The sequence below is a fragment of the Centropristis striata genome, chromosome 10 (genome assembly GCF_030273125.1).
Source record: "Centropristis striata isolate RG_2023a ecotype Rhode Island chromosome 10, C.striata_1.0, whole genome shotgun sequence".
In the NCBI taxonomy this organism is placed as follows: Eukaryota; Metazoa; Chordata; class Actinopteri; order Perciformes; family Serranidae; genus Centropristis; species Centropristis striata.
In genome coordinates, this window is record NC_081526.1 from 10,326,995 (window position 1) to 10,570,787 (window position 243,793).

A 243,793-nucleotide genomic window follows, 5' to 3' on the forward strand; every position below is an offset into this window, starting at 1 on the left:
ATCCTCCATAGGCCAGCCTCTGTCCACCTCCGTCCACAACATCCTCTAAATCTGTCATTGCCACCTGGACCAGGGTCCCACATTTGACCAAACCGCCCCGCTGCAGCTTGTCTACGTGCATGTGGCGGGCACATGTAGAGGCACATACACAGGTGTGTGTGTGTGTGTGTGTGTGTGTGTGTGCGGGTGGCACGTAGAGCTTTACACACCGAACCCTTCCTCCACTCACTGCATGTGTGGACGGATGTGTGGGACAGCGGTCGGTCCATCCACATGGGGAGAGGTGTAGGCGTGACGCTCATTACAGACCCAACTCTGTACACAGGCCAGATAAGCAGAACAGGACAAGATAAGGAAGCGTGGCTGGCTACAGCAAAGTGCAGCAGATATTTTGATGCTACCACCAGATGAAACAGCTTCCAGTCTCTCTCTAAACATTTACTCTATTGTTCACCCATGAAAGCACCATTTTAATAAACTATTTGCTGCTGCATTTTAATCAATGCAGGTGGGAAAAAATGCAGAATCTGCATGATTTTTTTTACTGCAAGAAAAGCTTGCAAAGTGTTAAATGATACAGGAAAATCCACTTTTTTCAGAGGCCATTACCTGTACCTGTAACATTGCACATAATCTATAATCATACAGTGTTTTATTAGTAATATATCATTACAATGCAAAATATTTCTATTGCAGAAAATATTTAATTTTTTTTTAACATTGAATTCCTTAAACATGATATTTTGCACATCAAAGTAATATTGACAATTCACTGGGTCTTTGTACCATAAATATTTGCTCAAGAAGAGGGAAAGGGGTGAATGGCAATGTGCTCAACCTCATGCTCAAGGCTCAAGGCTCCCTCCAAAGTTGTGTCTAAGCATTGCATGTAATTTATTTTTCAAAGCTTCTACACGCCTCTACATGAATCACAATTTGCAACAAATACTGAAAAAAAACTTCAAAGAAAGGGGTCAAATTTATTCAAATATTAAACCATCATCTATTTAAATTTACAATTGTCAAAACAAGGAAAATTTAATAAAAGTCTGAAAAAATGTCTAAATCAATTCAGCAAATACAATTATTATTGTATTATATGCTTAAAGTGAATGTAAGTATCACATTAGCACCATCACAATATCAGATTTTCATAACACAATTATCAAAGTAAAAATATAACTGCGATGTCTATAGAAAAAAATATTCTTTTTTTTAGATGCAATCAGTTAAATTAATCTTTTACTTCTTTATTGTGCACTCTCTTTTTTTAAATTCAATTATTAATTTTAATATGTTGCATTCTTTATTCATTCCACATATTAGCAGCTGTTTGAAAAGCTTTCTGAAATACTAAAAGTATAATTTTCTTATCTCTACTGCTTAATTAAATGTTTTGTCCGGGACATGATTATTGTGGCCATTGTATGATGAAAATGGATTTCTATAAAGTCCAAAAATGTGTTGAAACGCACTGATCGTAATCATTTCGCTTACTGGATAAAGGGCCATCGAGGATTTGCCTGGGTCGACTTGCAAAATGACCCATGCCAGCACTGGCTATTATACTACATTAGTCATCGGCTCCTGGGACCATGCAGGCCTTATGGTTATTCTTCTTTAAACGGAGCATCATCTAATTCAAAACATGGAAATGTGTTTATCTGACTGCACATACCAATATTTCTGTAAACTATAATGTTACTATATTGAGGTTGTACATGTGTGTTTACAAGTCCATGCATGAGGTTCGTGCATGTGTTTGCATGTCTGTGTGTGTGTGTGTGTGTGTGTTTGTGTGTGTGTGTGTGTGTGTGTGTGTGTGTGTGTGTGTGTGTGTGTGTGTGTGTCTGTGTGTGTGTGTATTCATGTCTGTGAGCCAGTACTGGATCAGCAGGTGCGGAGGTCATAATTCAGATGCTTCATAGTGATGCAGATAGTGTTTACTGTATCCAAGTGGTGCCATTAGACATCATGTCTGCACAAATTTAGCCGTTGCCTCTCATCCAATAGATTGCTCCTCTCATCATCAACAGTGCAATCATTCTCAGTGATAGTAAAGCACAGGGGAGGAAAGAAGAGCCGGCCCTCCAAGATGGATGTGTGTTATTGTTTGTGGGATGACAGTGTGTTTCAATCAGGTCCTCTGTGCTCTAATCCCAGGTAGAGCTTTTGAAGTGCTGAGTCAGTTACTGCTTCATCGATCCATCACAGTGGGTTAGTAGTGGGCAGGTGTACTCCCCGGCTCCCAGGAGACAGAGGAAACACCTGCCCTGCACTGCTCGGGACTTCATCATCCCACCATTCCTTTGTCTCGTTCTGCTGGGAGCTCAACGTCGGGCCACAGAAAACTGTGAAAGCAGCACTTTTGTGGTCGTTTGTTGCCCGTACACAAAAATTAGGGGAATGGAGAGATGGTTTTCCCTTGCCTCCCACACCTGCCCCCTCCCTTATTTCTCGCCCATGAAGAAGGGACATGCACTGAATGGACCGCACACAACTGCCCTGAGCAGATCACTACAGGACCGCACCATTTAAACAGAGAGCGGAGTAGCACAAGAGTACAGTCCCCAAATCTTAATTTTATTGGACAATCCCTTTATTAAAATGAATACTCTTTAACAATAGCTGTAGAGGAGGATGATTTTGGAAGTACATTTAGAGAAAGCATAGTGGTTATTATTACATCTGAGAGCAGTGCGCCAGCGAGGGGTGAGAGTCTATGTTTCTCCTGCTGCAGGCAGTCAATTAGTGCCAGAGGGAAACACAGCACTCCTCTGTTGCTCTCCACTGAGGAGCTGTAAATAAAGGTTTTTATTACACCACACTATCTACGTCTCTTCTCTGGACATCAATAGGCCAATGCATTGGACTCTTTCCTAACATAATCACTCCTCCTCTTTCTATTTCTCAATAAAATCATGAAGGAAGGTCACAGTGACTGGCTTAAGAAGGCAAAAATAGTCACATCCTTGGATTGATTGGGATTTTTTTATAACTGACTTCAGCACCAACTTTCACACAAACACTTTGAATGCATTATTCATTTAGAAAAGGATTGACAAACCCAGCAACCTAACACACTTTATTGCTCCCACAGAGCATTTGAAGAAAACCTGCAATTATTTGTCCATATACAGGAGAAGGAGAAAAATACTGCGAGCCCATCCTGACCTGTAGCTCATTTAAACAGGCTTTGCCCCGGCCTGTCTGACAGTATCGATACACAGCGTGATGGCCTCCATGTATCAGACAAAAAGGATTCAGTCAATATTAAAAAGCAAACTAAGTGCATAGGTGTAGGAAAACTGTGTGTCTGAGTCCCTCAGGAGCTCAAGCTTAACACAGAACGCGAGGTAAGCAACAAAGTTCAACAATTCCCCCACAGAAAAATTATTTTTGTTGATATATTATAGACACTACAATGAAAAAAACCTGAGGATCTTCATAACACCTAACACTATATCTTATACTCTTTTTTTTCATTTCCATATCTAGAGAGACAATTCTTGACACCAGATCATTTGTTTATTAATTTGTTTATTCGGTTTTGTATTTATTTATTTAGTACAAGACCATACATAGACATGTATGACTTTAAACAGCAGTGCAACCTTTTGAAATATTATTATCAAGTTTTGCACCCAGTGTTTAAAATGTATTTGTGATCATTGGGCTCTTTAATCTGCAAATCGTAGAGTACTTTTCACTAATTTAGCATACCACTGACAGTGGCAGTGCCACAAAACTATATTTCAACTTCATATTTTATAAGAAAAGGGATTCTTCTATGGGTAGAGATATAAAAATATAAAATAACTAGAACATAATAAATATAATTGGTTATTTTTGTGATATTTTATCTATGCTGTTTACCTGCTAAATGTGCAATCCTGAGGTGAGACACAATAACATTCCTGCTTTGTTATGCTTCTAGTTTAATGCCTTGTGAGTCACGTAATGAGGTGATATGTCCTCGTACAAACACATTTTGGTGACAGAAAGGACCAAATATGCAAGGCCACTGTAACCAACTTTAGCTCCTGTAAATTGAATGCTGATTCTATTTATATTTGGTGTGATTTACACCCAGTTTCCTCTATGCAAGTGAACAGGAAACAGATGCTAGGAATTGTTCTTTCCCTGAATTCCTTGGAGAGAGATTCTAGTCAACACCGACGTGTGAGATTGGCTTTGTACTTGCATGCGAAAAGGTAGTAGACAGTGACTAAATTGACTCTCTGGTTTCCCTGCTCCGAATCTCCATTTCCTCAGAGTTTCCACTTGCGTACGTCCGTCTACCCAAACCCAGGTTATGGCAGGCAGGCTTCCCTAATGGAGTCACGGAGCCAAGTGTTCGCTGTCTCAGGACAAGGTCAACATTAACACCCCAGGCACCACAGACAGTGAGGGTGTGTGAGGACATTAAGTTCATTAAAATATTTCAGTGACAACAATAAAACATGTGACTCCTGCAGCTAAAAAAAGAAACCGCAAAACACTCAATAACATCTTGCAAATCATCTAAATCTTAGAAAGAGACGTTTTAAATATATCAATCATCTTGAAACAGCTCCCCTAATAAAGTTTTGCTATAATAAAAATGTTTTCCCCATAATTACATTAATTAAGGAAAACAAATAGAAACAAATACAATTAAAGTTTTTAGATGATTGCATGTAATCAAGTGCGCAGACATGTGACACAAGGGGAAAATAATAATTTAGTGTCGAGGAAAATTGTTTGACATTTACAAGGTGATATGATTTGAAAATAAAAGGCCCATCTTTTCATGGACCATGGTGCCATCTAGAGGCCGCTGAAGAGGAAAAGGAGAATCAGGCAAAACATGGCCTCAAATGAGAGGTTATTTTGTTATTAGTGTAGGGTTTTTGGTGCAAATTGCAAAGTTTGTGTTTGGGCATGAGAAAAGGGTGTTTTGTATGAGTCAGGGTATATAAAGTGGATTTAGTGAAAAGGACGCCCTGCAGGTTAAGCTGCTCTTTTATGTGTGATCCCTGTCTCTGGCACCTAGTGGAGCTTTATGATACAGTGCCACCTACTGTTGAATCACTTCCTCTATAGCTGAACTTCACTCACAGTAGCAGTGATATTGATCTAATCAAATTAAATTAATGCAAAGGTCAAAAAATGATACAATTTGATAAGTGAGTGTGTATGTGTGTGTGCGTGTGTGTGTGTGTTGCCCTACTCTGTATTTTTACCCCTTGCCTCCTGATAAGAATAAAAGGGGGGAAAGGTTATATTCATGTCATCCCTCACCTCACTGATGATTTGCAGCCACTGGCTCCTCCCTCGCAAAGATTTACTGTACATGAAATTTTTGCTGACATGGTACTCTTCGGCCGCTGCGTCTCAGATATATGGCAAACCATAATTTGGAGGTGTAAAATGGGTATAAAACCTGTATTAATTATTTAATCGTGGCTCTAAGTGCTGCCTTTTAGTCCACATCAGGATGTCATCCCCCTCTATTTCAGGGGATCGTTATATCACTCATTTGTCACAGAAAAAATTACAATCAAGACTGTGATTGTATATGGTAAATCAGAGCAAACCAAGACTTTTTTATTGGTGTCATTAACTGTTACTTTTATTAATTTTTCACTCCATTTGATATAATTGAAGTGCTAATTGCATTTAAATCTCAGTTTTCTAGCACCAAGGCCTACTGGCATACGTAGCAGTTAAATACACACAAAGAGATAAAAGTGAGACTTTAAAAATAAAAACATTGTTTCTTAAAATGCCAAATGAAAGGACAAAGCATCCGCCGCAAGAGCGCAGAATAGAAACGTCCCTGGCAGGTAGCAGTGTGTGGGACCTGTGATATATCTTTGTGTCAGGGGGCAGTTAGGTACAAAGACTGCGGGGTGTGATCAACAACCAAACAAACATGTTGTCCTGAGGTTGGGGCGAGGAGGTGTACACAGAGCATCCATCAAACTACATCTGTGAGAGGCTGATACTGTACGGTTTACTCTCAATACACCAGCTCAGCTCCTCCTCACACATCTCACATGGAGACTTTTAACTATCAGATTATTTATCAGATTGCTGGACATTTGTTTATTGTTGTCACAGGTGTCGTATACCACTTATTTTATACTGTGTATATCTCTGCATATATTTAAATATATTAATTCATTCATGTTCATACTACTACATGCAACAAGTAATTTAACCCAGTTAACATGCTAAAATATATTTTCGGTGCTGTATGTGGTAAATGCAAAGTACTCTCAGGAAAACAAACAAACAAACAAACATAAAAATAAATATTATTTATAAATGCCAAATAGCAGAAAATGTCAGAAATGTATGAGTAGAATGTGTATAGAATGTATGTATATTTGGCCTTATTTTTTATATTCTTATTCTGTATTCTATAACTATGTGTCTGTATCTTGAGATGCTGTGGCAACTAAATTTCCCCACTACAGGATAAATAAAGTCATATCATATCATATCTTATCTTATCTTATCTTATCTTATCTTATCTTATCTTATCTTATCTTATCTTATCTTATCTTATCTTATCTTATCTTATCTTATCTTTTCTTATCTTATCTTATGATAATGGCCAACATATAACACAAAATTAAAAGAAAGTATTCATAATGCAGACAGAATGGCCCCTCTCAGTGATATTATTATATATTATTTTATAATTGTGTTGCATTTTCTCAAGATGGAGTCATCAAACTAGTTTACACTGTTGAGTAGTTAGACATTGTTTTTTGCAAGGTATTGCATTTTATAAGCATAAGAAAATATGAAGCATCATATGTTTTGCATATAAAATAGTTATATAGAAATATTAAAAGAATATTATGCATGAATAATTGCTTACTGTTTGTAAATGCAACATTGAACCTTGGGCCCAGATTCACTTCTGTTTTGAAATAGATTGGTCTGCTTCGCTTTTCACCTCTTTATATTTAAATTTTTTCAGCGCAGTGTCCACTACTTTTGAACCTATTTTCCCAATAAGCTGGCGGACAGAAACGTCACAAGCATCTCAGAATGAAAAGAAAAGATCAATTATAAGCAGCGGGTAGGATCTCAGTAGATTCAGACATCGACACACACTTGTAGTGGCTCATAAGTGATGATTGACAGGGATTATTCTTCTGGTAACAGTGTATAGTGTATAGCAGCTATAAACAACTGTATAGCTGTTAGATAAATATTGTTTTGTAAAATAAAGTAAATTATAAAATCATAGTAAAATACCTCAGGATTGTAGATAGAGGTTGAAAATACAGTACCTGAGTAAATGTAATTAGTCACTTTTCATCCCCGACATTTGTTCATATATTTCAGACACTGACATTGATAACAAATTCAAACTGACAGGTTAAAAATAAATTACAGTGCATCAATATATCAGCTATATTGTTATTTAACTTTCAATTTTAGGGAAATCAGCTGTCTGGAGCTAAAATTGGCTTGTGCATGGTAATAATTGTTCAAATAATCATTGCAAATAAAATACAAGTAATTGCAAAGTGACAGTGTCATGACCATCAGTTCAGTTCTCAGACAAAATCTGATATTCAGATTTTCTGCTGCATGACTACATACTGTGATGCAATCTAATGCTTGTTTGGGTTCTTGCTTTTTCCAGACAGAGGAAAAACTTCACCGTGACATTTGGACAAAACCCCAACCATCTGCTCCACTCAGACAGACTTCAGATGCTAGCACTGATCTTGCTGAACAGGCATCCACTGCAAATACACAGATAATATATCTCCCTTTATTGTCAGCAGTACCATCACCATCCTCAAATGGTCCAACAGGGTCCAATTTTCCAAGAGGAAGATGGTTTTTCACATGTTCCCACATGAGCACGGCATCAAAAGTAAATATGTAAAACAATAAAAACAGTCTTGCTGCTTTCAATAATGTACCCTAACTAAGGATGGCCTAATAAATATATGCTCGGAAGAAGAAATAATGTTACAGATTCCCCGCATTAGGAGTTTAATTAAGGGAAAAAATATACAGTAAAACTGTAATTTGGCTCTGATTTACTATTTTTAACAGAAATGGAGCAATTTCTGCTCAACCGTTTGCTAAGCCTGCAAATGTATCCATTATCTCTAAGCAAATACAGTAACTGCAGTAGAATAAAAGGAGCAAAACACAGACTGTCTCTTGAATTTGAACTATGGACTGATCATAAATACTCATCATTAACAGTGTCAGAAAAACATTACCCTTTTTATTGGGGCTGTATTTTCCTCACACACTACAATAAAGTTAATGACAGACATTGTCTAAACCATAAAACAGTCATATATTTGGATGCTGGTCAGCTTCAACAAGGCTCAGTAGCATCTGGCTCATAGATCACACTCGCCCAATCAAGTGTTCGTGTCAGAGAGATCTGACTTGGACTGAAAACACAGATGTATGTCATTTTTTCCCTACAATTACAGTGAATATAAGCTTTTTAGCATGATCTGAGGAATTTGTGCTTTATGTGTAACATCATTCCAATAATTATCTGAATGAAAGTGTTAGTGGAAGTTAACAAAGAGGAACGCTGCTTAATGATGCTTCTAACACAGATAAACAAAATACCTCCACACTATACGATACAGTAGAACTTCAGGTAATATACAATTCTGTGAAGTTCTTTCTTGCATATAAATATATTTTCAGGATCTGATGCATAATCACCCTGCTGACTATCTGACCTTTTATAGTCGTACTATTTCTGTGAGCTGGCTTACCTTACACACCAGCAAATATATAACTACAACTGCTCCATTAATACTGGAAACATAGACCTTCTGTGTTCTGATTTTTAAAATTACCTCACTTTATAATTGTGATGGTTTTCCTTATTAGTTGTATCAGTTTCAAAATTGAATGAATATGTGATGTCCCAATGAGTTAAGCTGTAAAAATAATAATAATAATAATATGGAACAGTATTACTAAATGTATGCTTGTTGTGCAGCACCCATGGACAATACATCATGTATAAATGGAAGATTTGATAGTCAATTAGTTCTTGTAGTGTGCAATATCAACTAAGTTCAGTCCTGCATTATTAGCTTATTTTTTAGGCCATGTCTTGTTGAGGAGCCCTGTGTTGAAATAGCTTTATTGTTTGGTTTGGATTGTGTTTCCATGCTGCACATCCCTGCATACATGCATATTCCTACTAATTGGATTATATCAAATTACCACAAACTAAGTATTGTTCCAGCACAGAAATACTGGTTGCACTAAACTTAATGGGACATTGAGGCATCAGTGTACAAACACATTGTGCAGAAGGTGATACATGTGTAAATGTTTGCCCTGGGGCCTCCTAACAGGTTAATCAGCCCCGCAGCAAGGGCACTAATGTTTACTCACACTAGTAAGAGGCAAAAGCTTTACATGTCACATATTCCACTAACTGAAACATCCAGAAAAAAACAGTTTAAATGCATTAGTGCTTTTGAACAATTCTATTGTCAAAATTAGACCTTTCGTCCAGCTGGCTTATAAGATCTCCCTTTTCTTTTATAGCCGATACTCTATTTATATTCATGTCTTTATTTTTATTTTGGCATGATCATTTAGATAGAATTAGATGTGATGCATCTTTATTCTTCTTAATTATTAATTTATCTGAAACTAATGTGTGATGATGTTGTCTTTATTAAAGCCTTTCAGAGCTCTTCCGGTAGTTGAGGACTAGTTTGAGCATTAAAATAATTCCCATGCATATGATTACTCTTTGACAGTGTTTATTTGAAACATCCGGTTTATGCAGCTGTTATTCAATAGGAACACAACTTGAATAAATTATAGTTTGCTTGCAACACAAAGATGACGTGACAATTAAGATCAGAAACGACAATCAAATAATATACACACCCAACCATCTCAGTTAGCTATTGAACATTGAGCCACACCAAATTGTGGGTTACTCCATGTCTCTGGAAACCGACAGTGTTTGTATTTTCCACCCTTGTACGTTTTCCATTTTGAAACTACCAGCACTCCACTTGGTCTCTTTTAAATCCTATATCCCAGTCATTATGGACTGTGGTCTGCCCAAACAGCTCAGAGACTGGATGAGCATGACTTGTTCTGCAAAGACGTTTCTCTGTTCAAACAGTAGATGGCGCAAATTATCTTTTTTGTTTTCGTTGCATAAAGTCAAACAGCAAAAAGGGACAAATTGTACCAACAAAACTTTTCATTTAAAGAAGAAACAATGCTTCATCAACATAGTTATCTATATGATGATCAAACCACAGTAGTTATCATGTGCTGTGGTTTTAAACCTCTGGAGTCTTCAAAAGCTCCAAAGCATTCAGACTTCTTCATGACATCTAGACATAAAAACAAAGCAGCGTGGAGCCCTACCCCTACTTACCTCTAAAGTTCTGGCTGTAAGTTTCAGTTTGATGATGATATACCAAGTAAAACTGGAGACAAGGTCAAATATATTTAGTATAAAATGATAGAACTGGATGTAACCCAAGTATATGTTATTTTTACAACCTTTGTTCACATTTGCCACATTTTAAATTCTTTATTGAGCATGATAGTGTTTTGAAGACAAAATGACTAAAAAGACACAAAATTACCAAAAAAGACACAAAATGACAAAAAAAAAGACACAAAATGACTAAAAAAAGACACAAAATGACCAAAAGAAAACACAAAATGACTAAAAAAAGACACAAAATGACCAAAATAAGACATAAAAATGATTTTAAAAAGACACAAAATGACCAAAAAAGACACTAAATGACCAAAAGAAGATGCAAAATGACAAAAAAAAAGACCAAAAATGATTAAAAAAGACACAAAATGACCAAAAGAAGAGACAAAATGATTTAAAAAAGACACTAAATGACTTAAGAAATACACAAAATGACCAAAATTGTTACGCTTTTTTAAGTGGTGTATACAGACAGGATGAAAAGGATTCAAAAATGGACAAAATAGCCCCAGACTCCACGGAGTTAATTGTGATTATTATAATGCAGGACGCACTGACAGCCACGTCACGTGACCCACTCAGCTCTGCGGCCGTGGACATCTGCAAAATGGAGGTGAAGTGCTCACAAATGTTGCAAATTAAACACGGTTGTTTGAGAAATGCGACAGCGCTATGATTAGTCCTTAACATAGTTGCAGCATTGACGAGGGAATGCATGGTGTTGTGTTGAAATGTGTCGCTTGTCTGCTGGTTTACCGTTACTCAAGATGCAGCGCCGTTCACTGTGGCTAACAGCTAAGCTAAAGGCTGTCAAATTGCAGTAACGAAGCCCTCTGTGTTGCGTTATTGTTACAATTGGACCTTAAATGAACACTATCATTTATTTAACCTGCAGAAGTCCTTGTAGCTAAATAATAAATGAAGGGTTTTTGGCAATAACGTAATACTAAATTGGCAGCATTCCTGCAGTAGGCCTGTCAGCCTATTGTAACCTATAGTATGGGCCTCAGCCTGGCGAGTTTTTATATCATTTAATATCGTCACACTTATAATTATCGCCTAAGTCAATTTTTGTCAAAATTTGGTTTTTTTCTTTGCGTAAATCATCTCATGTGATTTTACCCCTTTAAGATCATCACTTCTTTGACAATTTGCCACATTCATCAGATAAGAACCCAGCAAAGAAGAGCTAGAGGAAGATTGTCTAGTTATCAGTTTAGTTTATCAGTGTTTTGTTGTTGACACTAGTATTGGTAACACTTTATTTTGAAGGTGTCTACATAAGAGTGACATGAGCGTGTCATAAAATGACATGGGATGTGTCATGAACATTAATGGCACTTTGAAGTAACATTAATGCTCATGATACTTGTCATGTCATGTTTCTGACAGGCTTGTGTGACTCTTATGTAGACACCTTCAAAATAAAGTGTTACCATATCTTGCTTAAGTCACAAAGGCATGTTCAGAAAATTGCCTAAGTCATTTATTTCTCATAGGTTACATAATTTACACACAGTGTTATTACTATGCCAATAGCCATCCTTTGTTACATCCTTTTTGAGTGAAATTATCATTAAATATCATATGTTAAACTTGGGTGACGTTTTTTGTGTTTCCTGCAAAACTTGAAAAAATGAGTTAGGCGATTATTTTAACAGGGTGACGATATAAGTAGCCTGGCGAGATTTCATATAATTTAATATTTGTACAGTAGCCATGGTTTATTTGACTTTTTTATACACTATAATGTCTCATGTTAGACTTATGCTAATATCAAGACTGTCAAGAAGGCACAGCTGCAGATAATTGTGCATGTATTTATCTGCAAGAGCACATAAAGTTATGTAACCATGCTGCAGGTTCCTCCAACTATTTCCCTATGACGCTATCTACATCTGCAATCATGGACGAAATCTTGATTTCAGATGTGGGGTGGGGGACACATGTATCTTTAATAAAACTCTTTCAGTTCACTGTGTTTTCTAGTAGTTCTTCTAGTTTGCTATTGTTACTTTTAAGTCTACTGTTTATTCTTTCAACCTCACCTGTGAGCCTCCAACTTCTCCTCCTCCACCTCCTTCAGCCTCTCCTCCTGTATCTCCTTCTGCATCTCTACTATCCGTCACCTGACGGAAATATATTGATGCATGACATGAGCAGTGTGACAATTTGTGGTGTAACAATCATCAGTTTTGATGATAAGGTTATAAAGGAAAAAACTTAGTTTCGCAGTTATCATGAGCATGGATGTATAAAATCACATTTGCAATCCGAGCTTTTATTGTATTTTTCCTTAAATCTTTTATTGTTGGTGTTTTTTTAAACAGTCGCTTCCTTTCAACACATGAAAATAATGAATAAAAATAATCAAAAGTGTATCTCTTTGGCATTAAATATAAGCTTTTTTAAAATCTCTGCATTGTTGAGGTTCTACAGTTATAATAATTATAATACATTTTGTTTGGTCCTAGTGCCTGACGCTTCTCTTTTGGACGGTAAAAACTGCAGGGGACAAAAACGGCCTTTTGAAAAAGTGTAGGGGACATTTCCCTGTGTCCCCACCCCCCAAAATTACATCCATGTCTGCAATGATATTTATTCTCTTGTTATGCTTTTATAGGACCGTGAAGCTAAAGAACCCGAGCAGCTCCGAAAGCTGTTTATTGGAGGTCTGAGCTTTGAAACCACGGAGGAGAGTTTACGGGCCCATTTTGAACAATGGGGAACTCTCACGGACTGTGTGGTACGTGTTTTTTTTATTGTAATCTGTATCAAGATGGCCTCAGATAATAATAAACAACATTAACTTGTAAACCTGCAGTCTAGTTAAAGTGTTCTCACTAACAATGTGTGTTATTTTGTTGTTTTCTAGGTGATGAGGGACCCCAACAGCAAGCGATCAAGAGGGTTTGGCTTTGTGACATACTCTTCTGTGGAGGAGGTCGATGACGCAATGAAAGCAAGGCCTCATAAAGTGGACGGCAGGGTTGTTGAACCCAAGAGGGCCGTGTCCAGAGAGGTAAATAAAACGCAGGCTCGACGGCAGATACAAGAGTGATGTTAATGTTTGTTGTGTGCTCAAAGATTACTCTTTGTTTCAGGACTCCAATAAACCAGGCGCCCATCTCACAGTGAAGAAGATCTTTGTCGGTGGCATCAAGGAGGACACTGAGGAGTACCACATTCGGGAGCATTTTGAGAAATATGGAAAGATTGAATGCATCGACATCATGGAGGAACGCTCCACCGGGAAGAAAAGAGGGTTCTGCTTTGTCTCCTTTGACGACCACGACACTGTAGACAAAATTGTTGGTATGTGGTTGTTTAGACTTTTAACATTTAATCAGTCTGTTAGTAAACTCCAAGCAATGGTATGTGAGTGTTTTTTTTTCTTCTTTTTTGTCTCAACAGCCCAGAAATTCCACACAATCAACTTCCACAATTGTGAGGTCAGGAAAGCTCTTTCAAAACAGGAAATGAGCGCCATATCCACTAACAGGGGTGGTAAGCACACTTACAACTGTAGAGTAAAGTTTTGCTTAGTGACCATTATTGTATAAACTGTTTGCAGCTGACAGTTCACTGATGTTGTACACGGCTCTAAAATGACTCCTTTGTACATACCAGGCAGGAGTGGAGGATCCGGGAACTTTATGGGCAGAGGTAGTAATTTTGGAGGTGGTGGCAACTTCGGTCGAGGTGAGTCGTATTTGCATGCCAAGTGAAAGTGCCTCTGGCCTTATCCACACTAATGCAGGTGCATTCGATAACCCTGTTTACATTAGAATAATGGTGGCAGGATCTAAGTTTGCATACACGCTAACACTTTCTTGAAGTTAAATGGCTGTATCTCTTTTCTGATTTAGAAAGTCGCAACAGCTGAATGGTGCATGGCCTTAATCCTCTGGTATACTGGGTTTGGTCTAGGCAGACAATAATAATGTAAAAACTGTTGATTTTCTATCATTTCTGCAATATCTTAATCACAGGAGGTGCAATATTTGGTAAAAGCAAAATAGTGTTGTGGTGCTATGTGTCCCATCCAACAAATTGTGTTCTATAGAGAAAAAAATCTTTGTTTGGTGTGGATCCTTTCAAAAACACCACAATCGTTTATATATATATATATATATTTATATAAATGAGAATAATGATGCAATAATAATATCCTCTGGAATATTGTGAATCATATTACAGTTATAATAACTAAAATAATTTAGCCCTGAGAAACAGAAAATGCGAGATGATCAAAAAAGAAATATCCAGAAAAAGGCAGAAGTGGAAGAAACATGTCTTACTAACATTGCTGTTATGCAGAAATGGAGCATCATGTTTGAGAATTGTTGACTGTTGCATTTCACAAGACGCTCTGTTGTCCTTCCAACTCACTAGGCAAGACTGTCCTTTTCAAATGTATTCACTTTAAAGTTCATATTTGAACATACCGCCTTAGTGTGGACAACAGGCCACTGCAGGGAAATAGTTTATCACCTACGTTAGTGTGTGTTTATATCTGTGACAGGGCTGCAAGAATACAACATATTGCTCACAGTTGTAATGCATAATACATTTTATTCTTGTTTTTTAGGTGGCTACGGTGGAGGACGAGGTGGTTATGGGGATGATTTTGACAGTGGTGAGCCCTGGCAAAATGTTACTTTATTGTAAAAAATATTCTGAATTCTATACTAGCTTTAGTACCCTTGCTCACTTTTAAAGACACAACTGTTTTGAGTCTTGTGTTATAATGAAGGTCATGTCGTGAATTCGTTTTGCTTTTTAACTGTTTAGGTCCAGGAGGAAATTATGGTGGAGGACCGGGTTATGGAGGGGGCCGAGGGGGCTATGGGGGCGGTGGGCCAGGGTATGGCAACCAGGGAGGAGGATTTGGTGGCAACTGCGATGGAGGTTACGGAGGAAATGATGGAGGTAAGAAAACATTTTTTTAAAAATATTGACTCCGGAAATTGTTATTTTTTAAATGGCCGATGTAAAAAAAAATTAAAATAATAAAAAAACTGCTACACCGGAAATCAGGATTTTCTTTCAAATTAACTTTTGCATCTTCAGGATATGGAGGAGGTGGAAATTATAACGACTTTGGAAATTATGGAGGACAACAGTCTAACTATGGGCCCATGAAGGGAAACAACTTTGGTGGCAGAAATTCGGGTGGACCCTATGGCGGTGAGTTTAACTTCACGTGCCACAATTGGCCTTAAAACGATTTCTGCTCAACACTTTCTAACATATGTTGCGGTGACCGTTCCTTTTACCTGCAGGCGGCTATGGCTCAGGTGGCGGCGGAGGAGGCGGCGGCTATGGCTCACGGCGATATTAATTATTTCATGTTTTGGTAAGTTGCTTTCAGTTCCACACCACCCTCGTAGCACAGTTCAGAGTGAGCCCATGAAAGTGCAGAATAACTATTTGTTCTATCCTGTATCCATTCAACAGGCTTCAGTTCTTAGCAGGGGAGGCGAGGAGGTGAGCAAAGGAATTAGCTGCAGGTTACTTTGAGGCAGTCATCTGAAAGCATTAGAGGAACACACAAGTCAGACATTACTGCAGCTAAAGCGGAGAAGTTTATGGAAGAAGGACTGTATACGCAAGACATGAGAGCAGATGATACTCTTCCCTTATTGTGATAGATGTTTCCCTACCAAGCTATTTTCCTTTTGTGCGTATGAAGTGTGTGTGTGTGTATTGTGCCTATGGTATCAGGGGTTAAGAGTAAATTGTTTTGTTTTTTAATCTGAAGCCAGTTCTTAATATCTTTCTCTTTTTCTTTTTTTTTTTTATATTGGTTAGTTTTCTGCTGGTCAATTAATATTTTGTCATTTCAACCTGGTTTTTGTTATTTAGCATATAGTAACATCAGGCCCTCAGACGAGCTAGAATAATTTTTTTCTTTCTGAAGTCATTATGATTGCTCAAGTGTCAAGTGTATTTTTGATTTTGTATGTGAAGCACAGTATGTAAATCCTTCGTAGTACCAGTGTCAACAAATATAAGCAGTATGGATTAGACTTAAGGCAATCCCTCACTCTTCTTGTTCCCAGAAAACCGAATACTAGATTGTTCGAATATTTTGATTAGAAGGAAAAAGACCGAATAAAGTTGTGTAGTAAAGTGACATGAGGTTCAGTGCGTCATTGGTTCAGAAAAAGATCAAATGAGTTATTTATTTATCTGTTGCCTGCACATTGTGACTGTGAAGTTTAGCAAACCAGCTTGTCTTTTCCTTTGGGAGTATTTTTAACAGTATATATACTGTATTTACTTGTGTAAGGGTGAATGACAAGGGAGTTTGGTAGTCCTAGGGCCCCCTACACCACCAAGCCAGTGTTGAGCGAGTAGGATTATTACAGCCACAAGCACCTGCAGTTGGGCCCTCAGCATCGCTAGTGTGGAAGATTGCAGATGACTGTCAGACAGGACGTCTTCAGCCCCAGCACAGTGGACCAGTCAGCATTTTGAGAGAAGGGAGAAGGCAGCATCGAGCACATCGCCCATGGAGGAAGCTTGCAGTGTCGTTCCTGAGTAGTGAGCATCTATCTCTTTCAAGGCTAGCTAAACCCTCCAGCAGCTGGTGCTAGCGAAGAAAGACTAGTTCCTGGACACATTGGAGATCCTGTTGAGTCAGAGATACTGCAGTTTTACCCGCAAGTGCTAGATTTCAGACATTAACAAGAAAAGGGAGTGAGTATTTCACAAAAAAAGCTGACTATAAGAAGATGGAGCAGGTAAGAGTAACCACTTTGCTTGATTTGCAGATGTGGAAAGAGGCATTCTCTTCTTGCTGAAAATCTGTAAAGACCTGATAACATGGAAGGTTCTGGATGGGTAAGACTTTTTCAAAATATTGTATATTGTAATCTTTCATGGTGATTATAGAAGGTGCGAGGGTTCTTTAAGGTAAACACAGAGAGACATCCAGTGTTGCTCCACTCTGACCAGAATGTGTGACCTTCACCACACTGCTTAGAATAGCCTGAAGGCAAATGTTTTCCATGTTTTTATTACTTTTGTTATCAGTCAGGCACTGCTGATAAAGTTGATAGTGATGAAATGCCCTTGGGGGAAACTTCAGATGATCGGAGAAGAAGAAGAGTATTTACAGTATATCCTCGTGCCAAGCTAACACTTGCGTCATGCAGTGTTGTGAAATGAAGTCTGTAAATAAGCAGAACAATGAACATTGGAAATCTTGATCATTAATGCAAAGGCAGGTCCTATTAGCATAATGCAAAAATAGTATTTAATGTATAAAAAAGGCTGGTAATCGGCAACAGGAAACATCTGAGGTCACATCCTCTGCATCTCTCAAAAAAATGAAAAACTATTTATTCAATAACTATTCTACTTGACAGGCAGTCTAATTATCAACAGAGAGGAAATGTGAACTGTTGTTGTACATACCCCAAACCCTTTTGGGCTTTATGTATAAGAAGTGAAAGCTTAAAATACTTTTGGTTTAAAAGCTAAAAACCTTTTTGTGACGTGCTTCATGACACTATGTTGACTCCCTGATCTAAAAATAAATTGAGACGTTGAGGGAAATTTTCTAAGATTTCCCATACAATGAGGATTCAAGACCGTATGCTGTACTTCTTACATTTGGTATTAGTTTCTGAGAGTGGGAGATGTTAACCTCACAATTTAAACCACAAGCTGAGTGCCATATAGTTCAATAATATATGAGAGAGGGCAGACATCTCTACAGCCAAAATGTCCATCACTCAGCAACTCACAAAAACAATCTAGACTGATGAATAGAACTACAGTTAACAAGGTAAAATATGTATTTTAATGTTGGGGTGAATTGTCCCTTTAACATGGCACGTTTAAACGTACATTCCAATCTCAAATCTTAATAAACGAATACATTTTTTTAATAAAGCGAGTTCCTTGAATGAAACATTTCAAGCATATTTTTTAAATCAGTGGTTAAAATATGAGCCACAGAATTTTCTGCTACACATTTGTGTTTGAAAGTATATATAGATATACATGCTTTGTTAAGGTTCAGTTTTAAATTGGGGAAACAATGTCTGCTGATATATTTCTCAATCAGTTAAAGGATCGTGTTTCTGCAGAGGAATGTAGAAAGACCGACTCAGTAACACATAAACTGTGCTCGACAAAAGCACACCAGTGTCCATTGCAGTATGTTCACTTAAGAGTGATTGAAGTGTTAATTGTTACTTGTACTCTTAAATAAAAATATTTTCCATCACTTGAGTGTTTTATTTTCCAGAAATATGCCAAATTATGTTTGTCCTTTGTAAAACAACTGTTTTCAATGTGAAAAGGTTTCCTTGATCCACAGATGTCCTTGAGTCTGTCTTGAGTTTAGTTTTCTACACACCCTCTGAGGTTTTAGAGCATAAAATGGGCTTGCTGGTCAAAGGTAGTGTTTGTGTGTGAAAGTGCATGTGGAGCACATACTGATTGCGTAGGGCTTTACCTTTGTATACGCCTGCGTGGGTTGAACCATTGTGAAGTTGTCACGCACGCTTCAAACAGCATACTTTGCTGTGGCCCGACAGTTGTAGTCTTTGTTGTGTAACATAATGAATGCAATGGGTGTGCTTTCTTTTGCGACGGGAGTTATGCAGTATTAAAAGATTTAGGTTACTGTACAAACAAGGTTCTAATAAAAAAACTAGGGTTTGTAAAAGCGGTTTAAACTATTAACTTTTATTTCAGTACAATATTCCTTTTCTTTGCCTCTTTGCAAGCATTCTGCTAGAGCCTTCAAGTCAAGAACTGACATGAACATGTGGTAAGTTATGTAAGCGTTCCTCAGACTATATATCCATCTGGAATCAATTTGTTGCAGTCCATAGGACACCACACAATGTTCCTGCAGTAAATAGGAGGCTGTTTAGCTATAGGAATACTTTATTGAAAAGCAAGATTTTTATAAAAGAACCTGGGCAGCAAATCATAAAGGGACAGTTATAAAATATGAGTAATAATGATTGAAACATCATTAGCATACAGAAATATGATATATACAATATATATATACACGTACAGTAACTGTTTTATCAATCTCAAAAGCAAGTAATGTTTATATTTACAAACAATATTGGTTAAAGAATCTGTTTAAGGTATCCGAGTACAAAATAAGTAAAATATCAAAAATATTACAACATTCAAGAGAAGTGAGCAAAAACTATACAATAGTTCTGCTGAGCTACTAATGCTTTAAAGCTGAATGACTACAGTTATTGCATAGTATTACTATGATAATGCAGTACCATATTACATGGGAGACACAAGGTTGTCCTCGTTCTTGATGAAAGTCTTTTTGGTGCGAGGGACGAGGAAGATGCTGCCGTCGGTGGACTGCTGGAGGGAGTAGTCGGAGGGGGAGTAGCCGTTCCCCTTCTCGTCTCTCAGCATGCTGAAGACCTCCAGGTACAAGCTGTTGAGTTGCTGCTTCATTTCCCTCAGGTTTGTGATGTTCTGGCTCTTCTCGCTCAGCAGACGCTCCTTCTCGTCCTTCAGCGAGTCCAGGTTGCTTTCCAGCCCCACTATGTTCTCCATCTTGCGTTTGCGGCAGTTCTGGGCAGCCACCTTGTTCTTGCCGCGGCGGCGTATGTCTCGGACCAGGGCCAGCTGGGCCTCGCTCAGTTGGTGCTTCGACATCATCTCGTTGAAGTCGTCTACAGGCAGATTGATAATCATGTCAACAGTGAAAGGGATTTTGAGGGCCTTAGCCCTCTGCTCGTCTCTGGAGAGACGCATCTCCGAGCGTTTCTTCTGCTTGTCTTTGGTGAAGGGGGCGTTGTTGAGGCCCTTCTCCTCCGCCGGGTCTGTCTTGTGTTGTTTGGGGTCCTTTCCCTGCTGCTGTTGGGCATGTTCTAACGCTGCAGATAACGAAATCGCCATGTTTCTATCATCAGGTTGGAAATTGAGTGTGAACATCTCTGAGTAGTCAGATTCTGCACTTCCAGGGTTGTGATCCATCTCCTCCATGTCTGAATCGCTGTAACCAAAGGACTCGTCTCCATACAAAGACTTCTCTGGTGAGCTAGCACTTGGACTTATGTTGGAAGAGATTCCTGAATCTGAGTCTGGCAATTCTGCCATCACATTCTGTTTGCCTCTGTCTAAAGCATCTCCAGGTGAGAGGCTGTAAAGGTCCACTGTTGTCAAGGGAGGCTTGGTCGGGACATCAGACATGGCGTTACTTTCATGTCCTTCAAGGCCATGTTGGCCACTGTTCTCTTCCAGAATAGCACTGGGGTAAAATATGTCATTGAAGCTTTCTGCAGTGAAGTTGGCATTCAACTGAGGAGCTTTTGCCTTCAGCTGGCTGAGATTGTCTGGTGGGGCAACAGCTGGAACATCAAATGTGTTCATGAACTCAGGAGAGCAAACATTCACACTGTTTGTTTCCCCGTCTGATAGACTGGTCATGGGGTAAAAAGGGTAGTTTGGATTCTGCACTTCTGGGCTGTTTGGAAGAGGATACGTTGTGGTCTCCAGTGTGTCCTCCATCTGCATGTTCAGGCATTGCTAAAAGACAAAGATAAAGAACAATTAAAAAAACATTACGATAAATATATCACAGTGCAGGTTACAAAATCTGATTTGTTTTGTGTAAAATGCAAAGATTTCGCAAGTTTAAACAGGCCAGATTTATTGAAGTGGGGTTGTATGAGATAAATATCCAGTCAGTGTATTACCTACACTGCCCCTGTCCACAGCAGTACTAACGTAGCTTCTGTGCAAGTACTCCTGCCTGCTTCTCCAAACTGGGGCCATGTCTACACCCCAGCTACTGTAAGTACTTCATGCAGCCCCACTTCCAAAAATCTGAACTTTCCCTTTAATTCTCAGTATGTTGTTGAAGTTTAGCTTAAAACTTTGCACACTGGTGGCTTCACATGAATTAAAATGCCTTATACAACCCTGCTCCAATAAATCCAAACAATACATAAATCATAGATGAGCATGAATAGAAAAAAATGTCAACATGAGTTGTGTTGTTGTGGATGCATGTATAGTATGTGCTCTGACATGAACACAGAGGTTTCTTTCCTGAAACATGACCTGTGACACACGGTGATTAATGGCGTAAAAATACACAAACTATTATCTTCTCTGAACAATAAGGTTTCAGTCCTGGTGCTTTTAGCCATGTGATCGTTCCGAATGACTTGTGTTACACTGACAAATGTTAGTAAAGCTGGGTAGGCGGCCTGTTGCAATGTCTAAACTAGATATCCAGTTGTAGACATAGATCAGAAATCCACAATAATCTTTCAGCTTGCTGTTGCTGAAAAGTTACATCATCTTTGCAGCTGACAACAACTGAAACATTTTTTCTACATTGTAAAGTCTTATCAGCAGCTTGCCAGAGCAACTGATGCATCTCTATGAAAGCTGTATGGTTATGATTGTAGCCCAGCGAGAGGTTAAGGGGACAAATGGCACACTGCTCCACCCATCTGCTAATGCAAATATCAGCAGCCCTAAAACAAGACTGATAAGGCAGCTACTGAAAAAACTACCGTGCACAAATCTCAATGTCAGAAAGTAAAGGTTTTCAGACGGCCACACCCTCTCCGAACAAGACGTCTTCTTCTTCTGCTAAATAAAGCTCATCATAAAAACTAAATCACATCTTAAACATCCACCTTCCTAAATCTGTGAAATGTCTCAACAATGAAGCCTAATCACAGTGGAATGAGCCGGGTGCACCTGTCTCACATGTATGAGACCCCGTTCTCACAGAGCAACAAAAAGGTGTTTGTCCTCCGATGCCGGGCTCCGTCCCGTTGATGCATTCTTTGGGTATTTGTTCCACAACGCAAAACACCATGCCATTGAGGCGGTAAATCCGTGTATTATACCTGCAGCTCAGGGAGGGACAAAAGCTCCATCCAGGCCTGCTCCAAATCTGGGGACATCCTCTGTGGTGGTGGTGGTGGTAGTGGACCTGGGGAGAGGGTGACCGGTGGAAGAGCCGGCTGCTCGGGGGACATCATGGGTGCTGAGGCAGCGGTTGTGTCAAGGCAAACTGAAGCGTTCTGTCAGAAACACAAGAATATGGCAGTTTTTATGCAACTGAAAGTCGCTACAAGGCTGCAAGATGTGATGTCACACATGTAGTAATAATTCAGGATTCTTACCTCAGTTTCCTCTACAGGAAATGTCTCTGCCAGAAGCTGCAAACATTCATCAAATGACATGGTGTCACCGGTCTCTTCTGTGAAGCTGACATTCTGCAAGAAAAGTTTAAATACACTTTATCACCGAGCATCCTTTGTGGCGCACCATCTTCTAAAAGCAGTACATGATTTTATATTTATAGAACTATGTTTCTGTAGAGGTGTTTCGAAAGCAGAATAGACCGATGCAAAACTCCACCTGTGTTTCTGTAATTACACAGGATGAGTGGTTACCTAGCTACAGCTTAGCCACAGCCTATCCAAAGATGTGGGAGTGTTCCAGCTCTGACATGAGTAATGATGGCCACGTGCACGTACCTGTGTAACCTCTAGAGGTGTGACAGTCGACTGCAGTGGGCCGCTGGGTGGCGGGCGGGGTATGTACTCTCCCGTTTCCTCGTCGAGCTGTAGCTGTGCCAGCAGGGCCTTCTCCTGCTCCAGCACCAGATGCTGTCTCTTCTCTTCTTCGAGCTCCCGCTGCCTCCGCAGCTCATGTTCTTTCTGACGGTGGTTGTAGTCATACACTTCACGCCGGGCGCCAAGATCAATGTCCTGCTTCCACAGTATGTCAATCAGCTCCATGTCCTAGAAAGAGAACGGCAGATTAGTTTAGAGAGTTGCGAGCCATGCTGTCCTGCAGTGAGAACGTGAGCAGCATTGGATGGAGGAGGAGCGTGCCCTGCTGGGAAGCTGCACCCGCCACACCCTCTCCCTCAGTATCTGTTCACTGACAACAACACTGGCACTAAAGTCAAGGGGGAGAGGCTACATGAATAATAGATGCTCTTCTCTCTTTCCCCTGTTGCCGCCACATGCCAGCAAAAGACACATATCCTCACTTGATACTTGTTCCGAGCGAAGCTATCATTACCCATCTGATTAAAGTGAGGTGTGAATCCTTTTGTCTCATCCAAACTCACAAATGTTGCACACAGCAAAGGCTGATTTTTGCATGAATGACTTCATGTTACAGTTTAGTTCTCTAAAAGGTGAAACTGAATCCCAAAACATTCATGTCATATAATACAGCATTTATAAAATCAGGAAGTTAAAGGTAATTCTAAAAAATATAGAATCATAGTGTTAGAGAATGTATCATTTCTTTTTCAAAGAACTGTAATATTCCTTAAAGGGTGGTATAATATAACCAAATAAAATAGAGAATATAAAGCTGTATCTCTGTCCTGTCGCTTGGTGGAATTACAGCCCTTGTTTTGTTTTTTTAATGTCCTGCTATGTCTTCAAGTAGAAAACATCCCATATTTACTGTTTACACATTAGGTTGAGTGTTGCTGACAATACAAGATGTTAGGCACCGCGTAATAACAACTATGAGGATATTTTTTGATACAGTTTCCTGTAGATTTCCACTAAGAGGCCGAATGTTATTTGCCTTTTCAAACAAGAATGCCTGAAGATAAACTGTGCTGCTCTCTTCCTGGGGTCTTTTACACAGAAATTATTTACAGAAGGAAACCATTTCACAAGGCCCAGGGATGTTGCATAAACCCAAGACACTGGTTCATGAGAAAATGTCTGGGCATGTGACTCGTTTGTTCCTCAGATTTGGGTATAAACAGAACTTACGGGCAAGGCTTCTTAAAGTGACATTTCATCACAAAAAAAAAAACCCATGTTTTTCCTCTTACCTGTTTTGCTATTTATCTATTTATACATCAAGATTGTTTTGGTGTGAGTTTAGGTGTTGGGAGATATCAGCCATAGAGATGTTTGCCATCTCTCATATACAATGGTACTAAAAGGCACTCTGTTTGCCATGCTCAAAGTGCCAAAAAAAAACCATTTAAAAATGTATTTTTCCAGATATCAAGACCAAGTTATGAGCAATTTAGCATAGGAACTATTTTCTTTTTTTAAGATTATTTTTGGGCATTTTTCCTGGTTTATTGAAAGTGACAGACAGAAAGGGGGAGACAGAGGGGAGGACATGTGGCAAAGGGACCTCAGGCTGGATTCAAACCCAGATCTGCCACAGCAGGTCTCAGTCTTAATGATGGGGGACGCCCCAACTATTTTCTTTCTAGTAAAGTTTCATGTCATGGGCCAATATCTCTGACAATCAGCAACTCACACCGAAACAATCTAAACTGATAAATGGCTCTATAGGTCAGAGAATAAGTATGTATTTTTTATTTAGGGATGAACTGTCCCTTTAATGTTTGCAGTCTGTCACATGGCAGACAGGGCCAGGAGGAAGCCAAGAGGGAACTAAAGGGGAAATAAAGCACAAAGCAGAATAACACACAACAAAGAGGATGTGAAACTGAGGTGAAGATACTTAATAATGTTCTCTCTTTTTCATATAAGGAAATTCGGGTGTGTGTTACTTCTTCATAAACTCACAATAATGCCAAACAAGCATCTATATTTATTCCAAAACACTGTTGACACCATTTTTCTGACTACAGCTGTGGCACTGCAAAATAAGAACCCACTAACCCTCTTTGACTCAATGTTGCATCAGAAGCATGACCGCTGAAGGATTATACGTCAGCCAGACTGCCTACACACTCTCTCAGGGTGAGAGGTGAGCACACAACCAGGCATTATGGCTTCTGCAAGAATGAGGAAGTAGCTGAAAATGTCTAACTGGGGCATCTGGTGATCCGTGTTTTCCAAACTAATAAGCCACACTCGTTTGGATGTTTGTCACACCTTATAAGCTCATCGGACAAGTCATACGGGTCCCTTTAAAAACATCCCATGTCTAAAAAAGGTCTGACGCCAATGCAGTGAAAGTTCAACAGACCTTTCACTGTCATTGTTTAATTGTGCTGTTATACAATTAGGGTTGGGTGCAATGTGCACAGTGAAGGAAATCAAGATGGACAATGATTTCATTGTCATTCCTTCCTTCATAGTCTTTATATGGATGAAGCAAAAATATGTTAATCAACCATCACACCCTCATTTACAATGTCACTGAACCAAAGTTACCTAACAAATCATATTCTGTATTAATGCCAAAAAGATTGTGTAAATGACAGACAGACAGACAGACAGACAGACAGACAGATAGATAGACAGATACTTTATTAATCCTAGTAGGGGAAATTAATACCTTATTTAATTTTATAACCTTTTATTTATTTTATTTTATTTTGGTGTTTTATTTATTTTAATGTATTATTTATTATTATTATTATTATTATTATTATTATTATTATTATTACTACTACTACTATTGCTATTATTCATCTATGTATATCTCTGTATATGTTCATCTTCTATGTATTTATTTTTTTGTGCCTTGTGTGACCCTGGACAAAGGATGTGGGAGACGGAGGGCAAAGGGTTCGAGGGTGTGAATGATAACAAACTGTAAATTTGTATATATGATATATAAAAGACGTTTTTCAAAAAGATCTCTGCGGTAAGTTTCACTGTTTCAGTATCTTAGCAAAAGAGAGAAAAAGATGACCGAAAGATTATACAATACTTATCAATGTACAAAAACAGTTTATATAAATGGGAGGATTTATACTATCCAAAAAAAAAGTGTATTGCTATAAGGTAGGCACAGTGCAAGTAGAGCAGAATTAAATGTTAAATTATATTGTGCAGTTGCCATTCAGATAATTTAAATGGGAAATAATAAAATATGTATTATGTAGTCTTTATCATTACTTTATTTTACTCTTTATCTGTATGGTATCAGTATCATGGCTGTCACAAGACCTGTGTTGGCACCAGAACAAGGAAACTGGCACACAAAATGACTCCTTAGACATCTCGGCCACACAATACACAGCCAGACAAGTCAAACAAGGTGCCTTTAGTTGAAAATGCTGGCAAAATATGCAGAACAGACACACAACTTTTATTACCAGAAATCTCATGTTAAACACATAGAGGCATTTTTTAAAACAAGCCAAACTAAGAGCTAATGCCCCCTGTGGCTATCAAACTATCAAACTGGGTCATAGAGGAGTGATACAAAGTGCTCTCAGTATGGGTTGTTCATTTACCCCTCTTCACCTAAAGACAAGGGCCTCAAAGGGGACCTGACTCTAGTGGTTTATTACAGCTTCTTTCATCAGAGCTCACTGGACAGCCACCCTTGACCGAGGATGATGAAACACAGCAGCACATGTTCCAAAACAGCCTTTTTAGTCCCTCATCAGTCAACCGTGTACTTCCACTGACCCTCACATATGACAGGTTAAACCAAACACTACAGATCTAGGCCCATGTCACATGAGGAATAATCCATTTCATTCAATATGTATGAGGAAAAAAACAAAACTATAAGACTATAGCCTATTTATGTGGTTCTTTTTCATATAGAAACGACAAAAACATTTAAATAAACAAGTAAAGACGGTATTAAATAAATAACCCAAAATAGTTACAGCCTTGCTTATATCAGATATGGGATATCACATGCTTGGAGGAAGAAGGGGGGAAGGAGGAGGAGACAGTTACGAGAAATAAGATCATGAGACTCTTGGTTTACCAAACTTGTCCGAAAAAGGAATTACTGTCATTTTATCACAATAACAGCCCGAACACTTAGATATCAGCCTGATTTTTTAAAATAAAAAATAATTTAATTTCTTGTCGAGGAAAACGCCATGTGTATGACTTGCAGAAGTGGAAGCTATGGGCTACAGAGGCCAATGTTAATGTCTATATAACTAAAGACAGCCAGCCTTAAGAGCATATTTTGTATGATCTTAGTCACGTTAGAGCTGTTATAATGTCTTAACTACGCCATAACCGAGTTGTCACTGCGTATTCATCTGTCATAGCAAACATTAAAAAGTTTACCTGAACTATTATCACGCCTCTGTCTCTCTGTCAGACTATTATAAAAGGACAGTCAATGTCCGGTGGTCACTTTTACGAAATGCTCCGTTTACCTGTTGACCGGAATGCGTCACCTCCATTTCCATCATCATGGAGATCCGTGGTTTGGTAAAGAAACGCCTTATGATATTGTGTGTTATTCCTTCAGATGGTAGATTAAAATGGCGAGCGGTCCGGAGCCGATAGAGTCCTTCGCAGCAGCTGAGCTCACAGAAACATTTACTTCCTTTAAATCTAATGAACATTACGGAAATGATGGCCCTGCCCACCGAGCTGCGGCGCCGGGATCGTCCCCCTCACACCGGCCTATGAGGCGGTGAGAGCTGTGTGTGCATGCGTGTGGAGCCTGCTAGGCTGAGCGGATATAGCCTATATCCACTTGGTACCCCAAAAAAAAAAAAAAAAATTAAAGAAAAATACACAATATATTTATGTGCATTGCAAAGTTGTAACAGGCTAACACTTGAATAAGAAATACACATAGGCTATGATTAGAAATCAATATAATTCATAAAATAAACTGGTTGTGTGAAAATAATAACATCCACAATTTTTAAGCCTACTTTTTATTTATTTGTGTGACTATCACCATTACTAGCTGCTAAAAAGCCAGCTGATGTATGTATTTATAATGCTAAAACCCCCTTTTTGTTTCTATTTTAACTCCGCCATCAAAGGGAGTTTTGATTGGTGCATAGCGCCCCCTGCTGGTCACTGTGCCCGGTGTGGAGCTGGAGGCCCTGGGGCCCTAATGTCCCCGTGGAAACACTGAGGACATCCACCGACAGCTGGGAGAATGACATAAAGCTGTGAGGAGTCAACTGTGAGCTTTGGTGGGAAAAGCATTGAGAATATTTGCTCAAGAAAAGAAGCAATGCTCATACAAGTTAAATTCCTGCATTCAAAATTGAACTTCATTAACATAATAGCAACAAGATGAAGAAATAGAAGACATTACATTATTAAACTGACACCTGTTTTATTGATATTCCTTTGAGTGATCATTATGCAGACCCAGTCAGTGCATATCATTATATTGTTGGATCATTATTACTGAGGCATTGACATGTAAGCAGTACTTTAATGTTGTAGTTTATCGAGTGAAGCTTGTTTTACCCACTAACTAAAACTTTAAGGGGAATTTCATCTATAACAATGCGTCATATTTTATTTGTTGATCATATAAAAGTTTAATCTCTAAAAAGTTATTTATAACTATGGTTGTTAAATACGCATATTGGAATAAAAGTGTACAATATTCCATTTTGTATTGTAGTGAAATGGAAGTACAAAGTATTAGAAAATGGAAAAGTAATTGTGTGGCCTATCGCTGATACATTGATTATGATAAACTGCTATAATACTTCTTTTAATAATAGCTTAATAGTGACATGACACATTAAACTAATTTGCTGCATAAACAATGGTATTATTAATATTTAAAAAAATAAAAAGTAGTCTAACACAAAGTGATTAAAAACGTTGTGCTGAGTCAGGTGTACAACAGTGTTGGGAAGTAACTCTACGTGGCCTATATTTAACAAAAGTACTGCACTGAAGTACAGTTTTGAGATACTTGTTCTTTAGTATTTCCATTTGACACTTCTACTACATTACAGATATAATATTATGTATTATATTATTAGTATTATTATATATTATATACTATTCTCCTCTTTCCCCCACTAACCTACATTTGTGTATTTACAGGCAAAACACAATCCATTTAGAAAATATGATGCGGTACTCTAGTTGTAAAATGTAACTAAGTAAATTTGCTCAAGTATTGTACTTGAGTGCAACTTTGAGGTCCTTGTCCTTAAGTATTTCCACTTTCTGCTACTCTATACTTCTACTACACTATATCTCGTATCATTTATTAACAGCTGTAGTGATGTTACTTTACAAATTAAGAATGTATATACAAATCCAGTGACAAGATTATCAAACAAATTGAGTTGTTATATATTAAACTACCCACAGTATATAAAGTAGCTAAAATGAACTCCACCTTGATCAGCTACAGCATTAAGAAGCTGCTTAAATATTTTCTATAACAAAGTAACTTTTACTGGGCTCACTCTTGTGCATATGAAGTATTTTTACTTTTTGTGCTTTAATCTGCTGATACAACCTTTGCATACTTTAAGTAAGGTTTGATTGCATAACTTTTACTTGTTATTAAGCTGTGGTATGTTCCTTAAGTATAGTGTTTGAATATACATGGCACCACTGGTTCTATAGAATAATAAAACCAGACAGTACATACAGTTGCTAAAATTGGCTCCACGTTGATAAGATTTTGGATAAACTTTAATGCACCAATGACAATCGCGTTATATAGGCTAGGTCTTATCTATTCCAAAAGTTTAAATTTGATGATTTAAGTATATTGATCATACTATTTACCTCTAAAGTATTTTTAAATTGTATTGCTACTTTTACTAAAGTAAGGATCTGAATATTTCTCTCCACTGGTGGACAAACATGCAAGACTTTAATCTGGATTTGCCCTCAACTGCTAATTTAGTAACTTCAAACGACCAACCTATTTCTATTTTAAAAGTTGTTAAGGCTTGTACAAGTTAATTAAATGTGAACCATTCTGACACTTCAGCGTAAGTAAGAAGTCGGATCGAGATGTAATTAAGTGTCTTTTGAAATATGTCAAGGTAATAAGACAGACTTAGCCCTAGCTGTAGCACCTATGTGTGAAGAAGCTCACACTAAAGTGCAGCTCACTGTGCCACTGCGCGAAATTACGCTAAAAAAGCCTATTTTTTTCTCTCTCCCCCCTCTCATGCGCGCTCATGAGCACGCGTTCACGTTTGGCAGCTCCACGTCGACATTCTTCCAGCTGCATATAGTGAACTGCACAGGACTGGGGGAAGAAAAGGTAAAAGCGGCGGTAGCCACCTTACGATTAGAGCGCTGCAAGTCCGCAGACGGACACCGACCACAGAGAAAACAGGCGTTTGCACTGTGAATCCAGCCGTGGCCTGCATTATCCTCTGATCGCTTTCTGCTTTTGCATTTTTATCAAGACTACTTGCCCCTCGTGTTGGATTGCAGCTGGTCCCTTGCCTCTACCTATATCAGGTACAGTATGACTTGCAGAACTTTCTTTATTAGGCTGTATTCCTTCTTATGTACATAACTGTCAAGATAATTGTTGAGGCGTGACACTATTTGTTCTGTTGCATTATTTTGCACTTGTAAAGTTGCTGTCACTTGACTGCTGTTAAAGAGGCAAGTGCCCTAAGTCCCTTCAAACTGACAGAACTTAATACTGCTGGAGCTCAGTTGGCCTTGTGCACTTTCCTCATTGCTATCATATCTTACTACATAGTTGAGTGAATAGCTCATTTCTCAAGAGCCGTTCAATTCAGAGAGTTGTTAAAGCTCAACAGGTAGATTCAATGGCACAGCAGCATGTGACTGAAACAATCCTTATGGAGCGAAAGATATCACCAAAACTGGAAACTTCAAAATGTCAGCTAGTATAGAGGGACTGCTTCATGTGTTAACTTTGCCTCCAACCAGATGGTCACGCTTAAAGAGGTAGGTAAATACATTTGAGAAGACTTTTTGAGGAAACCTACTACAGCATCAAGTATTGCAAATACCCAAAGTATATTTAGCCATTTAATCATTTCTGTGGAGAGCTGACAATGTGTAAAAAGACTCCATCTGGCCGGCTTTACCTGTGTGACTCTAGGGAGGACCCACCACATAGCAAGCCTTTCTGTAGGCCCCGTCCTTAAAGCATTCAAGTCATGACTGCTTCTTGTTCTTGGGTCTTTTACAGACTACACCCGCTGTTGTAACTCCTGTACTTATATATTTAAATCGTCAGTACAATGAAAAAAGAGTTGATTGAAGTGTATGTCCTGTTTTCCTTGCTTTTTGTGCCTTATAACAGGTTAAAGGAGCACCCAGACATGAGGAGGATAAGTCTCAGCACAAGGACAAACCTATGAGGTGGCACTGTGGCTTTCCAAATAAAGTTCTGTGATACACTTAGACTCTAATTGCCTGCAGTCAGTGCATTACAGAACTTTGTTTTGTGAGTTAATACTTTATCCTGTGGGGAATAAAACCTTCAAACATCTGGACATTTAAGTTTACAGCGTGGTGTAATATTTCTGTTTACAAATGACTGTTTTTCTCCAATAAAGTTTCTCTCAGTTTTAAGCATTCGGCCTGTGTTTTTCTTTATAGTTTCAACCAAGGTTAATTTGTATTTTAAAGTAGTAATACTGTTGTTTTGTCGTTTATAACTTTGGGTTAAATCATTGCTTAAAGAGCAACGTGTGTGTGCCATATGGAAACTAGTCAGGTGAGTGAGTAGAGGTGAGGCAGGAAGGTAAACAGTGAAGTCACTTTGTTTCAGGTTACACTACTACAGGTTTTTAAAACCACATCACAAATTACACATTTTTGACACTATGATGATTCTATTGATTAAAATAATAAATGTGGTAGAGAATGTGTTAAGAATGATTAACTATAGATGTATCATCTCAGGTATAGGTTACCAGTTTTAATCAAATATAAAGTATATAATTGTAGATTTTCTAAAATTCACCTCAGGTCTGTTCAACTGTATTGTTCCACTTTTGGTCTACTGTTTCACTTTCTTGCAATATTCTGAGCAAAGCCACGCTGGTGTTAATTTCCACTGCCTAATTTTGCACAATCATTATTTTCGTCTGCATAAACTGCATATAAATGCATTACTTGTAGCCTTAAGTTCACTTTAACATACTGTAGATTTCTTAAGCATCAAACATGTTTTTTTGCTCCACGTCTTGTCCTCTTGAATATTTATAAGTAGCAGTAATACTAGAATAGATACATTAATTTTGTTACGTCTTAACAACCATACAATGTGACTGTAAATTCCAGTCGGAACAGTCAATGGAGCATATGCACATATGCAACCAGTCGTATATTGCAATGCATGCTGGGAAAAACGTAAAATGGTGCGTTCACGTGATGAAATGAAGTAAAGATCTCAATTGTCCAACCATATTTAATTCTCTGTTCTCAAAGTTAAACAAAACAACAGAATAAAACGACAAAAACAACACAAGTATCGTTTTAGGTCTTCTGGTGTCATATGTACATTGTTTGCTATGTTCGACCTGTGGTTCAAAACTCGGAATTTGTAAAGTTCACTATGATATAAGAAAAAAACATGTGAGAAGCCAGGGTAAGCTGAATCTTGCATTTTTGACGGCAACATGACTCAAACAATTGTTTGATTATAAAATAATATGGAATAGATTGAATAGGTTCATTTTCTTTCAATCTCCATCGTTTAATCTCCAATTTGAACACATGATTAAAAAGAATTGAACCTACCACCAAAGTAACCGTCAAAACGATTAATATATCTTATAAATATGTGTTAGTGTCGCATATCGTCACACTGTAAAAATAATCGCCTAAGTCATTTTTTCAAGTTTTGCAGGAAACACAAAAAAACTTCAACAAAAGTGTATCATATGAAATTTATTGATAATTTCAAAAAAGATTGTAACAAAGGATGGCTATTGGCATAGTAATAACACTGTGTGTAAATTATGTAACTTAAGAGAAATAAATGACTTAGCCAATTTTTTGAACATGCCTTTGTGACTTAAGCAAGAAATGGTAACACTTTATTTTGAAGGTGTCTACATAAGAGTCATACAAGCCTGTCAGAAACATGACATGACAAGTATCATGAGCATTAATGTTACTTCAAAATGTCATTAATGTTCATGACACATCCCATGTCATGTTTACGACACGCTCATGTCACTCTTATGTAGACACCTTAGAGTAAAGTGTTACCAATATTAGTGTCAACAATAAAACACTGATACACTAAACTGATAACTAAACAATCTCCCTCTAGCTCTTCTTTGCTGGGTTCTTATCTGATGCCTATGAATGTGGCAAATTGTCAAAGTGATGATCTTAAAGGGGTAAAATCACATGATCTGATCAACTGAGGATGTAGGCGATTTTACCATAGGTGGCCGGCGTCATGAGGAGATGATTTAAGCAAAAAAAAAAAAAAAAAGACAAAAAAAAATGAGTTAAGCGATTATTTTAACAGGGTGACGATATGCTGTCTCTCCAGCTGCAAAACGTGGCATGTGACATACCCAGTTTTCCAGTTGCCATGTATTTGCCACTATTCGGGTCATTCATGTGGACTGAGTGTCATATTTCAGACGGGCCCTGAACGCAGCGCCCTTTCCCTGTGCTGACCTCTGACAGCCGCTCATGGATCCGCTCCCTCCCTTCACAAACACGGAAGCAGCATGGCGTCCAACAGCAGCGGCGGCGGCAGCTCCGACAGGCAACGGATTGCACAGCAAAGACTGAGAATAATTGCCGGGCATCTACAGGGACCGGTGGACGGTGACTCGGCCATTGTAGCGGCGGAGTGCAAAGCCCAGCAGGGCAGCAAGACAGATGTCGCCAGTGAGGAGAAGACGGTGCCGAGGAGGAGGTACAAGGCTGTGATGGAGCGGTGGACAAGGGTCCATCCTCTGGGGCTTTAGCCGCTTATTAAGTCAAACATCAGCCGATTAACATGTAAACAAGAACCGATAGGATGGCATGCACTTACAGACTTGCATCCCTCTCTTTTCTTAGCATTTGTAACGAAGGGAGACATGGCTGAAGCTGTTTTTAATTAGCCTACGAGCTAACGTTACTTGGCTACAGAAGGGGCATTCATTTGGTACAGAGTGGGTGCGGCTAGCTTTACTCTAACGCTCGACTTTCTTAAAGTTACTTAGCTTTAGTATTGTTTTCTGTGGCTTATGGTGTATGATTTGGTTTCTTGTATGGCGGCTCTTTAATGTCTGTAGTGTTTTAAAAGATGTAGAGAAGTGTTAACGTTGTGGCTAATGTTCTGGTAATTTCTAAAGCTTCAGTTAACAAAGTCGCTGAATCGAATTGCCCAATAGCCGTTAATATAACTGTTAATGTAACCGTTCATATAACTGTTAATATAACCGTCACTGTGACGTATAGCCGTTACATACAGTTGGACAGTGTTCCCATTCAATCACTGCACATGAGCTTTGTGATTAATTCCAACCAACAAAAGTACTTTTTATTTGATTAGCATGTAAACATGTTGGTGGTGGTGGGGGTAAGGGGGGGCTTATTGCAATTTAAGTTTTTGATTTTTCCATAAGTCTGAAGATTTAAGACTTATCAGGAAAAAGGAAAAATCACTCCTAACAACAATTTCAAAAATACAGAGACAAGCTTTCATACAAAAACATTGTAAAGTGTACATAAATTCAAAGTTTTTATAGCTCTCATGTTGGTAGATTTCTTAATAGACTTAATATATTGTTTGGTTTCATTTCAAAGACAAGAAAGAGAGGTTTTTGATTAACGTAACAACATTTATGGATATGCCATTTGGCTAACTGTATCATGAGATTGATGATATAGTACAGTGAAACCAAACAGTATATGTTCAAAGCCCAGGGACAAATGAGGTTCAATCAAAAAATAAATCAGGTTACAAATATCTTCCCATAATTTAGTTGAGAAAGGGCAAGACCAAAATAAATGAAAAAACATCTTCAGGGTGTCCTTCACAGAAAGAACAGTTTAAGTCTATGTCTTTCTTAAATCGTTGTAAAAAAAACTTTAGATGGGTAAATTCTGTGAATTATCTTAAAAGATACTTCTCTAAACTTATAACACTCCTAACAACTCACAAACTAGACAGGGAAACTTCTCTGTTGATCTGATTGGCCAGGGGAAGTGGTGGTCTGACTTTCAACCTATTGGCAGCAGCAGACACCATCACAGTGTGCTGACATCTAGTGTCAGTCTGAGATAACAGCTGTAGCTAAGGATAAAAACAAATAACAGCACTCAAAAGTATCAGTATGTGGCCTTGTGAAAAGTTATCATGACCTGTTCTAATCAATAGAACAGTGTAATGACGTGGTAGAACATTATGTCTGGCAGCCATGTCTCTAGTAGGATGTTTGGTAGTGAAGGACATTAGTCAGTGGGTTTGTCTATTAATATTAGTTTAAGTTATAACATAGTAACAACGGTAAATTATAATAATGAACAATGTTTTTTTCTAGGAGGAACAGAGGTAATCTAACATTGTTTTAGGGTTTACTCAATTATGGCATAAATCATAATCACAATTATTTTGGTCAATACTGAGATTACAGTATATGTTATTAAAGACAACTACTCAACTTTGGAAACCGCATTCATTTCTTTCCCCCTAAAAGAACCCTGTAGATTTAACTGAAAAACAAACAAAACACGAAAACAAACAAACAAGATGTATAAACACAATGAGATACATTAAATATTAATATGCTTTTCATCAAAATATCATGGTGCGAATGAAAATAAATAAATTCTGAATAAATAAAACATACTACGTTTTAATGTTAGTGCAGTTTTACCACCTACCCTAAACTAAACATAAATGTTAAATGCTTAGTAAATAAAACTAATTTGACCAAAATGAAATATATCAAATATGTTATAGTTTGGAAAACATTATTCAACATATTACAGACAGTATCTCAGTGAAAACCAGTTACTGTCTCACTGCTGTTAAGAATGGGGTATGCCAAATTTATATTTATGTCTAACATCATTGTCTAATGAAATGTGGCACAAACTTGTCGCATCTTAATCATCTAATTTTCATAAACGTTGAGTGCCAAAATATAGTAAATTAGTATAAAGTTTGATTAGTCTTTCAGCCTCAGGTACTTGTTCTCCAAGCTCTGTCAAACTTTTTAGCCACATGTTTTTTGTTGACATCTTCACTGCTACCATTCAGGTGTGGTTAGTTCAGGGGTTTCAGGTAGAAATCCAGATTGGCAGGTTGTCTGGTATCTCAACTCCACCTAGCTAAAATGAAATGTAGTTTACTATGACAGCTCCATAACTAAATCCCACCTCGCAAATGTTAAACTGTAATGTAAAGTTATTGCTATGTCATTTAGGCCTTTTTCTCGGCAGTAGATTGAAGTTCTGTTCAATGGTATTCCATTATACTGAAAGCTGGTATTTCCAGTATTTCTCCAGGGTAGTCATACATATGCATATTTAATTATAGATGTGTGCAACCTCGCATATCCTGTAACATCTCAGCTCATTGTCTAAGACTGACACAACTTCAATCCATTTGGCTTTTTTGTTATATTCAAATTACTGTAGGTCTAGTCAAGACATGTCCTGACAATTATATTTATATATATATATTTATATTCATCCAGCATTCTCTGTCCTTACACTGTCGATTTTGATAAGGAAAAAAAATCAAGATGCATACAGAAAGGAATGAGCTCAGTTGCTGAAAGTCTGCCTGCCTGTCTGGAAGGTCACTAGTGTGTACTTTCTGACCTTGCCACACACTTGCCACATTTATTGATACATTTTTATTCAGTATGTTCAGCAAATGAGCTACTGCAGCATATCAATGTTGGCGAGGATTCATTAAAGTATGACTCAGTCTCCCACCCTTAATTTATAGGGAACTCCATTTTGGCAGGTATTAATCTCAATTATAGCCTTTACTTCACTGTGTTAGCATCCCATCCCAAGTGATGAGTTATGGTTGCTCTATGAGTGCTGAACTGTCTCTCTGAGTGTAAGTACAGCACGCAAGCTCTGCACAGTATTGCAGCACATACAGTGTAGCATAGTGATTATAATGGGATATCCCTTAACAGTAATAGCATAGTCGTTTTTGTTTCCACATCAGTTCTAGTCCCCATTAGCATAAGTAGCTATGGCTGTACTCGGATGTGGTTGCTGATTTCACAACAAAAAACAGAGTATGACTGATGCATTTAAGTGGATTTGCAAAGTACTTAGCCGAAACATGATACATGTTTGGACCTAATTATTAAAACTGAATAGTATGGAAACTAGTCATGGATAAGTGTGCCTACCAGCTGCCATAAATGTAAAATATTTGAATGTGTTGTTCTGCTAGCTTTTTCTGTTTATGGATATGTTATTTGAATGTGTTGCTTCTGCCTCTACATTACAATTTCATCAAGCTGCGTGTCTGCAAGCCTGTGTAGTTGTAGGCACCAGGGGAATATTGTAGGTGTGCCTGTCTGCAGCCTCTCGTATTGTAAATTTGCCAACTGATAGCCAGCCCCACCTTAGATTCATACAAAGGCTGTGAATGACTGAATAAAATAAGAAGATTTTGACATTTTCCCTCAGTGAAATGCTATATGTCTGGGTGTTCAAATTTAGTCGTATATTATCAGCCGAGACTTTCCCTATTCCTCTTTCTCTTGGTGAAATTGCCTGTGCCAAGCTAGTGTGAGCCCAGAGGGACTATGGTGGCAAAATAAGAATATACCAAGACACCTTCACGCTTGAATCTCTTTCACACTTGTTTACTAACTTCCTCCAATGGCATTTTCAGTCTTAACTTCATAGTTAAGGTGTGTGACTTGTTCACTTAACCTCTGCCAATATTTGTTTTTCCACAGGCAGGAGATTATGAAATGGAACGGCTGGGGATACAGCGATTCAAGATTCCTCTTCAACAAGAAAGGTCAAGCAGAATTTACTGGCAAAAGGTAATGTTTTATATAAGTATGCTTATCTGTGGAGGATTTTGAGAAATCAGTCAGTTCTATGTTTAATTCACAGCCTCTAATCTTGCCATTGTGCCTACATTCATATATGCATTTCGGGGAACTTGAGGCTGGAGTTCTCAATTGATCATTTTCACAGCCCATACTGTGTGTTTCTGAAATCAGTTCCTGTCCCCTTCCTACGCTCACAGCAATGTGGTGCTACTGCCACCTAGTGGCTGGCATTTCAACTGTTCATTGTCATCCGAGAAGGTCACTGGTTGTGATTGTCAGCTCTCCCAAACTCTGTTGCTCATTAACAGAAACCACTTTCCAAAATCGCTTCAAAAATGGAGCATATTATGTCAGTAATTATTGATGTGACTCTGGGGAGTTGCGGGTAAACAGAATAATTCACTGACTGTTAGAGGGAAAAAAAGATTCAGTTGTCCTCAGTCTCAGTGAATATGGCTTCAGTTTACAACAGCACTGTTATCTGTGTCTCCCATGACAAGAGCAGAGGTATAGACGAACCTTGTGACTGTAATCATGACACATGACTTTGGAAGAGACAGCCCCGCTTGTCGGGTTGTAAACACAGCGAACTGGCACTTTGAGTATGAGGATGTATTTTGAGTAATGAGCCGAGCTGAACAGGATGTTGCACAGCAAATGGTTTCCTCCTGTGCAAGCACTCTCCACAAACCGCTCTCTGCCCTCTCGGCTGAAAAGCTACCTGGGCGGCGTACAGTAACCCAGGCTGTGGCACTGTTGAATGAATGTCAAAGACGGTATTCTCCTCCTCCGCGCTCACTCTGACAGAGGCTTTTTCATTATAGAGTGTGTTTCATGGTCTCTTGGACAAAGGCACACCACAGTCCCCTGATGGGCTGGCCCAGGCTGTGCCAGCAGCTCAGTTATGCAGGGGATGGCGAGGGCGATCACACGGACAGCACTGTCACTACTCTTCTGCTTGCCTAATAACCTCATTGGACTCAAACCTAACACTCTATTCTTATTAGACACAGGCCTGGTTCTCCAAATGAATGAGCCCAGTCAAGCATTCAGATGTTTTCAATTGAGGGATTTGACTTCCACTGCTGGAAATCACTAAAACATGAGGCACAGTGGATATATATATATTTATATGTTTTTTTTTAAATTGGTTGTTCATACAATCTGTCTTCTTTTCCAGGTATAGACTCAGTGGCATGATTATCCCTGCTCTGAAAGACTGGTTTGAAGGCACATTTGGAGCCAATTTGCAACATAAATCTCCAGCAACAGTGAGTGTAAAAAAAATACAAATGTATTTTTTGTATCTAAAATGAATGGGGAAGAAGAGTCACAGTTACAGAAACTACAATGGCTTGTTTTGTTTCAGCCCATTCTGTCTAGCACTGCTGTTCAGCCTCCCACTCTTAACGAGGCCTTCGTGGAAGAATTGAAATCCACAGGTATTCCCTTCTCTCATGACGCAGATGACCGGGTGTTTCGCGCCCACGGTAAGGCATGCTGGGAGGAGACTCCGGCCGTCTCCCTAATTAAATCTCCCACATTTAATACTCGTAAACCACATATATTATTAACCACACATTTAATGATTTTTTTATCACGCAGCATGTTTGTATTTGTAATGATTATATTAATATTTCTGTAGGCTTGTGTCATTCAGTCCTATATTTCTTTCCAGGCCATTGCTTACACGAGATCTTTGCTCTGCGAGAGGGGAAAGTTGGTCGTGTTCCAGATATGGTGGTGTGGCCAAGTGAGTTCACAAGCTGTGTCATCTCAGTGTGTTTTTATCGGTCTGTTTTTCTCCTCCCACATGCTGTAGCACCGCTGATCCCCCTACTGGCTTAGGTGATTTAAAGGGTTAATCTCTGCAGAGGCAGGGATATTAATATGTATGAGTGGAGGCTTAATAAGAAGCGTCAGGGGGAGGACGGTTGACACCCAATACTCCACGGTGTGGCCGCGCACAGTACACCCATGAATTATGATTCCGAGATTGGTTTTCTGTTGTTATGGCTCGCACTATTTTATCATGCAAATGAGTGTTGACTGATGGCTGAAACTTGATTAGCACCCTCCCAAATGGGCAGCAAATCACCAAGCAACTGTAGGCATCGTTTCATCCTCACCAGCACCAAATTTAAATTTCACCAACCCCACAAATACGCTCTCATTTGCGATGGATGTAATAGATATTTTGACCTGTAATTTGCATTCCTCAGTAGTCCCTCCAAGTCAAGCTGTGTATTTTAAGAGGAGGGTTAGTTTGTTGAACTGTAATCCGTACGCAGAAGCCGTGTGTTTAATTGGATGGCAAAATGCACTCCAATGCAGGCATTTCTCACTGCCAGTAAAAGCACTTGAGGCCAGTGAAGCACATCCACGTAGGTGGGTATTGCTACTCTTCCCACTCGCTCACCACTCCAGCATGAATGGATGTGAGCCCCGTGATTGGCTAAAGCATGTTTGTATTGATCCAGCACATCCCACCCCAGAGAGCGTAGCTTCATGCAGTCTGACTCCGCCTGAGGAAAGCCCCAGGCAAATCACAACTATCAGGCAAATCAAAACGTCCCTCAGCTCTAATGGCTCAGGCCATATACATTTATTTATTGTCTCCTGTACACGCATAGTGTTATGTGCCACTTTTTATTTCCGTTACAATGTGTCCACTCTGGTTATTATATGAACACTTAATTTATGAATGCAATAGAGGACTGTAAATGAAAACATGTCCTTTATGATGGCCACTCATTTCTAAAATAATACTCTGTGTCTTTGCAGACTGCCACAATGATGTAGTGAAAATTGTGGAGCTGGCGTGCAAACATAATGTTTGTTTGATACCATATGGAGGTGAGTCGTAAAGTCAATGCCTCTAAGCGGCATAATTAGCTGTCTCATACTATATGTTCAGGCCACTACATGTGTATTTACACTTAATGCACTTTAATATTCCATGCCTGTGGAATTATTGTTTTATTAATGAAGCTACATTATCTATTAATAAACCTGGTAAATAAGGAACCTCTGACAGTGCAGTGGGCACTCCAGCTATGCAGAATTTTATGTTTTGCTTTGTGTGTTTTCTACTGGAGCAACAGGAAAACCCATAATAACAGGCCTCCTACTGGGCTACCAATCTAAGCACATGATGTAATCACAACATCTCCAGTTCAGTTTCAGCCTGGGGAACGTTATCATATGTAGTACCTTTCTCTACCACCCCATGTCTCCTGCCACTCACTGCTGATAACATAATAATATATTTTATTATGGCAAAATGGCTGAAATGAATCTTATATAGTATTACAGCAATTTGTCAACAGGTTCATATGGAAGCCCTGAGAGGAAAGGGGGACAAATTCTAGTAGTCTGATCTAAATTGTTTCCTTTATTTATGACTCAAGAACGGGTGGAAAAAAAATGTTTTGCCTTGATAATCTTTCCAAGTTCCATCTTTTTTTCATCTGTGTAACCGGTGGGGAAACCGTCTAGGATCATTTCATTCTGTGTTGCTTTTTTTCATCTGTGAAAAAGAAAAGGTTTTGCAGGTGAAACATTTTTTACTTAATTACATTTTCATAATCACCAGCTAAAATAAAAAAGCACCAGCTAAAATAAAAAAAAGATATGACAGTAATGTTACATAACGTGTTTAGAGCGATTTGAAAATAATATGATGCTTCCAGTCATATTTAGAGCATGGAGTAGTGGTGCAGTCAGCCTCTTGTGGCTGAAATGAATAAAATCAGTCACACCTTTTCATGCAGATTTATCCTGAACCTTCCAGTCATTGCAGAAGAATAAAATATTGGGGATGGGTTATTTGCTCTGTGCAAACTGTACTTCTTCATTGTTTTTTTAACTCTATTTTGCATAACTGTCACTGCAAACATTAAAACATATTGCAGCGCCACGTCCACGTCGTTTTCTGAAAAGAAAAAAAGTTGTGACTTATGAAGATCTGGGTGTCACTTGAAATGTTTTCATACTAGTGTCAATATAATGCCTGAATTTGCTACTTAGACCAAAACAATTACATAACACACAATATATATATAACACACAAAACTATATATATATATATATATATATATATATATTTGTGTGTCTATTGTTCAATACCTAAGTCCTAGATTCACAAGTGTTTGTGTTAAAAACCCCATCCAGGAAAGCGTCCAGTATAATTGCATATCCTGCTCCGAAAGCTTCTCTGCTGTAACTCCTGCTATAACCGTTGTATTTGTCTTTCAGGAGGGACTAGTGTCTCTAGTGCCCTAGAGTGCCCCCCAGAGGAAACTCGCTCCATTGTTTCTCTGGATACCTCACAGATGGTACGTAAACACCTGTGTCTGTATGTGTCAGAAGAGTTGATCTGCACTAATGAAAAGATGCACTGAAATGAAATCCCAGGCAGTCTGATACAGCTGAATACACGATCATTAACAGCAAACATGCGGTTGTACTGCCGCACAGTAATACATTAGATTATTTTTTGTATGTAAGGAGACAATAAGCCATTAATATATTATAAAAGTTATTCGCTTACACCAGAAAAAGAAGTGAGACAGGTATTTCAGATTGAATCATAATCAGCTTGAATGCTTTTATGTTATTACCTTTAAAATGTGTGAGCCAACACATTGTTAATAAATGTTAATTGAATGCATATGGTTGTTGGACTGTCAGATAACACAAAGATTAGAATACATCACCTCGGGCTGCTGGAAACTTTAATGGGAATTTTATACTTTTTTTTTTCACTTCACTAATGAAAATAACCATTAACTGCAGCCATAGTTAAAATTAGCGTACTCGTGTCTCGCATTAAATAAGACATTTTTACAAAAAAACAAACATTTCTCAGAGCTTGTGCACATACAAACCACAAAGTGTAAAATAAGACAATCCAGTCAGGGTTTTTTGTGAGCTGCCTGGATCAGAAAACATGTGATTCAATAAGCCATTTGGATTTAACTCTTCCTCGTATGTCACATGCAGGAGTATCACTGAGTATCTCTTCCCGCTGCTTCAAAACTACCCCAGCAAAGTTGCACCATATTTTCTTGCAAGCCAATCAGAGCAGACAGCGCTTTAAAAGGAGGGGTGCTTAAAGAGACAGGCACTAAAACTGAGCATTTCAGACAGACAGTATGTGGAAAAAGAATGTGTCATTTGAACATTAAAACATGTAAATATGCTCTAGTAGAAACCTAAATTACAAGTAGGACCCTTAGAATGAGCATAATATGTTCCCTTAAATTCTTGTGTAAGATGATAAATGTGTCACATGAGCACCAGTCCTTCATTTTAATGGAATCCCAAACATCTCAGCAGGAACACGATGATGTTTCATTGGATATGATGGTAAAATGGTGAATATTGTCACCAGTACAGTACGGCCCTTTGATCCAGGCTCCCATAGAGGTGATATATACGCTGTCTGGATGCTGCTAGCCTGGCAGTCATTGAGTTTGGTGCCACAGACACCAGTGACCAGTGTTCTGTGTCATGGGTCAGAGGTGAGGTGGCTCCAATGGAAGCACATGAAAGGAGCAGTGTGGTTGGAACATAAAGTTTATTACCTCTGGAGAATAATTGATGGCAGGTGTGAAATGACCTCCTGCAGGTAAAGGGTAGGCCATGTGCCCAGCGGCCCAAATAAGAGGCGTATATTTGGAATTAGATGTTAAATTGAGTTTAACCTTGAGGAAACTGTCTCCGTCCCGCAGCCCCTCTGCACTCATTTATCCTCAGACATGTGACCGTCAGGCTAGAAGGACATGCTGGTGCAGAACTTAAAAAGTATTGTAGGCATACTGTCAAGGGACTGTCTCCATGAACTGTGGCTTATGTCTGAGCCTGAGATATTTCAAGTCAACGTAACAGATGTGGGCAGTTCATATGACAGGCATTGTGATACACAACATTTTTTGGACGGTGTGATTTCATTATAAACAATTGAAACAAACATCATAAGAGAGAGATTTCTGTTACACCGCATGGCATGAAGCATTTGTACAGAGTGTTTTATGACCTCCTCAGTCACGTTGCTTGTTTTTCACTCGCAGAACCGCATTCTGTGGATTGACGAGAAAAATTTAACTGCCCATGTGGAAGCTGGCATCGTCGGTCAGGAATTGGAGAGATTGGTAAGTACTGCTCATCCATCCATATTCGTCCAATGGAAGAGCTCACATTGCTGTAAAAATGCCGTGCCAAAAATCAAGCTGTGCGACCATTCTCATGCAGGTTGCCCATGCTCAGTCACCTTGGTACTCTTTGCTCAGTAGATGGAACAGCGTTTAGGAAGGAGTTTGAGACAGGAGCAGAGTGCTGAAGGGGAGAGATTAGAGAGTGAGGCGGCGGTCATGAGCAGATGGCACCATCAAGCTAATTCAGAAAAATGGAGAAGGAGCGGGCATTTGATGTAGAGGAATGCGTGAGCTGCATCTAAAGCAGACTCCACCTCTGCATTTAGACCGGGCCATTTTGATGGAGCAGATGGGTCTGCATTATAAACTGCCTTCCAGGGGGGAGCTGTGATAAAACAAGGCCTGACTTAACCCTCATCTTGTGCTTCTGGTAGGGGTTGTTGTTGTACTTTAAGGTCCTTATTATTATTACTATTAAATGTCCTGCCTAAAGATGCAATCTGTTAGGGGTTGGGCTGCCTTCAGGAGAATGTGTGTGTTCCTGATGACCGACACATTCTCCATAAAGCTGGAGGGATGGTGCATCTGAAGGTTGCTCAAAGTTTTTTTTGTGTGTGTGTGTCACATTGTCACATTGTTATATCCATCTGGCAAGTAACTTAGAAGTCACTTCCAGTATTTTGTGGATTGGGTGTGGCTGTATTGTAATTATTCTAGTTTTATTTAGAAAAAAAGGCAGAATACAGCTATTATTTTACACAGTCAAACAGTGGTATTGGGCACTGCCCAGATAATGCACTGATCTTTTTTTTTTGTCTTTTTTGTGCTCTTTCCACTTGGTTTATTTTAGGCTGTAATAAAAATGTATGATGCCATAAAACCAGAGTTTTAGCATTGCAGCAAAACAAGAGCAGTGAAATTCAGCAGCAGAGCTGCAATTATATTTATTTCCCTTTTGCTTGCTCATGCTTTTTGCTTGTTATTAAAACATTCTTGTGGGTTTACAACGTCATTGTTTGTACAACATTTTTGGCTCATTTGTTTTCTCTTTTTTTCACAGCTTAATGAGAGCGGCTACTGTACGGGGCATGAGCCAGACTCCATGGAGTTCAGCTCCCTGGGGGGCTGGGTAGCAACCAGAGCATCAGGCATGAAGAAGAACATTTATGGCAACATTGAGGACCTGGTGAGTCACTCGTCCTCCCCTTTACCTTCCTGCTCATGTTTGTTCCAAAAGATGACAGTCAGCACACAGCTGTTACAAGGAAATTATTTGCAAAAGCTTTGCAGACTTTACCTTCACCTCTAAAATACAGTGGTCACAGTATAATTTATGAAATGTGTTCGCGTCTGTGTTTCTAAAAAGTGTTTATTGTGTTTGCTGCCTGAATAGGTCGTTCACGTAAAGATGGTGACCCCACAAGGAGTGATTGAGAAGAGCTGTCAGGGCCCACGCATGTCCACGGGGCCAGACATTCACCACTTCATCATGGGATCAGAAGGTTTGCTACCTTTCTCATGTGATTTCAGTTAACCAGCACATGTGGGGACATGTTTGTTTGTGTGTTAATGTGGAGTTTGTGTGCATATCTGCAAGTCTTGGTGATAAAACTGTAACATCAGGATGGTTCTCATGCTCTGGGCTTCTTACACATTAACCAGCTTTGGTGGAAAAGTGATCTGGAGGGGTGTTAGTTAGGAAACCAGCAAGTGTCCTCCCCACCCCATCTGCAGTGCCCTGTCCTTGTGAATGCCCACAGAGAATACTGCCATATGCCAGGTTCCCCCTACATAATGAGGAGGTTCAGAGACTCTTGGCATCGCTATGTTAAACAGCTGTGGATGCAAACTTTATATTCGCCCTACAAAGCTCAGCAATCTGCTCCCTGACTGGGCTGGGATCACTGTAGAAATCTCCATTTGTACTCATTAGAAGCAATTTCAATAGCAACAGCTCACCTTTTTTATATATATATATATATATATGATCATAAATAAATATGTTAAAAATATACTCACAAATGACAATTAAAATGTTTCAGCATTATGAAAGTATTATAACTAGATGATATGATTGTTAGCAAATTGTCAGTCTGAGTGATTAATGCTCTTCAGCTGCCTTTTTAAATAATTTTGCTATTTATTTCTAAATTACCAGATGTCTGACATAAGTTGTGAGAACTTGCCATTTCAGAGGGTTATGTAAAGTTCATGTAGTTTCCCTTTCATCTTCTTACTTCTCCAAAAGTCAAATATGTGAACACAGTACATACATCAGGGCTCCTGTCAAAACTTCCCCTAATGTTAAATTTACGGCCCTCTGAAGTAGAACTAAGGACATGTGGGCTATATATATATATATATATATATATATATATATATATATATAGTAAGGAGAAGCCATTGTATCTACTCCACTACAAATCATATGTATCATTATATTATAACTGAAAAAACATCATGATAGATTTTAGAACATTTTGGGCCCTTTTTAATCAATCAATAGTTCATGGTCTAAACTGCATGGTACAAGTTAATTTAGACTGTATCTTTTGCACTTTTGCTAGTTAAATGGTGCATAATCTGTGCACAAAGTATGGCTCGAGCAGTAACTCAGTTGTATTTAGTCTGTTAACTAAAATTTTGGTTAGTTAATAATTTAATTTAGCTGATTTTGTGTATGTTTCCTTAATATTTGGCCATACATAGTGAAGTTGATAATGTGAACATCACATTTTGTAACAAAAGTTTAAGAAATAAATTGGAAAATAGCAGTGAAATTGATTTGAATGGATTCGTCTTAATATCAGAATATTAAATTGTATAATCTAAATTAAATAAAAATATAATAGTATTTTAGTACTATGTTCCACATGTGCCAGCATTGTGGGCGTGTAACTGTAGTCCATGATAGCAGGGTGAATGTTTTAAAAGGCCCATTTTATACATTAAGGCTAATAATAACAGTTATAATGATGCTTCATATTGCAAGCACGTAAGATTATGTAGCGTGAAACATCTGGAGGTGAGGTGCTGCTGGGTGTGGTGGTGTAACAGAGATGGGACAGGACCACACGTCCCTGGGAGTACATGTACTTCTGGGAGGCCGAGCGCTGGAACTAAGAGGTCACACCACCGCACATTCTCATTAAAATTATCTACCTGCTCACCCCAGAAACCGCATCCTGCAGTCTGACAGTAGGCCACAACAACAACAATAACAAAGCACCACACTAAAACTAAACTCTGCTCTGCATGTTAAGTGGAACGCATCCATTTTATCAGAAATTACTGTGAAACCTCAGAGCTTCTCATTCACCACACAACAACTGGGCCTCTTTATCTCTCTGACCTTGAAGTCGCCTGAATGCAAAGTATTTCTTCTCTCTTGCCTCAACTAGTGTAAAGAACGAGTGGAATAATCAATGATAATCCCCTTTTCTCTTTTAAAGTCCCCTCAGCCGTGGAAGCTGTAAGGTGTGTGAAGCCAACCAGTGCTAATTCAATGTACCAAGTCAATTCTTTGATTCTAAGGTGGTGGCTTCACAGTGGCCCACGTTGTTTTTTCTAATAAATATTTGATACTGGAAGCCGAGGGATTCTTCACCGTCCCTCTCCACAAGTACTAATCCTGTAACATGAGGTTGGTTTAATGGAGATGGTCACAGTAAAAAATGGCTTAAGCTGCACTCCAGCATTTCATTGCATTGCATTCATCCCCAAGAGAGTGTTTTTCTGACCTTGCTGTTCTTATTACCTCCCTTTATTCCTCACTCGCTCACCCTCCTTTACTCCCTTCCACTCTGGCTCCTCCCTAGGCTCCTCTCTCTCTCTGTCTCTCTCTCTCTCTCTCTTTCTCTCTCTCCGCCTCTCTCTCTCTCTCTCTCTCTCTCTCTCTGCCTCTCTCTCTCTCTCTGCCTCTCTGACTCCTCCTTGCTCGCTCTCTCAGTGGCTCCTCCTGCGTCCTGTCAGGAAGGAGGAGCCTTTCCTTAGCTGAGGCATAATGGAGTCACATGTTTTCCACTGGGCCACTAGGGAGCAGCGTGTGGCATGTAGAGTCACGTTAGAGGGCTCATTAACAGCCATAACAGGCTGAGGAAGCCTCCTAATGGAGGTGTATTCAGGAGTTTTACTGGACCCAATTATGATCATTTCAAAAAGTTATTGAATAAAATACAATAAATTAGTTGTTAGTAGTTGTCGACCAATGTGGGGTTTTCAATGGCCAGTGCTATTTTGAGGGTGGCTGATAAATAATGCGATATCTTGTTGGTTTTCGCTGTTTTGTTTGTTTCTTCCAGAAAATACAAAAATTTAACAATAACAAAATATTGCTGTACTTAAATGAAAAACATGTGTCTGACACTGCTACTGTCGGCATTGTCTCTGTTTTTGGCTTTAATTTGAAATCAAATAAATCAATAAATAACATAAATTCATCGCACTTAACAGCATTTATCAGCAGATAGAAGTATCTCCTTGTTTCTTAGAGAGAAAGAAAAAATGTAAACTCACATCAATAAAAAAAAACAATTATCGATGTTAGTGTAGTGGCCTTTTCTGGTGTCAGCTCAGTTAAATACTACAATAAATAATTTGCCCTATCAGCACAGGCTTCGCCCGATGCCGATTATCCTAAAATTGGCATTGATCGGCCTGATTAATTCATCTTCCACTAGCTGATGAAGTGATGCCTTAAAAACCCACTTTACACAAGTTGCTCAGCACCAAATGGACGACTGACACAGTTAGAGTCTATTGGGTGAACAGAGTGGAACATTTAACAGATCAAGATATTTCGCTCAGGAGATGAAAGGGGCCAGAAACAGAGGTAAAAGAGAGTGAATATTGCAGCCACATTCACCAGGTGACCACCAAATTTAATGATAATGTTGCTTGTTAACTGTTGGATGTGTAAATAAGCAACTATTTGCCTTGTTCCACTGTCCCTAAGTAGCCAAAATAATATTTTTTGTAGGTTTAAGTCCCGTAGGAAGACCCCAACACAGAAATTAAATAGTAATACATAACAGTATACATAGTATTCTTTGTTTTCTTAGAGGACCTTAATTATTGGTACAATTTAGCTCCATAATAATTTTTGAGGCTGTATCCTGGGGTGGTGTTGTGTTGTGTTTGATATTTTGTTTACTTCATGTATAAAAGCAAAACATTTTTTGTATATTTTATATAGTATTATCCTAGACAAAATTGCTGTGTAAGTGGACACTGAACGCACCATGTGACTCCCTCTGCAGCAGCACAGCAGCAGCGAATGGTTGACAGTTTTCAGGGTCATGAGGTCAGCCAGAGGTTTTGGCTTATGCGTTGCTTCTGTTGGCCTCGCTGCCTTTGATAGAGCCCTGCTTTATTTCCTCACAGTCTTAAGTTGATAAATCTTAGTTGTCCCCCAGTGTGTGGTAGAAAACCAGATCTAGTGGGTGAAATGTGAGACAAAGGTCACCCAACAGACCCTTGGGACGTGTACCAGAGCCCTGTAAAACAGTCTTAAGTTCCGCTCTAAGAAGGGGTTAGGTCATATATATTGTGGGAACTGATTTACTTAGTTTTGTTCGACTCAAATCTCTCCCTGTGATTTTCCACAGGAACCCTGGGCGTGGTTACTGAGGTAACGATGAAGATTCGTCCGATGCCTGAGTATCAGAAGTACGGCTCAGTCGTATTTCCTAATTTCGAGCAGGGAGTTGCCTGTCTCCGAGAGGTTGCCAAGCAGGTAACATGTTACTCTATCCTGAAACATGTTGCACTTTGTCACATTCTTCCCTGTCTCAACACGAGGCTAGAAACTGTTTGAGTGCTGGAGGATTCCCCAAACTGCAATAAGTGCTTTCAGGTTTTCACTCTACCTCCTGACTTGTTTAACCCTCTGAATCCCAAGCACTTCCATTTTATTCACTATGACCTCGTTTTTCACTGCAATATTACAAGTCCCACACTCTATGGAAACTACAACAGTTATTATAAATTTTAAAAAAAAACTATTTTACAAAAATTGGGGAGAAACATTGAATCTATTTAAACAACATTTTCCCAAGTGGCCACAATTGTTACCAATATTGTAAAAGAAAGAAGGGAAAAAAGGGAGCTGCAAATGCAGTATATTTTGAACTCTTAATGTTTTTAGAACCTCTCTTCTCTTATCCTCTCCTCTGCTCTGTGTGAACATCCCACAGTTCAGTTCAAGTCATTTTTGTCATGTGACTATTGGTCTCAACAGAGTCATTCATGGCTTCCAAGTTAAACTGAGGAGCCAAGAATTTAATGTTTTATACAGGTCTGGACCTGGTAAGTTAGTGCAAATGGTTTATTTACAGCTCAATTCAAATGAGACACCTAGAATAAAGTTTTTAAGCTTAGATCTGAGTATTTTTCTCGACTAACATTCCTCACACATGATCCATTCAAGATCCGTCAGAAATCTGTCGATAATTTCAGTTTTTAAAGTTTCTGTCATTGATATGTGTTTGGGGTTTTCTTTTTTCTTTTTGAAAACATGCTTTTTAAACCCACCTGTGGGTTGGTAGTTTAGATGGTTGAAACTGACCTGCCGACAAAAGGCAACAAAAAGGATTTGAATGTATTTTTGGCCAACTTGTACTCTTTCTGAAAACATAAGGTATACAACATTTTTTTGCAGCTGTTGCATAATAAAATCTTAAATCAGACCTTTATGTTGAGACACTGTAGAATATATATTATATTATTCTCCTACAACTAAAACACTATGGGCTCACAATGCCAAAGGAAATCTAAACTTTATGGTGCCAATTGAAACTTTTTTGTCAGATGCATCAAGCTACAGGAAATGACTTGAAGTCTGTAGACTGGACATCAAGCAAGAGACTAAAATCTTTAAAGCCAAAGCTGCAACAGTTGCACTGAATGTTGACAATAATAAATATTGGTTGAATTTCACATAATTTATCATTTTGTCATTTGACATAGGTCAGCACTGTATAAAACTAATATAGACCAACTTGTGTTTTTCAGAGGTGTGCCCCGGCATCTATACGACTCATGGATAATGAACAATTTCAATTTGGTAAGTTTTGTTTGATCATTCGCAATATTAGACCACCTAGATGTAAATTGCTTTTTACAGTTTTACCTCTTTGTGGTCATCGTTCCCTTTTATTTGACGTGGTTTTCATTTTCAGGAAGTATTTCTTCCTTTTTAACCTTTTGCTTTGATCCGAGAGGTTTGCATCATGAGGCAGGTTTTTAACCAGCACCATGATAGTGAACACATTTGTTTAGAATTAAAATTTCTCTTTCATAATGTATTTTTTTTTTCAATATTTTGCTTGTGTGTTTCATTGATGTGCTGTATAACCCTGAGAGAGAACAATAAATGGCAATGGTACAGCACGCAATGATTTTACCTTTCACAGCCCTGAATTGTTAAATTGATTATTATTTCTGCGGCAGAATAGCTACACACACACACACACACACACACAGACAAAGAATTGAAGCAAGATGAAAAATGACCCCCGGCCAAAATTAAGTAGTTGTTACGTTGAAGTTTTATGATGTTGTTTCTTAAGGTCTAGTGGAATGCATCTGGCATTGCCAGAGATCTCTGTAAAGTTCCCCAGTCTCCAGGGATCTCATTATCTCCCCTATAATTCCACTTTTCACAGAGTAGGCACTTCTTAGCATTAAGCAGGGAAGATGAAGCGACCAGGTTTTTCACTAATAACTAAAACTCATGGCTCTGTGATACCTTCTTGGACTTATTAGTGGCTTGTCCTCACTTTTAATCATGTTGGCTGTTGAGTAAGGAGGGTTGATGTATTCACAGGTCTTTTTCAGATTGGGACTACAAGTACAATTTAGCGCTGCCTGTCTTCATGCTCAAAATGAAAAATGAGAATGTTCTACTAAGTAGCAGCATGTTGATATGCAAATAAAAAAAAACCCCAACCAAACCACAGAGGGGAGAGTTAAAAGTAAAAGTATAAACAGTGTAGGTGTAATTTTCTCTCTCTGGATGTTGAGTATTTAATTAACGAGTATGATGGCTGTGAGAGACCCAAAGACCTGCAATCAAATTTTGGAATGGAAACAATTAGGACACTAAGTGATGAAGAGACTTGAGCATGGGGGGAAATAAATGAACTGTTAAGTCTCGGCGACATCACCCGTGACTTTCCCGCAGTGATTGATAACCATCCCATTGGCCCCAGCCCCTCATTTTCGCTTGTCCACAGGCGCTTTTGTGCGTCCGATCAGAAATAAATCAAAAAGTGTGGGTGAGGAAGACGGATATCGCTGTGTCAACCCCACTTCCCTTCGGAAACCCTCTGATTTATAGTCGCTGTCGCTGGCAGCCACTGGCCAGTTGTAAAGTTATTCAAATGTTACCATTTATTTTTTCCTCCTTTTGTTTGAAACCCCAAATAAATCTGACTCGCTTGCCCTCTCAGAACGCTGGAGGATGTAAGCAGAAGCAAAGTATGACTAATGTGTGAAAAAAATAAATTGTCGGCCCACTTCTGTGTGAATACATGGAGCTCACCCTTATCTCATATTTTCACAGGTCATGCCCTGAAGCCTCAAGTGTCTTCAATTTTCACATCCTTTCTGGACGGGTTGAAGAAATTTTACATTACCAAGGTAAAAAAAAAAAAAAAAAAAGAAGAATTATAAGTGAGCAGCACCAGTTGCTTGCTCTGGATGTTTTAAATGAAAAATGAATCCACTTCTTTAATCACCAGTTCAAAGGGTTCGACCCCAACCACTTGTGTGTGGCCACCCTGCTGTTTGAAGGAGACCGTGAGAAGGTCCTGCAGCACGAGAAGCAAGTTTATGACATCGCTGCAAAATTCGGGTAAGTATCTGTTCTCTCTGTCTTAAAACAAAGCATGTTCCAAAGATCAGCCACTGACCGTGTCAATAACAGGAATGACAAAGCACCATTTGCTGAGACTTTGATGCCTGAGGCCCGATGTCACTTTATTTAACCAGCCTTTATATAGCAGTGAAAAGGATGGAGAAGCACAGTTTACACACTCCAGACGTGGTCTTCTACTCAGTAGTTTGTCTCTGTGTGGATTGATGGATCACCTGTGGATGTCCTCCTGTCAGGCCAGCTTTTATGTTAAAGTAGGTGTGGTGTGGGCGGCGATAGCGGGGCACAGCTCCCCTCAGGACAGCGCAGGGCGAGAGGACACAGCCTGGGAGTGCTTGGCTGTTGTGATTGATCATGAAACAGATCGATGAGGACTTTGGTGGAAATCAGTTCCCTGTCAGCCCGAGAGGGATGCTCTCTCTATCCTCTGCCTGTTTTAAACCCCAACAATAGTTTCATAGATGAGTTCATCCGAACATAAATTAAGCTTTGGGCCGTCTAATTGGTTATTGTTTGTTTTGTGATTCTGAGATGGCTGTGAAGTTACATGTTTCAACACATTGTTGCAGAGCAGTGTGCTCCGTTTGAAACTTCAAAATGTTGTCAGATAGTAGCGTTAATGTATATGAATGTCATGTCTTCACTCTCTTAGAGTTAATTTTTTTTAGTTTTATTTTGAAAAAATGTGGGATTGTTTATTGTTTATTTTTTTTTTTTTAAAGCAACAACACTTTGAAAATATGATTTTAAAAAGTATTTTCTACTCAACCATTTTGTATTTTGAATGTATTTACTCTTAAAGAGACTCTAAATTGCTTGTGTGAAGCCTCCATTTCTATTGCCAGAGCATTTTTCAATTTGTTTTTATTACAACATGAATTCATTTTACGCTAAATTATATGATCAGCACCTTCTCATCGCAAGAAATGCAACAGTTTTGGGTTACATGGAGACGGAAAGATATGTGACTGTTTAATGATTGTTTATTTTTCATTGAAAGTCAGTAAAAAGCAAATCACTGAGCCTTATATATACAGCGTGCATACACATTTAGAACCTGACTACTGTTCACCCCTCCTTTTTTTCTTTGAGGGGGAGAGAGTTGTATTTGCTCATTATCATTTTTATTTATTGTTTTTTGCTTATTTTATGTGAATGTGACTCTCTAGTGCGGGGTGGGGAGGGTTCTAAAAGGGGGGAAAATGGGTGAATTATACCCTTACTGATTGAATATGTATTCTGTCCTGACAACCCAATAAAGATATATATGAAAAAAAAAAAAGTAGAGCCTGACGGGACCGAAACACTCCTTGGCAGAATAATTAATGTTATTTTAATACTAACTAGTTAGAAACCAGGATCTCATTATAACACAAATTTAAACGGGACAAACCAGGGACCCTCACTGCTCCTCACTGGGTGCTGTCAGTGATTTCTTTCCGCGTAAAAACCTTATTGATAACTGTTGGTGTTATTCTTTGGCTCAGTGCCCAGGCCTGCAGGTAGCTGGAGCACTGCCCTGGTAACCTCCAGCAATAAAATCATAAGAAACTTGTCAGTTACATGCAGCATCCTCAGCTTTATTGCATTATTAAAAATAAATTGTGATCACCCATCAGATCAAGTGCCAGTGATGGATTGGTGCGGTTCTGTGAGGAATATTTTCTTGTGGTGTTGGGGAAACAGGAAGAAGGGTGAAAATCAATATAGTGATTTTCTAATGAGCTTGGCCTGATTAGTTTGGGTGGTAGATGAAAATCTGATTACCCACTGCAGGTGATGGATGTGTGGCTGACCTGTGGCGATGCACAGAGCATAGCTTCATTGATCTGTACATTGTTGGATTGACAGGCTCCCAGGCAGCTGTTGTGAGGGCAGCGCTCTCACCAACAAAGCTGAAAGAAAAGAGCTGTTAAATATTAACCCTGTTATCTGCTTCCAGGGGGCTGGCAGCTGGAGAGGACAATGGGCAGAGGGGCTACATGTTGACCTTCGTCATCGCTTACCTCCGGGTGGGTCACTCCTCTTGCTTTTTTTCTGCCTGCGCTGATGGGCAGGTGGGGCGGGCAGGGAGGACGCGGGCTGACAGCAGATAGGATAGTGAGCAACACAGAAAGCTGCAGAATGTGACCTCAGGAGGTCTTTGATTTGATCTGGTCACAGTTGTTGTCAGGGTTTCTAACACTGAGGTATCTACTCCACGAGAAGGGCACAGTGGTTGCAGTCACACTGACAATAGAGAGTTGTCTAAGGTCAGTCCTGTCAGAGGGCTTTATGATCATCACAGAAACAAGCAACCAGTTTACTGGTGTATACATAACCTGGTTACTCTGGGATTTCTGTTAATGTACAGTTAGCAGGTCATACTTTAGGTGATTTAAAAGGCTCCTGCAACACCATGTGGGGGTTTATTTTGCAATAATGACCAATTGCTGTACATTTTCCTGCTTATTTAACAGCTTAACTTACTAGCAGGGCTTATAAAGTCTTGAAAATTTGGAAAATGCTTCATTTTACCATTATGTTTTAAGTTAGGAATATGCTTCAGTTATAAGTTATATTATAGTAATAGTTATATAGCACACTTATATTATAGGAATATACTCCTTGCAAAGATGCTTGATGTTCAACATAAGTATGCAAACCAAAAAATGTAGCTAATAGCTACATAAGTCCTCTTGATCTTTTACTTTTAAGAAACTTTGAAGTTAGCAAGGATTAAATAATCATGATTAAAATACATCTTATCTTTTTCACTATTGCATTTATAGTAACAATACGGATGTGATGATAAAGGCTTCTAGAGTCTGAACATTTTTGATTATGCTACCTTGATAAGTGCTTGAAAACTTAAAATTCACTCTCAAACATTTTTGCAAACCATATACGAAATAAATGAATAATTTGACACATTTATTGATTTAAATATGATTTTATTGCTTCTGCAAAAAAAGAGAAATAACAGATCACATAAAGCCATAGTTGACCGATCAGATGATCTCCGTAATAAAGGAAGGGAGAAAATGATTTCTTGGACATGTATTCAGGAAGTCAAGTTTTAAATCAGTTTATACTTGTGTGCATGTGTTGTGTCAGTGTCAGAGCCTCTAGAAGTCTAGAAAAAAAGACGCTTTCCCCAGCTCAACAACTGGCACACTTTCTACACAAATTATGGCTTGAAAGTTAGAAAGACCTCTCATAAAATGTAACCATTCATGCAAACAGACTTACTATTTTGAGCTAAAATAAGCACTAACCTGACATTACATGAAGAATACAGACGCTTTGAAGTTTTAAAAAAAATGCTCTAGTTTCCCACATTTCTGACACTGTAGACAAATGTCATTTTCAGCAATGTGTTTGTAGAATTTAGACAAATTCACGTCTGAAGGGAAAACTGTGCTCTGTATGACCTGATTTAGTACCCTGGCTCCTTGTGTGCATGTAAATGTACTGAATGACCATTAATCTGTCAGCCTACTAATGCTCATAATGTATTCTGAGCAGGACTTGGGGATGGACTACTATGTGATCGGGGAGTCCTTTGAAACCTCTGTGCCTTGGGACAGGTAAAGACACTGATGTGAGCTGTATGCTTTCTCTGTTTAGTTTAAATTGCTCTAAACATTTTTCTTCTCCCACCTCCCACACAGTCAGTCCTGAGAGAGTCCTCTGTCTTCCTCCTGCTCCTGTTTACCCTCCTTTCTTTTATTTCTCTTTGCCTCTGTCTTTGACATTCACCTTCATGCCTGCCTTCTCCCCTCCCCATTAACCGGCTCTGCGTTGGCGGAAGCTTTGCCTCCTCAGCCTACAAACCCGCCATTACTGCCACACACACACACACACACACACACTAGGAGAGAGCTATCTGTGTGTGTTCTGTATGAGGAAATGCAGTGTGAGCCACATATTCATCTCACATCCATATGTGGTGTGTTCTGCATTTTCTACATGGTTTCATCATCACTTTGTCACGCACACACAACAACCAGGAGCACACACACACAGCCCCGTGTTGTGTAACATGCCTGACGGGAGAGACCAAGAGATCAGGCACTGAGGCGAGCATATGTGCCTGGCTCATTACCCGTCCTCCCCCCCATCCTCCACACACGGCTGCACATGCTTAGGACTGGCGGCCATTTCCACACCAGTGGGAACCTCTCCCACAATGGTCGTCATGTTAGTCTCCTCCTCCTCCTCCACTCTTTCATTTCATGTCCCCTTCTGAATTTTGATCATTAGTATTTCTTATTAATTCAGTAAACTGTAAGATCCCCATACATTTGAATATTTTGTTCATTAGTTTATCTGGCGGTTGTTGTTGTTTTTTAATTTAGCCTTGTACTTCATTTCCAGGGTGTTGGACATCTGCCGGAACGTAAAGGCACGCATCATTCGAGAGTGTAAAGACAAAGGAGTGCAGTTTTCACCCTTATCCACATGCAGGTAATGTTATGGTTTTAATGAAAATTGAGGCCAATTTCAAGAGAACTTGAACCCCCTTGGGCTGAGTATCATTAAATATTTTCAGAGACAAGTGCAAATACAATACTGATACCAAGGAAACACTTTTCTACTGAAGTATAAACATTTTTTTTCTACAAAACCCCTTCTTCATTCCACAAAATAAGCCAAAGCTCTCAAATATTAAAGGATAAGGCTTGTGTTATTATGTATTTTTGTTATTGTCAGTAAATCCCATAAAAAGATCAAAGCCAATGTGTTAAAAAACTGTCTAGTACAGGAGTTAAGTCTGTTTTTTGATTCTTTCCGACTTCCCGACCCTGTCTGTAGCACTCAGACCCACAGCCCATCTCTTAATACTGAACACATAAATCTTTAAAAATGAATCTCAAGTATATGTTTTTATTTTTAAAGCCTGAGCCCTGTTGTTTTTATCTAATGTTGCTAAGTAAGGAGTAAATAGTGCAGTTGTTGGACTATTTTCAGCAGCGGATTAACACACATGGTGATCTAGTCCACTGATTCCCAACCAGAGGTGCGTAAACAGGCAATACTTTGTTATTTTATTTTATTATTATTATTATTTTTTAATTCAACTTTTTATTTAGTTTTCATGTAAAAAGAAATAAACATCAACAATAAAGTAGACAGCATAGTATTACACAGTACAGTAATATGTCTCAAAATTGAGTTTCCAACCAAAACAATGCTAAAAAAGGAAAAGAAAACAAGGAAATACAAATCAGAGTAGAATAATATTTATTGCACCAAAGCAGCATATTTGCCTTATCACAATACAAAAGGCCAAAAAATTGGTCCCATGACTTTTTCAAGTTGTCATTTTCATTATTTACTCTGGCTAACGTGCTCATAAGACGGTGTCTCTGACATAAGGTCCAGTCATTGCCTAAATTTTGGGGGGACCCACTTTTCCATAGCCTAAGAATCAATCGGGCGGCTGTGATCACCCCAGTTTTTATCACGGCAATGTATTTTTATCGTTTGTTGAACACAAGTTGCACACATGTATAGTTTTGTGATGTAGATCAGGAACAATCTGATAAAAAAAAGCACACAAAATTCAGAATCTTACTAGATTTTATTTACCAACTTTTGGTATTTGAAAGTCATTAATTTTCGACATTTTGTCCAATACCAGAAAAGTATTTAGGCTGTATACTCAGTCCTACCCCCGACTCCTGGTGAGTTAGTGAAAGCCACACAGACACACAGACGGACAATCTGACAAACAGACGGCGAGTCGGTCGAGGAGCACCAGGCTTCTGCTCACCGATTGCGGACAGATTAGGCCTCAGCCTGATTATGCGACAGCCATTCATTTCCCGGCTGCAGTCTGTCACATGATTGATTTGTCCATTTAACCTCTAGAACAGTCAGCGTGCCAGGTGATGGGCCATGTCAAATGAACAAGGGCTCTGCACCCTGCTCCTCTGCAGGGAACCAGACAACATGCAAACTCAAGGAGCAGTTTATTCTTCACAAAAATACATGTTCTTGATGAAATTATTCAAGCTGCATTTTATCAAGAAGCAGACACATGAGCAGCAGGGATATTTTGTTCTGTGTAAAACAAGAAACTGACAAATTTTCTGTCCAACATCAGTGAGTCATCTGTTACCTGCAGCACAAATGGGGCTCCGATGATTCAGTAAAAGCATTTGATGGCCATTTAATGTCTGATAATGTTATGTTATTAAAGGTGACAGCGCTTTCACGCTGCCTCCGCTTTCTGCAAACCATGAATGGAATTGAGGTCAGGGGTTCAGCGAGGAAAGCCAGACCTCCCACTTTACTTTGTCTTCCAATTATCAAGGAAAAAATGCATTTATTGTATGAAAATGGAACACCTCGACGCAACATTGCTCTTTGTATTTATGTAAGAGAAACATTAAGAAGTCTTTTCTGCATATGTAAACATGGCTCTCGCCTGTTTTCTTACAGGGTGACTCAGACGTATGACGCTGGCGCCTGTGTCTACTTTTACTTTGCCTTCAACTACAGGGGACTCAGTGATCCAGTACACGTGTATGAACAAGTGGAGGTATGACCAGTTTAAGTTTTATCAACATTATGGCGTTGTCGAGGCCTTTCAAACATCATAACTATATCTAATGTGATTCCAGCACAGTGAAATTCAGAATAGTATTATATATTATAAATGCCTCTATTTATTTATCTTTTTTTTTTCCCCCAGCATGCAGCTAGAGAAGAGATCCTTGCCAACGGAGGAAGCTTGTCACATCACCATGGAGGTAATGCAACCTGAAAATAACACACTAAAATATTTAAATTATGTAAATATTTTTCAAACGTACTAAACACATGCACATAATTCACAAGTAGACCACTGAATGGGGCGACGATGGGGTGATATTGGAACCTTTTCCTGAATCATAATTTATAGAAAGAGGCTTCAAAGGAGGCAGACCGGCAAGCTTTCCCAGCATGCTCTTCCATGCTGGCGAGCAGGCGGCCAGTCGTGCTATATATGTGCATTCGGTCGGAGATCTTTCATTGCTTCCTTCACATGTCCAAAATATGTTCCTGCGGCTCAGATGAATGACTCTGACTGGGCTATTTGTTCATTTCAGCAGTGACCAAATGAAACGTGAGCAGGGGAGGGCGGTGAAACAACTCTCTGGGCCCCATCAGGGCTAACCGAAATGGCTGCCTTATCTATATTGCCATCCGCCTCGCTGTTTTCATACATCACTTCGGGCTATTCATCACACCTGTCAAAAACAGTATGCAGTGAATCAGCTGCGATATTAAATCACAATTTTTCCTGAATGCGGGGACGGGTTCAAAATTAAAAGATTGCTAATAAAAAGGAGGCGGCGGGGCCGGGGTAAATGATGCCACCGTTATCGCCGGCTGTATACTGACCTCCAAACGGTGGCCCAGCCACCCCGAGCAGCACGGGGAGGTGACGGGGGGAGAGAGGAGGGGATATTGATGCAGCTCCCCGCGTGCGAGGCCCACTCTGTAATTGTGATTAATAACAGTGGGGCTCGCTATCTGAGCGCAGACAGGCCGGTTTGTCTGCCCACAATCAGCGCTTGACAAATGGAGCTAGTTTCACTGGGTTTTGTGTATCAAACAAAACAGATGTAGTCAAGGATGGTGAGGTGGGAGGGCACCGGAGGAAATATACATTTTTGTGGCCCTGTATTTACAGCAGGTCAGTGTTGTGCTGCGTGGGCGTAGGTAAGGGAATCTGGGCGTGTAGAGCGCTGTGCCTCTTCCTCCGCAGGACATAATACTCAGCTAACACCTGCACGTGTTGACTGCTGTCCATCACAAAAACGCTGACAACTTCAGATGGAGTCCTGTTGACAAAAAGATCCGTTATATGTTTGATTATTCACTGGTTCCAGAAGCAGGAACGCTGGGAGAAATGTCCTCTTTAACTAGGTCACCAGTGTCGCAGCGGTGAAGAGTTGTTGAACATCCATCACCAGGAGAGTCATCCATCTATCAGCCAATACTCCGACTCGGCCGTATCACAGGAAGGCAGGGCCGCTACCTTACCCCGTCTTTCATGTCCTGACCCCCATTTGTCAGAGAAGCTCGGGGAGAGCGAGAGCAGTGTCGAGGGGTTGAGGCTCAGCATGGCCACTACAGTCTCCCCCGTATGAGGGCCACCCTGGGGTGCCTAACATCTTCACCTCACCTTGCTCCAATAAAGCTCCAATCTCGCTACCTCTGCCAAGCTCACCTCCACACAGGTCTTAGAGAAATGACCTGATTCGGTGAAGTTCCCACCTCGCCTTTCACCTTGCACTTCCCCGGGCTTCTCCACACAAGAGAAATATGACACTTTTTAAAAAAAGAAACATGTCATTTCTGAAATAACTACCTGCTCCTCTTTGCATGTCTCAGCTGCACAGACCTAGCCTGGTGAGATTGATTGCAACAGCAAGCAAAAAAGAGAGAATATGACAAGATAGATGTGTAAATTATCACAGTGATGGAGGCAATGATGCAGTCCCAGCACCTTCTGTTTTCTCTCCTTTTCCTGAGAGGAGGGAGGGATGGAGGAGGAACGAGCAGGGAGAGGAGGAGGTTGTGGAGAGCAGGGTACTTTCTTAGTTATTGGGTAGCAGCTGATTTGGTCCCTCTGTCACCATCTGGAGGTTTGTGTGGTATCAGAGTCCCTGGTGACCCTGCTGTCTGCCCTGTTTTGTCAGGAGGAGGGCCTCACTAGCCTCACGGCTGATCCCCATCTGGGTTTCCTGGCTGGACTCTCATAACAGGCGGCCCCTTCCCTCAACATGCCCTATTAACACTGGAGCTCCCCTGCTAGTGATGCAAAGAGAGGCGAGGAGAGAGGGAAGGCGTGTGAACGCTCCCATCACACACCTTCCTTTTTTCAGGTCTCCCTATCTAATCTCAAGTGATTACACTGCTGCTTTCTGATGTTTACTCAGCCAGCAGCACCTGCTCTCAGCTGCTCTGTTCTCAGATGTATCTTTTTGAGTTTTTGAATATAGATACACTGTGTTTTTGAAGTCAAGTTGACATAACCTCCAAAAGTTAACATTTACCCAGCTCTGATCTGAAATATTCATAGTTCCCATTTTCTAATCCTTTTTTGGTTATTTTTTTCACGTAGCCAGTCCTTAGACGAAGGCCCTTTTTATTATTAAATCTTTTGATAATGAGTAATTGTTGTTTTTAAAAAAAATTTTCTCCGAGACGTTCAAACTTCTAACTGCTGCTGCGGTGTTCTTGTGACCCAGTGGTCAAATGTGAATATGATGGAACACGTTATTTCCTACATTATTTTCTAGATTATAATTATTAAATTAACTGAGCCACTCAAGAGATTAACTATTTAAAAATATTTTAATATCTCTGCCTGTTAAATCATAGTAGTAGTTAGAAACATGCCTATACATTTCAGCCATTAGGGCCTGTTCACAAAAAATATGAAATTTTCATGTTTGAGAGACTGAAAGCAGAATTTTCTACCATTTTTGCAGAATTGATTTTCGATTTTTTTTTTTCCCGTCAATGACTAAAATGTTGGTTAGCTAATCTTTGTAGCTCTAATACCTAGTTAAACTCAGGCTGGTGATTAAAACCAGCAACTACTTAAATATTATTATTATTATTATTATTATCATCATCATTTTATTTATTACATTTTGGATCAGTGTTTTCAGCAAAATAAGAAACAGAAATGAAAACTGTCAACACAATTTCCCAAAGCCCAAATAAAAACCCAAATATATTCAACTTACACTGACGTAAAACAGAGAAAAGCTTTAATTTTACATTTTTCCTTTCAATTGAAAATTAATCTATTTAGATTAACTGTTGAGTAATTGACTAATCAATTTCACTTTGCTCGGCATGACAGGATTATCCTTTGAGGGTGGGGCAAAAAATTGTAGAATATTTTTTTATTAAACAGCACTTTATTCAGGAATATGTACCATAATGCTGCAGGGCCCACCTTAGTTGATATTCTCCCCTAGTGGATCAGCCACCCTAACAAATGTGCAATTAATTACATGACCAAAGACCAAATGGCACGCAATGAGTTCAGGGCCGTTGGGGGTCCTGGACCCCCTGAGGGTCTCGGAGCTCCTGAGCCCACCTACCTTGGTCAGGATGTCTTAGCTTTTCCCCTGTTTCTACTGTGTCAACTATCACTTCAATCAAGATACCAATAAATGTTTTTTTAAATGATGCATTTTAAGCCTCGGCATCAACAGATAATGTGAAGACTCAAAATGCTCCTCATCATACAGATTGTCAGTCGGGTTTACACATTGTTAAAGACATTCTGCAGCAGAAATGAAAGTTTCTTTCTTTATTTGAAGTTTTCTAACAATAGTTTGGCTCTGCGGTGAGGTGTTCCCAGTCCTCCGCAGTCACCAGACCTCTCGCTGGCTCCAGACTCTCCGCTAAGAACCTGTCGGGCACAGACGCCGTGGAGTATGTCGGACTGGACAGCTGGTGAAGCACTGGGCACCCTCACTAGGCTTGGTGCCACAGTCTCCCTCGCTCCTCAGGTTGGGGGTTTGGAGGAGGAGGAGGAGGGAGGGTGGAGAGCGGCTGAAAGCCAAAGTCCTGCTGACAGAGGACCATTGTGTGGTGCTCCGCGGTTGGCTTTGGCACCCTGTTGGTGATCAGGCCAGTGTCAGAGGGCGCAGAGCAGCGTTCAGGACAAGCAAGCACAACACCCCTCGCAGGTCAGCTGGAGGAGCGCACTCGTGTGCACAATGAGACAGAAACACACACACAGACAAACGCTCCAGCGACTCTGGAGGGAGGGAAACGGAGGGGAGTGGTGGCTCAAAGAGCGAGGGAGCCGGGGACGGCCCGCTACAGCCGCCAGCCGGCCCCTCCTCTGGGAACACACAGAGCCTAATGAGTTTGATAGTCTGCTGAGCTCCATAAATCATGCCATGCAAAACATTTCTCCTCTCTGAATAAAAGCATTTATCACCCTCTGTTTATTCACTCACTCTCACAAGATTGATTGGCTCCCAGCAGCCCGCTGAGCAATCAGCCGTGCCGATTCCTCTATTTCTCCCCCTCGGTCCTCTTCCTTGAATTTATTTATTTATTTCTGTATTTTCCCTCCTCTGTCATTCAGTGGGGAAACTTCGGAAGGAGTGGATGAGAGAGACCGTCTCCGAGGTCGGCCTGGGGATGCTCAAGTCCGTCAAAGACTACGTGGACCCCAAGAACATCTTCGGCAACAGGAACCTCCTCTAATTTCCCGCTCACCTTTATCTCACCTTTTTTTTTTCTAAAAATCATCTTGGATTAATAGATACTAAATGTGAATTTAAAATGGACAGAGATGTTGTCTTTTTCATCAAGTGTCATTCAGTGCCATTTATCGATTCACCCAAACCTTTTCTCTACATTATATTGCACTTAATAATATGCTGTAACAATCATTGTCACTCTGCACGGTGGAGCTCAGTTTCGCTGCTGAGTCGCGGCCTCAGCTTGTTGTTGGAGCTACGGCCATGATGCAACCAGACATGATGCAACAAAACCTTGATTTTTGTCTTTTTTTCATACATTTAAAGGGACAGTTTTCCCTAAATTAAAAAATATTTCCTTTTCCTATTACCTGTAGTGCTATTTATAAATCTAGACTGGTTTGGTGTAAGTTGTAGAGTGTTGGAGATATCAGCCTTAAAGGTGTCAGCGTTCCCTCGAATATAATGGAATAAATGCCACTTCACTTGTGGTGCTTAAAGAAAAAAAATATAGACCTGAAAACTCAACACCAGATAAGATAAGATGATGCACAGACTTTGAGTGAGCAGCTGATCTGTAATCATGGATGTGTTATAGAGCTGGATATATTACCACTGCGTAGCCTAGCAGACAGCTTTTTTTCATTGGCCACTTGCGGTATTGCAACGAAAATCACTTAACAGCCCAAAAAAACATTGTTTTTCTCATAAACCACCAATATAAAAGAGACGTCTGTAAAACTGTTGACAGGACACCTTTAACTGCAAATATGGTCAATTATGACTGTTTCTACTTCTTTTTTTTATTGGGCAGAGGAAAAAACAATTTTAATAACCTGTGATGTAATCACAATGTAAAGTCTATGGGCCAAGCAGCAAGAAAACCTGAAAGCCAGAAAACAGTTTTAAACTGCACCAGGTGAGTGGACTAAATTGGCGCCATCTTTGGGTCCACTTTTAGTTCTTATGAAACATCCATGGCTACAACATAATGTAACATCTGCCTCCATCTGCCTCCACACTTCTGCACAGTGATGTGGTTGGCAGGTAAAGTTCTGTAGAAAGCAAATACTTCCAACATGAAACTGCTCACATCAAGGTCTGTAGGCTATCCTGAGTAAAAGGGTCATGATTTCTGAAGAGATTTTCAAATATTTTTTTGGTGCTTTGAGCAACACAAGCTGAGTTCCATCTAGTTCCATTATATTTGCAAGAAGGCCGACATCTCCATGGTGGATATCTCCAACACTCTACAACTCACACCAAAACACTTAAGCTTGATAAACAGCACTTAAGATAAAAGAAAAATATGTAGTTTTGATTGTGGGGTGAACTGTCCTTTTAACCATTTCCTTAATCAATATCCTTGCCAACATGGTTAATTCATGTGTTTGTATTTACTTTCCTCTTGTGCGTATGTGGCACTTCTTTAGTGGTAAGTTCTAGATGAATGCGCTTTCTAAAGCTCTGTGCCTTTCTAAAGATTTTGTCTGCCTTCCCCTTCTGCGACTAAAAACTTTGCCTGTGTGCACTGAGTCCCTTTGTGAAACAAAATGAACTTGGACTTGATGTTTCCTGTGTCTTCATATTTTTCTTGCCCTCATGCCTTTTGTTGTACTGACCTATTGCCATAAGAGACTTTTTCTGGACTCTATGTGAGTGTGTGTGTGCGTGTGTGTGTGTGTGTGTGTGTGCGTGCCTGGACTGAAGCCTCCCTCTGCTCCAACAAATTTTAACAAGAAACCCCCCTTTCTCCCTCCTAGCAGTACAGTATGGTCACTAAGAGAGATATTCCTTGTGTGTTTAGTTTTTTGTACTAAAAGCGTTTACCTTGCGTAGTTTGTTACTGAGATTGTGAAGTGTAGGGTCGGGGGGCAAAGCCATCGTGTTTTTCCAATCACGGCTGCTTCAATGTGACCGCGTTTGCAATTTAAGGCCTCTGGATCCCGGTGCTCACGTCGTACCAAAGACTCAACACATCAGATCATGCAAACAGACAGTTTGACCTTCACACACATTTACTAACTTCATGCACAGCTAAACTATATTTTTTAATCAGCATATGCAAAGATAACCCTTCTGAGAGCTGTAAATTGTGACTGTTATATGTGCTAAAAACTTTCTACATCACGTTTCTTATGTTCCAGACACTGTATTGGATTATTTCTGCTTCATAGAATTTCCTCCTGAAATGGTTTTCCTCATTATGTGTACCATGTGAAGGTTTTTTGGGACAGATTCTGTAACCTACTGCAATTTGATACCAGACTTGTACCATTTGTGGATTTTGAAGCAAAGTAAAGCTATAAAAATAGAGCTGTTTGCTGATTAATCTTGCCTTTTTCCCTCCTTATCTGTGCTTAACATTTCCCTGGACCCGTCATGTTACATTTTACCTCTGTGTCAAAAAATGTGCGAGAGCTTTTGAACGTTATGGATGTACCTTTTTGTTATTTTCCACTTCTCTTAACGACGTCCTAACATCTGAGTACATTTTGTCAATGCTGTTTGTGCAATAAATTGAACTAAAACATCCCATTTGTTGGATTTTTCTTTTTCAGTAGTAACAACACTGCTCACTCTCCTGCTCTCTCGTACATCATTTCCAATTCAGCTCTTCAATGCTTTTATTTATGTTGTCAGACGGGTCAACAGGAGCCTGAGAGCACAGCTTTGTTTCCTTTACCTGCAGCTCACTGAGCTCAAGGTAATCCAGCACAGAGGAGTTTAACACAGCCTTTCGCTTGCTTCCTGACTGAAGGATTTTTTTTTCCACACACAGGCTCATTTGGGAGTCATCTTCACCCACACAGCCACCCACACACTGCTTGCTGACATCACCGCCGCCTATCAACAGCAATAGAGCTCAGCCTTGGACGGTGAAATACACTGCAGTTATCACACTCCTCACAATGGGCTTCATACCAAGGACCCTGTGAATGAATACAGCAGATATAAAAATAAGACATTATCCGTGATGAATCACTGAAGCTGTTAAATATAAGTTACAGAATGATAGATTTGCAGCTAATAAATATTTTGTTGCTGGTCTGTTATCTTTGTAAGCTGACTGCAAAGTGCAATTTATTTTCAATGAATTGTGCATACATGTGCAGTATTTCATTGATATATTTCATGTGTAAAAACACATCTGTCCACATGAGGTCAGCACTGCACTGGGAGAAGTTCTCTTTGTACTGAAGCAGTGGTCCTGTAGTAAAAATAACAATGCTGCAATTAGAAACACTCCATTACAAGAAAAAATACTGCACGGAAAATGTCAAATAACTAAAAGTAGGTATGGATTATCAGACAGATGTACTGTTATATATTCCTTGATTATGTTTGATGCATATAACTTTAAGTTGTCAAGTTCCATGTGTCTCAGATAAAGTCTTTAAAAAAAGTTGCTGCATTTCTGCCCCCATTTAAACTTCCTCATATTTTCAAAACTTAAATAAAAGATGGAGGTCTTCTTTATATATATATTTTTTTTTTAAACACAGAATAATGCACATTAAACTATATATGCTTTTCTTGGTTTATGTGCTCGACAGCAACTTCTACAATAACTGTAAGCCATAACACTCTGTAATATTAAAAATATTTTTCAAATATTTTATAGACCATGTTCATTCTTTCTAATTATACACAAATTATGAATAACTATAGTTTTTGTTTAGTTGTTTTTAAAACCATTTTCACCCTGTTAGTTTGTAGTTTCTGGCCTTCTAGAGACTACAATTTAATTGAAATCATTTTCAGGAAGTGACATAATTTTTTGGAGGGAACTCAAAAGAGTAAAAGCAGGAAGTAGGGAGATAAATATAAACAAAAACAGCACACAATGCTGGCACTAAGGGATTAATACACAGGTAGCAATCAAATTAAGGATCACATCTTTATGTTTGCCCGGAAAAGGTTAAAAAAAAGTTGTATTTCACTGATTTAATGCACCACCTAGCCAGCTGAGTGACCCAAACACACCTATGATGTTGAAGGTGTCACCATACTGAACTTAAGGTCAGGCTAACATGCTAACTGCTAACATGCTGCTGGTTCAGGTGACTTCTGCTTCCACTGACATGCTTGAAAACTTTGAGGAGCAGATAGAGACTATCTGGGCTGGTTATACTGGGACCTGTGAGGCTGAGTGGACTGGTTATACTGGGATCATTGAGGCTGAGTGAACTGGTTAAACTTCGACCAGTTAGGCTGAGTGGAATGGTTATACTGGGACCATTGAAGCTGAGTGGACTGGTTATACTGGGACCATTGAGGCTGAGTGGGCTGGTTATATTGGGACCAGTGAGGCTGAGTGGACTGGTTAAACTGGGACCAGTGAGGCTGAGTGGACTGGTTAAACTGGGACCAGTGAGGCTGAGTGAACTGGTTAAACTGGGACCAGTGAGGCTGAGTGGACTGGTTAAACTGGGACCAGTGAGGCTGAGTGGACTGGTTAAACTGGGACCAGTGAGGCTGAGTGAACTGGTTAAACTGGGACCAGTGAGGCTGAGTGGACTGGTTAAACTGGGACCAGTGAGGCTGAGTGAACTGGTTAAACTGGGACCAGTGAGGCTGAGTGGACTGGTTAAACTGGAACCAGTTAGGCTGAGTTGACTGGTTAAAGAGAGAAGCTGAACCAGGAGCAGACTGAGGAGAACCTCTTGTTGCATATGACTCAGGATGACGTCCGAACAGGTGAGTACAACGCTCTTATTGTTGTAACTTCCTGTACAGATGAGAGCATCAGCAACCGCCGTGTTGCCTAGTAACATTAACATAGTCTCTCTTTTTGCTTTGATGTGTGTTTGTGGCTGCAGAGTTTATATTGTCTGTTGCACCCAGCATGGTGACTTTTGATTTATTGTGCTTTATTGTCTCTTTTTCTGGTTATTTCTAGTGAGGCCACACTGAAAAAACGTGGTTGTCTATTAATTTGTAATTGATAATCAATTGCAGAGGCTGCAAAATGCCTTCTATAGGATTTTAATCGATTGGTTTGGACATCAGAGCTCTGTGGAGTTTTTCCACTATACGTTTACATTTGATGCATTTTATTTTATAAAAGCTGTTGTTTAAGTTAACAGTAGTGATCATTAATTAACTTTTTTTTTAAATGTAACGTGGTAATGTTTGCTCGGAGTACATTTTAACTGACTGGTTTAACTTTTTACACAACTTCTTTTGCTTTTACTGAAGTATTTTTTAAGAAGACATTCTTTTATTTGTCTATATATTCTGGTATTATTTCAATCCCTGGTAGATGTGGAGAAGTGGAGCAAATTTCAACATTTTTACATACTGTTGGGCATTTGAATCTTTAACAATTCATCACCATTTTCAAATATATTCATAATTTTAGTATGTAATATTACTCTATTACTATCTGAAATACTTGAGTAAATATACTTTTGTGTCAGAATAAACAAGAGGACATATAGCAGCATATTTTTATTTAAACTCTGAACAGAAACATTGCACATTTGCTTTTTCATGCCTTAGGTTTCTTTCAGTTTAGCCCGCCGTAAATAAATCCAGAGTCCAAACTGGGAGAGGAAAGAAGAAATACAAGAAGCACGTTACATTGCAAAAAAGACGAAATAGAAGTTTGGCCACATTGTAGACCTATTAGAAAAATAGAACAGCGATATTCATAATTCACGTAACATGATGCAATAGAATTTAAATCATGCATTTACGATGAGATAATGTGTTTACTGATGAAGTTCAAAGTACGAGGTATTTGTTGGCTCACGTTTGCTACATCCTTAGCAAGTGGTTGAATTTAATACTGCATAAAACATGGAATTCAAAATGTTTCTGGTCGACTTCAATTCAGCTCTTTAACTAAAATACAGTAGAGCACACAGATCCATGCCACACAATGTGCACAGTCACGTTTTTAACTCCAATTAACAAAGCAACAACACAATTCATAAGGCATACCCCAACTCAAAATAATACTTATAATAATAATAATAATATAAAAAAATAATAGCTTGTGACTGCATGGGCACTTCAGTACTACCAGTTTCAGTGTCTCAGTCTTCGTTTGGAGGTTATAAAAGCTGTTTCAGTAGCATTTGTGAGCTTTGAGAAAAGAAATCAGATTAAAGCAAAAGTCCAACATTTTAGGAAATACATTTATTCACTTTGTGGCGGTAAGTTAGATCAGAGGATACCACTTTCAAATAGAGGTACTGGTTAGCTTAGGAAAGAGGAAGAAACAGCCAGGCTCTGTCTGAAGGGAACAAAATCATCCTGCACATCTAAAGAAAAGCTGGGTGATCAATCAAATATTATTTTAAATTATGGTCTTGCCTTCCAACAATTATGAAAACAAATATTTGCGATAAAACGATTATTCAGCGCATTCTGAAGTTTTCAGGTTGTTGAGACAGTGCACTACAACATATTTGATCTGGTTAATTTTGTCAATTTTTTGTCCAATATCATTATATATATATATATATTTATATATATATATTTGTTTAGTAGCTGTCAGTAATTGGTGGAATTTCTCCAATGTAACAACATAGTTTTTCTTTATCTAATTTTTTTAACATTGATTTATTTGTGTATTTTTCAGTTCAATCATATTTTAGGTTCAAGTTGTTTTACAAATTAATCTAGGCTTGTAACATAATGTTTCCATAGTCACTGCGTAACTGTATTAAATTTGCTGTGATCTCACTTTTATTAATCATGATTATGATTTTGCCATAATTGAGCAGTCCTAATCTTAAACTCTTAAATTAATGCTTGGTTGCAATAAATTACATGTCGTTGTTTTTCACATCAAACAAACAATATGAAACACTTTAATTCATGAGCTGTAGAGATGCTGGTTGGTCTTTATTGCCTTTGGACGGAAGCAGGCTAGCTGTTTCCCTCTGTTTGTAGTCTTTGTGCTAAGCTAAGCTAACTGTCAACTGGCTGTAGCTTTATTCCAGACTCTGTTCAGACCTGCATCACCAATATGCATCGTGAGTAATCGGCTCACAAGTGGGTGTCTCTGAGTAGGTGAGTTCACATCTGGCTGTGAGATCCGTGCCGAGCACCAGAACACAAACACTGACACATTACCGACAGTATAATAATAACACTGAAAACACGAGATTAACATTGATTTCTCAGTGGTTTCTGTGACATGAGAACATCACTTGAGTGGGCGGTCCTTTATGTAACCTGACACTGCCAGATGGTTTGTTACACAGAACCATCTGAGAAGCAGACATTGGAAACTGGAAAAGGACAGAAGGTTAACAAAAATACTTGGCAGGTGATTGGCTGAACCATCTGTCAATCACCGTTTATGTTGTTTTGAACATCACGTGCCTAAACCACGCCTGTAGCTGCCAGTGGCTGCTCACAGCTTGCTGATTTGAGACTTGACGCCTGACAAAAGGGATTTGTGATCTTGTGAAGCTGACTCTTGGGTGACTTTGTGATATTGCAAGATTTCAGCCACCTTGCAGGGTAATCCCTAATGTTGCCCGGGACAAATTCACACTGCTATTGTCCCCACATGCGGCTCCAACTACCTCCGAATGTGGTTTGAGCGTTTAGATCTCAAATCGTTTCGAGTCTATTCTTACCTGGACTGGGCTGTATGTTGATGCAGGACTGAACAGGACCAAAGAGACAGATATAAAAGTGGTGTCCTCTCATATGAATAAGTGTATTTCCTTAAATATTAAAACTATTTAATATAAGTAGTTTCGTAAGTTTATATCAAATGTAAGATTATTTTATGGTTCAGCTGTCAGTGTTAAATCAGATGAAGTTTCAGCAGAAATTAATTGGTATCAGAACAACTTCAAGGCACATTGTGTGTGTTTGTGTGTGTGAGACCCTGCATTTATAAAATTGGGCAAAATAGATATCTATATGTATATAATGTTAATGCTTTGTGGCTAACATGGGGTCAAGACATAACTGCAGTCATTGGTTTTTATAAATTATGGCAAAAAAATATGTCATGGTTCAACATGGATTTCCATACTATCTAAGAATCTCAGTGAGGAGGAGGCCATGCATTTTTCATTAGGATCTTAAAACAAGGCACAGGAAGGGAGGGAGCGGAGCACTCAATTTGCATTGCAAGCGCTGTCAAAGGTCCTGCTGTTCCTGCACCCCTTTATCCTTCAGAAAGTCTACTACAGCCACATTACATCCAGAGCTTACAGGTTCTCAAACAGCACTTGTAAATAACTTAATAGCCTATGTACAGATTTACAAAAAATATCCCTGTTACTCCAGACAAAACGAGAGCAAAACGAACCACAGCAGAGACAAACATTCCTCTCCAATATGCTCCATGCCTTGTTGTGCTGAAAATCTGTGCAATGCCCAGAGTAGTTAGTGTTAGCTCACTGGTTGACATGTTGACACAGTGGTTTGAGTTTCCTTTCTGACGTGGTGTCATCAGCTGATTTGTAGCTGCTCCGACAAGCTCGCCAAACACAGCTCTGTCAGCCTCCAGCACGGGAAGACTGAAGGGAGCAGAAAAACCTCTATGATAGCGTCGCGCTCAAGTCTAAAGCTCATCTCTAGCAGCAAAAGCGAAGAGGAGCAGAGCCCAAGAACCTCTGCATGCACTGCACTGCCTCTGTTGCAGCCAGGCTACATTAAGAGGAAGAAAGCCTAAAAGATCAGCTCCGGAAACAGCATCAGAAGCTAACTAACGGGTTTAGATGGAGTGCCGTCAGCGTCGCCGCTGCAGCAGAGTGAGCTGCCCGTTTTTACCACAGTGCAGCCACTTGGTTCTGTGCTGTCTCCGCTGCAGGGGCTCGGGGGCGCAGAAACACTCTGGCCACGTTGTCTTTTCTTGTTCAGTTCCTCCCAGTTGGCCCTGTTAGCTTTGATCATGTCAACCATCGGCTGGAGTTTGGTATTCAACTTGACAAGAGTCTAAAGGGAGAGAGAGAGAGAGGGAAAGGAGAAACATGAGAATGGAAAATTACACATGAAATATGAAGACAAAAAAAGAGGACCCAGTTTGTGCCGCTCACAGAGCTATTTGTTTTTCTTTGCAACAAATATCTGCTAATATTTTATGATAATTTACAGGCATGCTAGCACCTCTGTGCGGTTTTATGTATACTAATTACTGCATGCTAACATAGCCTACGTGTCTGAAAAGTGAAGCCAATATAAATGCATTGAACCTGCATTCTCTCTAATAGCCAGATGGGGGCGACTACACTGGTTGCAAAAATAAGTCTAATTTTATTGAAGTCATTGCAAAAAAAAAAGGAAATACGGGTCGTCTGAATGCTAAATATAGGCCATGAATCGATATAATATTACCATGCAAAATATTGTGATACTATGCAGTATCGATTTTTTACCCCCAACCTCTATGAGTAATTGCCATGGGTTAAGTTTGAGTCCAAGACTTCTAAGCTGTCATTGACTTCTACACAATCGAAACTTCTTTTTGCAACCAGTGGAGTCGCCCCCTGCTGGCTATAAGAAAGAATACAGGTTTAGGGCCCTCCTGAATCAGCCAGGGTAATATGTCCACTTCTTTAATACAGTCTGTGGTTCAAAATAATGAGTTTTGTTAAATATGACCTTTTAAAAATATCCATTTTTTTTTATTTTTTTGGAGAACCAGATGCTTAGCTGTGTGAGTAGTGTGATGGTAATACAGAGAGGCACAAGAGACTGGGGCTACAAATGCAGCACATTATTCATGCAATGCACAAAACAATTGAAACAATACAGAGAACACACCACTACAATAACGGCGACATACAGTAGCTTGATAGTTTAAGGCAATGAAGTGGCTGCTCTTTAGAGATTAGAAGCACGTGTATAACGGAGATAAGTCGTCTTTCTCATTTGTCTGTGTTGAACTGTAAGTGGCAGCATAGTCAAAGCTGTCATCTGCCATTTTAATAAATTACCTAAAAGAAGTGGGGATTTTGTTCCCTATGTTCTCCTCACATTGTGTATTGGATTTCCAAGGAAGTCTATAATGAGTTGTTGTTTCATTAACCCTGTTTCATATGGAAATATATCATGTGGGCATGGGTCCCACATACCACAACATTATTCACACATATTATTATTCACACAGGAGTAAATGGGCGGCCGTTGTAAAAATGAAATAAATAAATAGGAAGGTAAGTAAGTACACCCACACTGGGGATTATGTATTGTACATATGAAAGGGAAATCAAATGTGTTGTTACACTTGGAGAAAACACAACTAATCACAGCTGCCAATTAACGGAGCTTTAAATACATTTATATTCAGAGGGTGTATTCACTAATTCACACAAACAATTAAATCACTTGTGTGGGTGGTCAACCGGAACAAAGCTTTATAATGTGGCCCAGTTCAGACATCAACACTGTTTTCTTTGTTAAAAAATAAAAAGAGCCTCTGCCCATTTTGTTCATTAAAAATTCATATTATGTCCTGAAAGGTGTTTTAAAGGGATAGTTTGGATTTTTAATGGGGTTGTATGAGGCACTTATACATAGCCATTGTATAATTTAGAATAGATGGCGGTCGACACGCCTCTGGTTTAGATAAGCAGGAATATCGCCCACAGACTGTATATATAAAGATGGACGGCCTGACAGCTCTCCATAAGTGAAGCCAAAACATCTCATTCACCCCCTGGTGGCCGGCTGCAGTAAAGGTCATAAATCCTGCTCATCCATGTTAGCAGATGGGACAAGAGCTAAACATTTTTCCCAAAAATGGTTTCTGTCATTTGAAGTAGTTCTTATCACACTGTTAAAGGAACACTCCAACGTTTTTTCATATTAAAACATGTTATTCGTTCAAGTAAGACGAGTTGATACAGACCTCTTGCGTCTCAATGCGTGCACTCAATCGCCCTGGCGCGCGGCGCCACTTGGCTAGCACTTAGCTTAGCCCAGTTCATTCATTAGGATCCAAACAGATGGACAGTTAGAAGCGACCAAACTCCTCCACGTTTTCCCTATTTAAATACAGCTACACGAGTAGTTAAACGACCAAGTATGGCGACACAAAATAAAACGTGGCGCTTTTCTAAGCGGATAAAAAGGATAACTATAATGTATGGCGGAATAGCACTTGGTAGCACTTCGACTCGGCGCAGTAATATCATCACTCCTGAGGGGAGAAGATTTTTCAGGAGTGATGATATTACTGCGCGCCAGGGCGATTGGGTGCACGCATTGAGACGCAAGAGGTCTGTATCAACTCGTCTTACTTGACCGAATAACATGTTTTAATATGAAAAAACGGTGGAGTGTTCCTTAAAGTTTGTTCAAGGATTCATCTTTCGGTTTTGTTTTGAGAAGCAAACTGAGCAGACAGGTTCTATCTTGGGAATGGTCTATGTTCATAATTGAAAGATCATCACAGGCTCTTTAAGTTCCATCCGTCTAGTATCTTAACCACTTATCTGAACTCGGGTCGCAGAGGCGCTGGAGCCAATCCCAGCTGAGAGGCGGTACATCCTGGACTATCACAGGGCTGACAATAATTCATGCTCTCATTTAAATTTAGAGTCACCAATTAAACCTAAGCTGCATGTTTTTGGACTGTGGTAGGAAGCCGAATGACTCGGTGAGAACCCTGACACGGGGAGAAAACTCCATACAGAATCGAACCAATGAAGGAAGGAAGCCGAAGGACCCTCTTGCTGTGAGGCAAGCATGCTAACCACTACACCACCGTCCCGCACTTTAAGTTAACCCAAAAAAAACATTTGCACTTAAATGTAATGTGGCACTACAAGTGAATAGAAGGTCTATTTTTCTTTCTATTCTTGCATTAAAAAAGGAATGGTTTGTTTTCCATTTAAATACCTTGAAGAGCTCAGAGATAACATGGTAAAGTCAGTTGATATAAATGTAACAGGTTGTGTTAAATGGGTAGATGATATCGTCTTGTACCGATCACAGGCTCCTGAATAGAAACCGAATTGAAGTTGTGCTGCTGCAGACTTTGTGATATCTGCAAATATTGTATTGTTGTTGTGAATCGATCTGATATCGTATCGTGATGAAACCCACAATTTACACCCCTAGTGACCCGGTGCCGTATACGGAATATTTTTGCTTCCCTTTTGGACTCGTAATCATAACTGTCAATAAAAATAATATCATACTGTGATAGCATGTGGCCTACATACAGCTTTGATTGTCAAAAATGACAAAACAGAGGATTGATCATCTTTTTTTCTGGATTTGTCTCGTTTGTGGGTTAAAAGAAGAGATTTTTCTAAAGGAGAACAGTTTATGTATCCATTATATATCCACAGTGGGGCATTGTCGTTGCTCTGTGCAGCATCATTTTTCCACTGAGGTAGACTTGGGAGAAAAAGAAGAGAGAGCCTGTCATATGGTGGGGTATGAAGATGGAAGGTTATATAATGGGGGGATTAATATTCCACAAAGTAGCGAGCCACCGCCAGGAGAAGGAGATCAGCGAGATCAAGAACGAGATCTCTTCCGCCCACGGACAAAAACCATGCCGCCTCTGAACTTCCTCTGTTCTCCCCCTTGCAAGTTTAATTGGCAGCAGCATGATCGTGAGCTCCGTATCTGCATTCTCCAAACATCAGCCTTTTACATGAGGCGGCGTGGAGACAAACCCCCCACGCAGACAACACACACCGCTTTGATGCTTTTTATCTACACTACACAGACTGTAACAATGGTGAAACCAGAGCCCCGAACAGATAAGTCTGCTCTAACTTTTCACCCTGATCCTGGGACAATTCAATAGATGAGAAGATGATCTATTGTTTGTTTTCTACTCATGATGATGAAGAGTAATGTGTTTAATATGACAGTAAAAAAAAGGAAAGAGGTTTAGCAGCACAAAAGCAGAGAATGAATGAACAGTTTTATCTTTGACTCCCTTCACAACTGTTTGCTCTCATGAATTTAGCTTCTGCACGCCTCATCTCTTAACAACCCTAATCTCCTCAGTAAGTCAGCCTGCATTTTTCTCCCACACAGCCGCTGCTGCCGGCAGTGGGAGGGGCAGGTGAGTCTGGCTTGACGTCATTCAGGAACACACGCACACACATTACTATACCGACGAGGACACAGTATAGATTTCCATTAATTCCCAGAAAGATAACAACTAGCTCTGACCCTAACATTTGCTGGGCTGGGATCCTACAATAAAACCAGCCTTTCTGTGTGTTAAAATGCCTTAGAAGATGTGCAGCCACGAGTCAGTCCTTATTTCATTACTGTGCAGCAAAGCCCAAAGTACACTGTCTTGCTGAGGGGATTTAACCTGACGACCATCACAGCTCTATTCACACACTCCACTACCTCTGAGCTGCCTCGCAGTCAGAAAGTGCACATTCATTCTGCATTTCTCAAAAGAACAGGATGCAACCTTGAAGTTGTTTCAGAGCTTTCAATAAAAAAGAACATTTTTTTTTCTTTTTCTGTGAGAAATCTGTGGCTGTAAAGAGAGAGTTGAATAGTCGTCAGTGACGGCTTCATTGCTGGCGTCAGTGAGAGGGACAATAGCTGAGGAAGGACAGTGACTACTGATGTCAGAGGCAGATGTGAGTGTGTGTGTGTGTGTGTGTGACAAGCAAACACAATGAAGGCCAGAGAGCGGCAAAGCTGCGAGCGTTTACCTCGTACAGCGGCGAGCAAATTCCATCAATCCATTCCAGCTGAAGCCCCGGCAACTCATCCTTCCTGTTTCGATCAAAGATGGCCTGAAACACAAAAGTTACAATTAAGCAGCTGTGACCAGCAGCTCTGCATGTCTAAAAAATGAAATCCCTCACCCTCTAGCAGCCATAATTTTTCCCCTAGGAGGCTGAAATTTGGCATGGAGGTTAAGTGTTGCACAGGTTGTGTGTGGATGCATGCATGTTATATGTTGCAACTATATTTACACCTAAATTTGTGCAGGAGAAACAAAGGAGCAATGTGCTCCTGCTCACCTACAAGTCCTAAAATGCTGCTGTTACTAAGAAAAGTCTCTCAAGACAACTGAGTTTATTTCACGTACATTTTCTATTCTACCTCATTCTTCTGCAGCCCGAGCTTGAGAGGCTCCACTGAGGCTGTGCTAGGGAGATAGTTACTGGGCTATGACTTAGAAGTTAATATTTAATTTCCAACACCCACACACACGCAGCGGTAAAGGTTTGATACAAGTGGCAGACCTGAGGCTACCGCATTAGTTATTTCAGAGGGGAGGCAATGTGGCTTGGCTCGATTAGTCAACAGTCATTAATTGCACACAGAAAGCTGTTGGTTTTTCCTCTCTAAGAACTTGTAACACAGTTCAGCCTTCAAAGCTCCTCAATCAAACACACAGTGCTCCTCTGTTGTGGTGCTGTGGCTTTGAGGACAGTCCAGATACGTTATGAACTCAGATCGTCATTATGATGGGAAAGTCTTTCCCTGCTATTATTACTGTGCTATTTTTACTATGAGAAAAATTAAATCACGGGTGGATTACTAAACAGGCCTACTTGGCACAGGCACAGGAGCCCAAAGTGTCCACTGGCCTTCACCTACAAAATGTTACCAGAAGAGATTTTTTTTTTTTACAAACAGTTGCAAAATAACCACAAAGACAGGCGAAGAGAAGCAACGCAACTGCAAGGGACACAAAATAACTCAAATATTACTTGCAGAGACGCTTACAGACCACAAAGAGACACATACAATGACTGCAAAGAGATGCACTGAACTGCAATGAGACATAAAATAACAACAAAAAAGCCACAAAAAACCCCCACAAAATGATCACGAAGATGCACAGAAAGAAGAACATGAAACATAACATATTTGAAATGTTACTTGCAGAGAGGCATACCGAACACAAAGATATGCAAAATAACCATAAAGACACATACAATGACTGCAAAGAGAGGCAACACAACTCCAAAGATGCACAAAACAACTACAAAAAACCCACAAAATTATCACAAATATGCACAGAAAGAACATGAGACATAAAATGATTACAAAGAGACACAAAGCGACTGCACAGAGACACAAACTGACCACAACAAGACAGAAATGACCCCAAAGAGACACAAAAACACAAAAATGTTCCTTGCAGAGATGCTTACATACCACAAAGAGATGCAAAATAACCACAAAGACACATACAATGACTGCAAGGAGATGCAAACGCAACCGCAAAGAGACACAAAAAACCCCACAAAATGATCACAAAGATGCACAGAAAAGACATGAGACATAAATAATTGAAATGTTACTAGCAGAGAGGCATACCGACCACAAAGAGATGCAAAATAACCATAAATACACATACAATGACTGCAAAGAGATGCAACACAACTGCAAAGACACACAAAACAACTACAAAAAGCCACAAAATGATCACAAAGATGCACAGAAAGAACATGAGACATAGAATAACTACAAAGACACACAAAGAAACTGCACAGAGACACAAACTGACCACAACAAGGCAAAAATGACCCCAAAGACACACAAAAACACCACAACGTCTGACAAAAAGACCACAAGAGATACAAAGGGACTATAAAAAGGGGCAAAACAACAACAAAAAGATTGCAAAGAGACACCAAAAATATGAATGAAGACTACAAAGAGATTTTAAACAAGAACAAAAAAGGCAAAAACCACCACAGTCTTTGTGTCTGTGTCTCAGTGGGGCTGGGACCTTTTGCATGTCTGTGCCTAGGGGCCGGTCGTCTCATCATCTGGCCATGAATAAATACAGTTTATTATATCAGAAAGTCAAAGCTAGTGGAGCTCCCAATACACCAGCTTGCCTTGCGTGTTTACTGAATGAATAGAAAGGTCAGTGTTTGCTTTGTGTAGGAGGAGGTTTTTTTTTTTAAGAATGATTGTTACGCGGTCCACAGTTTGCTCTTGGCACCGCAGCGAGGCAGTGGAGCGGTCAAGCTGACAATTCACTTTTCTCACACTACGAGACACGAGCTCTCATGTTTCTTACACAGTCAGTGTTTTGGAACTGCGGAGAAAATGTATCTTCGCCGTCATCAGCTCACTGGAGGTCACGGAGGTGAAACAAACTGCAAAAAGCAACAAAAAAAAGAAACGGCAGAGACGGTGGGCTGTACTCACAGAGGGCGTGAGCTTCAGCTCTGATCTCTCTCTGTCGCCCTGCTCGAAGAACTCGCTGGTCACCAGCTCTGCAACCTGCAGCCAGAGAAAAGATCAGTGTAGAGCTGCAATGATTCGCTTCATTATTGATTCAATGAGTTTCTCCATTGATCTATCGTATGGTTTTTAAAAGAAAAGAGAAGAAAAGAAACAAATCTGTATAATTTAGAAGTGGGAACTACTAATGTTTGGCATTTTTACTTGAAGAGGGACTTAAACAAGTAAATAATTAAATAGTTCTTGCAGTGGTGTAAAATAAAGTACATTTACTCTAGTTCTGCACTTAAGTATAAATTTGACATATTTATACTCTACTTGGAGTGTACTCTTTTCATGCCACTTTATAACTTTACAGACCAAAATATTCTCCTTTTAATATTTCACTGACAGCTTTTGTTACTACTTATTATCCAATTACGATTTGCACACAAAACACAAGACAATTAACAGAAAACTAATTGAAAACTATTTTTATTAGCTAAGTCATTTTTTAGGTCAAAACCTTTCTTGGTTCCAGCCTCACAAATGTGAAGATCTGTTGCTTTTCTTTTTAAATTATTTTAATAATAATAATCTATTGTTTGAGTAATAATGTTGAGCTTTGACCTGTTTGTTGGACAACACAAGCATTGTAAAGGTGTCACTTTGGGTAATAGAGAAAATAATCAGCAGATGAATCCATAATTAAAACCATCATTGGTTTAACCTTTACCAACAGTAAAATCCTGCTTTAACATTAATGAATGAGTAATAATGACACATTACAGTCATAGTTGACACTTGACTGCACAGTGAGTACTTTTAATACTTTTAAAAATATTTTTTTGAATGAGTAACATTTTCAATTCAAATCTGAATATTTCATCCACCACTGGTTGCTTGCTGCTATGGATTAATCAACTGGGGTTTTTTTTTTTTAGCTCTAAAATGGTTCAAAAATAACTTATTTTCACACATAAGAGAGTATTTCTCACCTTGCGTGATATTTCCCAAGGTTTAGTGACAGCACCAAGATCACACGCTGTCATCATCATGGATCTGAGAGGAATTAAACAGATTTATCTCGCGTGATATTCATGATATTAAAGATGTGGTGACTCTGTGTTTGTGCGTGCAGGGCGTTACCTGCACATGTCTCTGTGAGCCTTCACATTCCAGTTGTACTCTCCTTTGCTGACAAGCTCAAAGAAAGTGTTTCTGTTCCTAAAGGCAGACAAGACAGCTGTATTTGTAGGTGTAAGAGACATAAAATCCACAAGGGGGCGATATTAGCTCAAATAAACCTGCAGTTAACATTGCACAGGGATAGATTCAGTATGCTTCATTGTAAATGAGTCAGCCGAGCTCTGTGGACATCTCACTATCAGGAGATTTGACAGTTTAATAAGCGGCGTGGTGTTCAGCAGAACATACTCAAAGTAAAGCGTGAGATCTGTGGCCAGAATCGACTGTTTCAGCAGCTGCATGAGGTCACTGTACTCTGTGGACGAGAGGTTGGAGAAGATATTGTGACCCTGCGGAGAAACACACAGAGATAACATGATAAAGAATTTCTAAACACATTTTCAAACTGCACAGAAGGAACTTAAAATAAAGAACTACTAGCGCCTGGATAAATCATTCATTATGTTTCGCAGCGGTAGCATTTACTTAACCGGAGCTTACTTGTTGCATGGGGGTTTTTTTAGAGACTTTTTGAATTATTTAGTAACAGCTTGACTTTTATATTGGACTTCTGACTATATTGGCTGATACGGATCATAGTTGCAGTGTAGTTCACAAGATTTACTGCCTGCCATTTTATTTAACTGGCCTAATTCAAAGTGTGAAATGAATGCACTAAATAGTTCCCTGAAAGGGATCAGTGTGAATGCACGCTATTTTTAGAATATTTTCACTGCTTTACTTTGCTGTCAGACAGCTTTTTCTGACAGGGAACTGAAGCTGTTCTCTATGTTCACTTCAAAGCCATCAGACTCCTTTGACAAAACAGTAATTTTACCTTGCAGAACACAGAAGTTGCTGATCCTCCGCTGCCTCGATGGGTTACTTTGTTTGTGTTTTTGTGTAACTTTAGTGTTTTAAAGAGTTACTTGAAGAATGATTTGCCAAAGTTGTACAGTGACACAAACTAACTAACCCAGGGGTTGGCAACGGTTATTAACAAAAGAGCAAAACATTTTTTTTTAGCCTAACAATGAAGATAAAACAGCCCAAGTGTGCCAAATGAGAGGCTTGACACCAACGAAATATCTCAGGAGATTTGGAATTGAAAGCTAGCCTAGCGAGGGAAACTTAAAACTGGACTTGAATTTGGCAAAATTGAGAGGTAAAGGTTTTGGGCCTTAGACTTTTATAAATAAAATATAATCTCATTTAAACTAACTAATTTAAGTTGACTGAAAAGATGTTTAATGCTGTTTATAAGCAAATGTATAACATAAATTCATTTGGGCCTACACCAATGATAAATAAAGATTAAAATGTAAAAAAAATAATCGTTTCATTTTATATTTTTTTTGCAGATGGCCTTAAGAGCCACATGCTCGGCTCGGGAGCCGCAGGTTGCCTACCCCTGAACCAACCAATCGAGGTGGACAAGAAACTGTTGTGTTCTGCACAGTGAAATTACTGTTTTTTAGGAGTCTGGCTTCTGTTACCCACCAGAAAGCAGCTGTAAAATAGTAAAAATTAAAGAAATATATATATATATATATATATATATATATATATATATATATATATATACTGATATACAAATCAGTTTTGCTCCTGCCCCTGTCCACAGTAGCACATTGCTGAGCTTCCGTGCTTGTTTCTTTAACCTATGGGTTTGCCGACTGCCATCTACTGTAGGTGATACACTGACTATATAAAAGTACCTTATACAAACTTATGTAAAAAAAAAACACAACTATCCCTTTAAAGATTCCCTCAGTGGAATAAAAGAAGTTCATGTCATTGACACTTCTTTTTGTATACAATCCCACAATAGAATCCATCACATTAAATTGATACTGTACCACTGAGTGTCTATAACAGGGCTCAGCAACCTTAGACACAGGAGCCACAACTGGCACACTGGCAATAACTGAGCAAGACAGTTTTTACCAAATGACCTCTCTGATAAGGATGGCAGCAGTCTTGTACAGTGCTCATATTTCTGTTTGTTGCACTTAATTCTCCATGTTTGACATTTGCTGTTATTGCAACATTTTGTAAATGAGGGATGTCATTGAAAGCAGCAACTATCTGATAAGTTTATTCCTGATGAATATTTCTGGAAGGTTGGTAGGGTTTGATGTTTTCATAAGCTTTTAGCACCTTCAAAAGTACCAGATGGACTAATTACTTGTTACTTTATTGGTCAAAATACAGCTTTACACCCTATAAAATCAAGAACACCTCTTGGCCCCCTGTGAAGCTTTGGTGATCCTTAGTGGGGGTTGGGACCCCCAGGTTGGGAACCAGTGGCCTATATGGATGGAATATATCAGCTAAATAAAACAACAGATCCATTTGAGAATTACGTTTTGGTGTAGTGTCATGATTAAACTTAATGTTAACCTTAATGCTTATGTGGCACACTGATGAACAAGAACATGTAAAAATGACACTCAATATGAAAAAGGTTGCTGACCCCTGGTCTATAATATAGGAGAAAGTGAGTGAACGAGGGAGAAAGTCAATAAGTAAAAAGCAGTAGATTAAAGTATTAAGGTAAAAAAAAAAACCCACTTAATAATAAAACTGAATGGATCTGTGCAGGGAGGACGGAAGCCAGCAGCTCTTAATAAGTAAGCAACATCTCTCACTTCAGCTTCTCTATCATTAAAACAGGCCTCTCCCCATCATGTATTATACATTTATTCACCACTTAGGCACCCTCCTCTAGAGGATGGAGAGCTCTGTCTGTGGAGGAAATAGAACATCTAGAGGTGTTAACAGAAAAAAGAGCAGATCGGAGGGAAATATAACGACCTGCAGAATTAGCAAGGATCTTCAAAACTGGATGAGCACCTTGTTTTTTCTTCCTCCATTTAAACGCTGAGAATCCAAGTGTAAAGCCCCTGTGATTCCCTCCAAGAGCTCATGTGTTCCCATGAAATATTGAACTGTATAACAGCAGAGACACAAAGCACTTCTCTCATTCTGTCTCAATTGGAGCGGATGAAGCAAAGTGGGAAGTGAGAATGATGAGGGGAAATTGAGAGATACAAAGGGAGTGAGTGACGTTTAAAAGTTTTAAATTAATAGCTGGTGCGTGCTGGCGGATTGAATCGTGAGCTTTGTACTTGAATTAGCCACATTATTCATTTATATGCTAATAAGAGAGCAGTAGTTGAACCCCAGTATCAACAGAAACCATTATGATATTCCAAGCAAACATTTGTCAGCTTACTGTGTTGTCAGCACCACGATAATGAAGCCACTGGAACAAACCCTACTAAGCCTCGTCTCAGCTGCTCCCTCAAAACGTCTTTAATTACAACTTCATGCAAACCCAGTCACCTGGTAAAATGTCTCTCTCAACCAATTACCACCAAATCTATCGCCTCTGTAATTGCATTGATTTGAGGGCAGCCTGAGCTATTTGTTTACCCGCTCACATGCAGCAGACATTGACGCTCCACATGGTTGCCTTCAGGCACAATGGGCTTTTTTTTTTTTAAGACAAAGTGGGCTTTAGCTCTTTTTTTTCCATTTAGATAGCCAGACAGTAAAGAGATATTTATATATCTATATATCTATATATATATATATAAAAGATTTTTCTTCAATTTTTTGTTCAGTTTAATGCCTGGTAGAACTAAAGGTATATTTGTTTAGACAAATATAATGAAAACAAAATAGCTCATAAGAGTTTATTTAAAGCTGAGCTGATATCTAGCCATTTTCCATGTTTTTCTTGATATTAACACAAATCATTAGATGAGACTCCAGTGTGCTACAATGCTAATGCTACTTAAGAACTCAGTCCTGAGGCAACAGTGTTGAACTCAACCACTTACAAAGGCTTATCATATACGAATCCAGCAGTTAAATATCCGTGTGTATCACGTCCTGCACTGCCCACGTATGGATGATCAATTTCCTGCATTCACGTACATGTGACTGCAGTTTAATACAACTGTCCAATAAATCCTCATTTACTGAAGGTTCTAATGTTCAGGCTTTAAATATTGCATTGACGTTCAGGTTTTCATTATTTTCCACCGCAACTAGTTATCGATGGTGTTTGAAATGGCCCGATATGCAATAAAGTGTGTTGCTCAAACATGCAGTGGTCGGCATTAGCAGAAGCTTCATGGTAACTGCATTGCAGCAGATATTGGAACATAGTGCACCTCGCTCTGCAGGATCATCACAGCGTGGTTGAAGTGGTGGTGCTCCAGTGTAGCAGAGGTCCCATAAAGCAGAGCAAGGGCTGAGCCCGTCCTGACACACACACACACACACACACACACACACACACAAAGGCACGCACAGACGCACACAGGGATCAAGAAGAGAGATAACATAATCAGCATTCGACACATACTGAGGAAACAAAGTCTGCTGTTGAATCTGTTGTAATTCCCTCAACAATTCTCTCCGCACTCTGTCGCCAACTTATGGCTCAATAATAAAAGAAGCTGGAGAGTCGTAACCTAAACTGGAGCTGAAATTCAGCTGTTCAACATTGAATATGATCATCATTTAATGTGGAGGAAAAAAAATACTTATGAGATCTGAGCCTGGTGTACTGCAGGGTTTTAAAGTTTGGGATATTCCATCAGTTGAGTTAGTTTTCAGTTTGCCATATCTTCGTAAAAGCTGTCAAAGTTTTATTTTACTTCCTAGTTTTGGTTTTACAATAAAGTTAAGCAGTTTTTATTGATTTAAAAGATTATTTTTCGTTCCAAATAAATGATTTCTCAAGCTCATATTTACGTCCATCCTCCACCTCGTCGTTTCCGTCTGGATTTCAGATTCAGGTTACTATAATAACCTTTGTGAGGGCAGAGAACACCAAGTCCGAGCAATTTAATAGCGCTGATCTAAATGTGCTCTGAGTCAGCAGTGTTTACAGTCTCTTCGTTAAGCAGACCATTATATAAGCCTTATACAACTTGCCACTTGACTCTTGCTGATCTGGGCTGCACCACCGCAGACTGCTGCAGGTGGTAAAACACACTATAAACGGTGTGTAGGAGGCGGCGTGTTTGTGTGTCGTACAACCGCAACACTCACTTCTCCTGAAAAGCGTTGTTGGTGCCCCTGTGGTCCAAGTCATGGCACACACAACCTACGATGAGCGCTAAGGTCTCCACCTCTGTCAGAGTCTCCTGGAAGCCCGCCGTCTGATGGGCAAAGATGAGAGGAGGTCAATGAGAGAAAAGCAAACACAAAACACAAACACAAACACATACAAATATCAGCTGCATCTGTTATTCTCTTACTCTAGTAGAAGTGGAAAGTAACTAAGTATATTTAGTCAAGTACTGTACTTAAGTACAATTCTGAGGTACTTGTACTCTACTTGAGTATTTCCATTTTACGTAACTTTTTACTTCTACTTCACTGCATTTTTAGGCAAATATTGTACTTTTTACTCCACTTCATTTAGCTGACAGCTTTGGTTACTTTTCACGTTGAGATTTAACATAAAATATATGATAAATTAAATCTTATAGCAATATATTAAGTGATTGTATGAGCCATGTCTTTACAAAATTAAAACGCTGCTGACATAAAAACATCAATACAAATAATGTTATAATATATTTGAATATATAAAACAATCTGTGTGAGGCCATTCTGCATAATGAGTACTTTTACTTTTGATACTTTAAGTACATTTTTATGCTGATACTTTTGTTCTTTTACTTAAGTAGGTTTTGAATGCAGGACTTTTACTTGTGGAGTTATTTCACAGTGTGGTATTAGTACTTTTACTTAAGTAAGGGATCTGAGTACTTCTTCCACCACTGCTAGTAGATTGGATAAAGATGGGGGAGGAAACAGTAACAGTAGCAGCATCCTATAAAACTGTATCTCCCTAGATAGCCAGTGGGACTGCAGTGGCACACAGGGAGCTTTATGGCTTGGATGAATGGCTTCTGGAGGCCATGTGCTGAGTGAGTCACTATAGGTCAGTGTGGGGATAGCGGCAAAGATAGCACGGCCCTTAGCCCACTCATTAAAACACATGGCAGGAGAGTGGAGGGGCCCAGAAAAGCTTACACACTACTATTTCATCTCCCCCTGCCAATAATCAATTCAGATGGGACACCATGCATTAATGCTGTGCTTGATTAAATGAACAACACAGTGCTGTTTGTTTAACTGTGTGTGTGTATGTGTATGTGTATGTGTGTGTGTGTGTGTGTGTGTGTGTGTGTGTGTGTGTGTGTGTGTGTTGCCCAAAGGCCCCGATGAAGTAATTCTCCAGGGGGTCTCTATTCAAACAAACATCTCTGGTTTGGCTCGGCACAGAAGTGGCTGTTTGTATAGTTAGTAATACAACGAGTTATGAGTTGAATTTTCAGTCAACAAAAATGTATAATGTTCAAACTACCTTTTAATAATAACAAGATTTTAGTAAGCACTGAAGTCAGGCTCACATTAAGTGCTTCATTCATGCTTCACAATCACTGGCTTATTAACCTGCTGCTTGGCAACCAGTTGACTAGTAACGTCCAATCAGATTCATGCACGTGTACTCCACTGTCATTTCAAGCTGACACTTAACACATTTACTCTGAGACTGTCATGCCAGTTATAAATACATGACTTATGTGTATATGTTAACTGCCATCAAAGTACAAGCAAGAGTTCAAAATGTAATGCTAGTTAGTACCTAAGGTATCAAATGTCAACCTTTTTCAGTAATTAGATAAAATAATTTCAGAAGTTTAGAGAGAAATCTCTCTAAATTTTACTGAGTTTTTGACCCAAACCCAAACCTTACCTGTGTGTGCTGTGCTGTTGGTGGAATGTAACTAAGTACATCTACTCAAGTACTGTACATCAGTAAAATTTTGAGGTACTTGTACTTTAGTATTTCCATTTAACTTTATACTTCTATTTCACTCCATTTAGCTGCCAACTTTAGTTACTGTTCAGATCAGGATTTACCATGAAAATAAATGAGCATGTTTAAATTATTCCATATGTTTATAAATTAAACCACATAACAGTATATTAAGTAGTTAAAATTAGCCCTACCGTAACAGTAAAATAGTAATTATAATCCATTATTTTTTAGAATATATAAAACAATTCGAGTGGGTCTATTCTGCATAAATGTACTTATTAAAAGTAAAAGTACACACTTTTACTTTTAATACTTTAAGTACATTTATATGCTGGTACTTTTGTACTTTTACTGCAGTAAGTTTTGAATGCAGGACTTTTACTTGTAGTGGAGTAATTCTGCAGTGTGATATTAGTACTTTTACTTAAGTAAGAGATCTGAATACTCCATCCACCTCTGGTGCTAATGCTTTTGGTGTTTTAGTTTTAACTTAAATTGAGTGATGTGAGATTCATGAATGAATTGTTAACTCCATTGTCAAGCGGTAGTCAATCCAAAATCCTGCCTCTGTATGGTGCATATGCAGTTGTGCATGAGAGCCAGATTAACTTCCATGAGCTGCTGTTCCACAATCTCGTTCAGCACGACTCTCATTTAGACTCTTGCAGACTCAGCGCACACAGTGAGCCGAGGAACAAGTCATTCATGAGCACACACCCACTGAGCCGAGGAGCAAGTGAACCAAGTCTGTTCAGTGGCGCGATTCAGAAAATTGATAGGAATTGGTCTCATCACCACTAAAATCCATTTATTTGTTCATTTTGAATAGAATCCTCATTGCTGCTCATATTGTTTTAAGTGCATTTTTTGCTACAAATGATCTCTGAATTAACTCATGATCTGCAGTAATGGCAGCATGATATTTACCGTTAGCATAGCAAACATGCACTGGCAGACGTTAAAGGCATGTCTCCAGTTGTGATAGAGAACCATTCTGTAGTTTTTCCTGACAGTCAGCAGCCATCTGCACAGTGTCTGCAGGGGAAGACAGAAAACAAGAGAGACAGACATGAGCACATGGGTCAGCAGTTGTCATAAGGACACATTAGGATTCGGCTACCAAAAGGAACAGTTTCCTCGGGCGAATTCAGTCAAATATTCAAAAGGAAATAAATAAAAGAAAGTCAGCGGCCTCACCTCATAGTCAATCTTAAATTTCTGCACCATTCCCAGCTCCATAAACATCCTCAGAGCGGCCGTTATCATGGCGTCGACGTCCAGGGAGAAGTCGTCAAAGGAGAGCTTATCGATGCCCAGCTCGCAGACCAGGGGGATGTTAGCAGCCTGTTTCATCGTTGAAAGGGAAAACATTAAGGAGGAGAGAACACATGAGAATATATATGAGTTCAGAGAGCAGAAGAGGATGGAGAGGTCAGAGGATGCTGTGCCACTTTCAGATGATACATGGAAATATGGAGACATGCTAATTAAGACTCCAAGGACTCATTTGGAGAGGGTTAAGATTAATGAGGGAGCTTTACCAGAGGATTGTTTACTTTCAGAGCTTATTGACGAACATGGCTGCGCAGTAGTAATCATCAACAAATTCTTTCATTATTATTCAAACAAAAACACATGATTCCAATTAACCATATTCATACCGCGACGTCCATGTCTGCTGTCTTCAATGTGGTCTAATGAGCAGATATGTGCCCCTAGTCAGCATTTATAATATGACCGTTTCATGCTTTCTAACCTGCGTCTCATTTCAATGAGCTCTCTTACAGATCTGTTATAGTTTCAGTAAAGCTTTTGACTTCCCAGAGGCAGCGTTAGTTTATATGCTCCACATATCTGGAACAAACTCCCAGAAAACTGCAGTTTAGAGATGCCGCTTTTTCCTAAAAGGGCGAAGCCGGGTGCTGGATAGATTAAGGGACTCCTCTCGTTTAGTGATATGAGTAGAGAATAGAATAAGGGACTCCTCTCGTTTAGTGATATGTGTAGAGAATAGAATAAGGGACTCCTCTCGTTTAGTGATATGAGTAGAGAATAGAATAAGGGACTCCTCTCGTTTAGTGACATGAGTAGAGAATAGAATAAGGGACTCCTCGTTTAGTGATAATAGGATAAGGGACTCCTCTTGTTTAGTGATATGAGTAGAGAATAGAATAAGGAACTCCTCTTGTTTAGTGATAATAGAATAAGGGACTCCTCTCGTTTAGTGATAATAGAATAAGGGACTCCTCTCGTTTAGCGATATGAGTAGAGAATAGAATAAGGGACTCCTCTTGTTTAGTGATATGAGTAGAGAATAGAATAAGGGACTCCTCTCGTTTAGTGATAATAGAATAAGGGACTCCTCTCGTTTAGTGATATGAGTAGAGAATAGAATAAGGGATTCCTCTCGTTTAGTGATAATAGAATAAGGGACTCCTCTCGTTTAGTGATATGAGTAGAGAATAGAATAAGGGATTCCTCTCGTTTAGTGATAATAGAATAAGGGACTCCTCTCGTTTAGTGATATGAGTAGAGAATAGAATAAGGGATTCCTCTCGTTTAGTGATAATAGAATAAGGGACTCCTCTCGTTTAGTGATATGAGTAGAGAATAGAGTAAGGGACTCCTCTCGTTTAGTGATAATAGAATAAGGGACTCCTCTCGTTTAGTGATATGAGTAGAGAATAGAATAAGGGATTCCTCTCGTTTAGTGATAATAGAATAAGGGACTCCTCTCGTTTAGTGATATGAGTAGAGAATAGAGTAAGGGACTCCTCTCGTTTAGTGATAATAGAATAAGGGACTCCTCTCGTTTAGTGATATGAGTAGAGAATAGTATAAGCGACTCCTCTCGTTTAGTGATATGAGTGGAGAATAGATTAAGGGACTCCTCTCTTTAGCGATATCAGTAGAGAATTTGGTATTTAATTTTTTTTTTTAATTATCAGCTCGCTTTCAATGTTAAAATTTTAAATTTGAATGTACTTCTATATTTTTTCCTAAATATTTTATCTGCTCGTTTTTAGTCTGAAATTTTTATATTTGATTGTAATTTTATAAAATGTCTATTTTAAATGCTTTTATTGTTTTGTGTAAAGCACTTTGAATTGCCTTGTTGTTGAAAGGGGCTGTACAAATAAACCTGCCTAGCCTTTCTCTCTCCTCCTGTCTAACCTCACCACCACAGCCCCATGTTTCCCCTCACAAATGTTTGCCTGTTAGGTCAGCAGATATTCTCCTCTCTCTTAATTCATCGCCCCGGGTTATGAAATGTCAGCCAGGTTTGTTTGCCGCTGCCATTTGCACTCCGGTGGAATCCCAGTCAAGTGTGCTCCGTGAGGCTCCATATGTAGAGCAGTTATGAAAGAAAAAGGGGGGAGAGGCAGGAAGCAGAGCGCGGCGCTAGATGAGGGGGCTGAAAGATCACACAAGCACACTGGGAAGCGGGGTTCCTACTTTGCGGTGATGGCCACAGGGGAAAATCCTACACATGAAAGTGCAGGAAAATAGGTCATATCTATATTTCACAAGTGTCATGCCAATTAAAAACGTAGATATTTTCAGTTTTTACTCTTTATAAATAATGCACTGAGAATGATTGCCTATTGATTGGAGTAATCCATTTCAAATACCACAATTAGTTTACTTTCTTTGGGGAATTCTCGGTCCATATTTATATTTGCGAGCTACTGCAGATCTTTGGAGGAAGTGGGAAATGAAGTCTGGCTACCAATAATTCCTCTCTGTTGTCATAGATTTTTTTTCTTCCCCAGTAAAGTTAATGAGAGATTGTTATTTAACGAAATATCTTAATTGAAATGCTCACGAGCAAAAGAAATTAAATGCATTATGAGCTTAAATTTGCAAGACTTCACTTTCGTGTAAACAACAGTTACATTTTAGACACCAGAGAAATCCAAGTGTATTTTACTGCACATTACTTGCATAATACTTTTGTTAAATGGAGGGGTTTAGCAGAATCATAATAGACCTTTAATATTGTTTTTTTTTTTTCATTTGTCTTAATTGAAAGCAATAAAAAGCGGAGACATTAAGGGACGCATCTTCAGAATGAGAAAGATAATAAAGCTATATTATCGCAATTACCTGCACCACCAGAGCAAAGCTGATAATCACAGAATGTAATCCACACCGATAGTGTGTACGATATATGAAGGAAAGGCTATGCTCACCTGAAATTTTATATGGATCCTTCTAGAAGCCAATAACCATAGACTCAATAAGAGACCCAGTAGTAGTCCAATGTTATTCATATTCTTTGATAGTTTGTTTTGAACAAAACCTTTTCCTGAAACCGTTTCCTTCAGTAGAAGCCAAGCTTTATTTTACTTCTATTCCACAGACAAGAGGCATAAAAATGGGGAGAAAATAATAGCAGAGGTAATAAAGATCCCACAAAATAGTATTTGAAGTCGTGTGTGTGATTTATCCTGGCTTTGTACAGAATATCACCAGCCTTATCCTTTAACAGCAATGCTGCGAGAGTAAAAGGATGAGGCTTTAAAAAAACAACCACTGTCTCACGTGAGTTATGACTTTAATGTCTCTGTTGAGCGCAGAGTTAAAAAAAAAAAAAAAAAAAGCACTGTCAGTATAGTGGGAGACTGAAATGGGTTTACTGAGACAAATGTGGTGATGATAACGGTGAATATCTGTTACCTTGAATTTGTCAACTTCAGTCTTGGAGCAAGTGGCATGGTAAGACAGAACCTGCAAAATAATGACACTGTGTCACTCAATGTATTTTTCCCAATCATTGAAATAAACAGTAGGGCTCAGAGAGAGCTGCGGCTGAAAATCCTGCACACTGGTGTTACTGCAGCTCAGTGGATCTTCCAGATAAGGAGGTTAACATTTTGCCTCTAGAGCGGTCTACAAGAGCAGCAATGTCAGCCCCGATCCCATCGCCATGTTCTCTTCATTCCCTGAGAGAAATACCTCGCACAGACCTCCAGTTGCTTATTTGATCATAAACGCTCATGTTTATTCAGTGCTGCCAAAAGCAATGCATCTACTATTAGTTCATTCTGTGCTTCTGCTTTAAATGCTCTCTCTCTCTCTCTGTGTCTCCTATCTTGAAACAGAGCGGTGCTAACTACTATAATGCACCTGAAAGCTCCCTATTGTAATGTAAGGACGTACTGTAAAGGCTGAGTAGTGCTGAATGCCTACATACTGCGGGGCAGATGAGGGATTGCTTTTCACTGCCTCTCATTAATTTTCAATAAAACCTTTGTGAGAAGGTTATCTACAAAGAGACATCAGCACTTTTTTCATGCGTACATTCTTGTGGAAATATGGGACTAAAAAAAGGAGCCAAAGCACAAAAACCCCTGAGAGAGAATAAGTAACAAGAGGTTTCGTATTAGCCATGCAGCAGCCGTTGTTTCCAATGACTTCTGGGTAAATGTTTCAGCGCAGAGCATATGTTGGCTGGAAAGGAAAACGAAGATATCATTATAGCTAATGGAGTACAAGAACACACAGGACACACAGGGAAATCTAATCTGAGTGAGGGCATGCAGCTAACATCAACACAATGAGCACGCAGGCTGACAAAAGGAGGCTGAAGAATAAAACGTTAGCAGTGCAGAATCAACTCAACTCAACTCAACTCAACACTCTGAGGCTTCACTAGAGTTTGCATTGCAATGTTTTTGCAAGTTTAAGCAGATAAAATGATTTACTAGTGGTGCATGATATGTTTAAAAAAAAAAAAAAACCTGGTACTGATAACAGATAAATTTCCTGCTTCTCGTGGCCCATGCTGATAACATAACCGATAATTTTACATTTTTGTTTTTTAAAAAGAACCTTCATAACCTGTAGTTTATGCACACATGAGGACATTAATGGCTAAGATGTAGTTGTCTGTTTTTTGTTTTGTTTTTAGAGTACAAGCACGGCTCATTTTAATTTTTGTTTTATTGATTTATTGAGTGCATTTAAATAGGAGTAAAGTTTTTGGGATTTTGTCTGAAAACAAAATTATTCCAACTTTATGGGCAAAAGTATATTATTTGTTTGAATTCACAACTTTAACCACGTTTTTAAAAAGCCTTGCCACCATGAAAGAGAACCAGAATGGGTTGCAAAACTTACTTAGTAAAAGTATCAGCATCAAAATGTACTGAAAGTATCAAAGTAAAAGTACTCTTAATGCAGAATAACCCCACTCAAATTGTTATACATATTCTAAATAAATTATTGTATTATTATTATTATTATTATTATTATTATTATTATTATTGATACATTTATGTTCATTTTCTCAAGATAGGGCTTATTTTAAATACTTAATATACTGTTATGACGTTTCATTTATAAAAATAGCTAATCACTTTAGATTGATCATGTTTTAATGTTAAATCTTGACCTGAAAAGTAACTAAAGCTGGCAGCTAAATGTAGTGGAGTAAAAAGTACAATATTTGCCTCTAAATGTCGTGGAGTAGAAGAATAAAGTTACATAAAATCATACTCAAGTAAAGAACAAGTCCCTCAAAATTGAACTTAAGTACAGTACTTAACTACATTCCACCACTGGTTGCAACCATGTTTATCGGCCAATAATTTAATTGTCCATCCCTTATTTTATCATTTAAAACATGGAAGAAATTGCATATTTTCCTTTTCAAATTATGTGAGGCAGGTAATTCAATGGGAAGTTGTGTTCTTACATCCAAAGCCACAGACTGCTTGGCCCAGGACTTTTTCACCTGGTCATACATGATGGTGTTGTTGATGCCCAGTCCACAGAAGATCACAAACGCCTGAGAAAAGCACAGAAAGCAGACATACACTTACTGATACACCCTCAAGCTACCGTATGTTGAAAACATATAGAAAGTGGTGTAATACCTCAAAGAGGCGCTGGTCTGCGTCATCGAACGGTTGCCCGTCGAGTCTGTTCAGCACTTGGGCGACACCTGTTACACGAACCATACAGTCAGAAGTTAGCGCCTGATATTGGCAAAGCTCCAGTACATAATGTCTGCTTCCAATTAAAGGAGGATCAACCCACACACTCCATGCCATCGACTAACATGCATTATTAATGGAAATTAAGCAGAGACACGATATCCTATCACAGAACAGCCGAGTCTGTGTATCATTTAAAAAAGCTTTTAAAAACCCACATGTATAGACTGGCATTTGTGCAATAATTCTAATTTTTTTACACATATTTTAATTTTTGTTTCTATTATTTTTTCTATTATTTTATCTAATGCTTGTTCACTGTTTTGATGTTGTTCTCTTATTTTTAACTGTTGTATATGTATTTTGTAAAGCATCTTGTAACCCTGGTGCGTCCTGTTCTTACCGTATAAGTGCAATAATATTATAGTGCAATATATTTATATTCATATTATCTAAAATACTACCTCTACATGCTACCACTCATCCTCATTCACCTCATTTACATACATAGCTATTTATTCTATATTCAGTATTTTTTGCTATTCAATTATTTATTCTTGCTGTGATATTTTATACTTTTTATACCTCTATACCTTATTGTCCTTAAGTGTTGTGTGTTGTTGTTCTTAATTTGTTTTATGCACTATGGGAGTTGCACTCTATTTTCGTTGTGCTATGTACAATGACAATAAAGGCTATTCTATTCTTCTTTTGAAAGGTAATAATTTAATAAATAAATAAATAAATAGCATAGTATAGAGTCTATACACCGTTATAGAAAATGACAAAAATGTGTCACTGGTTAAATGGGCATTTAATTAATCTTTGACAAGGCATGCAGTTATTGTCAATGCTGCGGAGGACTGAATGCTTTTTTATTTGACGGCAGTATTGCCTGTTTAGAAGGCTTCTCTCATCATCTAATTAAAAACAGAGAAAGGCTTTGTTGATAAATTTAAGTGATAGAGACCAGCCTTTACTGTGACTGAGAAATGATGATGAAAGTAATTACACAATCAATTACCATTTTTATTTATCTCCAAGAGGTCAAACAAACCTACTAAAGTGACATTTTAATTCCAACGTATAGCTAGAAACCCACAGAGGTGAAAGGATTAGTACTGTAGCTAAGAACAATTTCCATTATGGTGTCATTAAATTTAAAATACAGGGCTGATGTCTTCACAGATCTATTATTGCTCCCTCTGTAATCAGCATGTAATATGTGATGAGTTGCAGCATTGGTGGCCCCAAGCATAAGTGAACTAAATGACTGCTTAGAGCCCTGCAACCACCACATAATCTTTAACTACACCACAATGCTAATGCCACAAGTTTTTCCATTCATTCATTATCCTTAACCGCTTGTCCACACTTGACAATCAGACAGACTATCACAGGGCTGACACATGGAGACAATCAATCACGCTCTCATTCACTCCTACGGGCAATTTACAGGTGCATCTCAATAAATTAGAATATCACAGAAATGTTTATTTATGTCTGTACTTCAATTCAAAAAGTTGAAATAACACATGTTATAAATCCATTACACACAGAATGAAACATTTTATATAATCAAACATCATAATGATTATGGCTTACATTTAATGAAGCCCTAAAATTCAGTGTCTCAAAAAAAATGTAATATTACAAAACACCAATTTAAAAAAGTATGTTTAATATGGAAATGTTGGCCTCTGAAAAGTATGTCATCATACGTATATGCTCTCAATACTTGGTTGAGACTATTTGACTTTAACTACTGGAAAATGGATTTTTCCATCATATTCTAATTTATTGAGATGCACCTGTAGAGTCACCAATTAAACCTAAGTGCATGTTTTTAGACTATGTGAGGAAAGTGGAGTACCCGATGAGAACCCACGTGCTGTTTTTTTATGCTCAAAAAAATATAAAATGATAATAATAGCGGCTTGCATGCCCCCCCAATTTGAAGAAGCAGGCAAGAGTACCAACGCAGATGCAAAACAATGTTCTGCTTTGTTGGCAGCAGCTTAATTTATTTCAGCCTCCCAAAAAAAAAGATATCCGTTTAAGTGTACATGGGGGGAACGTTAGCCGTTTCCTATGCTCTCTTCAGAGCAAACAGACTCCTTTCACAAAAACAGTAATTTTACTTTGCAGAACACAGGAGTTTGTTTGTCTACCCCTGCCTCAATCAGTTAGTTTGCTTGTGTTTTTGTGTCACTTTGGTGTTTTTGAGGGTTAGTTTGGATTCACCAAAAAACACAATAACACAAACAAACTAGCCAATGGAGGCAGTGGTAGACCAACAACTCCTGTGTTCTGTGAAGTAAAATAACTATTTTTGTCAATAAAGTATGGTGGCTTTGAAAAGAGAATAGATAACAGCTTCAGTTCCCTTTTAGAAGGGGTTGTGTGGTGACAATATAGTGAAAATACTCTAAATATAGTGTTCACTTAAACTGATATTGATTTTTTTTTAGGTGGCTAAGATATTTTTAGCTGCTGCAGCTTCAATCCTGTGCTGGTACTGCGGGCTTGCTGACTGCCATCTACTGTAAATAATACACAGGTTATGTATAAGTGCCTCATACAACCCCACTTCCAAAAATAAGAACCATTCCTTTTATGTCCAGTGGTTGAGTCCAGATCTCTGTCCAATAAAAAAAATCCTAACGAACGCTAATGCCTGATTTTATTTTATTTTTTACAAATTAGGTTCACAGTCAAGCCCACTGCAGTCAGGTTTCTATCACTGACCATCCACCCATTTATCATCTAAACCTGCATACCCCAGATACACCCTTTAGTCCATCACAGCTCAAACTAGAAGATCACATTCACATTCCGTCCTGATTTCCCTCGCAAAAATGAGACAAATAAAATCACAACACTGGTCTGACAATCAGTCAGCAGGTGGGAAATAATAATCCTGAACCCTGCACAACACAATATAGTCAATGACAAATGTCCATGTTAATCTGCCCTACACTCAGTAGCCGGTGCAGGAAGAATATGAGCCTGAAAATCTGTCATAACCAAACTGTTACTATTTAATTGTGGTGCTTAAATGGCGTGAATTAATTTTGAAGTTACCTAGTTGTGATCGTTTTTAAGATCAGCCCGGCTCTCTACTCAAATCAATTAAAAAATTCTAATAGAATATGAAAAATTAATCATCATGTATTGTCTCCTACCATTAATAAAATAACACACTGTGAAAGGAAGTCCTAATTTTTCACTCTCATTTGATGTTAAACAGTAAACCTCATTGTTGTTACAGTCACTCACAACATCATTTCTTGTGGTGACATGTTGAAGGAGCTGGCTGCAACCTTCGCCGATGACACAAGGACATTTGTTTTCTACCTGAATGTATCCTTGGCTTGAGAATTTCATCTCCTGCTGCTTTGTTTGGATAATGTTTTTTTTTTTTTCACTCCAGATCCTCAGGTGCCACCCACACACTGCATGTCTTTCTCCCCTAACTCTCTTACTGTTCTTCTACATCTTCCCTCTCCCCTCCCTGACAAATGCACTTACACCTACGCAAAATAAATAAATAAACGTGAGCAAAGGCGGACATCTCACACACACACACACACTCTTAACCAACCATCTGCAGCAGATATGCTGATCACTTTGCACTCAAATATAACTAATGACTTCCTGCGTCAGATCTCAGTGGACCAAACGGAGCCGCTAACATTGCTCCTCCCTGCAATATCCAGCATCAAAACCATATGAGAGATCAATGATTTATCAGAGTGTCAGTGTGGTGTTGGCCTGGGGCTGATTCACAAACACAAAGCATGCAGCCAGAAGAAGGGAACTCCACCTCCAAGTGTGGAGTGATGGTGCATCGAGGATCTAATCACACACATGCAGCCTCAGCTGAACACACGCTCAAGCTCCCCTCTCCCCTATTGTCTACTATGCAGCAAAGGGGAGGGGGTTAGCCTACATTATGACTGCATGTGGATGCTACATAATAGTGGTGTTGAGTATTTGCATCATAGAAACATGGCCAAAAGTGGATGGACACGTGTTTCTTTTGGTTTTTGGCTGTTTATCAGAGTTAGTTCTGATCTGAGACTGTTTATAAAGAATTGGAGCTGGACGAGTCTGAAAAGTGAAGCTAATACGGAATCACATTAAATCTGCATTTTTTCTAACGGCCAGCAGGGGGCGACTCTACTGGTTGTGAAAAGAAGTCTGATTGTACAGATGAGGAAAATCCCCCCATTTCTCATTTGATTTATTACCTCAGTAAACATTCTCATAATGAGTTTATGGTCTTAATAATTAGTTTCAAGTTTTCTCCAATACAGCATGTTGTTTATTTGTAAATTATGGTCCAATTTAGAGTAAAATAGATAATGCAGGGTATGCTTAAGGATGTAGCTATCTTGTGATTGACAGGTTGGTACCATAGTGACGTGTCAATAAGGATAGAGGCAATGCATATCCATGACAATGTAGACAATTAAAAAGCTGTGAACTTTATTTGGTTGTTGTCTTAGTTTGGCCTTTCAGTGTGTTTCAGTTAAACGAAATCAGGTGTCGATATCCTGTATTACAACACTCTCACACCTTTCATATAAATATAATGCAAAGTTCTTCAATGCATGCATTACAGAAGTTAAAGTTTAACAGAAAATGAGGCTTCAGTTAACTTACCGATGATCTGGTGGTTGCTGTTCCATATGGGAACACAAAGCACTGAGCGGATGTGGAAGTCTGAGAACTGGTCTGCCTAAAAAGAGTAGGCGTAAAAAGAGGATTACCATCCATCTGCATTAAACATTTCCTTGCACTGTCCTCTGAAGGTTTTAGCTTAAAGTATAAATAGGACTGTATACTGGAACCTCGAAGCTTTCTGATAATCAACCGAATATTTCCATACGGTAAAATAATGAATTATCAAAATAAACTTTGGTGCTTGTTTTCTTGCTTTGCATTTAAGCTGTATTTCATTTAAAGTAAACTGCTTCGAACTGCTACTAGTGATTATGCATTTGAGATATATATTTGGAAAAAGAAAGTGAATAATGTGCTTGTTCTGAGACTCAAGTATAGTATTAGCCTTGGAAGTATTGTAAGATTGAAAATAATACCCAGCTCTCTAGTACTGAGTAAAGTGCTCACCACTGGAGTATTAAGTATGCATCCATGCCTCACCTCCAATGGAAGAGCAAAGCTACATGGAACTATAGTAAGACACATCGAGGCCCTTGAAAATTGAGAAGCAGCAAGTTGCCTCCTCTCAGCGAGAGCCTGCTGGTAGCTTTTCCGCCCAGTACACATTTTCCATTTTTCTGTCACTGCTGTTTAAGGTTGACCATGTCAAACTTTTGCTGCTTGCAGCTGGATGCAGAGCGGACTGCTGTGCTAGCCGCTGTGGGATTCTGTTTAGATCTATCAGCACCGGCCACTGCGGTTGATGTTTCCGGGTCCGAAAGGGCCTTTAACCCTTAATAGGGCACTCATTGAAATACTTGCAAATTCCAAATTTCAACCCTAGAGAAAATTGGAGGATATTACATACTGCCAGAATGTGTAAAAAAACAACAACAACATACGGACCCGGGGGAGGAGGGTAATATTTTGAGAAAAAAGTTTATGAGATTAAAGTGGTGAATCTCCGAGAAAAAAGTTTTTTTTTTCCCCACTTTTTTCTTGTAAATCTGCTACTTTTTTCGCACAGATTTGCCACTTTAAATCTCTTAAATCTGCAACTTTTTTCTTGTAGATTTGCCTCTTTAATCTACTAAATTTGCAACTTTTTTCTCGAAAGATTATTTTATTTATTACTCATCTATTACTCATTTTAGATATCCGCTGAAGTAACTAAATATAGTTCTTCGCCTGATAAAGGGTTAAAGCTCAATTAACAGCTGACAAAATGGAGAAAAAAAACGTGTGGTATGTAAACTCTTCCGACGTGGTGCCATTAAAACAAGAAAAAAAGTTGTGAGTCTACGGCAACTGACCTGGTCTTGAGGACAAGAGGCTTCAGTGGAGCTATTTTAATCTTCACACATGGCTGAGTCCTTAAGGTTATGTGTGAGTCCTTAAGGTCACACGAAGATCACATGAGCGATCAGAGACCAATTAATATGAATTGTTATAAAACCATCTTGAATGGAATATTAAGACATACATATAAACTGGTAAACAGCTTGGGGATGGATGTTACAGTTTGACCCCGATGGTCTCCATTTCTGTTTCAAACCATCTGTCTACTCATGAAGATATTAACTTACAATGCCATGCGGACATCACACCACAGTCGGCTTCACAGCAATTAATGAATCCCATGTGACCTCATTGACTTGCATGTGACATATACGTGTGAACATCCCATAGAGGATTAAAATGCCTCCAGACTAGTTAGTGGAAGTCAAGATGCTTCCTGGATTAACGGTGAAACATCATAACCAAGCAGAAAGTCTCGTTGAGAGAGTATTTTTAGAAATAATGTGGCATGAATGATAATCATCACAGGCGTATTTTATACTGGTTTGTCTGTAATGATTATTATACTCGGATGTCAAATTTGAAAGGTGTGTAATTGTGTTTACCTCAGCATCAAAGCGAGGATCCTGATAGGCGTCGCTAATGTTCACAGGGAGCCCTGTGGAGGCAACCAGCTCTGCGATACTGTTGTTGATGAGCCAGTCTGAGTACGACGACTTCTCCATACTGTCTTTGAAACTAGAAAACAAGAGAAAGAAGGTTTGCAGAGACAAACAGTGCCAACATTTTATTCTGGGATGAGACTGAGCTGGCCAAATCTGTCCACTTTCCTTTTCTCAGGAGAGGTTTGAGTCTAAAAACACACTCCTTTAGCTGATAACTCAGTTATCATAAAAACTAACTTTTTTTTATTGTATTCAAGTAAAAAAAGATTGTATTCTCTTTCTCACCTGAACTGCAAGCTTGCAAAAGACCATTCTTATTCCTCCTTGTGGACCTTTTTATTTTATTTTATTTTTTTATGTTGACTTGCATTTAATGAACTCCTCATACAGTAGATATCGGTAAGCTTCTCCTGCAGCTTATGAAGTAATGAAAAGTTAATTGTGTGATTGTCTTTCTCATTGCCAAACGCCCCCACACTCTGCCACAGAAACACCTGCATCTCTGCACAGACTTCTCATTCACAGTTACTGCAGTGGGCTGTCGCTGACTTCTTTTTTTTTTTTTTTTCTTTTAACCTTCAAACGCAACAAGGTAAATATTCAGTTTGGCTCATTTTGTCTTTCTAGACTAGAATAAAGATGGAGAGACACTGATGTCAGATCTTTTGAATCCCTTTGATCTGGGAACACAGCTGTGTGTGCGGCAGGGAATAACCCTCATGGGTGTGATGGCAAGAAGCCTTACCTACTTTTTCTTTCTTGCTCTCCATTCTCTTTGTCTCTTCCCTGTCTCATGTCTGTCATTTAGCTGCCACAGACACACTAGCAGCACTGTACACTCACTCAACTTTATCCTCCCCATGGCGGCGGCTGGGGATTGTAAAGCACATTAGAAATCCTGCAGTTCGCTCGCCTTCTGACACCAAATTTATTCACTTAATTACACACATGAATCTTTCACCGCATCCCTTGTTATTCAGATCTTTAGGAGGATATCACACAGATACTGTACTTTTATAATTTCTGCTTAGTTTGACACGTGTAGTTATATTTCTTCAAATCACAAACTGGCTTTTTACTTAAAATGTGATACTCAAACAGGGATCAGTAGAGAGTGTTCAGTCAGAAACACTAAACTGGCAACTCAAGCAGAATATTCATTTTTATTTGATTATTCCACATTTTTAACTAGGCATGGTAAATGGTAAATGGACCTACATTTATATAGCGCTTTTCGCTTTTGTGACCACTCAAAGTGCTTTACACTACAGACTGTGCTCATTCACCCATTCACACCCTAACCCTAACCCTTCACACACACATTCATACAGGTGGCAGAGGATACCCTAAACGGTGCCACCTGCATTCATTCACAGTTCAGGGTTCAGTATCTTGCTCAAGGATACTTCGACATGTAGACTGCCATGGTCAGGGATCGAACCACCGACCCTCTAATCAATGGGCGACCGCTCTACCAACTGAGCCACAGCCACCCCGCATGGGATGACAATAAATCTCATATCCTGCGCATAATAATTGTGGTTCGTGACATTATACCAAAAATTATCAAAATATGAAATGACACTAAAACATCTTGGAATCAGTTTGTGATGATTTTTTTTCTAGCATCAGAGATGAAAAAGTGAATATTAAACAATCGAAATAAGGTTAAAATAAAAATATCATCATGAAATTACACGGTTGCCCAAAAGTTGGAATAATTTTGTTTTCAGACACAATCCTCTGTTAATTGTGGTTTCATTTCCATTGTCATATGTTTGGAAGAGATTGATTAATACAGTTTTGAGGAGATATACACTTTATCTGTCAAGAATAAATCACATTGTCACAATCATTTCATAGGAAGAGGTAAAAAGTATATATTTTATTCCAACATTATGGGCGATTGTGTATAATGATTATAATAAAAATTCACCACAGTCATCTTCCTGTAAGTGTTTTCTATTGCCATTTGTGCTAAAATAGTATATTGCCCCATTTCTACTTGTAACTATTGGCATTTCTTGTGTTAGGATTTATTCTTTAATTACTTTTGCAGTTATCACTACTGCCTTGGAGTGGTCATGGCGAGTGCAGGACTTGGGGAATAATTTATCTTCCTTTAAGCGTTGGTTTTCATCCATAAACATCCCACACAATATTAAGCCTCTCTTTCTCCACTCAGCCATCCCTAGCAGTGGAGGGAAGCAGCAAAACCAAATTAAGTCGGGCTCCTACAGTATGCCTCCTATTCAGCATCAGCATATTACTCCCACAGCACTACAGAATATTCAATTTTATACTTCCCTTACTTTTTGTCCTTGATGGAAGCTTTACCATTTCAAACAAGGCTGTGTGCAGAATGTACAGGTGACAAAGGCAAACAAAGATTACTATTTAGATAAAAGGTTACTGATATAAGGAATGTTAAAAAAAAAAAAGGGCAAAGATGTTTTTTACATGATTATGCTGGATATTACTGAGGAGCAGAGTAGATTTTAACACTGATTAAACCGTACATACCTGCTTTCAGTGTCCGCACTACACTTTGGGGACAGCAGCTCAAATGACTTGGTGAACTTCACCACCTGAAAGATTTAAAAGGGACGAAATCACTTAACCCCCTTAAGCTTAATATAGACAAAGAAACCTGGACATAGTTTCATATTTGTGCCTATTCTGAGCTTATTCTTTTAGTCAGTACCAAGTTGTATATCTCAGATGATTCAGGGGAACCTATTCTTTCTTTCTATCAAGTGTAAAGTCGCCATCATGCATGACATTTGTGGGAGCATACCATATTTTATTATTATTATTATTATATTTTTGTTTTTCCAATGTGAAAAGATATATTAAGGAACTTAATTTGAAGTTTGGTGCAAATACACTTTTTACTCAGCGAGTTACAGACATTTATTAGACAATGTATTGAAAGTTTTTAAGTAGACAATGTGACAGTTCCGTTGCCATCTTTATATTTTGTTCAATGTCAACTTTCACATTTTCTAACTATATATAAATTCCATTTCACCGGTTTGCATGCACTGTGAATCAACCAATCATCATAAAGGCGCCATTCAAAATGCTCTGAAAAATTCTGAATTTCACGGTTTAGACACATCTCAAAGCTTGTCTCTGGCATAAACAGTTATTTAATGTTTTTGTAGACCGTGTCTAGCATAGAATAATTGCAAAGCTAGTCTTTAGAGTGCTAAGCTCTTGGAAAAATTGCATAAAAAATCAAGGCAGACGAAGAGAACAGACAGGCACACATGTACAAACAAATAGACACATACAGAGCAGAAACGCAGAGAAAAAAATGGTACCGGTGACTCAATGTCCTCCAGCAACTGAACAGAGCAGCGCTCGCACTTTAGCAATGTCTGGGCGCGGTGCATGATCTTCCTGACAATCTTCTCCAGATCAGTCTGCTCCTCAAACAGGTCATTGACTACCTCCAAGAGTGCCTGAACACCAGCAACAGAAAAAAGATAACACTGCCATTATTGCCAACAATCTGAGCCACATGCTGCTGTAAAACCCACTTCACATGAAGATGTTTTGCATCACTCAGCTGTTAGAGCACAATTATTATTATTATCATTAAAAACCATAAACCAACAGGATAATATAACATGATCACTTTCCCCAATAAAAGTAAATTAGGCCCTTTAGCTAAATGCACAAGCACATAAAAATCATATGGTGTAAACAGAGCTCTCCTCATTTCTCTCCTCCATTCACTGAGCTGTGTTCTCATTATGTTCTCTCCCATCACAGATCAATGTGTGACATGAATTAGTGCATCTCTTAACATTCCCGAGGAGATTTAGATCATGGACCAGGCCCCAGTCTGGATACAGGCCCATCCCCCACTACACATCCAGAGAAAATGTCCATGCAGGGCTGCATGCTGCTCTGCAGTGGCAGCAAGTGGGCTGCTGCTGATCAATACTCGGCCTCAATGTCAGCATGAGGGGGGAGGAAGTAGTGCTGATCCCAAGGATGGGGGGTTTATTATCCTTACCCGACTTCTGTCATACTCCTTTCTGGAGGCGGCGAAGAGTTGGGCGTTGGAAATCGCGATACCACAGAAAGGCAGGTACATCTGCAGCACCTGTGGACATAGTGGGAAAAAAAACACAGAAAATCAGAGATTAATGTGACTTTGTGTAGCATGGGATCATGGGAGTTGTTGTCTTCATGGACTGAGTTCTTAAACCAGGAGGTAAGTTAGCATTTTAGCGCCCTTGAGTCTCTCCTCTCAAACTCAGTGAGGATTTTGAATGGGTTTTCGATTAGATGCCTGAAATAAGGTCTGTGGTTAAGCTGAAGAGATGTTCATGTTTTGTTAAACGACACAAGATATGTCAGGAAATACCCCCACTTTTTTTCACAATTTTTGAGTTTTTACGCGTCCTTAAAAAGGCGATTGCTAACAAATGGCAAAATGAGACTACAGTGGTTGTTGGGGAATCAAGCTAGACACGGACATGAAGTCTCTCACTAGTCCACTTCACAGCCTCTAGTCGTGTTTTTCAGTGCTCTTGTAAACTTTTGCAGATTGTAGATTGTGTTAATAAATAAATTATTAGGCTACAAATTTGCTAGCTTGTCAAATGGCTGGTTTGTTTGTTAGTCTGAAGCTAACGGTAGTTCACTATAGCATAACGTTAGCTTTTTACTTCTGTTGGCTGCATTAACGCTTCAAACATCGTAAAAGTGGTGTTCATTTGTGAAGATTATCCTGCTGAACAAAACGCATCAGCATCAGAAACGTGTGTTTGACAAAGAGCTTATTTTCTGCAGTGATCCAAAATCCAATGCAAAAATCCCATAGGCTAATTCTCTATAGACCCCATTGTGATGCTGCTTCCAGGTTGGCCTACAACAATATATAATTTTGTTTGCTCTCTATTGCCTTGACTGCAGTCATCTTCCCTAAGTTTCAATTTCCAAATAAACAAACCTGGTGAAACAGAAATAAAGCAGTTTCACTTTAAAAATCAGTGTTTCCCTAATGTTATTTTGTGGACAAAGGATGTTGCGGAGGGGCTGGGAAACAAGCTGGAGCAAGTGTTTCATCAACTAGTTCCTCCAACAACTTAAGGCCAAGATGTCTGTTCTCTAAATTCCTTCATTTGGTTAAAATGATCTGAGAAGTCGCCATTGGAAACTGTTTGGAAAAGGGCAGGTAAAAACATATTTTCCATTGATAAAAGCCTTCAGTGCTGTTCTTTGGGCTTCTTTCAATGTATAGTACTTTCCAGTTCTGATATAACTGATGCTATTTCGGCCACTATGACAACCTCTTTAAGAACCGCCATTACTGTTTTGAACAAACAGTCGCCTGTCCATGACCATTGGTTGTTCAGACATAAAACTTGAAGCCTGAGAAGGTGGATTCTCTCATCATTTTGTGGCATTGTGAGAATCCAGCTGCCATACAAACCGTTTTAGTACCGTCTATAAAATTAAAGCTATTTATAAAGCAAAGCAAACAACAAGTGAGTAATATTTTCATCCAAGAAAAACTTTAAAATTTGAGCAAATAAGAAATGGCCTCTTATTGGCATCATTACTTTCTAGGACAAATAAATCAATTCATCTGACATTTTACCATTTGACTGAGGAGTCTGACTTACTGTGCCTTGGGCTGATAACATAAATTCCTTATTTCATTCATATTTTCTTCACATAAATAATGTAACCACTTGATGTGGCCTAATGACTTTATTTAATATGTGTCCTGAAATCGAATCAGTTTGGAATCGAACTACATTTCACACTGTTGATTCATAATGAACACCATCAATATGCAGGAAGCAGAGCGGCGGCTGCAAACGCATGCCGTCCAGACAGCCACGGTGTGAATACACAGGTTGGATTCTATACAGCTACTATTAGCGTTATCTGACCGACACTCTGCCCCCGTTACATGGAATCAATAGAATTTAGGTTGTGTGCTTCCTTACTCTGCCTCTTTGTTTAGCTATCTGTCTTCAGCATCTGGCTGCTGTGTCAACAATACAATCAGTACAACAAACCACTAATATTTACCAGCCTTCAGTGCGACCTGAGGGTTGGGACACTACAACAATACATGAATGGGAAGTTACTCAGCTGTGGCGGCTGATACAGGGATATCTCTTTCACCTTTTGAAAAAGATAATGCATCAGTTATTCTCCAGCTGCAGATGAACATGTAAAGAACAGAATCCTATAACTGGGGAGCTTGGACTCAAAAAAAAAAAGTAAGGTTCACAACCTTGAGTTAAGGAGAGACAAGTGGATATGAAGAAAATTAATAGGCTAAAATTAGCTTTTTATTTGTTTGATATGTGAGAATTTATTAGAATATAGATCTATTACAGACATATCGGTATCTATCAGTATCAGCATGTACAGTCATGGAAAAAAATGTTAGACCGCCCTTGTTTTCTTCAATTTATCGTTCATTTTAATGCCTGATGCAACTAAAGGTGCATTTGTTTGGACCAAAATTTGTAATAATCAAAATAATTATCGACAAAACCATGGAAAATGTCTTGATATCAGCTCTTAAATTAAACTCTTGAGCTATTTTTGTTGTTCTCATTATATTTTTTCAAACAAATGTACCTTTAGTTGTACCAGGCATTAAAATGAACAAGAAATTTGAGAAAACAATGATCTAATAATTTTTTCCATGACTTTTTTACAGAACAGATAATACAGAAAACTGTTCATTTTCTTTTTATTGATTATGTATTAAATGACCACCAATTAACTGATACTGAACATTCAGTACTATTTAGCTATTTATTTTGTTTTTGTTTTTATTTTTTTGCTTTTTTTAAATGGTCAGAAATGGGCTGATACTGAACATATGTTACCTGTGTTTATTTATCCTCTTTTTTTATAACGTATTTCTTCATTTTCTCAGTGTTAAATTCTAGAATTGGTTGATAATGCAATACATGGTATGCAAAAATGTATAATATGTTAAATATTCTTTAATAAAGTTGTCTGTTTTAGAAAGCAGCCTTCTAAGTAACTTTGCGTAGCACAATTATTTAATTAAAACATTTTTTCTTTTGTATTGGCCACTATATCTGTGAATTTTTGACCTCTTAAATCTGTATCAGTCTCAAAAATCTAATTTCAGTCAGGCTATAGAATATTTAAAAAACATGTATTTAAAATATAATAATATTTCAGCATATAATGCATTCGAAGCTTCTTTAGTGCTCTTCCAATTGATCACATGACAACCTGACAGCACTAATTGCCAGGGTCATGATAATTGTAGACCTAAAAATGGCATTGCAGGCTGGAAAAGGTTGAGGAACCCTGCACTAATTGCTACAATTTCTCTTTACAATCAAAGAGCTCTCCTGGGTTAGAAATGTATCTTTAATTTCTCAGTCCATACTTCAGTAATAGTATGGCTATCCTAATTTAAGGAACACGTTGACTAGAGCAAGAATGGATTGTTGAAGAATGAGGGAACATATAGCCTACTGCACATATATACACGAGTGGGAATGCTTACATTTTATATATTTTATGCAGTGCCTGTAGGAAGTAGGTATTGGTATAGTGGGAGATTAAGGAGATTTTTCAATTATAGCCAAATGAGGTTGTGTGTGAAAGTGGGATGTACAGTGAGGTGTAATACTCTTGTGTAGTGTTAATATACAAAGTGTATATTGGGTAATACATGGATGTACATTGAGATATAAAGAGACACAGAAATAGTTATTTTAAGAAAAAGAAACAATAATTCAACATGGTTAGACATATATACAGACACAGATATAGGAGGGAATAAGTTTACATGCAGCACAAACACATGGATGTGAATAATGTGAGTAAGGGTTATTAGGTGTGTTGTGGAATGTGCAGATTGATTGATAACTATTGTGTTTCATATATTGTTGCTATGCAGACCACTACAACGTCTGCAACTCCATAAAACACTTACTATTAATAAGGTACGCACACCATCCAACTTACACATTGAACATTGATATTCGCTGGAAACTATTTGAATATTATTGGAAAATCTAATCTTATAGCGCACTTTAAAACTCACTTACAGATGAGATGAGTCAGGGTGGAAATCCAGAGTGAATTGTGTTACTAACCAGGTGTAGTCCTATCACACAATGGGGCGGAGCTCCCCTAAAAGGCGTCCAATCGGAAACAGTGCAATGCCGCAACACGTCCTACGTAAATATTAATATTTTCAAAAATCTTCAAAATCGAGGATGCACACCTTCGTGCCATGCACAAGCCACATATGAATTCTTTGGTCAGTCTGACTAACAGTCAGCGAGATACGCCCTAGACACACATACACACACACATACACACACACACACACACACACGTCTTGCTTTTATAGGTAGGTATTAGGTAGGTAGTAGCTACTATTTGAAAAATTAGTTGTGATGTTATGTCCAAAAGTCAAAATATATTGTAAAAAACAAACATAGATTCATTAATTTCCAAAGTTCATAACAAATAAACATTATATACCAATAAATCAATAATCAGCCAATAATAACAACAAAATGTTTTAATTGACTTAACAAGCTCAGCAGCTACACACGGTCATACAGTAGGTGGCACTATATGCACCTTTAAGGTTGGTTTGCGGTCCACCAATGAAAACATATTTAGCATTAGACACACAGCCGTCAATAAATTTGCAATAATTTTGTTTTCATACACAATCTTTTGTTAATCGGGTTTCATTTTTATTGTGATATGTTTGGAGATTGATTAAGAAAGTTTGGAGGAGATATTTATCAGTCAAGAATAAATCACATTGTCACAATCAGTTAATGGAAAGAAGTAAAAAAAATATATTTTATTCCAATTTTATGGTGACATCTGAATTTATATCTCAGTATTATTTTGCAAAATGCTTTTGTAGTATGTTTTTGAAGTCTTTTAATGAACTTTTCAAAAACAAATAAATAATTTGGTCAGAGAATATTAGAATATTAAATCTTCCATCTTGGCTCACTACTTTAATGGGCATAAACTACAAGCAAGTACACAACTACACTTCTTTTAAAAATACAAAAAAAAGTGAAATTATTGGAGTATAGGGCATGAAAAGCCGGTAACTATCAGTTATTAGTTATCAGTATTGGTTGAAATATATCCATATGGCACAACCCTAATTTGAAGATTTTTATTTGTATTTTTACGGGTTGTAATGTCATTAAAAATATGAAGATAATCACTTGAAGCTTCATTTGAAACCCTTAATACAGGTGCATCTCAATAAATTAGAATATCATTGAAAAGTCCATTATCTATAGTTCAGGGTGAAATGGCCCCAACAAGTATTGACTCATATAGATGGACATTTTTTTAGAGGCCAACATTTCCATATTAAACATACTTTTAAAACAAATTTGAGACACTGAATTTTAGGTCTTCATTAAATGTATGGCATAATAATTATAATTAGAAGAAATTAAATAAATGTAATTTACATTCTGTGTGTAATGGATCTATATGATGTGTTATTTCCACTTGAATTGAATTACTGACATAAATAAACTTTTCTATGATATTCTTTCTTTATCTATGATAAAGAAAGAAAAGAAAAAGACATTCAGTACAGCCCTATTTTATTACAGTTAATTTTTTAATCATCCAAAAAATGTAATTAATGGATACCATTAAATAGAATCCTCCTGCTCTGGCGTGTTGCACTGATGTGCATATTATGATACTCTTTATGCTAAGTGCAAATTAAATCACTTAATGAAAAACAATCCTAATCATAATGTGATATGAAATATTACTCTGTCATGCTAATGAGTGCGTTCACTTTTATGCACTTCATTCCGTCATTATACATAATCAAGCACCTCGTGTGATTGTTTTTAGACGCGGGAAACAGATGATGCTGAGCAGTGAGCTCATACATAATGCTATTTCAGCTGTCCTATGGAATTCTCTAATAATGATCTTCCAGAAAGGCAGTGGCCGTCGATAGCCCCGGCAGGAGCAGATTCATTAGCGAGCAGGACTTTGGGGATCTGGATATGGATCTACAGGCAAACCCAAGAAAAGCACTGCTCTCTCTAATTACATTCTGTCAGGCAGGCCATTATACAAGGTTGCATTACAAACAAGACGTTTTTGCCTAGGGACCTGTGGACTGACCAGTAAAGAGTGGTTTAATACCGGAACTAACTGGCCGAGGCCTTAGGGACAGCCAGTTCCTCTCACCTCAATGACTTCCGCTTCCACAACTGGAATTGCATATTAGGCTAGCCGAGGGAAATTACACAGCAACACTTTCTCCCTCCACTAACAGCTACTAGTTGCTGTGTTCATTTTGCATGCATGATAAGCTGGAGCCATTGTTGTTTTGCCAAGAATTGTACTCCGAAATAAAAATGAAGCTCTCCAATTTCTGAGATCTCATATGGGACTCCCAAGCTTGTGTCAGCAAAGCGCATAGCAGTTTTGCAAATACACTTACCAATGATTGCTTCTTTTGAAGGTGAAATCAAATATTTATGCAACAGGAATCCACACTCCAATAAATTTTTACAAAGCAAGTCACTGTTACAGATCAGTGTTATGTACATAAATAGTAAAATGAACGCAATGCAATAAAAGACACTTGATGATTGTGTTCTGCCGCCATAAGATTTACAAATTGAAATTTATTTCAACCAAATTTAGCAGTTAAAATACACTGAATTGGCTGTAATTTACAGGCACTAATACAACACAGCTCATAAACACTCTACCCCACCAGGAGTGCTGCTCAATATCTTTTATCTATAAATAATTAAATTACTCCACACATAGCTGGTACATGGAAAAACGCCAGCAGCAAAGCAAGGTCACGACAGCTAAACAGCGGATGTTCAAGTCTTTGTAAACACTTATTGCTCCTGAGACGAATATTCTTCTGGTTATTATTGATACGTGAAACTGAATATATGAAACCTTTCAAACTACAGTGACATTATTCAGGCTTGTACTTGTACTACAAAAATGTATAAGGAAACATGTATTTTTCTTTGAAGAAAAGATGAACTGTACACTATTATAAAATAGGTGCATTTAACATAACTGTACAGTGTCACAAGGCAACACTAAGCAGCATTTAGAGCTAAGAAAATAGTTTAATTTCAGTAATCTAACTGTCTTTATCTTGTATTAAGAGCAGACTTTGGAAAGGCTGATTTAAAACATCCACAGCACCACATTAACCTGTTAACATCAATGTACTGCCACCATGTTTGGCAGTGATACAAGGTTGTTTATACAAGTTGATTTCTCGACTGAGAGAATAAGTCTATTCAAGTAGCACCAATAATTAAGAATGACTTAATAAATTTATAATTTCTGATCAACAGTTGAATGTAACATGAAGCTGAACATGCTTATTGTAACGGTTAAGGACTTATTTGCATGTTAAAGACCTAAAAATTTAAGGTAACTTTGTATTCCACTCTGAAATTTGAGAAGCTAAATCTGATACGTGTCACATATAAAGACAAAGATTGCTTTAATTCAGTTGCTTTCATAGTTTTCTAAACTTTAACTATGGGAGGTAGATAGTTTTATGTTTGTTATCTCAGTGTTTGTGTATATACCTTTTTTGTAGAGACTTCATGCACAGTTAAGCTATTTGATTTAACTGCAGCTAACAATTATAAATGCATACTTTCATTTTTAAATCTGCAAAACTTAAACTTTCGCCTCACAGCAAGAGGGTCACAGGTTCAAATCTGGCTCTTCTGCGTGTCAGCTTGGGCTCTCTCCGGGTCCCCCAGCTTCCTTCCACACTCCAAAAACATGCAGCTTAGGTTTAATTGCCCATAGGAGTGAATGAGAGCATGAATGACACATAGAGCATGACACATAGAGACAGATATAGAGACAGATACATAGACATAGAGACAGTCTCTATGTGTCAGCCCTGCATACCCCACTTCTAACCCAATGTCAGCTGCAGCTGGCTCCAGCCCCTTGCGACCAGAGTTCGAGTAATGATTAGACATTACTTTAAGATGTTACTGGGATTTTGTTTGTGATAACTGCAGCCAAAATAATCTAATTATCAGTTTTCTCAAGTATTTTATCCAACTGGAATTTGTGAAAGTATTTATAAATCACAAGTTAATTCAGAAATCATTATTAATATGCAATAAGTGAGCATGAGAGTAAAACATAGTTTGGATCATATGTGCATTTCTGTAGGTAGCCACTAGACTGTGCAATTAGAGGCTTCTTTCTTGACTTATTTTGTCTCTACATTGTTTTTTTTACTGTATATTTTTGGTTATGTTATGTTTTAATTGTTTCCTAACGTTAACTGCATGTAAGTGAACTAAACTGACATGAAACTGGATCATTTCCTTTCTGCTGTATTCTTGTTAGGAGTCAAAGTGCATTGAAAGTCTGTGCACCTTACAGAAATAGCGACTATGCTTGAAGACCATAACAAACATCCCCATCAGTGCCTATCTGTCTGCCTTATTGTTTGGGGTCCCCACTGTGCAGTATTTTATCTGCCTGTGTTCTTTAGCCATCCTGCAAATCCCTCATATGCTGCCATTGTTATATTTTCTCTTGAATTAAGTGTATTTTTATTTTGCTACTATAAGGAACTGGTTTGGTATAATGTACTGTGTGTTTGATTTGATCTGATATCTTGCAGGATTGTGTTAAAAGCATTTGTCTCAAAGCAGAAACTGTGTTCTCTCTTCTTAAGCTGTAGATTTACATTGGGAAATTGTGTGAAAGTGGTTATTACAGCATTGCTTCGAGCCAATTTGACAAGGAGTTTGGCAGCCAGAGGGAGCACAGCGGTGAGGTGAGAATGCTATTTGACAATCGACTCACACAGATGTTAAACCATATTGGCAAATGGAACCTACATGGGGGAACTCACATATTATTAGGAGACAATTCACGAAAATGTCTTCCTGAATAAAATATTTTACGCAAAGTGTATAAAAAGGCATGCAAAGTTAAATAAAAGCTGAATCAAGATAATAACGCAAGATGCAGAGATATCAGGATGAGGTCAGCTTATACACTTAAGTTAAGTCAATAGCTATATTCCTCTACAGAAGATAATGAGACAATGCAATTATACATGGGTTAAACCATTATCCATGATCCCCAAAGGACTCCCAGCCTGCAGGGTATCAACACAATTAAGGCAGCGTGGGGTTTAAAACCAGCCATATAATGTGTTTAAATATCCTATAAGCTTTCAGTACATAGACAGCAATATTTGCTGTCTATGTGTAATAAAGGTACACAAAAGTTTCTAATGACATCTGCTATCGCAGTATTATCTCATGCTTTGAAAAGTGTGATACATTTTCTTATTACAAGGTCTTCCATAAAAGCAGAGCTGCAGCTGTGCTGTGCAGGGAGCTTTCTGTGTTCTCTGACGCCAGCATTGCATTTCATTACTAATTCAGCTGTAGCCATCCTGAGCATTAGTGTGACGTTAACGCAATGTGAAACGAACTCAAAACATCAGAAAGAGAAAAAAAAGAATTCCTGATCTGCATCTATTATGAACAATGGTTGTAAATTTGGCAGCAGAGCTCCAGCGAAGAAAAACAAACTAAACTACTTTTTTTTTTTAAAACTATAGCCTTTTGCAATGGAACCTAATCCTGAAACAAAAGCACAGCTAGCTTTGTGCTTTCATGTTTCATCTCTTCTCCCCTTTAGGGGCTCACAGCTGCAATAAGAGAACAAGTCAGTGTGTCGGCTTGTCACCGCCTTTCTGTTACATCTATTTATGTGTGCTGATGGACCAAACACGTGCTCCTCGTGCCTCTCTGATGACGGTAATAAGTCAAATAAACATTCATTCAGTAGCAGACAATAATCTATCTGGATCAGTGTGAGATGAAACACCCCTACCTGCTACTTTGACACATAATATTTATATATGATATACATTTACTAGCATCTGTGTCTTTGTCTTTGTTGCAGCTGCCAACTTGACATATCTTTATAGACTGAGATGAATCACAAAGGGTTAGTAGTCATCCAAGAGCATGCATCACTCCTCTTGGATCATATATCTGATCAAAAATAGAATATCTGTATGTGACAAGCAACTTCTCTCCATTTTTATCCTCTACACACAGGTACACATATTCACATGTGGAACATCTAGTACCTGTTGGCCAGATAGTCTAAACTCTAAATCTAAATGACGACACAAGATGAAAGTGTGACACTCTGGCTGCCCCGATCAGCACAAAAGTAACCAATTGGAGATTCTGAGCAGCTTATATAAGGTTCTTATTATTGGTGACACTACAGCAGGGCCCTAGCCCTTTGGAAGAAACTGCCTCAGGAAAATGCGATGATGCTGAGAGACAAGCTATGACCGCACTAGACACCGAGCACTGAGACTCAGACTCAGGGCAAATATGCTACACGTCAGACTAAGCTGGAGGAATTCTTTAAATAATAAATATGACTTACATTCGGCTCGGACACAGAAACAAACAGATGTGGTGCAAACATTACCGGCTGTTTATTGGAGAACAGATATGCAGGTTGTGTTGATTGTGAAATATTAAGAAAGGGTGCAAGAGGGAAAGACAGATGTAAAAAGCATGTTCAAACTCTGGAGACAGTACAGTATGTGCCCACATCTCTAAATTGTTCAGCAATTCAAATAACATTTTTTTTTTTTTAAAGGTAAGTAAGTCTGAGCATCAGTCAACAAAAAAGGTTTCCCAGAGTGATGAATCCTCCAACAATGAATGAAATGTTCCATGTTTGCATGTAAAAAATGTGAATAGAAAAGGGACAAAATATAACAAAGGTCCAGTTTTTACTTCAGGAAATGAATCTTATTTTTAATGTATCTGCTTCTGCAAACAACATTGGAAGCAAGGAAAAATGACATCACTACAGCCCTGCTATGTGCCTTAAAAAACTGAAGAACATCCCTGAAATGCCACACATGAATCATGAAGCCAATTTTTCTTCAGGCCCGATTCTTTCCTCTGCACTAAACTTCACTGTGCTGCAATACAAACAACACAAGGCTGCGTTCCAATACCCATACTACCATACTATTTAGTGTGCTAGAAAAAGATTAAGCATGACCGAATATATGCATTATGTTAAGGATTTACTTCTGTCTCTGGTCACATTTTCCAGTACACAAGCCAGCCTGCTTCTCTGGCAGCTCATTGACAGAGCGGTTATATGAGCAAGAGGGTCAAAGTTCAAGGTGCAATGTTATGAAGAAGCAGAATTCTATGTATACTGCATGTAACAGTTAGCAGCATGACAACATTTTTACAGTGACAATGTTAACATGCTGATGGTTAGCAGGTATTGTTAGCTATGTTCACATTCTTAGCTTAGTGTGTTAACATGAGCCTGTAGGGCTGAAGAGAAAGCCATTAATATAGTAGTTTTTAGTAGTTTTTGTCAAAATAAATCAAAATATTTGACATCTTTGACCTGGTGATGGCACTGAATGAAAACTCAGAGTATCAGAAAGCTACTACATGTCTTCCAGAGGGGAAACGTATCATCTGTATAGAAATTTCATTGCAATTCATCCAGCAGTTGTGGAAACATTTCATTCCAATCAAAGCATCGCTGAAGCAGTATGGATTGTGGATTGTGGAGCCCAGTCTAGAGGCCAGTCTATGTTCTGTCCAAAACAGACCTATGATTAAGAAACTAATTACAACTCATTGCCCACTTTGCCATTTTTTGCACCGAGATAAGGAACCATTTAACTTGCAAAAGGGGACGTGGGCCTGCTCTTAATTCACTTGCACCATGTGCTTTAGACCATAGATCATTTAAATACAGCCCGTCGTAACATTTCACCCTCTGGGTTGCATGTCCGTACAAAACGTCTTTGCTCTGTGGAGCAAACGACCGCCAGTGCTGTCCCTAGTGCCCTCATTTCATGTTGCTAACAATTGTGTCCAACCTAACATATTTGCCACAGAACTCTGTGGCAATATGGTTATTTGTTCTTACAAATAAATCACTCATATGTAAGCATTATAAAGGTGATATGTCATCTATCTTTTTATCACTTTATTCAAATAACTAAGCAGAGAACACATTAAAACTAGCTGGATACACAATTTCTGAACTAAATATCAAACACTGCACCTTTTTCTATTCAAACAAAAATGAGAAATGAACTAAGATTGCCCCAAATATTACTTTTTTAAATCTTTTTTTGTGTTTGATAAAGTTGTTTGATTTGGACATAAAAAAGTTCTGTGGGTCTGGGAGTCAAAACAAAATACTAGAATCAAACAAAGAACCACGACACAATTATCTTGATCTCTTCTGCACATGCCAAGCAAGCAGCAGGATGCAAATTGTGTGATGATAGCACATTACCTTCACCAGCCATTTGTACTCATAACTCTAATAATGAAATTACCTTTTCATCATCTTCAGTGAAGAGTTCTCCACTTGAAGTCTTGTTGATGGCCTGAGCAACTCCAATGATCTCTCCATCACTGTTGCGAATGGGCATGCACAAGAGTGACTTGGTTTTGTAGCCGGTCAGCTTGTCGATTTCATCGCTGAACCGACGATCCTGCAATCACCAGGGACAGTGCAAAATTAAGACACAATGTGAGCTCTTATTGCAATAAAATGCAGATTTCCTTTGTTACGTTCAGTTGATGGTGCAGAAAAATGTACAACTCATAAGGACGTCATGTCTTATAACAAAAAGTCTACAGGAACTCAGGTTTTTATGGACATTTAAATAATGTAACTACATTTCTATTACTCATTTCTGCTGTGAACGTGTGGTCTACCACAAAAAGGTCTTTTTAGACTTTCTTCTGCACTGAAAAGGGGTCACTGGCACCATGAAGCAATTTGGTGCCCTTGCTGCCTTAATGTAACCTAGTATTGACTTTTTTCTTAAAATCAAGGTAGACAAAGTGGAGTTTGCAAATGCAACAGAATATACCTTGACCCTGTTGTTTTATTTTATTACTCTGTGCTATTTTTGTGAATTTGTGACTGTTGGTGCTGGTTTCCACACTCTCAGCTCTCTTACACTGTTGGGCTGATGATCAATTAGCTGTGTCAGATAAAATGACAGAGTGAAAGTAAATGATCAGTGTCCCTGTCTGAGTCTCTCTCTCTTCCTGTGACTCATGCAAATGCACACACGCATGCATGCACAAAGAGGAGCAGGCACCTGATAAGCGTCAGAAATGTTCACTGTCTCTCCGTGTTCAGCCACATATCCAATGATTCCTTTGCCCCACGGCACTTGAACTTCATCTGAATTTATTGAGGGCAAAACTGTGGTTCCTGCGTGCACGTCAAAGAATTTGGACACTAGTGTCTTCTTGTTGCCCGTTCCCTCCACTAGAAACAAGGAGCACCGGTCTGCATCGACCATAATACAAACAAACACAAGGATCTTGTAGCTGAGACTCGTTAGATCCAAGTCGTTAGATATGTCTTTTACAAGCTCGAGGAAAAACTCTCTTTCGTTGTGTTCTTTGAGGTAATATTTAAAATCCACGGCTGTGGACGGGTACTGGGGGATGTTGACTCTGGACTCCAGCAGTGCGCTCAGGATGTGCGCAGTGGTCGGGGGCAGAGAGCTGGCTTTCCTCAGCAGAGCTCTCCTCCTCATGCTCGTCAGGGGCTCCTGGGCCCTGGAATTAACATGTTCGTCGTATGTCCTGTTGACATTGATGACCTTTGATCTGGCGAAAGTTTTGCGCAGCTCCTTCTGCGAGGCTCTCCTCTGCAGACCGTCACATTTGCTCGCCCAGCTGTCCTTGCACGCGTTGCTCTTCTCCTCTCTCGGCTCGGCGGGAGCTGCAGCCGCAGGACTTTTGCTCGCCTGGTGATTCTTGAGCCATTTCTCCACCATGCTATAATTCCCCTTTCTGTTCAGGTAGTCCTCGAATAAGTCGGGATGCGAGTCCAGAAAACTTTCCACGTCAGAGAACACCATAGTTGGCCCAGCCATGTCTGTTCTTCAAATGGTCCTCAGTGAACCAAATCCATGAAGTCGCGCAGAGAAATATCATCTATGAGGCTTTACTGAGAGTTAAAGTAGAGAATCATTTGAATACCATAACTTCCAAGATGCGTTATGCTGGGAACACCCCTGGAGCTCTGGGTACATATCCAGTTTCCACAGAAGGATGGAGACTCCCTTTGCGCACCAGCATATTCCTCCACAGCATCTCCACGCCGTGCACTTAATTTAAGAACATTAAAGCAGATATGAGTAAAGGAAACTGAGGCTCGCGTTCACTATCACATGCACTGGAAATCTCACAGAGCGCGTATACCGAGAATCTCCGTCGTTTGGGTCTTCTTGTGTGCAAATTACGCCGGCTGTGGTTGGCTCGGTCCCGCTGACGCTCTCTTCGTCACACAGACAGGAGCTCAGGGTTGCTTCAGCAGTCAGCCCTCTGGTCATTTGAACCGCTTGCCCTCCTTACAGAAGCGCTCTGAGTATGATGGTGGTGATGATGCTGAGGATGATGATCATTTGGGTAGATTCATTTATAATCTTCTCCTCATGCATAATATATAATGCATATAAATGTAATGTAATGCAGCATAAAAATATGTAGAAATGGTTGATTACAGCCTATCGATGATAATTACTTTCAGGAATAATTCAGTGGCTTGTGAAAAGCAAATAAAAATGTTGTGGGTGGATGAGAATTTAATGAAATTACGCTTTAGTCGCGTCAAACGTCGTGGATTGTAATCCCTGACAGGGCTGTTGTGATAGCTGACAAGAGTAATCAAACTGAATGACTGTCGCCTGAAGAACAATGTGTTTCATTGCATTGCCTATATGGGCCAGTTGGACACTGCAAATAGCGATTCATCTATTTCACAAACTTTGGATAGTGTGAAATTTGCAGGGGCTGTCCTTTCAAATTAAATTATGTTGCAGCTTTAATTGGCAGCAGGGGGAAGTCAGAAAATCGAATTCCTTTATACAGTATTATTAGTGAATGTGTGTGTAGATGAGACCTCTGGACGCTAGAGGGAGCTATACTCCACAGCTTGATCTGGGAATACAGAAGCCTGACTGATGGATAAAACAAGCCTCAGCTCCTGTCCCCTAGCATGGCACCCATTGTCCTATGACGTGTTTATTTATGAATGTAAAACTTTACGAGAACATTTAAAAACAAAGACTTTTCATAATTAGATAAAAATAATTTTCTATATAAACCCCCCTCTAGCTCATAGACTTATTCCACTGTCATTCCAAATGTTATATTGTCACCCTGTTAAAATAATTGCGTAAGTCATTTTTTCAAGTTTTGCAGGAAACACCAAAAACTTCACCAAAAGTTTAACATATGACATTTATTGATCATTTCACTCAAAAATGATGTATGGCTGTTGGTATAGTAATAACACGGTGTGTAAATTATGTAACTTAAGAGAAATAAATGACTTAGGGCATTTTTTTAACATGCCTTTGTGACTTAAGGAAGATATGGTAACACTTTATTTTGAAGGTGTCTACATAAGAGTCACACAAGCCTGTCAGAAACATGACATGGCAAGTATCATGAGCATTAATGATACTTCAAAGTGTCATTAATGTTTATGACACGCTCATGTCACTCTTATGTAGACACCTTAGAGTAAAGCGTTATCAATATTAGTGTCAACAATAAAACACTGATAAACTAAACTGATAACTGAACAATCTCCCTCTAGCTCTTCTTTGCTGGGTTCTTATCTGATGCCTATGAATGTGGCCAATTGTCAAAGAGGTGATGATCTTAAAGGGGTAAAATCACATGATCTGATCAACTGAAGGTGATTTTTTCCATAGGTGGTCGGCGTCATGAGATTTTTTTAGGCAAAAAAACCCCAATTTGACAAAAAATGACGTAGGTGATTATTTTAACAGTGCGACGATATTGCGCCTATGATTTCCTCATTAATAGGACTGTAGCAGTAACGTAGTCACCCTCGATTGGTAATCTGGGATGAAGACTATGTTCAATTATACATCATGTGTGGATGTATGTATTCATTCACATACCTGGATTCTCTTTTACTTGGGTACATATTTCATTGTCCTCACTTTGATTTTCCTGTTAATTTTTGTTAAAAGGATCACAAGAAAGAAAACAAAGTGTAATTATGCCGATTTCCTATTTCTTTGTGCGGAAATAGCCACATTTGCACTGAAAACATTTCAAACAATTTTCATTTTGGATAAAACAACCTACTAGCTCATGACACCAAACCTGCACCATATTTTCACTTCGCTAGATTTTGTCCACCTAGTTTTCCAACAAATACAAATTCTAATTTTGCATTTCTGACTTGCATATTATTCCCAAATTCAAATACTCTCTACAGCTACAAATTATTAGTCACCAAGACGGTTCTTTGCAGAGAATATTGCAACAGTTTGGTTAACAAGTCATTGGTTTTGTTCACAAACATAGTTTAAGCAGGCATGACCATTCACACCCTGTATTTTGTGTCATTTTTTTAAAATAAGAAACCTAACATTTACCACATTTATTCCTAGGAACATAAAGTCAAATTACAAAAGAATAGTGTTTGCCAATTTTATTCACCTTACAAATTCAAACATGACATAAAAGACTGTTGAGGTATCACAGGCATAAGGCATATTAGTTCTTGGAAGCACAGGTGAAAAGCTTCAAGTTTAGAGACAGAACACTTGAGTGAACAATAAGATCAGTGGTCTGCAAAAGGCAGGCTCTTTTGAAGGCAATCAAAATGTACCAATTGGTAGCACAGACAATGGATCATTAAAAAAGAATAACTGAGCAAAAGATTCTGGAGGACAACTATTAATCAACATAGTACACAGCTTTCAGTCCCTACATTCTGAACACACAGTATATGGTTTAATAATTTATTATAGAAAAGGAACCTGTTAAAACCAGGGGATTTTCATTTACTCCACCACAAAGGAGGATCATATCAGAAACACAGGTACAGCTGTGACAATGTCAGTCCGAGATCGCTTGCCGTTATGCCAGATTTTAAAAGAATTGCAAGTCCTCGCCTCTTTCCTGGTTTGTCAGCGCACTTGAAATGCTTTGCAGGTGAACAGTTCTTTATGAAGTTGCAGACTTCAGGTATGCGATAAGGTCAGCTCGTTCACCCTTCTTCTTGATGCCAGCAAAGATCATCTTGGTTCCTGGAATGTATTTCTTGGGGTTTTCCAAATAAATCATCAGGGTGTCTTCATTCCATTCAATGCCTGAAATCACAGAGTTGAGAATAATGTTTAAGCCATTCAGTATGGTTCCTTGGATTATTCAAATACTGAAAAACACATGTACGGCATATACCTTTGCTTTTGTTGGCATCAGTGTAGGAGTAGCCATCTGCCTGGCCGGTTTTGCGTCCGAACAGACCCCAAAGGTTGGGTCCGACCTTGTGCTTTCCACCATTCTCCACCGTATGGCACTGGGCACACTTCTGGACAAACGCCTTCTTTCCTTTGGCAAGGTCTCCAGGCATGATTTCTATGAAGGAAAAAAATATCCAAAGGACAATTGGGCTTAGTAATGATTGCTTTACTAGATTAACACATTTGTCAACATCTACTGACTTATGTTGAATTATTTCCATTGTTAAAAATGTTGTTTTCTTAATCACCTTGGCTACTTTTAATTAAAAATGATAGTGATAGTGAGAACTTCCCTTATTCCGCCACAAGGGGGCGGAATGAGGGACTTTCAAGTTGCACAACCAAAGTGGACCTGGCATTGTTACAAAACTGACTAAGGTAACTCTACTTGAAATACCAGTTTTCAACGGTCAAAATACAAGCAGTAACTATATACATATATACTATAAACGTAAAATAAGGAAATACGTTCACATACGGTGTGAAAGGCAGGCCTACTCTCTAAAACCGTTATATAACCAAGACAGGGTTAAAAAACAACTACGTGCGATATGTAGGGTAAGAATTAAAGTCTATTAGATAGATATTTTACAGTAATATGTGACTCAGGTGGTTAGATTAAAAAGATATCCGTATGCTCCGGAAACGGTGTAACACCGGCGTAAGACCACGTTGCACACGAAAGAAACCGGCACAGTCACATTTAAATCCCATAGAAAGATATTAAACTGGAAACAACGGACACAAAAGGGTTACATTTTGATCATCCGCTTCTTACCGTGTATTGAGTCGACTTTCTGAGAGGTTATTCCTCAGCTTTTGTCCTCCCGCAAATGCCGGTGTCCGGTCACAAGTGATTCACAGGAACGTGCTTCCTCTCGAGGAGTTACTCCCGCTGAAACGTCATCAGTCAGCTGACCTGTTTCATCATTCGCCTTACGTCACTCGTTTGATCAATAGACCTTTCTCGTTGCAGGGAGAAGTTTGTCCTTCAGGATTGTCTACAGGAAAGCTTTTCTGGATTGAAATATAAATATATATAAAAATTACTTTCTGGAAGTCCTGTAGGTTTAGTTTATCTCATGTCAAACAGGAAAAACACTAATTGACCTAATTTCTTTGATGATGGTTCAGTTACAATAAGTGTCCCAGTAAGCCATGACAGTGAGACTGTTGCACAATACCAGCACCATGAAACTAGCTTACCTAAATAAAATGCAGTCGTTTTGTAATGTCCTCAAATAGCCTAAACATACACCATTCATACTATAAGTCAAAATGACTGATGTCCATGACTTCTATTATGAAATTTCCTAATCTAAAACCTCCACATACCACAGAATAACTGCTTTTTTCTTATATCATTAGGCTACCATGAAAATATTATTTAACAAAAAAAAACTTAATTGAACACCTCCGATGACTGAAACTAGAGTGAAACAAGAACTATTTTTTACATTATTAGACACTGCAGCATTAAATAATATCTTAAAAACCTGTGATTTATAGTAGCAGTATAATGTAGCATGTAATACCTTTTTTACTTCCACTTTCATGGTCATACAGTAACAGCAAAGTCTCAGTTGCGTCATACTGCTGCAATACATAGCAGAAACTGTGTTGTGACCTTGGAAAAAGGTCATACAATTTCCACAGTTCCACAGGCTTAAAGTTAAAAATTCCTGTCATGACAAGATCGATTGTGCCAATAACAGGTTTTGAGACCTGGAGAAAAAGGTTCAGATTGACTAAACCAGCCTTGAAATCTGATACCCAACCATTGTTGAGACTTTACGGCCTCTCAATTTACTTTTGAATGTAAAATATTCTCTGTAAAGCCCACCTATCAAATGACATGTACATAGAATATCTTGCAGTGTGTGTGTGAAATTCCCAGGGGTGCACCGGTTTCCAGGATACCATTGCCCTGGAGTACCACAGACAGAATTATTCTATTTTTATGAACACATACTGAGCACCAAAACATACACTCGCCGACCACTTTATTAAGTACACTTGTTCAAATGCTAATTAACACAAATATATAATCAGTCATAGTAAAATTCAAGCACATCATTATTTTAACTAAGATACAACAACATGTGACGCCTACTACTTTATATACTGCTAACTTGTTTAATCTATAACAATGATCATATATTCTTTCAACCAATCATGTTTTTAGGCACATTTTAATTAGTAAACTTCAAACTACAATGTAGTGGAGTAAAAACTGGAATATGAGATGCAGAAATGTAATGGATTAGAGGAATTCAGTTTTTAAAAAACAAGTAAAGTGGATTGCACAGCAGAAGCAACTCAGTAAATGTACTTTATTATAGTACTTTTATTTGGTTCTCATGTTGTGTAAGCAGAATGTTGCAGTTTGTAATGTACTCTCAACTTGCCTGAGCTGCAGTGTTGTGTAAGAGTTACTAGAAAAAGCTCTGCTTTCAAAATTCAAGTAAATGTATTGGCTTCAAAATTAAACATATAATATCAAAATCATTATTTCCAGAGTGTTGTTATATGTTGGAATTATATTATTTATATAGAATTTGTTTATTTGAACCTTGAATCCTTTTATATGATTGTATGCTGTTGGATAGTTTGACTTTTCACAATAAATCACATTTTATGAAACAGAGAGTGTTTTAGATGTAAAATGGGAGAATCACATCAGACTGTAGTGGAGTAGAAAGTTTAAAAGACGGTGTGTTGGAAATTCTCTAATAAAGTAGGCATGCTTCAAATTTGTAAACTGTACTTTAGAAATTATTTCTACTTTTTTTAGTACTTGTAACGCCCCATAAGTGGAGCTGAGGGAACACGTTGCCAGGCAACCATACAGTCTAGGTAATATTTGTAAAGTAGGAACAAGAAGAAAAAAAATCAGGTAAAACCTTCATAGCTGTTTTTATTTTTTTTTACATTGCAGGAAACATCCACATTTACTGCATACCTAACTTGCACATATTGTTTGCATAGCTCCTTCCCTCATTTAAATAATTCCATATTTGTACATATTGTTTTTACTGTTTATATGTATTTTTTCATTTGTATGTTGACGTTTCCATTCATGCTGCTGGTTTCTTTGTTACTCGAAGTACTCGCTTCCTTAATCTATATTTATATTTTAGCATTTGATTGTTCTTATGCACCAATACACCACAGTCACTGGTGGAATGTATCTAATCACATTTACTCAAATACTGTATTTAAGTTATGAGGTATTTTCATTTTGTGTAACTTTATACATAAAGTTACATAAAATATTGTACTTTTTACACTAGTTACTTTTCAGGTCAAGATTTAACATAAAAAATATGATAAATGGAAGTGATTAGACTTTTTTTCCCATTAAACCTCATAACAGTATATAAGTAGTTAAAATGAGTCCTATCTTTACAGCATTAAAACACTGCTTACATAAAAATTCAATTCAAATAATGTAATAATATATTAAGGATATATAAAACAATCTGAGTGGGTCCATTCTGCAAGTACTTTTACTTTTAATATTTTCAGTACATTTTGATGTTGATACTTTTGTATTTTTACTTGTGAGGGTTTGAATGCAGGACTTTGTAGTTTTAGTACATTTAAGGCATCTGAATATTTTCCCCCCAAAATTCAGGTCCTCAGCTCATTTTAAACAGAAATCACCTTGTCAACTCAAAACTCATTTTTGAGCCTCGGCTCTGTTGGACAGTTTAACAAATAAGCGAGAGATAACCAGATATTTTTGTGCCCACACTGCCCTGGGCCCTTTAAAGGTCGTGATCCCCTGGGCAATTGCCCAGTTGCCCATAAAGTTAATCCGGCCTTGGGTAAAGGGGATATCTACACTGAAAAAAATATTTTTTTGGCCCTGTAATTATTGTTTCAATCATCATATAATTTCTACAAAGAAATAAGAATTTTCATGTAGTGCATTACTTAGTGATTGTTATTATGTGTCCTCAGTTTTGTATGTAAACTGAATCATTTGTTCCAAATAATATTCACTAAACCAGTTCATTGGCTTAATTAGTTGATATTTCCAAGTAAAATGTAATTGAGGGACATCAGTGAATCTGCAATTTACTTTTTATTATATTATATTATAAGTGCATTACTTAGTGATTGTTTATTATTATTATTATTATTATTAGTTTATTTAAAAGGGGACAGTGCAATTTCATAAAACACATGATTACACATGGTTAAAAAAGCCAGAGTTAGCCAGAGGGCTAGTTTTCATCTGTAGTCCCCTGGCCATGATGTAAAAAAGCAGAGAATTATGAAACAAAAAAACAAAACAAAAAACACACAAAAAAAACATTATTACACAGTTATTATGTGTCCTCAGTTTTGTATGTAAATTGAATAATTCGTTCCAAGTAATATTCACTAAACCAGTTCATTGGCTTAATTGCAATTTACTTGTGTATTTTCATAAATAAAAAAAGTGGTTCTATTAAATAAACATTACCTAGAAACAGCCTGAATAAAGATTACAAACACCTCTGTGGAAAAACTTGCCTAGTTTTTTAAAAGTAAATGTCACTCCAATTTTTTTCAGTGTACGGTCAAATAATTTAACTACTCCGAGTCCGGTGTTTGTGCTAATCCATGTCCGTGTTTTGCGACCAGCCGCCGTCCTCCTCTGTCTGATCCATCCCGGTGATTTCTTCCCGCTCAAAGCCGATCTTGCTGCAGGGAGGAGCGACCGGAGTGCAGTTGAGCTGAGCGGAGCATCACAGCCCCGCATTCAAGGAAACGGGCAAACGCAGCACTTTTTTGACTTTCCATAATGTTCTAGCCTCTGTGCAACACACGTCATTTATTAAGAAGAAAAATATACATTTGGATGTGGACCCTTATGGAAGCCGTTTGTCATTGAGGAGCTGGGAGTCTCTGCCCAGTGAAGGGAGACCCCCTCAATTGTTTCCTGCGCCAAGAACTGTAAAGACATGGTCATTACACCGCAGCTGTGGTAAGGCAATGAGCTTTTCTCCCTCTTTTTCAAGGGCTATCTCAATGCCAGTCGTGTTAATATGAAGGTAACCACCGTGTCATAACAAGGCTATGTCGAATGAAGGTGCACAGCGTTTGTTTTGGTGCTTTATTCAGCCGCTCAGACTGTGACCCCAGCAGCATCTCATCCTTTTGTATTTGCATCCCGAGCGAATCACCGAGGACCAGTCAGACATTACTACCGAGCTACCGCTGCTGCTAGTCTGACAGGGAGGAGATGATTTCCCCTTGGAAACATCACGATCCAGGACCCCTAAAACATGGATGCTGTTGTGGTGTAATAAAGCAGCCAGGCAGCCAACTCTCAAACAGACTTTAAAGCTGAGACGTAATGCGTCACCGATATTTTCACCTTTTTTTAACCGAGCTTCGTGGCTTCTACTACACTGAAAAAAATTGGAGTGACATTTACTTTAAAAAAAAAAAAGCTAGGCAAGTTTTTCCACACAGAACGTTTGTTATCTTTACTCAGGCTGTTTCTAAGCAATATTTATTGAATAGAACCACTTATTTTTTTAAATGAAAATACACAAGTAAATTGCAGATTCACTGATGTCCCTCAATTACATTTTACTTTGAAATATCAACTAAGTAAGCCAATGAACTGGTTTAGTGAATATTACTTGGAACTAATGATTCAATTTACTTACAAAACTGAAGACACATAATAACAAACAATCACTAAGTAATGCACTACAGGAAGAACTGCTATTTCTAAAGTAAAAGCACTGAATTCGTATTTCTTTGTAGAATTTATATAGATGATTGAAATAATAATTACAGGGCCAAAAAAATCTCTGTTTTTCAGTGTAATGTCCTATGAGACAGCTGTCTCTTCATATGATAGAGTATTATTGATGAGCATCACCTCCACTCATAATCCTTTATATTCCTCTCGTTATGTTGTCAGGGTTGAGATGTCAACTAATTGAAAGTTGGCCAACTTCTGTCACTTACAGGATTGCTCCACAACATCACTCAGCCTCCTTTTTTTAACTGAAGGTCAGCCAGTGACTTTGCAGTTGTTTAAAATAGCCCCGAATCACATAAATTAAAGAGCAGCAGAGGGGACTGGAAAGCTGGACGCATTTGTAGTTTGTCACTGGCATGCTTTTGTGAAAAGATATTGCTTTGATCAGCAGCGATGATTGATTTTCTGATATATTTCTTGGCCCGGCCTGAAGAACCCTCTTGCTGAAGGTGTCCCCGTCCCATTTAAATGCAATCTTTGCAGAGCTTTATGGGCCTCATCCTTTGATGGAGGGAGAAAGGATGAAGCAAAGGCCAACTTCACTTTGATGCTCAAAATATTGGATTTAGATTGTCTTTTTTTTGCTGCTTCATTAATATTGACAGGAAGGAGTAAATCAGATAATTGCTCCCTCTTACTCATTTAATTAGCTGACACATTCAAGCAAAAAGTTCTTTACAAATTGAAGCAGTTGCCAGACTAATATATGGCTTAAAGGCTTATGACTCATGTAGCTGCTCCTTTGGGTTGCTTTAATGATTGGATCGTTTTCATTTCCTCTTATTTTTTACTCTATCTTAATTTCTGGTGCTTGGCATCATTCAAAATGTAGAGATGCATTATTTTAATGTCCAAATTATACTTTATTTTGGAACTTGTATGCTAATTATGACCATGTTTTTGTCTTAAGGAGTAAGTCACACTTCTGAAACGCATCAGTGTTGTAGAATGTAGAATGACTTTGTCTCAATAAGATACAGTATAAAGTCAAGAATTCATGGCTTGCACCAGGCAAAGACTGGCAGGATCTGAAAATGAATTCAGTGCCAGCTTTCAGTTCTCAACAGTTCCCAATATGGGCAGGAGTCAGTCAGTACTTGAAAAGTATTGCAGTGTGATACCCAGCTCTACCTAGATGATGTAATGTGTGCAGCGCAGGATAAACTGGCTCTGTCCAGTTAGTGTTGTTTAAAAAAAAAAAAAAAAAAGACAGGCCTACTTTGGAGAGATGTGCTGCTCACTGCTTCCAGATGTCACACAAGAAATGCATCCTTTCAGCCTGCTCTCGTGCACCCAAGCGAATGGTCAAAACACTGCTGATCGATATGCATTATTAGCTAGTTGTAAATTCAGACGATACTTGTCCTAGAAGACCCTGTAATATAATCTTGGGACATGAGTCTGCTTTTGTTGGCTTGACTTTAATTATGCAACAGAGAGGGGAGACCAAGAAACTTGGTTCACTGTAGAGTGCTGGTCGATAATGTGATATTGTGGCTAGCTTGGATGTGTTGACAACACAAACATGAATGTCTTTCCACCCCTATTAGGGCACAGTTGCTTCATCGTATTACATGTCTGTGATGAGCGATGCTTTAGTGCGTCTCTAATGTGCACTTGCACTTATTATTTTCATCTTGCAGTTCTGCTCGCCATATTGGGTGTCTAAATCTCAAGTTTATTTTCTCCATCCCTCTCAGATCTCACGGAGCAGGGCACACAGAAAGCGGGATTACTGCAGTCCTCTAAACCTCTCTAGACAGCTCTGCGTTGCTCTCCCCTGGCTTGACCCTTGTCAGGGCAGATGATAGTCGCTGCTTTATTTGTGATACTCTATTGATCCCTGCGGGAGAAATTTGACTTCGCAGTCACTCGCCATCTCCCCCTAAGGTCACAGGACATATTCAGCTAGAAAAAACACAGGAGCCTGTGGAAATTTAGCATGCTGTTCATTCAGAGACATTTTAGTGGAGCAGATTGTTGTTATTGCAGGTGGCTGAACCTGACGCTGGTGGTTGTCACAACATTATTCTATTAAGGAAAGAGGGCCTCGTGAAAGTTGAATAATTCACCAGTATTTTTCATATGATTACAGGCGGTGTAACTGTGTTTGCAACCAAACCTAATTTAAAAATTGACCTCAACATCCTGTCACTGGGTTTTGTGCTCAAACAACAACATTCAGTGGAATATTAATTGAAATGTGTTGGTTTATCCAGCATTTCTAATTACTGTAGAATGCAATAATGCTACAAAGCTTTACATTATCTCAGTTTATGCTCTGAAGAAGGGAGATTTACTTTGATGTTTCTATGTACTCAACTGCAGAATTAGTCAATCTACCAGGGCATTGAATACATACATAATTGGTTTGACTCTAGGGCTGAAATTCATGATTATATTTGATTAGAAAACAGTGAAAAGTGCCTGTTATAATTTCCCTGAACTCATGGTGATTTATTCAGAATGCTTGTTCCATCTGACATCAGTTCAAAATCCAAATATATTCAGTTTACAAATATAACAAAGAAAAGTATAAAATCCTCCTGACATTTAAAAAAAAAAACAGTAACCAGCCGGAAAATACCTGAAACTAATAATGGATAATACAAACCGTTATAATGCTAATAATAGGATAGTATTATTGACTAATCAGACTGACTAACTGACTAATTAGTTTATCGACCAATTGTTAGGAGTTTAACTACACACTGATCTGCATCGATGTACCGATTTATCGATCAGTGATCCAATATCATCAGTGTAATGTAAAAACATACATTTATATCATCATCTTCAAGATATGTCTTTTGAAATTCCAGTAGCACTACCTGAAAGTTAACTGATAAAAAACTGTTCTTAAACATGAGAAATGTGGCCCTTTATCGTGAACTACAGCAGTCTTACCTTTATTCTTTTTATTGAAAAAGAATATATTGGGTTTTTTTTTTTTCAAATGTCTGGAAGAGCTCAGTAATAAAACTGTCAAATCATAGTTGAGTTGCCTTTTGATACAAACCTAACTGACTGAGTTAAATAAGCATATGTGAATCGAATCAAATCGAAATTGTATGATGGAAGACTTTGTGATATCGGTATTGTTGTCCAAAGAATCAATAAACTATTGTTTTGTGATCAAACTTGTAGTTTTCACCCCTACAGCCACATTTTTGGCAAACCTAAACAAATAACAAACTTTTTTTTTATGTTCCACAAAACATGCAGGCTTTAAACTCTAAACTGGGTATAAATTGCCAATATGCTGCTACTGTAGGAAACAGAATTGTCTCAAATGCACCCAATCATTGGAGTTGTTTACTCAGCTTGTTTTAATAGAGTGTGAGAGTAATGAACCTTGTGTGAACCCTGAATCTTTAAATTGAGCAAGAAATGAATTCAATAAAATATAAATATCTGATGGTGCTGGTCAGAGCAACGATTATTTTCCCTCCCAAAACATCTCTGACAGTTTCCATCATCACTTTGTGACTCGGGAAAGCCCTCTCCGCAGATACTGTTGGTTTTCTGGAGCATGAAATGAAAAAGACGGAACTTACTTTATGTGTGCGATTGAGCTGAGAGTGCATTTTGGGAGAACAAGAGAGATGGCAAAGGGAAGTGAAAGTGTTTTTCCTGCTTATGTAGACATTTCATGCACATGGAGCCACACAACAGTGAGAAAATAAGGCAGGGGATAGGCTCATTACCATAAAGAACTCCTTGTAGTGTGTAATGCATCAGCACAAACAAATAGGCTACATGTTGCATGTATGCAGTTTTTTAAATTAATCTACAGTATTGTGTAGAACTTTAACCACCCCCTCTTTCTCAATGCGATGTGAATAATTTTGATTTTATGCACTTTTATTCCATCACCACACACCCAAGCATACCTATGCATGTATTGTGTGATGATATGTCATTACATTATTTTTTGATTGTGAATTCCTGTATAGATTAAAAAACAGATCATTTCATTCACAAATCTACATTTTAAGCAAATATAATGAATGTGGTACGTATAGTGTTTCGCAATTTTACACAATGGTTTTTGCAAAACCACTACCTCGTTATATAATATCACACTTCCCCATATTTTCTCAGCAATTGTTGAAACCGTCACGAAGGGTTGACCTCAGAGAGGTGTTGGTAGCAGTTAAAGGTATTTAATAATTGCATTGCTCATCCTGCTATCTCTGAAAAGAGCTGCTCATCTACGTCAAATTATGAGCAGATTTGATCTGAATTTAATCAATATTTAATCACATTTCTATGATGGATGATCACTTGGACCTGGTGTAAACAGCGTGGATGTTCATGTCAGATTGCCAAAGATATAAAGACAAAAATAAACCTATTGTTTCTGTGCTCTTATAAGTAAACTAAAGATGATGGCGGTGATGCTTATTTTAGCAGAGATGTGGTAAACATGTTCAAGTGTGGTGACATTTTACTTCAACTTGAGGCACTGAAAGAATGTCGACAGAGGGGTCTTTTCCCCAGACTGTTGCACACTGGTGTCATTGTGGTTCATTGTGTGACTAAAGGCTCCCCTTTGTCCAGAAGGGTTTTGAAACATCCCAACCACATCCTATTATCAGAAACTCAGACTTTCAGAAAAGAAGTTTAAGCATTAAGAACATAAAATATATTAATACAACAGAAAAAGATTTGCGTTCAGTTTTGTTTTATTTGAACTAAAATAATTTGAACGATAAATGGAATTGTTTAAATAATTAAGATACTCTATTCTCTGGATGGGAATTTGAGTGTTGAGATTTCCGGTATATTTCATATTCCTTTTGCATAAATACAACACTGACTGAAAACAGCTCCCCATGGAGTCCTTTCCTGTCTTCATTGCCCCAGTGGGGAAAATTTGCTTGCAGCAGAGCAAAAGCAGACGCATCAAAACAGGCTCATCCATCACTAGACACAATAAAAACCATCAATCAGAGACAGTACAATGCAATAGCGCTGAAAACAAGTGATAGCAATATTAAAAAATAAAATTAAAAGGGAAAATCATTGTATCAACAGCAATTTTTGTGCAATGTTTAGTCATTTTTGTTGATTTGGATAATTTCCTAGCAGCGTTACATCCATCAAAAACAAATTTCTGTCACTCGTGACAGACAATAAAGTTCTATCTATCTATCTATCTATCTATCTATCTATCTATCCTGCCTGTTATCCATGTTATTCATCCAGCACACACACATCATTTAACACTGAGACATTTGTGAGGTCAGGAGTGTTTGGTTTGTTCTCGAGGTCTTGACCAGGTGCTTAACAAGTGTCGCTGTTGTGTCCACACGGCAGGCCTGCTTAAAGGACCATAATCATGGTGACTGGATTTAAGAGATTAAGCTCATGACTAATCAAGTCCTGATCGAAACCTTCCCCAGCACGGTACCTCGAACTGTCCAGCTAAACAGCAGTCAAACAACTGGGTGTACTCACATTTAGGAAATCTACGCTCACTTTCTTGTGCATCATATGTTACTGGGGCTGGTTGTTCTGGGTTACTACTACTGCTGGTTCACGCTACAGTTAGCCTTTACATGAGGAGTTATGGGCAAATAATATGGGATTCATTTAATCAGCAAAATAGAGGTGTTTTCATTTTTGACTGATTGTAAAAATACATTTTTAAAGCAAAAATATTGAATTTTGAACAGTTAGTCAGCAAAACAAGAAGCTTGATGATGTCACCTTTGGGCATGATGATATAACAATGGGCATTTTTAAGTTTTCTAATGTTTTATAGATCAAACGATCAATTGGCTCATCAAGAAATTACAGCTACTATTCAGAATAAGTGTAGATATTTTCAAATAAAATAAAAGTTTATCAGTTTGAGCATTAAATAGCTTGTTGTTGTCCTATATACAACTCAGTGTAGGTGGCAAAGGATTCGCAAATCACAAAATGTATTACGTTTTTTAACAGAATCCCAATTTTTTGGGAATCAGGGATGTAAAAGGAAGATTAATCAAGAACAGAAGTCATTGTGTGAACAGTCTTAGTTGCACGTTTTCACTTTCTCTTAGCCCTACAGCAGCTTTATATCTGCCTTGTCATCTTTGCATGGTTATGTCATTGAAATGACTCCAAATTCAAGCTTACAAACTAGATTGAACATTTTATTAAAAAGGTAAAGTGTACACTTAAAGTACTTTTCCCTTCTGCTTCCTTATTAGGTCAAGGAGAGTGGATCTATTAAATAGGCTAAGTGGAGTACTCTATCTGAATGGACTTAGCGCCTTGTCTTACAGTAGCTTAGATCCCAGTTGGCTTAAGATAGGGCAGGGATGATGACGTTGTCAAAGGATCTGAATTATAGATTATGGTGTGTGAGTGTAGTGCACGGTTGCATGTGAGGGGACCTGCTGAAGTGTGCGGAGCGGCTCATTGGGCTCGGGGAGTTTCCCCGACACATGGGAGAGCCTAACAGACACAAAGACTCCACAGCTGTATACAATATCTGTCAACACAAACAAACCCTATATATCAAACCTCCTGATAACCCACTTAACAGCTTTCTGTATCAGTGTTTCAGATCTTGTTTTTTTGGCATCATCTAGTCAACATATTATTATTATTATTATTATGAATAATAATATACAATTATAGAGCCGGACTGATGTGGTATTTTTAAGATGTGTGCAAAAATGATTTAAGAGGGAAAAAAATCATAAAAATTCCTTATTATGTTGATTTTGCCGCTATTTTGCACCGATGTGACAATATATAATATAAGTAATAATTAATATTTTTATGCATCTTCAACCAAGTCTAGAGATGAAAACAAAGAATAAATAAAAATGATGATAATAATACTAGTAATAAAAATAAAATAATAATAATAAATGTCAATATTGTTCAGTATCAGTCAATTGCTGACCCTTTAAATACAGAATAGATTAAAAAAAAATAAAACAAAAGGATAAAAATGTCTTTTCTAAACCACCCAAAGCATAGTTCTCTGCTTGTTAGTTGTCATATACAGTTTATGTATCAGACAACATATAAACTGGTGTGATAAGATATATTTATATTAATATGTCTGTGATAGGCCAATATTGGCCGATAATACCAATACAGTTTTATAATAATACTATGGATAATAATATGTATAATAAAAGTAGTAGTTTTGTGTAATCATATTAGACCAGGACTGCAACTAACAATTATTTATCTAATCCGGTCATCAATATAATAGCAAGATACCCCTCAAATTGCCTTAAACATAATGTATTTTTCATCCAATTGCATTTTTCCCCTGAAAAACAGTCCCAAACCCAAACATATTCAGTTGACTATCACAAAAGACAAAACTAATTCAGCAGAACCTAGATCTGTTGAGCATAATTGCCTTAAAAAGGATTGTTAGAGTAAGAATAGAATAATTAAAATCAGCTTTTTGAATACAACAAATGGTTTCAGATTTGAGCACAACATTGTATTATAAAGTAGCTTCATACAGGCTGAAGATTCTGCATGTCCTGTCATCAAGTGCAGCACTTAATAAACCACACTGATGCAACAATGCTTTCCTCCGCACATGATTTATTATGGAGCTGCTGTTCATTGTGAAAATAAACAATGAACGCCTCCTACTTTCTCTTCATTATGTCCACATTATTTATATCTGTTTCCCAACCAGTTTTTTGTATAAATACTAAATCTTGTGGATGTTATCCCCAAAAGTCACATTATCAACATTGAGGCATTTGATCAAAAGTAATGTGCTATTTGTCCTTGTAACATCCTCAATATCTCACCAAGTGTCTCGGTTTTAAATTAAACGGGGTTTGTTTATGTGTTTGTTTTCCACTATCTTGCAATCGATGTATGCTTTATCAGAGCTGGGACCTCCTGAGAGCTTAGACAATTACACAGCACCACTGCAGGCAGCACTATGGAGCAACACAGAGCCATGACTAATGACAAAACGAGCACTCCCCGTTGTTATCTGAACCTAAGGTTAACCACATATTTTGAATCTAGTATACTTATTCCAAATGTAATAATGATTGAGGTTTTATTGTTTAAACCAGTGGATGTTTTCATGCTGGGAGCTTTGGCTCCTTGTGTTTAAGCTGTTAGTTATCATTGGTTTGTCTCCATACAGTAGAGCTGTAGATGCTTACTTAGATTGAATTGTATCCTCATCTAATTACCATCATTATCATAGTTGTAATTAGATGTTTCAGGATTTATTTATCCTGTGGGATAATCTCTATTTTCCACAGCAAAGGCAGTGAGGGCTGCAGACAGTGATTACTGTTGTTATTGATTCATCTGCTGATTATTTTCTTTATTCTTGATTTTCCTTAAGCCCAAAGTGACATCATCATATGTTTTGTTTTGTCTAACAATCAAAAACAGAGATATCTAATTCACTCACTATTAGGGGAATGGGGATTGATAAGATTGTATTGATACCAATGCCATTATTGTGTTATTGATCCAATTATTTATTGCTTCCCTTATTGATTCCTGATCAATTTTCTGTGTGGTCGATCAATATTCAAGCATGCTTTGGACCATTTTTTCCTTACGGCCATGGCCGATTGCTTTTTCTTATTGCAAGTTTCCAGCAACGTTCATTGATAAGGGGAATTGATCAGCTTTGAGGCATATCATTCAGATGGATGGGACAGTTTGTATCCGGGTTTTGATTCATTAGGGCTGGGCGATATATCGATAGAAAATATATATTTATATCGATATATTTTTAAATGTGATATGGAATTAGACCATATCGCATATATTATATAGTTCCTTTTTTTTCTTTCTTTATATATAAATGCTGCCCTTACAAGGTTTTGTCATATTTAGTTATTTTGTGATGTTTGTTATTCTTTTCTCATATAAATATATTTATTTCAAAAAAAGTTTGGCCTATTTCATTTCATAGGCTATCTTTATTTAAGGTATTTTTTTTATTTAAATGTGCACTTTCTGGAGCTTTGATTTGACAGTATTTATATTCACTTAAATAAACAGTTTCAATAATACTACTTGTGACATCATATTGTTATAGAAATATCAGGATATATATCATATATCAATATTCAGCCTAAATATATACCGGGATATGACTTTTGGTCCATATCGCCCAGCCCTAATTCCCATCCCTATTCACTATAATGTAAGACTAAGGAAAGCAGCCAATGCTTCAATTTGAGGGACTGGTACCAACAAAGTTTTGGTATTTTTGCCCTAAAAATGACCAAAAAAACACAAATTTGTCATCTTAATAGCTACTGATTCATTTACTGTAGATCAATTAATCTACTAATAGTTGCAGCTCTATGAAATTGCACTGTGTGCTGTTTAACTTAACTTACGTACACATTTTCAGACTCAAGTCAGAACAGGTTGGAGCCGAAACCATTAGGTTAGTGCTGAAATGATTGGTGGATTATGAAATTTGTTGATTGAGAAATGACAATTTCAGCTTCTCAGATGGGAAGGTGTCCTGCATAGCAAACATAATTTAAGGTTTATCCGGTAAGGCACAAGTAACGAGGAGAATCTTAAAAACCCATGCTTCAAAGAATAGCCCAGGGCGTCTCAACCGAGCATCTGTGTGTTGGATTAGCATATTGAAATTGATGGAGGATAGTACTGAAAGCCTAGGAGAGGCCCAGACACTTATTTCTTCAAGGAGTAAAGTAGACTCCGAGTCGTTTGATGAATGACAGTGAGGCGCCATGTCTGGTATAAACAACAGCACTGCAACAGAATGACTAAGGCGAAATAGATGTGATAGCGTAACTTCCTGACCTTTTGTTTTTCAGATGAACAACAAGCAGTGAGTGTGAGAGACTCAGAGGATGCTCCTGATCTGCGGGGCCCAGCGCTGAGGGAGGTCCACGGAGCCAACCGTTGCCCACCATGTCTCACCACCAACACTACCAGCGAGGCCCCCACGGCCGCACCCTGAGCACCGAGGAGAGGAGCGGCACGCCAGTCAACAAGACCTCCACGCCGGTTCACAAGAGCGCCTCCTCCTCTTCCTCTTCCCAGCGCGACAGCCGGCAGGTGAGTGTCAGGAATCCTCAGAGAAATAGTCTCTAGAGACAGAAACACATTTTAAGTTAATGTAATGTGAGCTGAGGTATTATCAGGAGGAGGAACATTATTCTGTGTTGCTGCAGTCTTCTGACAGTGCCATCAACCTGTGAGACAGTTAATGCAACAGAAAAACAGGCAGATAAAAGGGAACTGCCAGATAATAGTAAAGCATGATATGTGAGTGCAAGTAATGTTTTCCTTGTGGGACTTGGCTTCCTTATTTGATTGAAATTGGACAGAAACTGTTAAATGTTTTTAATCTTGTGCATTGTGTTCACATTGTGGTTTTTTTTTGCCTTTCTGCACGTCCAAAACCTAGAGTTTGACCTCACAAACTCACATTGTACAGATGAATTCACCAGTGGCAACATGGGTGCTCACACTGAACATAACACCGTTTTGTTGATTGACAATTCCAGTAAAGTATTTTCAAACGAGGTGAATGCATGTATAAAATATATACACTAGCGCTCTAAAGTTTGGGGTCACACAGAAAATGTCTGTGCTGTTTTTCATGAAAACAAACTGTTTTATTCATGAAATGAGTTACAAAATGAATCAATAACATTGACATTGACAAGAGTAGAAATATTAGTTTTAACCTTATCTCCAACTTTACCTCTCGATACTCAACCAGCCTGAGGAAGGATCATTTTATTGCTTGTCAAAGCAGCAGTTTCAGATGTGCTAACATAATGCACAAGTGTTTTAATGATACATTTTTCTATAAGTGTGGATTAACACAATGTGCCAATGGAACACAGGACTGATGGTTGCTGACAATATATAATAGATATTTCAAAAGATAATCAGCCTTTTCCATTAATAATTATTTACCACATTCACAATGTCTAGACTGTATGTCTGTATGTTTTTCTAATTTTTTAAAAAGGTGCTTTTCTTTAAGAAGTAAGGACATTTTTTAGTGACCTAGAGGAAGTGCACATTGGCTTCATTTTCCAGCCCCCGAGGTTGCTACTTCATGCTTCAAAATTTGAAATAAAAAAAAAAAGACATTGAATTGAAGAGAAAACAAACAGCAAGTAGCGTTCATCCATTCCATTCTACTGTTTAATCAAAACAGGAAGAAAATTAACAAATATTGACAGATGGCTGAGAAGATACACATAATATATTTTGCCAGTTCTGCACTGAAGTTCAATTTTATTTCCACCACAGCACAGTTTCAGTCAAGACTACAGCAGCAACCACTATAATACTCATACTCACTCAAAATTGCCAAAGATCCCTTCAATTGTCGAACAGCCAGATTATTGAGCTAGAATTTGACGATATCGACCAAATTAGCATCTGACAACATCCATAGTAAAACAAAACAATGAGTCATTCATTGGTTCCTTTTTAAACATGCTTTGAAAGCCATTAGCGTCTCTGCAGGGGGCTTTTATATCAAAATGTTGACTTCATCTGCTGTTGACAATGACATCATCCACTGGCCCAACCCTAGTTTGGGCAATTAATCAGGCATTGTGACCCCCCTCAAACTGAACACTAAACAACAACAAATTTTAAAGAAATTTGGCTAAATTCTACTTCTGTACGGTGTCTGTCTCATTTATTCATGATAGTTTCCCCGTTTTCCCTCTGCACACAAATTCAGGCATACAGAACAATCTCCTCTGATACTCATGATTAATAGTTTATTCCCTCTAAAAAGTCCATTAGGAAAAAGACTAATAGACTATTCAACTCTACAAGACCTTATCTACTGATTAGATAACTAATCAGCTACGATAGAGCAGCCCTAATTCCCTGGTTGGTAAGTAAAAACCTTGCAGAGGCATGGTAAACAATCAGATACACTCTTATTTCACAGTTCACAGGACAAGTGCTTAAAGTTAACCCTTGTAGTAAGCCATGTGAAGCCCACCGGCCCTGCTTACCTCACTCAGCTGCTGTGTCACTGTTGCAGCACAGAAACTGGACACTGAAACTGGAATCTCTGACATCACAGCTTTTCCGTCTGCACTGGGTGATGAATATTTCATGAGGGACAGGCGGAGGCTTGGTGCTCCACTGAACATGTGGCACGCTCTGGTATGCTGTGTGGGAGCCCAGCTTGTGTCCGCGGGAGCTAGCTCTCCGAGGGAGAAGAGGGAGGTTGTTTGAGAAATGAGGCCTGGTTGAAGCGCTCATTTGAAGGCCTGCTGCTTGATGAGGCAGACAGTTAACTCTTCTGTTCATTGTCCCTTTCTGTATACCAGGATGTGCTTTTGATAACAAGGCCTCAATGGGTGGACGGGTTCAGCATTTCATTTCCCAGGCGCTCCATAATCTGAAAGCCAGCTAAATCTGAGAGCAAGGTTATCTTTTAGCACTTCTTTTCTTCTTCATCTCTTTTAATGTGTTTAATGAAGTCGGGCAGTATCCAACGAGGCAGCTGCGAAGATAGCAACAAAGTCTTTGTCAAGTAAATTCTTTAAAGTTTGCACACCTGCTTGATCAAGATAGTCAGTGGCGTATTGAAGGAATCAGAAGCACACCGTGGATTTAATAGGTAATTAGTTCCTGATTGTTGCAGCTGTTTTGTGTTATGATGTAGCAGTGTTCGCTAAGTGATGCAGCAATGTACCTGTGGGTGATCCAGACACTTGTTGTATCAACTACAGAGGCAGGTGCATCGTTCAAAAACACAGCAACAGATTAACTGTTTTAGCTAACAAGCATCATAAAAAGGTGCAAGGAAAGAATGGGCATAATGTCTCCTGCATATATTTCTAAGCATATTTTAAGAGACACTTAAAAGTCACAAGCTGCATTTCCATCCACCTGTTTTTTATTCTCAATTTGCACATTAAAAAGAAATCAAAACCTGTTTGGAAATGCAGAAAACTTCAGACAAAAATATCACAAAAGCATTTTAACGCTTGACTGAAGTCGAAAAGTTAGATAATCAAGAAAAGAAAAAATGTGACAAAGGAAACAGCTTTAGCAAATGAACATGTACATGAAGCTTCTGCTCTGCTGAAGAAATCAAAAATATTACAGAGATCATCTGATGTAACCTTTGTCACATTAACACAAGAAACAAATGTCATAATATTCAGATTGTTTTTCACAGTTTGAGGCTCAACTGGCACTCTTACAATTTTCTTGCACCCTCTTCTTCTGCAATGGTGTAATAGATAGCAACTGGGGAATTGGTGGAGCTATACGGACTCTCCAGTAGTGGTCGACCGATACAGGTTTTTTAAAGCCGATACCGATTATTTTGACATCAGTCTTAACCGATCCCTGATATGCTGCAGATTTTTTTGGGCTGATTCGAAGCCGATATTGCCTTTTCTCCCTCCATTTACATGATAAAAATGACACAATGATACAAATGAACAAACAAAACATATTAACAGTTGGAGAGCAAACAATGTGTATGTTGTTCTAGGCCTCGAGGTGGTGGCGCCTCAGATGATCCACATATTTGATGTGTTTTTCTTTTTTCCGGTATCAGCAGCAGCTCACCAGAGAATGGCAGATGTTGCACCGAGCCTCACCTGGTGTTGGCTCAGTGAAATGGGCTAATTGATCTGTGAACGCACGTATCGGCCGATGCCAATACAAGTAAAAAACGCAATTATCGGCCTACTGGCTATCGGTAGAGGTAGACCGATATATCGGCCGGCCGATATATCGGTCTACCTCTACTCTCCGGTGTTAGATCAGACAAATTTGAATCATTATTCTTCCATGTTGGTGAAAGATGAAGAGGTGTTGAAGAAAAGGTTCTGTCTGCCTTTGCAACCACAATGGAAAGCTAATAGATTATTATTATCAATGAAAACAATCTCAAGGTCATTTTAGAAGCTGTTCTGGAGCTTTTGGTTGTTTCTCACAGTCTTCCTCTACAGATTGCAGTTTTCACAGTTTTGTAGCTGCTTTCACGTCCATTTTGGCTCATAGGTCTCATTCCTGACCTTGGAAACTGTAATTAAGAAGAAAAATGGACCCCCAAGGTCCATTTAGTAGCTGTTCTGGAGCTTTCAATCATATTACATGATTTTGGTGACGGCCAGTAAATGGACCTTGTGCTGAGACTGAACTACTGTCTCCAAGGTCGAGAACAGATTTTTTATAATGTATTATTATTTTACAAGAGAAACATTGATTTCTGAGGACGTCTCCAGCAGAGATACAATGTCTGAACGTATTGACATTATGCAAAGTTAAACCTAACATGCATAGTTTTAACCTTAATACTGCATCACTGTGTGTGTAATGTGTTCTGTGCTGAGAGTTTCAGCCATATTAGGATTACTGTATGCAGTACAGTCCATCTTCCCCAGGGACATCCTGGGAAGCACAGCAGACCCTGAGAAAAGACCTGAGCTTGCTTGGCTGGGCCTTAGTTTTTGAAGAAAAATGAGAGCAGAGCATTTTGGGGGAAAGCCTTAATGAGATCCAGCCCCCATTTTCTAATCAATACATGTCACTTTCCCCTCTGCTGACGATGACTGTTCACTCTGGAGACCCTCATGAGAGCAATTAGAGGCGCCACCTGCAGTAAGCACAGACTCACAGTTTGTGGATCACAACATTACACATCGATTCAGGATGTCACTGCAACTATCCTTTTTTTCGCTTGCTGCTTGTCATTTCCTGGTTAGCCAAAATTTTTTCAGCTTGGAGACAGCAGGAGGAATAGATGGAATCATACACAGTGTTTGTGGCTAATATTTAAGAAAGGTTCCTTTACATTTTTGTGTGTGGAGAAATCAATGATTATCAGTTGCTTCAAGGTCATTTAATGCAGTGATTCCCAACCGGGGGGCCCGACCCTCCCAGGGGGGTCGCGAAGCCCTCTTGATTTTAAGGGGTGTAGTAAATCTAATGTGTTAAATATAGATGAGTCAGCATTTAATTCATTAGTGTGACAAAAAAAACTAAATGAGGGCTACATTAAACGTTTATTCATTTATTTAAATAAAAAAAAATCACTATAGAAAAGTTTAAAAATGTAACCTAACCAAATGGTAAAAATGTGGGTCCCTCAAGAAAAAGGTTGGGATCCACTGATTTAATGGATGTTTTCACTTGTACTGACAACAATAAATCAGCATATTCCCTCCCCTGTACACACATCTTTTAATTAGACTATGGCCAGGTCTAAAGGTTGGCATGTCTGATAATATAATTTCAGCTGAAAAAAAGAGGTCTTAGAGAACAGAAATAAACTGGAATAATAAACATGTAAATAAATAAATGTATCTGGTTTCAGCTAGTTTTTTTATGACATAAACCATCTTTTATTCTCATATATTTTCAGAAATTATGTCAGGGATTATATATAAATAAATAAAAAGTCCTGGATTCAGTGTTTTAAATAAAAATTTGGCCAATAACTGATGCCGATATAACAATGTTTTAGGTACTGTACATTACTTTGTTGTTGTTATTTATTATCCCTTTTGTGCCAGGGAAATTTAATTAATTCAGAGTTTTAAAAGACTGTATAACCACAAAAAAATGTATGTAACACAACAGATAAATATCAGCCGCTGCCATCGGTGAATGTCACATTATTTAGTGATATCTGTCAACAAGGTGAATGTCGGCCTATACCAGTGTTACTGGTGCATCCCTAGTTTTTATATAAAAGGGGCTGGGTAAGGTATCAGTGGAAATAACCCAGTAACAGATAGTACTGAAACATCTCCAGTCAAATGATGAGCCTGCATTTAATCCTTTTTGTATCCAGATCAAGAAATGTCTATATGTATATGTATGGTTTTGCTTGCAGCCAATCACTGCAAGCGTTCCTAGGCCCACTACCAGCAGCTTTAACCCTACAGTCTGTGATGTGGTGAGGTCAAGCGTGGTGAATTTCATGGAGTTGACAGTTCAGCATGTAATGTGTGTGTAAAATAATCTGGATGGGGAGAGTGGCTGTGGAACTTTACACAGCTTGAATGCTTCTATCCACATGATGGGTGTCAAACGACACAGAAAAAATAGGAATCAAATGACGTTCTGGTTTGGTATCGGTATCACAGTGTTTAAAAATTCTTTCAACAGTAACTCTGTGTCAGTAATGCTGACAGTAAATTTAATATATGTGATATGATTCCTCAAATTGTCACTTTTCATCAGAGCCCTGAATGTAAGTTGCCGGGTTCAAAATGTAGGAACATTTGGTATGTCACCATGGTTACCAAGGATGCTATTCGAGTCTCCATAAATACATAGTCATAATTATTATTATGATAATTATAAAAACCTGTGTAAAATAGTCATTTTTTAGATATAATCATCAAATTTGAAATGGGAGTTATATTTTATACTTCTTATTTTATCTATTGGCCTGTACTTACCAAAAATATATTAAGGCGGACAATAAAAAAAAACATATATTTCAGTGTGTTTCAACTCCCATCTCTCAATAAAAGGATCACTTGCAGTTATTCTGACTCTTTGGGAATAAACTCTAGAGTGTTACCTTTCTAATGTGACCAAAACCACAGATTTACTCAAAACTATTCAAGAACAGCTTTCAATTTACTTTTGATATGTCTTTTAATATTTTTTTCTTAGGTGTTTTAAGGGTAATTTGCGTTAACACTAAGGGGTTAATGGTTTTAAACTACTAGTTCGTGAATTGCCTTTTTCTATACCCTTTTCATGTTTGGTTTAAATATGATTTTTTTTCTTGGGACAAACAACCCAAAAGCTAATGAGGGGGCCTTGAGTAAAGATACTTTTCACCCATCTAACTACTGTTTCTGAGATCAAGAATGCACTTTGTGGTTTCAGTAAATCACTCAAAACATCCTCCCCCTCCTCAGCCTCAGGAGGTCACACACATGTATGGGTGTAACTGAACCTGTGGTTTGTACACAGAGCATGAGACTGTGCTTATACACAGCCTCTCAGGGTGTTAACTTCTCCTCCACGGGCCAGCCCACCCTCCTACTCTGAGCTTTACCGCTGAGCCAGCCAGACGCTGCAGTGAAATCCATCCTCACAACATCCTCTGTCGTTATCAGTCGCTGAAATATCATTTCACAGCCGTGATTGTGGAAGATGAGGTGACAGTGAAGTATATTGTTACACTGTATATTCTCACACAAATAAAAAACAGGAGACCGCATACTCTAAGTTGCAATTTAAATGGTTAAGCATGAAGTATTTGCTATTTTGTAGAGCACACACAGCTACAAAGTGATAAGGCTAGTTGTGAGATAGCTTTTAACTTCAGAAATTCTTATCCTAACCTTTCCCCTACCTCAAAGGGTTTAATGTTCAAACCTTTGTTTTGTAAATAAAAACTCTGAATTTGATACATCCGTTTGTTATTTAGGTTTCACACAGCATCCGATCTTCTTTGGAATCGGGGTTGTAAACATATTCTGTAACAAATCCTCATGGGGGAAAAAGTTGAATCAAAAAGTCAATTTTGCTCAACAAACCGACTTAAACTGTAGTCGATTATCAAATATCAGATGCTGATTGGTTTTCTGTGAATGGACTAATAGATTCATTGGCTTTTTGTTGCAACTCTACTTGTAACAGGATACAAAATTGAGGATAAGAAAAAAATGTTTTTCTTTATTCAAGAAAAATTAAAGAAAACATAAAATAAAAAAATTATAAAATTAAAATAGTTTGCTGATCATTTAAATAAATAACAATATGATAAATAAAATCAGTATATGACACAATTTATAAGTCTGTTTCATATTTGCAAATATTGTAAAACTTGAAAAATTGAAAAAAATCAAGACGGAGGCTGTAGCAGGAATTTTAGGAATAAACTGGTGATCCATAATATCGTGTCGGGAAGTTGTCGAAGTAACGCTGCAAAGTTAGGCTATTTTTATGTTTCATTAAAAAAAATTGTGAGCAGTGAAGCTTAAAGTTGAGGAAAGTTTGATGAAATGCTGCAGTTGTTGTCTTCCATACATGTTTGATATCAGTTGAGTTCAGTTTGACTGAATACTTTGTTGGTCAGTCTGTGGGTTGGACCCTCATTGTGGGGAAATAAAAAGATTGAAGTGTTTGAAGTGATTGACTTCATCCAGTTAAGCTGCTAAATCGCAGTATATTGTATCGCAATACTCACCATATCGCAAAATGCTTAAAAACACATTAATATCATATCGTAACTCAAGTATCGGGATAAAATCGTATCGTGGGGCGTCTGCTGATTCACACCTCTAATATACCTGTAAACATTTTTTTCTTATAAAATAAGCTTCCATTTGGGAAGAAAAACAGAACTGAAATATACTTATTATTATGCATGATATAGTCCAGTTACCTTTGTGTCACTGCTGTCGTTTTATAATAAATAGACATTGATATGCATGTTATCGCCCAATATTGGCCAATAAAATGGGCCAACCAATAATCAATGATCATTGAAGCACCTTTAACTAGAACTCCTATTAAAGAATAAACAGAGTCTTCTGTTCTGTCACATCACATCATTATGTTTGATTGCAGTAAAGTAAAGTAGGAAATGAACTGAAATTAAATAATTGTATAATATTTTGATTTCAGTTTGCTTCCGTTGTGTTTATGCAGTGCAGCACTGAAGAGAAAAAACATCCTACAGCTTTTAGCATTCAGCAGCAGTGGAGCCTGTTTCTCTCCACGTAGACCAGTGTCTGTGGGAGAAGAGGATGTGAGAGAAACTTGTCATCAGAAGTGGGCTGTTGTTCTGATATTTATAGTGCTGATTTAGCCTAAGGTGTCCCCAAGGAGTGTTTGTCCTTTCTCCTGCTCAGGGAGACCTTAACTGTAATAGCTTGATTCATTGCAGCATTAAAAAGTCTCCTGTGCTGCACTGTCACTGCAGGTGGAGGATACCAGAAGACTGACACAGGATTGATTGAGTTGATCACTGGGATTATAAAAGTAATTTCAGTTACTTCGACTTTAACCATGAAACAAATCTTTTTCCAAGGCAGAAAGAGAGAAAGAAAGTCAAAAGGCGACATCAAGTCAAAGTCACCCAGTATCAAAGGAACAAGCTCCTGGAGCAAACCTTTTAAAATCTTGACACAGAAATGCAGACGGCTTCTTACTGAGTCTGCCACAAGATCCTTCATTAAAGAGGCAAACTCACCAAGAGGGACCGGCTCATTCAGCTTTAAATTATTCTGCAGTGAGATCAATGAATGGGAGCAGAGTGCAGGAAATCACTTTGGCTTAATTCAGTTCTGTTTTCAGGGTCAAATAACAAAAGCAAATCCTCTCACTGTAGCAGCAATTTCCATATAAACCAATAGTTGGCATATATACTTTGTTATTTATGCGGTGCCAGAAGTTGAGTGGGCCGTTCCTCATGAAGTATTTGTTGATTTATACCGTTAATGGTTTGGATCTTAAAAAACGATGCCCAGGAAAGTGCATTGAAATGCAATATTTGCAGCACAAGCCATTCTTTATTTAGTGTAGTATTGATTTATCAATTTGGAGCCAGTTGAAAGTCTGTTTGTAGTGCCGCAGATAACACACAGGAAGTTAGTGTGAAGGGTTCCTCACAGGCTGCTGCTCATTATTGCCTCTTAGGGAGGGTGATCGTCATGTGTAAGGCTGCTGCGGTCTAAATACAGAAGCGTTGATATATCGATCATTTCACATTATACAGCTGAGTTGTTCGACTGATGAGGACCTAATTGTTTTGGGCATTATGACTAAACCGCTGCTTTTCTACGTTATGATTGCTTTGGATGGTGACGCACGTTTTTGCTAATGAAGACGAGCTCCTCCACTTCCTCAGCTGCCTCTGAGGGGAGGGGCTGTCGTTTGGCGGAGAAGCATGACCTCATTACCCAACAGATCTGTTCGCCCGGTCATTAGATTAAACAAGCTGTTGTCCCCTTTTGTTAAATGTCCTGCAAGCCAAGGTTGGGTGTCGAAACACACACCCGACGAGCTGTCTTAAAGGTCGTGACATCACACGGAGCAAACGGAGAGTCGCGGGCTATTATTTGGTTTTCTGGAGATGCTTTTGCATGTCAAATTGTGGGTTTTGCCTTCAAGGTTGATTCAAATAATCTGACCTACTTCACCAATATCACATTTAGATGCTTCCGTTTCATTAATATCTTCCTTAATCTGATGGATAACTGCCCAGAAATAGACGACTACATGTCATGATGAAGCAGTGCTGCAGAGAGTAAGCAGCACGTTAATGCTTTTTACAGCAGTAGAGCAAATTGCAGTAAGACCATTTTGGCTTTTCTTGACTTTTGGTGCTCCATTAATATCACAGTTGCCTTAGTTAAATATAGCTGCAGGCCTGGTCCTTAGTGCTTAAAGGACTGGAAAATAAATCTCTATTAACATTTAACATTAATGCAACGGTTGCAATTAAGTAATAGTCAAAGTTAAAGTTGTGGTTTATCAGGAATGTGCGTCATTCAATTTAATTGGCATTAAAATGTTTTGATGATTGGTGTCATCACATTTTTGCAGTTGAGTCATGCCCCTTTCAAACCAGTACCCATACTACCAAACTATATTTTAGTTTTACGCAGCTGTATAACTTCCCAGCCGTGTAAAGTATTGTTCCATTTATATTACTACAAGTGATGTGTGTTTAATTATGTTTGGTTAGGTTCGTTTGATTAGAATTCCCTAATCTCGCAACTGTATGTGTGAAGTGGGCGGGGTTTGTTAAACGTGCAGTTAATCCTTTGATTTTATTCCACCTCACTTAATTAATTGTCAGGTACGCCTTGTTGGTGATTGACATGTTAAATATTAGCATCGCTAGTGTTCGAACGAAAATCAATTTTACATGAATAATTGAAAACTTATGTTTGTTAATCCTGTGTTTTGTGTTTATATTCAAGGTTTATAACCTAACTAGGGATCTAAATAATTTACTGTCCATCGAGCTAACCACTGATTAAGAATGTCGGTAGGCTGTAGTAGTCTGTAGATGTTTGTTGTGCATGTTTATGCAATAAACGTGGAAGGAAAAAGAGAGACTTCCAGAGAGGAGTTTACTAAACTATAATAGTAATTTAGTAAAAAATCTGGACAGCAGCTATAAGGACATGTTTAACCCACAAAATCAATAAAACATACTAACATCGTACTTGTAATTCTATTTAATCAATATAGAATCTAGATTACACAGAAAGTGAGCATGCCCATTGATCATTTTCAAACATGCACACAAAATAACTTCTAAAAGAAATCGGTAATGTTCTTTTGATAAAACTACCATCATGATAGTCCCTGAGAACTAATTTTGGTTCACGTCAATTCTAAAAACAGCCAAAACTTTGCCTTAAAATGACCACTAAATAATGCCACTTCAAAATGAATGATGAATTTGCTAAATTTTATGCCAACAAGTAGTGGCAAACAATATCTTACCTATACATGTATGCAGGCGTTTATACGATGCTCTTCATTAAATAGAAGAACTATACTTGTATGTATACATTAGGCCTTTTAATAAAAAATACCTTTACAAAAAAACATAACTGAACAGTTAAAGAAATAAATAAAATGTGCCAAGATAGTGGAACTTTGTTGTCTATATTACAGATGACCATAACACGCCTAAGAACCGGTTTAGAAAAAAACATTTTGCAAAAATTGAATCAGAATACACAGTAACCAACTGTATAAAATAGAGGGGAAACCATGCTGCCTGGCTTTATTATTATAGTTAACCCTGATTTAAAATGCTCCTATAAGGTTTTCAGGTATAAAACAACAAAAACTGATACTCTGTGCATAAAAATGACATTGCTCTGGTTGCTCTGACTGTCTGGCCAGTCCAGCAGGATGATGACAATCTTTATCTGTTTCTGGACATTTTGGCTGCCATCAAAGCTGTGATCCCATGATTCCCAGTGTCCCTCCCCAGTGGGATGACGGTGTGATTTCTTTACCTGTCCCTGTCTGACTTTGCTGTCCCCCTACTCCAGAGACGTCACTTTGATTTACAGACCTACTAGCAGCAGGAAGAGCACAGTCAGGAGAAAGCTAATGGAGTGGAAATGCTGAGGGAGCAGGAGGAATTTGAATGGGGCCGTATTTCTTTAAATGTGTAGTACAGAAGGAGAAGAATAAAGAAGTGTATTCCTGTAGTTTTCTTTTGTTTATCAGACTGTGGGTACGACAGGAGCATCTTTTCTTTTTATTACAGCAAGTGTATCTGCTGTTTTCTCCTTATTCTGGAGCAGTGAGTGGGTTTGTTCTGACAGCGCGTTGTCTTTTCTTTCCTCTCTAGGAGGCAGACAGCTGGGAAATCATTGAGGGGCTGAAAATCGGCCAAAGCAATGTCCAGAGGCCTGATAAGCACGAGGGTTTTATGTTGAAGAAGCGAAAATGGCCCCTCAAAGGCTGGCACAAGGTAAGATTCAGAGGCAAGGCGAGGCACGAAAAGCTTTTGTTGGTAGAAAAAGCTCTTTGGAAAACAGCCGCTGCTGGAATGCTAAACAGTTTGCTGTCTAGTAAAGAAATAAGTTCCCCTTTTCATGCACCTTGCTATACCCTCTCTGGGCCTCTTCCGCAAGCGATGTTTCCTTTTGAAAGTCAGCATCAGCTTAACTGACTCTCAAAACTCTTGAATATCAAAAGAAACTAGTCCCTGTCGTCAACATATATGAACTCACAACACCACAGAACACACAGCCTGCAGCTAATAATGAGAGAATAAATGGTAGATTGAATTTAAACAGATCTAATGTGATCTATGTTCAATGTCTTCCCTTCCTGTTATTTGACCAACACATTATTTTTATGCTTTTATTCTCTGCAGCGCTTTTTTGTTCTGGACAATGGTATCCTGAAGTACTCCAAGTCCCCCATTGATGTAAGTAACCCTGACTATAACCCACAGGCAGGAACAGGGCAGCCTGGCCTGACATCAGCTGGGCTTAGCGATGAGTCAGCAGAAACATCTGCAGCACGAGTCATGATGGTCAAAGTGTTTTCAGCACGCCATGTCACTTTGCAGGAAAGCTAGAATTTTACAGACAAAATGGAAATGTAACCTATGACTGAAGGAAGCAGAATCATGCACATGCATAGATCACTTATTTAATTACTTTTTTAAAAGTTTTTCTGTACTCAGATCATCATCGAGTTCAGCACTGTTAGTGCTGCTAATCGTTTAGTCTCAGTGTGTCTAAGATGAAACAATTAGGAAAGAGACAGAAGGAGACTTTTTAGTGTCTGTCTGTCAACAACCATCTAAGAACATTATGTTGGCCCAATAACATCAGATAGATTTTCATTGGCAGTGGAGGTTTTTTAACAAGAAAACAACAACTCAGATGATCCAACACCACTTCAAGACCTCAACAAAGTGTGTCTTTGTTATTGTTTTGATTGACAGACCCCTCGCGGCAGAAACAGTACAAAGTGTGTGTGTTTAAATTGAGAACAAGAAATCAACAGCATGGAAAAATATTTGCTTTCTTACACCATTGTGGTTTAAAATAAGTTTGTTGTAAATGTAATTGTGGGTTTAAATGAATTGTGCTCAAAATTTACAAATGGGTCCACTAACCATAAACTGTAATAATAATGAAAATAATGATAATAACTTTTATTTGTATGGCACCTTTCGAAACAAGGTTACAAGGGGCTTGTCAATAAAACAAAAGACAATTTCAAAGACATTATAACAACTATTTAAAAGAAGTAGAAGGTCAAGGAAATGCAATACAATGAAAGTGAGTTTTAAGAAGAGATTTAAAGGGGGTTCAGCACTTCACTCGAACCAAAATTTAACCCTCTGGAGTCCATTTATTTATTGAAAATACACTGAGCATGTTTTATTTACAGTAATAACTTTATTTATATATGATATGTAGACAAGCTGAGAAAGCCAGTTGAATGTGCAATCATAGGAGCTTTCACAGTGTGCCATTTATAGATCATTTTTAAAATGTGAATTTTCTTTCTACTATGAAAACTATTACTATTTTTAATTTACATGCAAATAGACTGTCTTATAGTTTTATTATTTATTATTTTTTTCTGCTGTTTTTGTGTGTATAAATACTAAAAAAAAAAAGGTACATTTCCAAAGACACCTGTGTCTTTTGTTTGTATTTTGGGTTCCTGGAAGCTTTATACTTTGTTAATTAAAATAAAATGAAAAATCTGACTGATAGCCAAGTTTGTGTCAAAAAAAAGGAGCTATGCATGTGATGTAAGTACAGACTGAAAGATGCTAAACAGAGACAGAAATGAATGCATAGGAAGTTGACAAATTTGAACCAAAATCTCCTGGACGGAGGTTTAAAACACCCGGAACTGCAAGAGTTAATAACCTTATTGGGGCTAAGATGGATAAGGCAAAGGAAATAAAGGCAACATTTACTGTGTCCTCTTTGAATCTCACACCCAACAACAACAAAAAAATAATAATAAAACTAAACTAAAACCAAGCATTTTCAAAAAAAAAAAAAATAAACCTAAACTACCAAACTCACTCTATGAACTAATTAACACCAACTGAATTTAAAAATGAAAATTCACAAAGACATTAAAACTAAAACTAATGAAAAATCCAAAACTATTATAACCTTGTGGGGCCCCGAACAGCAAAGGCCAGTTCGCCTTTTGTGACCAGTCAGGATTTAGGAACTACCAGTAATTCCCTGCTGGAGGACTCAGGCAGCGATCAGGCTCACATGGAGTAAGAACATTTGAATTTGAATCACAAATGTAAGCAGGAGTGACCATTGATGCCTTTAAAAGCCTGGCAGCAGCATTTTCAGTTGGAGTCTGTGGATGTTATGCTTGTTGCTGCCAGAATACAGTGCATTACAATAATCAAGTCTAGAAAAAATAAAAGCATGAATGACTTTTTCCGAGTCTGCACAGGAGAGAAATGACTTGATTTTGGTAAGTACACTTTGCTTTTCGTAGACTGAACACTGTTGCTTTCTTTAGATCCAAAAAGGCAAACTTCATGGCAGTATTGACGTCGGCCTTTCAGTCATGTCCATCAAGAAGAAAGCCCGGCGCATCGACCTGGACACGGAGGAGCATATCTATCACCTGAAGGTAACACTGATGGGACAGGTCCATCACTACTGTCATTTCAACGTCAATAAACCTACGGTCAGCTGAGTTAAAATCCGCCTTCTTCTTCAGGTTAAATCTCAAGACATCTTTGATGCCTGGGTCTCGAAGCTGCGTCATCACCGGCTTTACCGACAGAACGAGATTGTGCGATCTCCCCGAGAGGCCACCATGCGAACGTTTCCTCCCCCAGCTGCCATGGAGTCCCCCCAACCTGCCTCCAGTGTGGTGCGTGAAGCCAAGGTGAGCCCTCTCACTGAGAAACCATGAGTTTCTCCATCAATCGTTTTGTTTATAATAATGTAAGAAAATAGTGAAAAATGCCAAGTTCCCAGAGCCCAAGGTGACATGTTCAAATGTCTTTTTTTATTCAATTTACAATTATATAAAACAGAAAAGTAAAAAAAAAAGCTCACATTTGAGAGAAACTACTTAACATTTGTGCTCGCAAAGGGTTTTCAATTAGTAATGATCAGAATTCCTGCTGAATTATATCAGCTGAAAACTAAAAGATAACATCATATTTCATGTTGACATGGAGCTCTCTAATCAAAGCAGCCTCAACATTTTTCATACTTGTGCTGTGTGTCGAGCTTAAAAGCTGTCTGCCTCTCTGTGCTCAGAGCAGAGTGCAATTACTAATTCAAGAAGTGTATGTCATGGGGAAGGAGAGATCGCCTAGTTCTGTTTTTATCGGAAACCAACATGGCGTACCAAAATATCATCCAGAAGAGAGGAAGTTAAACTCACAGGATGATCACACGAATGTGTCTGTCTCTGATCACTTTGTAGTGTGCATTGCTGTCCTTTCAATTACCCCAAATTAACATTTGTATTTCCATACAAACCCTATAATCATCGGTTTTTATTTCAAATTAAACTTTCTCACAGTTAAAAAGCCACCGTGTCGGCTGTGAATGTGTAGAAAAATATCTGCCAAATGCACTAACGCTGACTGGACAGGTAATTGAATACAGATCATTAGGATAATAAAAAGGCTTGTTTGTCCAGACAGCTGTCTGGAGTTTGGTGTGAATCCCTGGTGCTTGTTGACGTGTCTGAAGTGTGTGTGTGTGTGTGTGTGTGTGTGTGTGTGTGTGTGTGTAAATGTGGAGATGCAGCCAGAGCTGGTTCTCATGGGAGTGTGGCTCTGTGCCTCATGCAGGCCATTAGAGGTGATCAGTAGGTTCTGGATTCAGAGCAGCTGGGCCGAGCTCTCCCAGAAGAACAGCTTAAATGAGACACTCCACTCCTAGAGTCTGAATTAACTGCTACACAGCAGAGCTGTGGAAGGAGGACTGTCAAGGTCTCCTGCAGAAACTGAAGAAATCCTCAGCATGGTGGTATTTGTGCATGTCAAAAAAAAGCAGAAAATACGACACATTATGCAGGTTGGGCAGTCTGTGGCCTAGAGGTCAGAGAATCTGGCATTTAACTGGACTATTGCCGGTTTGAATCCTAGGACTGACAGGTCAAGGACTGAAGTACCCTTGAGCAAGGCATCTAACCCCCCCAGTGCAGTAATCTGCTGCCCACTGCTCCTAGCTAGTTCACTGGTGCATCAAGCATTGGTTAAATGCAGAGGACACATTCACTGCTCGCTGTTTCAGTGTGTGTGTGCAAAGCTGCATCTTTTTCCCGCTGTATATAAATCAAGTTCGTTTTTTTGACATTTATTTTAAAGTTGTCAAAGAGGAAATTATTTTCCGGCCAAGCACATTTACACAGTGACGCACAACCTGAGAGCCTCGGATCAACACTGTTTACTCTCAATAAGATTTTCTTCAGCCGCTGCAGGCTGTCAAGTGGCTTGATCAAGGACACAGAAGATCAGTACAGTATATAGTGCATCGTATATATAACAGTATCATTTCTATTGTCATCTACTGGTCGATGTAAGAATGAGCCTCGTATTAGGGGCTCCATGTTAATACCAATGGTGTATTTGTATCTAGAATAGTCCTAGTCAGTAGAGGTGGGGGAAAAAATCGATACAGCATAGTGTCGTAATATTCTGCGTGGCAATATTATATCGATTCATGGACGGCAAATATCGATATTTAGCGACCGTCAGTATTTTCACCCTTTTTTATGTTTTTGAGGCTGTAGCGGGCTCACTTTTAGGAATATACTGGAGATACTGGTATCATATGAAACTAGTCGATCTCAGGACGCTATAGGCACCATGTGCGTCAGGATAAGTCGGGAAATTGTCGAAATAAAGCTGCAAAGTTAGGCTATTTTTAATGTTACATGATGATTTTTTTAAAGCGTTCATGTGACCTCCTACGTCATGCTATCTAAATCAATATAGGCTCTCTGGGTTCCCACAAGTTGACTCATTATGGAGGAATAAAAACACTGAATGTTGTGTTTTGTCAAGATTTTTTTTGTCAAATGACAAAAAAATTCTTGATTGAATTTTATTCTTTGGACACAAAATGCAGTTAAACAGTAAAAATGAAGTGAGGTGAATAGACTGAGAATTCAATTCTTGATTGACTTCATCCAGTTAAGCTGCTTAATCGCAATATGTTGTATCGCAATACTCACCATATCACAAAATGCTTAAAATCGCAGTAATATTCTATTGTGATTCAAGTATCAGGATAACATCATATTGTGGGGCCTCCAAGGCTCCCCACTTCACTACTAGTTAGTTAACAAAAAAATAAATAACATGTTTGATGAAGACATTTATTTATAAAATCAAATATTTGTTGCTTTCAGCTTCTCAAATGTGACAATTTGTTCCGACAATATGTGTGTAAATTGGTTTGAAAAATTGTGATGAAACGAAATACGAAGAAACAAATTTCCTTCTTTCACAATGTCAGTGACACTATAACTGTAGTATGATCAAAACCAGTTGAACCATTCGTAACAAGTGTGCAACACAGTACAAAACAAACACGTCTCTGTTTCCGTACCTTCAGCAGGCCAAGCCGAGCAGTTTGCCGTGGCAGCCTGTGGCCCCGAGTAGCAACAGCAACAGCAGCCTGCCTGCCTCCTACAGTAACGGCCAGAGCAAGGTGGTTGCTTGGCTGCAGGAATCAGAGGAGATGGACAAGTGCTCAGAGGGTGAGTCCAATTTTCCTCCTAATGCTGGGAACAAATCTCATTTTATAAAGAAGTAGATTAAATCATGCCTCGGGCCTTATGGTAAGTCTTCTGGGCTCTGAGAGGAGGATTGACGACCTTTTCATGACACATAACACTGAATGTGTCTGTGTGCGTGTGGGTGTAAATTTTATTTTCAGAGCTCGCACGGTGCCAGTCCAACCTGACTGAGCTGAGCAGGTTATTGCAGAGTTTGGAGATTCTGCAAAGAACACAGTCAGCACCCAACTTCACAGATATGCAGGTAAAAAAAAAGGCATGCACTCACAGAAACACTGAATGCACGGTACAGAAAGCAGGGGAAGCAATTTATTTAGTGTGATAATGACGGTGGTGTGTCAGTCTGAGAGTCTAACAGTCCTTTAAATCATCAGCAGTCACCTCCACTACCTGTCTAGACAGTCAGGATTCAGCTGCTTCTCCAACTGATCACTATCTATTAAATTTAAAGTTTTTCCTATTATAGTTTTTGGCTGAAATGCATTTTTTTAACACCTCACATTCCATCTACCTCAGTATTTTGCTTGCGGCTCATTTGTGGGAATGTTATCTTGTTTTGCCATTTCACTGCAATCAATGTGTGTGTAAGCTTCTGCTTCATTTGTGATGTGTTTGTCCTATTAACCACATTGTGCATATTTTGATCCACGTGTGCTACAAAAGGCCAATTGTGTAGAATTGTCAAAGAAAGAAAAGCGATTGAACAGAAGATGGAGAACAAAAAGTGTCGGCAAAGATGCAAAATTCCAGCTTCAGGTACCTCTTTTTAGATTTTGCTTTTGCCACATAAAGACTCACACACGCGCACACACACGCGCACACACACACACATACACACACATACACACACACACACACATACACATTAGGATATGCACTCTACTTGTAAATTACATCATATCCAATCATAATTGGATTTTCTATTTAAATAGGCACACTATTTTTTCCAAATTAAGTACAATACAGTTACTTACCATTGTAGGAGTAGTTCGTAGTGTGTTTTAGTTTGTTAGACACAGTTTTGATTCCAGCATGTATGTGCAAAAGCCAATTTCCAGCAGCAAAAAAAAAAGAATGAAAAAAAAATTACTCTTGATGAAAAAAAAATCCTGTAAGTCATTAAAATAATGTCAAAATAATGATTATATATCGCAAAATTATTAAAAACTTAATTAACTGGTAAAATAATGAATGTAATTGCCAAAGTATTGCAAAATAATAACTCAGTAACACAAAATAATGAGAATTATTTTATTTTTAGGTGTACATTTTAAGAAAGTTTTTCATCAGAAAAACTTACAGGATTTTTTTTTTACCATCACATTGCCAGAAATGGGCTTCCATATATATGAGTCTGTAAGTCCAGTTTAGTATTATAAAACGAGAGTGAAATTAAAATTAAAATACTCCCACTGCTCTTTTTAAGAAGGGAGATTGTTACAGCTGCAGTCTTCTCTGTGTTTTTTCTTTATCTTTTTTGTTCTTTAATCAGTTTGCACTGCAGCTGGCACTTGTTAATGTGGTGTTTCATGGCTTGAGTAATGATTTTCCCCTTTACTTCGCCCAATATATCAATCTGTGCTTGCTTTCATACACTGTTACTTTTCTTTTGGTCCAACCAATTTTAGGACTTTTTATGCAATGAATAGGTTGTCTATCACCAAGTCTAAAACCCCCACAATAGTCTACCTTAAAGATTAAAAGATCTGTCATAGACAGCTGGAAAAAGTATCTCCAGGACCAAACAGAGCATCCAACTGCCTTTTGATTCTCTAGTTCTTGATATTTTAAGACCATCATGACTGAGAATATTTATAAATTTGACCTCAGAGAGAATATTAGCATAGGGATGCACCTATGTCCATCAAAATAATGGATAGTAATGAGAAGAGCATGTTGGTGTGAAAAGTCTTATAATTGGTACCACTTGACTGTGCATTCAGAGTTGGCTCTGCCTAATCGGACCTAGGTTCTTGCTCTTCACCGTTGGTTCTGTCAGATAAACATGTTATTGAGCCTTTCAGCTGATTGACAGTGTTCCTCTGTGGTCGTCATCTCTCTCCAGGTCCCCCTGTCTGCCAGCATGTCCCCTGTCCGCCTCCACTCATCCAACCCCAACCTGTGTGCCGAGCTGGTGGACTTTCAACCCCCCGTCTCCCGGCTGACGGACAGCGTCGAGTGTGCCAGTGACTACATTAAACTTCAGGAGGAATTCTGCACCCTCGCCCAGAAAGGTAGGCAGGCAGCATGCATGAGTGCATGGTTAGAAGGTGAAACATGTCCCATTGTTTACAGTTCATATGTAAATGTTAAAGGATCATCCAGCTTTGTTAAAACCCACAGTCATGGAAAAACATATTGGACCCTTTTTTTCTTCAATTCCTTGTTCATTCTAATGCCTCATACAACTAAAGGTTTACTGTTTGGACAAATATAATGATATCATCAAAAGTAGCTCATAATATGGAGCTAAAACAGTGACAGTTAACTGAAATATTGAAAATAAAAATTGGCATTGAAACAGAAAGTTTTGGCACTGAAAAATGTCCAACACAAGCATTAAAAAAATACAATTTCACAATCATGTTATGTTATTTCATTTTTGTTATTTTTATGCATTATGATTGGTTTTTACCATTTCAGTCTTCACGTTTTTTTTTTGATGTCTGTCTTTTTTCAGTGCCAATTTTTATTTTTAATATTTTGGTTAACTGTCACTGTTTTAGCTCCATATCATATGAGTTTAATTTAAGAGCTGATATCTAGCCATTTTCCATGGTTTTCTTGATAATTATTTTGGTTATTATCAGTGGAAAACCATGGTAAATGGCTAGACATCGTCTCTTAAATTAAACTTCTTCATCTTCAACTTCATCTTATGAGCTATTTTTGTTGTTATCATTATATTTGTCCAAACAAATATACCTTAAGTTGTACCAGGCATTAAAAATGAAAAAAAAAAAAAATTAAACAAACAAGGGTGGTCTAATAATTTTTCAATGACTGTAGATCACATCTTCATACAATAGTTCTGCACATCGTTTCTAGTAAGTAATTATATTAGAACAAGGCTACATCGCTACGAATAAGTCATAAACACAACCAAACATCCAGGTTAGAATAATACATTTTCATTTTAAATAAATATCTGTTAAGTCGCTATCCTATACTGCTGAATGAGGTAATGAGCATTGTGCCTGTGGCCCACTGATAAAGCATTATATTATGTATTGGGTGTCTGTGGCGGCATTCCCAGGAAAAATCACAAGCAAACGCAAGTCAGTGACACATTTTGCATCACCCAGCAGTGGATATTCTGCCAGAGAGGGCTGACGCAACAGACTCACATTTCATTTCATATGTGTGTAGCAGAGTAAATCACAGTTTTAAGACCAACCTTCTAGTTTAACTTTGCCCTACTGTCACTGTGGGACACACACTGGAGATTATTAGGAACATTACAGATGCACTCTTTATCATTTTTACCACATAAAGTGGTTTAGACAATCTGGCAAAACTGCTCTTTAATAACCGGTTTGATCATCTTTTTGTTTATTTTTCTTAGACTTTTTAAAGCGATGTCACCTTTTCCCCATAAACTGCTATTAACTTACTAAATATAACATTATCAAAACTGATAGAAACCATGGCCAAAGCTTAAGTCATAATAAACTGGGATTTCCTTATTAACACACTCAAATTTACTATAAACAAGTTTGATAAATACCTGAAAGTAATGGAAATCACTCCAAAAGTAAATTTTGGTCTCCAAGACTAACTCAGTCAGTACAGTTACATGACACTTGAAAAAACTGAATTATTGACTTAATCCAACTATAACAGAACAACTGAAGTGCATGTAAATGTGTTTGTCCGGCTGATGTCGGACAACGCTTGTGCGCATGCTTCCCGCGCTGACGTATGACCCCGGAACAAAAACATCAAAGAAAGCCGGTCGCAATAGGGACGGCACAAAGTGCCGAACCGAAGACAGGCTACTGTTGCAGCCCTCCAACAGCATCTGCCGTTTTTGTCTACCCTTCAAAATCACCATACATGTTGTTGTTCAAAAATGCCAGTTTTCCGCCTTTCTCCACTTGTTTATTATGACGTAATAGGTCTCAACCGGAAAGGTTGGCCTATTAACCCAACAAAGACAGAAGTCCGATTAGATGCCAAAGTCGAATTTTAAGCATAGGTCGATTAAACTGTGCATGTAAAAGCACTGATTGTGTCATTAAGGTAATTTAATCTATCTGTGCTTATAATAATAATATAAACCACCACAGAATCACAAGAAAACACCAGGACACGCCTTTATTGTCAAGGCAAATTGGCACGTAAGATCTAAAAATAAACTAAATGACAATAAAGGAATTTTAGTTGTTTTTGTGCTTTGGAGTTTTTTATCTTATTTTCATGTCTACATGTATTGTTATTCAAAAAGCTCCTCAAACAGACTCAATTGAAATCCAGGTAGCACTCCTACCCAAACCTTTTTTTGAATAATAAAAATGTTTTATTCATAAGGTGCCTTTTAAGAAGCTCTTCACAAGATGCTTTACAAATTAGATAAAACAACCTAGAACACTGAAACACACTACAGGAGCTAAGTAGCACATGATTTTTTTTAAATGAAACATTAAAAGCAGTGTGTGAACAAGAAATGCATCTAACTAGCTTGTGAAAATGAGGACTAGATGTAAGAGCTTCACCCACTGTTTTGAGGATTATGTTTTCTTTCAAGGACTGCAGCAAAGCAACTGAGAAAAAATGACTGTAAAGGATCCTAATGTCTTTTTATCTTGTCCCTGCACAGTTCACTCTCTGCTGAAGTCGGCCTTTAACACCGTGGCCATAGAGAAAGAAAAGATCAAACAGATTCTGTCCGACCAGGAGCAGTCAGACCAGTCCACCCAGATCAACTCTCTCAGGAAGTCTCTGTCACAGGTAATGACCTGCCTGCAACCATTTCCCATGATCCCTCTTTCTTTCTACTATTAGTTAGGGTTAGTTAATCTGAACCGTTTGTCTGTTTTGGCTCCATCCCATTTAATACTGAGCATGATGCTGTTTTAACATGTTATCGGGGCATGTTGCATGAGTGATCGGGGCATTACTGGGGAAATTACTGTAGTAATTTGAGTAATGTGTCTTTGGTTTCTTTAAGCTCAAACCCATTTTGTAGTTGTCATGTTATAAGATGCGCTCACGATGACGGGCTGTCAAATGAAACGCACAGGCTACAGTTTATTCTGAGCAGTCGCTGTGATCACAATTGAAACAGATTATGTTGTGATGAGAGCAGAGGCAAGAGAGTAGTCAGAGTTCAATCATCTTCTCCCATATTAATTGGTAAGAGAGAAAAATGTTCTCATTAACTCGGCTCCTTAGGGCTGTCGCTCTACCCCAGTGATTTAATTGGACTGTTCCTCTGCTTACAGTCGACATCGTTTCGGTGAAATGTTTTTGCTGCTTTATCTCCGCTTTGTTCCTAATTGGACGCTTGTGTGACAATGCTGCTGTTGGCTGGAGGTCAGGTTTTTATGGCAACGCTCTGTGGGAAGTTAATAATAAGGATTTGTGGTTGTTACACTTACAGTTTATGATGTCAACTGTGTTAATCTCAGAGGGAAATTACTGTCTTCTTGATGTTTTATTTCACGTGTACACATTTACTTTAAGCAACTATAATCCATATTTGTAAATGTGAAGTGGATCATGTGACTTCTTGCATATGAATGGGGTGATATCCTGTTTCAGCTCACTGTTTTGTTTTTTTACAGCCTGAAACATTACTGTTTTGGTTCACTCATAGCGCTCTCATCAGCAATATGTTTTGCAGCAGCTTCATGCTTTCAATGAAAAAGCTGCAATAAACTCATGTACAAAGACAGACACAGTTAAAACTAGCTGGTGGCTAAAAGGGCCAAATATTTTCGTTTTTATTGGTTAGGAGCAAAAACAAAGCTAAAAAGTGAATTTTCTTCATTTTTTAGCATCTTTCAGCTCATTGTTTTGGTTGTTTTTTGTCAGCAGCAGTCAGCTGTTTTCTGAAAACAAAAGCTCAGATAAACCCATTGTACGCTACCTGCCTACCACAAAACAGCCAACAAAGTTAGCAGCTGGCTGATAAACACAATGAAACATTTAGCAGCTAAAGGGTCAATTTCCTTCAGGAGTTGGTGGAGAAAAACAGAATTTACGGGATGCTGAAAATTGGACTTACATTCATCAAGTGGACAGAAAACACAACTCCAAATAAATGCTAATGGTGCTCCCCGTCTGCTGGATGTGTAAATAGGCAACTCTTTGTAATAAATTGAGAAGTTCTGTCATTTTCTCATAGACTTCTATACAACCTGGAGTATTTTTGCAACCGGTGAAGTCGCCCCCTGCTGGCCATTAGGAAGAACACAGGTTTAAGACACTTCAACATTTGCTTCATTTTTCAGGATGAATAGATGCTCTCAAATATGACAGACAGCAACTTGTTCTGTGCAACAATGTACATCAACGTTTGGCTTCAACAGTCTTGAGTTAGTCAAAGGAAGGGTTTCTTTATCCTGGTACCAAGAAAATACTGTCCATGCAATCAAAAAGACTGAATTTCATACTAAAATAACCATAACTTTGGAAAATAGTGACTTCATAGTCATTCAAGTAACCCAGACTCATATTAGCTGCAGATAATCAGTGAGAACTGTGGCTTGTGACCCCCATTTTTTACAGTATAGCTGCAATATTAAGCATTTAGAGGAGGAATAGCAGCAACCAGTCATTTCAAAATATTTACATAGTTTTGATCAAACAGTAGATCTTCCCTGTCCAACAAAAACCGGCAAACAACAAAGCACGTGGAAAATAAACAACACTTTTAAATTTTTTAGGCCCTGTCCCAAAACGCAGAACTTCGAACCAGACTGAACCGCATCCACTCTGAATCTGTCCTGACTGAACAAGTTGTCAGTGTGAACATCATCTCCACACCTGATGAGGTAGGTCGCTGTGGTCAGTCTGTCACTGACAGAGCTAATTTCTGACTCTTACATTACAACAACACGGCTTCCAAGGCTGACCGGGTAGTCGTAGTGTTTGCATCATGCATTCATCAGTTGCTTTATTGATCCCTGTCCTAATAGATTGATGTTTTCTCCAGTGCAATCTGGCAGGTGAGCTTAAAGGATCATTATTTTTTGCAGAACCTGACATCAAGGTTAATGAAAAAAATGACTAATTAGAAACGGATGGGAGCTTGCCCTCTGGCAAGGATACACATGCTGCAAAATGAACTCTGTGTTGTCTTCTGATGGTGTTTGTGTTTGTCCGGGTCTGTGTCGGTTCTTAAAGCTGTCATCGTAGCAAGGAACAGTGAACATCTCATGTGTTTGCGTGTGTTTTTCCTGCAGGCTGGAGAACAGATGGGGATCCCTCTGACTCAGCAGGCCTCTAATGAGAGCCGACTTTCCATGTCAGAGTCTGTCTCTGAGTTCTTTGATGCCCAGGAAGTGCTTCTGTCAGCCAGCTCGTCGGAGAATGAGGTATATCACGGGACAATTCACTGTTTTAGGCTGCATTCACACCATATCAGGCATTGGGGCGTTTGTGGCAGTGTGGGAATGTCACTTAAATTGTCTATTTATGTGACGTCGTGTTGTGAACTTTAACCCCCGTTTAGGAGTCCTGTTAAGTTACTGCTGATGAAAATCCAACATTTCCTGATTAAACTGCTTCATAATAAAAGCCTATAAATTAACCAAATAAAAGGGGACTTAGTCATGAAAAAAAAATATTAGACCACCTTTGTTTTCTTCAGTTTCTTGTTAATTTTAATGCTTGTTACAACTAAAGGTACATTTGTTTGAACAATATAATGGTAACAACAGAAATAGCTCATAAGAGTTTAATTTAAGAGCTGTTATCTAGACATTTTCCATGGTTTCCTTGATAATGATTTTGGTTATTATTAAGAACACATGGAAAATGTCTAGATATCAGCTCTTACATAAACTCTTATAAGCCATTTTTGTTGTTATCATTATATTGTTCAAACAAATGTACCTTTAGTTGTACCAGGCATTAAAATGAACAAGAAATTGAAGAGTACAAGGGTGGTCTTATTTTTTTTTTTCCATGACTATATACTGTGAGCAATTTATAGGAAATTATATCTGTATCAGCAAATTAGTAAGGTTTGTTGGCAGCTATTTCCCAATAAAACAGGTCTACTAATACTGCATTTGCAGCAAAAAATTAAGGCTTTTATTGAGAGGAATTTACAGAAAATTAAATCTTTTAAATCTTTATCCACCATTTAAATGCCACTCCTTTGACTCATAGGTAAATACACTCCTTCATGCAAATCTCTGCTGTGCTGGGCTGATGTGCTGAGTCAAACTGAGTTTAGCCAAGCCAGTGGATGTGCATAGAACAGGCCTAATTGTAAAAAAGGTTTTTTTCTTCATGTGGGATTCTTCTGATCTGATCAGCCACCGCAGCATGACGTCAGGTTGTATTGCTCTAAAAGTTAATATTGTTTCCTGGATTTAATTCTTTTATTTTATTTCTATTCCTTTTCGCCACAACTCCTGATTTGGTGTGAATGCAGCTTAACCCTATAAAGCCAAGTGTATCATATTTGATACACAAGTTGTTGAGACCTCTACATCATCAGTCTGATATATTTTTTTCCTGAAAAACCTGATGTATACATGTGTTGGAGATTAAAAAAAAACAACTGAGCAACAAATTGCACAAAAATACCAGATGTAGCAAAAATGATACAGGTTCATTGCTGGGTGAAAACTTAATATCAGCAGATAAATATTTTTTTTCTTGCATATTTGAATTAAATGTTAAAAGGAAAGGATAAGAATGTTCGGTTTTATGTTTTTGTTAGTTCAAGAAAAACAAACTGTGAGCAAGAAATTGTACAAAAAGACCTGATGTATCAAATATGATACAAATTAGAATTCATATATGCAAATGTATTTATTTATTTTTGTCAGCAGGTTCAATAAATACTCAAGTTTTTAAAAAATATAATTTTCTGGCTATTATTTCATGGTTTAGGCTTTATAGGGTTAAGAACAGGAGGCAGTTTTGACCATAAGAAGCAGGCTGTCGAGGGAGGAAGAGGTTAAACTAGCCCTGCTGCTGGGAAGCTAGATAAAAATGTCACAGTGATGGCTCTGTGTGGATCTGGAGTTAGTCAGCAATTAATGAGGGCAGCATGAGAAGCGGAGATAGCGTATAACGGAAACTCAAACAAAAGTCGGGCACATGGGAGGGCTCCTTTTCAATCTGCCCTGAGGCTTTGTCTCTCATTTGTGCCTTAGAATCATAACACTCCTCTTCTGTCTGTTCCTCTTGATTTGTATCTTCTGGCTTTATTAGAAAGGCACTTTGCACCATCACTTGAAACTATTTCTCCCCTTTAAACTCCTGTGAACACTCTGCTCCAAATATATGTGGTCTCTGAGGAGGCATTAAGCATCGTAGCTCCCCAGGCATGCATTGAGCCGCATTGAAGGATTACTCACCAAGGAAATTCATCAACCAGCCCATCCTCCAACAGCAGGCACATTCACACCTGTGTCACACTGTTGGCTCAACCATCACCAGCAGCAGGAGACTGTAACAGAGGCTTTTACAACCTCTTGCTACAATATGCTCCTCTTTGGCAGCGTCAATGGCCTCATTGTGTTTGCTATATATAAAGTATGAAAATGCTGCGGCACCTCATCTTATGATTACTGCAGTGGGACAGATAGCCGACCACTGCTGCAGTTTGTTAGCCACTGGCAAGCTGCAGTGTGTGTGTGTGTGTGTGTGTGAGGCTACGGCCGTCTGCTGGTCTGATCAGCGTTCGTGTTGTACTCTACTGCGCTGACTCACTCTGCTTTGTACCTGTTCCCCTCGCAGGGCTCAGACGATGAGTCATATGTCAGCGATGTGAGCGATAACATTTCCGAGGACAACGCCAGCGTGACTGATAACGTCTCCAGACAAAGTAGGTCCAATTCTGCACCATCACGAGCCCAAGCATCCATATGTTCCCGATTAGGGAAAATTAATAAAGGAAGGGGATCCCACTTAGTGGATCAACTGTGCTTCCTATTATATAAATACACACAAACAACACACAGAATCTTCTGGCAAGATCATTTATCAGTGTGGCGGAGGCAGTTGACTTTGCAGGGTTTCTCTGTGCCAAGGGCTTCTCCTAGACTTTATGAAAGCTATCAGTGAAAGACGGCATGGGATCTCTCTCGTCAATCTTTGTCACAGTAGTATCTCATGATGATGAAAGTTGGGAAATAATGCTGGATAACATTAGTAATAGTATCCCCTTGTGATTCAAAGTGTAATTTTGCATCCAAAGTAAATGAAAGAATGTATAAAAATGTCCTACACATTTCTTCTTACATTGTCATTTTACCATATTTGATGTTGTGAACAGCAATAGAGATGTGTGTGATGTGTCCCAGTTAGTTGACAGCAAATCCAATCAAGAAAAGCCAATCTGTAGTAAAATAATCCAGGCCGGGCTTTTAACCAGAACTAAGAGGCATGACAACATGACACCCGGGTCGTTCTTGTTAAGCAGCAACATTTCTGTCCCCCTTAATTACTTTCTCATATTTTCTTTTTTTCTTTCTGTCAAATATTTACAACAAATGGCTTAACCCCTTTGTGTGGTTGGCTGGAGGGCCAGCTGAACTTTTTTCAGAGGCTTTAGTGGGTTTTAGTTTAAAAGCTACAGAAGTCGCTGGTATCATGTGAAACTATGAGATGTCAAGAGGTCATTATATCTTGTAGGGAGCGAAATAACTCTTCAAAGTTTTAGCGAGGGAAAAACTGACATGAATCCCATGCAGTTTAAGACAGGCATCTTGCATTTTGTATTTGAATATTTCTGTATACTGAGGTCCCTAAACAGGCTTCGAATTACATAAATTGTGTTTGACTGAAGCTGAGACTCTCGTTGATACAATGAGCCCAATTTTATTCATGTGTGATGATGTTACTCCCCATAGTAGCCAGTAAACTGTTGTGACCTCTAGGATAAGCCTTAGAAAACTTTACAACCACAACATAGAGGCCTAGAGCATTTAGAGTATATGGCTAAATAAAGGGCTTTCTCAGCAGTTTAGAGAGTTGTAGTGCTTGCCATCCATTCATCGAAAAAAAATCCTATCTCTGGAGAAATCTCCAAAATTTTAAATGTTTTTGTTTCCAAATCACAGCATGGATTGGTATCCTTAAGGTCTTCATTGGTATTCCTTAAGGTTTTGGTGTCTAAATGTGATATGTTGGAGGAATTTTACATTTTTAACCATTTTAAATTACAAAATTTAGCACCAAATGTGTATAACAGATGGTATCAACCCAAAATAACTGCAAAGAAATGTACAATATTCAGTATGGGAATGGATTTTATATAGTCAAACCATAATATTATGAACCCTTATACACTTTAATAATTTAATTAAGCAATTGATATATTAATTGATTTATTTTCTATAACAGTTTTATGACTAGAACATGTTGACTCACATCGCTGAGCTGCATCAATTTAATCTTCAGATGATGTACACCACTTCTATGCGGCTTCTTCTGTTGACTTGTTATCTCCCCCTGAAAATCCACTGACGCAACCCCCAATCCTCTATAACGCGTCACTTACTTATCCTTACATGCAATAACATGAAAAATGGCCAAAATGTTGCTGCCTAACAGGGAGTGCCCAGCTGTTTTAGCCTCCTTACACTGACTCACAGTATGTTTCAGGATTGTAAGATCTGATCGATGACCTCTTTGTAGTCTGGTCCCTCGCTATATTTGTTGCTTTTTTCATTCCAAACTAGCCTCCATGAGGCGTGAGATCCTTGAGCACAAGTATTTTATCTATTCCAGACGCTGTCTTGCACCAGGTTCATAACCTGAGGGGGCAGAGCCTTTGCCGTGACTGCCCTGGAGCTTATGAACGACCGGCTCATACAAATGAGGCTGACTTATTCAAAATCACTTTTAAATCTCCTCTTAAAGCATAGATTTATCACAGAGCTCAATCTCATTTTACTTGGATTATCTCTTTATCTGATATCTTTATCTTTTATCTGATATTACTTGCATTTGATTTACCTTCTTTATTCTGGTCCAGTTAATGTCATTTGCAAATTTTAATCGCCTGATCTGATGATTATTTTCTTCATTAACTGATTAATTTTTTTGGTCCAAAATATGTCATTAAAATGATAATTGCTCATCACAGGTCCCAAAATCAAAAGTGACATATTTAATGCCTTTTTTTAATTTAATCAACACTTATATATTCAGTTTACCATCACATCAGACAAATAAAAACTATTTAGAAGTTAGAATTTGCATTTTTGCTTGAAAAGTGATGATTAATTACCTGTCGAGCATCGAATTGACTCGTTGCAGCTTCCTTATTGTTCTCTAAAAGTTCCCCATGTAATTTGATTTTACATTACATTTTCATATATAACATCTGTTGATTAAAACATGCTGCCATGTGTGAGGCACCCTGTAACCTGATTTTTTAAAGGTGCTTGAGCAATGAAACATTATCATTGTTTACATAATGTCACTGGTGTTTTTATGAATTGTTTTCTGTAAATACTAAATGCTATGAGGAATTTCAATTTATGTTTTTACAGTCTGGAATATGTCAGTGATAACCCTATTGGAAACCAGGACAACTGCATGTATTTGCTGCATAGAAAAATACTAAAATGTGGTGTAAAATAGTAAAAACTACACTTTTGAAGTGCCTCTAGATTGAAAGCCTGATATAATGAAATGCACAACTTTATGCTGTAATGGCTTAGTGTGGCGTAGTGTTAAAAAATTGTGTTTCAGTGGGTTTCAATTGGGACATTTTTGTCCTTAAGGGTAGTACTGAGTGCCTGTACTTTGGCTTCACACTCTATTATAAACTTATTATAGGAGCTGAGGTTGAAAAGGTCAATATGATCAACAGATTAAAAGGCCAAAAATGTCCCCAGGAGTTAATGGTGTGTCTCAGAGAAGAGCATAGACTGTCACAGTTAATGTTATACCACATTGTTAATGAGGTGGTCGTCTTTTCTTCTTCTTCCCAGTGGCCAACGGAGACTTTGCTGGCAGTGCCTTCCGTAACGGGCGCCGCAGCTGCCTGTCGGCGCCGTGCCCCGACACCAGCAACATCAACCTCTGGAACATCCTGAGAAACAACATCGGCAAGGACCTGTCCAAAGTGTCCATGCCCGTGGAGCTCAACGAGCCTCTCAACACCCTGCAGCGCATGTGTGAAGAGCTGGAGTACAGCGAGCTGCTGGACAAAGCTGCAGAGACCGAGGATCCCTTTGAACGCATGGTAAGGCAGCCGTCAGTTAAAAAACACTCTGTCACATCAAATGCTCGTCATGTTCGCTGTCAGAACATGGAGACTTTTCACTGCTGTTCACAATGCAATTTAACATTGACTTTTGTTTGTATTTTTGTCATACCTGTAAATATGAGGTGACATTGCCTCACAATAGTCTCACTCAGAGGCACGTCTGCGAGGCGGCGGGACGCTCCGATGCAGCTGCCGACCTTGGATCCTCCTATTTTTATCTGTCTTCTGTCCTTCTGTCCTGATAGCGCCCAATGCATGCTAATGTTTGGCTTATTCGTGACAAAGCCTGTTAATACAAAGCCATTAATCCCCTCATGTTAATATTGGCTGTGTTGTTTTGACTCTCTGACAGGTTCTCGTCGCTGCTTTTGCCGTCTCAGGCTACTCATCCACTTACTACAGAGCAGGAAGTAAGCCATTCAATCCGCTTCTCGGAGAGAGTTATGAATGTATTCGGGAAGACAAGGGCTTCTGTTTTTTCGCTGAACAGGTACATCTGTTTTACTTGATTAAAGAAATGTTATAAGGTATAAAATGCATTTACATTTCGTTAAATGCGCCTTTTTATTGGACTGGAATAAGATGGTGCTTCCCATACTCATAGTTACCAGTGTTTCTTTGTTTTACAGTGTTCATTCAAAAAGTTAAGTTATTGATTGATTTACAAAAGAAGCTAATATTGAAGAGAAATCTGTATAAAAGATCTCAACAGTTGAGCTTCAGAGGAGAATTCTTTTTTTTTTTAAATAGCAAAATTATCTTCATTTTTACATTATTCATTATGGGAATGGATTTTATGTAAAATAAATAAATAAATAATGGTGGTTTAATAATAATAATAATAAGTGGTTTAATTTATTAAATGGGTATTAATTTTAAATGTATCATGTTTTTCATTTTAAATCTTGACCTGAAAAGTAATTAAAGCTGTCAGCTAAATATAGAGGAGTAAAAAGTACAATATTTGCCTCAAAATGTAGGGGAGTAGAAGTATAAAGTTACATAAAATGTACATAAAAGTACCTCAAAATTGTACTTTAAGTCCAGTACTTGAGTAAATGTACATAGTTACTTTCCACCATTGCTACCTGCCTCTTCTAACTTATACATATCAGTTAAGAGTCCTCCTTCAGACACTGTATGAGGATTAAAGGGATAGTTTGTGCATTATTATACAAAACTTGGTACAATTATTGTCGATGCCCTCCTGAGGATAACCCTTTAAGGTTTTATTGATCGGCCCCTAGGCGGCACTGTGGTGGCAGTCTAATTTCATATTTGGTACCGTGGCCACACTATAAGACTTAAGGCAATGAAATTCATAGGGGTGGTATAGACTGGCCCCTGTAACGCACACACCCCGACGGCAGCATGCCCCGACACGCATGTACTGCGAGGGCCCGTTCAGTACTGCTTGTTAAGTGATTGATTTACTAATATATTTTATTTTCTATGTCAGTTTTATGACTAGAATATGTTGCCTCACAGCACTGAGCTGCATCAAATTAATCTTCAGATGATATACACCACTTCTATGCGGCATCTTCTGTTCACCTGCTATCTCCCCCTGAAAATCCACTGCCCCAACCCCCAATGGTTCAGAAAAAGGGAAATCTATTAAAAAATGTATAAAAGATCTCAACACTTGAGCTTCAAAGAAGAAAAAATGAAAATAAAAACCCAAATTATCTGCATTTTTAATTGAAAAATGACCAAAATGGATTTATTTATACATTTTCTGACAATGATTTAATTGTTTTGACTCTCCCTTAAAGTCACAGCGTGTGCACATGTTGCAGTCCACGGTGTGTCCTCTGTGTGGACACCGACAGAGATGTGCATGATGTGTTATCTCAACAACAACAGCTGCCAGACTCTTTTTATTTGATCTTGTCTCACAGGTGAGCCACCACCCTCCCATCTCCGCCTGCCACTGTGACTCCAAGAACTTCACCTTCTGGCAAGGTAGCTATCAAACCTAATTAGTGAGGGCTTTTTCTCCTGGGCACTCTGGATCAGCAGATGAGCCTTCCAGACTCATTTTATATCCAGCTGAATTTTTACTGATTAAAATAGCTTACATCTTATAATCTTTTGATTCAAGTGGTCAGTACACTGTATTTGAATTTCTGATGTTGCTTTACAGATGTGAGATGGAAAAACAAATTCTGGGGAAAATCGATGGAGATTTTACCGATCGGGACAGTGAACCTCATGATTCCCAGGTAACTATACTCTTTCCCTATGACATTAATCACAGCAGATTCTCAGTATCACACATATGAATTAATTCAATTTCAATGTTTGTCAGTCAGTGTTTGATTAGCACTTTAATATAAAATGTAAAAAAAACATGCAAAAATCAGATTTTTACTTATAAATATGTGTAGAATTTTGGAACAGAAATAACTAATTAACCCCAACTACACATTATATATACTGACACCTTTAAAAGTTACAGCAAGAGTTACAGCAGCAAAGTGGATAGCTAACTACAAAATAAACTACAAATACTAGTATATACTAGTATTTTAAATAAACAAGTAAAACATGGAATAAAGTATTAAAAATGTACAATACAAACAAGTAGAAATATGCACATGGTGGTTGGCTACTGGGTAAAAACCTCAGCATTTCCTCTGTCTCAACAATAGTTTTTATCTTTATTATGTCCTTTTATAAAGACGTCAGAAGTTCCAACTCACAAATAATACCCTTTGTGATGATGTTTGAGGAAGATTTCATCACACAAAATAATTTGGACATCAATGCTGAAAATACAGGCCCGGTGAATAAGCTGCTAGATGAAAAAAACAAAACAGAAAGAGAATAAAGTTGTACCTGTTTCTGTGTACTTGTAGGTTTGGAGATCACTATGAATGGAACAAAGTCACCACCTGTGTGCACAACATCCTCAGTGGACGACGGTGGATCGAGCACTACGGGGAGATCACCATCAGAAACACAAAGAGCAGCGCTTGTCTCTGCAAACTTACCTTCGTCAAGGTAAAACACCTTCAGTGATACCGGTGATGTTTAAACACGCTGCGCTGTGGTAAAGGACCGCTGCCAACATGGTGTTTGTCTTTCAGGGGAACTACTGGAGTTCTAATGTGAACGAGGTTCAAGGATTTGTGATGGATCAAGAAGGGAAAGTGATCCACAGGCTTTTTGGGAAATGGCACGAGGGTCTTTACTGTGGCGTCCCACCTTCTGCCAAATGCGTCTGGAGGCCAGGTACTATAGGCGCTGCTTCACTAGACTTCACATGAGCCCTCCAACTGGTCGCTTAAATTCTCTGAAACCCAAAGCAGCTGCTGGTTGACCTCTGACCCAGGCCTTTTACTGCATGTCACTCCCCTTTCTCCTCCTCACTTTCCTGTCTATCTCCAGCTGTCCTTTCAAATAAAGGCAAAACTGCCAAAAAAAAACTGCCTGGGATTCAGAGGATTATGATATAAATAAAGAGGATATTATAAATAGTTGATAAGCTGACTTAAATGTTTTTCTTCACCTTGTTTCCTCTCCTTGCCAGGCTCCATGCCCACAGACTATGAGCTGTACTACGGCTTCACCAGGTTTGCCATTGAATTGAATGAGCTTTGCCCCGAGTTGAAAGATGCTCTGCCCCGTACAGATGCTCGATTCAGGCCCGATCAAAGGTACTGTAGCAAATCCTCAGCTGCCTGCATACTGCTGCCAGCAAGCACCAAATAATTCCACTGATTTCCCACTAACAAGATTGCAACATGAGTTAATCTGCTCATAATGTTGTTTTTGTCTAATATCTGCCCCACATTAATGGATAACTGGGCAGATTTTTGATCGGATTTGACCCTCTCGATGATCTAAACAGATAATCTGATGATCATTATAAACCTAATCGTAATCTCAATGAGTGAATTGGAGTCTTCCCAATTTCAAATTGTACACTGAAGTGTGAATGGAGCAGCGGCATAATATTGAACAGAAACTAATGGTGTGTTCCAGTCAAAGTCAAAGGTTTTTCATCAGAAAGAAATAAGAATTCGGAAAGAAATACAATGCATGAGCTAACAGACACCATACTTATGCAGTTGCAGTTATGTTAAGATTAAATACAGGCTACTGTGAGGAGATATGAAAAAAAAAATGACTGGATCAGTTTCCACCTTTAAGAAGCTGCATGCATATTTGAGTTTTGTAATGCACATATTACTGTTCTTTGTACTTGTAAGACCATATGATGTGCTGTACTGAAAAGTGATGTTTGGGTCACACAGACATCTGGAGGAGGGGAACTTGGAGATGGCATCCTTAGAAAAGCAGCGCATTGAGGACCTGCAGAGAGTCAGGAGGAAGTGGAACGAGGAGAACAACATCAAAATGGAGCCGCGCTTCTTCAAGTAAGCACAGAGACCAGCAACCATTTGCTGGAAAACAGGAATATTAACTGTACAGTCATGGAAAAGAATATTAGACTATTGTTTTCTTCCATTTCTTGTTCATTTTAATGCATGGTACAACCTAAGGTACATTTGTTTGGACAAATATAATGATAACAACAAAAATAGCTCATAGGGGTTTAGTCTAAGAGCTGATATCTAGCCATTTTCCATGGATTTCTTGATAATAACCAAAATTATTGTCAAGAAAACCACGGAAAATTTAGTTGTGCCAGGCATTAAAATGAACAAGAAATTTAAGAAAACAAGAGTAGTCTTATCATTTTTGACTGTATGTACATTTTTTTACTGTATACACATTCTTTTCAATGGGTTTACGCTCTCAGTTACAGCTGTCACTTCTCCTCCTTTTCTCCCAGGAAAGTGGTTGATGCCAATCACAGAGAGAGGTGGGTCTCCAACAACACGTACTGGGAGCTCCGCAAAAACCCCGGCTTCATCAATATGGAACCTACAGTGAACCTGTGGTAGCACACGGATTGCCACGTCCATCATATCGTCATGGCAGACAAGACGGCTGTTACCTATGCACAATGAGGTGTTAAGAGAAACACGTTAACGATGAAACATCCGTGTGCAAGGATCCGAGCGACTGCAGAGCTGAGGGATGGCCTGATGCCCGGCGACCCCGGCAAAGGTTCTGCGGCACTGCCACATGGTCATCCATCCATGGAAACATCCTGTAGGATCACCTTCATTGTGCTTACGGAAGCTGGGTTGTCAGGGCAGAAATCGTACCACTCCTATGTAGATCTTTCCTCAGCTCCTTTGACTTCTGAGTATGTCCTTGCCTTAAAAAGACACCCAAACGAGTCACGCGATTTAGCGCTTTTTCGTTGAAGCCATTTGATTTCTGACAGCAGTTTGGGTTAGACTAGTCTCTGAAGTAGACCTTTTGATTACCTACGATACCTATGTGCATGTTTATAGAGCAGCTTTCACTGGCATTAAGCCGCATTTACTATATCATCAATTATTGTAGAAAAAAAGGTATTTTTATAAAATATCTTGGACTCAGAATTTAGTGAAATAGGATTATGTGAGTTGGCAGATACATTTATTTATTTTTTGCCTTTTAATACTGTTGAATCTGTGTGATAGCAGTACTCTCTCTTGGGAAACAGCTCATTTAAAATTAATCTCAACCGCTGCGGAGGCAGTATGGCGTCCATAGATGGAATTTTTAATGAATATTTTCAAACAGCCGCTTTCAAAGCTGATCACGATGTGGAAGGAGAAGTAGGTATTAATATGTAAATCCTACTCTGGTGTTTTAGACACGTGACGCAGCTACAACCTATACAGATGTTTTTCTTTTTTATAAACACAGATCTGTCACGGAGTCCAGTTTCTCCTCACAGTGAAGACTCTGTGTAAATAGAGGGACACCCTCACCAGTCCTGCCCCACTGTCTAATTTTAAACATTGTTACGTGAAACCAACTCCTCTGACTGAATCACATGGTTACATAAATACACACATAACTCCCTCCATATATAGTCGGCACATATATGATGCACTCTCTCAAACATCAAACACTCACGACGGCTAAGAAAAGATGGTGTAGTGGGTATTACAGACCGCAAAGCTCTCAGAGACACTTTGTGATTTTGGGCTTTATAAATAGACTTGACAGTGAAACAGGAGGAAAACTGCCACATATTTCCATGAGACGCTCATCTACATAGACTGTGCGATTATTTTTCAATCATCAAAGAGTATTTAATTTAAAAATGAGTCATTTTCTGTCAGAAGTACTGACAAATTCCCATCACTTTTTACCAAAGCGATGTCTTAAAATACATCCTTGTTTTGACAAACAACCAAAAAATTAAATGATATGAAACATATCAGCAGCAGTTTGGTATTTTTCTTGATCTGCATTATTAATCAATCAGCAAAACATGAATACATGTTAGATTAATTAATTAATTAATTAGTTAGTTAACACTTCCATGACTCATTCAGCCAAACGCATACAGTTAGTCCAGCATGAAACACCAGAGCCACCCACAGGTCTTCACATGAAAATGCAGTTTCAGGAGACTGGGTCAACAATGTTAAAATATGTGTTTAAGCCAAAATAATAATAATTGTACAATAACAATTATACTGTTCACTATTCAAAATGTGTGTGATTCCCTAGAGACTTTACTGCTATGATCTGGGCTTCTGCAAAGCACCAGTAATTTGCAGTTTGTGTATTTATTGCAAAGCAGATTTATGTTTTAACTAGTGTCCCCCTTTTGTGTTACCGAGTAAGAAAATATCACAGGGGTCTCTGACTGAAATCAGCCCCAAACAAACAAACAAACAAACACACACAGGACACTGAAGGAAAAGAGAAAAAAAGTGAATAAAAATATTAAGAGTGAAAACTATGTGAAGCAAATCCATCTTGTGTGTGCTGTTTATATGGTACTGTAGATTACAAACCAAATGAGTAGTACTGCTTTGCCATCATATACTTACCCACCTTTTTTTTTTAAATGTACTTAAAGAGATAGTTTTGTTTTTGAGTGTGATTGTGTGAAGTACTTATCCTCAGTCAGTGTATTAGCTACAGTAGATCTCTGTTGACATGCCCCCAGTTTGGAGAAGCTGCAGAAATAAAGGTACATAAGCTAAGCATTGTACTGCTGTGGCCAGGGGCAGCAGGAAAACACATTTGAGTCACAAAAAGAGGCCCACCTAAAAAAAGAGCCAACATTAGATTAATTGTACACTTAAGTTTATAATATTTAGAATGTTTTCACCTTGCCATCAGACAGCCCTTTCTAATGTGGAACTGGAGGCTCTCTTCAAAGCAGCCAGACTCCATTGACAGAAGCAGTATTTTTATCCTTGAAAATGCTTGAATTTAAATGTTGTATTTTCTAGGTTTAAAAAGTGCTTGGATTTTGGATAAAGTGCTTGTAAATGCTTGAAATTCTTACTCTATTTCTCTTGCAATCTGACTATATCCATCTATAGACTATAGATAATCACATGTTCAATGTAAATAATAATGAGTAGCCTATCTGAAATGAAGACCGTTCCTCCTAAAAGTGTAATACCATCGCGGTTACGTGAAATCTCCCCCTTTTAGTATGTAAGTACTCATCTAAAACATGCAATTTACAACAGGTGTAAGATACTGGAAAAGCTTGAAAATTGACAATGAAAGTCCTTGAAAAATGCTTGAATTTGACCACTGCTAAAGTGTACGAACCCTGCGGATAACTTGCTTGCATTATTTGACATTTTTTGACAAAAATCGACATGCTATAGTATGGTTTTTACGTTTTTTTGACATTGCATAATATGGTGTTTTTCTGTAATTTCTGGCCATTTTATGGTCTAATATGTATATACAGGCCATAATTGACCCATTTTAAGCATTTTTAGGGATTTTAAAATTTGACCTTTTTTTGACAAAAATCAACATGCTATAGTATGACTTTCTTCAGTTTTTGGACCTCCAATGATATGGTGTTTTACTGTAATTTCTGGCTATATTATGCTTTAATATGTATCAACAGACTGTAATTGACCCATTTTAAGCATTTTTATGCATTTTAAAATTTAATAATTTTTGACAAAAATTGACATGCTATAGTATGACTTTTTAGCTTGAGTTATTATGTGACCTTGTTGAATCGGAACTAACCCTTTAAAACACCAAAGACACAAACAAATTATCCGACTGAGGCATCGGTTGATCGGCAAGTGCTGTGTTCTGCTAATTAAAAATGTTGTTTTTTGTTAAAGGAGGTTGGTGACTCTTAAAGATTGTATGGATTAAACATAAACAGGGCCGTCTGATGTCAAAGTAGAACCAATAAAAGAAAGTTCTAAATAATAGCATACACTTTAACTAATGTACAGTCTTGGAATTATTAGAACATTGTTTGCTTCAATTTCTTGTTCACTTTAATACCTGGTAAAACTAAAGGTACATATGTTTGGACAAATATAATGATAACAACAAAAATAGCTCATAAGAGTCATTTTCCATGGTTTTTTTGATAATAGCTAAAATCATTATCAATAAAAACATGGAAAATGGCTAGATATCAGCTCTTAAATTAAACTCTTATGAGCTATTTTTGTTGTTATCATTATATTTGTCCAAACAAATGTACCTTTAGTTGTACCAGGCATTAAAATGAACAAGAAATTGAAGTTAACAAGGGTGGACTAATAATTTTTCCATGACTGTAGATTGTTTTTAGGTGGCTAAAATATGTTTTGCTGCCACCCCCATCCACAGCAGGTCATCTCATAGCTACCGTGCCAGTACCTATCTACTGTAGTAATACTCTGACTATAGATAAGAACCTCATACGACTCACAGCTCAGCTCAAATTATCCCTTTAATGTGCTTTATCACCCAATCACAGACTCAATGCTACAACTCGTCAGTTTCACTTGCTGTGCCTTAATGCATTTATTAATGCCTCACAAACACTACTGATAAGAATCCCCATGCCAAGAAGGTATGCCATTAACAAACTCTGCACATCATCCAGTCTTCACCTGCATACAGATATAAATTATACTTATGGAGTTGAGGGTTTAGCTGTGTGGAGGGGGAAAAAAAGTCTTGTTGAGTGTTTTAAAGGGAGATGTCTTTGGCGAGGAAATAAAGGTTTGACTGTAAAATGCTTGCAGTGTTAAAAGATGTTCTGCACTGCTCTGCTGCTCCAACATGCAACCAACACATTTGGGTGGTCACTGTAAATAAAGCACATTTAGAAGATTGGTCACTACTGCAAGAGCTGATTCCTCCTATATCAGCATTTTTTTAAAAACAAGACTGAATCCCAGCAGTTGTATGTGGAGGTGGGAGCGATGCTTTGCGTAGTGATTGGTATCACAGAGTCAGACTGTATTGAAAAAATAAAATAAAATCATGAAAACCTCTTCATGCTTTCTTCATCCACTGTTCTACCTGCATGTCTAGACAACTTAGCCTGCCAATGAATGTTGCAGATGCCTTATTTAAAAAAATATTTGTTTTTTTTTCTCAATTGGATGTTTTTTTTGTTTTGTTTTGGACTGACATGTATCACAAAGCACTGTGTCAGCTCAGTTTCTTTCAAATCCTGATGGGTACCTTCTAAAGTGCAATTTTAACAAAGTACATATCTTTCCATAAACACTGTACACTGCTGCTACATAGTGCTTGTTCTAATAAAACTGTAAAACTCACCTGAAGAGGAGTGTGTGGTTTATATATAAATATCAGCAGTAACAGCTTAATACTATGATACTTTTCACAATGACTGTTTTTATTTTTGGATACACAATAATGGTTTATATCGACATTGTACACTATTACCATGATCATCGTACTATTCTAAAGCATTTTATTTGGAGAAACTACACAACATGTATCAACATACTATAAGTGACCCATTTTAAGCTTTTTTAGGCATTTAAAAATGGACCTTTTTTGACAAAAATCGAGATGCTATAGTATGATTTTTTTTCCAGTTTTTGGACATCGCATAACATGTTTTTTCCTGTAATTTCTGGCCATATCATGCTCTAAAATGTATTAACAGACTATTATTGACCCATTTTAACCATTTTTTTTTTTTACAAAAACTGACTGCTATAGTATGACTTTTTTTAACAGGGTCATTTTTGGACATTCCATAATATGGTGTTTATCTGTCATTCCTTGCCATATTATGCTCTGATATGTACTGTATCAACAGACTGTAATTGACCCATCTTAACAATTTTAGGCGTTTTAAAATTTTAGTTATACTATGACTTTTTTTGAGGGGGTCATTTTGGACATCCAATGTTATGGTGTTTTTTTCTCTCTTTTTTTTTTTTTTTACAAACTGTACTACTTCCCGTATCAAAAGACAATAATTGACCATTTTAAGCTTTTTTAGGCATTTTAGGTAGTTAAAATGAGCGGAGTGGAGTCATTTCACAGTGTGGTATTAGTACTTTTACTGAAGTAAAGGATCTGAACACTTCTTCCACCACTGTCTTTTTTACTTTTTTTTCTCTTTATTTTATTTAAATGTTTTAAATTTTTAATTTAAAAAAAAAATGTAATCTTTTTTTTTTATTTATGTATTTGTTTTTTTTAATTATTATTATTTTTTTTTCTGCGTTTCTGCGCATGCGCGGCCGTTTTCGCTTCTGCGCATGCGCGGCCCAACTACGCTTCTGCGCATGCGCGGGTTAAATACGCTTCTGCGCATGCGCAGCCAAAATAAGGCCGCACATGCGCAGAAGCGAAAAAAAGCCGCACATGCGCAGAAACGTATTTGGGCCGCGCATGCGCAGAAGGCGAAAACGGCCTTAAAGTTTCATGAGTTTTGGGGTATGTTCAGGCAGTGAAAAATGCGATCATTTGGGAAGAAGAAAAAAAAATAATTCGAAATACAATAGGGACCTCGCAGGTTGTTGCCTGCTCGGGCCCTAATAACAGTCAACAACATCAATTACATCCCTTTGTACAATCGACTAACGTGTGCCTTCTTGTCCCTTAGTTATTAAACCACACAAATCAAAAGTGAATGATTATACCAGCGTTCAGGCCCTGGTGTAATTGCCTTTGTACTAATACAGCTGGACGTGCAGCCTCATAAATTGATGGCTGTCAAGTGGTCAGCTCCCATGAGAGACGCTTCATTCAATAATGCTGCACACAGCTACTGAAGGCACAACATCTGTTCTCACAATACTGTCTATTCATTTGACCAACAACAGAAACAGACACTCGGTAACATTTAGTGTATTGGTTTATTATCTGGAGTCACACACACATGTTGTTTTGTTGTTGCTCCCCACAACAGAGGAGAGCAGTCAGTAAATTTATTAACACAGAACTATGAGGCACACTGCAAAAACCCAGCAGGATGGGAATATGGAGAAACATGTTATATTTATCATGATTCGACCAGATACAGACAGCAGGGGTTGTACTGTAGATTGCATACTGACAGATGGAAGAGTGGAGGTAGGAAAAAATGGAGTTGACCTGATCTGTAGATTAAAATGCAGACAATTCTTTCAAATATGACAGGTCAAAATAATCTCTTTTTCAATTCATTTTCATCTTAGAATTTAACAGAAAGGCAAATAAAAAGTTTAAGATCTCCTGTTGGCTCAGTACAGCTCAATAAATTGCTACAGGGGGAGAATGGAATAAAAAAGAATAATACAACTGGAACTTAATAATCTGCATCCTAAGAAATTATGCAAATATGTCCTACTAAAACAACAAATAATGTTTATAAATAATGCCTAAAGTAAACATGTAAAAAGGAGATGAGGAAGTGCTTTTTCATATTTACCGTTCCAACTTCATTTACATGTACATTTGCATAAATACAATATGTTGGACACCAAGTAAAACATGACGGTACTCTACTAACCTGAACACATCCTTAAATTTATATAGAACATTGAATAAGTTGGCCTCTTCACAAACACTGCCTGATTCAAATCTATGTATGTTGAGTTATTTTGTTTCATGATCTGCTTTGTGGTACACATAATTATAAAAATATACCTTGAGCTTATATCGTCCATGATCGGGAAGACTAGTGGGAAGAACAATCTACAGCCTCATCATGACTATATGAGACATTACAGGTGAAGCAGAAGTTGCCTGCGGTGGGTTTACTTGGTGGAGGCCATGATCTTGATGTACTGGAGGGCGCTGTGTGCTGCGTCGTTGTGTGCGTTGCTGCAGGAAATGCCGGTGCCGTGACACACCGTGACCGGGGAGGTGGACAGCTCTGCCAGGCACTGGTATTGGCCGTTTACTGTCAGCTCATCTGCAAAATACAGCAACACACTTTAACCCTCAGGGCAGGTTGAGCGCATTTCACACGATCTTCATTCATCATTTGTTAATAGTTTTGGCTGTGTTCAGTTCATGCATTCACAATTAATTGTGTATTTTTATTTCATCTTGTTATTTCCACCTCAGCTCCTGCAGTAAGGCTAAAATACACTGTGCACCAAAAATAGTTACACTCCTAAGGTTGAGGTAAAATGCACCATTAAAACCCATTCAAAATGTGATTTTTGATCTCACTTGCGTTAAAGCATAATATATGTATTTAATTAAATCTTTGTGTCAGTCTGGGCTTTGGCCTTGGAATTGATAATTTTTTACTAGTTTTCCACCAGCTTGATATAAAAAATTAGGTAGGATGTAGGGGGAAATATCAGTACAATAAAGTAGAATATCATAATATATATTTTTAAAGCTTGCTTTTTAGGTGCACATTTTATGCACTAAGAAGTAAAAGTGTGCATAAAATTTGAACAGGCCCTGACATAACCTGGAAAAATGAATAATACAGTGTTCTCTCACATCCTTTGAGGATGTGAGAGAACACTGTATGCTCATTGAGGATGAACCTGATTTTTATGTATTATTTATGGTCTGAATTCTTCTGCAATACCTATTAAATGTATTTATGGTAAGTTATTACCCATCTGTGTAGTAGTTTTCATTGTAAGTGGCAATTCATTCGGTGTGACCTCTTAGAATTTTGTCTCATTCATGTTTAAGTACTGTGAGAGCAAAAAAAAGACATTTCCAACAATATCAAAACTCATATTTCTGATTCTGCTAATGCAACCCTAATGCTATTTCCTCCTGTTGCTGCTTCACATTAAAAGCAAAACCGCATAAATGTGTACAAAGCAAGACATTTTGACATTAATTTGTCTGCAGCCAATCTTAAAGACAAACTAAGAAAATTGTTTTCTGTTCCAAGTGCATCTTGGGTCATTTAGAAATAATCAGAAAGCCTGTCCAAATATATTCTCCACAGCTGTGGATAAAATGAGTCTGAAAAAGTCTGAAGAAGACACACTTACTGTACTTTTGGTCTTTTAAAAACAAAGTATAGACATATGTTACAGGTTTTATAACTGGTTTGATTAATTCCTCACGTCCGTTTTGTTTTTCCGGGAATAAACTAATTTTGTCTCTTTTGTTTTTTTTTCAATCAGTAGATCTATAATCAGTATTGGAGCAGTGGTGTATCTTAGCAACCAAAGCTTGACTAATGTAGTGTGTGTTTTCTTACCAATATCGAAGTATGTGACCTCAAAGCCCTGCTCCTTGGACAGCTCCAACATCATCTGAATATAATCTGTGTTGGGAATACTCAGTGGGTTTCTTCTCAGTAAAGATATATTCTCCGCTGATGAGTTCCTTAAGTTCTCAAATCGGACGCTTGGTTTAGGAGTCTGGAAAAAGACATTGTAGCACAAAAAATCCATTAATTTTAAGACTTTTAACTGCAACAAGATGTAGTAAGAAATGTCGCCGCTGCTGCCAGTGGAGAAATATTTGACGTACCCATGTGATTTCAGAACAGCCAGACAGACTTTGAAGCTTTGACACCATTTTTTCTGCAGCTGCCTTTTTCGCTGCCTTTTTTGAATTTCCTATAGCTGTGAACAAAATATGAGAAACCAGCTTAATGGACAGGTATTAACAACAACACAAAACTTTAGTCACTCTAAGAGATTTTATGTGAATGTGTCAACAACAGCAGTACCTTTCTCTGACAGGGACTCCATTCGACAAGTAACAGTGAATTCTCTCTTGTGTGGCGGACCGGCTTCCATTAAAACTGTGTATTCAGGAAGACGCCATCCTCTCTGCAACGCCAACTCCTGAAATCAAAAATAGGAGAAAGAAATAATTGCTTATTGACTTGTAATACTTATTGTGCATATAATGAATGCTTTAATTACACATTTTTAATCCCTGGAAGTGAATACATTTATCAAACTTTCCCTACTCTTGTGTTTTTATTCTTCTATCTGAAAATATTCAAATAAATATATGCAAAATAAACAATCACAGACACATGCACACACATAATACAGCAACAAAAACAGCACCACACCTGCAATATCCCAACAGAGTTTGGATGGTTGTTTGTTTCTGCTACAACGCCGTTACTCTCAGTCTTCACAGGAATGTTCCTATTGGGAATTACATCAAAGCAGTTACTAAAGCTGCAACAGCTCGACACTCACTGCAGGCTGTCAGTCAAGCTGTTTCATGTACAGTATGTACTGCAACAATGCATTGCAAAAAAAAAAAGCTAATAAGGCTTAGGCTTAGGGCTGCAGCAAATCTGCCTATCTTTTTCTCAATTAATTGTCTCAAAAAGTGTATTGCTAATATTAGATTAGATTAGATTTATTGTCCCCAAGGGGAAATTCATTATCACATCAGTGTACATTCAACAGATAACACAGACGCTCCAACATTAACATCACACAACACATGACATAGAAACATTACATGGCAAATAAACATTCGTTCACTAAAGCCCGACCAAAAATATTGAAATTGTTAAATCTAACTCAAAGCCATATAAATTCAGTTATTATCATGGTGGACTAATATATACATAGAGAAAAAATGTTGTTTAAAACTCCTAATGGATTATATAATCATTTTTGACAGTCAATTTTATTTCAATCAGCTCTACTCACACTGTCCCAGCGTCTATCTGTAGAATATTCAAGGCAGCCTCTGCAGCCTGGTGTTTAGCAGCCTTTTTACTTGGACCTTGTCCTGAAAAAAAAAATACAATCAGGCATGCACACACACATCACTACAGATAATTTTAAAAAAAACATTATAAATATTAGATACAAAAGCACTATGACGTCAAGTCAGTAAGCTACTTATAATGGCTAAAAAATAGATATGGTGTCTTATATTCCAGAAAAAAACCCTGGGGGCCACTGGAAAGGGATACTAGAAAAATCTTGATCTGTCTCCTTTTAAAAGCATACTGTTATTTGAAGATGTCAAACATAAAGCCTGGAATCTCTCATCACTTCAACACTGAAAGCTTCTCTGGACCTGGACTGGATACATTAGTTAAAAAAACAAGCCATGCAGAGGAGATATTTAAGAGCATACTGCCACAACAGTCACAACTGACAACAAGAAGCAGTGACAAATAACACGCTGCAGGCTGGACTGCTCTTTCTGAATTATCAGTGTGTGATTTTCATCTCAAGTGAAAAGGCTTCATCCACTGTCAGGTAGCTATCAGCACAGCAGGAGGTGGGACTGTAACATACCTGTGCAGTTAACTTCTCCTATTTTCACGCTGAAGACGAAGCTGGGCTGGTGAGCCTCTCCTTCAGCCTTCTCCATCACATACACAGGGAAGTTGCCAGTTTTGGTGCCATATTCATGAAGGACTTGTATAGGTGTCTTTGCAGGGTTGGTCCTCTGTGAGTCTTGTGTGTCCAAGCTGCATTGAACAAGCATCCACAAATGGTTAACCAAGACCATATTAAAAGGGTGGTTGGTTGTCATTAGTTTGCTGCAGTATACATCAAATCAGGAAATGATTAATGAATGCAAAGGTAAAACCATTTAACAGAATTGAGATGCCAATTTATTCTTTTTTTAAATAGATCCCCCCAAAGACAGTAATGGCTTCATAAAGAAGCTTCCTATTAAGGCTCACTGACGAATATTACTGCCTGATACTTAAACAGCACTACAGTCAGAGCCACTGATCATGTGCAACATTACTATCTAATTATCACAATATCCTTGAAAAGTCTCACTTTGTTTTCAATAAACACTCAGTGACCCAAAAACGACATGTACAATATACAATGTAATGCCACGTAATAAATCAGCTCATTACTGAATTTGAAAATACCCGATTGTTAATGGAGGCAGACACACATCTTTAAATATATACACAGTTCAATGCAACTTGAATAAAAAATTAAATCCATTTCACTGGGGTAATGGTACGCAAATTCACACTTTGGTGTGTACCTTGGTTTCGGAGTAAATGGGAAGCAAAAAGTTCTGATATATATATTTTTTAACAATGTAACTTTCAACACTATATATGAAATGTGAGCCTCACACTCTACTAACCACCATAATGCTTCTGCCCCTTCTGCCTTCATGCACATATAAAGCCGCTGTTTAATTATGGTCTGTGTGTGGTTGCTGCACTATGGACATTGGGACAGGGCCTAATATGAGGTTTTACCATCTAGGAGTAATACTGAAGTGTAAATACGCATAAACAAACAAACAAAATCTGCTAAAATTCACTCACTTGGAATCTGCTCAGTCTGCCACTGATTTTTGATTTATTTAAATAAACAATTTTGAGGGGGATAACAACAAACTTTTTTTTTGTTTGTGCTCGTTTCTGTCTTGTATGCTTGTTTTACTTGCTGTTCAGCACTTTGTAACGTTTTGTTTTGAAAAGTGCTCTATAAATAAAGTTTATTATTATTATTATTATAAATTCAGACATCAAAACAAGTCAATATTAGAAGGGATAAGAAAGAAAAACAACAAAAAGCCCATACATTTAATACATTGAAGTGCGGGTTAGAGTGGAGATAAGAATTTACCAACAATTACCATAAGCAGGTTGACAGTGTATACGGTGTCATACATCAATCTTGTTTTTCTACAACAAACGAATGTGTCTTTAATAATCTTTTTCTTTGATATCAGTTCAAAATGTGTCGATGCTGTCATCCAGTGACAACTTTAACTATAAAGCAGCTAACACACTATAGCTAATGCTGTATGCCATTTAATATTCTGCTAATCATGGTCATTATTTCACTATTTGTGTGGCTAATTATTCTGCTCGTTTACCTCTAGAAATACCTTTAATGTTACGATACAAATGGACCAGTTAGCCAGCTGAGCTAATCAGGGTAACGGTAGCTAACTGACGCAGTTAGCTCCTGTCATTCAATTAACCCTTTGATGAACAACATATAAACACCTTCTAATGCAAAACATTAGTCAAACATGAATTCAAAATTTATCACACGCTCGTGTCACTCTTATGTAGACACCTTCAAAATAAAGTGTTACCATATCGTCACACTGTTAAAATAATCGCATAAGTCATTTTTTGTCAAAATTGTTGTTTTCTTTGCCTAAATCATGTCCTCATGACGCCGGACACCTATGGTAAAATCACCTCCATCCTCAGTTCATCAGATCATGAGATTTTAGCCCTTTAAGATAATGGCCTATGTCAAGTGTGTGACTTAAGCGGATTTTTTTATGCCTAAATCAAAATAAAATGTGACTTATACAATTTTTTTAACATGCCTTTGTGATTTAAGCAATATATAGTAACACTTTATTTTGGAGGTGTCTACATAAGAGTGACATGAGCGTGTCATAAACATGACATAGGATGTGTCATGAACATTAATGACACTTTGAAGTAACATTAATGCTCATGATACTTGTCATGTCATGTTTCTGACAGGCTTGTGTGACTCTTATGTAGACACCTTCAAAATAAAGTGTTACCATATATTGCTTAAGTCACAAAGGCATGTTCAAAAATTGCCTGAGTAATTTATTTCTCTTAAGTTACATCATTTACACACAGTGTTATTACTATGCCAATAGCCATCCTTTGTTACATCCTTTTTGAGTGAAATGATCAATTGAAGTTTTTTGTGTTTCCTGCAAACTTGAAAAAAAATTGTTAGGCGATTATTTTAACAGGGGGACGATATCTTGCTTAAGTCACAAAGGCATCTTCAAAAAATTGCCGAGGTCACATTTTATTTTGATTTAGGCATAATTAATCCGCTTAAATCACACACTTGACATAGGCGATTATCTTAAAGGGGTAAAATCACATGATCTGATCAACTGAGGATGTAGGTGATTTTACCATAGGTGGTCGGCGTCATGAGGAGATGATTTAGGCAAAAAACAAAACAATTTTGACAAAAAAAATGACTTAGGCGATTATTTTAACAGTGCGACGACTGGAAACTTAACATTTGACTGTAACCTACTTGAGAAACTTTACCGCCTTTATATCACATAAAGGTCAAACTATAGAGCATTATTTTTTATTCTTTGCGTGAACAGAACCTGTAGAATAATGTCAACATGATTACTTTTATTTTATTTAACATTAAACACGTTAAAACATGAGTAATAAATGAACAAACCTCGTGTCTGCGCTGGTTTTCAGTGCTGGTGGTTGAAATCCTTCTTGAGACATGTTTACTGTTTTCTGTCGTTTTGTTTGCGGGCTGGTTGAATACTATGTTGCAGTTGAATGCAGAAACACTCAGATAACACCTTGAGGTATCTTTATGTGCATCTAATTTGGTTTATTATGAAGAATATGAAGTGGCCTGAAAATGCTAACAATTCTTCATTGTATCTTGGCCGGGGAAATGACCGAATTTAACGTCATATCAACATCCGGGTCAAGTGACGCTGTTGTCGGGTGGAGATGGAGAGTGTAGCGCCTCCTGCTGGAGCTGCTGCTCAGCCGTCTGCCTCACACGTAGAAGCGCTTTATATAACTGCAAGTTTAAACATCTGAAGTCCAGGAAATTTTGGTTCAAATTTGTCAATTTCCTATGTATTCACTGCATGCATATGTTTATGTATGAACAGGTGTATGTATTTGTGTATGCATATACTGCAGACACCATAGTGCAGCCCTTGCCTTTATGTGTGCTCTGTGTGCTTATATATTGTGTTGTTTGTTGAAAAAATAAGAATAACTAAAAAACATAGTATGTTTTTGGGTAAATTAAAAAAAAAAAATCTGTTATTGATTTATCCAATTTTTCTTTATTTTATTAACAATCATCATCAATCAGACATTTTGTGAAAAGCGCATTAGAATGTGCATCATAAGTTCCCAGAGTGTTAGACAACAACTGGTGTTGGTATTTGGTGTTTTTTGTTTGGTTGCGGAAGATTAATTTTTAGTTCAGTGACTACTAATCAACTTATTCTTTCAGCACAACTTCATAGATCCACATTTTCATTTTCATAAAAGTGCACTCAAGATTTATTATTATGATGAATGAAATAGGCTGTAACATAAAATACATTTTAAAGGGGTCCAGTTACATGCATAGAAATCACTTTTTTACAATAATAATATGTATCAAATTTATGCTTTTAATAATAGAAAACTGCTTCTGTTTGAAGTGCCACAAAGTTTTGGGAAACATCCTCGGCACAAAGAAAAGAGGCAACATCATATTACATTACATGTTACAATTAGTCACATCTTTTTTTTACAGCCCTACTTGGTAATGCCAGTAATTCTTTGCTTGTGCTTGTTGATATAAAGCCATCCAGGAAAACCAACAGCGGTTTGCCAAATTATAATAAAGTTTACTCATTTTTAGTAATGCTTGAATTTGTTATTTTAACAGTTTTGTACAGTTTATTGTTGAACACATTAAACATTATATAAACTATATTAAGTATTTGTTAATGTAAACCAAATTATTTGTAATCCATCCATAAACATTATTTAGATGGCAGAAGTTGCAACTGATGATTATAATAAAATCACTATAATACAATTCTTAAACAGCTGTGATGCTGTGTAAAATGTAAACAAAAACAGAATGAAGCAAATTCAATTATTATCAATACTAAGCATTATGGTTAAAACTTTGTAATAGCCATGCAAACAAGCATTACCTGCCTAAATAATGTTCATAGATGCTTTAAAAAATATGTATTAACCACATAAAGTATTGTAATCGTCAGTTGCTACTTTGTTATATCCATACATAACAGTTATAGATGTTTTACAAACAATTTTTCAAAAGCTTACAAATCATTGGTATTCATTAACAAATATTGGACATAGCATAATAAATGTTGGAAAGTGTGTAACTGTTAAAATAACAAATAATATTACTAGTAATTAGTAAAAACAAATAACATTTTAATCCAGAGAGCCCCTGCCGGCGGGGGCTATACATTACGTACTTGTGAGAAATACATATTCATACTCATTTGTTTGTTTGTTGTTTTGCAAACTACAAAATGGCAAAATACAAACAAAGACTTTTTTTTTAAAAACTAGAAATATTAATGTGAAGAGGAGGCTCCTGTAATTATCATTTCATAGTTTGTGAATAGTAAAATAACTAGTAACTTAAGTTGAATTAACAAGCAATTTATCATTTATTAATAAAATGTTCATACAGCGTTTCTAGTGGGGACCTGGTGTATAATACCGTGTGTTATACCAGCTTTTCCTGAGCTTTTGATCACATCTCATGGTTGTTATCAGCAAATTGATAGTCTGAGGTGTTGTTATGAAAAAAATTGGTTAAAACAAATTTTGGATGAAGGCTTATACCAAAATGTCCAGCAGATTTAAAGGTAAGACAGAAGGGACCATCTGATGAGCTGTCAGTCAAACAAGCAGCAAGTAATCAGGCATCAGGCGGCAGGCTGGGGGGCGGGGCTTCAGGGACGGGAAAGACGACTCTCTTCCTGAGTGTGGTGGACGGCTGGGGCATCTGTTTCTTCTGACCGGAGGAATCCGTCTTCTGGCTTACATCATCGTTCACTTTTGTCAAGATAGACAAAAGGTCATAATGGCTAGGAGGAAGAAAAATAAAGATAGTGTGAACTAAAAAAACCTGAAAGCCACCTGAAATTATTTATTCTAAATTCTAGTCTATTCTAGTTTTTCCAAACTACAACATATTTAAGAAGTTACTAAACTCAGAGGTGGAAGAAGCATTCAAATAATTTAATTCAAGTAAATGTGGCAATAACACACAATAAATATACTCCATTACAATTATTAGTCCCGTGTTCAAAATGTATAAAAGTATAGTATGGAAGGCCTTATCTAAGTTACACTCCTAGTCCAGATTTAAATTTATTTACACATTAATTTGATTTCATTGTTTATTCCTTTTTTTATTTTTATTTTTTATTTTTTTACAATTTTTCAACTTTTAAATAATATATCCTTTATATCATCTGCTAATGTACATGAATATAATTTAAAATTATTTCATGTAAATAGTAATTGAAACAACTACTTACTGTACATATAGCTTTAAATCAATTCAAACTATTTGAAACAAATAAAGTATGGAAGCATTAGCAACAAAATGTACTTTAAGTATTAAAAATGAATGTACTCATTATGCTGAATTGCCCCTATCATTGGATTATTATTATTGATGTATTCATATGTAAGTGTTAATTTTGTAGTTTGATGAGGTGGAGCTAATTTGAAGTATTTCATATACTGTTGGGTAGACAAATCTATAAAAGTGCAACACGTTTCATCAGCTGACTGTAAGTTTTATACGAAAAATATGTCAAATGGAATCAAACCGTACCCACAGAAATGTAGTGTTTCAAGTATAAGGTTGCATAAAATGAAACATTACGGATCTGATTGTACTTAAACACAATACATCAGTAAATGTACTTTGGGCTACTAAAAAAAATCACCTAATTCAATAATATCTGATATTTTGTTTCACTAACCTTGGCACCATCTGGACAAGGTTTCGGCACAATGACTGAATGAACCAGGTGCCGCATGTCCTCTCTCGGAAAGAGACGTAAGAAGGAACGGTGGCCATTCCCAGCAGGAAGTCTGCATCGAACGGGATGGACGCAAATCTAACAGCATCGCTGCAAACAGGACCGTCAGACTCGATGTACACTGGCCTCTGATCGTTGTTGCCCTGGCAGGCCTGGATGAAAAACAGCTTGGGTTTTTCTGCCAGCGTGGTGCACTTCATTCCATTGACAGGTCTCTTCAGCTCTTCAATCTCCACAGTTTTGCCGTCCACACCGAACACCTGTCCCTGTAGGCCGTGGCTGAGAAAGCAGCATACGAGGCAGTCCATCTGACTGTGGTCCCTGCTGCCCAGGTCCTGCATCAAAGACAGCATCTTCTGCCTTGTACAGTCGCTCTGTATCTCTACCTCAAAGCCAAGCCACTCAAACACTTTTTTCAGACAGTCTGGAAGACACAGAGTTAAAAGTAAACATGCAGTAATACACCTGAATACAGACAGTTTGCACCAGTTTTCATGCGTAATTTCCAAGATGAATAAAGCTTACCTTCATCAATCTCAGTCCCCTTCCGATCCTTGAGACTTGGTCTGGACTTAGCGAAGTCATGGTTGTTAATTATCAGGCAGAAACCTCTCTTTGCTCTATTCATGCGATATGATCCCAAAACCTAAAACAGTAAGAAATTCAGACAGGATTTAGTGTAATACTTTCAGCTTTATTAATTATTGCTTATTTGAGTCCATGCACAAGTAGAAGAACAATAAATCACACACCTCATTGTTTGTGTTTGGAGTCTGAGCCGGCGACATTTGCACAGCATCAATCCCCACTATGGGACAGACGAAGAGCAATAATTATTTTAGGCGAGGAGGAGGAGACAAAAATTATATTTAAATAATTGAAATGACGTTTCACCACAGTTTAACAAGAAAACTTCTTACAATTACTTTGTAGGACGTTGATGTTTCTATCAGTGTTCAAACTTCTCAGTTGCTGTGAGAGACGGTCACGTTCATCTACACCCAGACACACATTTGGCACATCTAGACAAGTGATAAAGGAAGGCTTAGAGTAAATCCATCCACTGCACAGGAAATGTTTCAGTTATGAGACAATGCAGGACTTACCCATAGAGGTGTTGGAAGTATTCATGATCGACTGTGTGAGACACAGAGGAAAGTATCATTAAAGAAATTAAATGTAACAATTTATTCATCATATAACTTTAAATGAGAGATTCTCACCTCTGCCAATGGTGGGAATTCTTCTGAGAAGCAGGAAAAAGTTAAATGGGATTAAATTTCTCAACAGAATGGTTAAAAATATTACATTCAGTTTGAGTACAATGTAGCCTTTTTGCAGTATTATAATAGATACATGTAGATACATGTGTGAGAGAAGGAAAATAATAAAAATAATAAAAATACATTTTATTAATAGTAAGCTTTCAGGGTACACAAAAACGTTTTACAGTTAAAACAGTTAAAATGCAGTCAGAGATAAAAACAAACAATTAAAAATAAAAATAATTATGATATCTACAGTATGGATAGATTTTTGTCATTTGAAAGAAAAAAAACATCACCTACAAACGTACATATATAGTATGTTTAATTTATCCAACAATTTGAAATTCAGATACGCTATAAAGTCATGAGACAAATTGATCTTAAAACGTCTTTTTACCTGGAATTTCAAATGAGGCAGACCTCTTAGGATCTAAAGATCGAGGAGCCTGATAATGAAAACAGAAAAAATAAATGGTTAAGAAATAATAAAGCTTCAGTAACACTGACACTGCAGAGATGTGGTAATATCATGATGGTAGAAATCACTGGAAGTCAGAAGACGAACCGGGTTTGGTTCAAAAGTGCACGATGAAGACCTCGGCCGTGCTGTTTCTTGAACTGTGGAGCTGGTGGGAGTCACTGTTGTTAAGAAAGACACAAGTAAACAACAGCAACGTGATTTACAGACAGATTAAACAGCAAATATTCTAAATCGATTGGAGTGAAATATTAATTATGCCTCACTTCCTGCTGCCCTCTGCCTCCTTGGTCTTTGTGTGTGTGTGTGTGTGTGTGTGTTCTTGTACTTCCGACATAGTGAGGACCAGAACACGTTTTTAACCAACAGAGTGAGGGCATTTTTGCAAAGTGAGGACATTTCGGCCGGTCCTCTCTTCTTTAAAGGCTTTTCTGAGATTTCAGACTTTGTTTTAAGGGTTAAGGTTACATAATAACGATAATTAACTGTGACTGTATTGTGTGGTTACAAAACTAACTAAAATTATAGTGAAAATGTCCTTCCTTTTCATCAACTTTTTTCATACATAATGAAGATGGATAAGGCAAAGGAAATAAAGGCAAAATTTACTAAACTAATAAAAACTAAACTAAAACTAAAGCATTTCAAAAAAATTAAATACTAAACTAAAACTAGCAAACTCACTCTAAAAACTCATTTAAACTAACTGAATTTGAAAACAAAAATTCACAACAAAACTAATACTAATGAAAAATCCAAAACTATTATAACCTTGCAAGGGAATTCACTGTTCCAATGAGTGCCCTCTCAAAGATAGAAGTACGAGAATGTGTGTATATATCCCTTTTAAGGACCAAATTCAAGAAATTCAAGAACACAATTGATTCTTTTTTAGGAATGAATTACCTATAAGGCCATCCATTATCTGGTTCCAGATTATATTAAATATTTATTTTATGTGGAAGGTTTTTAAATAGGACGATTTTAGAGAAAATGCATGTTTATGGTTTTGCTGTTAAACATTGTCCAATTTTCTCCATTTTTGGATTCTCTGTTCACCGTGGAGGCTAGGGAGGAAGACAATATTTTCTTCAGGAATTGAAGGTAACACAAGGTGAGTGACTCATAAAAAAGGTTATTTTAAGGGTGAAGCATTCCTTATAATAATTAATGATGGAGCACATCATATAAACAGTGTAAGAGTCGGGGTTAGGCCTTGTTTCCGCTCAACTCTCAATCCTGAATTAAACCCGTTGAAAGTAAACCTGCTGTCTTCAGTTTCTGCTTTTGTTTCCACATTCCTGCATTTTTTGTTACAAGTAGCATTTGCAACGAGACGTTTTCTGTTTCTTACCCTGCTGTGCTTTAAACTTGGTGATCTTCTCGTTCAACATGGGACAGACTGAGCCAATTATTTCCTCCAGTAAAGTTAGATTAGTGTCACTGATGAGGTCCATGTGCTCCATCTCCAAGAAGACGCTGAGTGTAGACTGAAAGGTGAAGAAGATTTACAGTTTATTTTGCCATAAACGCACATGATGCATACTATAAAGCAGAGGCAGAATTCAAAATTAGGTGTATGTAAGATATACTTTACACATAAAAAACATATTTTAAAATGTCCTTTTTAGAATAATTAAACATGTTATGACCTTGAAGTAATATTTATTCATATGTTTATCACTATGGCTGTCTGTGATCTAACTCATGGGTTTCAGACACTCAACCTTTTCCTCCAGTTTCCTACGTGGCAGATTTTTGTTCAGCAAGAACTTCATATCTCTCAAGTCATCATCAGTAATCTCCTCAGACAGGTTGTACAGCAGCTTTCTGAAATTACAGAAAAATGAGTAAAAGTGTTATAAAGTATTAAGTAGGTATCAATGTGGTTAAAAAAGGCCTAGTACTTGACTGGACAAAGGTCAAAATGTCACTATTCTGAGGTTACTGGATACATTTAGCACTGAGGATGGAAGATACAATATTATATTGAATCTTTGGACAACAATATGATATTTTCTGATATCATAAAGTCTGCCCAGGTACAATTTGATTAAATAAAATATTACCTATCTCTTCTAGACGTTTAAATGAAAATCAATATATTCTTAATAATTAATTCCTTAACAATTACTTGTCTTTGTCCTCCTAAATTCTTTATATAATTTAATAAAAACAACAATAAATAGAAAGTGGGAATTTCAAAATAAAGGCATATTTTTAAGATGATGTGTATCAATATTTTCACTTTGTATCAATAATGCTGAATCGCTCTGAGAACTCAGACTTAAGGGTCATTTTAAATCAGGAAAACATAGGCAGTCCACCTGTAGGGGGAAATGAGGCTCCTGGTAGGTGCTTGGTCTGAGAGCCCGAGGTTTCGGATCAGACGGGTGCGTTGGATGATGAGGAGAAGTTCAGTCAGCAGCTGAGGTCGCTCAGCAGAGAGGTGATCCTGATCCGCCAGCAGAGAGAAGAGGTCACTGGCCTCCTCCACTGAGGACAGGCTTCGACCCAGAAGGTCGGTGCAAAGAAACGCTAAAGCTTTTATCTCGTCCTGACTCAGGGCTCTGCCTGCATCTAACAGGAGCTTCTGGAAATCCATCTTGCGTGCTAAAAGAAAAGAGACACGATAGATTCACTCACATGTCTGGTTTCTCTTCTGTGAAGTAGTAGTAAGATTTGAAAGCAGTATGAATAATTCTATTAATTCTGAGTAGCAATTCATTAAAAAAGGTTCTAAAATTCTACACAAAATACATGACATTAAAACTTAAAAATTAAGAAATAAAATTAAAGTTAAACTGGCCTGACAGTAAACAATATGTGGTACATCATGATAGCTGTCCTCTCCTTACAAACCACAGATAAAATGCTGTTTTTTTTAGTGTTTAGTTCATTTATCCTAATATACAGATGCATCTGAATAAATGAGAATATCATGGAAAAGTCCATTTCCAGTAGTTCAAGTCAAATAGCACCAACCAAGTATTGAGTCATACAGATGGACATACTTTTCAGAGGCCAACATTTACATATTAAACATACTTTTCAAAATTGGTCTTTTGTCATATTACCTTTTTTTGAGACACTGAATTTTAGGTCTTCATTAAATGTAAGCCATAATCATTATAATTAGAAGAAATTAAATAAATTAAGACTTGAAATGTTTCATTCTGTGTGTAATGGATCTATATAATGTGTTACTTCCACTTTTTGAATGGAATTACTGACATTAATAAACTTTCTTTGATATTCTAATTTATTGAGATGCAGCTGTAACTGGTTTGATCTACAGTTGTTATATCTGTGTATACATGTGTGTGAGAGAGAGCATGTTAAGAAGTTAGAGAAGAAAATTGTCTTTAAAGCCTATAGGTAAACAAATCTCAAAAAAGGAAGGAAGGGAGTGATTTATCTCGAACATTTGCATAATCACAAAATCCTGACATTCCTTCACATGCTTTTATTGCTATTTACAGACACTGAGTCACTAACCATACAAAAATTAGATACGATTATTTTGTAGCTTGATTAAACCAGATGTTTCTTTTCTTTCTTTCTTTCTTTTTTGGTGTGCAGTGTGTTACCTGTGGAGACGAGTTTTCAGCAGGTCTGACGGATATTTGTTGTCCACTTCAGCATACTCAAAATACTGTAGGCGACTGGAGACTACTCATAAATAAAGGCCAATAAATATATATACATATATATTTAGGATTTCTCCCCACGACGTTACAGTGACAGCTTTCTTGCTTTCAGAACAAGTCAACAGAAGTAGGAAGTGGAAATCGAAAGTAAAAAAAAAAGTTTAAGAGAGAGGGCGCGAGAATGAATCACGCAGCTCCTATTGGCTCTCTGGTTCACCTATGTGACGCATAAACTCTCACCGGTGTGCACTTTATTTTATTACGGTTTCGTGTTAAGCGACTTGTTTCCGCGAAAAGGTGTGTGATGCAAAAGGCGTGCGAAGGGCTTTGCATGACGGTTCCTGTCGTTGGGTGGGCGTGTCAGATGTGTTATCCAATCAGCAGCGACGTGCATATAAACTTTAACACAACTTTAGTTTGATATTTTCTTATAATTTCATATAGCATGTTGGAATTACTATAGGTGATAGTATGATATTTTAAGCGTCCTTGGGCTTCTTGAAAGGCGCTATATAAATGTAAGTTATTATTATTATTATTTTTATTATTATTATTATCATAAGTAATAATAATAAGTTAATTGATTTGTTTTTATTAATAATTTGATTCACTTATTTATTTTTTCCCTCTATTCTGGTGTCTGATTTTGTTATCTTTTTTGTGAACAACTTTTTTTATTGCTTTTAAAGACAGAACAAGTACAGCAGTCCAATAAAAGTTAAAAAATGAATTATTATTATTATTATTAATAATAATAATAATAATAACAATAATGATAATAATAATAATTAAACAAATAGAAAAAAATAGGAAAAATAAATAAATAAATAATGAAAATAAAAATAAATAATTATTTATTTATGACCCTACTGTATTTATTTATATATTTATATAAAATATATATATTTTTTATTATTTTTTATTTTTTATTTTTTTTATTTGGTAAGTACTAACAATGTGTGAACAGGGATGTATATCTCACTGTTAATATATATATATTGTTGCAGGTATTTCAGAGATAAAAACAAACATTTACATTTTAGTTAGTTACTGTTATTTTGAATGGCACTGACATACATACATACATACATACATACATACATACATACATAAAAAAAGTTAGATATAAAAGATTGGCAGGTGAAATGTTTGTGTTTCCTGATTATTGCTTAAATGTAATGTTCAAATAGTTTATAGAAGTTGCTTAAATTTTCCTAACTTTATCATTTTAACATTGTCACAACCCCTGTGATGATGCTAGCTGCCTTCAATGATGAATCACCTCATTTTAGAAAACATTTTGGCAACGTTCAAACATATTCACTTAAAGCTGAGACCTTGATGTTTCATTTGCTGCTGGTTGGAATATTCTGACATAAATAAAGTCAGAGAAATATGACAGAGAGTGACAACTTGCTGCCATGATACATTAATTTATTAAACTTAAAGTTAACAAACCAACATGTAATCCTACATTGTCACATTAAAAAGTATTTTTATTGTGACATATTACATAGGAACATAACAAAGAAAAACTTTAAATACAGTTCATATGTTTGATAATAATTTAAAACAGTGTGAAAGGTGTATTAAACTGCAGGTAACCATAGCATTAATCCAGTTTTCCTGCAGTGTTACCAGTGAACTCTCAGGGGTGAATGGATTAAGCAAATTATTATTAAAAATGGATAACAATTACCTTTTTCTGTGGGCTCTGATATAAAGCAATCATGCACTTCAAGGTGTCTTAATATAGACAGTGATGGCCCCCACCATCTATTATATTGTTGTTGTTTTTCATCGGGATTCCTTATTGTGCATTTTAATATGTCTACAAAACTTGCTATTGAGAGCCACAGATGTCCTTTAAGTGGGCCTATCTGTGGGGATACTATAGTGAAATATTCTAGTTTTTCAGTGTGTAAGAAAAGATTGATAAACCTGGAGATAATTACAGCTATTTGTGAATTTGTGAATGTGCTATTTGGTCTTCAGGGTCTTGATGTGTCCTCTGGGTCTCACTCTGACACTTAGCCACGCCTGGGGGTTTGCTCCTGAGCTGTTGAATCTGAAGGACACTATAAATGAAAGACACACACACACACACACACACACACACACACCAATGTTATTATCATTAGCGAAAACTAGAATTGAAAAAACATTTTCGTTAACTGAAATAAAAATAAAAACAAGTTTTTTAAAAAACGATATCTAACTGAAACTGTATTGTGTGATTACAAAGCTCACTAAAATTATAGTGAAAATGTCCTTCGTTTTCGTCTTTGTTAACTTTTTTCACACGTAAACCTTTTTGGTTGAAATGAAACCTATGTCATCTATCTGGTTTTATGACTTAATAAACTTATTGGGGCTGAGATGGATCAGACAAAGGAAATAAAGGCAACATTTATTGTGACTTTTTTAAATTTTGCACCCAACAAATACCCCATTACAAAAAAACTAACACTAAAACTAATAAAAACTAAACTAAAACTAAGCATTTTCCAAAAAATAAAAACTAATTAAAACTAGCAAACTCACTCTAAAAACAAATTAAAACTAACTGAATCTGAAAACAAAAAAATCACAACAAAACTAAAACTAAAACCAAAACACTATTATAACCTTGACACACACACGTAAGTAAAGTAGAAATACCACAACAGAAACATACTCTGTTAAAAGTAAGTCATGCATTCAATTTTTTAGCACCAGATTAAAGTCTGCACACTGAAAAAGGTTGAGAATAGTTTATTCTCAAATAAAGAGGCAACATTACGATCTCTAGGATCCCTTTCAGTGTTTTCACTGCTGGTTGTCCACCAGCAGGTGATGGTAACTTATACATTCCCCTCCAGGGATCATTAAAGTTTTATATTGATAAATAAACTAACATCATCATTTATTTGTTGATTATCTTGTATTATTCATCTATGTAACTTCAGTTAAATATAGTGGAAAACGCAAGTATCCATTGTGCAGAATGGAACATTTTAGAATAATATTGTATTATGATTATTGATCTATTAATGTGCAAACATCACTAATGTAGCAGCTGGTAAAGCTGAGGCTAATTGCAATAGCTTTAAAGCCATAGAATACAGAGGAAGATCACTTTAGAATAGAAAAACCCCTGTGCCAGTTAATGTGCTTAGTGGTTATGGCCATTTAGCTGACACTGTATACTCATTAAAACAGTTAATTTTGAATAATGACCAAAAACATAAATGATAATTTATAACAACAACAACAACAACAACAACAACATAATAAAGAAAATTAACAACAAATATATTAATAGTGATATATAAGCAGTTTGATTTAAATGATGGCCAATAACATGTAAATAATAATTAAAAATAATAATAATAAAGAAAATGATATAAGTAGTGATATATAAGCTACAACAGCAAAATTAAAATATAATGTCCAAAAGCATGAAGATAATCAAATTAATGTTAATAATAATAAAAGTAATAAATCTAAAGAAATGAACAGTGGTATAAATAGTGATATATAAGCTAGAGGTTATAAATTTGAATGATATAATGACAAAAAACATGTAAATAATAACATTAACCTTATTAATATTATTAATATTATTATTAATACTACTACTACTACTAATAATAATAATAATAATAATAATAATAAAATAACAGTGGTATAAGTAGTGATATATATATATATATATATATATATATATATATATATATATATATATATATATATATATATATATATATATAATGAATAATAATAATAATAATAATAATAATAACAATAATAAATAAATGATAAAATGACTGAAAACGTAAATAATAATATTAATTTAATTAATGATTAATTAATTAATTATTTAATTGTTATTATTATAATGACAAATAAACATCAGTGATAAAAGAATGAAACATAAGCTTTCACAGTTCATTTTGAATTATATAATGACCAAAAACATGGGGAAACAAGAAAAGAAAGAAAGAAAAAAGCCAGTAACAGGTCCCACATTAAGACAAATTCAATGGACACTTACTGAGCAGGGAGTGGACATGTCTCCGCCCCAGGCCGTGACTCCTGGACAGCACGCAGTCCAGATAGAGGTCCCAGAAGACCCGGGCCAGGTCCCAGAACAGCGCCGTGTGTTTGCTGTTGTCTGACGACCTGAGGAACACCATGAGGTCCCAGAAAGCGGGCACCGTGTCAGCGATCCTCGGGGAGCGCATCTCCAGCAGCAGAGCCGAGGAGGAGTCCCAGCACTGCGGGTTGGACCGGTGGGCCGTCAGGGGGTCCACCTGGTGAGCCGGCTTCTGGCCCTGCAGCGGCGCGGCACACATGCAGCTCAGCACAAACACTGTGGCCGCAAGTATGTTCAGGAGCACTGGGACCATCTGCACAGCACGCAACACAGGTCAGAGTTTACTGATAATATTGATTAAGCCACATTGTTTTAGCAGCTCATTACGACATTAAAAAACTTCTTACAAAACATTTTTTAAGTATACCCATTAAGATTATGCAAAGTAGAAGACATACGCTTAAGCATTTCAGACGGTGACATATGCAAACATAAACTGGCCTAGTAATTTCTATTTTTAAATTATAGACTAATAATTTACCCTACAATCACCAGTTTTAATAGTTATCACTTATTTTTGCAAATCCAAACATGCAGTTTCTATAGGATCAAATAAAGCCAAATAATAATAATAAAAACGCTTAAATAAAGAGCAGCAATAAAAAAAATGAAATGTGCTTACCACGAAAGCTGGGCCGACTAACAAGACTATAGTGTTGATTGGAGTTTGGAAAATATCTGTCGGGTCTTAATCGACGTCAGTGCCTCCCTCCTTTGCAAGCAGTGAGTTCAACCGGTTTTTAAACTGAGACTCTTCATCATGTTCATGTTATTATCTTTTCAATATTACTTTGTTTGTTTTTAGTCATGGGCATCATGTTTGACCAGCTTCGTCTGTATTTATTTTTTTTAAATATCTTTGTTGCATTATTTTCTAATTAGGCTATTAATTAATTAATTAATTTGCATTTATGTGCATTGTGGAATAAGTGCAAAACTAACTGCTGAATTGCTCCTTGAAAGTATTCAAATTATCAATAATATTATATTATTGTAATATTATGTTATTGTTGTAAAATAAAGGACATGTCTGTGGTGTGTTTAGCACACACTGAATAAGGATGTCTCTTTCAGCTCATAAATGATCAATACTTTTAGGTGAAATCTCTCTGTTGGGAGCTTTCCTGCTTTCATAATCTACAAAAAATAATAATATTTGACTAAGAGCAATTTCTTAATTCTGCCTTGTGCAGATTAGTCTACCAGGTGAACTTTTACATCCAGCTGCATTTGACGTTCAAGAAGCAGATTCTGACCATATGAGTGGTCCATTTGATGAAAGAACAGGTTCAGATCTTTATTTTCTCAATTAACTGATTAATATTTTGATCTATAAAACGTTGGAAAATAGTGAAGCCCAAATTGACGCCTTAAAGCAACTACAAGAAACTTTCATTTAATCTGGATTTTGGCGCCCCCTGTGGACAAAAGTGGACGTTATTACACAATCAAATTGGGCGTTATCAGCGGTTAAAAATGGGTGAGTAGGGGTCAGCTCCACCTTCTGGCAGGATGAGAAGGTTGTTATATATCAATTCAATGGTCACTTGCTGAAAAAAAACGGTAATGTCTAGTTGAAAGACCACAGTTTCCTTAGTTCTGTTGGTTATTTAAAAAATGCGAATGGACGTTAAGTGATATCTTCACAAAATAAAAGCGCCGACTTTTGTCTCCACATGGGACACAAACCACGGTCTCCTGGGTGAAAGTCTTGAGTTTGTTTGACCCATCCACCTCAGAAACAACTGTCCTAAGAGCAACTTTTTTATTTTTTATCCTCTGTCATGTCACTCCCACCTTGGTGTTGTTCATAATTATGGCTGCCAAAGGGCATCGCGAAACAACGCATATTAACCCTCCTGTTATGTTCGTTTTTCAGGAACAGCAATAACCAGGGGCATGTTTAACTGTCTAAAAGTGTCAGAAACTAAAAAATCCCAATAAACATGGTTTATATTTAATTAATAACTCCATTTACTAACCATTTCAATCAATATTTAGTACAATGGTGTTCTTTACCTCTCACAGATCATTGTTCAGTTGACAGAAATCACTCTTTTTTTCATAAAACTTGCATGTTAAACCTTTTTTTATGTACATTGAGAAGACCTTCAAACAATATACACAAATTTTACATGACATTGATGTTTTTTAAATTTTGTTTTACATTTAAAAAAAAATTATTTTTCCTGAAAAAATACTTTTTACTAACTATTTTTAAAAAATATTTTAAACTTAAGTGGGTAAATATAGCAGGGGCTGATAATAACCTACTGGCCCGACTAGCCCATACTTATGGGATGATAATTGCTGATTCACTTCCATTCAGTCATCTGATAAACGTAGAATCCTGTGTTAATTGAGAATGTTTCATAACCAGTTAAAAACTGCTTGTTGTTGCTTTTAAAAAGCTTTTTTTAGTGCAATTAACAATCTTAAACCCTTAGGTATTTAATTTACTATAATATAAGAAGGAAGGAAAAGGAAAACCTGCAGGTCCGGACATTTGTTAAGTTAAGTGTGTTAAGTTTGTTAATATACAAATATTTGGTAGTTGCTGGTTGACTTGACTGATTCATCAAGTCATTGTTTCAGCTCTATATATGAACATATGGCATCTGGAATGGCTGCTAGTAATAATTTCTCCTCTCCATGCTGGCTCTAAAGAGGTCTATTCCTACTAAACTGATATAGGAGACAAAAGTTCAACTGAAGCTAATATAAGGCTTCTGCAGTCTGAGCCGAAGGGCTGCTTTTAAACCCTTTGTATTGAGAAAAATATGGAAAAAATATTGCTTTTGTGACCAAAAGTATTATTTTTATGACTACATCTACATTAAGAGCCCTAAGGCAGCATGACATATCGTGCTTAATGTATAGCAAGGACGCAAGTTTTAACTTCACGACAGAAAGCCGGCAGACAAACATAAGCAATCTGCCCTCAAAAACATCTGCTTTCTGTAAAAACAAGCTCAGTGATGAACGGTGTTCCAGAGAGTGGTGCACGAGTTACATTTCTATGCTTTTACTGAAATGTCAGATGCATAGCTCATATCTGAAATGTAATTACCTTCTCAGTGAGAGACCAACGTTAAGTGTACTGGGAAGGTTTCTTACTCACTCATTCATTCTTCTGATGATGCAAAGAAGCAGACTTTACGTCAATTTCCGCTCCAAGTTCTAAATTATAACTTTTTCAATAAATACCATTTTAATATTCGTATTTAATCACAAATTGTGATGTAAGGGTGCTTCTGGACCGGAAGACAGACTGGACGGTGCAAATTATTATTATTAAGTGACAAATTATTGTTTAGTGAGCATGTACTATCAAGGGATGACATTTCCAAGACGGGAGATTTTTTTCCCCCTCTCACTGATTATCCTGGTCATTTACAGTGATTCCCAACCAAAGGCATGTGTACTCCAGGGAATACTTGGGCTACACCTTGGGAGAGTTAACATCTGCTTCAGCTCAAGCTTTTACATTCAACTTTAAATCAAAAACAAGATTGTCATTGGGAGTTTTTAATCTTTTATAGTGATGATAACCAGGGTAGTTTTATGCTATTTCAAGCAGTTGAAGTGCATGTAATGTTGACTATGGAAACTTTCTAACTTTGGTGTTGGAAAGGGTTAGTTTGGATTTACCAAAGTCAAGCAATAACACAACAAAAAACCAGACCAGCAAGTCCCTGTGTTCTGTGAGGTAAATTTATGGTGGCCCTGAGAGCTCACAGCGCTGCAACTTAAGAAAACACATGCAAATACACAAAACACATGCAAATTGAGAAAACATCATCACCAATTTGACAACACAAGCGCAGCATTTAAAAAAAGTGATGCATAGACCAAGACACAACAAAACAAGAAAAAACGATGCAAAAACCACGACACAACAGAAGTGTTTCCAGAGGACACTTAAAAGTGATGCACACGTCTGGACACAAACGTGATATTATCAAGTTAATTCAAGATAATGATAATTTCACAATATAATGTTATAATGTGAAATTATCACGTTATTTTATGATAATGCTATTTTCATGTTTTAACGTGATATATATCGTTAGCACGCTAGCCCGTATCAAACACATTGCAGTTAAACAAATCAAATAAATGAATGATATACGCTTTAGTTGGTCTCTCTCAACGGCTCCGAGTTGGTCTTGTTCTGGCTAGCTATTAGCTAATAGCTAGCAATGATTATTTCAATGTCATAACAATCAAAGTGTGCTAACTGCTAACGTTAGTAGACTTTGATTGTTATGACATTGAAATTATCATTAATGTGTAGTGGTCTATTTGCATCGCTTTTTCTTATTGTGTTGTGTTGTGGTCTTTGCTGTGCATTTTCTAAATGCTGTGCTTGTGTTGTCAAATTGATGAAGATGTTATCTCAATTTGCTTGTGTTTTGTGTATTTACATATTGTAAGCTGCAGCGATGAAAATAATCTTCATAACATTTACACTTAAACTGACCGCCATCTACTGTAGGTAACACACTGACTATGGATAAGCACCCTATAGAACCACACTTCAATAAATCCAAACTATCCATTTAATAAATTAATAAAAGGCCTCTAAGTAAGTAATGACAATGTGAAGTGCAGTAATATATGCACAGGTCAAACATGCATTTTTATTTTATTCTATTCTCTATATAGTCATCATTATATTTCTGCTCTTTTTGTGCAATTTATTGCTCACAGTTTAGAAAAACAGTGTAAGAAAAACATATAAAACCTAAAATTTTCAACCAAAACTTTCCTTTTTACAGTTCCCTCCAACATAGAAAATATTATTTTTCCATTTAACACATCATACGTCTGCTGATATGAAGTTTTCATGCAGCAATGACGGATCCACCAGTGGAACCAGCAAATTATTTTTGCTACATCGGGTATTTTTGTGCAATTTTTTGCTCAGTTTGTTTATCTTCAACACATCTGCAATGCTCTATTTTTTGCCATCTAAAAATACACACCAAAAAAAAAAATTATGTATTTCTTTGAATTGTTTGAGAGATACCTCAACTTTACTCTAAATAAAGAGTAATACTCTTACTCTTTACTCTTTAATATACCTAATTATGTCAGCTAAACCTTTACTTAGTTTACCTAAATGAGAAAAAGACTCAATGTTGCTTTATTTAATGGATAATGTAATGCAAACGTGCCAGTTGACAAATGTTCAAATACGTTGTTGTTAATACCTGCTGTATCAAATTTGATACACACATTTTCAACACGGTTTTACTATAAATTAAGTTATAAAATATTAATTAATTTTACATTACATCAGTCCATTAAATATTTCTATTGAAGTATCAGTAACAATTTGAAAGTTTTTTCTTATCTTAACTTTTTAAAAATTGACAGAAATATTCTTGAAAAATGACATGTGGGTCACTGATTGACAGCGGCCATATTGGATGTCTCCAGTGGAGGCCCTCAAGTCCATTAATAACTGATCCCTAGTGGATTATCCAGGTACTGCATGTATCTGATTGTACACGTCAGGTTTTCAGGAAAAAAATATGATACTGATGATGTAGAGGTCTCAAAAACTTGTGCATCAAATACGATACATTCGGCTTTATAGGATTTATGACTTTTTCTTAGTTATTAAAAGGTGCTATATAAAGTTATTTTTATGTTTTCTACACTTAGTCATAAAGCTAAGATGTAACTTGAGGTTTGTATCATTTACATTTAGTCATTTAGCAGACGCTTTTATCCAAAGCAACATACAGAAAAAGGGAAACAATTAAGTGCAGCAATAAGTGCTAGTGACGATTCTTTAAGGAGTAGAGTTGTCATTTGGTGCTAGGAGAGAAGGTCCTCTTTGAAGAGTTGGGTCTTCAGGATCTGTTTTAAAGGTAGAGAGGGACGCTCCTGCTCTGGCAAGTCAGCTTCACTGAGTTGCTGTGTTAAATTTCCAATCATATTCTGTACTATAACTGTGATACTAAAGGAGATTTAAAAAAATCAGTTCAGTGATGATTTGGCAGGAAAAACACAGAACCGCAAAGATAAAATTTGTCAGTAGTTTATTCATCGGTCCAACTGTACATGATGCAGTGAGAGAGGGACACCAGATGATGAGTAACATGGAGGATTACAACGATGCCAGTGCTATGGCAGCACCTGGAACACACCAACTATCAGCTGGACTGGAAATAATAGCCCTGCACAAGGAAACTGTTCAGGCCTCAATATGTACAGGCACCATACAGTGTGTTTGTGTACGTGTGTGTGTGTTTGTGTGTCTGTGTGTGAGATTAAAAATATCAGACCGGATGAAAAACACACAAAAATGATTTTCAGTTCCACAAATGTAAAAGGGTGCTCTCTCGCTTTTCATTGGAAATATTAATTCATTCTTTTTTTTCCTCTTTTTTTCGTCCATTCATAGTTTGAGTACGTTGAAGCGAAGTGAAACGAGACGTGGGAGTGGCCAAATACAAAAAGATTAGCTGATTAGCAGAAGGTTTTTGTAATTCCATGTCTACATCAATATCATTATTACCCATACGTTTGTGCAATATCTATCTTTGCATAGTAAATAAAAGTTAAATGTTTTTTGTTGTTGACATGCACCTATCTTTTGTAGCATATTTTTCTTGCGGATTCTGGGGACTCCCATATAGAATTATAAGCCCACTATAGTGTTGCATGCAGCGTTACCAGTAGAGCTGAACTTGATTTCTACTTAGAGTTTATGAGAGCAAAAAGGTTAAGCCAGTATAGTGGGTGTTGATGAGGACTGTTACGTGTAGACCTGGCTGGACGGGTGAGCGCCTGCATGGACAGACTTCATGCCCTCAGCAGTGGGAGAGGCACCACTGGCTGCAGACAGAGGGGAAAGTGCTCTGTGTGCAACAACATCCATATGTTCAGGTGATTGGTTCTTTGGCTTTTGAGTCACTGTTGAAGATACTTCAGAGGGGGAGGGAGGGGGAGGGGGGCTCTTGTTACGTTAAATCTGACGTGATATCAGTCTGAATCCATCTAGAACCGACATGCGTCTCCTCGACCACCGTAGCTGCTCTGTCTGCTTACCCTTTGACTTCCGTCAGACAATCGCAGGAGGCTGTGCAGCGCGTGATGACAATTTTGGCCTGATTTTTCTCAATAACATTGCCAAAAACACCCGCTATACAACATGCTAAGAATAAAAAACAAAAGCAATTGATGTTCTGGTAAAATATGCTGTTAATTCCCAACCTGAACTCCTTATTTATGTACAGTTTTGTGTGTGTGCATTCACTATGTGGTCTGCACTGCCCTTATGGGTCCTCACATGCAGCCTCCGTAATCCTCTACAGCACCTAAAACGTGAACTATAGGAGCTTTAACAGGCTTTCCACTGGGTTTGGTTTTTAACGATCTCCTGCATGAGATAATTCAGCTTTTTTTCTCTTTGTTTTTATTTTTTTGCAGTATATTTGTAGCTTTCGTAGCCATGCAGAGCCCGGAAGAGAGGGCTCTTCATGCCAGGGGGCCAGCAAGCAGCACGCTTTTGTGCGGATAATCATGCCAGGTGAGAGAGTGGTGTGGATTCCGCCTGAACGCCTGTGCACTGGCACTAAAGGATGGAAGAGGAGCTGTCACTCTAGAGATCAGGGTGGGGGGGTGGGGGGTGGGGGTTTGTTACATGGGTGAGGTGGAGTTGAAAAGGCTGCATTTTCTAAAGTCACTACGATGGAATTTGTTAAAATGTCCACTATGTCTTTTTCAAGTAAATCTAATGCCAAAGATCAGCAGCAATAAGTGCAGTCCAGCTTTCAGGTAGCCAACTAAGGAAGCCTTGGAGGAGTCCGTCTCTGATTGCCATCTCTCCCTGGGTTAAATGGCTGTGGCGTTGGGGTCGTATCGCCGTTTCTTCACATTTCTTACGTGGAGACAAGAAACAGGAGTCAGTGTGTGTCATGATCACATGTGTAACACAGCTAGTGCAACCTGGACAAGCAACCACACTCATCTCTTCAGTTTACGTGTATACTCAAAATGCCACAAACAATTCTTTAACCATTGTTATATTCAAGAGCGGAAAATAAAAATGGTATCCATGGTTGTATCATTATTTGAGGACTTCAGGATTGAAATGCTGAAGACACTGAAGTGAGGAAAGGCGAGTCCATGTTGAGCCAGTTTGGCCTTGTCTGCAAAGAGGCAGTGAGGTATTTATATTCACAAACCTAAATGTAGAAAACATACAAGACCTTCATCTTTTTAAAGACCCTGAGCATGGGCTAGAAGTGACCCGAACGACTTAAAAAGTGACTAGAAAAGAGCTAATGGATAAATTTTGAAGGTCTGTGAATATAAATGTCCTCCGTTGTCCTCTTGCATACAATTGCCAACTGGGTTGTTGCGTGCAACATCAGTTTACAAGGTGAAGAAGTGTAGGAGACATGTCTCATTACCAGTTTGGATGGGAAAGACATTAGTTTCACTCAAAACATCTGGGAGGAAAGAGCTAAAATAAAATATACTCTATAGAGGAGGGAGAGAGGAGACAACCACATAAACAACCACAGCAGCAGCAGCAACAATAACTACTACCACCACAACAGTGGGACAACAACGAAGACGACAACAGGAGTGATGCATAACCTCCCCGTACTGTGGCTTGTTGTGGGGCTTCTATCACTCTGTCATGCACCTGTTCCAATAGTAGGCCAGTTGAAGGTGGCACTATTGCTGTGCGTGGTTCATGCAGTGCAATGCGCTGTGTCTGTACCAGGTCTGTGAAGCAGGCAGCAATGGCAGCTGGTGTGGGCGGGGTCCGAGAGTCCTGCTCTGCGCTACGGCGGCCGTCTTAGGTGGGTGTGGCCAGCCATGGCACAAAGGCTGCGGCCAACAAAAAGGGTCCTGGCTTCTCTGTCTCTCTGTCTCTGTGTCTGTCTCTCTGTCGCTCTCACCACTCCACTCAAAGTCTCAAACCTCAAACAGTAACGGACTGAGAAAAAGATCATGGAGGTGATGAGAGCACGACAACCCTGGACCAAATCACTGCGCGTTTGGCTCAGCCTTTGTGCAATGAACTGACCTCCTCCAAATCAACAAGTCAACATGCAGAAATGTGTCTTATTCATTTTTTTTCTTTTTTTTTCTCCTTTGTTTTGGTGATCATGATGCTTTGCTATCTGGCATGCTTTGGTGGCTGCAGGATTGTATTTCTCAGTTATTTCTTAGGTCTATTTAACGGTGGCCCTGAGAGCTCAGTGCACTGGAAATTTAGAAAACACATGCAAATAGATAAACACAAGCAAATGAGGAACCATCTTCACCAGAGGACTCTACAAGGTGATGCACACGCCTGGGAGGCGCTTTTTGTTGCCATGGTTTCTACCTAAAAGTTTCCATTTGGATTTTTTATTCTTGCAGTGTTTCTTCTAAATGCATTTTTAAAAATTTGTGTGTAAATCATTTTACATCAGAGATGACACAATCCCCCCCCCCCCAAAAAACCCCACACAAAATAAAAAAAAATACCCAAAACATCTGAAAAACAGTAGGATGAAGTTTAACCTATTAACTACTACCGGCTACATATTTGTACATCTCATGTCGTATTGTTTCCTGTTTGCTTGAAACATTATCACATTTCTGATCAATCATATATAAATCAGTCAATTTTACATAATGTACACATCTACCTTAATCAGAAACTACACGGTCGCCCATAAAGTTGGAATAAAATATTTTTCACCTTATTTCCTGAAATTATTGTGACAATGTATTTTATTCTTGACAGATAAAATGTATCTTTTAAAAACTTTATTGATCAATCTCTATAATATCACAATGGAAATGAAAACACAATTACTGAAGAATTGTGTCTGAAAAACAAAATTATTCCAACTTTATGGGCAACCATGTATAATTTCCAAGCATTTTTTTTTTTCATAGTTTCTTGAATTGATTTATAGCTTAATCTCATCGTCCAGCTTGATTGCAGACTTTCTCACAACTGTTTTTAGCTTTGGTCGTTTATAGTATAATAGTACTTTACTAATTTATTTTTCTTGTCTATTATCTGTATTTTGAATTTCTATTTCTGTACTGTTTGTAAATGTATTTGTCACTGTAAATAAGGGAAACCTCAGTGCCTTACAAGCTTAAATAAAGTGTTAGATATGCATCACTCTCTCTAAATCTAGAGCAAATTCCTTTTTAAAATGAAAATGTCCTCTTAAATCATAATATCCTATCTTAAAGCTGTACGTCTGGTGAAATTGATGCTTTTATGTGTGAAAATGTTTTCTAAATGCTGCGCTTGTTGTCAAGTTGGTGAAGATGTTCCCTCACTTGACTGTGTTGTGTCCATTTGCATGTGTTTTCTTAATTTGCAGTGAGTTGAGCTCTCAGGTCCACCGTACTATTTAGATTAAGATGTGTAACACCCCTGTTGCTCAAGACAGCAGGCTAATCAGCGGTATATTGAAACTTATTAATCTACTGTACGATAAAGTACATTTCCTGGCTACACAGAGATATGTTAGCGGCCTATCTTTGGATTTCAGAGGGGAAACAAAGTTTCAGCTTATAAATACAAGCATACCCAAGCCTTTTTTAATTACTTAGCGATAAAAAATATTCTTTCCCCTCTGTTATCAGAACTAAACATGCATGTCAAGCATTGAGCTCTGCCCGTCCAATCAGTTTGAGGTTCTGCTACAGATCAACAGACGACCCCCACATGGAGCCCAGAGTCTCTCCAAATCACCCTTTAACACATCTCAATAACAACAACACTGGATGAAGTCGAGCAGTTCAGATATATGTGTTCGGCATGCGTTTGTGTTTTGACCACCCTGGGGTCCATATTCTGTAGCAGGAGCTCAAACCCTGGTGTCTAGAAGCAGCAGGGATGCTAGAGTTAGAGCAGGAGAGGCATGCGGCGTGTTGCTTACTTAAAGCCCCATCCAGTCCCCCCCAGCACTATGGCAGCCACAAGGATGGCTCCGGCGATGGAGCCTATTATTAGATTGGTGGCACTAGGACCTGTAAAGGGTTATGGGGAAAAAGACATGAGTTTCTATACTCACTTACTGTATAAATAACATGTAACTATACAATGACGATTTCACATGGAACAGAAAACATAACCATAAGTACTGTTACAGTAAAATGACTGAATCTGAATGTATTTGCATGCCCCCTTTAGTGTGTTACACGAAGATAATGAGTTCCTGGGAACGTTTACATTTATCTGGTGTCAGTTGAGGTAGTGATTACAGTAACAGTGGTTTGTCTGTTAAGGTTGTGCAGAAGACTCGACCCTGGGTATCCATCACTATTAATTAAACAGAGATTGACAGGTGATATGTATATGTGGTCTGCAGTATGAGCAGTTGAAAATGTTTTTAGGGGTCCCAGTCACCACACAGCCTACCACTGACTGACAAGCCAGGTCACTAACTGGACACTTCTCAGGACTGTTTTCCGTCTAAATGCCCCACATGCCCCAGAAAGGAGAGGATCACAGGAGCAATCACATAACGACTAAGAATAAGAGAAAGAAAAGGGACAAGAAGGAGAAGAAGAAGAAGAAGAGGAGGAGGGAGGATGAAGAAAGAGGCTTGTCGTAATGGAGGACAACAGGAAGTGGCAGGAGAGGAGGAGGAGGAGGAGGAGGAGGAGAGGGAGGAGGAGGAATCCATCAATCAATCACACAACACTGAAAACATCCAATCACATGACAATTATATGGTCATCACCAACACACAAGAAAACACAAAGCCACCGGGACGCACACACGGGCTCAGGCCGGCTCACGAGACCGCCCGCACACTGAGGCACCACTATGAGAGGAAGAGCTGTGAAAGGGTCAAAGATGCTTACTCTATTCCCCACCCTGTGCCTCCAAAAATCACCCCCAGGGCCAGAATGGTCCCTGCTACTGCCCCTATCAGCCTGTTAGTGGCCACGCTCACTGTGCAGAGGGAAAAGGAGCATTATTACCACCCTGTCAAAAACAAACAGCAGGCGTCTGCCTCAGAGTCATGGATGAAGTGACACGGTTCCCTCTGTGACGCTTCCCAATCCCCCTTAACCTCCACCCGTCCGTCCCCGCTGTGGTCAAAGTATCAGGTGTACAGCTGAACTGTGTGCTCATTTCATCTGCTGAAACTAAACAAATTTATGTTCTCCTTCAGTTGGACTTTTTACATGGAAAGTCTTCACGACCCACCTGTGAAACTGCGTGCTGACTCAGATCTAACAGTGTGACTGAGAATGAAAATGCAATATTGTAGAAAAACAGTTTATAAGTCAGTGTGAATCTTGGCTAAATTAAATCAGTGCAAATAAACACGTGTGTTATCCATTCTATTAGACGGCAGAGGTTGAAAGAGGTGGAAACCGACCCTTGGGTCCTTCGTCCTGAGTGGCCTCAGGCTCTCTAGGCGGGTCAGGCATGCTACAGTCTGTCCCCGCCCAGGTGGTGTCGCAGGTGCACGTGGCTTCATTGTTGCACACCTGTACGGACAGACAGAGACAGATGAGGTGACGAGGGGAGTGTAAGAGCTGCAAATAAATGTGCTGACACAATGGGAAACATTTGGGCAGCAATTTCCATTGTTCATCCACAGATTACATAGAGACACTGTAAAAACGTGGTGAAGATTAGTGCAGGGTGATCCATGCCGTTAGCAAAGTTACAGCTAGCTGGCTAACTTAGCTTAGCTTACAGTTAGCTAGTTGCAGCCCTTGCCTTGCACCACTTGGTTTAAAACAACCATTAGTTACACATTAAATTACAGTTATATAACATTATTTATTGCTGGAAAAAATCAACACAGTGTGTCACGATACATAAGTTGCAGTAAAAAATAAGTAATTTCGCAATATGGCCGACAAACAAGTTACAGCTAGCTGGCTAACTTAGCTTAGCTTACAGTTAGCTAGTTGCAACCCTTGATTGCACCGCTCTTAGTTAAAACAACCATTAGTCACACATTATATTACACTTATAGTACATTATTAATTGCTGGAAAGAAAAACACTGTTTGTCACAATGCATAAGTTGCAGTCAAAAAGAAGTAATTTGGCAATATAGCCGACTAACAAATCCTCTCAGATAGTATTTTTGCAAGCTGTAAGGTTAGCTGGTCTGCATAAACAAATAAAGGACCAGTGGTGGAATGTAACTAAGTACATTTACTTAACTACTGTACTTAAGAACAATTTTGAGGTACGTCTACTTTACTTGAGTGTTTCCATTATATCTAACGTTATACTTCTACTCCACTACATTTTGAGGCAAATATTGTACTTTTTACTTCACTACGTTTACCAACCTACCTAAAGTAATAACAGTATATTAAATAGTAAAATTTTGAGGTAAATGTACTTGATTATTTTAATTTTATGTAACTTTATACTTCACTACATTTTAAGGTAAATATTGTACTTTTTACTCCACTACATTTAGCTCACAGCTTTAGTTACTTTTGACAAGAAAATCATGATAAATTAAAAGTGATAAGATGTTTCTTTTAATTAAACCTCATAACAGTATATTAAATAGTTAAAATGAGCCAATATTTACAAAATCAAAACGCTGCTTGCATAATTGCATCAATACAAATTGTGTAATAATATATTTAGAATATATATTACAATCTGAGTGGGTCCATTCTGCATAATGAATACTTTTACTTGTGATAATTTAAGTACATTTTGATGCTGATACTTGTACTTTACTTAACTTTCTTAAGTAAGTTTAGAATGCAGGACTTAGACTTGTAGTGGAGTAATTTCACAGTGTGGTTTTAGTATTTTCACCTAAGTAAGGGATCTGAATACTTTTTCCACCACTGAAAAGGACCCTCCATGAATTGAATGACCTGCTGATGAGAGTCACATTCCTAAAGCCTCATCTCACATAGCCAGACCAATCTCCACAGCACTGTGTCAGTCTGGCTTCGGCCTATTATCATTCCTGGAAAACCATCTGGCTTTCGCTCGGCTGGTGTTAACCCCAGATGCAGTGACGTTGCTCTTGAAAAATAAACACACAAAAAAAGGTGAAGATATTGAAACGGGAGGAAAATTCTTGGACTCTTTGTGGTGGCGGGTGCCAGTTGTTTGTTGAAGTTAGTGGACCCCATTTCTAAGCTAACGTTAGCGTTGCAAAGAGTTGGTGCTGTAGGGAAGCTGAGAAGAGGCACTCAGAAGCCCAGAAATGTCCCAACCAGGCAGCAACCTCCGGGTCTGAGCTTGGAGGCAAACCAGTAAGTGCTTTAAGCTGCATTCTACCGAAAATTCCAGTAGGGGGTGCTAAGTTTGGCTGCAAAAACATTTCTGTCCATTCATTTCAATGCAAAATGAGAAAACTTTTCACTTGATTTATTACCTCTGATTTTTTTTTTAGGACAACATTATGGTCTCAATCGCTAGTAAAAAATCTTCTTCAAGACAATTTGATGTTAATAGTTCAAATAATGGCCCCATTTAGAAGAAAATAGAAGATAAAGAATCATATGATTTGGGGCGGGGCTACCTTTGATTGACAGGTCACTAACAAGGCGAGCCGTCATCAGGAGAGAAGCAGAACAATGCGTATCCACGGCAACGTGTCTATAAAGTTATATATAACGTTATATAGATATAAAAAAGGATTTTTACCGATTTGGTCTCATAACTTTGACCCTTTCACACAGTATTTTCACTTTAGTGAGTCACTGTTCAGTTTTCTGAGGTAAGTAATACATTTTGTTTTTGTTTTTTTGCTAGCGAAAAAAGAACATTCCAGTTAATGCTCCTGTTAATGCTAACATGGATTAGCAGCGGCTTCTGTCAGTCAGGTTGAGGTGTAGAGAGGCGTGTAGTCAGTGATCAGATCCCTCTCGCTCCTCCACAGTCCAAATATGGTCTGCTACCCGTTTCCGAAAATGGCGATGGCGATGGCGACACAAGATGGCGACGAGTGTAACGCTGAACTCGATGCTTCCAACGGGCCACAAACCAATGGGTGATGTCATGGTGACTACGTCCATTATTTATATACAGTCTCTGGTCCCAACCCAGGTCTTTAACATAGAAATCAGTCCAGCGACTGTTATGGGCAACCTAGAAAGTCTCATTAGGGCGAGTTTTTAAGGTCCAATAACAGTTAATTGGCAAAACAAGGTGACTTATACATGTAATTCTTCACATTGTACAATTGCTCTTCGTGGTCTAGCAAGGCTTAACAGGATGTATTATACAGGCATCACTCAGAGTGTAAATGTAGGGAGAGTTTAGAGCAGGACTCACCCCATGGGCAGAGCACACCTGTCCATTAGGTCCACTCGGGCAGGTGCTCATGTTGAGTGACTGGATGGGCAGACACTTGCGGTCAAGGCACATCATCGACGGCCCACAGGGAGTCCCATCCTCCACGTAGCCTAAATCAGTATCATCATCCAAAAGGACATGGCCACCACTGTGAGGACAGGTTGCAGCGAGGGAGAGGAGGAGAAAGATAAGGACAGAGGGACGGTGAGGAGAGGCGGAGGGAGCAAAAACTCACATGTGGAGAATTAAAGTGAAAATGTCAAGAACAGGACATGAGCATGTTGTGGTGTATAGAAACACATGTTGACCTGCAGTCTACCAGTCTGCCTTGATGGTTGAAGGAGGCAGGCGTGACTTCTCCTTTCATCATGCCGATGCGTGGAGTGCGGCCAATGTTGGAACACAAAAGGTAACCGCAGAACACATCGCTGAAAAAAACGAGAGAGAGAAGTCTGTACAATCATCCACTTCTCATGTCTTCCTTCATCTATCATCACTTTTGAATCACTTTTCATCCAGTCTAAACACATCTGGTACAGTTATTTAACCATTTAATTTTTGTTTGAAATATTTCATTATATTTAATAATAATTCATACAACATTTTACCTTCTGTTTACCTGTTTTCTTAATAATGATTTTGGTTATTATCAAGAAAACGTTAATCAAAATTAAAAGCATTAAAATTCACAATAAATTGAAGAAAACAAGGGTGGTCTAATAATTTTTTCCATGACTGTATATGTCTTATTTTTTATATTCTTATTTATTTTCTCTGCTGTCTTCTATATCTATGTGTCTGTATCTAGCTGCTGTGACAACTAAATTTCCCCAATGTGGGATAAATAAAGTCATATCTTATATTATATCTTATCTTATCTCTTAAATTATTGTGTAAAGCACTTTGAATTGCCTTGTTGCTGAAATGTGCTATATATATAAACTTGCCTTGCCTTTAAATGTCCCTGTAAAGCACTTTGAGGAATGATTTTAAATGGAAATGTGAATGTAAATCAATAAATAAACTTGAGTCTCATCAAAGTAACTCATTAAATATGTTTGTCAGTTTGTGGAAATCATCCCTCAGGACAACATTCCTGTAAACAATGAGCTCTCTGTTGCCCTCTCTTGGTTGGCTTAAAAAACAACATGAATCTCTTTTGTTAGTTACAAAAGAAAATCAGGAAAAACCCAAGCCCTGCCTCTATGGAGAAACATAACAAGTGCTGCCGTTGTGCTCACATGTATGGAGAAAATGCCATGGTTAATTGCATTTATCTCCCTTTGATACTCACTGTTTGCTACACTGGAGCCATTTTTCTCCATCCTTTCCACAGTTGCCCTTCTCTGTGCCCTCCGTGTTCAGCTTCTCGTAGCAGAACTTCTCGGAGCCTCCGGCCTCTGAGAGGAAGAGAGGACGCGTGAACTGCATAACACCGGCTACAGCAAGTCTCTATTCATGCAGCGTCTGTTTATGATAATACTCTAATAAAAACATGAGCCAAAGGAATATTAATCTTACTTGACCCCCAGATGTATTTACACTGGTTTTCCCTGGTCTTGCACTCTCCGTTGTAGCAGCGGCCCTTCAGACAGAAAGAACATAAAAAGGTAAATATATTCTCATTCAGCTGCTCCCAAACTGCTGTTCATGATGCATGACTTCTCTTCTTCTATGTTTGGTCTGCGTACCTGGTTTACCTGGCACAGGTAGCCATCTTGTTTATGAAGATTGGGAGGGCACTGCAAACACAAACCCAGCACTTCTTTTTAACCATGCACATTATCTTAAACATGCAAAGAATTAAAAGTTTGAAATTAGGGCTTGGCGATATATCGATATAAAAAATATATCGATATATTTTTTAATGTGATATGGAATTAGATCATATTGCATATATCCATTTATTGTTACATTTTTTTTCCTTTTTTTATATATATAAATTCTGCCCTTACTAGGGTTTGTCATATTAAGTTCTTTTTTAATGTTTGTTTTTCTTTTCTCATATAAATATATTTATTTTAGGAAAAGATTGGCCTATTTTATTTCATAGGCTACTTTTATTTTTAAAGATATTGTTTTATTTAAAGGTACACTTTATGGAGCTTTGATTTTTTTTTAAAAAGGTGCTCCTGTAATACAGTATTTATGTTCAGGTAAATAAACGGTTTCAATAAAACTACTTGTGAAATGTCACATTTGGCTTTGACTTTGACTGAACATTTGCTCTCACTTTGCGCTAAAAATATCGGGATATAAATTGTATATCAATATTCAGCCTAAATATATATCGGGATATAACTTTTGGTCCATATCGCCCAGCCCTATTGGAAATCGAAACAAATGTGTCAGTGCAACAGAAGAACACCTGTCCAGAGTCTCCAGAGCACGTCTCTGAGATGTCACAGTCGTTCACAGCGTAGCGACAACTGTAACCTCGTGGATAAAACTGGCAGGAAAAGAAGATTAAAGTTAGTGGTATAAATAAATATTCTGTGCTGTGAAACTTTTAGAAAAGACCAAACTCATACCAAACATGTGTTATTGCAGCACGGGCCGTCACTGCAGTGCGCCCCGTTGGCGAGGGAACACTTCTTACAGCATTCCTTGTAGCACTCCTGAAAACAAACAGAGGAATCTGAGCAAACAGAGCACAACAAACAGACCGTACATTCTCCAGTAAAAGAGGCTCACCGCCAGTGGTGGAAAGTAACTAAGTACATTTACTCAAGTATTGTACTTAAGTACAGTTTTGAGGTACACTGCAAAAAAGGGGTGTCTAAAAACAAGATAAAAACACTAAATCTGAGGGAAACTATCTTGCTGCATGGACAGATAATTTCACTTGACAAGATTTCTTGAATTAAGATTCTTAAATCTAGAAATAAGCATGTTGAACACTTAAAAAAAAGAAATTAACTCTTAAAACAAGATAAATTATCTAACACTTGGTTAGAACCAAATCATTTGCAGTGTACTTGTACTTAACTTGAATTTTTCCATTTTGTGTAACTTTATACTTCTACTCCACTACATTTTGAGGCAAATATTGTACTTTTACTACACTAGATTTAGCTGACAGCTTTAGTTACTTTTCAGGTCAATATTTAACACAAAAATATGATAGTAAAGTGATTAAAGTGACATTTGTTTAAATTAAACTTCAAAACAGTAAGTGTTAAGAATATAATGCTTTTATGCATACATAATGCATCATAATAATCATCCAATAATATATATGGAATATATATAACAATCTGCCTTCTGCATAACAAGTACTTTTACTTTTGATACTTTCAGTACATTTTGATGCTGATACTTTTGTACTTTTACTTAATAAGTTTTCAATGCAGGACTTTTATTTGTAGTGGAGTAATTTTACAGTGTTGTATCAGTACTTCTACTTAAGTAAGAGATCTGAATACTTCTTCCACCACTGCTCACCGCTCTCGCTCCACAGTCGCACTCCTCTCCCACTTCCACGAATCCATTACCGCATTCTGTCGCCTCGAACAGCTAGCAGGAGAAAACAGGAGGGTGTGAGGCGTCGAGTGGACATGTGAGATTTGTGACAGTTCAGGGTCAGAGTTGTGAGCGTCTTACCTTTGTCGGCCTATTAAACAGACAAGAGCCTCCACCTTTCAAAAGGAACTCCTTGTAGTCTGTGATGCTGCATTTGGAGAATTTCCGTGGGTGCTGCACCCTGAGGAGAGAAAATACGAGGTGATAATTAACAAGAACTGTAAGTGTCGGCCAATGATGGTGGTGCCTTGGGTCTACCCTGTCTCGCGAAAAATTACATTCCCATACGATGAAACTGCATTCTCAACACACTGCAACCTTGTCCTCAATTCAGCAAAGCCCAGAAACTACACTGCAAACTATTCGGTTCTTACCAAGATAAAAGAAAAACTTAGATTTAGAAGTGTTAGATAATTTATCTTGTTTTAAGAGTAATTTCTTTTTTTTTTAAGTCTTCAACATGCTTATTTCTAGATTTAAGAATCTTAATTCAAGAAATCTTGTCAAATGAAATGATCTGTCCATGCAGCAAGTTAATTTCCCTCAGGTTTAGTGTTTTTATCCTGTTTTTAGACACCCATTTTTTGCACTGTAAGAAACAAAATAAAAATGGAAGCAGACAAAAACAAAACAGTAGGTGTGTGAACAGTACAATTAACACTCTAGAAGTGTGTTAAAATATTGGCATTGTATAAAACTAGTGGGTGGCAACTGTGATAGGTTGTTCGGGGTGAAATAACATTGCAAAAATTGGGTATCACTGGAAATCTGACACTTTTGTGGTTTCAATTAACCCAGTTTTATTCATGTGTGATGTGAGTCCCCATAGTAGGATTCCTTGACCTTCCTGTATAAAATGACCAGTTGTGGCCTCTAGGATTATCTCATCCTCATGCAATTTTACAACCACAAACTAGAGACCTGGAGCATTCAGGGGATGTATGTCTATGTCCCTGGCATATTGGAAATAAGGGGGTTTCTTAGCAACTTCCAGAAGAGAAGTGCCTGCCACCAAATTGCCAAAAATGCCATTCTTACATAAGTCTCCATATGTCAAAGGTTTTCTATTCATGTGTGTGTGTCTCAGGGGTATGCTGGACATTACCCAGTGTCCTCCATTATGCATCCAGTCCACGTGTCAACACAACCACATTCCTCTGCAAACAAGACAAAGAAGACAAAAAACAAAACAATAGAAACAGACAGTGAGAGAGATGTAAAGAAAGAAAAGGACAACTATTCAAATCAAATATGTGAACATGGTTATTCTGCTTCAGAATCGGCATTAATCGGCGGATTTAACTCCTGATCTCCAAAGCTTTCAGCATAATCATTTCTATTTTGACATATTCATCGTCTCTTCTCAAGTTCGGCCAGTTTTGGGACCATAAAAATAATTTCTTTGATGGTCGAGCTTCAAACATGGCAGCTGTTCGACTTTGACTTTGCCTCGTTAGTCACTGTGATCTTAAAACTTACGGCATAAATCATCCTTCTCGAGCCCGACGAAAACTAAATCTACTTTTGAACCACTTTTTTCTGACACAGTCAGAGCATCTGACTCTCCATCTGTCACTCCTGGCACAGAGAACAGTTGACAAGAGACAGTTTGTTCCAGTCGAAAGGCATCTTTTTGTTTTATAGGTGCCATCTCTTTAAAGGGAATTTTAGTGAAAAACAGTTCCAAAATGGACCCTATTTTCACATGTTTCTGTGTTGAAATAACTAATGGGGACAATCATTTTTTTATTGGTCCAGTATTGAACAGAGTACTTAGCTGGGGGCAATAGCACATAGAAAAGTACATATTTTCACATGTAGATAACATTACATTAAGGCAAAATAATTACTTATAGGATACGACACAAAACACAAAAAGAACGTATTATCCAAATTACGAGCAGAGGAATCTAGCCATGCCAAAAGTTTTAGTTTACTTGCTAAAGTTTTAAGATTTAAGCTGTCATGCCAAAGCAATGGAGGGTAATATAATTTCTGATGCTCAAAGCAAAAAAAAACAACAACCCAAAAAACACCATGTATCTTCTCTGACGGCTGTTTTAATGGGAACTACTTTACTCCAAACATTAAAAAAGGAAAAAAGGAAATAACCAAAGTCTCAGTGCATGGTATCTCAAAACCTCAGCAAATTAAATTACATTTTTTTTGTCCAAAGTAGGGCTGGACGATATATTGATATTAAAAATATATCAATATATTTTTAAATGTGATATGGAATTGGACCATATGGCATATATCAATATAGTTATTAAAAAAAAAAAAAACTTTATATATAAATGCCGCCCTCACTAGGGTTTCTCATATTTAGTTCTTTTGTAATGTTTGTTATTCTTTTCTCATATAAATATATTTTTTTAAGAAAAAGATTAGCCTATTTTATTTCATAGGCTATTTTCATTTAAGGTATTTTTTATTTAAATGTGCACTTTGTGGAGCTATTATGTTTTACAGTATATATGTTGACTTAAATAAACAGTTCCAATAAAACTACTTGTGACATGCCATATTTGGCTTTGACTTTGACTGAACACCTGCTCTCAATCTGAGATAAAAAATATCGGGAAATATATCGTATATCTATATTCAGCCTAAATAAATCAGGATATGACTTTTGGTCCATATCGCCCAGCCCTACTCCAAAGTAACTTTTACTAAAACTACATCTACATGGCTAAATACAACAAGGGGTAAAAGAAAAAATATGTTTTTGTGATTTGAATAATCTGAACGTTGTGCTGCTGGTTCTGAATAGCCTCCCTTCCTTATAATCCCTTGATTTTACTGATGTTGTCTAGAGATAACAACGTGTGCTTCATGTATACTTCTCTTGGATGCCGGGTCCCACTGCATGCCCAGGTTCTGACCCAGGCTCTGGGACAGAGATCCCGCCATGGCCCAGGTGGTGCCGTACTGTGGACACAGCAGAGAGAGTACATTATTCACCTGCGGTGGCTGTGTGAGTGATGCAGAGTGATGTTTAGATGTGTTAGACAGCAAATCTGACCTCATTGACCCCGACTCCTCGGCTCGTAGAACACATGCCTCCAAAGTATCCTGCGCTGCTTCTACGGTAGTGGAAGGTCACATTTCTGCAAGAGTGATGGGAGACAAAGAGGCAGACATGAACAACTGATGAAAGATAAAAACATCACAGAGGATTAGATCTGTCAAAAAGTGAACCTGGCCCAATATCTTATATAAATATTTACTTCTGAAGACACAGTGATGTTTTTGTTACATACAGAGAAAATATTCTGAGAAAGCATGGATCAGGCTGGACAGAAATGATATCAAACTAAGATCTTGGTAATTTTATGCAGCATTGCAGCCTACACACTTTGAGGTGTGAGTGTTTGTATTAACACCATTTAGTTTGAGTATTCTGCTATGCATGTTTGTAATTTTATATTCAAACAAAATACGGTTTTGTTAGAGAAAAATATAATAATTGAAAACTCTTTCTAGTAAGTAAACATCCACATGTTTTATACAAAGTATAAAATAGTAAATAACAAAATACAAGGAAATGCTAGAAACTTAAAAGAATACCTAAATATTGCAAATCATGCTAAAATATTGGCTTAAATCTACAGTCATGGAAAAAATTATTAGGCCCTTGTTTTCTTCAATTTTTTGTTCATTTTAATGCCATTAAAACATTTAATGCATTTGTTTGGACAAATATAATGATAACAACAAAAATAGCTCATAAGAGTGTAATTTAAGAGCTGATATCTAGACATTTTCCATGTTTTTGTTGATAATAACCAAAATCATTATAAAGAAACCACGGAAAATGTCTATATATCAGCTCTTAAATTAAACTTATGAGCTAATTTTGTTGTTATCATTATATTTGTCCAAACAAATGCACCTTTAGGCATTAGAATGAAAAAGAAATTGAAGAAAACAATGGTCTAATAATTTTTTCCATGACTGTTTATTATTAAAGAAGATGGACTGGAGGCTGATGGAAACATGTTTTGAATAAAGAACTTGCGAGAAAAGTTGCACGGTGTCCGCATGGAGCTTGATGCTCTGCGCCCGGTATTTGGAGAAATCCCGCAGCATCTCCAGCGGCCTCACGCTGACGGGGATCTGATCCTTTTCCGTCCAGATTTCCACAGCAACGAGCACCACACGTGTATGTAGCTGCTCTTTGAAGACCTGCGAGTGAAGCGTGCAGTGAATGGGAGGAACAAAGAAAGGCAGAGAGAGAGAGAGGGAGAGAGAGAGAACAACACTGGGTGTGAATTTGAATCTGTACTGTCTGAGGAGGAGAGATGAGGGGACGCAGAACACTGGGGGAAAAAGGAGGAACAGGTTAATGCACATAATGACAACACAGAATATGATACAATAAGCAGTGGTGGGATGTAACTAAGCACATTTACTCAAGTACAATTTTGAGGTATTTTACTTGAGTATTTTTTATTTTCTGTAACATTTTACCTCTACTCCACTACATTTAGGGGCAAATATTGAACTTTTTACTCCACTACATTTAGCTGACAGTTTTAATGACTTTTCAGGTTGAGATTTAACATGAAAAATGTGATTCATTTTAAATGATTATGCATGTTTATACATTAAACCACATAAAAGCATATTAAGTAGTTAGAATTAGCCCTACCTGGACAAAAATAAAGTGCTGCTTACATAAATCCATCAATAATAATAATAATAATAATAATGATAATAATACAATACTATATTTGGAATATATAAAACAATCTGAGTGCAGTTTTGAATGCAGGACTTATATTTGTAATGGAGTAATTCCACAGTGTGGTATTAGTACTTTTACTTAAGTAAGGGATCTGAATACTTCTTCCACAACTGCCAATAAGGACAACTCAGGGTTAGAGATGTCCAACATTATGTCACATAACTTTCCACATAACTAAGACGTCTTATAGGTCGATTTTTGTATTAGTATAATTATTTTTTCTGTATTTCTTGTGTCACAGAAACAACTGAGAGTGAGTTTTGTGCTTTGGATGTTATTGTCATACTCTCATCCTCAGCTCTCTGAAGCTCTGTGTCCCACTGCAGCTGAGACTCCGCTGGGCCGAGGCGGCGTTGTCAGTGGCACGGTGGTCCCAGGGGACCCACAGTACACAATAACCTTACATTTTAAGTTCCTTAAATGTACCTGTATTCATGAATATGAAGTATAGTACTGAAGACATTCTTGTAATCTTGCAACACCCCATGAATGTATTAATGTCATGGCAATCCATCTAATAGTTGTTGAGAGCTTGGAAGTGGTAAATCGATCAATATTCCTCGAGAAATGCGGATGGATTAGTTGATAAAAAAACAATGAATTGTATGCAGTGGTGGAATGTAACAAAGTACATTTACTCAAGTACTGAACTTAAGTACAATTTTGAAGGACTTGTACTACGTTAAAAGTATTTCCATTTGTATGTAAATTTATACTTCTACTACACTACATTTTGAGGCAAATATTGTAGTTTTTACTCCACTACATTTAGCTGACAGCTTTAGTAACTTTTCAGGTTGAGATTTAACAAAAAAACATTATAAATGTATGTACCCTGGTGTTGATCCTACGTGTGATAAATGTAAATGTAAAATAGAGCCATACTAACCAGTTACCCCCCACCCACATTCATGGCATGATTCCACCCATTCTCACCTGACTTCACTCACTCCTAATTAATGCTCTACTCTATATGTACCGCCCATTTCCTTTGTTCTGGCTGGCAGCAACACGAAGCAGCATGTGAGGGCCCTCTGTCCCTGGGATTCAGATACAAAACCTATGGTTGTGCGTGATAAAGTGAGTTAACTGCTTCTTCATATGTTGATGTACTTTAATGGTTATTTGTAGATTGGGATGTGATTAAATGTTTGACCAGTATAGATTGGTAAATGCTATAATCATCATCTTGTTTGTTTGCCTTGAGACTACAGACATAATATTGTGTGTAAGTGCGCAGTGCACATGATTTTTTAATTGTAGCTCTTCAGGAAATGCAAGAATCCTTATAACCTAATTGAGAATGTTTAATTTCTTATGTTATGTAATTGTTAAATGGATGTTTCTTTGTTATGTAGTACTCTATAATTTCAGCAGTGGTAGGCCTACCCCAAACCCCCCTGGTTAGAGTACTAATATTTATAGTTTGATAGGTACCTAATTGTTTAGTGTGATGTTATATATTGGTTAACTGTATTGTAATTCTTGTGTGTTTTTCTGTTTATCATTTATAGAAAACCATAACCGTCAAGCCTCACCATCTCCTATTGCTCTCAATGTGTGCATAGTGACAATAAATGGCTTAAACGGAAACATCAGTTGTCCCTCCTACATTCTTATCGATGTACCATGGTGATGCTCAACCACCGGTGAACCAATCCTAGAGATAGATTCTACAGTAAAGGTGCACCTGCCTCACTTTGTCACATGTATTGGACATGTCATTCTTTAGGTCACTTTTGGACATTGGTTTTTCATGCGTTATCAGAAATCCTTCATCATCGAATTGAGCCTAATCCCTTGTCTTGTATTTTTGTCATTGTTCCAGATTTGGACGTACCTAAAGCTATGCTCAACTTTCTAGCTTTTGCCTCTTTACTAGCCCGATGAGCTCCTTCCTATACACATTGGCTCAGATATCACTGACATGATATCCTGCATGAATCTAGAGAAGATTAGATACACTATTCGATGATCGGAGAACAAATTCTACAAAATATGGCGCCCCTTCTTGGTATTTTATGAGAAACCCTCAACAATAATTTCTGAATACCCCCCCCCCCCTTTTTAATTTAATTTTTTACATTTTATTATTATTATTATTATTATTTTAATTATTATTATTTCTTTTATTTTATTTCATTTATTTATTTCTTCCATGCTTTTCTTCCATGTATTTCATCTTTTTGGTTGTTACTATGTCCATTTACAATTTTTTGTCAGTGGCTGTATATGTATGTCTATGTTTAAGCCAGGAGGTTGTGTTGTGTCATGGGTGGATGTTGTACAAAAAATCTAAAAATGTCTTCCTGTACAGTGATTGTCTTACACATACTTTGTCATCAATAAAAAGACCATTGAATGAAAAATAACATTATAAATTTAAAGTGATTAGACATTTTAACCTTATCTTCCTTGAGAAAATTAAAACTCTGGGAACATAAATGCATCGACAATAATAATCAATATTATATTTTGAATATATAAAATAATCTGAGTAGGGCCGTTCTGCCAAACAAGTACTTTTACTTTTGATACTTTAAGTACATTTTGATGCTGATTGGACTTTTACTTGTAGTGGAGTAATTTCACAGTGTTGTATTACTTTGACTCAAGTCGACCACCACTGATTGTATGTGAATTCTTCAAAGGGTCTAAATTAAACACACAAAGGAGTTTACTCACACCATCTACAAAGTTCACCACTGTCTTGGCAAAATTCCTCGTGTGCTGCTTGGTCTTGTGTCGTTTATACTGCAGGCACAAAGAAAAAAGCACAAAGATAAATAAACTGCAGTGATTTGACATGCTCACTCATTACATCACATTATGCTACGTTCACTGCTCCCTCTTGTGAGAGAAAAGCAGAGTTGTTCGTTAACGTACCATACTGTGGTCACTGACAATCATGATCTCCAAATACTTCATCTCCTCAAAAATACTGCGAGGCATCTGCAAAATAAAAGAACAATAATCAGGAAGTGTTTTCTTTTGTCAGGAACAATTTAGACGAAACATCAAAGAATATTAATCAAGACACCAAGAAAGAGATACTCCATGAAGATCATACATTCGCCTGTTTGTGATCTATGTTCTCTGGGTCTTGTACGCTGCAAAAACGAGGTGTCTAAAAACATGATAAAAACACTAAATCTGAGGAAATTATCTTGCTGCATGGACAGAAAATTTCACTTGACAAGATTTTTTTAAATTACGATTAATAAATCTAGAAATAAGCATGTTGAACGCTTAAAAAAAGGAAAAAATCTTAAAATGAGATAAATTAAAGCTGCAAGCAGCGATGAACTGGCCCAAGCAGAGTGCACTGACAATTATTTGTTTCTTACCAAGATAAAACAAAATAATTTAGATTTAGAAGTATTAGATAATTTATCTTGTTTTAAAAGTTAATTTCTTTTTAAGTGTTCAACATGCTTATTTATAGATTAAACAATCTTGTTTCCTTTTTTAAAAGATATTTTTTGGCCATTTTGGACTTTATTGATCGAGAGAAGGGCCCCTAGATTTAACAATCTTGATTTAAGAAATCTTGTCAAGTGAAATTATCTCAGATTTATTGTTTTTATCTTGTTTTTAGACACCCCTTTTTTGCAGTGTGTATGTAACGTAGGAGATCTTGTTGGGACATTAAGGGAAGGGGGATGTCGCTATCCTGGGGGTATTCGGGGTGGTGGGTAAAGGGAAGTTGTTTGTTACTTGTTGTATTACTGTCTCTGACTTGTCTCATGCCCTTCTCTTTTGGAAATAAAAATAAAAATAATTGATCACAAAAAAGGAAGTGTTTCTTTATGGATCCATTATGGCTTTGACCATGTTCTCTTATGTTCTCTTAGTTATTCAATTTAAACAGTTCAAGGGAGGGTGAACTTTGTTGCATTACTTCAGAGAGATGTGAGATCAGAAACTTACTGCTCGCTTTTTCCTGCGCTTCAGCCAGGACAAGTCATCGAGCTCTGAGAGGAGCTGCTCCTCCTCCTCATCTGCAAACACACAAAAGGAAACAGTGACACTCACATATTTACAACTTGGGTTTGCCTCTTTTTTAAGGTCAAGCCCGCAGGGATGGGTTTTCTCCCAGAAATCCAAAATTGTTTCCCTGAAGTTCCCATTATTAAGCACTGGGTTAAATTACATTATTAAGTGAGCCAGACTAGACTGCAGACATTAAACTTGGCAAAATAGTAGAAGTGGGAGCAACAAAATCTCATGCTTTATGAAAATGTGAAGACAAAGTTTGACAACATTAATTTATAACACTGTAAAATCAGCAGTGGTGGAAGAAGTATTCACATCTCTTACTTGAATAAAAGTACTAATACCACACTGTGAAATGACTCCACTACAAGTAAAAGTCCTGCATTTTAAACTTACTGAGGTAAAAGTACAAAAGTATCAGCATCAAAAAGTACTTAAAGTATCACAAGTAAAAGTACTCCTTATTTAGAATGAACCTTTATATATTCCAAATATATTATTGTATTATTATTTTTGATGCATTTATGTAAGCAGCATGTTGATGTTGTCAAGGCTCATTTTTACTATTAATAAACTTTTATGTGGTTTAATCTATAAACATCGGGCTCATTTTAAATTTATCATATTTTTTCATTTTCAAATCTCGACCTGAAAAGTAACTTAAGCTTGCAGATAAATGTAGTGTAGTGTGGAGTAAAAAGTACAGTATTTGCCTCAAAATGTAGTGGAGTAGAAGTATAAGTTACATAATATGGAAATACTCAAGTAAAGTACACGTAACTCAAAATTTTACTTAAATACAGCACTTGAGTAAATGTACTTAGTTACATTCCACCACTATAAAATCAATCAATGCATTTCAGACAGAAATATTGTCCTTTTTACTCCACTACATCTATCTGACAGCTTTATGTTACTAGTAACTTTTGCACATAACAAAAACTATTAACAGGAAATAAATTGGATTACTTTGATTGTTTCGCTCATATTTTATGTTAAACATTTCACGGTTCCAGCTTCAATGTGAAGATTTGCTGCTTTTCCTTTTAATAATTATAATTGTATATAACATTATAATGTGTTAGCTACAATGTTAATGCTTGGACTCTTGGTTGGACAAAACAGTTTCACTATATTTCACAAACCAAACAATAAAATCGATTGATGGAGAAAATAATCATTAGTTCAAAATTAGCTCCAACTCAACCAACTACGCAAGTAAAATCCTGCTTTACATTAAGGCATGAGTAATAATATTCTAATGCTACAATACATATTAATATAACAATCAAAGGGGAAATATTACCTCATAGGGAGTACATACATGAATTACATTTTCCTGATGTTTACTTAAGTTTAACCTTAAATGCTGGACTTTTACTTGTAGTGGATTATTTTCACAGTTAAAGGACGAGGTAAAGGATCTGAATAATTACTTAATCACTGTGAAAAATTAATTCCAGTTAATTCCTAAGGTGTTTTCCCTTCCTGACGACAATCATATACAGTAAATTTAAGCTACAATTGTGTTTTAAAGCTCCGTTACTACAGCTCAAGGAACCACGGCTTGCGGTTCTATGTGTGTTTTGCGAGGAAGGTAATGTCAGGGTCAGGAGAGGTGTGGTGCTGATGGTTATGTAAGATGATGGACGACAGTGATGGAAACCCTTACCCTGTTCCTCTGAATCATTGTTCCAATGAAGAGATGCTGTTCTTTTTAGTTTATGAGGCCTTGCAGCTGTATCCTGCAGGAATGAGGCAAACAGTAGTTAACAGATTGTGATGACTGAAACCATTGTGATGCTTGTCTGTTGAATATGTATATCAGCCAGCAGCAGGTTAGTTTAACCTCGCGTAACGACTGGGAACAGGGGGAAACCTGCCAAGCCTGACTCTGTGTGAAGTAAAAGAAAATCCACCTACCAGCAGTTCTGAAGCTCACTAATTAACTGAACCCCACAACCTACCAGCGGGTTCGAAAGGCATGCTTTCTTTGCCAAAATGACACCATTTATCATAGGCATAAAGGCGTTAAAACAGAACTATCACGGGTTTTTTTGTAATCTTCTGTCAGTAAAAGCTTAAGCTTAAAATAGTTCTCTCATCAAAATAATTTCATTCTTCACGTCTCGTTTCAAATCAAACCTAAAACAAACCATTTGCACAAACAAAATCCTGTAAAAACTAATTAAAAAAATTGAATTCTGCACTCCTTAGTGCAACTGGAAAACCATGAATTATTCGACTGAGACCAAGAGTCACATGACAAAAATTCAGTGAAATTTGAACTGCAGGCTGTTTACACAGAGCAGAGAGGAGAGGACAACAGAGGCTGTCAGTAAAGATTATAAAAATGTAAATGGCTCAATATGTATGGCATGTGGAGCCTGTTATTGTTCCCCCAAATATTGGTAACACTTTTTCAAAAAACAAAATTTTGTATATATATAAATATCTGAATAGCAATAAATAGAATGTGCTTTGTGCCATCGTATGGGAGATAGGGAGTTTTTAGCTTCTGGTATCACTTTAATTCGATAGAATGTGAACAAAAAAATTATAAAAGAGGTGGGGGAACTTTTTACAGTAAAAAAATATATATATATATTTACAAAACAGACTCTCTAGGTGGGTTTTAAGAGGTTAAAACTACATAAACCTTTAAACTATGTCCACATTGAGAATACATTACTTATAATGTATAATATACTTTGCTGGAAACTGATTCATTGCCTTGTCTCCTTCCTTTAAAAACAGGAATGTCCTCAGAGTGATTAGGATATCCTCAGGCGCTCGGAGGTGTTGTGCATGTGGGGGTGGAGGTGAGTGGGTTAAAACCTTTTGTACAATACATATTTTTGCTTCTCTGCGACAGGAATAACTTACGATTGAATGAGTCTGTTGTAAGGGCTCAATTAGATACACATAGACTCCATCGTCAAACATCCCGCTGCCGGGCAGAGAGAGTAGAAAAGAGAGAGAAGACAGTCGATACTGAGTCAATAGGAGCTGAGGAGCAGAGATGAGTGTGTCCAGAAATATTCTGAACACGACGAGGATTACATACACATACACACACACACAACACTGCTGTTCACTTACTGCAGCCCGTTGCAGGTAGATAAGGCCACATGGGAGTTATCGTTCCCTCTCACCTGGCCGTGGTAGTAACAGTGCTCACCGCCCTGAGGGGAGAAGACACAGTGCTAATGCAGCATCACAGCAAACCTCAGCCGTAACTAAAGCAGCATTACTGACAGCACAACACACACAACCGTGCATCCATTGACAGATGATGACTCAGATTCGCCATAACATGCTGAATTTTTACTTAATTATCGTGTGTTTTGTAAATTTTCTAACATCTTTGAGGATTTAACAGCTTGTCTCGCAGATGCCGGGTGCAACATTTGGAAAGCATTTCTGCAGGGGGTCCGCGCTTGTTAGGAGTTAAAACATTGCAAGGTGGGTCCTGGCACTATCTGTGACTCAGCTGTCAGATCTAGGGTGAGCAGAGGACATTCAACCCCCCCTTTCTCTCTCTCACTCACTCTCCGTCTCTCTCTCACTTCACCCATCCCACGCTGCACTGATACTGCAGAGGGCTTTCTCTCCCTCGTCACGTGACCACAGCTCCAGCAGGAGGCTGCAGGAGAGCAAAACCCTGCTGATTCAGCTACAGTATGCCCAGCCCAGCCCTCTGCCTGAATCAGCAGCAACAGCAGCAGCAGCAGCAGGAACCAGCTCCCATTCCCAACCTGTTTTCTCCCCCCTCTCTCTAGCTACTCTGTCCCTCTGTTCTATAATAGCATCTACTTTCATCTATCTATCTATCTATCTATCTATCTATCTATCTATCTATCTATCTATCTATCTATCTATCTATCTATCTATCTATCTATCTATCTATCTATCTATCTATCTATCTATCTATCTATCTGTACATTTTGTTCTTTTTCTCACTCTGCTATCATTTCCTGGCTGTCACTGCAGTTATTTGGATGACACGTTGCATCGTGCATAATTTGATTAACCAATTTGCAGAAGGTTTGAGGATAAAAGATGACAAACTTCAAACTGATTTACAGGGAAGAAACACTCACATCTGATCCCGTCTGCTTGTTTCAAAGCCTATTTCCTGAAGCATATTTGTGCCTTTTGCTTCACAGACAATGTTTCGTGACTGCACAAAATAAAAAACAGCAGCAGAAGGAAATGCAGAAAACAGACTCCGCCAAAATAAGGCGTAACATTTTAGTCACAACCGGAGAAGACGTTACCTTTGACAGGACTGGTTTGCCCGCCTCATAGTGGATCTCAACATAATCTGAAGACAGCAAGTCACTGTGAAAACAGAGATTTAAGGTGGTTAAGCTGGACGGATGTGATGCAGCGACAATAAAAACAACACATAAGAGTCTGTCTGCCTTTGCTCTCTCTGACTCACATGTTGTGGTTTTCAACTAGCGGTGGTGAGTAGTGCTTTGGTTGGCGTTCAAACGAGAACACTCATCACCACCACTGTGCCTGGATTAGCCTGCACAAACACTCACATGACATCTCAAAAGTGCAGCGGATATGTTAAATGTTGCCTGCCCTCATGAAAAATGATGACGCATTTACTCCAATACAACCATCTGCATAAGGTAGTTACAATGAGCCCCAGCTTAGTGCTCGCTAGTTACTGCATCATCTTGTGTCTAAACTTGCAACAATACATCAATTCTGGTCACATGTTCAAATAGAGACAACATCAACAAACACATTACACAGAAATCATCATTGCACATCTGTCTATGACAAAAATACCAAAGGAGAAAATAAATTATTAACTTATATCTTCATTCATTTGTAGTTTTTACAGCGTATGTAGAAGCATACATTTAGTTATCAATTGCTAGTGACTATTTCACTCCCCCCCCCCCAAAGAATATATACAGAAAGAAAAAGAAAACCATGATGGAGAAGTGATTTGCAAAGGGTTTTTTTTTAAACACAGACATATTTCTGAAGTGGAGAACTGAATCTCTCTACCAACACATATCTGACCAAATAGTTTCGCAGACTCCCTAAGAGGACCTGCCCTCTGGGGAGCTCCCCCGAGAACTACATACTTTCAAGGGCGTTTTTCTGTTTGCGTTTCTACCACCAATAGGAACACAAAAGTGAAATATGCCAGCTGGTGGTTGACTAGTCAAAATGGTAAGCTCAGAAAAGCCTGGACCTAGTGTCAGCCTTTGGTACAGGGAAATCTTTGATATACTTCCTCATAAAAGATAGATCAAGCTGCTGTTAAGGGTAAGGAAGAGTTGTTCCTAATTGTTTGGACACCCTTCCTTGATCATATACCTGCAGATCTTAAAAATCAGCTGTTAATGGGCAGACTGTTTTCTGACTGGAAATCATGAGCACATATTGCGGACTGGAGACAAGATATTTTTATCAATCATTATGTCATTATTATTGTCTTGGTCATTATGATTATTTTCACCTTTTTTTTGCCTAACTTTGCTTTAGCATGTGTTGTCTGACGGGATGGGGTTGGGGGGGTCTGGTTCTGTGTTTTGTCTTGTTAATGTGTTTAAAAACAATAAAGTGTGTTTTAAAAAAAAGGGGAAAAAAAGCCTGGACTTCACAGTCACTCAATTTGCATCATATTATCTTCCTTTTTTTTTTTTTTTTAGATATGAGCTGTAGTTTTTGTTCTGTGGCGTCTGTTGTTTACATGGCTAACAGATCTTAATATATGGCGGTTTCTGATCCTGCATTGGCTGTGATCAACCAATCAATGTACACTTACGTCTCTGGACCTATCACGTCACACTCGCTGTTCCTCTTGAGCTAAAAAGTCCCTTAAAACAGCGTTCTAAGAACTATGATTGTTCCTAGTTTTTATGGAACGAAAAAATGAGGTTTTTAGACTATTAAGAACTTCCTCTGGTACGACACTGCTTATTGTTGAGGGACTCTGTCTGTGGGTCTCCCCAGCCCTAAACCCATATTTACGCCCCTGGTCACAACAGGATGCCCAGTTACACACCAATTACCAAAGTGATATAGAGGATCTAAAATAATCATTGTGAAACTACATTTGAACACAAGTTCATGTACAGAATTGGCTTCTTCCTCAAATCTCCATCTCCGTAGTTGAGAAACAGCTCACATAACAGGAACAGAAACAAGTAACGTTGTCTAAAAGCTGCCAATGAAGCCTAATGTGATAAATGATTGCGAGGCCTCGGGTTCACCTTGAACACAATGGTCCTCCCGGCAGTTCCTGCTATCTGAGTCAGCGTCGCTCAACCATTTCACACACTCAATCTGTTAGCTGACAGCTGACTTCAAGAAGAGACTGCGATTTCTGCCACAATGGCGCTTTTTTTCCCAGAGTAACCTTGCAAATCAAAAAAACATCCTCCTCTCTGTGGACATGTAGTGGCGTCGCAGCAGAGGGGGGGAAAAAGATGGAAATGATTAATCTAGTCTTGTAGAGCAGCGTGACATTTTTAAATGATGCTCCGCGGCATGTGAGCAGGAAGTGCACCATTATGAGAGGAGATTCGAGGCTTGAGTGGCGTCTGTGAGAGATTCCTGAGTGAGGGGCTATTATTAGCGTGACAGACGAGGCAGGGCGAGGAGAGTGGGCCACACTAAGAGTGTACTGGTGTTTGTGTGAGTGTGTGTGAGGGCAGCACTGCAGAGCATGGTTGGGTAACAGCTCTGTGAGTGTATCGATGTGTGTTAGAAAGGTCTGTGAGAGCTGTGAAAGTGTGTGGAGACCATGAGAAGGGAGTCCTGCCCCGAGGTTTCTCAGTTCACAGGAGACTGAGTGCCACAATGCAGCAGCAGCAGCAGCAGCAGCAGGGCAGTGAGACAGAAGAGAGGCGGAGAGGCAGGACCAAAAAATCTGCAGGAGGTTCTTACATCTTGAGCCAGATCAAATGCAGCTCAGCATGCTGTAGTTACACTTGCCATTACTGTTCATACCTCTAACACATGGAAACAATTAGTCCACATTAAAGGAGACGCTCTGAAGAAGCTGCACTATTCACCTTTCTCATTCACGCCTGTCAATGTGTGATTTATATCACCTAAAAAAGCATCTCTCAGTGGCTCTTCCTCCTGGTTTGCAGTCCATAAGTACAGTAAGAGGTGAGCAGATAAAGCAGCACCCATTGGCAGGTTGCAGACCTATCTATATTTAGATCGGGACTGTCGCAGCTACAACACCAAGCAGAATTCAAACCCCTGTTCTCACACAAAAAAAGGCACACACTGAAGTTAGATCATGTATCTCACAGATAACCTACGGTACACGCAAACAGCTGGGTATCAAGGTCACACTTTCCTCCTCTCTCTCTCTCTCTGCTGCCGCTGTGAAGAGCTGATGCTGTGTTATGTGGTGGTTCCTGAATGTCCAATTGTGTGCAGGACAACATCTTTCAAACACGATGCATGATTGTGTGAGTGTTGTGGAAAATCTTAATAGACGACAAGAGTTTCTAGAAAGACAGCCCTGTGCGGAATTTAATGACAAGTATCACGAAACAGATACAATATTCAAGATGCACAAACAGGTCCTTGGTGTGAACCGCAACTGCGCAGTTTTCCTATTTCTGTTACTATATGCCCAATGTTCTTGCGTAAGATCTCATGCTTTCTTGTTATTGTTCCAAATGGTGCAGTGGGTTTTCCTAACTCAGATCTGCTCTAATCTTAATCAAGCAGGAGTTTCCTGTGTTTGTCATATCATATGTGATGCATTTTTATATTGCTATATGTCTGATATTTTAATACATCTTCAAATTAATTCCACAACATGAGCTGTATCTGTCTCTATGCTACTTAAAATATGCTGAAAATGATACATGGAGGCTTGTGGCGATTGAATTTGTTAGTGATGATCAGAGGGATGGATTATTGATTTTTTTCCTGCAATGATATTAATACAAATTTTGAACTAACTTATTCTCAGAACTAAGATATATTGTATAATTTGTTTCTTGCTAACGTGATGAAATTACCCTCTAAAGTAACCAGAGACTGAATACCAGCACACAGAATAATTATGCAATTGCCCTTAGCCATGAAGACAATATAAAATTATAATATTTTATGAAAGAATCTGGGTTTGAATCACTTTAACAGATCTGGAATTCAATCAGCATTTTAAAGTCCTTGTACACACGTACATTAAGCCTTCACATGTGTAGACCGGCTACTTTGTGAAGGGAGTAAATCAATATCATTGAGTGTTGGGGGCCTTGTGTCTCCGAATGGGACAGTGATCATAGCCGACAGAGTGACTGCCTCGCTGCTGATTTTGGTGCAAACTAATTAAACCTCATTAAAGATGGAGACTTTGGTTTTCCTAATCATTTTCTTAAACAGTCTGTGAGTAGTCTGGCAGCTGAACTAAGAATGCTTTTAACACTCGGGTGATTCTGGAAAGTAGCACGCTGACTTACACAATTACAGTTTTCCTGATTACATTATCGTCAACTGGTGCTGCATTAATCACTGATCTGACATATAATAGTGCATATCATTTACAAGCAACAGTCATCGACAGACGGGAATCACAAGGGTTGTCAGTTTGTTTTCAGCTATGACACATATTGCTCGCTCAGAGGGTCAGTATTTGGCAGTTTCTCATCTTGATGCCTGACGAAAGACTTACAGTCACAATGTAAAAAAAGAAACAGCTGCATAAATGCGATATGGCAATATTTACGTCATTTAGATGACACTTTACTTTTTGATTCTTGCACATGGGAGCAAAGCTGGAGCAAAATATAGAGGCGTTGTGTTGCAAAGATAGAGTATGAAGTATACAAAAACAGGTTTTACCATGTGGTTATTTCATATAGACTATTTATTTATTGATTTACTAAAAAACATGCTGTATCGTGTTATACGAAGATATAATATGAGCTAAATCCAGATTAAAGATTTTGTAAGAAAAGTGCAGCCCTTTATTTTTAATTATATTTTTGTTAAACTTTCCCCTCATAATACATCTCAAAGTGCACATTTGGTTTAAATTAGGTCTACATTTAAATTTGCACAGCTAAATGGCCCTGGTAAGAAATAAATCCCTAAATCACATCCTCCCTTTGATGCTTTCCTACAATTTTTGTGAAGTATGCAACAGTATTTATTATTTATTTAATATCATTTTAGAGAGTGTCTGTGTATCTGTTTGTGTTTCTTATCTTTAAACCCTGGATGAATAAAAATACTGCAATTTCCAACCATCTGCCTCTCGCTGTCAACATGACCTTGACAGCAGATACTTTTGTGAGCGATAGACAAATCACTCCCACTACAAGTCTACAAGTTTGTTCTGATTAATTTTGGTTTATTTCAACCTGGTGTATTTCCCGTTAATGTGGCTATTGTGACTCTATGAGTTGTGCCAACTTTGCACTTGCCACTTCCATTAGAGAGACTCTGGAAATTAATTATTTCACAATCCTGTCTCCAATTCTGACTGAAATGAAAACACAGAAATGAAAGTTGTTGCCTGTAACTGGAGATCACCATCTGGATGGTTTATTTAAAGGGGACTTATTGTGTTAATTTATAGGTTTGATACTTGTATTTTTGGTTATTACAAGAACAAGTTTACATGCCTTATGTAAAGAAAAAACATATTTTTCTCTTGCTGTCTGTCTGAAGATACTTGCATTTACTCAGAAGGGCTCATGATAACTGGGGATGGATCGTTTTTTCGACCCACTTTAAATGAAACCAGAGACGGTTAAGTTGTGGTAGAGCGTCTTTGGGTGCATTTACTGTTCAGAACACAAATTAAACAAGATATTAGCTAGCTAGTGCATCCCTCCACCACACTCCCTGCTGCTGGCAGACAACTTTGCCTGGAAGAGAGCGTCTCTAACTGCTTCATCCATAAACTCTTGTCACAGCGTAGGAGAGCACGTTACTACCTCCGGTTGAATGGTGACTGTTTTTTTGCATGAAAGCATAGTGAAATTTGCAAGCTATCAGCTAAATGAGTCGGCCTAAAATCAAAGAACTTAATGCATATTCTTGTTAACCGCAATCGGGTTGCGGGGGCTGGAGCCGATCCCAGCTGTCATTGGGCGAGAGGCGGGGTACACCCTGGACAGGACGCCAGACTATCGCAGGGCTAACACATAGAGACAGACAATCACACTCTCATTCACACCTACGGGCAATTTAGAGTCCCCAATTAAACCTAAGTGCATGTTTTTGGACTGTGGGAGGAAGCCGGAGTACCCGGAGGGAACCCATGCTGACACGGGGAGAACATGCAAACTCCACACAGAAGAGCCGCAGGCGGGAGGCGAACCGGCGACCCTCTAGCTGTGAGGCGAGAGCGCTAACCACTACACCACCGTGTAGCCCTTGTCACAAATTGCTATTGCCAAATGAGACGACTTCTTATTACACAGGACTGATGTTTCAACAGCATAACAAGTCACTGCAAAGTCGCCTGCTGAACGTAAACACATAGTTGAACTCTAGTTGTACACAAGAACGATCATTTCAATATCTCCTCAAAAAGTTCTGTCACTTTTTGAAATTTGTGACTCATGTTCTATGGTCCTGGCTCACTTAAACTTCCTACTACATTGCCCCACAAATTCAGGTAGTATTACTCCGTGTCATTTGTATCTTCAAGCTGTGAGGAGATGTGCAAAAATATGGACAAAACTAGCGCTAAGTAGGTACTCAAGGCTGCATCTGTATCTGTATCCGGCAAGCATAAATGAGCCCTAATATGTCGCCATCTATCCATGTTAGTGAGGGTCAGCTCAGCCCATCCGCCTGCACCCCAAAAACAGCGACCACGCACAATGTATGTATAGCAAGCCACCAACTGCACATGCTCCAGTTGTTCCACACTCCAGACCAGTAGGTGTTGGCTGGTTTGCCAAGCAGCAGAAGACGATGCTAACAAAATGGATTCTTGTTTTGAAAAGAGGTTCTGTGATGAAATCCACCATTACCCACATTTATAAAATTCAATGGCAAACAGCATTATGGTGCATTATTAGCACCAACTGGAATAGAGTATGGAGTGCCAGACCCGCCCTAAACTGTTTAAATGGAACCAAGTGCTCCTTTACGTGAACGGCACACAGCTAATATTATGGAAAATATAAGCTTCAGTCCTGAAAAAGCCCAGTCTGCTCTAATTGGTCAGTGATTGTAGGATAATTCTGTTGAAAATGTATATATATACATATGTAGTATAAACAGTTAATGCATAATTTGGCAACAAGTAGCACTTCAGTTTTCATGGGAAAAAAAAACTGTCAAGTGAGCTTAGCATATCCTGATCGGATGTCCTGGTTAAGATAACATGAGAACAGGAATCTGAATTCTGCCTAGTGTGCTCTTATGTCAAAATTGGTACATAACAGGAAAGAGTTTTCTGCATCAACCGATAAAATAAAATATATATTTTTTTTTTAAAAAGGAAAGAGTCTTCTGCATCTGCGCTCAAGGCATCTCTGCACTGTCATTGCAGCCAGGGAGTGACTGTAACGGCACTGTAGCAGCATTTTCTACCTATATATAGCATAGTTGCGACATCACAACCTCTCGGGAGTCCTGTCAGCTTGTTTAAAGGCAGTTTCTGATACGGACTGCATGCATTTCTCCGTAGACGGAGCACTTTTATACCTTCAAAGTATTTATGAAGCACCTAGACCTGCTTTTAAATAAAATCTCACTTTCTACAACAAGGGGGGCTTTAATGATCACAGCAGCTGACTGGCTCTAAAATCATCATCATTTAGCTAACAGCTACTGTTGTTAGAAGAGATGAGAAGGACTTACGTGTTCAGTGCTAGATCCAGAACAAATCTGGAGCCAAATGCCTCTAACTGGAAACTGGCTTGAGCGAGGTGGACTGCCTGTGGGGGGAGAAGAGTTGTCACTGCAGATGATTCAAAGCAAAAGAACATCAAATCCTCCAGAGTCCACCTTCAACATCCTCTACAGTACAGTGCACAAATAACAGATGTGGCAGATGGTAATGCACAGTGGGTATACTGGGAGAAAGGCTTCCTTCAGCATGGTCACTTTGGCATCAATCCAAAAAGCTCATCTGTTAATGTGCTGTGATGGGTGTCTTTGCTTTGTCTGACAGTGCAGTAAAATGAAGTTAAATACAGGTCTAATACAAGCCATAATCTGGATTTAAAACTTCCAAGTCTTGGCCCCCCATAATGCCTTTAAGTGACTCCTGCTATTGATCACAACAGCATTTCTAGGAAGTAACTCCTCACCCCATCTCAGCATCACTCCCCTTCACCCAGCCCTCCTCCATGCTGGCTCACCTGCCCCTCTGTGGCTTGGTTCTTGGCCCGCGTGTCCAGATCATGGTAGGTGCTCTCCGAGTCCTCGTTTAGGTAGTAGATCAACCGCGAGGGGTAGGTGATCACATGCTCTACTGCATGGTGTGTTGTGTTGTCTGTAGCAGGTGCTGCAGTCGCCTGTTGCTTCAGCAGGGCTGGCACTGCGTCCCTCTCAACCTTGTCCTCTACTCCTGGAGAAACTGCAAGACAATTCCCACCGCACAGACATGAAAAACCTGACACACACATACACACACAAACACAGAGCCAGCTGTCATCCTTTATTCATGAAACGCATTGATAATACTGAGGCAAGTGGCCACAGCTTCATTGCGATTCCTCGGGAAGATTGGTTACATGACAGGCACATATGGCTGATTTAGCAGGCAGAATATAAACAGCTTCATTTCATCGAAAGGTACTTTTGATGTGCTTTTTTCTAAAGTGAAAAACTCTGCACCAGATAGATCTATGCAGTTTGCATTATACAACATACATCCAAAAAGCCTCAGACAGTAATAGCAGATAATATCATGCACTCTATCAAGCGACTATTAATTCAAATGTGATACTCATACATAATAAAGAGCACTGTTTTTTAGAAGCTGAACAAAAGATGCTGTAGTCTGCCTCATGCACCATCACGCTGAAGACGCCGCATATTAAATCAAATCTGGGGGGAAAAACGCGTCCACCTGCAGTACATCGTCAGATATCATTTTCGCACAACACAGAAAGTGAAAGGTGTATGAAATTAGATGAAAGTGAAAAAATAAAGCCAGCAGGCTATTGCAATACATACCGGATGACGCTAGTGATAGATGAAGCCAAGGCGAAAGGATGCTGACGAGCAAAGTGGCCAGAAATATCAAATGCATGATTCATATTTGATAACTGATAATCTCAATATCAACACATCAACGCAATATATAGCTTGCGGCCCATCGCGGCGGGGGACGTGCCGTGCAGGGGGGTTTCTTCATGGATGCAGGAGGCACCGGGCTGCTGCTGCAGTAGCGGATGAGGAGGAGGAGGGTGAGGAGGAGAGGAAGGGAGGGAGGGGGAGCAGAAAGAAGGCGGTGGCCGGGCAGCTACTGGAAGTCAACCAGCAGACTCCTCCTCGGTGAGGACAAACATGTCCTTCCTCCCTCCTGGACCACAGGAAGCCCGTGCAGGTGACCTCAAAGGCATAATCACTTCAACCAGAGACTAAACCGGAAATGACCCGCCAACACTGATTGTGTAATGTCGATCATACACATTTTTTTTGTTTTGTTATCATAAGAAAAACACACATATGAAAAAATAAAGAAAAATAAACAAACATTAAACCAAATCGTATGGCTGAAATATTTGGTAAACATTTTAAAAGACAGATCAAAAACCTTTTATTTTTTTTTATTTTTTTTATTAATGACATTCTCATTTGTATGTTATTTGACTTGTGTTTTGATTATGTCATTGATTTTTTGTGTTTTTTAATTAATTACATTGTCATTTTAATTTTATTTGTCTTTTCATTATGTCATTGATTTTTTTTTAGGGGGGGGGGGGGGGGCTTTTAATAATGCCATTATTTTTT

The 243,793-nt window shown here is 38.1% G+C and overlaps 10 protein-coding genes and 3 long non-coding RNA genes across 19 annotated transcripts; 5 read left to right on the plus strand and 8 right to left on the minus strand.

The window, feature by feature from the left end:
* The first annotated feature begins 11,044 nt into the window (after nucleotides 1-11,044).
* hnrnpa3 (heterogeneous nuclear ribonucleoprotein A3) lies at nucleotides 11,045-18,725 on the plus strand. Of its 3 annotated transcripts, none has more exons than XM_059342600.1 (11): nucleotides 11,045-11,096; nucleotides 13,107-13,229; nucleotides 13,359-13,505; nucleotides 13,588-13,798; nucleotides 13,898-13,990; nucleotides 14,114-14,185; nucleotides 15,075-15,122; nucleotides 15,278-15,415; nucleotides 15,557-15,673; nucleotides 15,769-15,842; nucleotides 15,944-18,725. In XM_059342600.1, the coding sequence occupies exons 1-10, from the start codon at nucleotides 11,091-11,093 to the stop codon at nucleotides 15,825-15,827; spliced, it is 1,014 nt and encodes a 337-aa protein (XP_059198583.1). In that variant the 5' UTR covers nucleotides 11,045-11,090; the 3' UTR covers nucleotides 15,828-15,842; nucleotides 15,944-18,725. The 3 variants fall into 3 exon arrangements, with proteins under 3 accessions (XP_059198583.1, XP_059198584.1, XP_059198582.1); XM_059342601.1 differs by having other exon boundaries at nucleotides 17,263-18,725; XM_059342599.1 differs by having other exon boundaries at nucleotides 15,769-18,725.
* A 650-nt stretch (nucleotides 18,726-19,375) lies between these two features.
* nfe2l2a (nfe2 like bZIP transcription factor 2a) lies at nucleotides 19,376-27,746 on the minus strand. The gene is made up of 5 exons (XM_059342598.1): nucleotides 27,561-27,746; nucleotides 22,996-23,262; nucleotides 22,639-22,731; nucleotides 22,360-22,536; nucleotides 19,376-21,019 (listed from the first exon to the last, which is right to left on the minus strand). Exons 1-5 carry the CDS (start codon nucleotides 27,597-27,599, stop codon nucleotides 19,760-19,762), a joined length of 1,836 nt encoding a protein of 611 aa, XP_059198581.1. The 5' UTR covers nucleotides 27,600-27,746; the 3' UTR covers nucleotides 19,376-19,759.
* Nucleotides 27,747-30,105: 2,359 nt separating this feature from the next.
* Nucleotides 30,106-31,707, plus strand: LOC131979413 (uncharacterized). Its single transcript, XR_009395053.1, has 2 exons — nucleotides 30,106-30,606; nucleotides 31,430-31,707. It is a non-coding gene; the product is annotated as an uncharacterized LOC131979413 (long non-coding RNA).
* A 2,031-nt stretch (nucleotides 31,708-33,738) lies between these two features.
* On the plus strand, nucleotides 33,739-66,914 carry agps (alkylglycerone phosphate synthase). The gene is made up of 20 exons (XM_059342810.1): nucleotides 33,739-34,015; nucleotides 38,028-38,117; nucleotides 39,310-39,400; nucleotides 39,499-39,619; nucleotides 39,808-39,882; nucleotides 40,914-40,985; nucleotides 42,387-42,466; nucleotides 44,204-44,284; nucleotides 45,348-45,473; nucleotides 45,681-45,789; nucleotides 49,894-50,021; nucleotides 51,299-51,350; nucleotides 52,851-52,927; nucleotides 53,029-53,141; nucleotides 55,105-55,174; nucleotides 56,670-56,731; nucleotides 57,522-57,611; nucleotides 59,592-59,691; nucleotides 59,845-59,902; nucleotides 64,261-66,914. The coding sequence occupies exons 1-20, from the start codon at nucleotides 33,825-33,827 to the stop codon at nucleotides 64,380-64,382; spliced, it is 1,908 nt and encodes a 635-aa protein (XP_059198793.1). The 5' UTR covers nucleotides 33,739-33,824; the 3' UTR covers nucleotides 64,383-66,914.
* A 3,955-nt stretch (nucleotides 66,915-70,869) lies between these two features.
* Nucleotides 70,870-120,407, minus strand: pde11a (phosphodiesterase 11a). The gene is made up of 20 exons (XM_059343202.1): nucleotides 119,318-120,407; nucleotides 118,541-118,699; nucleotides 106,127-106,216; nucleotides 105,426-105,566; nucleotides 104,623-104,687; nucleotides 102,040-102,172; nucleotides 100,136-100,211; nucleotides 95,408-95,475; nucleotides 95,227-95,319; nucleotides 93,207-93,257; nucleotides 89,724-89,870; nucleotides 89,454-89,561; nucleotides 86,741-86,850; nucleotides 85,855-85,945; nucleotides 81,920-82,020; nucleotides 81,632-81,709; nucleotides 81,481-81,544; nucleotides 80,468-80,542; nucleotides 78,001-78,084; nucleotides 70,870-73,294 (listed from the first exon to the last, which is right to left on the minus strand). Exons 1-20 carry the CDS (start codon nucleotides 120,104-120,106, stop codon nucleotides 73,061-73,063), a joined length of 2,757 nt encoding a protein of 918 aa, XP_059199185.1. The 5' UTR covers nucleotides 120,107-120,407; the 3' UTR covers nucleotides 70,870-73,060.
* Nucleotides 120,408-122,691: 2,284 nt separating this feature from the next.
* LOC131979259 (cytochrome c-like) lies at nucleotides 122,692-124,460 on the minus strand. Its single transcript, XM_059343204.1, has 3 exons — nucleotides 124,302-124,460; nucleotides 123,462-123,638; nucleotides 122,692-123,370 (listed from the first exon to the last, which is right to left on the minus strand). Exons 2-3 carry the CDS (start codon nucleotides 123,631-123,633, stop codon nucleotides 123,225-123,227), a joined length of 318 nt encoding a protein of 105 aa, XP_059199187.1. The 5' UTR covers nucleotides 123,634-123,638; nucleotides 124,302-124,460; the 3' UTR covers nucleotides 122,692-123,224.
* A 3,797-nt stretch (nucleotides 124,461-128,257) lies between these two features.
* osbpl6 (oxysterol binding protein-like 6) lies at nucleotides 128,258-178,950 on the plus strand. 2 transcript variants are annotated; one of them, XM_059342640.1, is made up of 23 exons: nucleotides 128,258-128,501; nucleotides 139,106-139,349; nucleotides 151,597-151,719; nucleotides 152,128-152,181; nucleotides 154,275-154,388; nucleotides 154,479-154,649; nucleotides 157,343-157,487; nucleotides 157,667-157,770; nucleotides 158,190-158,282; nucleotides 159,592-159,760; nucleotides 162,346-162,476; nucleotides 164,417-164,524; nucleotides 164,936-165,067; nucleotides 167,451-167,538; nucleotides 170,657-170,910; nucleotides 171,287-171,424; nucleotides 172,836-172,899; nucleotides 173,081-173,159; nucleotides 173,796-173,940; nucleotides 174,027-174,171; nucleotides 174,470-174,596; nucleotides 175,197-175,319; nucleotides 175,739-178,950. In XM_059342640.1, exons 2-23 carry the CDS (start codon nucleotides 139,203-139,205, stop codon nucleotides 175,848-175,850), a joined length of 2,766 nt encoding a protein of 921 aa, XP_059198623.1. In that variant the 5' UTR covers nucleotides 128,258-128,501; nucleotides 139,106-139,202; the 3' UTR covers nucleotides 175,851-178,950. The 2 variants fall into 2 exon arrangements, with proteins under 2 accessions (XP_059198623.1, XP_059198624.1); XM_059342641.1 differs by lacking the exon at nucleotides 158,190-158,282 and having other exon boundaries at nucleotides 128,259-128,501.
* On the minus strand, nucleotides 133,967-141,842 carry LOC131978847 (uncharacterized). The gene is made up of 3 exons (XR_009395008.1): nucleotides 141,287-141,842; nucleotides 139,092-139,381; nucleotides 133,967-134,222 (listed from the first exon to the last, which is right to left on the minus strand). It is a non-coding gene; the product is annotated as an uncharacterized LOC131978847 (long non-coding RNA).
* A 3,163-nt stretch (nucleotides 178,951-182,113) lies between the features above and the next one.
* prkra (protein kinase, interferon-inducible double stranded RNA dependent activator) lies at nucleotides 182,114-189,600 on the minus strand. Its single transcript, XM_059342834.1, has 8 exons — nucleotides 189,372-189,600; nucleotides 186,471-186,646; nucleotides 185,871-185,952; nucleotides 185,273-185,351; nucleotides 184,919-185,036; nucleotides 184,717-184,811; nucleotides 184,442-184,604; nucleotides 182,114-183,172 (listed from the first exon to the last, which is right to left on the minus strand). The coding sequence occupies exons 1-8, from the start codon at nucleotides 189,422-189,424 to the stop codon at nucleotides 183,015-183,017; spliced, it is 924 nt and encodes a 307-aa protein (XP_059198817.1). The 5' UTR covers nucleotides 189,425-189,600; the 3' UTR covers nucleotides 182,114-183,014.
* Nucleotides 189,601-190,610: 1,010 nt separating this feature from the next.
* On the minus strand, nucleotides 190,611-197,119 carry casp10 (caspase 10, apoptosis-related cysteine peptidase). Of its 2 annotated transcripts, none has more exons than XM_059342149.1 (12): nucleotides 196,836-197,119; nucleotides 196,236-196,338; nucleotides 195,863-195,998; nucleotides 194,596-194,669; nucleotides 194,428-194,476; nucleotides 193,986-194,008; nucleotides 193,869-193,899; nucleotides 193,683-193,784; nucleotides 193,515-193,570; nucleotides 193,288-193,408; nucleotides 192,703-193,186; nucleotides 190,611-191,793 (listed from the first exon to the last, which is right to left on the minus strand). In XM_059342149.1, the coding sequence occupies exons 1-12, from the start codon at nucleotides 197,111-197,113 to the stop codon at nucleotides 191,625-191,627; spliced, it is 1,626 nt and encodes a 541-aa protein (XP_059198132.1). In that variant the 5' UTR covers nucleotides 197,114-197,119; the 3' UTR covers nucleotides 190,611-191,624. The 2 variants fall into 2 exon arrangements, with proteins under 2 accessions (XP_059198132.1, XP_059198131.1); XM_059342148.1 differs by having other exon boundaries at nucleotides 193,986-194,005; nucleotides 196,836-197,117.
* Nucleotides 197,120-199,575: 2,456 nt separating this feature from the next.
* Nucleotides 199,576-203,040, minus strand: LOC131979531 (protein FAM237A-like). The gene is made up of 3 exons (XM_059343548.1): nucleotides 202,919-203,040; nucleotides 202,195-202,549; nucleotides 199,576-200,236 (listed from the first exon to the last, which is right to left on the minus strand). Exons 2-3 carry the CDS (start codon nucleotides 202,547-202,549, stop codon nucleotides 200,139-200,141), a joined length of 453 nt encoding a protein of 150 aa, XP_059199531.1. The 5' UTR covers nucleotides 202,919-203,040; the 3' UTR covers nucleotides 199,576-200,138.
* A 5,292-nt stretch (nucleotides 203,041-208,332) lies between these two features.
* LOC131978802 (disintegrin and metalloproteinase domain-containing protein 23) lies at nucleotides 208,333-243,402 on the minus strand. 3 transcript variants are annotated; one of them, XM_059342573.1, is made up of 26 exons: nucleotides 243,014-243,400; nucleotides 242,194-242,447; nucleotides 241,691-241,767; nucleotides 234,139-234,202; nucleotides 232,961-233,043; nucleotides 232,745-232,808; nucleotides 231,531-231,603; nucleotides 229,793-229,863; nucleotides 228,749-228,814; nucleotides 228,548-228,616; nucleotides 225,134-225,300; nucleotides 224,138-224,222; nucleotides 223,956-224,043; nucleotides 222,218-222,269; nucleotides 221,194-221,293; nucleotides 221,035-221,106; nucleotides 220,122-220,208; nucleotides 219,959-220,039; nucleotides 219,282-219,332; nucleotides 219,112-219,175; nucleotides 218,885-218,990; nucleotides 217,899-218,018; nucleotides 217,570-217,738; nucleotides 214,677-214,788; nucleotides 213,222-213,312; nucleotides 208,333-210,193 (listed from the first exon to the last, which is right to left on the minus strand). In XM_059342573.1, exons 1-26 carry the CDS (start codon nucleotides 243,087-243,089, stop codon nucleotides 210,148-210,150), a joined length of 2,388 nt encoding a protein of 795 aa, XP_059198556.1. In that variant the 5' UTR covers nucleotides 243,090-243,400; the 3' UTR covers nucleotides 208,333-210,147. The 3 variants fall into 3 exon arrangements, with proteins under 3 accessions (XP_059198556.1, XP_059198557.1, XP_059198558.1); XM_059342574.1 differs by having other exon boundaries at nucleotides 242,194-242,411; nucleotides 243,014-243,393; XM_059342575.1 differs by lacking the exons at nucleotides 208,333-210,193; nucleotides 213,222-213,312 and adding an exon at nucleotides 213,341-214,243 and having other exon boundaries at nucleotides 243,014-243,402.
* On the plus strand, nucleotides 226,853-227,455 carry LOC131978803 (uncharacterized). The gene is made up of 2 exons (XR_009395006.1): nucleotides 226,853-226,942; nucleotides 227,377-227,455. It is a non-coding gene; the product is annotated as an uncharacterized LOC131978803 (long non-coding RNA).
* Nucleotides 243,403-243,793: the final 391 nt, after the last annotated feature.

What these genes read in the sequence shown, in the direction of transcription:
- nfe2l2a (XM_059342598.1), bottom strand. Translation starts at nt 27,599, where the DNA reads ATGATGATGGAAATGGAGGTGACGCATTCCGGTCAACAG. An exon ending in TTCCTGTAGAGGAAACTGAG is followed by an intron (nt 22,537 to 22,638) that starts GTAAGAATCCTG and finishes TGTTTCTGACAG; the next exon opens with AACGCTTCAGTTTGCCTTGA. An exon ending in TGTCCCTCCCTGAGCTGCAG is followed by an intron (nt 21,020 to 22,359) that starts GTATAATACACG and finishes TTTGTCTTTTAG; the next exon opens with CAATGCCTGAACATGCAGAT.
- LOC131979531 (XM_059343548.1), bottom strand. Translation starts at nt 202,549, where the DNA reads ATGGTCCCAGTGCTCCTGAACATACTTGCGGCCACAGTGTTTGTGCTG. An exon ending in ACATGTCCACTCCCTGCTCA is followed by an intron (nt 200,237 to 202,194) that starts GTAAGTGTCCAT and finishes TTTCATTTATAG; the next exon opens with TGTCCTTCAGATTCAACAGC.
- hnrnpa3 (XM_059342599.1), top strand. An exon ending in CATATCCACTAACAGGGGTG is followed by an intron (nt 13,991 to 14,113) that starts GTAAGCACACTT and finishes TGTACATACCAG; the next exon opens with GCAGGAGTGGAGGATCCGGG. An exon ending in TTACGGAGGAAATGATGGAG is followed by an intron (nt 15,416 to 15,556) that starts GTAAGAAAACAT and finishes TTGCATCTTCAG; the next exon opens with GATATGGAGGAGGTGGAAAT.
- LOC131979259 (XM_059343204.1), bottom strand. Translation starts at nt 123,633, where the DNA reads ATGCCTGGAGACCTTGCCAAAGGAAAGAAGGCGTTTGTCCAGAAGTGT. An exon ending in TGATGCCAACAAAAGCAAAG is followed by an intron (nt 123,371 to 123,461) that starts GTATATGCCGTA and finishes CTGTGATTTCAG; the next exon opens with GCATTGAATGGAATGAAGAC.
- LOC131978802 (XM_059342573.1), bottom strand. Translation starts at nt 243,089, where the DNA reads ATGCATTTGATATTTCTGGCCACTTTGCTCGTCAGCATCCTTTCGCCT. An exon ending in TCTATCACTAGCGTCATCCG is followed by an intron (nt 242,448 to 243,013) that starts GTATGTATTGCA and finishes TGTGTGTGTCAG; the next exon opens with GTTTTTCATGTCTGTGCGGT. An exon ending in TAAATACATCTGGGGGTCAA is followed by an intron (nt 218,991 to 219,111) that starts GTAAGATTAATA and finishes TCTTCCTCTCAG; the next exon opens with AGGCCGGAGGCTCCGAGAAG.
- pde11a (XM_059343202.1), bottom strand. Translation starts at nt 120,106, where the DNA reads ATGGCTGGGCCAACTATGGTGTTCTCTGACGTGGAAAGTTTTCTGGAC. An exon ending in CAGACCAGCGCCTCTTTGAG is followed by an intron (nt 95,320 to 95,407) that starts GTATTACACCAC and finishes TGCTTTTCTCAG; the next exon opens with GCGTTTGTGATCTTCTGTGG. An exon ending in AGCTGAAGCTCACGCCCTCT is followed by an intron (nt 78,085 to 80,467) that starts GTGAGTACAGCC and finishes TTTGTGTTTCAG; the next exon opens with GCCATCTTTGATCGAAACAG.
- agps (XM_059342810.1), top strand. Translation starts at nt 33,825, where the DNA reads ATGGCGTCCAACAGCAGCGGCGGCGGCAGCTCCGACAGGCAACGGATT. An exon ending in CCGGGTGTTTCGCGCCCACG is followed by an intron (nt 39,620 to 39,807) that starts GTAAGGCATGCT and finishes ATTTCTTTCCAG; the next exon opens with GCCATTGCTTACACGAGATC. An exon ending in TCACCCTTATCCACATGCAG is followed by an intron (nt 57,612 to 59,591) that starts GTAATGTTATGG and finishes GTTTTCTTACAG; the next exon opens with GGTGACTCAGACGTATGACG.
- prkra (XM_059342834.1), bottom strand. Translation starts at nt 189,424, where the DNA reads ATGTCTCAAGAAGGATTTCAACCACCAGCACTGAAAACCAGCGCAGAC. An exon ending in AAAACCAGCGCAGACACGAG is followed by an intron (nt 186,647 to 189,371) that starts GTTTGTTCATTT and finishes TGTTCAATGCAG; the next exon opens with CTTGGACACACAAGACTCAC. An exon ending in GGTCACATACTTCGATATTG is followed by an intron (nt 183,173 to 184,441) that starts GTAAGAAAACAC and finishes TGTATTTTGCAG; the next exon opens with ATGAGCTGACAGTAAACGGC.
- casp10 (XM_059342149.1), bottom strand. Translation starts at nt 197,113, where the DNA reads ATGGATTTCCAGAAGCTCCTGTTAGATGCAGGCAGAGCCCTGAGTCAG. An exon ending in AGCCTCATTTCCCCCTACAG is followed by an intron (nt 196,339 to 196,835) that starts GTGGACTGCCTA and finishes CTGTAATTTCAG; the next exon opens with AAAGCTGCTGTACAACCTGT. An exon ending in CTCCAAACACAAACAATGAG is followed by an intron (nt 193,409 to 193,514) that starts GTGTGTGATTTA and finishes TTACTGTTTTAG; the next exon opens with GTTTTGGGATCATATCGCAT.
- osbpl6 (XM_059342640.1), top strand. Translation starts at nt 139,203, where the DNA reads ATGTCTCACCACCAACACTACCAGCGAGGCCCCCACGGCCGCACCCTG. An exon ending in AGCATATCTATCACCTGAAG is followed by an intron (nt 154,389 to 154,478) that starts GTAACACTGATG and finishes CTTCTTCTTCAG; the next exon opens with GTTAAATCTCAAGACATCTT. An exon ending in GCAAACTTACCTTCGTCAAG is followed by an intron (nt 173,941 to 174,026) that starts GTAAAACACCTT and finishes TTTGTCTTTCAG; the next exon opens with GGGAACTACTGGAGTTCTAA.